The following is a 244,554-nucleotide window of genomic DNA, read 5'->3' on the forward strand; positions in this document are numbered from 1 at the left end:
GATAAACTTGACTACATGTAAGTCCATTTCCACTCAACACTAAATGAAAACACTTGTAAAAGATCCCTCCCATAGCATTAAGGTCCCTGCTAGGCAAACCATCTTTCTGGGAAGTGACTGACATTCTTTTGTAAAAAATGTGTCACCACAAGTGCTAAGGAATGTACAGTGTGGCAGCCAGTTAAGGAGCGTTTAAGGATTGAGTGTAAAAAAATTATTTCAGAAACCTCAGTCAAATCTTTACAAGTTTTCTCCCAGAGCAACTTTGGTTGTGCCGACGTGATGCAAGTTGCCTGCCTTTCAGAACTGTGGCAGTTCTTTCCAGTTAAAGCTGCTGACCCGAAGCGCCTTGAGCCCTCTGCTGAAACCAATAGTGAATTCTCATCATCAGTTTTAGCAAATATTGTGTATGGGATACAGGTCACGTGTGTGGATGTTGTAGGATTCCACAGTTCAGAATTCAGTTGATCCTCTCTCTTAAGACTGAGAAATTGAGCAGAACAGACATCTTTCTTAGGAGACAGAGCCTTTGGCTCTGCGTTCCATGACTGACCACCAACACAACTTAACCGCCTCCCCTTCCGTCGCCCACTTGTTGTTCATCTACCTACACTGGCCTAAACCTGGTAACTTTCTCCCTAAGCATGCCCCTTGTATACCGTACATTGATACATCTCTTTGTTTTACCAAATTTTCTGTTCTATCATTTAGCGGCAGCCCTGGATGCTAACTCAGAAGTCCTCACCGCCCGACCTCCTGTACATTATTGTCATAAGCCTCTCCCTGCACATATACAATATATTGGCCACAGCTTGTTCCCACATGATGCACTGCTGCAGCTGCAAGCAGGTCATATGATGCTATTCACTGACATGATGGTGCCTATAAATACCCAAGCCCAACACGTGTCAATTAGTTTCACGAGTACACTGAAACATTAGATATGTGCGATTGATTAACAGAGTGCTTGACTTCACCTGTATTACATTTTTGATTTGGATTGCAGCCTGAACTTCTTTTTATGCTTATGACTACTTTTGCTATGTTCTATACTTTGTTTTCAGCTAGCTATTCACTTTGTGAACTCTGTCATCATCAACTTCAGAAACTGTGTTTGTTCCACCAGTCTCTCCATTACTGCCAGTGTCAGTGATTATAAATTGTTCTATGAACGCAGAGTAGATAGAAAAGTTGTCACATATGTCATAAGCAAAAGCACATTCAGATCTACAGAAACCATAGATCAGCATTTAAAAGCCTAGGATTGTGAACTGCTGCTAATGGAAAAGTCATTTACAATCAATAAAGGATATAGATCCCAACAGGGATTCTTAGTATAAGTTGAGCAATTATTATGACACCTAGCAGACAAAAGAAAGCAGATGACAGTCTGTGAAGATTTTAATATCAATCTTCTGAAAGATTAAGGTAAAAAGAACGATTGGAAAATGTTATTTAACATTTGTAACATGAGTTATGTTGTAAATTTTCCCACATGAATCACACAGGAGACGAGTACACTAATAGATAACATATTGTAGGTGAAAACTTAGTAAGTTCTATAAATGTTTATCCAGTAGTCAATACCCTCTGACTATTACGCATGACTGTCTATACTAAACAACTTAAGTGATTACAATGAAGTGGTATCAAGGCAAAATTTGCGTAATTAATGAAAATACAAGAGAAAGTTTCAAGGCAACCTTACAGGAAGTGGACTGTAGAGATGCATAGAATGCGGAAAATGTAAATTCCTAATTTAATGTATTTGTAGATACATTTCTATCAGTCTTTAATAATAGCAGCTTTCTCAAGAAAACAAAGTATGGTGCTAATACAAATTCAAATAAAAATTCTAGATGATGAAATGAATCAAAATATTACATACAAGGAAAAGGAAATTGTTTGAAATGGTTAGGTCACACCCAGAACAAAGAATGATTGCATATTACAAGAAATACTGTTCTGTATCAAGGAAACTGATTTTAAAAACTCAGAAAGTCTCTGTATAATGTACGAAATCAATAAATCAGATGATTAAAGTACATTTAAATTTGGAGCAGTTAAAGGAGAATAGGAAGTTAGTTATGGAATGTGAGGACTTTGTTGTCAAAGTAAACAACCACATTATTAAAGATGGCAGTCAAGCAGCCAACATACAGGGTGTTCAAAAAGTCTCTCCGCAGTCCCGTATGATTGTTAGCTGTGCGTGCCGTATGCCGCAGTGAATATACTGAAATGAAACTCCCTGCAGTATCATTGTGCATTTATTGTTTCGTTGAAAAATATGGGACCCGCAATCCGACATCCAGAAATTGCAATCCAAACTCCTATTTTCACAGAATGAAGTGGTTCCTCATGAATACACAATGGATTTGCAGTACTCCACATACGAGAATTTTGCGAGTTCATATACCCGGATAAATGATACCACGCCTCATCAGTGAAAAACTTTTAATTAAGAATATCCCTTCCATTTTGTTGAATGAAATTTTCAAACCATTGACAATAATGCAGTTTCTGGCCATGATCCGTATTTTTCAGTTCTTGCATGACTGTCACTTTTTATGGGAAAAGTTCTAATTTTTTCCTTACAGCTGCGTGGGCCATTCCAACACTAACAAAGATTTCCTTGGCGAGTTTTCTTAATGACTTGTTCGGACTCATGCACATTTTATCGGAAATATCGATTAGTTTATCCTCAGACAAAATGCTTATTCTCGGTGCATCTGCCATTCAAGCCGTACTTCAAAATTTGTTAATCAAATCTCGCACAGTATCGCAATGTGGGAGTGTTGTCTCCGGGAAAACTGAACTAAATGTTTGACGAACTGAAGCTGTGTATTTACCGCCAGCTTTGAACACTTGTTCGACTAAAAATATACATTCTTCAATTGGTAGCATTTTAACACTGACAAAAATGAAACAGACAAACAAAGGAACTAAACTTAAACGTTCACATCAACATGTAATGACACACACCAACAATACTACTGATGCTGACTCAGGTAAACGAAACAGTGGAATGTTGGGATAGTCCACTTGAAGGGAAGTAACCCAGGCAGGCGAACAATCATACAGCACGTGTGGCTAACAATCATATGGCACTGTGGAGAGACTTTTTGAACACCCCGTATTTAATAATCACTTCCTTGAGGCAGAACAGAAGATTTACATGGCCAGTTCAAGGGATAAAGCTGTAAAATATACACTGAGGTGACAAAAGCCATAGGACAGCGATATGCACATATACAGATGATGAAGTATCACATACCCAATGTATAACGGGGCAGTTCGTTAGCGGAGCTGTCATTTTGATTCGGACAATTCATGTGAAAAGGTTTCTGACGTGATTACAGCTGCGTGATAGGAATTAACAGACTTTGAATACAGAAAGGTATTGGAGCTAGGCACATGGGATGTTCCGTTTCAGAAATCGTTAGGGAATTCAATATTCCACAGTGTCAACAGTGTCCCGAGAATACAAAATTTCAGGCATAACCTCTCACCACGAACTCAGTAACTGACGCCCTTCACTTAACAACTGAGAGCAGCAGAGTTAGTGTAGAGTTGTCAGTGCTAACGGATAAGGAACACTGTGTGAAATAACCACAAAAATCAATGTGGGACGTATGACAAATGTATCCGTTAGGACTGTGCGGTGAAATTTGATGTTAATGGGCTATGGTGATAGACAACTGACACGAGAGCACATCGTCATCTACAGCGCCTCTCCTCGGCTCGTGGTCATATCTGTTGTACCCTGGACAACTGGAAAACTGTGACCTGGTCAGATAAGTCCCAATTTCAGTAGATATGAGATGATGTTAGAGTTCGAGTGTGGCACACAGACCCCATGAAGCCGTGGACCCAAGTTTTCAACAAGGCTCTGTGCAAGCTGGTGGTGGCTCCATAATGTGGGGCTGTTTTTCCATAGAATGGACTGCGTCCTCTGGTCCAACTGACTGATATGGATATGTTTGGCTACTTGGAGCCATTCATGGTCTTCATGTTCTGAAACAATGATGGAATTTTTATGGATGACAACTGGTTTGAAGAACATTCTGGACAGTTCATACGAATGATTTGACCACTCAGATTGCCCGACATGAACGCCATCGGACAATTGCAGGACGTAACTGAAAGGTCAGTTTGTGGACAAAATCCTGCACTGGCAACACTTTCACAATTACAGACGCTTATAGAGACAGCATGGCTCAATCTGCAGGGGACTTTCAACAACTTGTTGAGGGGGTACTGAAACACGTCTGGGTGGTGTCTTGCATACGGCAGAATTCCTCTCCAACTCTCTTAGCAAGCACAGAAATTCGAAGATGATTATTCTGGCAGAAGGGTCGAAAGAGAATGAATAGGGCTGAAGGAAAAAGATTGGTGAGGTTTAGGAAATGGGGAGAATCACAGAAAAGTAGCCCAGAACCCCAAGTCAGGGGAGATTTACAAGCCAGACAGTCCAGTAAGTCTCCCCTGACCCAGGGTCATGGGTGACTTTTCGATAATTCTCCCCATTTCCCAAGCTTTGCCAGTCCTTTTCTGTCATATCTTCCTTCCTCTTCAACCCTTCTGCCAGAAGAAGGAGTCACTGGCTCTAAAAGCTTCCACATTTCCTTAACTTTTGTATGTTTTTGCATCTGTTGTCACTTAGTGAAGTATTATATTTCTTTCAGAGTATGCTAATGAAATATCTCCAAATTTAGGCATCATACACAGCTGCTCAGTAGACAAAAGATCCATATCAAAAGACTGGAAAGTTGCACAGGCCACACTAGTACTCACTGTAGTTGGGCCTCTGTGCACTGGGAGATGACAACGAGGCCCTGTGTGTGTGTGTGTGTGTGTGTGTGTGTGTGCCCGCGCGCATCAGTCTTCTGAGAGCTTTTATGTGGCCTGCCATGACTTCCTCTCCTGTGCCAATCTTTTCATCTCAGAGTAGTACTAGATCCTATGTCCTCAATTAATTGTTGGCTGTATTCCAATATCTATCTTCCTCTACAGCCTTAGTACCACTGAAGTTATTCCCTGATGCCTTAATGCATGTTCTGTCATTCTGTCCCTTCTTCTAGTGAGTGTTTTCCATATTTTCCTTTCTTTGCCGGTTCTGTTGAGAACCTCCTAATTCTTTATCTTATGAGTCCATCTAATTTTCAAATCCTTCTGTAGCACAACATTTCAAATGCTTTGATTCTCTTCCTTTCTGGTTGTCCCACAGTCCACGATTCACTACCATACAATGCTGTGCTCCGAACATACATTCTCAGAAATTTCTACTTCAGATTAAGGCTGCTTTTTGATACTATCAGACTTCTCTTGGCCAGGAATTCCCTCTCCGACTCTGCTACTCTGCTCTTTATGTCATCCTTCCCTCGTCCATCACGTGTTATTTTGCTTTCAAAGTTGCATTATTCCTGAACTTCATCTACTTGCCAGTTCCCAATTTTGATGTTACGTTTACTGTTGATGTCATTTCTGCTGCTATCCATTGCTTTGACCTTTCTTTGGTGTATTCCTCGTCAATATTCTGTCCTGATTATAATGTTCATTCCATTTAACAGGTCCTGTAATTCTTCTTCACTTTCACTGATGATAGTGATGTCATCAGCGAATCTTACCACACTGACATCCTTTCACCCTGAATTTTAGTCTCACTCTTGAACCTTCCATTCATAACCATAGTTGCTTCTTTGATATATAGATTGAACAGTACGAATGAAAGACTATATGCCTGTCTTACACCCTTTTTAATCCAAGCACTTTATCTTGGTCTCCCACTCTTATTGTTCCCTCTCAGTTCTTGTACATATTGCATATTACCCACATTTCCAATAGCTTACCCATATTTTCTCAGAATTTCAAACATCTTTAAGCATTTTACACTGTCCACATTTTCAAGGTAAACAAATCCTATGAGTTTTCCTCGATTTTTCTTAAAACTTGCCTCCATTATCAAGTGCAATATCGCACCTGCCCCTCTGGTACCTTTTAACTTACTTATAACCAAACTGGTTGTCATGTAAGAGATCCCAAATTTTCTTTTCAGTTCTGCTGTGTACTGCTCCTATCAGTAATTTGAAAGCATGTGCTGTTGTAAGCTCATTGTGTGATATATCTCATATTTATGTGGCTTTGACACCTTTGGGAAAGTCTCCCCTCTCTCACTCCCGCTACCAAGACTGTATTCTCCCACAACTGTCTTCTAGTCCTTCCCCTACAATAATATTCCTATCCACCATGATATTTAAGTTCTGACCGTTCTTTACAAATTTAATGCCCTCATACTCTCTCTCCCTCTCCAGCCTTCTCTCTCAACCCCCCCCCCCCCCCCGCCCCCCCAACACACACAGACACACACTTTTCATCTTCTGCTTGTAATGTTGGTATGTGTACCTTAACTATTGTTGTCGGTAATGGCTTGCTTCTGGTATGAAGAGGATAATCCTATCAATGCTCTTATGATGCCCTACCTTCCTATTCATAACAAATCTTTTGTAATGACAGATCTTGATAGATCTTATCTATATAAGCCTTTGCATTTCCATTTTTCAGCATTGAGACTCAGCATTACATACTCCAACTTACAGAATGTTATCGCTTCACATTTCTTTCAGTGTTTTTCTCATACTACCTGCCCCCATGGTAGACCATCATCTGAATGGGAAAATAATCATAATTTTTTTTGCCAATGGTGAGATCATAATGACAATTTTAATCACAGGCCATATTTCCTTTGGATACACATCATGTGTCTCATGATCCTCATGCTGTTGATGATCACTGATTCTTCCACCTTTAGGGTAGTTTCCAAGCCGAAAGGGAAGAGGGTCCCCGGCTATGGCTATGGCTATGGGCAGAATTAGGATGAATTCATATACTGCCATTGTTGATTATTTTTATTTAAAATATAAGTAGTGACTAGATTTGAACACACAATATTTTGCTTATTATTTAAAGATTCTATTCGTAGATCTCAGTGACCTTAGTGCATTTAGAATTTTAATTTGACTTTTTTAAAGTTAAATACTTTTAACTAAATTACAAGTACTACGGGACATGCACACACTACATTGAGTTTTTTATTAGAATAAGTCACTCCAACAAAATGTATAATTATCTCAATATCTGTAGTCCCCAACAATCAGTCTTTCCTTCTCACCCCGTCTGGTAAGTTTCCTCTGGCCCATGGTCTGGGTGACTCTTCCACACTCATCATTTCCTAAACCTCACCTATTCCTTTCCTTCACCCCTTTCCCTTCTCCTTCAACCTGTCTGCCAGAAGAATGAGACACTGGCTCCAAAAGCTTGTAGATTTAATTCCCTTTATATGGGTGTTCTCCTGCCACCACTCCCTGAGAATATTTTTTTTTTATCTGAAAATGAATAAATCTATCTGGAAATGAATAAATACAAAAAAGAGATTGTTACTACCAAAATAACATGATTTTTTCCACAAGAATAATTGCTCCTCATTGCTGATTAATCCATAAAAAAGCTGCTTATGCCCCCTCTCAACTTTCTTGTCAACTAATTAGAAATGGTAGTACAATGGCTTACTCAATTGCACATTAAACACTGCAAAATTTTATGTAAAATCAGTCTATGAAACTAAAAATTTATGAAGAATGGTTCTTACCTTGGGTTTTGGTCTGGCACACAGTTTTAATCAGCCAGGAAGTTTCAATGATTCTTATGTTTGAACTGTAGTTTGCATCTGTTGTTAATTTTTTTCTGGATTGCATATGGAGCATCAACTGCTGTCAATAAGAGCACTGTTTATTTATTCTGTTACCACATTTATTTCTTCTTTTTCTTTTTTTATTTCAGCAATACTGACTTACTTTCTCAACATAGGACATCCCATGCTTGCTTTTGTTACAAATTTACATCGTAATGTCTTATTTCCAATGATAAAGATTGGACAAAAAGAATATTTACAATGCCTAAGCCACATAAAAAAACACAGGTACTTGCAACAGTATGGGACCGCATATTCTAAGAAATTCTTGAAAAAGTAATAACTACAGTAGTAGCGCTGGGTGACACAATGCCTTTGACACCTTTAAATTACTTATTTTCGAGGAAACACTGAACAGGAAGGAACTGCAGTGCAGTGTGTTACAACTCAGTTTTTCTCACCGAGGAAAGATTCAATGGTTATTTACACTCCATTTGATTTTGCATGTATCTCCAGTCGATTTCTTAACGCATCGCCTAAAATGTGTTACTGTCATCCTTGCATCATATCTTTGAACGTGCTATGTCTTAGGGACATATTGCGTAACAAACAAATATCTCGTGCTGCTGCCTTTCGTCCTGCTGCTGTGTTGAGATCGTATAACTTGAGAAGCAGCTCAGCAGTAAACAAGTCAGGTAATGAACGCACTAAGGATGGTACCTGTAACAGAGAGACCAAATAATTCACTGTTACTGAATGATTTATAAAAGTTCTTCAATATGAGATTCAAAATATATAAAAAAGTGCAAAGGCGGTAACAAGTCAGCTTGCCAAAATGCTGTACCATTTGGATGACACTTGAGAGCTTTTTAAATATATATATGTATTTCCTCACTTCAGTGTACTTTTAGGAAGTAATCTCACTAAAGTTCAGTCAGAGAGCAGTAGAGACACTGTAAGCCAGTAATATATGGCAGGAAAGCTGCTCACAGTATGCCACATGGCACTATATGATGTGGTATTAAAATACCATAAAATTACCAGAGAGACATGAAGTATAGCATTCATCTATAAATGACTTACAATAAAACCAATGCTAAAAAGATGACAAAATGGAGCATGACAGATCTACATCCAGATTAATGTAAACATGGTATAGGATAAAGGCATTTACTGTGGGCAGTCATCCATCCATTCATTTATTGTATTCTGTACATTCTACCATCAAGGTGAACTATTAACAATGTGGAATGTGCTGAAACATACTTTAACAAAGATAAACTGATGTTAAAAATTAAATTTTACGCTGCACTCAAACATAAACTATCACTGTAATGTTACAAAAAATCTGAGTTTACACAGGCTACATACAACATACCAGAATTAGCAAGAACACTGTTTCTTTACACATGGGGCACAAGGGTGATTAAAATACATTTCTAGCTCAATATTTACCTGACCACATTGATAATAATACAAGAACAGCAGTTCTTTATACACTTTAAGGCTAAAGAAATATTGAGGAATACTGCTACTTGTCAAGCAAATAATGGAAATCTTGAATTAAGATAATTTGATGATTTCGAGAATAGATGGCAATAATTTACAAACTGGGTGGCTAAACAAGATTTGTTTTTCACTTTCTTTCATATTTCAAGGCATTTCCATTTTTTTTTTTTTTTTGCTTTGCATCTGATGGCAGCTGGAATACAGAACCCAACACTGAACCCTAAAAATAGAAGCAATGTCTACACAGATATTATTTTTCCTTTGTGTTGTGGTTATGTAAACCTCAGTTTATCTGAAATTGCACTAAATACCATCAACGAGGAAATGCACTGGAACATTAGTTTCAAATGCCCAATACACACCGATGAGCCCAAACATCATGATCACTGCCTAGTGTGAGAATGAATGCCACCTGGTGGAATTCGGAGCATATGGCACAGTAAGGTAAGTATAAAAGCTAAGCAGATGCAGATGGGAAAACCATAACCATCCTGGTGATGCTACAATCTGCAAACGGAGAAATCCACTGACATAAATGACTTTTGACAAAGGGCTGACTATTACACCCCAGCACCTGGGAATGAGCATCTTGGAATTAGCAGAGTTGGTTGGCTGTTGGTGTACTATTGTTTGTGAGCATTTATGGAAAGGTGGTTGAAGGACAATAACAAAGTGATGAATGTCCACACTTCATCGGTCTGTAAAGCAGGATAGGAGGTAATCTGTGCCAGATCTTATGACAGAGTACAATGCTGGTGCAGGCACAAGAGATTCGTAACACCACTTACCACACATTGTTAATGTACGGCTCTGTAGCAGATTATCCCTACATGTTACCTTGTGGAATCAGTGACATCATCAATTATGACTGCAGTGAATATGGGATGATCCAAATTGAACCATGGACCAATGCAAATGTGTCATCTGGTCAGATGAATCACATTTCTTATTATACCGGAATGGTGGGTCATGTCCGGATACAGGCGTATGGCTGCAGTGCAACACGGACACAGATTGGTGGAGGCAGTATTATGCTGTTGGGGACATTCAACTGGGTTTCCACATGACCTGTGGTAGCAGGCACAATGACAGCTGTGGACTACATGAATTTACTGCAGATCACCTGCATTCTTTCATGCTTGATCTCTTCCCTGATGGAATACAGAACCCAACACTGAACCCTAAACATAGAAGCAATGTCTACACAGAGCTTGCTTGCTTGCACGTCACAAACCCCAATTTGAGCACCTGTAAAGTGAGTGAAACACTTGGAGAGAAACTCTACCAACAAAAATGTGTGTCTTTCTGTACGTCTAGTAGTTTTTTAAGTAGTTGTCTTCTGAAACCCTGGAGGTACTTATGAATAACACCATATTAGCCTGAAAGATTTCAGTTATTGGTGCAAAAAGGGCAGTCAAATAAAATATTTCGTTTCCAAGCAGATGAATAGCTTTTCAAGCTATTCATTAATAAAACTAAGACAACTATCACATCAACGCAGCAGGAAAAACTCTCAATCTGTCTGAATAAGAATTTGATTTGTACTCTTCTCAAATGTGGAATGTTCATCTTAATGTTTACTTACAAGAGTAGGTGGCACAGCCTGGAGAACAATCTGTGATCTGTCCTTCCCACAGCGTACCATGAACTGCAGCAATCGGGTAGCAAAGTGTGTTTGGCGTGATATTTCCCCATCTCTAGTTGCTGCAATGGCTACATTGCGAAAAAAATGTTCCAGAGCTGAGGCAAGTGGCTCTTCGAGGGCAGGTCCAGCTGCTCCAGATGAAGATGTGGCAGATGAACTACCACTGCCAGACGTAGATGTAGTGCCGGGTCCAAAAACGAGGTCATCAGTCACACTTAGCCGTAAGAGCTTGGTTGCAGGACCACAACCATCTGGTTCCTGTGTATAAAATAATAAGTTACAAGGACTGAAATGCCACAAATAATTCTCTTCAATTATTCAAATAGCTATCAGTGACACTTTCATATAACATTGTATAATATACGTACTTATAAATTGTTGAACCACAGCTTGAAGAAGAGCACCTTTTTTTTTTAACAAAAAAAAAAAAAAAAAACAGAAAAAAGGAAAGAAAGAGACACACAGTAATAACAGATTTGGTCTTCTCTATAAAGATGATAATATAGAAGCAACGTAAAAAAGGAAAAGATGTCATATTCCTTTTCTTAGGCACAGGGGAGGATTCTGAAAGTGCAGAAACACACAAAATATTTGGATGACTTGAAAGTAGATTGCAATGATGCACTTTTGTTAATCAGCATAGTTTCAACAATTTTATTTAGCATAAAAATGAGTAGTAGTGTATGGATGCATGGGGCACAGGTTACAATGGGCACAAGTGCAGAGTTCATAACCTTGGATAGGAATAATGGTCCGGGAATGTCATACATTTTCATGAGGGGGTTAGGAGCTTAGGGGGTCAACCGAAGAAGACCATGGTGGCTGTTAGGAGGATTTTAGGGAGAGAGAATCTAATTCCAGGGCTTGATTTGAGAAAGGCATTCACCCACCCACTACCACTTTTACACACACCTCATCACTGGTAAAGCAAAGGCAGAGCAACATATGATTACTTTATCAACTAATGTGTGTTCAATGTATTGTTTTTTATGTAGGAACAATCACCATCAATCTGACAGAGTGCATGAATAGATGCAAGAACTATCTACCTTGGGGACATATAGCACTACTAGTTACTGAACATGCACTCAGCATGAGTCAAAGGATGTTGGTGCCTGCTACAGCACATGAGGCGTTTGGATCCTCCCACACAGCACTAGTTCCCCTGCACTCTGGATACGTCAATTTGCTCTTCAACATATCCTCAAATCCCACCATCCTCTAGGACTTTACTTCCATTAACATACACCCCACCCCTTGTTTTCTCCTTTTTTATTTTATATACTTTTAATTTACAAATTATCAGATAATATTCCTAGACAGTACTTACCTTCAAAAGGTAGAATGTAGTACTGTCGATACACACATATAGAAGTGCCCCACCATTTTAGTTTTAGGAATTATTAGTTTCTTCCCTAGGGAGAAGAAAGAGATATGCTGGGGAAGGTTAAAAGGGAAGGGTAGGTCACTGAAACCTCAGGATGAGAAGGATTCACCTGTAGAGAGGCAAGAGAGGCTAAGATGAAGGGGGAGGCATCGGAAAGAGTAAGTCAGAGATACAATAAATGGTATACAATAAATATCACAATAAAATTTGTTCATCAGTTGCAAATATATTTTTATTTCGCGAAATAATATGTTTGCAGCTGAGATCTGAATTTTATACCACAATTTCTGAAAAATAGCAGCTATTCATAAACTATAATAAATTTAAAGTATAATGAAAAATAAGAGTGGGGAGGGGGGGAGGGGGGAAGGGCAGCAGGTGGGGGTAATATGTCACGGAGTGTAAGTGTACAAGGGCATTGGGACTGGGGGAAGTATTGGAGGGCAAATTTCCATCCCAGTGTCTGGGACACTAGTGTTGATTGGGAGGATCCCAATACCTCATGTGGTGTGTCAGGAACTCAGGTTCACTTAAGTCATGATGTAGACCAGGTTTAGGAACTGTGTCCACTGATAAGCATAGACTGTTTAAACACGTGAAATGGACATAACTTAGTTGATAAATAAAGTGCAGTTTGAACAGTGTCTTTGGCTTTACCAGTGGTTGGGCAGGTGCTAAATACTGTCTGTATGTGGAATGTTTCACAGTGGGGACGACTGAAGGAACCTTGGGGCAGGGATAGTGGTCTGGCAATGTCTTATGGTTCGACTAGGAGGTGTGTGTGTGTGTGTGTGTGTGTGTGTGTGTGTGTGTGATATTAGGGAGAGAGGGTGCCATTAAAAGGTTTGACTTCGGGGGAATCACTGCCTTGATGGAGAAATGTATTGAGACACTCAAAAACTGAGTGGTAATGGGTGACAATATGGGATGGGGCAGCCGTATTTTAGTCTTTTTTGCAAAAAATTATGAAAAGGATAGCTGCTACTCACCATACGGCAGAGGGAGATGCTGAGTCACAGATAGCCAAAACAGAATGACTGTCAAACAAATAAGCTTTCGGCCCAAAAGGCCTTCATCGAGATGCTGAGTTGCAGGTAGGCAAACAAATAGACTGTCAAACAAGTAGGCTTTCAGCCAAAAAGGCCTTTATCGGAATTACACAACATACACACTCATGCGAACACAACTCACACACCGTGACCACAGTTTCTGGCTGCCGAGGCCATGTGATGGGAGAAGCAGTCAGGATGGTAGAGGTAAGGAGGAGGCTGGGGCAGGGAGGGGGAGGAATAGCAGGATACGGGTGGGTGACGATAAAGTGTTGCTTGTGGGAGCATACAGGGACGAGGTGGGGAGAGGGTAGGGCAGCCAGGTGCAGTCAGGAGGCTAGATGGAGGATAGGGAGGAGGGTGGGTGGACATGGAAAAGGAGAGAAGTGAAATGGCTGGGTGTGTTGATTGAATAGAGGACTGTCTACTGCTAGAGTGGGAACAGAGAAGGGGATAGGTGGGTAAAGGACAAGCAAGGTTGAGGCTAGGAGGGTTACAGGCATGTACGATAAATGGTACGGAGAGTTCCCACTTGCGTAATTCAGAAAAGCTGGAGTTGGCAGTAAGGATCCAGATGGCATAGGCTGCGAAGCAGTCATTGAAATGAAGAATGTTTCATTGGGCAGCATGCACAGCAACTGGGTGGTTCAGCTGTTTTTTGGTCAGAGTTTGTCGGTGGCCATTCGTGCGGACAAACAGCTTGTTGGTTGTCGCATCCACATAGAAAGCAGCACAGTGGTTGCAGCTTAGCTTGTAGATCAAATAATTGGTTTCACAGGTAGCCCTGCCTTTGATGGTACAGGTGATAATTGTGATCGAACTGGAATAGATGGTGGTAGGAGGATGTATGACACAGGCTTTGCAGCTACGTCTATTACATGAATATGAGCCATGAGGCAAGGGGTTGGGAGCAAGGGTTGTGAAAGGATGGATGCAGATATTGTGCAGGTTTAGTGGGTGGCGGAATACCACTATGGGAATGGTGGGAAGGATAGTAGGTAGGACATTCCTCTTTTCAGGACACAACGAGAGGCAGTCGAAACCTTGGCAGAGAATGTGATTCAGTTGGGGTTTGCGATTCTGGATGGTTAGAAAGGATTCCACTAGATGGCCCATGAATTGGTTGGCATAGGATGGTGCCATGTGGGTGCCCAAAGACGTACCTCATATTCGTTCATAGGTAATGCCTTCAAAGGAGAAGTAATTGTGGGTAACGGTGTTATTGGTCATGGCGATCAGGAAGGAGGTAGTAAGTTTAGAATCTGTCGGGCATTGTGAAAGGCAGTGTTCAATAGCAGAAAGGCCATGGGCATTAGGATTGTTCGTGCACAGGGAGGTGGCATCAATAGTGACGGACAGGACACCGTATGGTAAAAGGACAGGAACTGTGGAGAGTCGGTGGAGGATATAGTTGGTATCTTTTATATAGGAGGGTATGTTGCAGATAATAGGCTGAGGTCGTTTGTGTATGAGAGCAGAGATTCTCTCAGTGGGGGCATAGTAACCAGACACAATGGGTCGTTGGGCTTATGGGCTTCAGACGGTAGGAGTGTGGGTAGTGGTAGGGATGAGGAGAAAGATGAACTCCGAGGTCAGGTCTTGGACGTGCCTCAGCATTTCAGGAGAGACTGGAGAGGCTGTTTGTGTATTTACATGTTTTTATCATCCACCATGGATCCTTACTCCTTCCATCTGCGTGAATACAGAATAGTTCCTTATCTCTAGCTAGAACACAGTCCCACATACTGTTCCTGGTTGTTGCTTGGCTCATGGAACCCCTAATGGTCCCACCATCAAATTACCCATCTCTGGCTGCAACCTGTCCTTCTACTATGACCTCCATCTATTTAGATTTCACCAGTCCTTAATGCTCACCAACACAGTCCTGTAAAACCATGTCAATCAGGCCCAAATCTCCTTGCAATACATCCTCTCTATCTGTAAAATTATCCTGCTATGCAATCACCGTGTGTTACATTTGCATAACTTCTTAACCATCTTTCCCCAAATCCTTCAATATGGAAGCTAACTTTACATACACAGAAAGAAGCCCAATCCACCATCTAAAAACTGATCCCGGCTTTATAATGCTACCTGCTGTCAGAGTCTAAACTGCTGGTTTGAACTGCAAGGATTACATGGCAGAGGGACCCCATCAGCTGTCAGAGATCATCCACTTAAAAATACTGCTGCAGTGATCCCATTCTAGAAATCCAGCAGGATCTCCAATCTCTCCACAAATCCTTAGGCACATCCCAGAACCTCTCCCCAGAGTCCATCTCTCTCCTCAGCTCTACCACTCCCCACACTCCTACCTTCTACATGCTTCCTAAGTCCATAAATCCAACCACCCAGGGCGCCCCATTGTGTCCAGTTACTGTCCTCCTACTGATAGAATCTCTGCTCTCACCGACCAAACAACTTCAGCCTCTTACCCGCAATCTGCCCTCCTATATAGCAACAATTTCTTCCACTGACTCTCCATAGTTCCTGTTCCTTTACCGCGTGGTGTTCTGTGGCTCTCCATAGTTCCTGTTCCTTTACCGCGTGGTGCTCTGCTCGTCACTATTGATGCCACCTCCCTTTACACTAACATCCACAGTACCCATGGACTTTCTGCTATAGAACACTGCCTTTCCCAATGCCTGACAGATTCCAAACTTATTACCTCCTTCCTAGTCGCCACAACCAACTATATCGTCAACCACTATTGCTTCTCTTTGAAGACATCACCTAGAAACAAACCCGGGGTATGGCTATGGACACATGCATGGCACCATCCTATGCAAATTATTCATGGGCCATATAGCAGAATTCTTTCTAACCACACAGAATCCCAAACCCCTCACCTGGTTCAGATTCATTGATGATATCTTTGTGATCTGGATAGAAGGTATGGACATCGTAACGAAATTCTTCCAGAATTTCAATTCTTTCTTCCCCAAACGCTACACCTGGAGCTCCTCAACCCAACAAGCCATCATCCTCAATGTTGACCTCCATCTCAAAGATGTCTACATCAGTACCTCCATCCATATCGAACCTACCAAGTACAAACAATACCTTCACTTCGACAGCTGCCACCTATTCCCTACAAAGACGTCCCTTCCAAACAGCCTTGCCACATGTGGCCATCACACTTGTAGTGACAAGCAATCCCTCTTGAAATATACCAAGGGTCTCACTAATGCCTCCACAGACCGTGATTATCCTCCCAACCTTCTACAAAAACAGATCTCCCACGCCTCATCTCTGTAGCTACCCACCACCTCTCCCTCCTCATGACTCAGTACCACCCAGGACTGGAGCAACTGAATCACATTCTCCACCAGGGTTTCGACTACCATTCGCCATGCCCTGAAATAAGGAATGTCCCCACCCCCTCCTCCCTGTGGTTCTCCACCACCCACTGAAGCTACACAATATCCTCCCCCTGCACCCAACACCTTGTCCCATGGCTTGAATAGAACTAGATATAAGACCTGTCTCTTCACCACCTACTTAAATTTGATAAGAAGCATCATCTATCCCACTACCTGTGAAACCAATCACGTGTTCTACTAGCTAAGTTGTAATCACTGTGCTGCATTCTATGTGAGCACGACAACCAGCAAGCTGTCTGTTCGCATGAATGGTCACCGACAAACTGGCCAAGAAACAGCTGGATCACCCAGTTGCTGAGCATGCTGCACAACGTGATGTTCTTCATTCCAAAGACCACTTCACAGCCTGTGCCATTTACATTCTTACCACCAAAATCAACTTTTCTGAACTGTGCAGGCGGGAACTCTCCTACATCCCCATACTGCTCCTGGCATCAACCTTCATTAGTCATCGTCCTTTACCCACCTCTCCCCTTCCCTGTTGCCATTCTAACACTACACAGCCCTCTGTTCCATCAGCACACTAACGGACTTTTTATTTCTCTCCTTTTCCATGGCTGCCCAACCTTTTCCCGTCCTCCAACTAACCTCCTCCTGACTGCATCTAGCTGCCCTATCCACTCCTCACCTTGACCCTGTATGGCCTCACAAGCAGCATTTTACTGTCCCCCATCATTACCCTGCTATCCCTCCCATCCCTCCCCCAGTCTCCTCCTTAGCTCCACCACCTAGACTGCTGCCCATCAAGCACTGCAGCTTGTAGTCAGTCCTCAGCGCAGCAGTGGCTGTGGTCACGTGTGTGAGAGTTGTGCATCTGTGTGTGTGTGTGTGTGTGTTTAATTCCAATGAAGGACTTCTTGGCCAAAACTTTTTGTTGTGCCTATCCACGACACGTCATCTCCACTATACAGTGAGTAGTAATGATCGTTTTCATATTAAGTCATTATTGCATCCTGGATTTTCCTACATTTGTTAAAGCATAACAGCAGTAGTACAGCTGTTTAGTATGGCATGCACTTGCAAAAACCTCAAAAGCAACAACTTGTCTTGTCACACAGTGCCCCCCCCCCCCCCCCCACACCTTGAATACTTAATGAGTCATTCTCCACTGAGGTTATGAATTAATCAAGCCCTGAAATAAAATCTTCCTTCCCTAATATCTTCCCACCTCTGTCCACCATCACATCTGTATCTATACTTAAACGGTGTGTGGTGGAGGTTACTTCCTATACCCTTATTATGTCACTCCACTCTTATTCCATTCAAAAATGGTGTGCTGAAAGAATGACTGTTGGTGTGGTGGCGGGTGAGCACGAATCTTTCTAATTTTACTTTAACATCTTTTCATGAGATGTATGAAGGAGAAGGCAATATATTGGGTGACTTGTCTAGGAACATACACTCCCAGAATTTTGACAGTACACCTCTCCATGATGCAAACTACATGTAATATTTTATATTTTGGTGTTTCTGGGTTGATCAAAAAAAGTAACCATTGTAGATCTTCCTTAGTGAAGCAAATAAGAAAACAGAATTTAGTATTTCAGTCTTTTTCCGAGCATCCGATGTTTCAGGTTCAATATAGTCACTCAGTGACTGAATAGACTGCTTTGATCCATTTGACTTAAAGAAATACGAAAACTTCTTATGATTTTCTGTCAAACTGGTAGACAGAATTTTACTTTTAAACTCACTGAACACTTTATGTGTGACATAAATAACTGATTGTATGCCGAATTGAGGGTTATCCACTCAATATTTATAACTGTTGTAAGTAGTTTACTTCAATAGTTAAAAGGTAAGCATGACTCATGATTATCTTCAAAATAAACCTTTTTGTATTATAAAAACAATTATGGATTTTGGATGTTTTGACAATCTATTCTTTTATGATTAAATTTGAATTTTATCCAATAAATTGATTAGCCAGTTAGGAAATAAAGAATTAAAATATTTAGAAAAGATATCTTAATTCATATACCAATTATGTTAAACTGATATTGAATGTGGAAAGTCTGATGTAGAAAATAATCAGAAATGAGATTACTGTTGGCTATCAAGAAAGTAACCAGCCACAAAAAGCCTTTAACTAATCTTCCTTGAAAAAGATAATGCACAGTAAAAATTTTAAGACATAACATAGTGCACATGGTACTGCATGTGGCATTCTTTGAAACCAAATGATGTTCCAGGAAGTGCTGCATTAAGCTATCGTTGGTTAAGTTGAAGAAGACTGTGACAGGGAATTTGATTCCACAACAGTTTAGAAATGTCTCATAGCAAACTTGACAAAAATACTTTGAAGAAAATAAAAGAAGTTGGCATGACACACAAGTGAGACTTTTTTCTGCCTTCTTTCGATTTGTGTACAGCATCTTGCTCATTCCTATCAAATCTACAGTCTATTTTCCTCTAATACTATAACATGTCTGAGAAACTTACACATAACAGTATTCATGTTTTGCAGTTTGCAATACTTCAATGAACCTAATTTTAACAAACCTTTCTGGAGGACATAAACAGAAACATGGCAACTGGTTTCCTTTTTATGTAAACATGTAAATAATTATGCCTAAAGATAATATATTGATTTTCAGACTGATTGTCATACCTCTCCTTCTGCCTCGCGCCGAGTGCGACTGCGTTTCCTTGAATTGTGTCCACCAGTTCCCTGCATGGAACTGTTCTGTGCTTCCAACGCAGCATACACACAGTATGCACAGAGTTTTGCCAATGCTGAAGACTGAGGCTCAACTAGCTCATCACTCCTGCATAAGTAATAGAAAATTTTCAAAACAAAATCTATGAAGTAAGCATTCAACTTCAGTACAAGTTATGTGAGTTAACAGCCTCACATGTGGATTAGAGTAAAACAAGTAATGATTAACTGAAGCTAATGGAATAGAACCACTCATTCTCACACAATCTCAAGTTAGTTTACTGTTGATCTGTCATTATCTCACAGCACTACTTGATCACACCCTGTCAACGTTCATCTGAATTTCCTTTTATTATTTCCTGTTGACTACATGTTCTTCTTCCCACTCATTTACACAAGGTGTTAATTAATTGTAAGAAATGTGAGGTGCTTTAATGGAACTGACTTTGATTAGGCAATCATTACACACAGAATGTCTATCTATTGGCAAACAGTTATATTATACTTAGTAAAAACTCATTCTTTTAATTGTGGTTGAATCAGTGATCATTTGGAATGATGAGGTCATTGTCATGAACTAAATGCATGTGGTTTTCTCCTTGAAACTGAGAAGCATACGGCATAATGCAGTGTGTAGCCTGACCACAGATCTACAGAGTCGAGGGCCAAGGTCTATGAGACATTCTCTCTGATGTTACAGCACAGCTATTTTTTGTTGGGCTGTGTGTGTGTGGGGTGGGGGGGGGGGGGGGTGGGTGGGGGGGGGGGGGGTTGCACATGCGCACTGGGCGGGGATTTGATAAATAAATAGTATATTAGTACAATAATGTTTTTTACAATTGCAGTATGAACTGCGAGCAGTATGGTATTCCCATGTGAGTTGTACTGTATGTTAATTTTAAGAAAATATAAAGGCTTACTTATCAAATGAAATGACTGCGAGTTTATTTAAGTTCCAGAAAATGATCTGCAGTAATGGACTAACAGCAAAGTAGGAGAAGAGGATCAGCTATGAGGTAAACACCAAATACCCTGACATCAAGATTATTTACTACAAAAGCAGGATAGCAAAGACATGACAACTCGAAATTGAAGAAATTTTTGAGCAATACAAAAATGAGTGGATCAGAGTGAATTGCTTTACTATAACAGTCAAAAACACTGCTGATAAACAGCATGGAATGCAGAAAGTTCTCTCATTTCAGTATCTGAAACAAAAGATGCTTCACTGACTAACTGCAAGTACAAAATGAAGTTGGTGGCCTGCATGCAAAGAAATCTTACTTTATTTGTGACCAGACATAACTTAAACATACATATACATCAATTTTGTGAGCAGTTAATTCATACCGCATTGCCATAATGATGGATGTAATGGTTACTGTGTTTTTGGTCACTTCTTGGACCAAAATAAATTGTTTTCTACATTTTTTCAAAGGTTTTTTTTTTCATTTTTTAAAATAACTGCTAAGGATCATTCAGTTAGCAAAAGACCTTGCTAAAACACTCTACATTTTTAACTATGGCAAATCCCTATGAAAAAATGTCTGACATACTTACAGTAGCTGATTGTTTAGGTATTTGGGTAAGACCTGCAGCAGCAGAGCCTGAGTACACTGTTCAATGTCAAGATGAAACACAGCTAATGCTAAATCGGCTCCTCTGTCCAGTTCTTCGCGATGGCGATACTTCATCACTTCCTGAAATGCATGAATTATTCATAAATAGTCATACAATATAAGTTCTCAGTGAAAGAGCTAAAGATTCTTTTCAGCCAAACACATGGAAATTCATAACATAACAAGGCTATGTACAAAACATTAGCAAACGTAACAGCTGTTGTTCCGAACATCTGATCCAGTACAATTGCACTGATGTAATCCAAAAAGTGCACATGATCATTAGGTTTCAAAGTTTGCTGTAATTCTACAAATATGCCATGTTTGTTGAGAAAGTAAGAAATTTTCGAAGCTCAAGAGGAAGAAATTGCTCGATAACTCACCTCACTCATTTTCCTTGGGAGGACAATAATACTTTCTGTTATCATTATTTTAAAATTTGTAATCTTATCAAAGAACTAAAATAATATGAAAAATAAATCATGAAGCTTGGTCCTTTTTTAGTATGTATTACTGTTAAATATACACCAATTACATATGTGCCAGTAAGGCTTTAAATAACAGCATAAATGGCCAGTTTCCAAGGCCCGATATTCTTCTATGCGGCTGGTCTCCAAAGTGTTAATAAAAGTGATGAAGACTACAGTTTAATGTCTGATGTCCACGTGGATGGATATGTATGTGTGTGCGACTGTATACCTGTCCTTTTTTCCCCCAAGGTGAGTCTTTCCGCTCCCGGGATTGGAATGACTCCTTACCCTCTCCCTTAAAACCCACATCCTTTCATCTTTCCCTCTCCTTCCCTCTTTCCTGACGAAGCAACCAGGGGTTGCAAAAGCTCGAAATTTTGTGTGTGTGTTTGTGTGTTTTTTATTGTGCCTATCTACCAGCGCTTTCCCGTTTGGTAAGTCATGGAATCTTTGTTTTTAATATATTTTTCCCATGTGGAATGTTTCTTTCTATTTTATTGATCCATATTAATAGAAAACTTAGGTTGCTGGAATATAATATGTATATTAGGGTAGATTGATATGCACCAAATAGAAGACATGCTGAATAAAAGGCTTGCATGTATGAAAGAGGATAAATTGCTTAGCTTTAACTTTCAGGCAAAATCCTCTTCAGGGATAAAAAAAATCTTTCTCCTGACACTAAAGCCCGCTTGCGGTAAGTAGTGATCTTGGCTGGAGTGGATTATGGGGAAACAGAAAGAGTGCAGAGTTGAGAGGGGGCAGGGGGCTGCGACAGGACAGGAGGGAGTTAGGAATGATGAGGTTGGCGAGAGTCATGTAAGTGTGTTAGATTTGTGGGGGTTGGGGAAATTATCCACTTACTACATCAAAAAATTCATCTAATGAGTAGAAGGAGTTGCCATTAACAAATTCTTTTAATTTCCTTTTAAATGCTATATGGCTATCTGTCAGACTTTTGATGCTATTAGGTAAGTGACCAAAGACTTTTGTGGCAGCATAATTTACCCCCTTCTGAGACAAAGTTAGATTTAACCTTGAGTAGTGAAGATCATACTTTCTCCTAGTGTTGTAGCCATGTACACTGCTATTACTTCTGAATTCGTTCGGATTGTTAATAACAAATTTCATAAGTGAATATATATATTGTGAGGCTACAGTGAAGATCTCTAGCTCTTTAAATAAGTCTCTGCAGGATGATCTTGGATGAACTCCAGCAATTATTCTGATTACACACTTTTGTGCAATGAACACTCTTTTACTCAATGATGAGTTACCCCAGAATATGATGCCATACGAAGGTAGAGAATGAAAATAGGTGTGGTAAGCTAATGTACTCAGATGTTTATTGCCTAAATTTGCAATGACCCTAATAGCATAAATAGCTGAACTCGGGGAAGAACAGTTTGGATTCCGTAGAAATGTTGGAACACGTGAGGCAATACTGACCTTACGACTTATCTTAGAAGAAAGATTAAGAAAAGGCAAACCTACGTTTCTAGCATTTGTAGACTTAGAGAAAGCTTTTGACAATGTTAACTGGAATACTCTCTTTCAAATTCTAAAGGTGGCAGGGGTAAAATACAGGGAGCAAAAGGCTATTTACAGTTTGTACAGAAACCAGATGGCAGTTATAAGAGTCGAGGGGCATGAAAGGGAAGCAGTGGTTGGGAAAGGAGTAAGACAGTGTTGTAGCCTCTCCCCGATGTTATTCAATCTGTATATTGAGCAAGCAGTAAAGGAAACAAAAGAAAAATTCGGAGTAGGTATTAAAATCCATGGAGAAGAAATAAAAACTTTGAGGTTTGCCGATGACATTGTTATTTTGTCAGAGACAGCAAAGGACTTGGAAGAGCAGTTGAACGGAATGGACAGTGTCTTGAAAGGAGGATATAAGATGAACATCAACAAAAGCAAAACGAGGATAATGGAATGTAGTCAAATTAAGTCGGGTGATGCTGAGGGAATTAGATTAGGAAATGAGGCACTTAAAGTAGTAAAGGAGTTTTGCTATTTAGGGAGTAAAATAACCGATGATGGTCGAAGTAGAGAGGATATAAAATGTAGACTGGCAATGGCAAGGAAAGCGTTTCTCAAGAAGAGGAATTTGTTAACATCGAGTATAGATTTAAGTGTCAGGAAGTCGTTTCTGAAAGTATTTGTATGGAGTGTAGCCATGTATGGAAGTGAAACATGGACGATAAATAGTTTGGACAAGAAGAGAATAGAAGCTTTCGAAATGTGGTGCTACAGAAGAATGCTGAAGATAAGGTGGGTAGATCACGTAACTAATGAGGAGGTATTGAATAGGATTGGGGAGAAGAGAAGTTTGTGGCACAACTTGACTAGAAGAAGGGATCGGTTGGTAGGACATGTTTTGAGGCATCAAGGGATCACAAATTTAGCATTGGAGGGCAGTGTGGAGGGTAAAAATCGTAGAGGGAGACCAAGAGATGACTACACTAAGCAGATTCAGAAGGATGTAGGTTGCAGTAGATACTGGGAGATGAAGAAGCTTGCACAGGATAGAGTAGCATGGAGAGCTGCATCAAACCAGTCTCAGGACTGAAGACCACAACAACAACAACAACAACAGCTGAACTCAAATGTTTCAGCAGATTCTCAGTGTGTTTTTTCCAGTTCAACCCCTCATCAATGCATACACCTAGAAATTTTGAGTATTCTACCTTAGCTACCGATTTCTGATCGAAGTCTATATTTATTAAAGGTGTCATTTTATTTACTGTGTGGAACTGTATATACTGTGTTTTGTCAAAGTTTAATGAGAGCTCATTTGCAGTGAACCACTTAATGATTTTCTGAAACACATCGTTTACAATTTCACTAGTTAATTCTTGTCTGGTGGGTGCGATAGCTATACTTGTATCATCAGCAAAAAGTACCAGCTTTGCATCTTTGTGAATATAGAATGGCAAGTCATTAACATATATTAAGAACAGTGTGCAGGAGAGATAGCAGGTATTTCCACTGATGCGAAAGTAGGAGATGACTTGGAGGAATTAAACAAGGGGTTAGGTGGAAGATTCAAAGTAGAGAGTCAAAGGGGTATGTAAGGTTACAATGAGCAAGCTTGCATTGATAGAAAGTAACAGGGGGCTGATACAGCACATGATGTGAAACAGTAATTGCAGTCAACCAGTGTGCAGTTTGTCTTCTTCATGTGGGATGTGCAAGTCCTTGTCTTGTAGTACTGACTTGGCCCTCACTATTGGGCCTCTCACTGTGCTGCTGGACCAGTCTCATATAAATGTCTGCTATTAGTAACTTATATTTATTTTGAATTAGATCTGCACATGGCTCTATCATGTTGAGTATTGTGCATGGTATGTCACCATTACCCACATTTTTCTGCTTGCCAGTTAACATAAATTGCAACCACATGGCTACAGCACAGCTGTCATATATTGATTATTGTCCACTTTCTGTTAATCATTGCTATCCACTTATTGTTAACTGTACCTAATGCTGCCATTGCATCTTCATATCTTATAACTATGTTAATCTTAGCTAGGAGTCCATTTCTATTTCATCAGAGTTTTACTCACCCAGTTTGTGAGGTCTTTAGCTTATCCTGGTGCTCACTTATTACCTTACTGCCTACGACTTGACTGAGAGAACAAAAAATATTGCACTTCTAAAATAAACAACAATGAAAATTGTTCTCCCTGCTGTAAGGCTTGCCCTGTGCATCCTCCTATCACACCTATATCAGCCCAGTAACAAGCAAAATGTATACTATGAAAAGGAGAGCAAACAGTGAAACAACATGTTATTTACCAGCTGTTACGTAAACAATGTTCAGCCTTTTACATTGCCATCACTACCAAGAAGTTATAAGTTAGGATCAATGGACATAGGCAGAGGGTATGTGTATACTGGCAGCACACAATTTCTTGTTGCAGAGCATGCTCTACAACATAACAGTCATGACCTCAGTGCCCATTTCACCACATGTGCCACCTGGATTCTTGTCCCAGACGCCAGTTTCTCACAGCTCTGTACATGGGAACTGGCACTACAACACATCCTTGGTTCTCGCTACCCATTTGGACTTAATTTACATTAATTTCTTCAGCCTCAGCATTTCTTTAGCCTCAGCATTTCTTCACAATAACTCTTCTTTTCTTCTTTCCCTATTAGTTTTCCACATTGTTCATTTCCTGATGCCTCTGCAGCTGATGACCCATGCATGTGTCCGACAACTAGAACTGAAATTGGCATGTGACCATCGGCACTGGACGTTGGTGCAGTGGAGGAGAGTTTCACGGTCTCATGAATCCAGATACATTCTTCATATGCTGACGGGAGAGAGCAAATCTGTCTTCCAGGGGAACAGCCCCTTGACACTTGTGCTGTGGGATGGAGACAATCTGGCAGTGGCTCCATTACTCTCTGGGAAAATTCACATGGGTTCAGTAGAGCTCATGCAAGGCACCATACTGTCCAACAAGTATTGTACACTGGGACTACATACACCCCTTCGTGACGATCATATTTTCAGGGGGCAGTGGCATTTTTCAACAAGTTAATGTGCCACGGCACAAGGCCAGGAGCGTGATGGAGTGGTTTGAGGAACACAGTAGTGAGTTCCAATCGATGTGATTGCCCCCCCCAACCTGTCAGATCTGCACCCGATCGAACATATATGGGATGTGGTTGAATGTGACGTTACGAGCTCATTGGCCTCACCTCCCCGGAATTTATGCGACTTAGGTGACTTGTGTGTGCAGATGTGGTACCAACACCTCCAGCGACCTACCAAGGCCTCATTGCTTCCATGCCATGACACATCGCCACTGTTATCCATGCCAAAGGTGAACATAACAGCTGTTAAGTCGGTGGTCATAATGTTCCAACTGATCAGTGTAAGTCTCCTATATTGTAAATAAAAATGGAAACCTTACGTCATCACTTGCAGCGCATGCATTTACACAGTCTGATTATGGCCACTGGCAGGTAAGAAGTGACACCTCCACTCTGCAATGCTTATGTGATTGCTGTCGCAAGAAAATTTTCGGAGTTAATGATAGCCACTGAATGTTTTCACTCAGTCCAATATTTGCCTGAACTTATGCATTTGTCACACTTTCTGCTATTTTGGTTACACAGCATAGTATCTATTTATTTATTTTTTAATTGCACGCTTTACATTCATGTGTTTTTGGTCCATGTATTGCGCACAATGGTTTACGACTGGGGCAGAATGCTGAAGTGTGCTCTAGATTGCAGCAACAGTAGCATTTAGAAACTGCTAGATAAACTCTGGATCTGAGGGCTTGGAATCTTATATGCATATAACTCTTTGCGAATAGCACATTTTGCACTTAATGGGTCACTTCTCTTATATAGTGAAACAAAACATTGGTAATCAGTTTAGTTTCTGATCGTGTACTGACGTCAGATGTGGCTTAAGGCTCAATAATTTTTCCACTGAAGTTCACCACAAATATCTCTTACAGAAATTCATCTTTGATGCTGGCAGGAACCTCATATACTGCTAAGAGGTATCTTTTCTTCTTATGAGCTTCACATTTGGTACCCAGTATTTCTGAGGCTTTGTCCATAAACTTCTTGCAGATTTTCTGGTTACTTGTTTCTGTTTCGACAACACTCACAGCTGTTATACCTTATCTGATCCTAAGATGACATTTATCTGGATTTGATTCTTTTAGTGTGTGTTTCTTTCATGTGTTTAGTATATTATTTACTTGTATATTTTAAAGATGAAGTTGCAAAGTGTGTAGTCTTTCACTGTTAGATCTTGGCTGCAACTGAGAATATGTTTTTGTTCACTGAGTCTGTAGCAGCAATGACGTTACATGATAATGTTGTTTGTTGTTGATACTTTCTGAACTTTGCATTTACTGATTCTACAGTTTAAATCCTGAATTTAACTCTGAGCAATCACAAGCAGCTATTTTGTGGTGTAGTCTGGCATCCTCTACCTGCAATTTCTCTATCTGTGCCTCTAGCTTAGATTGTTAACAGGCCCTGGGGATTGGTTTCTGCTGCATTGATGACACTTCACTGAAGGAATCTTTTTGGCCTTCAGATTTCCAAGATTTTGACCATGAAGGACATATTGTTCAAGACAGTGTGGTAGGTTAGTGTGTCTTTATTTGGTACATCATTTTCGGGTGGAGTCACACATCCACAGTCCATCATACTCAGGTGTAGCTGTGGGAAATTCAATGGTAGCAGTGGCCTATTTCAACAGATGTTATCTTCGATGGCACATTTTATGGCAAACAATATCTATATGTGATGAAATGTGATTACTTCTGCACAGTTCAATGATGTGATCACTTTCCAGCTAACTAGCTTGTAGTGATGAAAGATGTATCTAATGTTTCTTCTTAACTAGCACAAGTATTTATTTCCAGGACACACAGTAAGTTATGTTGGCTCTGCATGTATTGCAGTTTGATGTTATAAAGTCACTGAGCATACACCTGCTACGTATTGTAGTTTGGTGTTGTAAGGTCACTGAGCTCACACATGCTAGTTAAGCTGTGCCCCTCATCACACTGTTAAGAACTCAAATGTACTAAGCACACTGTGTGACCTGCTTCTGTCTGCAAACACCCTCGTTCTATTTGCACACTTTCACAAGTAAGGCTCAATTTTTGAGGGAGCGCTATTGATCTTTGTGGCCTCTTATGTATCTATGCATACTTCTTCAGTTTGTTCCACCTCACTTACATCTAATACAACATGGATAAATACAAATCTACTCACCAAGCGGCAGCACAAAGTAATTTCTAACATATTCTACTCTACAATACTTCATTATAGTTATGGGAATAATTTTATTTATGTTTATGGATTTTAATACTTTAAAAGTGTATCTTAATCTCTCCTCGTGATTCTTTTATTGATAGACAATCACAATTTGTGTATAAACACTGCGAAGTAATGAAGAAGAAACTAAGGGCACAGTGGAATCAGTGAAGGTAAAAGACTGTTTACTCATTCCTCACTGAAACTGATGAAAGATAGCAGCTGTTTTAGTAATTATTTATATTTCACACACTTTGCATCGCACACAAAATATGTATCTCTGGTAAAGAAACAAAAAATATTAAGTATACATACACACTTTCTTTCATAAATCAATTCATTATATTGATGATCAGCAGAAAGAAAACTGGCGTTCTATGGATTGGAGTGTGGAATGTCAGATCCCTTAATAGGGCAGGTAGGTTAGAAAATTTAAAAAGAGAAATAGATAGGTTGAAGTTAGATATAGTGGGAATTAGTGAAGTTCGGTGGCAGGAGGAACAAGACTTTTGGTCAGGTGAATACAGGGTTATAAATACAAAATCAAATAGGGGTAATGCAGGAATAGGTTTAATAATGAATAAAAAAATAGGAGAGCGGGTAAGCTACTACCAACAGCATAGTGAACACATTATTGTGGCCAAGATAGACATGAAGCCCATGCCTACTACAGTAGTACAAGTTTATATGCCAACAAGCTCTGCAGATGATGAAGAAATTGATGAAATGTATGATGAGATAAAAGAAAATATTCAGGTAGTGAAGGGAGATGAAAATTTAATAGTCATGGGTGACTGGAATTCGAGAGTAGGAAAAGGGAGAGAAGGAAACATAGTGGGTGAATATGGATTGGGGGAGAGAAATGAAAGAGGAAGCCATCTGGTAGAATTTTGCACAGAGCATTACTTAATCATAGCTAACACTTGGTTCAAGAATCATAAAAGACGGTTATATACATGGAAGAATCCTGGAGATACTAGAAGGTATCAGATAGATTATATAATGGTAAGACAGAGATTTAGGAACCAGATTTTAAATTGTAAGACATTTCCAGGGGCAGATGTGGACTCTGACCACAATCTATTGGTTATGACCTGTAGATTAAAACTGAAGAAACTGCAAAAAGGTGGGAATTTAAGGAGATGGGACCTGGATAAACTGACTAAACCAGAGGTTGTACAGAGTTTTAGGGAGAGCATTAGGCAACAACTGACAGGAATGGGGGAAAGAAATACAGTAGAAGGGGAATGGGTAGCTCTGAGGGATGAAGTAGTGAAGGCAGCAGAGGATCAAGTAGGTAAAAAGACGAGGGCTAGCAGAAATCCTTGAGTAACAGAAGAAATACTGAATTTAACTGATGAAAAGAGAAAATATAAAAATGCAGTAAATGAAGCAGGTAAAAAGGAATACAAACGTCTCAAAATGATATCAACAGGCAGTGCAAAATGGCTAGAGGACAAATGTAAGGATGTAGAGACTTATCTCACTAGAGGTAAGATAGATACTGCCTACAGGAAAATTAAAGAGACCTTTGGAGAAAGGAGAACCACTTGCATGAATATCAAGAGCTCAGATGGAAATCCAGTTCTAAGCAAATAAGGGAAAGCAGAAAGGTGGAGGGAGTATATAGAGGGTCTATACAAGGGCGATGTACTTGAGGACAATATTATGGAAATGGAAGAGGATGTAGATGATGAAATTGGAGATATGATACTGCGTGAAGAGTTTGACAGAACACTGAAAGACCAGAGTCGAAACAAGGCCCCGGGAGTAGACAACATTCCATTGGAACTACTGACAGCCTTGGGAGAGCCAGTCCTGACAAAACTCTACCATCTGGTGAGCAAGATGTATGAGACAGGTGAAATACCCTCAGACTTCAAGAAGAATATAATAATTCCAATCCCAAAGAAAGCAGGTGTTGACAGATGGGAAAATTACCAAACTATCAGTTTAATAAGTCACAGCTGCAAAATACTAACATGAATTCTTTACAGACGAATGGAAAAACTGGTAGAAGCTGACCTCGGCGAAGATCAGTTTGGATTCCGCAGAAATATTGGAACATGTGAAGCAATACTGATCCTACGACTTATCTTAGAAAATAGATTAAGGAAAGGCAAACATACTTTTCTAGCATTTGTAGACTTAGATAAATCTTTTGACAATTTTGACTGGAATACTCTCTTTCAAATTCTAAAGGTGGCAGGGGTAAAATACAGGGAGCGAAAGGCTATTTACAATTTGTACAGAAACCAGATGGCAGTTAAAAGAGTCGAGGGTCAGGAAAGGGAAGCAGTGGTTGGGAAGGGAGAGAGACAGGGTTGTAGCCTATCCCCGATGTTATTCAATCTGTATAAGCAGTGAAGGAAACAAAAGAAAAATTAGGAGTAGGTATTAAAGTCCATGGAGAAGAAATAAAAACGTTGAGGTTCGCTGATGACATTGTAATTCTGTCAGAGACAGCAAAGGACTTGGAAGAGCAGCTGAACGGAATGGACAGTGTCTTGAAAGAAGGATATAAGATGAACATCAACAAAAGCAAAACAGGGTAATGGAATGTAGTCGAATTAAGTCGGGTGATGCTGAGGGAATTAGATTAGGAAATAAGACACTTAAAGCAGTAAAGAAGTTTTGCTATTTGGGGAGCAAAATAACTGATGATGGCCGAAGTAGAGAGGATATAAAATGTAGACTGGCAATGGCAAGGAAAGCGTTCCTGAAGAAGAGAAATTTGTTAACATCGAGTATAGATTTAAGTGTCAGGAAGTCGTTTCTGAAAGTATTTGTATGGAGTGTAGCCATGTATGGAAGTAAAACATGGACAATAAATAGTTTGGACAAGAAGAGAATAGAAGCTTTCGAAATGTGGTGCTACAGAAGAATGCTGAAGGTTAGATGGGTAGATCACATAACTAATGAGGAGGTATTGAATAGAATTGGGGAGAAGAGGAGTTTGTGGCACAACTTGACAAGAAGAAGGGACTGGTTGGTAGGACATGTTCTGAGGCATCAAGGGATCACAAATTTAGCATTGGAGGGCAGTGTGGAGGGGAGAGCTGCATCAAACCAGTCTCATGACTGAAGACTACTGGTCTTCGGTCCAGAGACTGGTTTGATGCAGCTCTCCATGCTACTCTATTCTGTGAAAGCTTCTTCATCTCCCAGTACCTATTGCAACCTACATCCTTCTGAAACTGTTTAGTGTATTCATCTCTTGATCACCCTCTGTGATTTTTACCCTCCACGCTGCCCTCCAATACTAAATTGGTGATCCCTTGATGCCTCAGAATATGCCCTACCAACTGATCCCTTCTTCTAGTCAATTCTATTGAATACCTCCTCATTAGTTATGTGATCTACCCATCTAATCTTCAGCATTCTTCTGTAGCACCACATTTCGAAAGCTTCTATTCTCTTCTTGTCTAAACTATTTATTGTCCATGTTTTACTTCCATACATGGCTACACTCCATACAAATACTTTCAGAAACGACTTCCTGACACTTAAATCTATACTCGATGTTAACAAATTTCTCTTCTTCAGAAACGCTTTCCTTGCCATTGCCAGTTTACATTTTATATCCTTTCTACTTCAACCATCATCAGTTATTTTGCTCCCCAAATAGCAAAACTCTTTTACTACTGTAAGCGTCTCATTTCCTAATCTAATTCCCGCAGCATCACCTGATTTAATTCGACTACATTCCTTTATTCTCGTTTTGCTTTTGTTGATGTTCATATTATATCCTCCTTTCAAGACCATGTCCATTCCGTTCACCTGCTCTTCCAAATCCTTTGCTGTCTCTGACAGAATTAAAATGTCATCGACGAACCTCAAAGGTTTTATTTCTTCTCCATGGATTTTAACACCTACTCCGAATTTTCCTTTTGTTTCCTTCACTGCTAGCTCAATATACAGATTGAATAACATCGAGGAGAGGCTACAGCCCTGTCTCACTCCCTTCCCAACCACTGCTTCCCTTTCATGCCCCTCGACTCTTATAACTGCCATCTGGTTTCTGTACAAATTGTAAATAGCCTTTCGCTCCCTGTATTTTACCCCTGTCACCTTCAGAATTTGAAAGAGAGTATTCCAGTCAACATTGTCAAAAGCTTTCTCTAAGTCTACAAATGCTAGAAACGTAGGTTTGCCTTTTCTTAATCTATTTTCTAAGGTAAGACGTAGGGTCAGTATTGCCTCACGTGTTCAAACATTTCTACAGAATCCAAACTGATCTTCCCCAAGGTCGGCTTCTACTAGTTTTTCCATTCGTCTGTAAAGAATTTGTGTTAGTATTTTGCAGCAGTGACTTATTAAACTGATAGTTCGGTAACTTTCACATCTGTCAACACCTGCTTTCTTTGGGATTGGAACTATTATATTCTTCTTGAAGTCTGAGGGTATTTCACCTGTCTCATACATCTTGCTCACCAGATGGTAGAGTTTTGTCAGGACTGGCTCTCCCAAGGCTGTCAGTAGTTCTAATGGAATGTTGTCTACTCCTGGGGCCTTGTTTCGACTTAGGTCTTTCAGTGCTCTGTCAAACTCTCACGCAGTATCATATCTCCCATTTTATCTTCATCTACATTTTCTTCTATTTCTATAATATTGTCCTTAAGAACATCGCCCTTGTATAGGCCCTCTATATACTCCTTCCACCCTTCTGCTTTCCCTTTTTTGTTTAGAACTGGGTTTCCATCTGAGCTCTTGATATTCATGCAAGTGGTTCTCTTTTCTCCAAAGGTCTCTTTAATTTTACTGTAGGCAGTATCTATCTTACCCCTAGTGATATATGCCTCTACATCCTTACATTTGTCCTCTAGCCATCCCTGCTTAGCCATTTTGCACTTTCTGTCGATCTCATTTTTGAAACGTTTGTATTGCTTTTTGCCTGATTCATTTACTGCATTTTTATATTTTCTCCTTTCATCAATTAAATTCAATATCTCTTCTGTTACCCAAGTATTTCTATTAGCCCTCGTCTTTTTACCTACTTGATCCTCTGCTACCTTCACTATTTCCTCTCTCAAAGCTACCCATTCTTCTTCTAGTGTATTTCTGTCCCCCATACTTGTCAATCGTTCCCTAATGCTTTCCCTGAAGCTCTCTACAACCTCTGGTTCTTTCAGTTTATCCAGGTCCCATCTCCTCAAATTCGCACCTATTTGCAGTTTCTTCAGTTTTAATCTACAGTTCATAACCAATAGATTGTGGTCAGAGTCCACATCTGCCCCTGGAAAAGTGTTACAAATTAAAACCTGGTTCCAGAATCTCTGTCTTACCATTATATAATCTATCTGAACCCTGTCAGTATCTCCAGGCTTCTTCCATGTATACAACCTTCTTTTATGATTATTGAACCACGTATTAGCTATGATTAAGTTATGTTCTCTGCAAAATTCTACCAGGAGGCTTCCTCTTTCATTTCTTCCCCCCAATCCATATTCACCTACTACATTTCCTTCTCTCCCTTTTCCTACTATCGAATTCCATCCACCCATGATTATTAAATTTTCGTCTCCTCTCACTATCTGAATAATTTCTTTTATCTCAACATACATCATATTTTCTGCATATAAACATCAAAAAGTTATCAATTTTCAGTTACTGGTACGGCGAAGCCCAGTTTGGAAAGTAAATGTGCGAATGAATGAGTTTGCAAAACAAAGAGTGCAGTTATGCACAAATGCAATGATGTACCAGTGCACTCGTGAGTCACGCTCCAGTCTCACATCAAACTATGGGCGGCTGAATGGTCTCCACTAAATAAAACTCTGTGTACGGCAGCCAAAGTTCCAGATATGGTATTTAACATCTTAGACCAAAGAAACACTTACTTTAGTCTGCTAGCTAAAGTTGGTATAGTGTAAAATTGAAGATACTATAATGTGGCAGTTTAAGGTGAGGGGTGTTTTGAGCTATGGTTGCATAAGATACCATAGAGATTGGGCCTGAATAACTTCATTTACAATGCTGACAACCTCAGCAAGCAATTGCATGGTAATTGTTACCAAATGCTTTGTGCAGTTAACTTGCTCTGGATTGTGCATATCTCAATTTTTTTTTATTTTTTATTTTGAAATGAGTGAAGAGGCTAATCCTGATCCAAAGCAGGATTTGAGTACAGCTCTCAGGACAACAGAAGGGATTGGCAACCCATTTGTCAGTTCTGCTTCCGTAAAAAATGCAGAACATAGCTGTAGGCTGGCTGGCCTGCAAGAGTTTGGTTGGTTGGCTGATTCGTGGCAAGAAACCAAACAGCGAGGTCATCAGTCCCAGCAGATTAGGGACGGAAGTCAGTTGTACCCTTTCAAAGGAACCATCCCAGCTTCTGCCTGAAGCGATTTAGGGAAATCAGGGAAAACAGGATGGCTGGACACGGGTTTGAATTGTCATCCTTTTGAATGCGAGTCCAGTGCCACTTCGCTTGGTCCTGTCAGAGGGAGATGGTGCTTTCTCCCCCCCACACTGAACCTCTTGCATCACACGTACAAAGTTCTCGTTTGTTTACACTCATGGATACCTGCTACATTGTAGTGTCCACACTACAGCAACAACACCAAGAATCTTCCTATGAAGTGTGAAAAAGAGATATTTCGGTTCTATTTTACCTTGTTGGGTCTACATGTTGCCAAGTATGGGTTGCATGGCCCGTGAAAGGATTCTACAGTATGCTAATCAGGGCTTACATGTAAAAGATTGAAAATGTGTGTTTCACAGATTTCGTAAATTTAACACTAGATGGGAAGAGAAAGATAAATTCATGAAACACCCTAAACCAGAGAAATACTTTCTTCACATGTGAGAAGATACTGTTGCTATTTAACAGAAGTGGTCATTACCTGAAAAATAAGATAATATGCATAAGAACATGTTTGCAAAATAAGAACCACATGAATGCAATGACGTATTGGTATGCTCAATGCACTGGTGCTGCACTAATTGTGGGTGGTTGAACGGTCTGTATACACACAGCATAATTTAATACAGGGCTCAGCCTGGGATCTAGGGTCACAGAACAAAGAAACACACACATTTTTGTGCTAGCTAAAGTTCAAAAATTGGCAGGTGGTGGGTGGCTGCATGGGCGGTAGTGTCAAATATTGGTGAATGATGGGCCTGAACTTCCTCATCTGTGACACTGCTAACCTGTCACTGCACACAACTGCATGATAGACTAACCAGATATTTTGTGTTGTATGTTGCTCATTGTTTTCTATTCTTATTTCAAAATGATTGAAAAGACTAATACTGGTACATCCCAGAGTTCAGTTACAACTCTCACAACAGCAGAAGGGATCAACAATCTTAGAGACCAGAAATGCAGAACACGGGTGAAGGTTGGATGCCCTGCGAGGAGGAGGTTGGGGTTGTTTTTCTGCACTGCTCTTTTCCCTTCTGCTACTGAAAATTCTAGTTTGTTTATACTCATGGCTGACTGCCAGTTTATGGTGTCCACACTATGCAGTACAGTCACTGGAAGACAAAACCCATCAACAAATTTCAACAACAAAAAAGTCTTCCTCTAATTTGGGTTCCACATCTAAGCTAAGTATCTTGTTGATTCTATCTGTAGTGGCACCAAGTATGCGTCATATGGCTATAAAAGTGCACAAAAGCTTGAAATCAACATTCTGCAGATTTTATGCATATTGAATTGGGTGAGATAAGAAAAATAGTTTTGATAAACACGTTAAATCAGATAGGCATTCTGTTCCTGTGTGGGGAAAATGCTACTAGTTCCCCAAAAAGAAACAATAATTTGTTGAAAGCTAAAATTAAAGCAAACAGAAGAAAACAAGCAAAGGCCACAAGAGAGAGAGAGAGAGAGAGAGAGAGAGAGAGAGAGAGAGAGAGAGAGAGAGAGACCTTTTGTTGATTTTGCAAAAGCAAATATTCCAGTCAAAAAGCTTCCCAATTACCATTTTATTTTTACAGACAGCAGAGATGCTGAGTTGCAGATAGGCACTACAAAAAGACTGTTACAACTAAAGCTTTCAACCATTAAGGCCTTTGTCAACAATAGGCCACACACACACACACACACACACACACACACCACACGCAAATGCAACTCACACATGCGACTGCAGTCTCAGGCAACTGAAACCACACTGCGAGAAGCAGCACCAGTGCATGATGGGAGTGGCGACTGTGTGGTGGTAAGGAGGAGGCTGGGGCAGGGAGGGGAAGGGATAGTACGGTGGAGGTGGCAGACAGAGAAGGTCTGCAGGTTAGATGGAGGGCTGAGGAGAGGTGGGGGGTAGGGGTGGGGGGTGGGGGGGAGATACCGGAAAAGAGAGAAGTAAAAAGACTGGGCGTGATGGTGGAATGACGGCTGTGTAGTGCTGGAATGAGAACAGGGAAGGAGCTGGATGACTGGATGAGTGAGGATAGTGACTACTAACAAAGGTTGAGGACAGGAGGGTTATGAGAAGGTAGGATGTATTGCAGGGAAAGTTCCCACCTGTGCAATTTAGAAAAGCTGGTGTTGGCGGGAAGGATCCACATAGCACAGGCTGTGAAGCAGTCATTGAAATAAAAGATCTCATGTTTGGCAGAGTGTTCAGCAACAGGGTGGTCCATTTGTTTCTTGGTCACAGTTTGTCAGTGGCAGACAGGTTGTTGGTTGTCATGCCCTCATAGAATGCAGCACAGTGGTTGCAGCTCAGATTGTAGACCACATGACTGGTTTCACAGGTAGCCCTGCCTGTGATGGGATAGGTGGTGTTCGTGACCGGACTAGAATAGGTGGTTGTGGGAGGATGTGTGGAACAGGTCTTGCATCTACCGTATTTACTCGAATCTAAGCCGCACTTTTTTTCCGGTTTTTGTAATCCAAAAAACCACCTGCGGCTTAGAATCGAGTGCAAAGCAAGCGGAAGTTCTGAAAAATGTTGGTAGGTGCCGCCACAACTAACTTCTGCCGTCGAATATATGTAGCGCTACACAGACATGCTTTGTAGGCACAAAGATAAATACTGGCGCCAAAACCTCTGCGTCAGTAAATAAATTAAAAAAAAGGTGGAAGACGAGCTTTTTTTTCTCCACCCCGAGTTTCGACCACTGCATTTTCATACATTATCCAACGAAGTAAATACAAATTCCGTATTGTTCATCTTCGAATGTATTAGAATTTCAATGTACTACGAAAATCCGACTGGCAAGACTGTTTGGGATGTTTTTCAATATGGCCAACTCTACGTTCTGAATTTTTTCCTACCTGTGAGAAGAGATGGTTGCTAATAGTAACCTGATGAAATGTGAATCACAAGCAGTATTCTCTTCACCATTCACAATAAGAATAATACGAATATAAACATTTTGCCATGTGTTCTTCCGTGTTTGTTGCTATCTCATTTAAATCCTGTCTGCCTAATAAACTACGAAACTAGAGTGAGACAACAGCAAACACGGAAGAATACACTTATCGTGTTATGTTTATATTCGTATTATTCTTAGCCTAGTAGTGATACAGTCAGAAATGAACCACGGGTACTGACTAGATTTTTAAATCTAAGGTGACTCTAATTTCTGAGCAGAATTTGATGTACTAAAGAAGCGGCCGCAAAGATTTTCAAACGGAGAAAAATTTTCGCCTAACTCTCGTTCAGAACATGTTCTATCATACGCAGCCAATTATTTGGTTCTTGTTGATCATTCTCAAAGAAAGCAGCAGTGTAAGTAACAACAAATAGCAGTCTCTTGACATTGCTTCGCTAATGAGACGATTCGCCTCTTTTTAGTTGTAAGCAGCGGTAGCGCGCACAAAAGCAAGCCATGCCGCGAACGGCGACAGGCCGTAAACACGCACTATCAGAATGCGACAAACAATGCATGACACAGTACAGTGATGCATTTTCAGCTTAGAGTGACGTAAACACCTATAACAGAGAAAACGGCACTTATCAGATCAAACAAAATAAGCAATCGATTCAAACCAGACGAAGCACGTGAAAAAGGAAGGGTACCCGTATAAATACGGACGGAGCGCCTGACGCATAGCAATGGCTACCTGGTAAAGCTTACGACTCGAACCAAACTACTGTAGCTGTATCGTCATTCATTCGACCTAAATTGTGTCGCATATTACAATGGACCAACTTTGTTTCGATTTGGAAGTGCGGCCTAAAACTTTTCTCTCCCCTTGAATTTCGAGTCTCAAATTTCAGGTGCGGCTTAGATTCGGGAAATCTTTTTTTCCTTTGTTTCGAGTCTCATTTTTCAGGTGCGGCTTAGATTCGAGTGCGGCTTAGATTCGGGTAAATACGGTAGGTCTATAACAGTGTTATGAGACATGAGGCAAGAGGTTGGGAGCAGGGGTTGTGTCGAGGTGGATGAGGATATTGTGTAGGTTCGGTTGGTGGCGAAATACCACTGTGAGAAGGGTGGGAAGGATAGAGGGCAGTGTAATGGATCTGGGAGACGTTATTTTTTTTTACCGTATTTGTTGATACCGAATTTAAATGTTTTCTTATATTATTGTCAGGATTTATTGTAATTTGTCTTATTATATGTTAATTTACTTCTGTTTTTGAGAGTAAAAGCATATTGATTGTATCGAAGATTAGCAGAGAGACTGATTACAACTGGAAGATTGTGTGTGGTGTAAAACATCTTTGACGTTGGAGTCATCTTTGACTGTACTTAGTCGGCAGCTAACTCTTGGTGTGTGTTGACCATGGTGTTGACGGAAGAACAATTTGAAGTATGTTACTATTATTTTTGTATGAACTAAAAAAAAAGAAGAAATTACATTTGAAGAAACTGTATTTGAAACACCAAAATGAGAGAAACACGTTGAACCACGTCAATTCTGCAACCAACAAAGATGCATTGTGGAATCATTCTCAGACAACTGAAGCCAAGACTATATCGCCGTATAAACGTTTAATGGAAAAGGTACTGTCACGAAATATGGCAAATTTAAGTAAATAAGAAAAAATAGTGATCATATTTTCAACTTGTGCCATTGCCGTATTTCAACTGGGGGCTCAGCCGCCGGGATATCGTGTTCACGAGATTTTCAACAGTGCTACGAGGAAGAAAATTTTTGTGTGTTAATACCAGTTTCTTCAGAATGTGTGTTACAGTGTTTGTGTTCATCGGGAAGTAAAAGTTTTGGAGGAGAAATGTTTCGGCAAAAAATATAATTTTCGACAGAAGAAAATATTTCAAGAATTTTGGTCAACAATCACATGGATGGAAAACGTGGTTTTGCAACAGTAGAAGAGTGTTCCAGATAAGTCACGAAACCATCGTATTTTGTTAAAAACAATATTTTTATCTTGTTTTGTATTGTTGTGTATAAATTTTTGTTCTCCACAATGACTTACGAGTTTTTCGAGAGTATTGTGCCTAAAGTAGAAAGTAGTAATTTAATAGACCTCAAAAATCAGGACATGTCAAATGAAACAGAAAGAACCGATAAATTTGATTTAAAAAGTTTTCTTGTAAATTTCACGAAAGAAATTAAACAAACACTTGACGACAATAAGACTTACTGGGATGAAAAAATTGATAACATTTTGTTACAAGTGCAAGCAGTCAATACCCAAGTGGGTGATCTTTCGAACAGAGTTGACAACGCTGAGGAAAAAATTGGATCTGTGGAAGCAAAAGTAAATGAAATTGATGCTAAATTGAGCGGTGAAATTAATACTGTAAAAAATGAGTTACTGGCAGATAGGGAAATAAATTTAATTGATTTTAATGACACTAAAGGGGAAATTAAAAATTTGGATGAGAATACAAAAGTTTTAGTAAAAAATGTAGAACAAAAAACTGACAATCGTTTGGTTACTCTAGAAGAAAAAGTAGAATGCAATGATTTAGAAAACAAAAAATCTGTCAAAGAACTTAGCGAAAAAATTGAAAGTTTTAACATTGAATTTCAAAGCAAAAATTACAATTTCAACACATGTAATCTTGTATCTAATATTCCAGTGAAGCACTTTTCGGTAGATGGACCCTTACATCCCGTTGATTTTATGCAGTATTGTAAAGATTGTTTTTTACCTCACTCACCAGATGAAATAAAAATTAAATTTGTGAAAAAATTCTTGGAAGGGGAAGCTTTGACTTGGGCAAACCAGATTGTAACTATGGGGATGACATTTTCAGAATTTGAATCAAAATTTCTGGAAAATTTTTGGGATGATCTTAAACAAACTAGAATCAAAAGTGAATTTTTGAATGGGCGAAACTATAGAGAATCAGATGGGAGCATGAAACAATTTTGCAAAAGTGAACTTCAAAAACTTATTCATTTAACAAAACCTTTGGATGACTTGATCAAAATTGATACCTTAAAGAGAAGATTGCCATCAGCAATGCAGTTGAGTTTAGTTCATTGTCCTGATAGTAATGTAGAGCAGTTTCTCAATTATATTGAAAAGTTGGATAGGGTAACAACAACAACACACAGTGGGTTTACTCAGAAAGGTAACGGTCAAAATTGGGGAAATGATAACTTTCAAAAAAGGGAACAAAACAATTATCATGGTGTCAGTCAAAATTCAGGGGGATATAACAATTTTCAAAAGAAGGACCATAATTTTTATCCAAAACAAGAACATGATTTTCGCGGTAATAATCAACAAAGTAGAGAACACTTTAGGGATCAAAATCACAGAAATTTTGATAGAGGTCAATACGATAGAAACTATCGACAATCAGGTAATGTTTGGCATAGGAATGGGAACAGAAATGTTGATCAGAGACATTGGCAGAACCACAATCAGCAGTTCAAACAGGAACAAGTTGTAATTCAGGAAACAAAAAACGAGTAGACGCCCCCTTGAAGGTCCGCAAGGTTGAGGCAGAAGGTGAGCATGATGAAAGGACCAATGGATGTGAGTATCATAAACCCAAACATGACAGTTCCAAACCTAAGCTATCACATGAGGTCATTAGTTGTTACTTATTGAAGAAATTTCAAGAGGAAAATAATATTGATAAAAATAAAATTTTCAGTACACAAGAACATACAGTAGATAAAAGTAATTGTGATCCATTTAATTTAACAGAGTTTTACACTTGGGCAGAAAAGAACAACACTTTGTCAGATGATGTAATTTGTAGTAGTTCAGAGATGTGTGTGAATGAAAGAGAGAATGCATGCTGTGAGAATGAAAATATTGGTGAAAGGGATCTGGTACCTTTAGAAAGGGGAAATAATATTTTGGGGGATAATTTGGATATGTATGACTTGAATATGTATAATGATAATGATGTTGTTGATAAAGTTGATAATGATGGTAATGGTATTGATGATGATGTTGAGGAAAGGTATTTCATTAGTTTAAATAGGGAGTTGGGTATACACATGGTTGAAAATGGATTAAATAGTGAGAATATTATAGAAATTCCCAGGGATGTTACCAGGATGAATAAAGCTCACAAGATGGATGTATGTAAAAGTGTGAATTTTGATGTTGTTGGTAAAGAATCTGACTACACAAATAACGGTGCCACATGTATAACTTGTAGCCTAAGTGAAACTTTTACAGATACTAATGACACACACACATTTCTTATGAATATATGGCTGAACAGTGAAACTATTTCTTTTGACAAGAACTTTAGAAAGATGCTTATTAATGTATGTGAAACTGTATGTCCTGAGTGGTGGAAAAAGATGAGATATTTTATTTTTGAAAAGCTGAAGGATAAGTACTTCAATAGTATACAATGTGATTTGGATGAAAATTCTTGGCTATTTGAGATAATAGAGAGTACTAATGATAATTTTGTGTCTTGTGCAAATTTTATAACTGTGACAAATAATACATGTAATGATATGCCATATGATTCTGATAAGTATAGGTTTGGGGAAATTGAAAGTGATTTGTTACATGAGGATACAGGTTCTGAGAAAAGTGATCAATTTTGCAGTCCTTATATAAAAGTTCAAATTGGGTCATGGATTGGTAAATGTTTAATTGATACAGGAAGTGAGATCTCGGGAATATCTGAAAGGTTAAGCAAGAAATTGAATGTGGGGAAAGATTTTGTTGAAATGCCAGTTGTTGGGGTAAAGATAAAAGGTGCTACTGGGAAGAGCAGTAAATTGGTAAAAAGCCAGGCTTTAGTGACATTTTTAACTGAAGGCAAGTTGTTCACACATGGATGTTTTGTAATTCAGGAATTTAATGAGGATTTTCTTTTGGGTATGAATTGGATAGTAAAAGTAAATACAGCATTTGATTGGGTTGGAAGAAAACTTTTGATAGAAACTAGTGAAAGGGAATACTTTCAGACAAATTTTGTGAACACACTTGGTGATCAGAGTAATGGAAATTTTGACAGTATCAATTTACTAAAAGAAAATAGATTGGAGAATATTGAAACTCATAGATTTGATACTGATGAAGTTGAATTTGGGAATATAGTAAATTTGAAAATTTCAGAAACACAAAATTTATCTGGGGAGCAAAAACAACAATTAGAAAATCTGCTGTGGGAATACAGTGATGTTTTCAGTGACATACCTGGTAGGGTAAAGGGTTATCAGTGTGAGCTTCAGGTAAAATCTCATGAACCATTTTTCATAAAACCATACAGTATTGCAATATCAAAAAGACCTGCTGTTGAGAAAGAGCTGAAAAAGATGGAAGGATGTAATATAATAGAAAGGAGTATCAGTGCATATAATAATCCTCTAGTAGTAGTTTCGAAAAAAGATGGTGGAGTAAGATTGGTTTTGGACTCTAGACACTTAAACAAAATTTTGTTCAGACAGACAGACCATCCCGAAAACATTGATGAGTTACTGTATAAATTTACAAATATAAAATATATGTCAAGTTTGGATCTAACTTCGGGTTTTCATCAGGTACCACTTTCGGTTAATTCTAGGAAATATACTGCTTTCTTGTACAATGGTAAGAGTTACCAATATTGTGTTGTGCCATTTGGGTTAAATTCTTCTGTTTCTGAATTTATAAGAGCTTTGGATCATGTACTGGGGCAAGAACTTGCGTCTAAACTGATAATTTATGTGGATGACATTTTGGTTACAGGGCAAAATTGGGAGGAACATTTTTTGATTTTGAAGTCAGTTTGTGAAAAACTTAGAAAAGGGGGGATGACATTGAAATTAGAGAAATGTAAATTTGCAGTTTCTGAATTAAAATTTTTGGGTCATGTTGTCACAGACAAGGGAACTTTGCCAGATCCAGAAAAAATTAAAGCAATTTCAGAAATTCCTATTCCTAAGACTAAAAAACAATTAAAGTCGTTCTTTGGGTTATGCGGTTATTACCGAAAACATATAAGTGATCAGAGTCTGAATGCACCATGTTTAAGTCAATTACTTAAGAAAAACACTGTTTGGGTTTGGGATAAAAGTTGTCAGGAAGAGTTTGATAAAATTAAGCAAGAGTTGAGGAAGCAACACTTATTACACAGACCTGATTTTAATTTACCATTTTGTTTGAACACTGATAGTAGTAATTATGGGCTTGGAGCAGAGTTATTTCAAGAAAGAGTAGAGAATGGAGTTAAGATACATTGTACCATAGCATTTGCAAGCAGAATGTTGCTCAAGCATGAGAAAAATTATACAGTCACAGAGAAGGAACTTTTGGCAATTCATTGGGCTTTTACAAAATTTAGAATTTACCTTGTTGGACATAAAACCATAGTATTTTCGGATCACAAAGCTTTGAGTTACTTACAAGAGTGCAAATTATACCACAGTAGATTGACCAGATGGGCAATTTTTCTGCAACAGTTTGACTTTGAAATCAAACATATAAAAGGTTCTGAGAATGTAGTAGCTGATTCACTTTCAAGGTTACCAATTGGGGGAGAAAAGGAGATTTTTGAACAAGAGGAGGAAAAGCAATTTAAAATTAGATACTTGAAAGGGGTGGAAAATGAAAAAACAATTAGAGTTATGTGTAACAAAATTAGAAAAAATCAAAATTTAGATCAGAGTTGGAAATTAATCAAAGAATGTTTAGGCAAGAAGGGGTATGAGAAACTTGATAAATTTTACAAATTACATAAGGGGATTTTATTTCGGAGAACAGATGTAGATTCTGATAATTGGAAACTGTGTTGGCCAGAGGCAGATGCTGATAAGCTGATCATTTACATACATGAAAGTTTTGGTCATTGTGGGATACAGAAGTGTATTCAAAAGATACAAGAAAATGTTTATTTTTACAATATTGGAAAGAAGGTAAGAAAAGAATTGGCAACCTGTGACAAATGTCAGAGAGTTAAAGTGAGCAATAAAAGATTTGGTGGAGAGATGCAAAACATTATTCCGGAAAAACCTTTAGATCTTATTGCAGTGGACTTATATGGAATGTTACCAAAGAGTAAAGGTGGTCACTGTTACATATTTGTTATGGTAGATGTATTTTCAAAATTAATTAAACTATATCCAGTGAAAAAAGCTACTAGCCATGAAATTACAATAAAAATTGAAAGAGATTATTTCGCACAGGTGGGTAAACCAAAAGCTATATTATCAGATAATGGTTCACAGTTCACCTCTAAAATTTGGAAAAAGTTTATTGAAAGATCAAAATTGAAGCATATACTTATATCTGTTTATTCTCCGTCCACCAATCCTGCAGAAAGATATATGAGGGAAATTGGGAGACTTTGTAGAACCTATTGCAGCCATAAACATCCAACCTGGTTTGAGCACATTCGAAATTTTGAAGATATTATGAATAGCCTACAACATAGTCCCACAGGATTTTCACCGTATGAGATTATGTTTAATATTAGACCTCCAAATCTTATATCAGAACTTATTGAATTTCCTAAATGTACACCTTTAACTATGCAAGAGAGAGAAGATATTGTCAGGGAAACTATGAGGAAACAAGGGGAAAAGAGGAATAAAAGACATAACAATAGGGTAAGATTAACCACTTTTAAAATTGGGGATCTTGTTCTGGTCAAATCTCATGAAAAATCAAAAATGTTAACTTCAGAAATTAAAAAATTCTTTGATATCTATATTGGGCCTTTTGAAGTCATAGAAAATCCACACCCTAATGCTTATCGTTTGGTGTATCCTAAGTCAAAGAAATTATTTGGTCTCTGGAATGTTGTCTCTTTAAAACTGTATAAACAGAAATCATAATTTCAGAATTTAAATAACCTATTATCATCTAAAACAAAAGTCCTCCACTGGAATACGCTTGTTAGAACAAAACTGCCTGTACAACCAAGTATGTATATTTGCATGTATAAAGTAATAATTTGAAGTCACATGTTAATTGAAACTGATGAAAAAACACTGTTGTAACAAAAAATGAGATAGAGATTTATTTTTACTTTTTTACAAAAAAAGTCTCCATAGTGAGCATTTCTGAATTTTTCTAATTTTTGGAAGCCAAGTCTTCCTTGTGGGTGAAGGCATGCATGTGAGGACATGCATGCAAAGGTATAAGTTTCAAAACCAATTTTAGATAAAGCCTCATGATATATGAGCAGTTTATTGTTGTTTATACTGATGTTGTGGGGAGCAAAAGTACTCTTCACAAGAATGTGATTTGTAGTAATATTGTAGTAGAGAGGCAAGTGTACATAAATGATTGCAAAAAAAAAAAAAAAAAAAAAAAAAATTAGATAGTACTGATGTATCTTTAACTGTACTAAAAGAAGAAAATCACAAAAAAAACATGAGTAAAAAAAAATTAAAAAGAAAATCATAAGCAAAAAAAAATATACAAAAAACAAAAAAAACCACGACTAATAAAAAAAATAAAAAAATAAAAAAAATCAGAAGTAAAAAAAATATATATATAAGGCAAATATAGAGAAAAACACATTACACTATATATGTCCAGTATCGTTTTTTACTGTACAATATGTAAGCATAATGAAATTAACATTGATTTTTTTTGAAACTTATTGTAGGAAATGAGTTTTGCCTTTCTATTATTTTCAATCTGTATGCTATATGTTAGAATATTTCTCATGTATGTTTTATACCATGTATATTTGTCATGTCAAATAATTTCTTTACTTGAATTTTTGTGTATGAGATTGATGGGGAAGTATCATTGCAACAACAGCCAGTAACTAGTCCACAGATTCAAAGAGTCCAAATTTGGAAGAGGTTATCAGACTGCATCATTAATGTACTAATTGTGTAATACAGATCCATTACTGAGTGTGGTCGGGATTTTGTTGTATATGTCCATAACAACAAAAGCCCTGGGGAGCAGTTGTAATGGATCTGGGAGACGTTATTTTTTTTTTTACCGTATTTGTTGATACCGAATTTAAATGTTTTCTTATATTATTGTCAGGATTTATTGTAATTTGTCTTATTATATGTTAATTTACTTCTGTTTTTGAGAGTAAAAGCATATTGATTGTATCGAAGATTAGCAGAGAGACTGATTACAACTGGAAGATTGTGTGTGGTGTAAAACATCTTTGACGTTGGAGTCATCTTTGACTGTACTTAGTCGGCAGCTAACTCTTGGTGTGTGTTGACCATGGTGTTGACGGAAGAACAATTTGAAGTATGTTACTATTATTTTTGTATGAACTAAAAAAAAGAAGAAATTACATTTGAAGAAACTGTATTTGAAACACCAAAATGAGAGAAACACGTTGAACCACGTCAATTCTGCAACCAACAAAGATGCATTGTGGAATCATTCTCAGACAACTGAAGCCAAGACTATATCGCCGTATAAACGTTTAATGGAAAAGGTACTGTCACGAAATATGGCAAATTTAAGTAAATAAGAAAAAATAGTGATCATATTTTCAATTTGTGACTTAGCCGTATTTCAGCAGGACATTCCTGATTTCAGGGCACAACGAGAGGTAGTCAAAAGCCTGGCGGAGAACGTAATTCATTCGCTCCTTTCCTAGGTGGTAGTGAGTTATGGGGGGAATGTTCCTCTGTGGCTGGATGGTGGGACTTTGGGAGGTGGTGGGGGACTGGAAAAGATACGACATGGGAGATTTGTTTTTGTACGAGGTTGGGAGGATAATTACAGTCTGTGAAGGCTTCAGTGAGGCCCTCGGTATGCGACAACCGTGGGTGGCTAGGATGTACGGAAGGGAATTCTTGGTATGGAATGGGTGGTAGCTGTTGAAGTGGAGGTATTGCTGGTGGTTAGTAGGTTTGATATGGATGGTGGTACTGATGTAGCCATCTTTGAGGTGGAGGTCAACATCTAGGAAGGTGGCTTGCCAGGTTGAGTAGGACCAGGTGAAGGTTCTGGAGGAATGTGGATAGGGTGTCCTCACCCTCAATCCAGATCACAAAGATGTCATCAATGAATCTGAACCAGGTGAGCGGTTTAGGAATCTGGGTTTTTAGGAAGGATTCCTCTAGATGGCCCATGAATAGGCTGGCATAGGATGGTGCCATGCAGGTGCCCATATCCGTACTCCAGATTTGTTTGTAGGTAATGCTTTCAAAGGAGAAGTAATTGTGAGTGTGGATATAGTTGGTCATGACGACTAGGAAGGAGGTTGTCGGTTTGTAATATGTCGGGCGTTTGGAAACATAGTGTTCAGTAGCAGTATGACGATGGGCATTAGGAATGTTAGTGTAAAGGGAGGTGGTATCAATAGTGATGAGCAGGGCAAATTGTGGTAAACGGACGGGAACTTTGGACAGTCGGTGGAGGAAATGGTTGGTATCTTTTATATAGGAAGGTAGGTTCCGAGTAATACGTTGAAGGTGTTGGTCTACAGGAGCAGAGATACTCTCAGTGGGGGTGCAGTAACTAGCCACAATGGGCATCCGGGGTGGTTAGGTTTATAGACTTTAGGAAGCATGTACAAGATAGAAGAGTGGGGAGTGGTATGGATGAGTAGAGAGATGGACTCTGGGGAGAGGTTCTGGGATGGGCCAAAGGATTTGAGTAGCAACTGGAGGTCCTGCTGCATTTCTGGAATGGGATCACTGTGGCAAGGTTTGTAGGTGGAAGTATCTGACAGCTGGTGGAGTCCTTCTGCCAGGTAATCCTTGAGGTTCAAAACAACAGTGGTGGAGCCTTTGTCTGCAGGTAGGATTATAAGGTTGGGATCAGTTTTTAGATGGTAGACTGCAGTTCTTTCTGCAGATGTAAGGTTAGTTTGCATGTTGAGGGATTTGGGGAATGATGATGAGGCAAGGTTCAAGGTTAAGAAATTCTAGAAAGTTAACGGGGGTGGTTTGGAGGCAGTGGGGGCAGATCACGGTTGGATAGAGGAGTGAACTGAGTTAGGCAAGGTTCAATATTGGTCTTTAGTTGAATCTGATTGGTCAGGTTGGTGGCGAAAAAGTGTTTCCACTGTAGGGAGGAAGATATTTAACTAGTCCTGCGTGACTGAATTTGGGAGTGGAGCAAAAGGTGAGGCCTTTGGAAAGGACTGATGTTTCTGTGGGACTAAGACTTCTGAAGGAAAGGTTCATGACTATGTTATGTGTCTGTTTAGGTTCTGGATTATGTGTGGTGGTGGGAGGGAATTTTGGAGGATGGGGAACTGGAGTAGGTCTGCTAGACGCGAGACAGTGTTTGTCAGCTATGAGGGGACATGGGGGAGGGTTGGAGGTTGTTGTAGAGGTGGTGGATAGTGGTACTCCAAGGTGCGAGTAGGAAGTGAGCAGGATGGAGAGCTTTTTGAGGTGGTGTTGTGCATGTTGCTCAAGTTCCTGCAGGGCAAGAGTTCCACGAATTTGGGATTGCACAGCAGAAGAGTTTTGCAGATGGAGATAAGGTACTGCAAGGAGGTTTGGGCTTGGTTGATATGATTTTGCAGAACTATGTTGGTGAGGGCTAAGGACTGGTGAAATCTGAACAGGTGGATGTCATTGTGGAAGGAGAGGTGGTAGCCAGAAAAAGGTAATTAGATGGTAAGGCCATTTGGGGGGATTCCATGAGCCAAGCAATAATGCAGGAACAGTATGTGGGACTGGGATCTTACTAGGGATGAGGAATCTTTCCTGTACTGACACAGGTGGAAAAAACGCAGAAAATTACATAAATAACATATAATTTAACATCCGAAAAATTTCACAACAATACACAAAATTTTTGTGTGACAATTCACGAAAAGAATGAAATGGATGCAAAATGGGAAAACAAAATGAAATCTGAGGGAGTCCACGATAGTGAAAGGTGAAAATTCATTAAAATAGGCAAGAAGTCACAAGGATCAAAGTAAAGAATAAATAATAAAAAAATTATATATTTCTGTGGGAGCAGGTCTGTGCCCCCACTGAGAGAACCTCTACTCTTGTAGACCAACACCTTCAACCTATTGCCCGGAAGATACCCCACTCTATAAAAGATACCAACCATTTCCTCCACCGACTCTCTGAAGTTCCTGTCCCTTTAGCACATGGTGCCCTGCTCGTCACTATTAATGCCACCTCCCTTTACACTAACGTTCCTAATGCACATGGCCTTACAGCTATTGAACACTATCTTTTTCAACACCCAACGGATTCCAAACCAACACCTCCTTCCTAGCCATCATGACCAACTATATCATCACCCACAATTACTTCTCCTTTGAAGGCACTACCTACAAACAAATCTGGGCACCCACATGGCACCATCGTATGCCAACCTATTCATGGAACATCTAGAGCAATCCTTCCTAAAACCTAGAATCCTAAAACCCTTACCTGGTTCAGATTCAATTATGACATCTTTGTGATCTGGATCAAGAGTGAGGAAACCCCATCCACATTCCTCCAGAACCTCAACAACTTCTCCCCCATTTGCTTCACCTGGTCCTACTCAGCCTGACAAGCCACCTTCCTAGATGTTGAACTCCACCTCAAAGTTGGCTACATCAGTACCTCCATCCATATCAAATCCACTAACCACCAGCAATACCTCCACTTCGGCAGCTGCCACACGTTCCGTACCAAGAAGTCCCTTTCATACAGTCTAGCCACCCGTGTTCATCGCATCTGCAGTGACGAGCGATCCCTCTTAAAAAAATATACTGAGGGTCTCACTGAAGCCTACACAGACTGTAATTATCCTCCCAACCTTGTATCTCCCGTGCCTTATCTTTCCATTCCCCCATCAACTCCCAAAGTCCCACAGTCTAGCCACAGAGGTGCATTCCCCATGTAACTCAGTACCATCCAGGACTGGAGGAACTGAATTACATTCTCCGCCAGGGTACTGACTACCTCTTGTCGCGCCCTGAAATGAGAAATGTCCTGCCCTCTATCCTTCCCATCCCACCTGTCCCATACATCCACCCACCACCATCTACTCTAGTCTGATCACGAACATCACCTATCCCATTTAAGGCAGGGCTACCTGTAAAACCAGTCATGTGATCTACAAGCTGAGCTGCAAGCACTGTGCTGCATTCTATGAGGGCATGACAACCAACAACCTGTCTGCCACTGACAAACTGTGACCAAGAAACAAATGGACCACCCTGTTGCTGAACACTCTGCCAAACATGAGATCTTTTATTTTAATGACTGCTTCATAGCCTGTGCTATGTGGATCCTTCCCACCAACACCAGCTTTTCTGAATTGTGCAGGTGGGAACTTTCCCTGCAATGCATCTACCTTCCCATAACCCTCCTGGCCTCAACCTTCGTTAGTCACTGTCCTCACCCATCCAGCCCCTTCCCTGTTCCCATTCCAGCACTACACAGCCAGCATTCCACCATCACACCCAGTCTTTTTACTTCTCTCCTTTTCCTGCACTTCCTCCTCCCCTCCCCACCTCTCCTCTGCCCTCCATCTAACCTGCAGCACTTCACTGTCTGCCACCCCCACCATACTATCCCTCCCCCTCCCTGCCCCAGCTTCCTCCATACTCCTACCCAGCCTCCATTCCCATCATGCACTGGTGCTGCTGCTCGCAGTGTGGTTTCAATTGCCTAAGACTGCAGTCATGTGTGTGAGTTGCGTTTGCGTGTGTGCATGTCTGTCTGTCTGTCGTCTATTGCTGACGAAGGCCTTAATGGCCGAAAGCTTTAGTTGTGACAGTCTTTTTGTTGTGCCCATTTGCAACTCAGCATCTCCGCTATATGGTGTGTAACAACTTTCCTTTTCATAATATTGTCACTTTCCATCCTGGATTTTTCACTGTTTGATTTTATTTGACAGACAATTTCAAGAAGTATGGCTTCATTTTCAGGCCCATTGCTTGGCAACCTTTTAAATTAAACACGCACGCACGCACACACACACACACACACACACACACACACACACACACACACACAAATATTACCAATAATGGATGCTACTTTTTAACACCCTTGGCAATAACATTATTAATGAGTAAACTCACTCAAAAGTGAGAGTAAGTATTCAAAAATCTTTGAAATGTTGTTTCTTTCTTTTTTTCCCAAGATGTATAAAATGTTTATTTCACATAATATTTTTGGTATTTACTTTTCAAAATAAATCCTTCACTTGATGTTATGATTGCCATAAAACAGGACAACAGACATAGAAAATAGGAATAATCACAGAGATGGCACAATTTCACTGTTTTGCAGACTATACCTGGCACAGGTAAAACTGTGTACTGGAGCAGAAAATGAAAAATCATAACTGCTATTTAGTGGCAGTGGGATTAAGAGGTCCACAGAAACAATACAGTGAATCATTAGATGTCAACACAGCCTCAGGGACATTATTAGGATCATGGTTTTACTCTCTTGCAGTGTATACACTTTGAACACTTCTGAATCTTTAAACTTGTGTCCCTGTAAAATTTACAAACCCATTTCGAACACACCACAATAGGTCATCACTGCGTGCTACCAACATCAATCCCTTCATGGCCAAGGAATAGATTTTGTGCCATCAAACCACTAATAAAAACTGACAAACTTGAAAATTAATCAGTTTTAGTACTTTATGTGTGTTCTATTACTTATTTTCATTTTCTCTGCTATGGATCCTGTGTTTTGTCTTTGCCTACTGTAAATAAAATCTACTCTGTTGACCACTGTGAAGTGCATGACAGAGGATATTTCCCATTGTACCAGTTATTGGGGCTTCTTGCCGTACCACTTATTTACAGAGTGTGGGAAGAATAACTGGGTAGAGACCTCTGTGCATACAGCTATTAATCCATTCTTCTCCTCCAAATCCCTATGGCAATGATACATAGGAGGTTGTTGTATATTGCTAGAGCCATCGTTTGAAGCTAGTTCTTGGAACTTTCTCAGGATAATTTTCATCTCAATTCTAGTGTCCACTTGTAACAGTTCTTCAGTACCCCCATGAAACTCTCCCACAGGTCAAACAAACCTGTGATCATTCATGTTGCCTGTTCAATATCTCCTGAAAGCCCCATATGATTGTACTTTTGACGATAAGCATAGAAGTGGTACTGGTTCAAATGGTTTTCAGATGTTGAGAAATACTGCATCTACTTGATTGCATCGATCCATGGCTTTCAGGATGTCACATGAGAAAACTGAGAGCTGGGTTTCACGTGATCTATGTTTTTGAAATCTTTGCTGGTTGGCACGGTGGAAGTCCTTATGTTTGGTATACCTCATTATATTTGAGGTCAGAATTTGTTCTAAGTTTCTACATCAACAAATGGGTATCAATAAGACATCGAAGTTATGAACAAACTGTAGTATTCACAGAAAATAAAGTAGCATCATTTATATTCTGATTTTTCGGGCCTGACAAAATAAATGCTGCTGATGTAATGGAGTTGCAAAAATCTGATGAAATATTTTAAGATTGTCAGTTGAATAACTGTGTTAGCCTTGAAGAAACGTTTTGATCAGGTTGAAAAAATATGAAGTATTCATGTTGTAATTTACAGCAAAAGGTATAAAACATAACTCATAACAATTCAGACTACAGCAAACTTGTTTTTGAAATCATATCATCGATAACATGCTTTCCTTTCACCAAAAACTGGATTATAATACTTTAAAAATTGTTGTAATTATGTTTGTAGTGAAACCAAACTGAGAAATTTGCTGTAATGAATGTTGTATTTGTATGGTGTCTTCAAAAATGGATATTCAGTGTTTTTTACAACCCTACTTAATGGGGCTGTAAAACTTACCTTTGACACACATTCAATAACCCAGTAACAAATAGGACAAAGGAAACAAAAGTAGTAATATTAGTCAGGTAGCAATGAAGGACACCATTCATTCTACGACACTTTCAGAGCAAGTGTTAAGTGAGAATTATAGTGGTGTAAGCCAGAGTTCATGACAAAATGAAAACTGTGAAATAATTGTAATGTATTTTATATTAGCAAATTAGTATTTCATGTTAGCATAAAGCATGATAAGTGCTGATCTGAGCTGCTAGACAATAACCCATACCAGCTACGGGATTTACAAAGATTTGCTTTATGCATGAAATGTTTCTCTGCTTACATTTATTTTTCTGTATTTACAGAATTTCTCTCTATTACTTGTGTCATGATAAATCAGCATATTTCTACGCATAAAACCAGATTTAACCCTGGTAATACCAATGCATTTTCAAAAATGTGTGTTACCAAGGAGGAGGAGGAGCGCACTTTATGATCACCCTAAAACAATTTAAAAAATAAATAAAAACAAAATTTGCTAGTTTTTGTTGACTTGCATTAACAACAGACTTTTTAAAGATGTACTGATGTGTAAGTAGGAGCCAGAACTAGAAAATATTTTTAGCACACTCTTAGAAATACCAACACACTTTCAGTAATGCACATGCGTACAACCAAAGGGTGGAGCAGTGGGGGAGGGGTGGATGGGGTTTACTTTGTGACCACCACAAAAAAGTTATTAAATACAAAATTTGTTAATTATTGTTAACTTTTTCTCACAACATGCTTTTTAAAGAAATACTTACAAGTAAGCAGGGTCCTGAACCTGAAAATATTGAATTCGATATTCATCGTAAAAAGCCACGTCGACATCTGAGACTTACATTTAAGGGTTAAGTTTAACTTAAAAATGTAAAACATTTGTGGAATCTGATCAAAGTCTTCATTAGAAACAATAAATATTTTTTTTCTAAAATGTTAAGTGTCTGACAAGAGTATAATATTTTCAAAAGAGGTCACAAAGTACTACCCCTCCCCCTCTTTGTATTGTGAGGGTTAGAATAGTTGGTGGGCCCTTTCACAAAACAAATAAGGAGTAGCTGTTATGCTAAATATATGATGAAAAAATTAATAATTTTGCCCTCTGATGAGCCTTAAAAAATTGTCCTGTTTTGCAATTTATATCAACAATTCAATACAATACACAAATGTTAGTTAATTAGTTAGTGTCACAGTCGATGGAACATTTTGCATGATAGATCATAATGATGTGGAATGAGTCATTTTGCATTCACATCGCAAATTAATTTGTACATATGGTTCCACTCTGAACATTTCTACGTCTTTCTTTTCTTTTTTTCCAAAAAGAAAAAAAGATATACAGATGTTGTTGAGTTAGTAAATCCTACCCACCATCTTTTACTCATTACTGTAATAGAAATTCTACAGAACAGAAGCAGCTGTCAAGGAGAAACTTTCTCAGTTTGTTTTCAAATTTTACTTTTCTGTGTATCAGACATTTTATATCACTGTGTAAGTGATCAGAAATTTATGTGGCAGCACTGTGCATCCCTTTTTGTGCTATAGACAACTTTCAGTAGAGTAATGAATCTCATTTTTCCCTCTGATATTGTAGTTATGTACATCATTATTCCTTTTGAACTGTAGTAGATTATTCACAATAAACTTCATCGGGGAATAAATATGCAATGAAGCAGTAGTCAGAACGCTCAATTCTTTGAACAGATGTCTACAAGGTGATTGTGGGTTTCCATTATGAACTATTAATGAAGGATGTACTGCTTGCATACCTTAACAAGGTTGTCAACAAACCAGTATGAGCCACCAGTCGCTAACAAGCTTTCAAGAGAACGTGTCTGCTCAATGTTGATCCAACCCCTTTGGTGTATTCCAGACCACACACTTGAAAGCTGTTCACTGATAGGTTCGCGGCATATTATGCTGAAACAAAGTTTTATTTTCTTATTTTTTTAAAATCTATGATTACAATTCATTGGCTCATTCATGTCACAAACCCGTAACCAGCTATTATTCTAATGCTGCAATATGAAACCTCTTTATGTAAACAGTCTATATAAATCAAGTCTTAATACCACTGTAATTAAATGACACATAATGTAAGTAAAAACAAAAGCCATCAACATTAACATTGAAGACAAGAGCTTTAAATCTCTATTGGTCCATCATGGACAGGGGACATAAGCTGGTTAAGTAATTATCAATGTCAATGAAATTCACGACACCCCTGTAACTTAAGATGTTATTTTATTTTATTTTGAAGGCTACCAGTTTCAGCATTTCACTAGATCATCTTCAGGCTTCATATACATCTCTCCAAATAAACGAAAATGTCACATAGAGCCATAAATCTCCGGATGTCGTGAATTCAGTCATTACACTAGTGCTTCATTTGAAGACTTTCTATCAAGTTTTTGAATGAAGCACTACCGCAACAATTGAATTCATGACATTCAGAGATTTATGGCTCTATATGACATTTTCGTTTATTTGGAGAGTTGCATATGGGGCCTGAAGATAGCACAGTGAAATGCTGAAACGGAGAGCCTTCAAAATAAAATAAAATATCATCTTCAGTTACATGGCTGTTGGTGAATTTCATGATATTAACAAAGAGCTTTAAACTGTGTCACTCCACTCAGGAGAAACTGAAGTAGTGACACCCCTTTTCAACTTGATGACCCAGTCTCCATAAGAAATGCTATATGTTGGGAAACCAAGCAGAAGCATGAATTCTCAACCACTACCCACAACATATGAAGATTGGTTGGGGGTGGGTCCCAGGCATGCATATTTACTTCAGGTCCACTACAGATATGCTCAAACAGAATTGAACTCGGGTGACCTGTGAGACCACAAAAGGGCTTTCATGTATATGGAATAGTCTTGAAATAATTCTGACACAATCTTTAAAGGACAGAATGATATATTATCGTAATGAGAGCACAGATTGGTGTAGGGACGAAATGGATGCAGGCTGATCCTTGCTTTGAGCATCCAATGCTATTGTTACCGTGCTCACACTGATCACAATGGTCTGCGATGGTGTTGCTTTACCTTCTGTACCACTTAGTGAGGTGGTGGTTTTAGATGATGTGGCTGCTCACTAGTTGTTGCCAAGCAATAAGTGGCAAGTGATTTAATGAAACATGACCTGCCTATCTTCAGTTACAGACTGCGGTAAATCAATGGACACTCCTGCATTCAATACAATGCCACCGATGGGGACTGACACTTGTGGCGGCAGTTTTCCCTCAATTAAGTTCTTCTGGTGTACCCTTAGTACACTGGCACATGGAAATCTCTGTGAATGGACAACATAGAAGGTGGGAGTGTCATGAGAGTCAGGTAATCATGATATGACCATGATCAAATATGATATGTATTTTGTGTACTTGGTGCTCGACTGTCACGCAGATGGCCAGTGTAAGTCCTGACAACATCCTAATCATGTGATACACCAAACTATTTCATTTTACAATACAGTACCTAACTGTTATTCAAATGCTCTTGAGTGTAAATGTCACACAGAGCACAGGTTGCTGTAGGGAAGAAATGCAAGCTATGCATACATTTAACAAAATGAAACCTGGGTTTATGATTATATTAAAAATTATCTCTGACTGCTAAAAAATATATCCAGGATAAACTGAAAGAATATCATAATTGTATCTTTCTCAGCAAAGAATGTGGATTTAGTGACTACATGTTTTTAAAAATGTATTTCTTTATTATTCAATGTCAATTCATAGTAAGCATTTACCTATACAGTATTCTACGCCTACATCTACATGTACGTACATACTCTGCAAGCCACCATACAGTGTGTTGTGGAGGGTACCATTACTACCTGCTTCCTTTCCTGTTCCACTCACTGACAGAATGAGAGAAAAACAACTGTCTATGTAACTCCATATGAGCCCTAATTTCTCAGAACTTACTTTATGAGTCTTACATGAAGTGCATGTTAGTGGCATTAGGATCATTGTGCATTCAGCTTCAAATGCCAGTTCTTTAAATTGTCTCAATCTGTTCCTCAAAAAGAATGCCGTCTTCCCTCCAGGAACTCCTATTGGAGTTCCCGAGGCATCTCTGAAACACCTGCATGTTTGAGCTTACTAGTAACAAAACCCTGAATGACTTCAATGTCTTTCTTTAATCTGACCTGGTGCATATCCCAAACACTCGAGCAATACTCAAGAATAGGTCGGACTAGTGTCTTATATGCTGTTCCATTCACAGATAAACCACACTTTCCTAAAATTTTTCCCAATAAATCAAAGTCAACCATTTGGCTTTCTTACCACAACCCTCAAATGTTCATTCCATTTCATATCGCTTTGTAATATTACGCCCAGATATTTAAACAATGTGACTGCATCAAGCAGGACACTATTAATGCTGTAACTGAACATTATGGATTTGTTTTCCCCTCTCATCTTGTAATGGAACTGACAAATAGACGTCATTTTATTTCATTATATAGTAAAGTCGTGTTAAAAAAAAAAAAAGGTTTCACTTAAGATAATACTAAGTTAGGTGTTGCGATCGATATTGGAATTGTATGTTCTTTGTACCTTATGACTGTGATCTTTGGTCGACAACGGTTTTTCGGCCACTTGAGGGTTGGCCGCGGTTGAGTGTGATTGTGTATGTAGTTGTGACAATAAAAGTGTGTTTTTGATACAAAGAAACCGTGGAATACTGTGTCATGATTTCGATAGTCCAGTGATAATTAAAAAACCTGCACCTTTTTCTTGGACCCAGAGCAGCAAAGGAATCATCGCCTTGACAACGAGAAGCCACATGGACAACGCAGACTCAGCAGCATCAACAAAGGAGACATAATGGCCAGCTCTACTAAAGTACTATACAGCCATTAGCCACACCGTAACGGTGTCCTTATGGAGTTAACTTTTCCTGCACAGTAGAGCGGGTTTGTGACAATCTGCATTAACTTACATTTTTCTACATTTACAGCCAACTGCCATTCATCACACCAACTAGAAATTTTGTCTAAGTCATATTATATCATGCTATAGTCACTCATCTTCAACATTTTCCTGTACACTCCAGCATCATCAGCAAACAACTCAGACTGCTGCCCACCCTGTCCCCCAGGTCATTTATGTATTTAGAAAATAATAGCAATCCTATCACACTTCCCTGGGGCACTCTTGATGATACCCTTGTCTCTGATGAACACTGACCATCAAGGGCAACATACTGGGTCCTATTACTTAAGAAGTCTTCGAGCCACTAACATATCTGTGAACTTATTCCATATGCCTGTGCCTTCATGAACAGTCTGCAGCGGCATACTACGTCAAAGGCTTTTCAGAAATATAAAAATACGGAAGCTGCCTGTTGCCCTTCATATACATTTCACAGTATATCATGTGAGAAAAGGATAAAGTAAGTTTCACACAAGCAATGCTTTCTAAAACCACGCTGATTCATGAACCTAAGCTCTTCAGTCTGTAGGAAATCTATTATATTCAAACTCAGAATATGTTCTAAAATTCTGCAGCAAACCAATATTAAGGATACTGTTCTATGATTTTGTGTGTGTGATTTTTACCCTCCTTATACACGGGAGTCAACTGTGTTTCCAGTTGTTTGGGACTCTGTGCAGGGAGAGATATTCATGGTAAATGCGAGCTAAATAATGGGCCAACACTGTACAGTACTCTTTGCAAAACTGAACTGAGATTCCACCTGGACCTGGCGACTTATTTGTTTTCATCTCTTTCAGTTGTTTCTCTACACCAGGGATGCTTATTATTATGTTATGCATTTGGGATTCTGTGCAACAGTCAAACAATGGTATGTTTGCATGATTCTCCTGCGTTTATTTACAACTAAAACAAATAAGCTAATGTACCATTCCACAGGTCCCAAGTGGAATGATCGTCATTTTTTAATGAACACTAAGAGTCATTTTACAAATACTAATGCACTGAATTTAAAATAAAAAAAGTTTTTTACTTATTTATAAGGTAATAAACATGTAATACAACTACTGTAATACTTATTTACAATGAACACATTACTGCACTGAAATGGTACAGAAGTTAGATTATACTTACGCGCGCGCACACACACACACACACACACACACACACACACACACACACACACACACACCACACACACACACAAATTTTCAATGAACACATTACTGCACTGAAATTGTGCAGAAGTTACGTTGTACTTATATACAAATCAGTTGGTTTTACTAAGAAATTCATCAGTGGAGTAGGAGGAGTTGGCCACCAATAAATCCTTTAGGCTTCTCTTAAACTGAATTTCATTGGTTGTTAAGCTTTTTATGGCTGCTGGCAAGTTATTGAAAATGTGTGTTCCTGAATAATGCACACCTTTTTGTACAAGATTAAGTGACTTTAAATCCTTGTGAAGATTATTCTTATTTCTAGTACTGATTCCATGAATTGAGCTGTTGGTTTGAAAAAGTGATATATTTTTAATGACAAATTTCATTAAGGAATAAATATATTGGGAAGCTGTAGTTAGTATCCCTAGTTCCCTGAACAGGCTTCTGCAGGATGTTCTTGAGTTCACACCACATATAAGTCGTATTGCACATTTTTGTGCCTGGAAAACTTTAGCTTGGTTTCATGAATTACACCAAAAAATAATCCCATATGATGTCATGGAATGAAAGTAAGCACAGTATGCCAGCTTTTTCATTTTTATATCCCCTATGTCTGACAAAATTCGCATTGCGAACAGAGATTTGTTAAGACGCTTCAGCAGTTCTGTGGTGTGCTCCTCCCAGTTGAATTTATTATCAAGCTGTAATCCCAAGAATTTAACACTGTCCACTTCTTCTATCTTCTTGTCATCGTATGTTAGACATATACTCTTGGGACACCCCTTACAGGTTCTGAACTGCATGTAGTGTGTTTTTTCAAAGTTTGGTGACAAAGTATTGGCTAGGAACCAGTGATTAATGTCCACAAATACTTTATTGGCTGATCTTTCTAAGACTACACTTGATTTGCTATTTATTGCAATGTTTGTATCATCGGCAAACAAAACAAACTTGGCATCTGGTAAGCCTTAGACCCGCTTAATGATTTCACTTGGTATCAGAATTTTCTTGGATTCTAGGTCAGATCTTTTGCTAAGGTATGATAATTGTGTTGGCTGTACACTTTGCACACAGATCTTTTCACAAACACACAAATCTCTAATACTCTTGCACATCATCATTTGTGTGACTGCTTTTGAACTGAGAGTGCAACAGCCTTTGCTGGCTCAACATTTTCCAAATATCGCTGCTAAACCACGATGGGTCTTTTCCATCCTTAATCCACTTACAAGGCATACACATGTCTGAAGCACAATTTACAATCTGTTTAAACTTTGCTCACAATTCTTGTATGTCTAGCACACTGAAACTAAATGGTTCCAACTCGTTGTCTACATGACATGCTAACAACTGCTTATCTGCTCTTTCTAGCAGAAACACTCTCTTTGCCTTTTTTAGTGATTTTTAACTTTTGTAAGAATAGTTGCTATGAAGATATAATGATCACTAATCCAACGCCATTGATGAAGTCCGGCCTGTTTGTAGCTACAAGGACTAAGATATTTCCATTGAGTATAGGCTGCCAAACTAGATAGTTTTTGGAAAACATGTTCTAAAGTACTTCGCAAGACTGTCTGCACACCCTGCAATGAATCTATACGTATCACAGTCTGTACTCGGTAGGTGAAAGTTGCCTCCAACTAGTATTCCTTCCATTATCTGCATCTTTACGCAGTACTGATCATAACCTTTCTTTGAATAACTCTAGAACTGTCACAGTGGAATCAGGTGGCCAGTTAAAACATTCAACAATGAACATGGTTCCATGTAGACCAGTTGTATGTGACCAGATAACTTCACTGTCACACTCAATGTCAACCTCAATACAGATATTATTTTTCTCACCTGCAATGAACACTCTCCCTCCTATGGCATCTAATCTGTCTTTCCGATATATGTTCCATGACTCACTAAATATCTCAGGGCATTCTACTTCACATTTTAACCAGCTCTTGGTCCCAAGAATAATCTGAGTGTGAGAACTCTCCCGGAGGGCAGTAACTTTGGGAACTTTGTTATGAATACTTAGACAATTTACTTACAACATTTTGACAGTTAAAGTGTGTCTATTCTAAAAGGGGTCCGATGTCCTTATAAGCATACTGACTGATGAGTGTCCACTACAGTATCTCAAATTACCACCTATTCTTAAAACCCTCATGTGTATACCACAAGTACTCTGTGAACAGAGTACCTGTTTTCTTCGTGTAGTATACCCCTGACCCATCAAGAGGAGTGCAACAATTCCCCACGTGATAATGCAGGTCTACAAACCTGCAGCCAACACTCTCACAGATTCGACAAACCCTTTGGTTGAGGCCCTCCACTCAGCTAAAAAAAAAAAGACCACAATCATTCTGGGAACAATATTGCAAACTGCACCCTTGGCACAAGGGCAGGGCCTTCACCATGTTCGCGGCTGCCTGTATGAACTGAGGATAGCTTTAGAACCCAAGTGACAGGCATCACTGATGCCAATGTGAACCACAGCTTCCAGACAACTGCACCCTGCACACTACATAGCTGCAGGCAAGGCCGCCTCCACATCTCAGATGAGGGCTCTCCAGCAGACATACCGAGGATACATTGGCTTTCTTTCCAGCCCTGAACACTGTCTCCCTAAGGAGCTCCATAACATGTCTAATGTTGTAGCTCCCAGTAACTATCAAGCCCCTGCCCATATTTGCTTCCTCTGACCATAAGAAACAGGGTGAATAGGTGAGGCCAGATGCCCAGCCTCTACATTGGCCCTTTGCTTGCAGTGAGGCAAATGCATCTTGTTCCACCACTCACCTTGCTGTGAGGGTGCATCCACTATGTCGGGTATACTAGAAGATGCCTCAATAGCAGAGCCTGTGGGTGAAACAAGCAACATCTGAGGTGTTCCATGTGATGAGCCAGATTCTCTGCCACACTACACTCCGAGGCAGCAGCCTAAAGGTGGCCGACCGTAGCCAAACCCACATTCAAGTGTTTGCAAACTGCAGCCAGCTCCTTCTGCGCCCATACACAGCACACACACATCCTACCCATCCTAGGAAGATTAACTGAAGAAATAAACTATAAAAGCTGACAGACACATAGAAACACAACTTGTTACCCTCCTGAGGTGTCACCAATAGTCTGTGATACCTTAATGAACTGTGTAGCTGGCTGTTCAGAAGAAATAAGATACAGACTGCCTGAATTTACACTTGTGCAAGATTAAATCTCTTAAATACAAAAATGCGCACAAAATTTAAGCACTACACACTACTAAGAAAACACAAGAAAAGTTAAACATGTAACAAAAACATGCACAAAATTTGAGCAAGATATACTACTGAGAAAACACAAGAGAAGCTAAATGCGCAATTTGCTGCCACTGAGATGTGTCACATGAGACAGATGGAGCTGAATTACTATGAAGTAAATTTATGGCACTGCTTTGCTAAAAAATGGAGCGACTGATGGGAAACATCCTGGGGCATCAAGGGACTGTGAATTTGATAATGGGAGATGGGGCTGCACTACTAGCAGGGTGTCTACTGGTCATGAAGGTAATGAAATTGACTGTATGATCATGAATCTTGTTTTGTGTATTTTCTTTTTCTTTGTTACCTGTATGGCATTTGTATGTCCGCTTGGCAAACCATGTAAGCAAAGCCGACCTTGGATCAGGGGGGATGTGAGGGGTGGGGGCTCATTTTGAAGCATGGCACTGTTAACACAGAACCATATGAGGTATATACACCTACTGGAAAAGACTTGAAAAACTGGACCAATAGAAAGAAATAAGTTTAGACTAAGGTGTGTTATGAGCAAATGTGGCTTTGACACTAGTGCCTGTGGTATTTCATGGGTAAAAACACCTACAAGAGGAAAGATAACAATATTATGAAAAGAATAGATTACTTCTCACCTTAAGGGGAGATAATAAGTTGCAGACAAACATAACGAAAAGACTGTTATACATTTGAGCTTTCGGCCAAAAGGCCTTCTACTGAAGTAGAGAACGGACTCACATTCACAGGCAAAACACACATGCGTGACCACTGCCACTGTGAACTGTGACCAGACCTGAGTTGTAAATGCACCTGATGGGAAGAGCAATCTCATACCGGTAAGGAGCAGAAATAAGGTACGGAATGGGCGGTAGCAGGGAAGTTAGGGGAAGGTGCTGTACTACTTGTGGAAGTGTGCATGGATGCTGTGAGCACATGGTATGGTTGCTGCGAGCAGTCGGAAGAACTGGGGAAGGGAGTAGTGGAAGAAAAGAGAAGTAGAAAAGGGGGAAAGGACTAGTGGATGTGTTGTACTGGAGTGGGATCAGGGAAAGGGATAGGTAAGTGGAGGACAGACTAGCAAAGATTGAGGCTGGGAGGTTACAGGAACAGAGGATATTTTGTGAGAGAGTTCCCATCTGCACAATTCAGAAACACACATTGGCATGGGTAGGAAGGGTCCATACTGTGCATGCTATGAAGCAGTCATTAATATGAAGCACACTGTGTCATGTAGCATGTTCAGCAACTGTGTGATTTAGTTGCCTCTTGTCCACAGCTTTTTGGTGGCTGTTCATGCAAACAGACAGCTTGTTAGTCATCATGACCACACATAAAGCAGCATAGTGGTTGCAGCACAGTTTGTAGATCACATGACAGCTTTCACAAAAGTAGCTCTACCTTTGATGGGATAGGAGATACCTGTGAGCAGACTGGATTAGGTGGTGGTGGGAGGATGTGTGGAACAAAACTTGCATGTAGGTGTATTACAGAGGTATGAGCCAGGAGGCTAGGCATTGGGAGCAGAGATGGAGTACTGGTGGACAAGGACATTGATCAGGTTTGGTTGTCGGGGGGAATACCACTGTGGGAGGGGTGGGAAGGATTGCGGGTAGGATATTCCTCGTTTCAGGGCACAATGAGAGGTAGTCGAAACCCTGGTGGAAAAAGTGATTTAGTTGCTCCAGTCCTGGATGATACCAAGTCATGAGGGGAATGCTCCTTTGTGGATGGATGGTGGGTATGTGGGTGGTGGTAGGTAACTCAAGAGACAAGGTGTGTGAGATTTGTTGCTGTACAAGGTTGGGACAGTAATTTCAGACTGTGAAGGCCTCAGTAAGACCCTTGGTATATTTGGAGATGCACTGCTCATCCCTGCAGATCCAACAGGAACTTGTGGCTAGACTGTAGAGAAGGAACTTCCTAGTATGGAATGAGTGGCAGCTATCAAAGTGAAGGTACTGTTTGTGTTTATTAGGTTTGGAGGTACTGATGTAGCCATCCTTGAGGTAGAGGTAACACCACGGAAGGTCGCGTGTTGGGTTCAGGAGGACCATGTGAAGCAAATGAGGGAGAAGGTCTTGAGGTTCTGAAGGAATGTGGATAGGGTGTCCTCACCCTTGGTCCAGATCACAAAGAAGTCATCAATGAATGTGAACCAGGTGAGAGGTTTGGGATTCTGCATGGTTAGGAAGGATTCCTCTAGATGGCACCCAGAAAGGTTAACATAGGATGGTGCCATGCAAGTGCGCCATGATGTACCATGGATTTCTTTTGCAAGTGAGTTCTTTGTAGGAGAAGTAATTGTGGGTGAGCAAATAGTTGGTCATGGTGACTAGGAAGGATGTTGTAGATTTGGAGTCAGTCAGGTGTTGGGAAAGGTTGTGTTCGATGCCATGGGCATTTTCAATGTTAGTGTAGAGGGAGGTGGCATCATGCTGGATTTGTGTAAGGCCTTCTTCCGGTCCCTACAGTGGAAATACCTTTTCCAGTACCAACCATAGCAATCAGACCCAACCGAAAACAAATACTGAAACCGGCATGACTCAGTTCACTCCTCCATCCAACAGTGTCCTACCACAAATCAGCCCCTGTTAACATTCCAGAATTTCTTAACCTCAAAACCTAGCCTCACCATCATTCAACAAATCCCTCCACATGGAAATCAACTTTATATATGCACAAAGAAATGCAATCCACCACCTAAAAACTGATTCCGACCTTATAGACCATCCTGCTGACAAAGGCTCCACCACTATAATTTCGAACCACAGGGATTACCAGGACGAGGGACTCAGTCTGTTGTCAGATTTGTCCACCTACAAACTCTACAGCATTGACACCATTCCAGAAATACAATAGGATCTCCAATCCTTTCTTAGATCCTTGGGCCCAGCCTAGAACCTCTCTCTCTCTCTCTCTCTCTCTCTCTCTCTCTCTCTCTCTCTCTCTCTCTCTCTCTCTCTCTCTCTCTCTCCTTTCTCTTCCCCCCCCCCCCCCCAAATCTCCCCTAGTGCTCAATGCACTCCTCCCTTCTACATGCATACTTATGTACATAAACCCAACCATCCAGGGCACTCCACTGTGGCCTGTTATTGTGCCCCCACTGAGAGAATCTTTCCTCTTGTCAACCAACATCTTCAGCCTATTACCCATAGCCTTCCCACCTATATAAAAGACATAAACCATTTCCTCCACTGACTCTCAACAGTTTCTGTTCCTTAATCACATGGCACCCTGCTCGTCGCTTCTGATGCCACAATATCCCCAAATGACAATGGCCTTGCTGCTATTGAAAACTATCTTCCCAAATGACCAACTGACTCCAAATCTACAACCTCCTTCCTGGTCACTACATCCTCATGCACAAGTACTTCTCCTTAGAAGAAATCACCTACAAACAAATCTATGGTACAATAATGCGCACTCCGCAGGGCACCATCCTATACCAACCTATTCATGGGCCATCTAGAGGAATCCTTCCCAGAAACTCAGAGTCTGAAACCCTTCACCTGGTTTATATTTATTGATGGCATCTTCGTGATCTGGACTGAAGACAAGGACACTCTATGTACATTCCTCCAAGACTTCCTCCTTCCTGATTCACTTTACCTGGTCCTCTACAACCCAACAAGCCACCTTCCTTGATGTTGACCTCCACCTCAAGGATGGATACATCATTACCTGCATTTGTAACAAACCTAACAGGGAAAAGGCAATACCTCTACTTCGACAGCTGCCACCCATTCTATACCAAGAATCCCTTCCATGCACCCTTGCCATCCATGGCTGTTGGACCTGCAGTGATGAACACCCCATCTCCAAATATGCCAAGGGTAAATCACCCTCCCAACCTCATACAGACATAGATCACCCATGCCTTGTCTCTCCAGTCACCTACCACATCCCACGTACCCAAGGTTCGGCCACAAAGGAGCATTCCCCTTGTGGTTCAGTACCACACAGGACTCTAGCAACTGAATCACGTTCTCCACCAGGGTTTCGACTACCTCTTGTAGTGCCCTGTAAACAGGAATATGCTACTCAATATCCTTCCCACTCATCCCACAGTGGTAGCTTATGCAATATCTTGTGCATCACTACATCCCTGCTCCCAACCTCTTGCCTTATGGCTCATACCCCTGCAAAACATCTAGATGCAAGACTTGTTCCACTCATCCTCCCACCATCAACTACTCCAGTCCTGTTACAGGTTTCTCCTATCCCATCAAAGGCAAGTGTACCAGTGAAAGCTGTTATATGATCTATGAACTATGCTACAACCACTGTGGTGCTTTCTATGTGGGCATGATGACTAACATGCTGTCTGTTCACATGAATGGCCACTGTCAAACATTAACCAAGAGACAGCTGAACCCCAATTGCTGAACATGCTGACCAAACAACGTGCTTCACTTCACTGACCGCTTCACAACCTGCGCCATCTGGATCCTTCCTACCACCAGCTTTTCTGAATTGTGCAGATGGGGACTCTTCCTGCTATATATCCTATGTTCCTGTAACCCCTGGGCCTCTATATTAACCAGTCCCTGCGTTCCATTTACCCATCCCTTTCCCTGTTTCCAGTCCAGCACAATATAGTCTTCTATTTCTTCAACACACTCACTAGTCTTTTTCTAATAAACCTTCCAACTGCACTAGCAACCCTACCTATCCCCACTGCACAAAAATGGCTCTGAGCACTATGGGACTTAACATCTGAGGTCATCAGTCCCCTAGAACTTAGAACTACTTAAACCTAACTAACCTAAGGACATCACACACATCCATGCCCGAGGCAGGATTCGAACCTGTGACTGTAGCAGTCGCGCGGTTCCAGACTGGAGTGCCTAGAACCACTCAGCCACAGCGGCCGGCCCCCCCTGCACCTTCCCACAAGTAGAACTATAACACCCCCCCCCCCCCCCCCCGACTCTGCTATCTTTCCCTCTACCCACCCCCTGCCGCCTCCTCATCCTCACCACTGCATTGCTGCTCACATTAGGTGCAGTTAGCATGGAACTTGCTCTGTCCATCCATCCTGATTTAGGTTTTCTATGGTTTTCCATGTTTTTTCCTAAGTCATTTAAGCAAATGGATTTGCATGTTATCAAAAATCCAGACATGAAATTTAAAACTTTCTCAGCATACAGACTGTTGCGTAAAATTTCAGATGAACTGCCTGATGTCAGTAATTTTATGTTGCAAAAATTTAGTGCTATAACTTTTTGGGTTCACGATTAATCCTGGAGGGCACTCTTACTGACAACTGCTGATGGCAAAACAATAATACGGGTTTCCAATGATTTAGAACTATCTAATTAGTGACAATAAAGAAATCTCATTAACACATGCAACACAATGAAAAAATTAGGTGTAGAACTAGAACACTGTGTTACACAAATATTAATGTCATGAATACACAGCAATGTTCTTTTTTCAGTTTATAGGTATGTAGACAAGATATGAATCTTTCTTTCCCCAATATTTCTGTTGAAAACCTAACCACTGTCAGGGAAAGTAACTTCTGAGTATAAACACATACATCCTTATATTTTGTGAAACAATGACCCCATGACTCAAAGGTGTACTATGAAGTTAAAGGTACATCTGTCACAGATGACATATTGATTATGTAACTTGAATTTCGCAGTATATCTGTGAGCCATATGTTCTCGATATCACAAGTAATAAACAGCATGAACTTGCAGTCGGAAGTCAACCAATGGCTAGACACCTTTCAGCTGAAATATCAAAAGGAAGAAATAATCATGGCTCAGCTACAGCCTTTACACTGATGGAACATTCTATCTGCTACGATACCTTAAAGAAACAAACACAACTCTTCTTTGACATCAAATCTTTCTTACCTGTGTGACAGGGTTATTCCCTTAACTTTTGACTGTGTGGGAGGATAAACATCATACTGCATTTTTCTGATGATTTGGAACATCAGGCCAGCTCTGAAACACAAGTCATGAAAGCTAAGAAATAAAGGAACTAAGCACTATTAGACCATCAACTGCTGTAAAAATTGCAATAGAATCTCATTAAACTTGAGACGATTAGAAAATAACAACCAAGCAGTTGCAAAAATAAAGATTTATTAACCCTTTACCATGGTTACAACAAGTATAAGTCCATCTTCTTCATGAATGGATATGAACATATTGTCTTTAATTGTGCAACTGGTTGGCTGTTATTTTCCAATTCTATCGAGTTTGTATGTGCATCATTTTTTAGCACATGCACGTTGCAAATTCTAGAATCCTATTATGTAAAAATTTCTTCTTGTATACTTCTAACTCTGAATAAAGGTAGGTTACTGCTTATCATTGGCATCACGGTCAAGTTGGAAAGGATTGAGGAAAGAAATAGGCCACTTTGGTAAATCATAAAGCCTAAACAACAAGTTCTAAATGTGGATCTGAAACCTACTTCTCCTTAATATGCCCAGTGACTTACTAACTGCCACCTTACTTGGCCTCATCAAACTGAGACAGTTCTCTCTCCTTATTTCCACTGGATGTCAAAGTGTTGGCAATTGATCCACAGGGACAAGACTATAGTAATTACAGTGTGCAGAGGGGCTTTTACACATATGTGAATGAAATGGGAAGAAACCTAATATGGGGTGCAACGGGAAATGTCCTATGTGCACAGTTAATGTAAACTGTCAATCTGTATTTACAATAATCACATACACTATGTACAGTTTTGGACACATCATGGCATTATGCTTCTATGAAGAAGATACTGATGTCTGCTAAACCAATACTAAGTAAATTTCTATAATATACTTCTTATACTTTACATAAATGTAATTTTGTAGGCTTCTGAAGATGATAAGATTAATTCACAGAAACTGGTAAAGTGAAATAAAAATATATTTCAACTGATGACTGAATTTTACTCTGAAAATTGTTTTGACACATGATGATGCCTCCTAAAGCTACCAATGGACTGTTACCATGACCTTGCCACACTGCCCTGAAATAACTCTGTACAGAAGTGGTCATTCATCCTCGAACCACTTCAGTACATTCTGCAATGAATAAGATTGTTGCTATTACATTGACACATGCTGATAAAGAATGAGTGTGCAATAAACTGCAGCTACATGGAAGGAACAAAACAATGGAATTTTGCTTTAACCCTTTGAGCCCCATTGGTTTCTGCTTAAAACCACCATTTTCTTTTTTCTTTTTAAATACCAGTGCCTTTTGCATGAAACCACTGATGCTACTGCATGACGGACTTCTAGTAGTACACTGAGGTACCTCTACAAATGTTATGCATTGTGACAGTCACTTATAGCATTCAGAGCAACAGTTGGCGCAGAGATTGTGCTACGTGATTGTAGGCGATTTTGACATGAGATTATTTTTATAGAGGCCAAGTTGAAGAGATCACTGACAGTGAAAGTAACCATATCTAAGTTATTGTAACATCAGTTTGAGTTTCTACTACTGCTTTTATGAGTATAATGAAAATGAAACCACTGGAACAGTATGTAGCTGTGACATAAAATTTATTAATTTTTAGACGCATTTTTGCTTGTTATTGAGGACTATAATTTGTTTTAGGTGTTATGGGTTCATGAAGTTTTGAAATGTGGGCTTTCGTCTAGGAAAAATGCAAATTTGCTTTCAAATACACCAGTCCCAGTTGTTCTAAAGTGAAACAACCTCCTTAAAACAACTGATTGTTTACCTTTTGCCAATTTCATCTTATATTCTTTGCTTACTAATGATAGAAAGATTAATTTTGTGAAAAAATTACATTTATATTCCAAAGAGTCACCACCTCCCTAAAACAATTAATTGATTGCTTACTTGTTGTCAATTTCTTCTTGTCTTCATTGCTCACTATAATAATAAAGGTTAGGTATGTGAAAAATTTTAAATTTATATTATTTTTCATAATGTTGGAAATAAAAGGGTTAAGTAATGGAGTAACACTTTCTAAGCAGTTAAACAAGAGGTGGCACATGTAAATCACCATGGAAAGGAACAAAAATGAAATTAAAAGAATAATCTACAAATTAGGGGTATTATTTATACAAGAGATAATCGATTTTCCATGGAAAACTTCATTTTCTTACATTATAAATGAACAATTAGTAAAAACTGAAATAGATAACAGCTACAAAAGTAGTCAAATTGATAGGTTAAGTTCTTCAATAATTTTGTAATAAGCACAAACAATGGCACATATCTTTAAGTGATGCAGGAAAATGTGTTTCTTTCACTAAGTATTCTTCTGTAAACTATGCTACTTCACTCTCTGGTACATAGAAGTTGTCCCCCCTCTTGCAGACTAACGTAATTTAATCAATACAATTATTATTGTACTTACCTCTCCTTAAAATTATCTGGCTGATTTATTTCTTCAGTTGTTAATGGTGTCAAAAACTGCTGCACCATGTTCATTGGTTTTAGTAGCACCTCTTGTGGCAGGATCTGAATAGATAAATGGATTAAGTGGCACCTTAAACCAACTGATTAAATGGGGTTCACAATGCAAAATTTAATCAAATGTACCATAAATACTAATACAGTACGGTAGAGACATGTCACACGTTAAGTACAGTTTACTGACTTTATTGTTTCAGCCTAACATGTTACTCTCTTATTTGCAAATAAGTTACCACTGGGTAAACAATGATGGCAGCACACAGTAACAGCATGCTCATTAGTAATGTTTTCACACGATGAAGTCACAAAGTATATCAAGGCCACCATGTGAGTAATATGTTTACACACTCATATGGCCCACCTCAACATCCCATCACTATAGTGCATGGATTGAACGAGAAAACAGGAATACTGTGAAACATCTGCTTGAACATAAATGCAGATGCTAGCCAAGCTGGATAGTTCTGCTGTTGTATTTGACCACAAATAGCAATTGTGCAATATCCTTAACACTTTGCAAGAATTGTGACGAAAACTAAGAGGAGGACAGCTGTAAAAATCACTGCAGAACTCAATGTTGCTCTCATGAGCCCTGTTAGCACCAAATCAACATGAAGGGAGCTCTATGAACAGGGTACTGCAGGGCAAGCTTGAATTTCAAAACTACTCATCAGTAACAGGAGAACGTGATGCCAGAGCCACAACATCTGCACTCCGGAGCAATGGAAGAAAGTAATTTGACTGGATGAGCCTTGTTTCCAGCTTTGGGTCATGTTTGTGTCAAGAGTGAAACATGGTGGGGTTCAGTGATGATTTGAGCACCCATATCATGGTGTTCCATGGGTCCCATGATTACTCTGCAACAGCGCATTACTGCCAAGGATTATGTAGCTGTTTTGGCTGATCAGGTCCATCCCATGGCACAATGTTTGCTCCCAAAAGGTCATGCTGTACTCCAAGATGATGAGCCCATGCTTAGATAGCACACCATTGTCCAGAACCGGTTCTGTTAGCACAAGGATGAACTGTCACATCTACCTTGGCCACTGCAGTCACCAGATCTCATTATCATTGAGCCTTTGTAGTCCATTTTGCAGATAATGGTGTCTGATCACTTTCTATATCCATCATTATCCTGCCGCTGTTTTGCAGGAAGAAAGGTCTAAGATTTCCTTGAAAACCATGCAGGACCTGTATTTATCCATTCTGAGACAAGTGGAAACTGTTTTGAATGACGACATGGTAATGTGTTGTGTTTTTGGTGTTTCCATATTTTTGTGCCCACTGCACTTTAACTATTTTGTAATATAAAAGTTATTTAAGATCAACAGTAAAATCAGAATAACATTATGCGCCAGTTTCAGATGACATGCTGTATTTTGAAGTGCAACACAGTTATGCATGTAAAGGAAATAAATGTGAAAAGGTACCTTACTGAAACATTTTAACATGCAATTATTTAAACTTAAAATGAACTTATCCACTGTATCTGTTTTCCATGTGGTCCTTAGAATAAAACACCACTGACACCAGAAAAATTACTGATTTGGGTATAATGCAAAGTTTACATTAATGTGGACCTACAAATCTGACAGTGCCTGACCAATCAGGGGAACAGCTAAACTATGCCTGATTATTACTCAGAAAACTCACCTGTAAAACAGAGAGATGACACACTATAAGAGTACCTCACAAGGGACGAAATGCTAGTAATTTTTAATGAACATTTGCAGTCAATGCCTTTAGAATAGTACATGTACACTGAGTTGAGAAAAGTCATGGGATACCTCCTAATATCGTGTTGGATATCGTTTTGCCCGGTGTAGTTCAGCAGCTCAACAAGTCGTCGGAAGTTCCCTGCAGAAATACTGAGCGATGCTAACTCTACAGCCATCAACGATTGCGAAAGTGTTGCTGGTGCAGTATTTTGTACACAAACTGACCTCTTGATTATGTCCCTTGTGGGGTGATCTGGGTGGCCAAATCATTCAGTCGAATCGTCCAGAATGTTCTTCAAACCAAACGCAAACTGTGGCCTGGTGACATGGTATTTTGTATCCATACAAATTCCATTGTTGTTTGGGATCATCAACTGCATGAATGCCTGCAAAAGGTCTCCAAATAGCCAAACATAACCACTTCCGGTCAATGATCAGTTCAGTTGGACCAGAGGACACAGCCCACTCTATGTAAACACAGACCACAACATTATAGAGCCACCACCAAGTTGCACAATGCCTTGTTGGCAACTTGGGTCCATGGCTTCATGAGGTTTGCACCACACTCGAACCCTACCATCACCTGTTACCAACTGAAATTGGGGCTCATCTGACCAGACCAGGCTCATCTGACCAGACCACAGGTCTCCAGTCATCTTGGGTCCTAACGGTATTATCATGAGCCCAGGAGAGGCACTGCAGGTGATGTTGTGCTGTTAGCAAAGGCACCATGTCAGGCATCTGTTGTCAAACCCCGATAACACCAACTTTTGCCACACTGTCCTAACAGATATGTTTGTTGTATGTCCCGCATTAAGCTCTGTGGTTATTTCATGCAGTGTTGCTTGTCTGTCAGCAGTAACAACTCTACGGAAACACTGCTGCTCTAGGTCATCAAGTGAAGGCCATCAGCCACTGCATTGTCCGTGGTGAGAGGTAACATCTGAAATTTCGTCATCCTGACACACTCTTCACACTGTGGATCTCAGGATATAGAATTCCATAATTATTTCTGAAACGGAATGTTCCAAGTGCCTAATTCCAACTACCATTTCGCATTCAAAACCTGTTAATGTCCATTGTGCATCCATAATCATGTTAGAAGCCTTCTCACATGAAACATCTCAGTAAAAACGACAGCTCTACCAATGAACTGCCCTTTTATACCTTGTGTATGCAATACTACCACCATCTATATATATGCATATTGCTACTGCATGACTTTTGTCATCTCAGTGTAGAGGGAACAGGAATGGCAGAGGAAACTAATTAGACAGAGTGTTTGAAAGAATCTTAAGGACACAAAAGTTATTGGTTTCACTGAATGTTATTCACTAAAACTGGTACTGACAGTTGTAGATGCCCTAAGTCCAAGAAGCCGGCCGCTGTGGCCAAGCGGTTCTAGGCGCTTCAGTCCGGAAACGCACTGCTGCTACGGTCGCAGGTTCGAATCTTGCCTTGGGCATGGACATGTGTGAAGTCCTTAGGTTAGTTAGGTCTAAGTAGCTCTAAGTCTAGGGGACCGATGACCTCAGATGTTAAGTCCCATAGTGCTTAGAGCCATTTGAACCATTTTTTAAGTCCAAGAATAAATGTTGGACAAAATAACAAATACAGTATAATCCCACTTTTATGTTCCCGTGATTAACTTTTCCTGACATTTATGACTTTTTTTATCAGTCCCATCAAATTTCCTATGCCCACAATGTTAATTCCACCTGACTTTGTACCAACATATTTATAATTTTCCACGATTTACGCATTATGAAAAAATGTTTGTGGAGAAAATATGGTGCTTGCTTAATGTTGGCCGTCCAGTAGTGTTTACAACTATTAAGTGGTTAAGTTTCTTAACACCAGGGCACTCTACTCAGTGGATTTGAAGGGGTAAACAAGTAAAAGTTGTAACAATTTGTGTCGTACCTCCCGCCGCTGCTAGCTCTACTTGGCATGGTGGCTGATAGGAGTAACTAGGTTCATTCAAATGAAGATATCATGACCAATCACAGCCATTTGCAAACTGTCTCTACTGTGCAAATGCAGTTTCATGATTGTTTTGATCCACATGACACCTTTGTCGAACCATATTTAGCGTGTTTTGACATATGGCCACGTGGAGCACTAGCTGACACTGTCATTCACTTTGCGTTGCTGAAATGCTTTTAGTGTGAACACAGTGCGGGTTATGTATTGTACTCATGCTGAGTAAAATGTGTTTCGAGAATTTATTCTTGTTGTCAAGTGCAGTATTTATGTATGTATTTTTTGTGATGTTACATAAACAATCAATGAGAGTGATAGTGTGTGTGTGTGTGGGGGGGGGGGGGGGTTCTACATAACTGATGAGGCACAGTACCTGATAACCTCAAAAAAGACGAGTACAGTGCAAGAGACGCAGAATAACACATATTCAAACACCATACAAAATACTTATTTACATATTTGCACTTGACAAGGAGAAAAAATCCTCGAAATGCGTCATGCTAAGCATAAAAAAATATGTAACTAGAGCAGTATTTCATTATTTAAATAACAAATGACAGCTGCAGGATTTCCAAAAACATCAATTATGACATTTGAAATTAAGTCAAATGTTTCCACTTCCCAGACAGTTACCAATTCGAGTTACATTAGCAGTTTTTATTACATAATAAATCTTTATTAGATAATACAAAATTCCCTGACAAGTCTTTTGTTGCCTGTTATGTACATATATCATACATAAAATGCAAGGGGATATCCTACACGTAACTTTCACAGCTTAAAACATTATTTCCCACATTTTACATTTTCCCATGTTTTACATCATTTTTTGGAGTCCCTTGACAAGTGTAAAAGTGGGGTTTCACTGTAGTACTGACAAAAGGATGTTATATTTCAATGACTTTCTATTTTCAAATTTGTAAGGGAAAAAAAAGAAAGTATAAAATGTAGCACCAAAATGCTAAATGAAGGTATGTAAAAATAGATATCAATGATTTTATGAATTCCAATCAGTGTTCCACACTCAAACTTCTTTTATCTAATAGTTTTTATTTTTGTCAGTTATTTCTCCTTTTGTCAGAATGCATAAAATTTCTCCTCATGTTGTTCTGCCACTGCTAATTATTGTCAGCAGAACTGTAATAGCCAATCATGCCATTCTGGAACCAATAATGTGAAAGTTTCTGTGATGTGATAGTATGTTGTAAGGATCATGTTATTATTCACAACAGTGAAAAGTAGTGTTCATTATGAAATATACCAGGAAAGAAAAGAGAGGAGCCGCATGACACGAAAAAGAGACATTAGTTGAGAACGGGGTAGACAATGTTGTAGCCTACCCTCATGTCACTCAACCTGTACATGGAGCAGGTAGTACAGGAAACCAAGGGAAAATTTGGAAAGGAAATTAAAGAAATAAAAGCTCTGAGGTTTGTCGATGGCATTGTAATGTGTCAGAAATGGCAAAGGACCTGGAAGACCTGTTGAATGGGATGGGTAGCAGTAATGGAATGTACTTTAATTAAATCAGGTGATTTGGGGGAAATTAGAAACCAAAAGTAGTAGATGACCTTTGCTACTTGGACAGCAAAATAGAGGATATAAAATTCATACTGACAACAAGAAGAAAATTATTTCTAAAAAGAGGAATCTGTTAACATCGAATTTAAATTTAAGTATTAAAAATTCTTCTGAAGGTATTTGTCTGGAGTGTAACTTTGCATGAAGTGAAATGCAGACAATACGCATATCAGACAAGATGAGAATAGAAGCTTTTGGAATGTGGTGGTGCAGAAGAATTCCAAAGATTAGATGGGTAAATCAAATAACTAGTGAAGAGGTAGTGACATGAATTGAGGAAAAAAGAAATTTATGTCACAACCTGACTAAAAGAAGGTTTGCATGATGGGACAAATCTTGAGGCGAAACATCAAAGAATAGTTAGTTTGGTAATAGAAGGAAGAGTGTGTGTGTGTGTGTGTGTGTGTGTGTGTGTGTGTGTGTGTGTGTGTGATTGGGGGGGGGGGGGGGGGACAAAAATTGTAAAGCAAAATCAAGGCTACAGTACAGTAAGGAGGTTGAAATAGGTGCAAGTTGGTGTATTTATGAAGAAATGAAACTTGTACAAGACAGACAAGAGTGAAGAGCTGCATCAAACTGGTCTTCAGAGAAGGGTACACCAACAACAGGCAGTAAGGATATTTTGATTTACAGGAATGAAGCTGATGACACTGTGGAGGAAATAGGGGATGAGGACAAGTGTGTGAGATATTAGCATATGAAAATTCAGGAGGTTCCCTTTGCATCCTCGTAATGTACTACTGTAAAAGAAGAAAATTACTATTGCAAAATGTCAAAACCTACACTAATTTTACAGCTATGGGCAGACTTTAATGACACATTGATTGGGAATGTGTACTTTAGAAAAAAAATGCAATAGAATACTAGAAAATCCTTGGTGGAACAAGAGCAATAGAATGAGTAAAGATATCCATCTGTCATTCAGTGAAAGTAGTGAGCAGCAGAAAGAACACAATACCTTGGCTTACTAATTTTTGCCCTTCTCCAAAACACACAGTTAAAATACCCCAGCACTATGACCCAACTTATAATACGTATATGGTGGGTAAAGCAGAAGAGATGAACAAGGGATTAGAAGGAAAACTACCTTTAAAGGAAGCCAGGAAAGGGGATAGGAATATAACACAACAGAAAGTACATCTTGTTGTAGTCAGGGACAGCAGTGTGTTTTACATGCTAATATATGAGTTGGGTATTAGAAGGCTGAGGGGATGAACTGAGAGAGAGGGAGGCCACTAAGAGAACAGTGTGGAAGAGATTTTGCCTGTTCGGACAACAACACATCTGCTCCATTGCCCCAAAGTCTAGCTTCTCAGGTCAAAGACCGCTTCCTTCACCACCTTCCCAGACATTATCTGTTGGTTTGCTGCTTGTTACGTCATGCCCATATACACAACCATCCCATGGACTCGCTGCCTTTGAACACTGTCTGTTCTAACAGTCTACCAACTCCAAACACACCAACTCATACTTTATGAAAATGAAAAACCACATCCTCATCCCCAACTAATTCTGCTTGGTGGAAATATATGCAATCAATGTCTGTCTTACAAAAGGCAGACTGTTGCCTGATGGTCGTGAAGTACGGTAACTGCAGTTTCTGATGTATAACTCTTGTAAAAATGACATTTTATTATCATAAGATGGTTGAATAATCAGTGAAGCCAAAATTATAATTTTTTTGGACTGAAGACAGATGAAAAAAGCTTTCTTGGAACAATTACATTCAGAATCTTGCAGAAAAAGTCAGTGCTGGAGTTTTCACTATAAAAATGATGCTGAAATATGATAATTTAAATATTTGATTACATTTTGCAGCCTCTGGTAACAAATAATATTACTACGATTTCAGCTTCTTAGGAAATCATCACCAGATGACTTGAGTATATAACACAGCAACTCGTTACAATGCGGTCACAGTGTTCCCCTTAGGCAATATGCCCAGCCTCTGTAAACATGAATACTAGTTTCCACTTCCCTGTGCATTCACAGAGGCTACTCTGATTATGTTACAAATGAGTTAATGTGTTAAATATTTGACATTATGCCTGTAAGTGAGAAAAAGTTTAAAAAAGGTTTGCAATTTTGTTTGAAGTTTTTTGGAAGTTCCCAAGTGCAATCATTATCAAACACTGGATGAGTATAGTCTAAGTAATTTGTGCTCCATTTTATGAAAAAGCTGGTATTTTGTGCAACTCAGTGTTAATGATGTATCTCTTGTACTTGCGTCGTACCAAGCAAAATTTTTGCAAGTACATTCAGCGGTATATGTGGGTATTGTCTGCCAAATGTTTTGCAAATAGGATTAGTAGTAAAGAAAAAAGAAATTAAAGTGTCATGACAGAAGCTGAGGTCTTACTGCATGAACAACGAAAATGGAGTAATTGATAAACTTTTTCCTTTCACTATTTTGTGGGCATGTCAGTGAGTAAAATCTTCGTAAAGGTTCAAAATTACGTGGAAGTTTATTGCAAGTCACTAAATGCTCTCAATCTCTAATACTGGATGATTGTACCGTATTTACCCATGTTAAAGTCGACCATGAATGTAAGATGACACCCCCCCCCCCTTTCCCCTTCTTTTAAGAGGCTCCTTGAGAAAACTATAAACATATTCTGACTAATCAAAATTACAAACTATATTACTCACAAAGTGTCTGCCTAAAACATTAGCATTATACCTATTTTAAACTCAGGCCATTTACTGATTGCCTACATTTTGATAATACAAGGAGAAATAAAATAAACAAAAAGAAATGGTTTACATTAATTTTTATCTTCACTACCTTTTTCATTTGCTATGCGTGTCATCTGGAGTATCACTCTTTTCATCATCACCATCATCCTAGTAGCACAGCCATGAAATTTATATCTTTGTTGTCACAAATATTTAGCCATTCCTTCCAAATATGTTGCAATTTCTGAGGTGGTTGTTACGGTTAGACCAGAGAACACAGATTTTTCTTATGCTTAATACGCATCTGATTTCACTTTTATACTGATGAGAGAATGTTACAATGTTTCTTGCTTACAAACATATTGTCTGCACACTGCTCTCTCATTGGCTGCATAGAACCAGCAGCTGTCATGTCCCCTTTCACTCCCATCATACCTCACAGTGAGCATTCACAACACTGCTACAGGAAACATGCCCTGCAAAAATTTATACTATTGTTATGTATTTGTATGATTTTAAAGTCAATTCAAATGGATTCAGACGAGCTGCAGTTTAAATGTGGTAGGTGTTCATAAAATATATATATGATCACAACTGACTCGTGGAGCAAATGACATGCATTACTTGGTCAAATTAAACACATCTCCAGTGACATTATGTGACGGTTATATTGGAAAACATTGTCCCACAAGAGAAGGTACATTTGACATATTCATCTTGAGATGTGGTCATATGGTTCTCTGTAACACACAATGTTTTTCATGTATCATGTTCTGCTGGAGTTGTCTGAGTATTTCTATGGTATGATCACATTGCTGAAGTATTAAATGCCTTTGGGACGTTATCCTAGCCAGTGGTTTTTAGTTTAATTCTATGTGGAGGCTCATTAATGGTGCAAGCACATCCAGAATGCTCACACGAAAGAGTGGCACTGACACGGAACAGAAAGGACAGACAGCATAAGGATTTGACTCGTGCACCATCCACCATCACATATACACCTTCCAGGGACACACAGCTGGCTCTCCCCAGTACTCCCTTGTCAGAAGAGGTTGCATTTCCGTAGCAATAAAAGATTGCATTCCACATTAACCTATCAGTTTTCCTGAAAATATCAGGTAATAAACTCACTGAAACATTGCTCAGAGACAAGTCAAGATATCATCAGTGAAAAGGACTCTGGAAACTAAGTTAGTTTAGTATCAACCTCTAAAAACAATCAACCTCAAAAGAAATTTTATTCAGTGCATTTGACCAAAATACTCTCCATTGCATAGAAAAAAGAAAAAAAAAGGAAACCACACATACCTGCATATAACTACAAAGCCATGTAGCAGCACAAACAGGCAAACATGCCATTCGGCTTCGCATAGCATCCAAGATGCGTTTGACATCTGTTGCAGAGACTATTCCATGTTCCCATGCTTGCAGTACCTCATTGATTGCACTGGGCACATTCAAGCAAACTTCATGCCACTTTACTTGGCTGAAAAAAGGATAAACAACAATTTTAGTACTTTTAAGTCACTGGCTGTTCATGTTTTTCTCCTCTTTCCTTTCTTTTTCTACTCCCCCAATGGCCACCCTTCCCATAATCTCTACCACATGACCTTTTCAGAATGAGATTTCCACTCTGCAGCGGAATGTGTGCTGATGGTAGAGCACTTGCCCATGAAAGGCAAAGGTCCCGAGTTCGAGTCTCGGTCCAGCACACAGTTTTAATCTGCCAGGAAGTTACATGACCTTTTATTCACAAAACATACAAAGAAATGTAAATAACACCCTTTAAATATATATTACGTAACCAATTTAACATCTTAAGCTTATTCTCTCTCTCTCTCTCGGCACAGTTTTTATCCATTATTAGAAGCTCACTAAATGCTGTAAAGAACCAGAAAGCATAATTAGTATGGAGATATCACAATACATTTTGATGCAACCAAGTGTTGGGGGGAAAAAAGTGAGATAAGTTCTGATCAGAAGGAAGGAAGGTACACTGAAAATCTGGATATGAATTCTTGCATGATAGGTACAAGACCTGACTTTCTCATTACTTGCCAATATAAAAGAAACTTCAGTTGCGGAGACAGTCTATTCACATTATATGGCTGAGAATATTTACGAGAAGTCAGGACACCTGGTAAATATTTTCTATAACATCACAAAGCAGTGAAAATAGCAACCAAAACCATTGTGTCTCATAATGGTCCCCAATTCACAATAGTCATATTTTCAGATTGTTCCCACAGGAACAGCACAGAGCACACCATCACCTCACTTTCCACCCAACCTTTAACAGTGAAGTCAAAGCAGTGGAGACCTTTCACAGTCCACACAAGAAAATCCCTAAAGAGCATGTCTGCCAAAGACATTATCAACAATTTCTAAGTGTGAACAGGTCCATTTCCTTCAACGGCCTCAGCCCAGATACACTGCTAGGGTGGCTAGCAGCACGTGATTTTGCTGCAAAACTACAAACCAGCACTACCAGTGCGGAAGTCACAGCAGTTTTCTCACTTCAGGATGCACTCTTCCTACTGGGTCCACATTTACAATTGCACACCTCTCTGTAACCTGGGCACCTCGAGGGACAAAAGGACCAGCACAAACTTATCATCGTGGTTGAAGGTGGGCACACCATCTACCAACTGTGACGATGAAAGTCACAGCTACAGACCCAACGATATATTGGGAGACAGCAATCTCGAGTGCCTGCCATCACCTGTGGTGCTAGTAGCTGCACAGACCTATAACGTGCCACCCTACTCCACAGGTGTCACTTGTCAGTTTGATCCAGAACATCACAGCTGATGTGCTTCCCCCAGACCCTGTTGGCCTCAAATCACTGGTAAGAATATCAATATTGAGTTCTCTCTCCACCAAAAAGCAATACAAGTCAGGTGGTACCGTTTACATGGACTGGTTAAACACATTATAATGGATGAGGCCTCAGTAGACAATATCCAACTGAAGCCCACTACATTTTTATTTTACTTATTTATTACAAAAGCATATTTTACAAAGCATACTGTTAAGGTTCATAACTTAGGATAATCTGCACTCTAGGTCCTATCACAGACCATATTTTTTGAATTAGATAATTAAATTTTTGATAAAATTTGACTTTTAGTGTGTTGTCTGCTAACAGTATCTGTTACCAAGAAAGTCTACCTTTTGATTCCCCGAAGGCAATCCTTCTGGTTCATAAAATTTCAGTTTAGCTTCAATTTATTTTATTTATTTTTATTTACACACCTAGTTCTGTAGGGCCACATTGAGGAGCAAATCTCCAAGCTCATGGAACATGTCAGTACATGAAATTACAACATAAAAGCAATAACATATAAAATAAAATGTTTATGAACCCGAAAAAAGTCAAGCCATAAGTTTAAGTAAACGCAATCAACAATATAACGTAGGAATCAGCTTAATTTTTCAAGGAACTCCTTGACAGAATAGAAGAAGTGACCCATGAGGAAACTCTTCAATTTCAATTTGAATCCACATGGAGTTCTTGTGGTAGCTTACTGAAAATGGATGCAGCAGTATACTGCACACCTTTCTGCACAAGAGTTAAGGAAGTGCAATCTAAATGCAGATTGGATTACTGCCTAGTATTAACTAAGTGAAAGCTGCTAATTCTTGGGAATAAGCTGATATTATTAACAAGAAACTACAGTAAAGAATATATATATATATTGAGAGGTCAATGTCAGGATATCCAGACTACTGAACAGGGACCAACAAGAGGTTTGCGAACTTAGACCACTTATTGCCCGAACCGTCTGTTTCTGAGTAAAAAATATCCTTTGAGAATGCGAAGAGTTACCCCAAAATATAATACCATACAACATAAGCAACTGAAAATAAGCAAAGTAAACTAAGTTTCATGTCGAACAATCACTTACTTCAGGTACCATTCAAATAGTAAAAATAGCAGCTATAAGTCTGAACAAGATCCTGAACGTGGGGTTTCCACGGCAGTTTACTATCTATCTGAAAACACAGAAATTTGAACTGTTCAGTTTATTAATCATATGCCCATTCTGTGAAATTAAAACATCGGATTTTGTTGAATTGTGTGTCAGAAACTGTAAAAACTGAGTCTTACTGTGATTTAGAGTTAGTTTATTTTCTACAAGCATGTTATGAACTGCACTATTTGAAACAGAGCCAATGTCGCACATAACATTCTTTACAACCAAGCTAGTGCCATCAGCAAACAGAAATATTAATATTTTAGAACTACCTGTAATACTAGAGGGCATATCATTTATATAGATAATAAACAGGAGTGGCCCCAATACTGATCCATGGGGCACCCCCCCCCCCCCCCACATGACAGCCATTCTCAACACTGTTGAAAATGACATTTTGCTGTCTGTTGTTAAAGAAAGAGGTAAACCTATTGTGAGCTACTCCCCGTATTCCATAATGGTCCAACTTCCGGAGCAATATTTAGTGATCAACACATTCAAACGCCTTAGTTAAATCAAAAAATATGCCTAGCATTCGAAACCTTTTGTTTAATCCATCCAGCACCTCACAGAGAAAAGAGAATATAGCATTTTCAGTTGTTAAAGACTTCTAAAGCCGAACTGTACATTTGATAGCAAATTATGTGATATAAAACGATCAATTATCTTTACATACACAGCCTTTTTAACAACTTTAGCAAACACTGGTGGCATAGAAATAGGTCTGAAGTTGTCTACATTATCCCTTTCTCCCTTTTTATAAAGCAACTTTACAACTGAGTACTTTAGTCGTCAGGAAACTGATTATTCTCAAAGGAAAAATTACAAAGGGGGCTAAGTACAGGGCTAACATACGCAGCATAGAACTTTAATATTCTGCTAGGCACTCCATCATATCCATGAGAACCCTTAGTCTTCAGTTATTTAATTATTGACTCCATCTAACCCTTGTCAATATCACAGAGGAGTATTTCAGACATCAATCTCAGAAAGGCATTTTCCAAGAGAGTTATATGATTCCTTGTATTAATTTACCAGCAATGCTCAGAAAATGATTGTTAAATACTGTACATATATCTGACTAATTAGTAACAGAAATTTTTTTACTATGAACTGACTTTATATCGTCAACCTTGTGCTGCTGACCACACATGTCCTTCACAACTAACCATATGGTTTTAATTTTATCCTGTGGATTAGCTATTCTATTTGTGTACCACGTACTCTTTGCCTTCCTAATAACATTTTTAAGTACCTTACAATACTATTTGAAATGAGCTACTGTAGCTTGATTGTGACTACTTCAAACTGTAGCTTGATTGTGACTACTTCAAACATTTTGATATAATCCCTGCTTTGTTCTATATGATATCCTTATCCACTAGTCAGCCACCCAGGCTGGCTTTTACTGCTAATACCCTGTTTAGAACGTTCTAATGGAAAACAACTCTCAATGAGCATGAGAAATGTGTTAAGGAAAGCATTGTATTTGTCATCATGTTATCAGCACTGTGAGAGGTATTTCTAATAGATAACATGAGTTTATAAGTCAAAGGAAAACACAGCAAACTCTTGTTTATCTGAATCAAGTTCACCTGAAATCCGCTTTATCCGAAAAAAAAATTGCCGATTTTCGCAGCTCAAATTGACGCTGTCTGATGCATCGCACGGCTATACTTTTGGCTAGCTAGACTGACAGATGATAAGTTTCAACTTGTCTCCACCTGGAGCCATGCATTTGCTGGTGTTTTTTGGCAGTCTACTGCTAATCAGTGGACTGGCGCATGTCAAACGCCCGAGTGTTGTCAATTTGTGCATGTGTTGGTTGAAGTCTTAGTGTCTGTCTTGTTCGTATTGCATGGTGTCATACCACTGCCACCTACTGGAACTCCTTGGAAGTACAGTACACACAGTATTGCTCTATGTAGCATGACGTAGGCCTGTCGAAATCGACAATGAGAGTGCGGCGCCAAACACTTTCCGCCTGTTGTAGGTACATCAGACGAAGCCGAGCATTTAACACTTTAAAAGTGAATGTACAAGGGCTTGGGTAGGGCAGGGGAGAGGGGACAGATGTGTTGAATTTTCTCATTCGATGGCTGCCACAACCTGGTTTCAAAAGTCAAACACTTTGTCTAGTGCGTCTCGAGTGTTGTCAAGTCATGCGCCTGTGTGTTTTTGATTTAACATTTCATGCTCGCGCTACATGATTTAAAATGTCCAGAGATAAAAGTGGCCAAAAACCTAAAAAGAATCAGTCGAGTGTCGGTAAAAAAACACTGAACGTGACTGCGGGTGCAAAATGAAAAAAATAATGTGATCTTGTTGGAACAAAAGCTTCGCGCTTTACAAAGAACTGATTCTGATGAGCCGCCCGCAAAAGTTGATGCGGATTTGAAAGTTGGTAGGAGTATGATTACTGATTGGAAGACAAATCAATCAGGAATTGAAAAATTTTGTTCCGGTCAAATGTCAGACAGCGCAGTGAAATCTAGAAAAACAATGGGAAAAGGCGAACATCCTCAGTCAGAAGAGACCCTGTTTTTATGGCAGGAACAAATAAGGGCCAAAGGTGTGCCAGTTTTAGGTCCTCTACTTCATCAAAAAGCGATGACTTTTTATGAGCTGACTGAAGGAAAGGAGCAAGAATTCCTCGGAAGTGATGGCTGGCTGGATCGGTTCAAGAAGCAGCATGGCAATTGTAAAATTGCCATCAGCGGCGAATCATTATCCAGGGATGAAGCCGCTATCACTGATTTTAAGAAGAAACTGCACACTATCATTGACAAAGGAGGTTACACTGGTGATCAACTTTACAACTGGGATAAAACCAGGTTGAATTACAAAATATTCCCAACAAAAACCATTGCCTCTAAACAAGAAAAAACGGCATCCAGGTATTAAAAAAATCAAAGAAAGAGTTACTGTCCTTGTCACTGGCAATCATACACTGTGCCTTTTTTAAATTGGTAAATCCAAAAAACTAAGAGCATTTAGATGGCAACCAGCTGATAAACCTTTGCCATTGTGGTACACGGATCAGTGTAAGACATGGATGAATGGTGCCATCTTCAAAAAATGGTTCCATACAGAGTTTGTTCCAGCTGTAGAAAAATACATGGAGGAAAACTGACTTCCTCAAAAATTGCTACTTATTGTGGCCAACGCTCCTTCTCACCCAGATGATCAACACGATGGGGATATCAAAGTTGTGTTTCTCCCACCAAACACCATGTCTCTATGTCAATCGACCAAGGTGTTCTTGAGACAATGAAAAAACATTACAGACACAAGCTGCTGGAATACTTAATCAGTGCGATTGATGCTGAAGATTTGGTGCAAGCTCTTAAAAAAATCGAAGTTTCAAGAGTCATTCATTGGATTACTGAAGCTTGGAATCTCATTCCTCCAAATTCTCTCATTATGTCTTGGAAAAAACTCTTAGATCATAAGGCAACTCATCAGTGATGGGAAGAAGGGGGCAACACTGAAACTCAAGCTGATGTGCCAGAAACAGATGAAAATGACGTAATTTTGGTGAATTTACTGGAGAAGCTACCTGGCTGCGAAGACGCGAACTTTGAAGACATTGAAGAGTGGATGGAAAACTACTATTTTGATTTGACTGAGAAAGAATTCATCCAAATTGCGACCAATCAGAAAGTGTCAGAAGAATATGTCTCTGATGATGAAGAAGAGAGAAAGAGTCCTCACACAGTTGGTTATGAAGTAATCCAAACTGCCCTGGAGTACATCAGCCAACAGGAGAAGGCGACTTATCCCGAAATCATTTTTTTTCCAACATTGGAGATATATTGCCGCAACAAAAGTTTCTCAAACCAAAAAACAAAAAACCATTACAGATTTTTTTACCAAAAAATAAATTCTAATGAAATGCCCTAGAACTTCAATGTCCATAAGTTAAAAGTTTTTTTTTTTTTCTCTAGATTTGTTTCATAGTTTTGTACAGTAGTTTATTTTTTATTCAAAAGAGAAGGTAATAAAATGAAAACTCCCGTTTTTTCCTGTTGCAAAATAAGAAGTATTTTTCCTGTAAGAAGAAATAAACGAGCTTTGTTATTCAGCATTTAAAAACTTTGAGTTTTCAAACATACTCTGGCACCTTCTTTAAATGTCAGCACAACTTTTTCAATCAAAAACGTGCAGGCTTATTCACAACCATATCAATATCATTCTACGTACCCTATGCATGTTTTACAATCACATTTTCTAGTACTGATGCAATTCGGGGTGTTTCACGCGTGAAAATGGGGACTTCGGTTTACCCGAAATTGTTGGTATCCGAGCCAACCATCCCGATCATTCTGGATAAAGAGGAGTTTACTGTATTCTTAAAAATGAAATCACTGAGTAAATTTAAAAAAAAATGGAAAAATATACTAATAGCTCTGCTACCACTAACATGAATGCCGCCCTCTCTATGTTTCATTACAAAAGGAAAACAGGAACCTTCTCTCAAGGAAACTATAAAACTGTGAGACAGAATTGCTAGCCAGTACTTACTTCCAAGATGAATGTCAATACTGACAACAGACACATCATCTTTTTCTGTTTTCTCTCCTTTCTTTTGTTTCTTTTTCAGCCCATCATGAATTCTTCTCCTGCACCAACCTTTTCACCTCAGAATACCAATTGGTATCTATGTCCTCAATTATTTGCTGCAATGGATTCCATTCTCTGTTTTTCTCTACTGTTTTTACCCATCACAGCTACTGTGGAAGTTATTCGCTGATGTCTTCACAGATGTCCTACTACACTATCCCTTCTTACCAGAGTTTTCCATACCCTTTCCTTGCCAATTCTGTGGTGAACCTCTTCATTCCTTACCTCACAAGTCCACCTAATTTTCAACATTTGTCTACAGCACACCATCTCAAATGCTTCGATTCTCTTCTGTTCCAGTTTTCCCACAGTCCATGTTTCGCTACCATAGAATGCAGTGCTACAAATGTACATTCTCACAAATTTCTTCCTGAAATTAAGGTTTATGTTTGATACTAGTAGAGTTCTCTTGGCAAACAATGCTCTTTTGCTAGTGCTAGTCTGCTTTTCATGTCCTCTTTGCTCCGTCCATCGCGGATTATTTTGCTGCTTAGGTAGCAGAATTCTGTAATTTCATCACTTTGTGATCCCCAATTTTGATGTTAAGTTTTGTTACAGCACAGAATAATACGGGTTCCAAGTTATAAAATTTTTAATGTAGGTCAACCACCTCGATGTAACACAGGCTGGTTATTCCATGATTAGTGGCGGACCAGGAAGAATGGTGATGCAAGATGGACAGACAGCACAGTCTGCAACTCTGCAGTTGCTGAGTGATAGGGAGCACACACAGCAGGAAAACAGAAAAGGACAGGGACTAAGCAAAATAACACACACGCTCATTTGTGCGGTGGGATGGCACAAGAAGCAACAGACAAGGCTAGGGAAAACACTCATAGACCATATCAGCGCACACTCTGCTGCAGAGTGAAAGTCTCATTCTGGACTCATGGACCAATTTAACTAACTGCTATGAGAGAATTAAAGGAAGGGTCGCAGAATACCGAGGCCACATGCGCGGTCATCGATAGTACACCGCACATCACAGGGCTACGGAGAGCTTTTGAAATACTCAAGCCCCAGTTCGAAGTAAGGGAGTATGGTCCAGGTCAATGGGAATCATGCAGCCCATGTCAATGATATTCTGTTCCATGACCATGCTGTTTTAGTAAGTCTTGTCTCAGATCAACCAGCGCAGTACCAGCCAGCCATTGATTGTGTGGATTGTCACAGAGCTGAACTCCACTGATGAACTTCATGTTGTGTCACACCAACCACTACTTAAGGGAGAGCTGATGAACTACCAGCAGCAGTGCAGTACCAGGTGCTGTACTCTCTGCGTGTGGGATGGAAGATGACGACTATGGTTCCTGGTGGACCACTATCCGGTACAGTGTATAGGTACATAAAGGAAAAGCCCCGACATGCTATGATAATAAAAGTCAATAATCACTAGTGCGGCCACTGTGAACACCGGCAAAGAGATATTTTGCTACGCCAGAAGGTCTTCAGTTCTTGTGGCGAGAAGACATATTTCTTGTGATACAATGTATGGAAGTATGAAGTGTGAGAGTTCATTTAGTGCAAAACCATGAAAGCTTTCTTTTCTTCCACGCATTATCCCAATATCATGTCACTGTAGCCGCCTGCACCAGAAGAGGAAGTCTGATGAAAAATCCTTATTGTATCCATGGTCAAGAATGAGAAATAATTATGGCGGAAGAAGACGAATATAATCAAATGGCATAAATCTCATCAGCATAGAGAATACAGGAATCGATGTAAGTTAAAAGTGAAAGACATTGTATTTGTTTAAAAATCTATAAGGAATCAAAATGATAAAAGTATGAAAAAATTGATTTGTTTAATTAATTATATTTTTTAATATAAATTTGCACAATGCCTAAGCACCTTCAAGCGCGGGGCCTACCAGGCAGGCAGTACTGGGTTCAATGCCTGCCTACTACACCACACCGCGGATGGGGTGGTCCAGGGAAGCAGCAGCACGGAGTGGGATCAAGTACACTCCCTCAGCCAGTAGCGGCCATCCATGCTGTACCAGGCTGGGGTAAGCATCTGTATCGACACAGGAGGAATGACATCTTGCTACGGCACAGGTGCAAGGACTGGTGCAGCATCCGACACCAAGAGTCTGTGACCAGGGCAGGAGGCAACTACAGCCAACAGTGCACCACACTTTGTAAAAGTTGTCAAAATAAATGATTCACTGAATAATAATGTTTTCTTAGTGCCACGAGCACTTCCTGATGATTACTGACATCATGTAGAGGCACCATCCACTCAGCCCCTCTGTAAATTAGAGTCAGAAGTGTTGACTCCACTATTTTCATCTGTAGGTAACTGTTACATTAAGATGTCAAGGAGTTTGATCTATGGTGGTTAAAGGGTCGGGCGGCCATAATTCATTGTCATTTACATATTACGGTATTGTTTTGTTGTCTGTTCTGGTGTAGTGCCACACATATCTATTATATATTGTGGTTTAGAAGACAGTAGTAAATTGCACAAGAATGCCAGACACAAGGTTGGTTTCTACCAGTTAGGCAATAGCCAAACTAACAGATCAAGTGTCACATTTGCTAGCAGAGAGTGCATCATGAGGAATGAATGGCACAATTAGAGGTTTTGTGAGCTGCACAAAATTCACAGCCCGGTTTGGGTGAAACAAAATCTTTAGTAGGCCAGTGTCACTTTGCAATAGATTCTTCTGTAGCTCACTTGTTTACACCTTTCTCTGGGAAGACAACCGAGGATGTCACGGTATTTATTAGTGGTGTCTTGGCTACAGCCAGAAAGTGGAATTGGTCAGATGCAGTTATGTTAAGGAAGGCTAATTTATGCCTTGTGGGTGAAGTGAAGACATATGTCATGTAACATGAAACACTTGGTAAAGCAACCTCATTTAAGCATTTAGCTGAAGGTTTGTGGCAGAGGTAGCGTAAACAGAATAGTGCTAGGTTTTTTAGAGAACAACTGAGTGAGTTAAATCTGAAAGGAAATGAAACAGTAGAAAATGTTTCAGACCAAATATGTAAGGTGGACACTCACACATATGAATTAATGGGAAATCCAGATGCTGATCATGTTATCCTGTGGGGGTCTGAGAACAGGGCTTTTGATGTGTTTTTGAGGGGTATACCTGCGGAATTTTAATGACGATTTAGGACGGGAGATCTGGATGATTTGGACGCAGCATTGCATATTGCCACACATTTGCAGGAAGTAGATAGTGCGATGCGAGGACGCACAGAGAAATGGTTGTCTGTTACAGAAAAAACTTGCTATTGTTGTGGAAAAAAGGGACATGTCAGAGCACAATGCAACCAGCTACAATGTTACGGGTGTGGGCATAGGTTTTTTAGAGAACAACTGAGTGAGTTAAATCTGAAAGGAAATGAAACAGTAGAAAATGTTTCAGACCAAATATGTAAGGTGGACACTCACACATATGAATTAATGGGAAATCCAGATGCTGATCATGTTATCCTGTGGGGGTCTGAGAACAGGGCTTTTGATGTGTTTTTGAGGGGTATACCTGCGGAATTTTAATGACGATTTAGGACGGGAGATCTGGATGATTTGGACGCAGCATTGCATATTGCCACACATTTGCAGGAAGTAGATAGTGCGATGCGAGGACGCACAGAGAAATGGTTGTCTGTTACAGAAAAAACTTGCTATTGTTGTGGAAAAAAGGGACATGTCAGAGCACAATGCAACCAGCTACAATGTTACGGGTGTGGGCATAGGTTTTTTAGAGAACAACTGAGTGAGTTAAATCTGAAAGGAAATGAAACAGTAGAAAATGTTTCAGACCAAATATGTAAGGTGGACACTCACACATATGAATTAATGGGAAATCCAGATGCTGATCATGTTATCCTGTGGGGGTCTGAGAACAGGGCTTTTGATGTGTTTTTGAGGGGTATACCTGCGGAATTTTAATGACGATTTAGGACGGGAGATCTGGATGATTTGGACGCAGCATTGCATATTGCCACACATTTGCAGGAAGTAGATAGTGCGATGCGAGGACGCACAGAGAAATGGTTGTCTGTTACAGAAAAAACTTGCTATTGTTGTGGAAAAAAGGGACATGTCAGAGCACAATGCAACCAGCTACAATGTTACGGGTGTGGGCATTTTGGTCATAAAGCGAATGAATGTAGGGGTAAAAAGCAGAATGGCAGAAACAAACGGCAGGATGCACTAAGCCACACCGGGAATGTTTTGTCTGTTGGAAAGCATTCCCAGTAAATCAAAATACTGCAGAATTTAAGACAGAGACGGATTGTTGTTTGATGGGCATTATAAATAGTAAGAGGTATAAGTTTTTGGTCGATACAGGTGCAAATACTTCTGTGGTTAATCTAGACCTCATGGGTAGGAGAAGACTGGCTACTTCAAGGTATAATTTACATGGAGTAGGAGACAATGATGTGGTGTCATTAGGGACAACACAACTTGTTTTTCATATTGGAAATATGGAATTCTATGAGCAAATGAAAGTACTGCTGTCTGTGGGACAAGGATATTCTGTGATTCTTGAACTTCACTTCCTGGATAGGCATCATGCTAAAATTAATCTTCCGCAGCCCACAGTTGAACTTTATGGAAGCTTGTTTCTAATGGGTATGACAGCTGTAAATTGTACAATGTTGCAAGGTGCACTGTTAGCTAAGATGTTACCAAATGAACTGCGTACACATGTGTTAAGGATAGTTATGCATGACAAAGTACCTGCTGGTACAGGGAAGTTAGTTTATGTATTGGTAGATGGTGATGTTCCACAGGAAAGATTATGTGTGCTTGAGCCACTGCAGAACAATGAGACATTGGATGAAATGCATTGTTGTATAAGGAGGAGTCTTGCACACATATCAGATGTTAATGGGGAACTGATGATTCCAGTTAGCGTGGATAATTTCAGGGTAGATGAAGTGTATCTCCCAAAAGTTTTACTTGTAGCGAGCTTAGAGGTAGTCAATGAAGAGGATATCGATGAATCACAGGGTGATCATGGCATCAAACAATCCGTTAATGCAGATGTACTACAGAACGAGGTTAGTCACTTGAAGGATGGAGAACAGGAAGGCACGGAAGCTTTACTGTTGCAGATTTATTTGATTTGAATGGTCCACTACCAGCAACACTGATCACACAGTATCGCATACGAACAGGGGATAATTCACCAGTGTATAAGAAGCCATATAGGATTGCAAAGCATCTACAACCACTTGTAGATGAGTTCACTGACCAGCAGCTGCGTGAAGGATCATAGAACATACTGATAGTGCCTGGTCCAGCAAAATGGTTGTGGTCCCCAAAAAAACAGTTGATGATAATAGATTTTGTTGCTACTATTGGTTTTTAAATGCATGAACTACAATGGATGCATATCTAATTCTTAACATTATGGATACATTAGACAACCTAGGAAATTGTAAGCATTTTGCAACGATAGACCTTCAAAGCAGCTACCACCAAGTAGAAGTGTTTCTAGATGATAGACATAAGACCACATTCACAGCCAATTTTGGACATTACCAATATCAGATAATGCCGTTTGGTCTGAAGAATGCTCCTGCTATTTTTCAAAGGCTACTGGATGGTGTCCTTCATGGTTTAAAACCCAAAATATGTTTGGTCTACCTGGATGATGTAATAGTACATTCAAAAACAATGGAAGAACACATTAAAAGTTTAACTGAAGTGTTTAGTAGGTTACTAGAAGCATCTTACTTTAAATGTAGAGAAACGTCATTTTGCGCAAGCACAAGTAACGTGTCTAGGTCATATTACTACTAGAGATGGAGTCATAACAGATCCTAGACTTACATCAGCCATATGTGATTTTCCAGTGCCAACTACTACTAAGCAATTGCAATCTTATCTTCATTTATGTAAATACTACTGTAAATTTCTAAAGAGTTTTGCTGAAATCGCACGACCATTAGCCATGTTGCTTAAGAAAGGAGTTGGTTGCCAATGATCACCACAGTGTCAAGAGGCTTTTGAGAAACTTAAGAAAATTTTAGTGTCAGATCCTGTGTTTGTGTTTCCTGATTTTGAACGTGAATTCATATTGGCATGTGACACATCTAATATCACGGTGGGTTGTGTATTAAGTCAAAATGAAGATGGAAATGAACATCCAGGGGTGTATGCCTCCAGGCAGTCAAATAAAGCAGAAACAAATTATTCCACAACAAAGAAGGAAGCGCTAGCTGTCACATACGGAATTTCATACTTTCGTTGTTATTTGTACGGTCGGCAATTCAAAGTCGTTACGGACCATGCTTCTCTCAGATGGTTATAGGGTTAAAGGATCCACCAAGCCGATTGGCCAGATGGACACTGAATTTGATTATGAAATGATTCATAAATTGGCAGCTTCAAATAAAAATGCTGATCCGTTAGGCAGGAAGGTTGTAGCTTTACTGGATATGAACTGGATAAAGGCACAACTAGCTGACAGAGAGTGCTGCACATTGTTTCCAACACACTCACAGTTTGAAATGCAAGAAGGCTTGTTATGCAGAACTACAAAGTGTGGACCACACGTTGTCATTCTTGCAGCACTGAGACAAGAAATGTTACGTTTGAGTTGCAACAACTACCTGAAGCAGATAGACCATTTTATTTTTTAGGATTAGACATTCTGGGAGCTTTTAACTAAACACCTGCTGGGAACAAATATGTTTTAACAATTTAGGACCATTTTACACATTATTTGGTTATGGTAACTATTCCTGATCAGAAGGCTAGTACAGTAGAACAATCAATGATGAACACTTGGTTATTGAAGTACAGTATACCTGAAACTATTATTACGGACCAGGGAAAAATTTTTGTACCTGAACTACTGAAACAACTATGTCAGTTATTACAAATTAAGAAGTTACGTACCAGCCCGTTTCATACTCAACCAAACGGGCGAACTGAAAGAGTTCACTGTACATTGTCTATGATGTTGAGCCACTACGTTGACTCACAGCATTTAAATTGGGATGTCTACTTGAACCTAATTGTCTGTGCCTACAATGAAAATTTCGTTCTGGAATGGGTCTCTCGCCATACGAAGTTGTATATGGTAGGAAAATGCTATCACCTTTCGATGTGCTTCAACATAAACTGGGTGCACAAGGTGAACCAGTGAAAGAATTTGCAAAGAAATTAAAAGCAATTTGGAAAATGGTGAAACGTGCCAATACAAAAGCATTAGAAAAACAAGAGCGTATTGGGCAAAGAGCAAGAAACCACCACAGTATAGAATAGGACAATGGGTATTGTTAACTAAACCTTATACTCTGATAGGCAAAACTAAGAAATTTTTGGATAAGTACCAAGTTATTGAAATGACTTCACTGGTCAACATAAAACTGCAATTACCAACAAGAACTTCAATAGTGCACGTCAGTCGAATCAAACCACTCACGGGCGTAGTTGACACATTGCCACAAATCTCTTCACCCAATCATGAAAGATCAGAAGGATGAAAGAAGCAACTACCTAAAAAGGACATACCTTATTCACTTAGATCCAGGAGTAAGTAAAGTAGGATTCTGCAGTGTAAGCCAAATATCATGATTGTCGTTACTACATTGGTATCATTCTTTTATTCTGTTTTGTCTTTAGTTAGTTCTTTAAAGGAGGGAGGGGAGTGACGATGTTTACCTTTCTCTCAGGTTATGCGCCGAGAGTGCTGGCCAGAAAAATTCTTCTGAGCGTAGCACTACTATATTGTTGCCAAGGAGATATAATGCAGAATCAACCACTGCACAATGGCTTCCTGTTCTTAGAAAAGTAGATGTCCTACTAACAATCCATAATTGGATAACAGAGTTTGCATTTGATGTTTGGGAAGTGAGAAATGAAGTAAGAACACTACAAGACAGTTTGTAGCATTACAGAAATATGTAAACAGAGGAGGACTGTTGGAGGATAAGAAAAGCGAGTACCAGGATTTAAACTCTCATATGAAAAACTGAGGACTCAGTTGGAACAGATAACCAAAATTGTACCACAAACATTAGTATGAAGGAAGCAAGGTTGGTTAGATGCAGGAGGAAAGCTATTAAAAATGGTACTTGGGACACCAGATAATGAGGATACTGAGAACATCTGCATTAAGATTCAGTGTGTACAAGAATTAGAGGAGAATACGCGAACAAAAGTGGAATGGCACAAGACACAAATAGGGAATATGGAGTAAGAAATATCCAATGTGACTAAAACAGTAAGAAATTTAACAGCTGAATCAGAGCAGTATGCACGTGGAACCAGAAATGTTTTGAATAGTGATTTAGAGACGATTCAAACTCATTTGAGTCTTTTAGATGATAAAAGTGCTAGTAGCCACATCACTACGCACTCTAGTGAACACATTGGATGACGCAAGAGTAGAGATAGAGACATAACGTAAGGCAATACACAATGCTACTCACGGGCAGTTGAGTTCAACTTTAGTAATCCACAGCAAATTCTCGTAGCACTACAACAAGCACAAAGAGACTTTCCCAAGAGGTTGCAGCATATTTTACCAACAACAAATACGAATATAGCTTTATTTTATTGTATATTTACTGTAGAAGTAACAACTGATAAAGCTGGGATACGTTAGAATTAAATTTCTAGTAGTAGGAATGGATACACAATACCAATGTTACACAGTACATCCATATCCTATAAAGTGGAGTACAATTCAGAAATGGGTACAGTTGCAAACATCAGAAATTTTATTAGTTTCAAAGAAAAGAGATGCTCATGTTTTACTGTCCATAGCAGATTTCAACAACTGTGTTCAGAAAAGAACTATTATTTGTCCAGCAAGGGCGATACAAACCGACCAAAAGTCATGTGAAATGCAATTGTTTTTAGGGAAGCTAGAAGTGGTAGATTTCGAGAAAAAAGTTTTCGCACCACAAACAGAATTCCAGAGAATTGGAGACCACTGGCTTTATTACATCAGAAAACAGTAATCATTACTTGTTATGAAAATTTAAAACCTACAGGAATTATGTAATTAGAATTAAAAGTTAATGGAATGCTAATAAATGGGACTAGATGCGAGATAGCAGGACAACAGTTTCACCTTCCAGCTAACATTATGGGTACAACACTAATTACCATGGCCAGACCAATGTTGTATTGGCCAGAGAAACCCCCACACATACTATCCTACCAAAACCTAACTTTTATCAACAACTTGTTCAATTCAACTTTATTAAAGTCGATACACAACTTGATAAATTCTGAAAACCAACAAGTCTCAGTAAACCAAATATTGCAGCACGTGAAACGGTATTATGAAAACCAGAGGCAGAAGACAATTATTTACAGTTTGTCAACCATGAGCGTAATATAGGTTCTGATATTTATTTGTGGAGTCTACTTCTGCCTGAAACGTAAGATGGTACACCCAAGTGAAATAGCAAACCACCAAATGCCGGTGACATGGATACAACATAGTCATAAGATGGAAGCAGAACACACAACAGTGTAATTAGATAAGCAAAGCAGAATCAATATTCCATTGTAACTTAGCACAAGGAGAGATATAAATTAATGTTTAAGAATGTGTAGGCTAACTAAGAACAAGTGAAGTTGAAAATTCGAGCCAAATTTTGACAATGGGGAGGGACGTGTTACAGTACAGAGTAATACAAATTCCAAGTTATAAAATTTTTAACGGAGTTCAACCACCTTGACATAAGATAGGCTGGCCACGCCATGATTAGAGGCAGGCCAGGAAGCATGGTGATGCAAGACAGATGGGTGGCACAGTCTGCAACTCTGCAGCAGCTGAGTGAGAGGGAGAACACACAGCAGGAAAACAGAAAAGGACAGTGATTAAGCAAAATAACACACATGCTCGTTGCATGGCGGGATGCTGCAAGACGCAATAGACACAGCTAGGGAAAACACTCAGAGACCAATTTAACTAGCTGCTAAGAGAGAATTAAGGTAGGGGTAGCAGAATAACGAGGCCACACGCGGTCATTGCTAGTAAACCGCACGTCACAGAACTACGGAGAGCTTTTTAAATACTGGAGCCCCAGCTCCAAGTAGGGGAGAATGGTTCCGGTCAATGGGAATGATGCAGTCCGTGTCGATGACATTCTGTTCCATGACCATGTCGTCAGTAAGTCTTGTCTGAGATCAACCAGCGCAGTACCAGTCAGCCATGGATTGTGTGGATTGTCGCAGAGCTGAACTCCACTGATGAACTTCATTCTGAGTGTGGGATAGAAGATGATGACCAGGGTTCCTGGTGGGCTGCCGTCCGGTATGCCTCAGCACCTCTGGGTGCTGGACCTACCAGGCCAGCAGTACTGGGTTCAAAGTCTGCCACCGACACCACATCGCAGATGGGGTGGTCCAGGAAAGAAGAGGCACAGAGTGGGATCGAGTACACTCCTTCAGCTGGCAGCAGTCATCCATGCTGCACCAGGCTGCACTAAGCATCCGTATTGATGCAAGAGGAACAATGTCTCACTAGGCTACAGGCACAAGGAATGGCGCAGCGTCGGACACTGAGAGTCTGTCTGTGAGCAGGGCAGGAGGCAACTATGGCCAACAGTGCACCACCCTTTGCAAAAGTTGTCAAAATAAACAATTAACAGAGTAATCATATTTTCTTAGTGCTACGAGCACTTCCACACGATTCCTGACATTGTGCAGAGGTGTCATCCACTCAGCCCCTCTGTAGTTTCACACTGTTCTTACTTTTAGTTACTTCCCATTATTTTATCTTCCTTTAGTTTACTCTCAATCCATTTTTTGTACTCATTAGACTTTCATTCCATTCAACACATCCTGTAATTGTTCTTCACTTTCATTGTGGACAACAATCATCAGCAAATATCATCAGTATCCTTCCACCTTGAATTTTAATTCCACTCTTGACCTTTCCTTTTATAAGTGCCATTGCTTCTTCAATTATTTATTTAGCGTATGGCAAGTACAAATCACGTATGAAAAATCTAAAAGTACATAACACACAAAACAGTTACAATATCACAAACAAACATCTAGGTTAGAAATATAATCGATTGCACTGTTAGTCCCTTGTTGGCCCAGGGTAGGCCCTCAGAGGGCATTCTACCACGAGATGGTGAATTGTCTGCCTGTCGGCGCCGCAGTTGCACTGTGGTGATGGCACTATGCTCCATTTGTACAAGGAGTCCGCACAGCGGCCGTGGCTCGTCCTGATCCTGTTAAGGGTAGACCAGATTTTGCGGGGCAAGTCAAAGCCCCGAGGCCTGTTAGATGTTCCCAATAAGGTGTTAACCTGAGGCGGTGTCTTTTCCTCCCATTCTTCTCTCCAGCGGTCCTCAAGAATAAAAGCGTTCTTTACCAGATCTTTGGCACTTGCGAGAGGGGGGTGTCTGGATTTCAATCTATTTTGCTCAATTCCATTACTCAGGGTGTGGATAGGAAGATCTGGGCTATTTTGGATTTTTCGACACTCCCTGACAAGTGCGTGTTCTCTGCGCAAATGTGGCGGCAGGATATGGCTCAATACAGGCAGCCATTGGACAGGAGTTGACCTGATCGTTCCAGAGATAATCCTCATCGTTTGGTTCAAGACTGCATCTACCTTCTTGATGTGAGCACTATTTAACCATATTGGGGAACAGTACTCTGCTGCAGAATAGACAAGTCCTAGCGCAGAGCTACGCAGAACGGAGGCAGTGGACCCCCAACTAGTGCCACAAAGCTTTTGGACAATGTTGTTTCTAGTTCTGACTTTTTCAGCAGTGTTTACAAGGTGTTGTTTATAGCTCAATGTTCTATCGAGTGTCATGCCCAGATACTTTGGTGTTCTATTATATGGAAGAATGCCGCCATCAAAGCGGATCTTGAGCTCTTTGTTTGCTAATTTGTTATTCAGGTGGAAACAAGTGGCCTCTGTTTTGGATGGGCTGGGTTGGAGCCTCCAGTCATGGAAGTATTTTCCTAGAGTGGTCAAATCGCTGGATAGTGTGATCTCAGTTTCCTCCATCACTCGATGTTGTGTGGCCAAGGCCCATTCGTCCGCATATCCGAACATTTTGGATCTCGTCCTAGGCATATCGGCTATATACATGCTGAAAAGCAGTGGAGCCAGTACTGAACCTTGGGGCAGGCCATTATTAAGTTTCATGAATTTACTTCTGTTGTTACCGATGACAACCTGGAATGGTCTATTGCAGAGCATTTCGTTGATAAGGTTAGCCGTTTTTAGACATGGCACGATGCGGAGGAGCTTATAAAACAGGCCCTGTCTCCAGACAGTGTCGAACGCCGCCGTCAGGTCAACAAATACCACTGATGTTTTTTGCTGTCTTTGGAAGCCCGCCTCGATGTAGGTTGTTGGAGCGAGGACCTGATCCGTGCAGCTTCTTTTCGGCCGGAAGGCCGCCTGTTCTACCGGTACAGCCTCCAGGATGACTTCGCTCATTCTGTTGTACATAAGTCTCTCCAGTAATTTATAGATCATGCTGAGTAAGGCGATTGGGCGGTAGCTCTGAGGTTGGTCACTCGGTTTGCCCGGTTTTAATATGGCAACAATTTTAGCCTATTTGAGAGTGTGCGGAATTTTTCCAGTTTGCAACACGTTAGAGAAGAATCGCGCAAGCCATAATCTTGCAAATTTACCACAGTGGAGCAGAAATTCTGGGTGAATCCCATCAAACCCTGGGGCCTTTCCTGGTTTTATATCGTTCAGGGCCATATTTAACTCTTCGACTGAAAAGGGTTGGGAATATGATGCATTGTTCTCTGCTGTCGATTTTAGCTCTTTAAGCTCCTTTTTAATTTTTATAGTATGGGCTCGTTCCTTTGGGGCCCTGGATGTCTTGCTGATGTGAACCGCAACTGTATTTGGGGACATAGCACTGGTCATTCGCAGATTTTTACCTCCACCTCCAAGTCTCCGAAGCAAAGACCACGCCCTTCTGCTTGATCTTGTAAAATCCATTTGTTCCACGGTCTCCATCCACTTAGCACGCCTGGCCGCGTCTAGGCTATGTAATAGATCGCCTGCAATTTCTTTATCCCCATTGTCCAGAAACTGTCTATAAAGCCGTTCACTTTCCTCGCTCCATCCTGGCACATATTCTTTTCTGAATCCTCTGGGCATACTAACTTTAGCTGAGCTGATGACGGCTCCAACAAATCTTTCGTAGTTCTTATACGTTGGGGGTATCCATCTTCAATGTATTGACTGAGCAGAATGGGTGAAAGACTATATCCCTGTTTTACACTCTTGTTAATCTGAGCACTTTATGCTTGGTCTTCCAGCCTTATTGCTCCTTCTTCGTTCTTGTACAAATTGTATATACCCTTCTTTCCCTACAGCTTACCCCTATTTTTCTCACAATTTTGAATATCTTGCACCATTTGACATTGGCGAATGTATTTTCCAGGTTGACAAATCCTATGAATGTGTCTTGATTTTTCTTCACTCTTGCCTCCATTATGAACTGCAATGTCAGAATTTGCCTCTCTGATGCCTCTATCTTCCCTGAAGCCAAACTGATCGTCATCTAACACAGTCTCAGTTTTCTTTTCTATTGTTCTGTATTTTACTCTTGTCAGCAACTTGGATGAATGAGCTGTTAAGCTGACTGTGCAATAATTCTTGCAGTATACAGCTCTTGCAGTCTTCAGAACTGTGTGCATGATATTATTTCGAAAGTCAGATGATGTGCCGCCAGACTCGTACATTCTACACACCAAAATGAATAGTCATTTTGTTGCCACTTCCCCCCAACAATTTTAGAAATTCTGATAGAATGTTATCTATCCCTTCTGCCTTATTCGATCTTAAGTCTTCCAGAGCTCTTTTAAATTCTGATTCTATATCGGCTCCTGTTTCTTCTTCTATCGCATCATCAGACAAGTCCTCTCCTTTCAATGTGCTCTTTCCACTTATCTGCTCTCTCCTCTGATTTAACAGTGGAATTTCCATTGCATTATTAATGTTACCACCCTTGCTTTTAATTTCACCAAAGGTTGTTTTGACCTTACCATAAGCTGAGTCAGTCTTTCTAACAGTCATTTTTTTTTCGATTTCTTCACATTTTCATACTGCCATTTTATCTTAGCTTCCCTGCACTTCCTATTTATTTCATTCCTCAGTGACTAGTATTTCTGTGTTGCTTAATTTCCCTAAACATTTTTGTACTTCTTTCTTTCATCAATCAACTGAAGTACTTCTTCTGCTACCCAAGATTCTTCGCAGTTACTTTCTTTGTACCTATGTTTTTATTCCCATCTTCTGTGTTTGCCCTTTTTATAGATGTCCATTCCTCTTCAACTGAAGTGCCTGCTGGGTTATTCCCTATTGCAGTATCTGTAGCCACAGAGAACTTCAAGCATATCTATTCATTCCATAGTACTTCAGTATCCCAGTTCTTTGTGCATTGATTCTTCCTCTTAAACTTCAGCCTACTCTTCCATCATTACTAAATTGTGATCTGAATCTATATCTGCTTCCAGGTACGCCTTCTAATTCAATATCTGATTTTGGAATCTCTGCCTGACCATGACGTAATCTAACTGGAATCTTCCATGTCTCCTGGTCTTTTCCAAGTACATCACCCCCTTCTTTTGTGATTCTTGAACAGAGTATTCAATATTACCAGCTGAAATTTATTGCATAATAGATCAGCTTAATTAATTTCACCACACAAAACTTGCTGTGTATCATGCGATAACTTGTTTGCCTTGTAATCATAATTCTGCCAGAATTAAAAACTACATTGCCACACCTGGGAATGGTTATGCTTGTATCTCCATCTACATCATTTATTGTGTACTTTTTGATTGGTGGTAGATTTTGTGCCGAGACAATTGCTAGTGTGAAGGAATTTAATTCTTATATTAACAACACTGGATGTACCGGTTACTAAGCTACTTTGTGTGTGTCGTCATAATGGTACAGTACTTCTATGTAAATACATACCGTATTTACTCGAATCTAAGCAGCACTTTTTTCCAGTTTTTGTAATCCAAAAAACCGCCTGCGGCTTAGAATCGAGTGCAAAGTAAGCGGAAGATCTGAAATATGTTGGTAGGTGCCGCCACAACTAACTTCTGCCGTCGAATACATGTAGCACTACACAGGCATGCTTTGCAGGCACAAAGATAAATACTGGCGCCAAAACCTCTGCGTCAGTAAATAAATTTTAAAAAAGGCGGAAGACGAGCTTTTTTTCTCTGCCCCGAATTTCGACCACTGCCTTTTCATACATTATCCAACGAAGTAAATACAAATTCCGTATTGTTCATCTTCGAATGTAGCAGCTTTTCAATGTACTACGAAAGTCCGACTGGCAACACTGTTTGCGATGTTTGTCAGTATGGCCAATTCTACGTTCTGAATTTTTTCCTACCTGTGAGAAGAGATGGTTGCTAATGGGAACTTTTATGAATCACATGCAGTATTGTCTTCACCATAAGAATAATACGAATATAAACATTTTGCCATGTATTCTTTCGTGTTTGCTGCTATCTCATTTAAATCCTGTCTGGCTAATAAACTACGAAACTAGACTGGGACAACAGCAAACGCGGAAGTATACACATATCATATCATGTTTATATTCGTATTATTCTTATGCCTAATAGGGATACAGTCAGAAATGAAGCACGGCAACTGACTAGATTTTTGAATCTAAGAAGACTAATTTTTGTGCAGAAAGTAATGTACTAAAGAGGCGTCTGCAAAGATTTTCAAACGGAGAAAAATTTTTGCTAAACTCTCGTTCAGAACATATTCTATCATATGCAGTTTATTACTTGGTTCTTGTTGATCATTAACAAAGAAAGCAGCAATGTAAATAACAACAAATAGCAGTCTCTTGCCATTGTTTCGCTACTGAGACAATTCCTCTCTCTGTTTTTTTTTTTTTTTTTTTTTTTTATTGTAAGCGGCGGTAGCACGCACAAAAGCAAAACATGCCGCGAGCGGCGACAGGTCGTAAACATTCATTATCAGAATGCGACAAACAATGCATGACACAGTACAGTAATGCATTTTCAGCTCAGAGTGACGTAAACACCTATAACAAAGAGAACAGCACTTATTAGATCAAAGAAAAATAAGCAATCAATTCAAACCAGACGAAGCACGTTAAAAACGAAGGGTACCCATATAAATACGGACGGAGCACCTGACGCATAGCAATGGTTACCTGGTAAAGCTTAACTGCTAAGCTTACGGCTCGAACCAAACTACTGTAGCTGTATCATCTTTCATTCGACCTAAATTGTGTCTCATATTACAATGGACCAACTTTGTTCCGCTTTGGAGGTGCGGCCTAAAACTTCTCTCCCCTTGAATCTCGAGTCTCAAATTTCAGGTGCGGCTTAGATTCGGGAATTTTTTTTTTCCTTAATTTCGAGTCTCATTTTCCAGGTGCGGCTTAGATTCGAGTGCGGCTTAAATTCGAGTAAATACGGTATAATGGGCAATGCTAAATGATGGTCTCTCAGGAAAAAGAGGAGCACGATCCTAAATCTATGAAAGAAGCCTGCAGAGTGAAAATCTCATTCTGTATACAGAGAGTTGTTACCTTTACTCATTCCATTAATTTTATTTCACACAGAACTATCCAATACATTTAAATAAATATATATACTGGTAGTTCTTTGTTATTTATAGAAAGAAAACCAATTGATGGTGTTTTCATGCACTCAATCTCTGAATGCAGAAAGACTTTTTTTTATATACCTGGTTTTGAAGTCACTATCTGCTGAATTAAATTGTGTAAGAAGGCTTTCAACTTTCAAAGGATCACTGAGTTGCAACATTTTGTCTGGGCATTTAGGATGACCTCTTTCTACCATGCACACTTGGACCCATTGCTCAAAAAAGGAGTCCCCTCTCTCTTCAGATAGCACCACCTGCACATACAAAGTTTGTTTTGTCACTAAAATCAATGGTTCAATTAAATCTGAAAATATAATTGGTTTTATTGTAAAATAAATTACACAGTCTTTTAACTGGTACAATTACATACATGAGAACAAACAACGAGACATGAGATATTAGACACACAGAGCAACTGACAATTATGATAAACTGTTAAGTTTCCAAACAATGTCATTTAGAGTCAGAATGGTGTGTAGTTGAGATGGTGACAATTTTAGGTGTTTTGCCCTGAGAGAGAGACAATGAATACTTTGGGGTATAGCCAGTTTGCTTTCTGTTTCTGTTCCACACCATATATTCTACCTGACATCATTCTTGCCAACTGGAGGCAATACTAGGGGCATCCTTAATTTGGGAATCAGCTTCTACCAGTGACATTCCCTCATAAATTGATAAACATGTCAAGTTGTTTCTCTTGAACATTCACTTGATATATGTTTTGTTCCCTTTACAACACTTGCAATAAACAGAAAAAGGCAAAACAGTCACTATAATATTGGTATGACCAGACAGACAGAATCAGCAGAAAGACTGTTACTTAGTGCATCATGTGATACACTCCCATTTTCTACTGTGTATCTCCCCTCCTCCCCTTCTCACTGGTTTGTAACATGCTCACCACTCAACCGAACGAAGAACACACGCACACACACACACACACACACACACACACACACACACACACACACACACACACACAGAGAGAGAGAGAGAGAGAGAGAGAGAGAGAGAGAGAGAGAGAGGGGGGGGGGGGTGCTACTACTATTCAGCAGAACAGCATCCAGAATGGTAAAATCAGCATGCAGTGCTGGCAGGAAACAAGGATTCTCTCCTTCCTCCCCCACATCCCCCCCTCTCCATGTGGGTGGGTGCGTGTGTGGGTGTGGGTGTGAGTGTGGGAGGGTGGGCATGCATGTTAGCACCGAGGGAGAACACTGTTTGGAATCTTAGCATTTTTTTTTACATCTAGTTCTATGTGTCTGTCTGTTTCTTAGCAGATCTTCTATTTGGCTATTCCTAGTAAAGCTTTCCTCGACACAATAACTTGTTTGAACATCACAATGTTCAACAAGGTAATGTCCTATTGGAGATGGTATACTCTTGCCTTCCTCTGACCATTGAACTGACTCAACCTGACGATTGCAGGGGAACTACACATTGTGGATTCTGAACCATGGTACAATTTGGCATTTTTCATATACACAAATTTCAACCAGAGGTGAAAGAAGTGATGAAGAGCAGAAAAAAAAAACAAGGAGCGATTGGAGGATCATACACAGATCTTCAAATTTGCAGTCTGACACTTACTGAACTACTGACCCACACTAAATAATTATACTCCATCCTCGATTCTTAATTAATTTATATTTGTTAAATCTGCTGTTCACAGGAACCACATAACAGCAGAACACTTAATGTAAACTATGAACTGAAAACGTACAGGTAGCAAATACCTATCACTGTTTTATTTGAGTTTCTATCTTATTAAAGGTGGCTTTCCCAGTGTTCAGCTGACTTGTTGTTTCCCTTTTATGCATAATGCTTCAAGGACTGGACCTGTAGCCTCCTCTTGCCACTGTAGTGTGCTGTCACATGTATTCCCTGCCTGGAACCCAACTACACCGTGAACTACTTTCAACAATGCACCGCTATTAATAACCAAGTTCAACTCGTGAAGCCCATTTTGCCCATTGATGCTCTTTTTTCTGAAAGCTTGCACTGATTATTTCATGAAATGCATATTCTCTCAGCATTTTCCCACTCTGGTAGATGTGATGGCTGGTGAGATTTTAATGAGTGTAGGACCACAAGCCTTGTTTAAATTGAAACCTACACCTCAATTTATTAGTTTTTCTAAAAATTTTCTTTTGGTAGACTTCTTCACTACACTGTTCTGGGAATTAGGCATTTGCACCAAGGTACTGGACTCATCGTATTTCATTTCATGATTATATTCTAGCCAGTACTTAGTGACAGCTGATTTACAGGGTTGCTCTAGTCGGGTGTGTTGCTGATGTTCCTTGCATCTCTCCTCACCTGTTTTTAAAGTCTGCCCCATGTACGTCAAGACACATTTGCACGGAATGTGGTATACACCTGGCTTTCGGAGACCTCGATCGTCTGTAATTTGGTAAAGAAGATTTTTCATCTTTCTTGATGGAAGCAAACTACACTGGATGCTGTGCTGCCATGGCAGTCTAGCAATCTTTCCAGATATTGGGCGAGCACAATGTAGATAGCGATTTTTTGTTTCTCTGTATCAGTCCTAATCTCTCTCTCAGGTGTTCTTGATTTGGCTTCCAAGGCCTGCTCAATTTGATGATCTGGTTACCCATTCCTTCAGAACACTACTCATAGGTTTTGTAATTACTTGGTGAGGTTCTCCTTGTCTGAAAATGTTAGATTTACACTGAAGTGCGAAAGAAACTGGTATACGTTTGCGTATTCAAATACACAGATATGTAAACACGCAGAATATGGTGTTGCGGTCGCCAATGCCTATATAAAACAACAAATGTCTGATGCAGTTGTGAGATTGATTACTGCTGGTACAATGGCATGTTATCAAGATTTAAGTGAGTTTGAACGTGGTGTTATAGTTGGTGCACAAGTGATGAGACACACCATCTCCGAGGTAGCTATGATGTGTGGAATTTCCTGTACAACCATGTCATGAGTGTACTGTGAATATCAGGTATATGCTAAAACATCAAATTTCCTACATCGTTGCAGCCAGAAAAAGATCCTGCAAGAATGGGACCAATGACGACTGAAGAGAATTGCTCAATGTGACAGAAGTGCAACCATTCTGCAAACTGCTGTAGAGTTCAATGCTGGGCCATCAACAAGTGTCACCATACAAACCTTTCAACAAAACATCATCAACATGGGCTGTCGGAGCCGAAGGCCCACTCATGTACCCTTGATGACTGCATGACACGAAGCTTTATGCCTCACCTGGGCCTGCCAAGACTGACATTGGACTATTGATCACTGCAAACATGTTGCCTGGTTGGATGAGTCTCGTTTCAAATTGCATCAAACGGATGGAAGTGTACGGGTATGGTGACAACCTCATGAATTCAAGGACCCTGCATGTCAGCACGGGACTGTTCAAGCTGGTGGAGGCTCTGTAATGGTGTAGGGCATATGCAGTTGGAGTGATACATGAGCCCTGATATGCCAAAATATGACTGACAAGTGACACTTACATAAGCATCCTGTCTAATCACCTGCATCCATTCATGTCCATTGTGCATTCCGACAGGCTTGTGCAATTCCAGCAGGACAATGAAACACCCCACGCATTCAAAATTGCTACAGAGTGGCTCCAGGAACACTCTTCTGAGTTTACACACTTCTGCTGGGTACCACATTCCCTAGACGTGAACACTATTGACCGTATCTGGGATGCCTTGCAATGTGCTTTTCAGAAGAGATCTTCAGTCCCTCGTACTCTTAGGATTTATGGGCAGCCCTGTGGGATTCATGGTGTCAATTCCCTCCAGCACTACTTCAGACATTAGTCGAGTCCATGCCACATCGTGTTGAGGCACTTCTACATGCTCGCGGGGACCCAACACGATATTACGCAGGTTTACCAGTTTCTTTGGCTCTTCAGTGTATATAGACCAGAGTCTCATGCACAAAATTTCTTTTTCTTTGTGACGGATAGCTTAGAGGTAGAGGTCAGAGTACATGGATTTCTATACACTGGCATCCAGGGATCTGTCTGGTCTTTCCACAGTTAACACACTGGAGAATGGTAGCTGGTCCTCTTTTTCAGGTTTCATCACAAATTTTATATTAGGATAGATGGAGCTTAAATGTTCAAGAAACTCTTAAAAATGTTTATTGTGGTTTTGTTCCACATGGCCACATCACAAACCTGTCATTCATGTATCGATAAAAACATGTTGGTTTGAACTTGGCAGAATCTACTGTCCTTGCTTCAAAGTGTTCCATACACAGGTTTGCCACAATAAGCGATGACAGACAACCATCATATCATTTATTTGTTCATAATTTTCCTGTCAAACAAGAAGCAAGCTGAGGTGACAACATGCTTAAAAAGTTCCATGAAACAATAGTCAAACTTGTTCACAGTTACTGATGGTTCCAAGGATTAAGAAAGTGGGTCTCTCATAAAGAGGGAGACAACACTCAAACTATCCATAATATCTGTACACAGTTGACTGAGGTGGTGTACAAACTGAGCACAGTTACACATGTTGTGTTTGCACTTTCCCACATATTCGCTAAAAAATCCATTTCAGATATTTTGCCAGACAGTAGTGTGTAGTTGTGCCAATACAACTAATGACAGCTCTTAGAGGAATGCCTGCCTTGTGTGCCTTAGGAAGGTCATACAATTATGGTGGCACAGCTGCTCATGTTCTCTGACTCTTAACATCATTATGTGGAAATCCTGACTTACTGAGAAGAGTCATTATCTTGCTCTTGATTTTACTCAGAGCACTGTCATCTTTCTGGTAGTAGGCAATGTCATTCTAAACATAAAAAATATCATTACTCTAGTCCACGTGCGTTACTAGGACTGAGTGTTGCCCTTGTTGACTGGTAGAATTACAATTGCGCTCTCCTCCCACAGATTTCATGGAGATGTTCAATCTGAGCATTGGCTTCTTGGTAACTATTCCACAGGTGTCACAACAGGCCTCTTTTGCTACTTCTGGTGGAAGTGAAGCTGCAGCATGCTTAGTGGAGGTACAACAGATTACATTTCTGGCCATCACACCATCAGGGCTAGAAAGTGCTGCATTTGACAGAATGTACTTTGATGACGAACTCAGCCATCTTTTTCAGGTACTGCAAGATTCACTGTTATGTATACTCACTGCCTAGACTGGTTGGAGTCCAGGCAGAGTGTACTCATGACAGCAAAACTTGCTGCACCTGAAGAAGGCAGGTTGGTCAGTCACCGAAGTATTGTGCATAAAATGGAAACAACAAATTTGTATAACATCCGGAAGTACATAGTTAATCAACCACACACAGAAAATCTGAGAGATCATGTAAATCATTGTTTACTGAACAAAGGAAGCAAATGTATCAGAGTGTGGTCATGACTTTATCATCAACTCTCTTGCTAAAGATGGTGAGACATAAGTCTACTTTAAAAAATAATCAAAACATATCAAACAAATATCAGATAAAATAACAACAAAAACAATCAATTGTTGATGAAATTATTTAACTGGTTAAGTAAAAAGTCTACTCACCAAGTGGTGGCAGAACACACGCACATAAAAGACTGTTGTGATTGGCAAGCTCTTGGAGCCACTTGCTCCAGGAAAGAAGTCTTTCGTTCTCATCCCGTACGGTAAGTCTGTCCTGACCAGCGGTTCTGGGTGATTTTCCCAAAATCTACCACTTTTCCTAGACCTCTCCTGTCCTTTTCCTTCACCCTCCTACCTTCCCCTTCAAGCCTTCTTTCTGAAGACGGAGCCACTGTCTCTGAAACCTTGCCAATCACAACAGTCTTGTGTGTGTGTGTGTGTGTGTGTGTGTGTGTGTGTGTGTGTGTTCTGGCACCACTTGGTGAGTACAGTTTTTACCTATCCAATTAAATAAAAAACATCAGCTAAAGATACACAAATAATATAAATGCAGGTGTGTGTTGCTGTTTAACAAATAACACAAGAGAAGCATGAGAAGAAGGAAGTGCGAAGTGCTGCATCAGTAATTCCTTGTATGTTAAAAAACAGTTTTTGGAAAACAGTTTAGACGAGACTGTTGTGTGTGTTTATAAGTTGTGCCAGTTATAAGATATTGCATTAACAATTTATTCTCTTATAAATATGTTGTAAATTAAAGCTCTATTTTGTATCTGTTCACAATCAAGATGTAGAGAGGGAGAAGACTTAAAGAAATAAAGCACATCAGAGGTAAGAAGCCGAAATGCAGGAATTTACTCTGTTGTATGTGCTTGATGATTTTACAGGGAATGGCAATTAAGAAATGAAAGCAATTATATTAATACTCTGATTTTATCTTTCCTTTCTAGCGCAATACACAGATTAAAACAATAAACAATAATCCCAGATGGAATACAAAAAACAGTCTGAGATGTTACAACCACTTGTAACACCATAATTAATACTGTAAATATTCTGTATTGATTAATTCTGTTCAATGTAGAGTATGTGTTTTTCACTATGTAATATCTTTGACCTATTGTAATGAAGTGGAAAGTTGTGTATAATGTTTTCTCTTTACTATTTAAATTCTTTGTATTAACTGGAGGAAAATGTTATATAAATATGTGGCTTTTGTGTTGACATGTTAATATATTTAAATATTAAGATGTGAATATAATAGAGGGAAACATTCCACGTGGGAAAAATATATCTAAAAACATAGATGATGTGACTTACCAAACGAAAGCACTGGCAGGTTGATAGACACACAAACAAACACAAACATACACACAAAATTCCAGCTTTTGAAGCCAACGGTTGCTTCATCAGGAAAGAGGGAAGGAGAGGGAAAGACGAAAGGATGTGGGTTTTAAGGGAGAGGGTAAGGAGTCATTGCAATCCCGGGAGCGGAAAGGGCAAAAAAGGACAGGTATACACTCGCGCACACACACACATATCCATCCGCACATACACAGACACAAGGAGACATTTGTAAAGACAAAGAGTTTGGGCAGAGATCTCTCGAAGGTTAGGTGGACGGCGGAAAGACACTCTTGGTGGAGTGGGGAGGATTTCATGAAGGATAGATCTCATTTCAGGGCAGGATTTGAGGAAGTCGTATCCCTGCTGGAGAGCCACATTCAGAGTCTGATCCAGTCCCGGAAAGTATCCTGTCACAAGTGGGGCACTTTTGGGGTTCTTCTGTGGGAGGTTCTGGGTTTGAGGAGATGAGGAAGTGGCTCTGGTTATTTGCTTCTGTACCAGGTCGGGAGGGTAGTTGCGGGATGCCAAACCTGTTTTCAGGTTGTTGGTGACCATCCCGCAACTACCCTCCCGACCTGGTACAAAAGCAAATAACCAGAGCCACTTCCTCATCCCCTCAAACCCAGAACCTCCCACAGAAGAACCCCAAAAGTGCCCCACTTGTGACAGGATACTTTCCGGGACTGGATCAGACTGAATGTGGCTCTCCAGCAAGGATACGACTTCCTCAAATCCTGCCCTGAAATGAGATCCATCCTTCATGAAATCCTCCCCACTCCAGCAAGAGTGTCTTTCCGCCATCCACCTAACCTTCGTAACCTCTTCATCCCTATGAAATCCCCAAACCACCTTCCCTACCCTCTGGCTCCTACCCTTGTAACTGCCCCCGGTGTAAAACCTGTCCAATGCACCCTCCCACCACCACCTACTCCAGTCCTGTACCCCGGAAGGTGTACACGATCAAAGGCAGAGCCACGTGTGAAAGCACCCACGTGATTTACCAACTGACCTGCCTACACTGTGAAGCTTTCTATGTGGGAATGGCCAGCAACAAACTGTCCATTCGCATGAATGGACACAGGCAGACAGTGTTTGTTGGTAATGAGGATCACCCTGTGGCTAAACATGCCTTGGTGCACGGCCAGCACATCTTGGCACAGTGTTACACCGTCCGGGTTATCTGGATACTTCCCACTAACACCAACCTGTCAGAACTCCGGAGACGGGAACTCGCCATTCAGTATATCCTCTCCTCTCGTTACCCGCCAGGCCTCAACCTCCGCTAATTTCAAGTTGCCGCCACTCATACCTCACCTGTCATTCAACAAAATCTTTGCCTCTGTATGTCCGCCTCGACTGACATCTTTGCCCAAACTCTTTGCCTTTACAAATGTGTCTGCGTATGTGCGGATGGATATGTGTGTGTGTGCTAGTGCATACCTGTCCTTTTTTCCCCCTAAGGTAAGTCTTTCCGCTCCCGGGATTGGAATGACTCCTTACCCTCTCCCTTAAAACCCACATCCTTTCGTCTCTCCCTCTCCTTCCCTCTTTCCTGATGAAGCAACCATCGGTTGCGAAAGCTCGAATTTTGTGTGTATGTTTGTGTTTGTTTGTGCGTCTATCAACCTACCAGCGCTTTCGTTTGGTAAGTCAAACATCATCTATGTTTTTAGATATATTTTTTCCCAGGTGGAATGTTTCCCTCTGTTATATTTAAATATTAAGATTTTTTAAAAGATGTTTGTTTACAACTATGTACAAGCTGGTTCATATCGAGGGACTTGCATTGTATAAAATTAAAAGCAACAGTATTTCCAATTAGCAACGGAAGTGAGTTGGTGCGCGCCAAAAAGTGGCTGGCACAGGCTAAAAGTGGATGTGGCGCTCAGTCTGGGCGCCCAGTGAGATAGCCCAGTCAGTCGGCAGCTAGCTACTGGATAGTCAGGTCTGAGCAAAACTGCCGAGTGAGGCATCCAGTACCTGGATTAATATGGAAAGGTCTCGGATGTGAGTACGGCTCTAAAATGGTGCTATATTATTGGAAAAGGCTCTAAAGTTGGTAATTTTGTCACTAAGAAGAAAGTAATAGAGCAAGTTACATCCAGAGGAAAGACCAGGTGGCCATGTACTCGCCACCAATATTGCGCCATCACTTCAGCAAAATTTAAGAGGTCAGATTCATGTCAAAGTATGAACTAGTACATTTAAGTGTTGTTTAATTTGCAATAATAAGGCAAATATCCCCCCCCCCCCCCATGAACCATGGACCTTGCCGTTGGTGGGGAGGCTTGCGTGCCTCAGCGATACAGATAGCCGTACTGTAGGTACAACCACAACGGAGGGGTACCTGTTGAGAGGCGAGACAAACGTGTGGTTCCTGAAGAGGGGCAGCAGCCTTTTCAGTAGTTGCAGGGGCAACAGTCTGGATGATTGACTGATCTGGCCTTGTACAATAACCGAAACGGCCTTGCTGTGCTGGTACTGCGAACGACTGAAAGCAAGGGGAAACTATGGCCGTAATTTTTCCCGAGGGCAAGCAGCTTTACTGTATGATTAAATGATGATGGCGTCTTCTTGGGTAAAATATTCCGGAGGTAAAATAGTCCCCCATTCGGATCTCCGGGCGGGGACTACTCAAGAGGATGTCGTTATCAGGAGAAAGAAAACTGGCGTTCTACGGATCGGAGTGTGGAATGTCAGATCCCTTAATCGGGCAGGTAGGTTAGAAAATTTAAAAAGGGAAATCGATAGGTTAAAGTTAGATATAGTGGGAATTAGTGAAGTTCGGTGGCAGGAGGAACAAGACTTCTGGTCAGGTGACTACAGGGTTACAAACACAAAGTCAAATAGGGGTAATGCAGGAGTAGGTTTAATAATGAATAGGAAAATAGGAATGCGGGTAAGCTACTACAAACAACATAGTGAACGCATCATTGTGGCCAAGATAGATACGAAGTCCACACCTACTACAGTAGTACAAGTTTATATGCCAACTAGCTCTGCAGACGACGAAGAAATTGAAGAAATGTATGATGAAATAAAAGAAATTATTCAGATAGTGAAGGGAGACGAAAATTTAATAGTCATGGGTGACAGGAATTCGAGTGTAGGAAAAGGGAGAGAAGGAAACGTAGTAGGTGAATATGGATTGGGGCTAAGAAATGAAAGAGGAAGCTGCCTGGTAGAATTTTGCACAGAGCACAACTTAATCATAGCTAACACTTGGTTTAAGAATCATGATAGAAGGTTGTATACATGGAAGAACCCTGGAGATACTAAAAGGTATCAGATAGATTATATAATGGTAAGACAGAGATTTAGGAACCAGGTTTTAAATTGTAAGACATTTCCAGGGGCAGATGTGGACTCTGACCACAATCTATTGGTTATGACCTGTAGATTAAAACTGAAGAAACTGCAAAAAGGTGGGAATTTAAGGAGATGGGACCTGGATAAACTGAAAGAACCAGAGGTTGTACAGAGTCTCAGGGAGAGCATAAGGGAACAATTGACAGGAATGGGGGAAAGAAATACAGTAGAAGAAGAATGGATAGCTTTGAGGGATGAAGTAGTGAAGGCAGCAGAGGATCAAGTAGGTAAAAAGACGAGGGCTAGTAGAAATCCTTGGGTAACAGAAGAAATATTGAATTTAATTGATGAAAGGAGAAAATATAAAAATGCAGTAAATGAAGCAGGTAAAAAGGAATACAAACGTCTCAAAAATGAGATCGACAGGAAGTGCAGAATGGATAAGCAGGGATGGCTAGAGGACAAATGTAAGGATGTAGAGGCTTATCTCACTAGGGGTAAGATAGATACTGCCTACAGGAAAATTAAAGAGACCTTTGGAGATAAGAGAACCATTTGTATGAACATCAAGAGCTCAGATGGAAACCCAGTTCTAAGCAAAGAAGGGAAAGCAGAAAGGTGGAAGGAGTATATAGAGGGTCTGTACAAGGGCGATGTACTTGAGGACAATATTACGGAAATGGAAGAGGATGTAGATGAAGATGAAATGGGAGATACGATACTGCGTGAAGTGTTTCACAGAGCACTGAAAGACCTGAGTCGAAGCAAGGCCCCAGGAGTAGACAACATACCGTTAGACCTACCGACGGCCTTGGGAGAGCCAGTCCTGACAAAACTCTACCATCTGGTGAGCAAGATGTATGAAACAGGCGAAATACCCTCAGACTTCAAGAAGAATGTAATAATTCCAATCCCAAAGAAAGCAGGTGTTGACAGATGTGAAAATTACCGAACAATCAGTTTAATAAGCCACAGCTGCAAAATACTAACACGAATTCTTTACAGACGAATGGAAAAACTAGTAGAAGCCGACTTCGGGGAAGATCAGTTTGGATTCCGTAGAAATACTGGAACACGTGAGGCAATACTGACCTTACGACTTATCTTAGAAGAAAGATTAAGGAAAGGCAAACCTACGTTTCTAGCATTTGTAGACTTAGAGAAAGCTTTTGACAATGTTGACTGGAATACTCTCTTTCAAATTCTAAAGGTGGCAGGGGTAAAATACAGGGAGCGAAAGGCTATTTACAATTTGTACAGAAACCAGATGGCAGTTATAAGAGTCGAGGGGCATGAGAGGGAAGCAGCGGTTGGGAAGGGAGTGAGACAGGGTTGTAGCCTCTCCCCAATGTTATTCAATCTGTATATTGAGCAAGCAGTAAAGGAAACAAAAGAAAAATTTGGAGTAGGTATTAAAATCCATGGAGAAGAAATAAAAACTTTGAGGTTCGCCGATGACATTGTAATTCTGCCAGAGACAGGAAAGGACTTGGAAGAGCAGTTGAACGGAATGGATGGTGTCTAGAAGGGAGGATATAAGATGAACATCAACAAAAGCAAAACGAGGATAATGGAATGTAGTCGAATTAAGTCGGGTGATGCTGAGGGAATTAGATTAGGAAATGAGTCACTTAAAGTAGTAAAGAAGTTTTGCTATTTGGGGAGCAAAATAACTGATGATGGCCGAAGTAGAGAGGATATAAAATGTAGACTGGCAATGGCAAGGAAAGCGTTTCTGAAGAAGAGAAATTTGTTAACATCAAGTATAGATTTAAGTGTCAGGAAGTCATTTCTGAAAGTATTTGTATGGAGTGTAGCCATGTATGGAAGTGAAACATGGACGGTAAATAATTTGGACAAGAAGAGAATAGAAGCTTTTGAAATGTGGTGCTACAGAAGAATGCTGAAGATTAGATGGGTAGATCACATAACTAATGAGGAAGTATTGAATAGGATTGGGGAGAAGAGAAGTTTGTGGCACAACTTGACCAGAAGAAGGGATCGGTTGGTAGGACATGTTCTGAGGCATCAAGGGATCACCAATTTAGTATTGGAAGGCAGCGTGGAGGGTAAAAATCGTAGGGGGAGACCAAGAGATGAATACACTAAGCAGATTCAGAAGGATGTAGGTTGCAGTAGGTACTGGAAGATGAAGAAGCTTGCACAGGATAGAGTAGCATGGAGAGCTGCATCAAACCAGTCTCAGGACTGAAGACAACAACAACAAGGCAAATATGTTACACTGTGTGTCCGACCCTTGAATTGGTTCCTCTCATCATACCCCTTAGGATCCATTTCACATAATTACTAAGATCCGAGTATCCTGTATGTGAAAAACGTTTGAAAATAAGTGATTGTTGGTGTTGCTTAATTCTGAATGCAACAAGATATATAGAAATACAGTGGGTTTCATTGAAATCAAGGGAGGTAGTTAGTATGGCATTTATGAAAACCTCCATAATGTTTGATTTATTTGAAATAAAAGTATTTGTGCTTCAAAGATTAACTGCATTTAATTCGGTCAGTAAAAATTACTAGTTGTGCTAATGACAAAAGGAAGCACGTTATTTTGACGTTCGATAGAGTATAATGCATTTAAAGTGATTATTAAGAACCTGTATAAAAGATCACCAGTATTAAATGTTTTAGAAGTCCAGCAAAGTGAGTGAAATCTGTGAAAGAGTAGTGCCTAAAGTTGCATCTTACAAATCGTCTCAGGAAAGTGTGTTTAGTTTGCTTTAGTGCAGTGGTCAGTTGAGAATCCCCACTTTAGTGTTGCTTAATATGAAGAAACATTCTTGAACAATGAATTTATTAATTGCATTATGAAGTAATTCTAGAGTTTTGTGTACTAAAAATTGGAAGGACTGTTTGAGGGCCCCTACCTAAGTCTTTGCCCATGAAAGATAAAGTTACTGTAATTGCTTTTATTCATAAAAATAGAAACAAGATTTCTTCATAGAGAGTGTAAAAATCCTATTGCAATTGACTTACAATTATCTTTGTACTATTGAAACAGGACTATGTCCATGTCCAATTTTGGTTTAGTAGTGTCTTTCACAACATTTGATGATGAGATAACTTGTATATGACAAAGTATTACTGTTGAGAAGAGATACAGGATCAATCATTCCTGTGAGATCTTTCACATACTATTTATAACTGCTGGTATTCACTCTATTACTTATCTGATTATATCAGAGTTTCACTGCACTTTTCTGGGAAAGAAGTAATGGTAGCTTTCCTTTATCAAAATTCAATACAGATTCTTTAAAAGTAATGTTCACATTACTATGCCTAATTAGGCTGGTGACCGTGTTTTACTCCATTTAAGTAAACTTGGTTACTTATTATAGGTGAATTCACCATATAGGTGAAGAGCTGGGCATTAACCAAGCACATAAACGAGAAGGTTAACACTAGAATATACAAGAGGGTACCCAATAAAAAGCTGGAATAACATTGCTGTGGGCAGAGCTTGTGTAGTAGGTATTTCTGCTGCTGGGTGTGTATAGCGCATCTCATTGTCAGTTCAGTGCTGTCTGTGTTGTTGACCTGGCTTGTTCTGTTCATCTGCAGTAGTTGTTTTTGCTAGCAATGTTTGTTCTTGTTCTGTTTTTTATTATGGTAAGTTTAACTGGACAACAAGTAGCTGTGAAATTTTGTTTACTACACTGAAAATGTTTTAATGTTGAAAAGAGATTTCCAAGATGATGCTACGGGGAAAAACTCAAGTGTTTACGCGGGTTACTCGATCTAAAAGAGGCAACATATTGACTGATGACAAATCTCGCTCTGGACATTCATCAACTGCTCCAATCGACAAAAATATTGAAAAAATTTGAGAGTTTGTTCTCACACACCATTGGCAGACAATTGATCAGCTGTCAGAGATTAATGGGTTATCCTGTATCTCAGTTCAGTGAAATTTAATGGAAGATTCTGGAATGAAAAGGGTTGCTGCCAAGTTCGTTTCTTGCGTTCTGACTAACAATCAAAAGGAACTTCAAGTTGACGTATGCCGAGGCATGGTTCCACTGCCCCACACACCTTACTCGTCTGATGTGGCTCCATGCAACTTTTTCTTATTTCCACGCATGAAAAGGGCCATGAAAGGACACTGATTTGATAAAATTGAAGTAGTCAAGAAAAACATGAGGGAGGAGCTGTCAGCCACTTCTAAAAATGAACTGAACAGTAGGAGCACAGCTGGGACAAATGTATTAGTTGTAATGGAGATTATTCTGAAGGGAATATGCCTGTTTTGTAAACAATTTGGGAGGAGGTGGGGGGTACCTCAATCTAGATGCATGTGACAGTGTTATTAGGAGAAAAATGCAAGTTCGAAAGCTGAGTTACAACATCCAACTTCTTATTTATGCAGGCATGTAAAAAAGTAGTTGAACATCATAACTTAGAAAGTGTACAACATATCTTCTTTCCTATGACTGAGTTTATTTAACAACATATCTTCTTTCCTATGACTGGGTTTATTTACTCATCCTACTGGCAGTACACTGATTTTTCGTGTTAGATATTTGTTCTAGAAATCTCCAACAGTTAACTGCAATCTACCCCCAGCCCTTATCCCGACACACTTACACAGCTTCTAATATTAGAGGTAACTCTTAGTCATACAGGAATAGTGTAAGACTCAGAAGGAGAACAAAATATCTGTCATTGCTGTTTCCATCAGCTACTACTGTAAATAAAATGGAATAAACATGACACAGATTAAATGTGTTACTGGATGAACAATACCTTGTGAAGACAGATTTTATCATAAAAATTGACACTCAGGCACTGTGTTTGACAAGATGGGGTTGTCCTTGTAGAATACTTACAGTACTACATGTATGTTACTTAAACATGCTTAAAGAATTATTCTTTTTTTTTAGTTTCTGTCCACAATTTTGCATAATCATATCAATTTTTCATTGATATGCATTTTGCATGACTGATTTTTTCAAGAGAGCTAAGCTCTTACCAGATTCTGATAAATGTGGTTTTCTCTGTGTGATTGATCAATCATGTTTTTCCAGGTGTTGCACAATATTTCGACGACCAACCCACTCGTCTTCTTCAGATTCTGGGAATTTTGCTGTTATTATATCCTCACTACCTGGACTAGATAAGAGTCCAGGCAGTGAGTGCAGCTAACAGCAAAACTTGCAGCTCCTAAAGAAGATGCCTGTGCCGATTTTTGAAATATGTGCATACAATGGAAACAACAACTTGGAAGAACACCCAGGTGCACATCATTATTGACTTACAATTAATATGTTACAAAAAATAAATCTCATACATATAAAAAGCAACTGTACTTACCTCTGAACCATATGTATGCACTATGAAACATAGCATAAGGAATGTGACATCAAATAAAACTGCACGAGTCTGTGAAGCCTTCCCTCCTTCACCGCCTATCTGTTTGCTGCATTCATTAAACTTAATCAATTTGGACACAAAAGTACGCAGCTTCCCCTGTACTGTTGCCACAGAGAGTATCAGTTCAAAACTTTTTCCAGTTAGCACCTGACACAGTATGCTCACAACAGCTTCCTGAAAGAGGTTTTTCAAAGTAAGGTTTCACTGCAGTTTGAAAACCAAATAATGATGGTTTATAAATAAACTATCATGCCTCTACTATTTACAGTTACTATAGGAGTCAATATGAAAAGTCAGAACATTTTTCCGTTATGAAAAATAAATGCACATTCCATGAACAAATGTGGAGATATCATTTGGGTCACAATATATGACAAAGAGAAAATTAACTAATTAGCATTTTTAGAGCAAGTGTTCAAAGTATTAACTGTTGTGACCTCAATAGTCACTAAAGAATTAAATCAACATCCTGTATTGCTTTGTAGTGGCACTGTTCTATTTAACTGTCCACTTTTTGAAATCATTAAGATGAAGTTTTGGCCAACTAGTGTAATGAGACATTACTTATTAAACTGATAAATTTATCTTTGTAATGTGTTGCAATGCACATGCCATGTGCTAAGGAATTTCATAAATATTACTGCTTGACTATCAAGTCATTTGATAATAAAATACCAGAAACAAAATGTTCCTCACACCAAAACACTCAATAACAGATGGAAAATTAGGATTTCATGTCTCATTGATGGTGAAATCCTGAAAGACAAAGCACAAGCTTAGACTGAACAAGGCAGACAACATTATTAAATGAATAATCTGACACTAGAACACAAATGGTTCAGCACTGATTTATTCAACTATTAAACCACATGAGAGAAAAAAGGTGAGAATCAAATGTGCGATTCCTATAAAATGCTGAAAAACATTATATTAGCTTTGTCCAAGTAAATAGTTGTGAGACACTCTTTGTCTGGTTCTTCTGCAGAGGCCTGGCTGGCTTAGGAGAGTCTGCCAGCAGCTATGCTGCCACTGGTATAGCCCTCCACTTAACTGAAACATGCAAACCCTCTCACCTGCACAGAAAGTGCTACAATAAGATAACATCTCCTGAGAGCTTAGTCTTCTTAATTACAACCACATTCAGTGATGCTGCAAAGCTTTATGATCACCAATTCCCTTTTCTATGCTAACTGAGCCAAAACATGTGAGTCTGTCTGTCACCAAAAAGTAAAGGATTCACCTTCACGAGTTGGTCCTCTGATTAACTGCTTGAGGTCCTCTATGTTCATTATCATCACTTTCATCAGTTCTATTGAAGTCTTACTTATAGTCTTGAATTATAAGCACCACCAGTACTCAAATTTCAAAAGATACTTATATGTCTTATACACAACAAGCCAACTTTAAATACTACCTGTATTTTAACATAATCAGTATCCAAGGTCTTGAGAATTCCAGAGAGAGTTGACTCTGCTCTCGTTATAATTTTTGGTATACAGGGTGTCTGTTGTGCTGCTTGGTCAGGTTTCAGTACTGCAACGATCATGCCTTCCCTTAAGAAACAGGGAAAAAATCAAATTTAAGAACATGAATGTCAATCAGTTTTGTGCAAATGGAAAAAGCATTATTGGCAAAACTAATTTCATTACAATTCCATAGAACACAACTACTTGTACAGCTAAACAAAGAAGAAAAGTACACTGCACAAAAAACACTGGAAGTAAAGAAATTTTCACACTATAAAAATTGCTGCTGACACTGACAATAAGGGGACAGGAGGAGATCAAACTTTCAGACTTGATGTTTCAACAAGAACAGCAAACAAAAACCAATTTGGAGTAGTGAAACACATGACTGTGTAACTTGTTTACATATCAAACTATTACCTTTTTCTTATAAGCAACTCTCAGGAAATGTTACATTCTTTTAAGAGTTTCATGATTTTCAATTCCTTTTCTTTCTTTAACCTGCTCTTATCATTAGCACTCAGTAATTATTAGCCTGGAAGCTTGCAATTTCTTTCTTCTTTCTTGATGACACAGCTGGTTTTACACGCAAGTTTATCCTCATTGATTTAAATTTCATTTTTGAGTATCAATGCCAATTTAATTACTGTATACACATGAATAATCCACACACAATTTTTCCCAAATTTAAGGACAAAAAACTGGGGTGTGCAGACTAATTACAATAAGGTTGGTATTGCTCCACTGTCAAAAGTAAATCCCATTATACTATAGTGTTGTTGCAGCCTCAGGCTGTGACATGTCAGTAGCATGTTAGAAGTATTAAACACCTGTTAACTTGTTAATTATGGCTACAAGGTCTCATTGTCACTCATATACAGCTAAAGAAAACATCATTGAAGAAGCAGGGAACATTGGAAACCATGCAGAAAGTATGATGTGAGCAAGGATTGTATTCACCACTGGCAAAAAAACAAAATGCTGCTTTACGAAATGGACACTTATTGCCAGGGATTTCACGGCCAGATAGCAAAGCATCTGACCTCAAAAAATGGCTCTATGATTATGTAAATGAGAGGCAAAAATATGGATGTGTGCTGACTAGTGAAACATGCCAACTCAAAGCATTGGCTTTAGCCAAAGAACTAGGGTGTCACTGGTTTCAAAGCTATCTGAGGCTGGCTATCAAGAGTTTTCACTTTAAACAGATTCAGCTTCTGGAGGAAAACTATCATTGTTCAATGGCTTCCAGGTGATTATGAGGTAAAAGCAGTGAAATTTTATCACTATGTGATACATTTGCACCACAAAGGTTCCTATATATTAATGTAAATTTGTAACGTAGATCAAAAGGGGAACCCAGCATCATATGAACTAGTGGCAATGAGAAGCAAAAGTGTACAGTGATGTATGTAACTGGTGATAAAAGCCACCACCCTGCATGATATTTAAAATATAAACCATTCCAAAAACATCAGGGAAATGCGTATTGGTAAGACTGAGTGGACAATGATCTTGTGGTTGACTGGGAGACACGTTTGGTAATGTTGCCCTGGTGCATTAATAAATTTACATAACATGCTGGTCCTGGACAGCTTCTGCAGATGTTCGACTGAGAAAGTGCAGAACAAATTACAAAAAGGGAAAACTGTCTTGGTCTTTATCCCTGGAGGCCTAACATCCTATACAGTATAATGATACACAAAGGTTTGTGTGAGATTAATAATTTGTCTTCAGTTATTTATTATTCTTAATTCATCAACTCTACCATCTGGTGAGCACGATGTATGAGACAGGCGAAATACCCTCAGACTTTAAGAAGAATATAATGATTCCAATCCCAAAGAAAGCAGGTGTTGACAGATGTGAAAGTTACCGAACTATCAGTTTAATAAGTCACAGCTGCAAAATACTAACGCGAATTCTTTACAGACGAATGGAAAAACTGGTAGAAGCCGACCTCGGGGAAGATCAGTTTGGATTCCGTAGAAATGTTGGAACACGTGAGGCAATACTGACCTTACGACTTATCTTGGAAGAAAGATTAAGAAAAGGCAAACCTACGTTTCTAGCATTTGTAGACTTAGAGAAAGCTTTTGACAATGTTGACTGGAATACTCTCTTTCAAATTCTGAAGGTGGCAGGGGTAAAATACAGGGAGCGAAAGGCTATTTACAATTTGTACAGAAACCAGATGGCAGTTATAAGAGTCGAGGGGCATGAAAGGGAAGCAGTGGTTGGGAAAGGAGTGAGACAGGGTTGTAGCCTCTCCCCGATGTTATTCAATCTGTATATTGAGCAAGCAGTAAAGGAAACAAAAGAAAAATTCGGAGTAGGTATTAAAATTCATGGAGAAGAAGTAAAAACTTTGAGGTTCGCCGATGACATTGTAATTCTGTCAGAGACAGCAAAGCACTTGGAAGAGCAGTTGAACGGAATGGACAGGGTCTTGAAAGGAGGATATAAGATGAACATCAACAAAAGCAAAACGAGGATAATGGAATGTAGTCAAATTAAGTCGGGTGATGCTGAGGGAATTAGATTAGGAAATGAGACACTTAAAGTAGTAAAGGAGTTTTGCTATTTAGGGAGTAAAATAACTGATGATGGTCGAAGTAGAGAGGATATAAAATGTAGACTGGCAATGGCAAGGAAAGCGTTTCTCAAGAAGAGAAATTTGTTAACATCGAATATAGATTTAGGTGTCAGGAAGTCGTTTCTGAAAGTATTTGTATGGAGTGTAGCCATGTATGGAAGTGAGACATGGACGATAACTAGTTTGGACAAGAAGAGAATAGAAGCTTTCGAAATGTGGTGCTACAGAAGAATGCTGAAGATAAGGTGGGTAGATCACGTAATTAATGAGGAGGTATTGAATAGGATTGGGGAGAAGAGAAGTTTGTGGCACAACTTGACTAGAAGAAGGGATCGGTTGGTAGGACATGTTCTGAGGCATCGAGGGATCACAAATTTAGCATTGGAGGGCAGCGTGGAGGGTAAAAATCGTAGAGGGAGACCAAGAGATCAATACACTAAGCAGATTCAGAAGGATGTAGGTTGCAGTAGGTACTGGGAGATGAAGAAGCTTGCACAGGATAGAGTAGCATGGAGAGCTGCATCAAACCAGTCTCAGGACTGAAGACCACAACAACGACAACAACAACAACAATTCATTTCCTTCATCTAGTGTCCTTAAGAACAGGGAAGTGTTTATTCCTTTCAGTTTTGCTCTTTATGTGGACACTGCTGATCATCTCCTGCATCTGATTAGTTGTAGTTACACAAATTTGTGAATGATGCCCTTTCTTACATATTAATTACCTATTTATAGAGTGGTGTTTCTCAATGATATTATTAATGAATGAATTACTCATTTTAACAAAGATATAACATAAACAACATTATATTGTAAACCAATAACACACTGCAGACAAGTAACTACACACATTATAAATTGTGAGTTGTGTGGCTGTCATTACCTTACTAATTACCAAACTACATCTTTTAATTGCTCTTAAACCATGACAAGTAAATCAATGAAACATGAAAATCTGTTAAATATTGCAACTACCATTTTTTGTTTACCACTATTATACGTCATTGAATTCTGAAAGCATACCGTTTGGTTTTATAATGTTGCACATGTGCATCTGTAACAAGCCCAACACTTTGCAGTTCTTTCAACAAAAATTCCAGGCAGTTGCAAGAACACTTTGAATCCATAATATCCAGAAGTGGTGTGTACTGCAGAAGCAGCTCTATTGAGTCTACAATGTCTTTGGAATAATCACCAATTTCTCGTGTATCTGGCAGTTCTCCTAAAAGAAACAGAAATAATTGTTCTTAATTAAAGGGAAAAAAACCATATACACATCATCAACTGTCATAAGTATATTGTGATAGTTGCACTTTTTATATTTATTTGCAGAAAATCAAGCTATTTAAAACGTTCTGTGATAAAATAGTTAACGTGGATACAATTATAGAATTATACAATGGATAGAAATTATGACATTATAAAAGCTACGTATCTTCCACAACTTGTTAGTCATAGCATATAATGTATGCAGCACAATATTCTGAGATATATCACACAAGCAAATATGCTCGTTAATTATGACCACTAGTTTATTGTAGATGCCAGCTTAGATACCGTTTATATCTGTGTTCCATGTTCATTACACTAAATTGTCAAGCGATTTTCCCTCTTGCGTGTCAGATACATAATATTAAAACAGCTAAAATATGAGGACATACACAATAGATAGTTTTATGATGTGGATTTGTTTCTCACTGTTTCAATGTAAATAGTTTTCTATCCATGTGTGAACATATTAGTAAATAGCAATATGTTGCAATTTAATTGTTGTAGTTTTTATTTTATTCAAACGTGTTTCACCTGGCCATTCCATGACTATTTAGCATGTATTAAAATGGACAGAAAACATTAATTTGAAAGTCTATACAGATATTTGTATATGTTTTTACCAATATTGTAATGAGGAGCAAATGCAAAAACATTTGCCTTAATAAGAGGTTTACCATGCAAATTATGTGCATTTGCTGGGTATTTATTTATTCAATAGCTGTTTCTATTCCAGTGGAAGAGACCTGTTTTATCCTACTGGATTTTTTACACTAGTGTGTTTCACTGTTGCATGCTGTGATGGCCACATGAGTAGCGTTAAGGTATCAGTAGATTGTTACATAAGACTAATTTACATGTGATTCTGCTTTGTTGGTTACAATAAACATTTCTGAACATTTTTGTGGCTTCTGCCCATGGTTTTGTGTGTAAACATTGAGTGCGTTAAAATCTGGGTACAGAAATTTAGTTTGGATACTGAAAATGAAAGCATTTAAAATGGCAGAACTGCCAACGTATTTCAGCACAATAAGCCAACAGGAGACATGACATCCGCCAATTCTCTCTCTCTCTCTCTCTCTCTCTCTCTCTCTCTCTCTCTCTCTCTCGTGCAAAAAAAGAAAAAAAGAAAACGTACTAGACAAATAAGTACAGCATGGAGCAGCAGTTAATTAGCTAGTCATAGGGACCAAAGGAAATTACATAGCAGATGTTTCATAGCAAATTGTATCCAGGTTAACTATTTTATCAGAGAAAGTTTTAAATAGCTTGATTTTCTGCAAATACATATAAAAAAATGCAACTAATTTTCCGTTACTGGTATTATTCAGCATCTGGCAAAGCCCAGTTTGTTAAGATAATGTGTGTAGGAACGTGTTTGCAACATAAAAAGTGCACAAAAGCAACAATGTAGCAGCACGCTCAATTATCTGGTGCCACCACCAACTGAAGATGGCAGAATGGTCTGTGTAAGATACATGCTGCATAGTGCAACATAATACTCAGCAATGTGACCTAGAATCTTTGAACACAGGAACGTTTACATCTGTCTGCTAGCTAAAGTTCAAAAGTTGATATAATGCGGAAACTTAACATGGCAGTTTTAGGTGGCACATGCTTTGAATTTTGACTCCATCTAAAGGTCAGAACTGAAAAACTTCATTTACAACACTCTGCCAACCTCAACAAGCAAAGGAACAGTGGCTATTCCCTAGCTCGATATTTTCTGTTCTTATTTCAAAATAAGTGAAAAAACTAATACTGTCCACCATAGACTTTAATTAAGACCTTCATAAAACCAGAAGGGACTGGTGACCAAGTAGTCATTTCTGCTTTCACAGAGATGCAAGACATCTGTTGCCCTGCCAGAGGCTAGATGGAGCTTCCTTCCCCACACCATTCCTCACACCTCCAGCAGCCAAAATTCTAGTTTGCTTATGGTGGCACCCACCTGTCAATATATAGTGTCCACATTCTACACAATAGCAACTGGGGAAAAAACTGGTCAGCTTATTTTGAAAACACCAAAACTCTTCGCGTAGAATGGTTCTAGTTCCGCACTAAGTGCACTGTTGGTTCTATCTACAGTATCGTCAATCACGGATAGCATGGCTATGAATGACCACGAAATGTAAAAATTAATATTCTGCAGACTTATTAATTACAAATTCTGCAGGAAAAGAAAAATAATTTCGAGCAACACCTTAAAGGGAGTTGTAACACCCTATATTGAAAATGTTAAATTTTGTTACTCGACTTCCCTACATTTCAGAAACCACTCTAGCAATGGACTTGAAACCTATACAGCATATTACACATTATTTTCTTAGAGCATTGAAATAAAGTCATTGCACTTCAGCCAGTGGTTTGGGAAATAAAATATTTTAACTATGTGGTTAATTTTTTGTACCTATTCCCATGTAATTTTAATTATACTTAACATTACATTTTTATTTTAGCTCAGAGGACTCAGTATATCTACATTGCAACTCCCTGAAAATTTGAATACTCTATTGCCAGTGATACCCGAGATTTTGGGAATAATGCAGTTGAAAATGTAAATTTTCAGAAACAGCTTGTAAATTCTGAAATAACTAGACCTTACTTAATATATAACAACAAAAACAATCAATTATTGATGAAATTATTTAATTGTATCTAAAAACAAAGATGATGTGACTTACCAAACGAAAGAGCTGGCACGTCGATAGACACACAAACAAACACAAACATACACATAAAATTCTAGCTTTCGCAACCAACGGTTGCCTCGTCAGGAAAGATGGAAGGAAAGGGAAAGACGAAAGGATTTTGGTTTTAAGGGAGAGGGTAAGGAGTCATTCCAATCATTGCCCAAACTCTTTGCCTCTGTATATGTCTGCTTGTATCTGTATATGTGTGGATGGATATGTGTGTGTGTGCGAGTGTATACCCGTCCTTTTTTCCCCCTAAGGTAAGTCTTTCCGCTCCCGGGATTGGAATGACTCCTTACCCTCTCCCTTAAAACCCAAATCCTTTCGTCTTTCCCTCTCCTTCCCTCTTTCCTGACGAGGCAACCGTTGGTTACGAAAGCTAGAATTTTGTGTGTATGTTTGTGTTTGTTTGTGTGTCTATCGACGTGCCAGCGCTTTCGTTTGGTAAGTCACATCATCTTTGTTTTTAGATATATTTTTTCCCACGAGGAATGTTTCCCTCTATTATATTCAAATTATTTAATTGGGTAGATAAAAAAATCTACTCTCAAAGAGGTGTCAGAACACACAAATAAAAGACTGTTGTGATTGGTAAGCTTTGGGAGCCAGTGCCTCCTTCTTCAGGCAGAAATGTTGAAGGGGAAGGAAGAAGGGGTGACGGGGAAGGACTGGAGAGGTCTAGGAAAAGGGGTAGATTTTGGGAAAGTCACCCAGAACCGCTGGTCAGGGGAGACTTACCATACAGGATGAGAAGGAAAGACTTATTGTTGGGGACTGCATTGGACGAGATTTGAAAACCTGAGAGCTTAAAGGTGGAAGACAAGGTAATATGCAAGACAGAGATTATTACTAAAACATTGTGTATGAGTTAATAAGAGTAAGCAAGTTAAGCGCATTGTACGTAACGGAAGTAGGTGCGGGCGGTGAGAAATAGATGAGAAAAGACAATGAAAGATGTTGAAAATTAAAATGGAATGAAGCAAAGAGTAGCAGGTCTTCTAATCTTTCATAAAAAATTCTTAGAAGTACAAGTTATTAACATCAACCTTGCTTTCTAATGTTTACACCTAGTTTCTGTTGCACACACCATCTTTTCTGAATGAATGGTCTGACTGAGTACATCATACACCTGTCATTTTAGAACTTGACCATGGCCTCCTTGCTATCACATTCTTAAACCAGAACGTCACTTCTGAAAACTTATCATTCAAAGACTTTTTCAAATACTTTTGCTAACTGACTTTAAATTGCCAAAGTTGGTTACACAGTGTTAACTGAATTTTAAAACATTCTTTGTTATAAGATTTTATATTTGTTATGATGTTAAAAGAAGACACAATGTACAAAGGTATACACACTTCTATTACAGTCTCACTATTACACATCTGTAAGCATAAGGTTTAATTACAAAGTACAACACACAATGACTGAACCAAATATTTATTTTTAAACAATGATACGTACCAGATCTTGAAGCTAAATTATGCCGGTGAAGTTGCAGTAGGATTTGAGGAACCTTGAGAAATGTGAAGGCTCCCCATTGAGATTCACTGCTTGTCTCGAGGACATCATTTAAGCTGATTAAGCAGGCTCGCATAATCTCTGAATACAACCGTGCACAACTGTAGGCCTTGAAAGAGAAATTACTGATGTGTTTATGTATATAGCAATAAAATGCTTCCAGAGTACAGAGGAAAAAAAGGGGGGCAATAACTGTAGAAGAACAGCCTAAGTTATCACTTAATTGTTTACTTTCATCAAAAGTTTTGGGCTTACAGGCCATGGCTGACACATACGCTATTCACTCATTTCATCCCAGTCAGTAGAGGATATCTTCAGAGATGAAACACTAGCAACTGCATAGTTCATTTCTTTTATCATGTCAGAAACATACACTGTAACTCAGAGGGCATTGTAAACATTAATAACAATATTCCATACAGATTGGTACTGTATGTGTTATTATTTCTACTAACAGTTCATGGCACTGGCTAAGTATATGCTGCACAAATACATATTACATATTTGGCATCACCCCCAAAGGCCTCACACTTAAAGTTCCCATCTCTGGCTGCAACCCTTCTTTCCATCAGTCCCTATACCAGTTCCAAACTGAACAATCCATTGCCCTCACCCACCTAATCCTTCACCTCCACATCAACTCAGCCAATGAACACACCAGTCAACTCCTATCCTTAATAAAAGTCCTCAATCTTTCCTCTCCCACATCCACACCGGCTGTTCAGAGCATCCTCCTACAGGCCAACCGCAAATTAGAACAGCATGCCACCCTCCACCTTAAAAAACTATCCAATCTCCTGGTTTCCCACCTCCGGAAAGGCAACTCACTCACCCTTCACAACCTTTCCAGCAAACCTCAACCTCCTCTCATTGCACACAAACCCAGTCTCTCCCATCTACTCAATCTCCCACTTCCAGCTCCACTCCCTCCAAAACCTCAAAATTCCAAACAACACAATCTGGAACCACAACACCCTAATTCAGTAGTTAACCTTTCCTCCAAACCTCTCTCCCAATCCGAAACCTCTGTCCTATCCAAAGGCCTCACCTTCAGCCCCACTCCCAGATTCAACCAAACAGCCCTCGTCAAAGATTTACTGTCCTACACCTGTACTCTCTGCTGGAAATATCACTTTGCCACGAAGAAAAATGATCCTAATCCTACTCTAATGATCTGACTCCCCAAGACACTATCCAAATTAAACCCTACCTGGAACAGTTCCGTCCTCCGTCACAGCGGGACCCACCTCCTCTTCCTCAAAATCACCCTCTCCAAACCTTCCAGGAATTTCTGACTTCCAGCCTTGCCTCTCAATCCTTCTTAAAAAACCTTAAACCTACTCCCAACATCACCACTGCTGAAGCCCAGGCTATCCGTGATCTGAAGGCTGACCGATCCATTGTCATTCTTCCGGCGGACAAGGGTTCCACGACCGTGGTACTTGATCGTCGGGAGTATGTGGCTGAGGGACTGCGTCAGCTTTCAGACAACACTACTTACAAAGTTTGCCAAGGTAATCCCATTCCTGATGTCCAGGCGGAGCTTCAAGGAATCCTCAGAACCTTAGGCCCCCTACAAAACCTTTCACCTGACTCCATCAACCTCCTGACCCCACCAACACCCCGCACCCCTACCTTCTACCTTCTTCCTAAAATTCACAAACCCAATCATCCCGGCCGTCCCATTGTAGCTGGTTACCAAGCCCCCACAGAACGCATCTCTGCCTACGTAGATCAACAACTTCAACCCATTACATGCAGTCTCCCATCCTTCATCAAAGACACCAACCACTTTCTCGAACACCTGGAATCCCTACCCAGTCTTTTACCCCTGGAAACCATCCTTGTAACCATTGATGCCACCTCCTTATACACAAATATTCTGCATGTCCAGGGCCTCGCTGTGATGGAGCACTTCCTTTCACGCCGATCACCTGCCACCCTACCTAAAACCTCTTTCCTCATTACCTTAGCCAGCTTCATCCTGACCCACAACTTCTTCACTTTCGAAGGCCAGACATACCAACAATTAAAGGGAACAGCCATGGGTACCAGGATGGCCCCCTCGTATGCCAACCTTTTCATGGGTCGCTTAGAGGAAGCCTTCTTGGTTACCCAGGCCTGCCAACCCAAAGTTTGGTACAGATTTATTGATGACATTTTCATGATCTGGACTCACAGTGAAGAAGAACTCCAGAATTTCCTCTCCAACCTCAACTCCTTTGGTTCCATCAGATTCACCTGGTCCTACTCTAAATCTCATGCCACTTTCCTTGATGTTGACCTCCACCTGTCCAATGGCCAGCTTCACACGTCTGTCCACATCAAACCCACCAACAAGCAACAGTACCTCCATTATGACAGCTGCCACCCATTCCACATCAAATGGTCCCTTCCCTACAGCCTAGGTCTTCGTGGCAAACGAATCTGCTCCAGTCCGGAATCCTTGAACCATTACACCAACAACCTGAAAACAGCTTTCGCATCCCGCAACTATCCTCCCGACCTGGTACAGAAGCAAATAACCAGAGCCACTTCCTCATCTCCTCAAACCCGGAACCTCCCACAGAAGAACCCCAAAAGTGCCCCACTTGTGACAGGGTACTTTCCGGGACTGGATCAGACTCTGAATGTGGCTCTCCAGCAGGGATATGACTTCCTCAAATCCTGTCCTGAAATGAGATCCATCCTTCACGAAATCCTCCCCACTCCACCAAGAGTGTCTTTCTGCCATCCACCTAACCTTCGTAACCTCTTAGTTCATCCCTATGAAATCCCCAAACCACCTTCCCTACCCTCTGGCTGCTACCCTTGTAACTGCCCCCAGTGTAAAACCTGTCCTATGCACCCTCCCACCACCACCTACTCCAGTCCTGTAACCCGGAAGGTGTACACGATCAAAGGCAGAGCCACGTGTGAAAGCACCCACGTGATTTACCAACTGACCTGCCTACACTGTGAAGCCTTCTATGTGGGAATGACCAGCAACAAACTGTCCATTCACATGAATGGACACAGGCAGACAGTGTGTGTTGGTAATGAGGATCACCTTGTGGCTAAACATGCCTTGGTGCACGGCCAGCACATCTTGGCACAGTGTTACACCGTCCGGGTTATCTGGACTTCCCACTAACACCAACCTGTCAGAGCTCCGGAGATGGGAACTTGCCCTTCAGCATATCCTCTCTTCTTGCTATCCGCCAGGCCTCAATCTCCGCTAATTTCTAATTTCAATTTGCCGCTGCTCATACCTCACCTGTCTTTCAACAACATCTTTGCCTCTGTACTTCCGCCTCGACTGACATCTCTGCCCAAACTCTTTGCCTTTACAAATGTCTGCTTGTGTCTGTGTATGTGCGGATGGATATGTGTGTGTGTGCGAGTGTATACCTGTCCTTTCCTTTCCCCCTAAGGTAAGTCTTTCCGTTCCCGGGATTGGAATGACTCCTTACCCTCTCCCGTAAAACCCACATCCTTTCGTCTTTCCCTCTCCTTCCCTCTTTCCTGACGAAGCAACTGTTTGTTGCGAAAGCTTTAATTTTGTGTGTATGTTTGTGTTTGTTTGTGTGTCTATCGACCTGCCAGCACTTTTGTTTGGTAAGTCTCATCATCTTTGTTTTTAGTTACATACATTTAGATTAGATTAGATTCAGTTTTCATTGCATAAACCCAAAAATGAGATGATTCTTGTGGGAGTGGAACATGTCAGTAAGTATAACATAAAAAATATACCACATTTGAATATAATACTCATTGCATGATAATTTGTCAGGAGATTGTCAAGATATGTGAATACATTACAGTAAACTGGAACTGCTAATATTTACAAAACTAATACACTATAATAATGAAACATAGTTACGCACTTTTAATAAATTTATCATATCCAAAATACCCAATCTTGACTATTGTGACCAAGTGCTGTCAAAACTAGAATCTAATACACATTTTTACTTAAGCTTATTCAACAGTCCTTTTTAAAATATTCGCCTATAAGTAGGAGGAGTTGTCTACCAAAAAGTCTTTCAAACCCTATTTAAGTTGTGGTTTATCTGAAGCCAAGTTTTTAATGGTTGCTGGTAATTTATTGAAAATGTGTGTTCCCTAATATTGGACGATGTTATTACCTGTTCATTTCACAATTGCCAATGGCAGAACATGGAACTAAGCTTTGTTTACATACTGATGAGGCCTAAGGTGTCTGACAACACATGACACTACACGAATGACGCACATGGCTCAGCAGTGTACAGTCACATTATTGTCACGGTGTGTTACTACTACCGTGTATACTTAGCGTCTGCTGAAATGGATAGTGATTGCACAAATATACGTTATCGAAGAGTATTCTCATACAGAAAAGTCTTGATCACTAATGTAGTTTAGTTCTGTTGAGAAGAGAAACAGAAAGGTTTGGTAATACCATCACTATCAGAACAACCTCTGGAGAGAGCAGTAGCTGCAGTAGGAATGAGTGTAAGGAGAGTGTGTAATGTTGTGAATGATGTTACAAAAGCCAGACAGAGTGATCAAAAAATTTTGACACCAAGGAAGAAGACATTGAGGAAGAAAATGAAGTGTCTCAATGACTTTGATAAGTGTTTACTGAAAAGAAAATTTTTGGAATTTTACAATGTTAAAAGAGAAATACCTTTACAATTGGGTGAAGTAGGATACATACATTAGTTTCTCAGGGAAATAAAACATTTTCTGGAATATCTGAAGGATATGGGGTTTTGTTTCAAAAAACGTAAAAGTAGATGAACATTTCTGGTTGAGAGGGAGGACATTGTAGCATGGTGTGCATGCTTTCTTAAAACTTTGAAAGAAAACGAGAAAGTTTCGAAGAAACCTGCTGTGTGTATCATTAAAATGTGGGTGCATACACACTATACTGTCGGTAAAAGTTGGCAGCATAGTGACATACCAGGTGTGTGGAAAAATGAAACTTCTGGACAAAGAGCAATAGTGGATCATGCAGGAGGAGAAATGGGGATCATTGATGGTGCAGAGCTCATCTATGATTGGAGATCAACACTGGAAGATTATCACAACAAAATCAACAGTGAAAATTATATGAAATGGTTGAAAGAGTGCCTAATACCAAATACTCCGGGTGGAAGTATTGTGGTATTAGACAATGCACCCTACCATTGTGTTCATGAAAATAAAGCACCTAACACATCTCCTGTAAAGCAGATATACAATTATGGCTGGCTAAGTATAAAATTCCGTTCGGTGCACATTTAACATGCAATGAGGTCTCAGAAGTTGTGAAACATTACAAACCCAAGTCAGAACATTAGACAGAGCACTGAAAGAATACGGGAAAGGACCTACAGTGTCATGGCTTCCACCCTACAACCATAGTCTTAGCCCCCTCAAACTTGTTTGGAATTTAATGAAACAGAAAGTTTCATCAAACAACCTCAGCAACATTACCCTTTCCCAAATTAAACAAATGACTGTGGCTGCAATACAAAGCATTACAAAAGATGACTGGAAGAAGGCATGTGATAAAGTGAAAACTATTATGGATGAATACTGGCACAGACTCACACTACTTATGGAAGAAGCTACTGAAAGCGTAATTATTCAATTTCTACCAGACAATGACAGTAACATTTTGTTGCGTGGATCTCAGGATATATCAGACAAGGCAGAGTCACACACAATGGAGACAACTGCTTTTGGCATCAGCAACAGCTCTACCAAGTCAGCAGACGGGGCAGAATTGTGTGCGAAAGAGCTAGATGTTCAGCCCTTACACATGGATTAAAGGTTGTTGAAAACATTGTATTAATTTTTTTCACTACATCACATTTTTGTTATTGTCTTTCTTTTTTAATTTGGAATCCTTGTGTATCTGATTTTAATTATCTTTAGGCATACATATTTAAACATTCAAAAATGGATGTTTTGATTAAAAACAAAAGTTTCTATTGGTTGTGCAATGGATTCCAAAATGTATTTTTTGCTTCAAGATTTAATAATATAGCTATCAAAGCCATTTCAATAAAGGTTTGAAGATAAAAAAAAAAAGAAGTTATAGCACCTGACAAGATCTGAACCCACAACCTCTCACACAATAAGGAGACATGATGTCCACTGCACAATTTCAGCTGACAGTACGTGTTCCCTATTTTAATGGTATAGTTTCTCACACAAAACTCAGAAATTTTTTTTTCTTCTTTTGCCCATTACTTGCGAACGAGGGCCCGCTACGGTGAAACGCTCCAGAATGTGATACCTGGAACTGTAACCTACACTAACGTATATATGGTTTCCGAAGTCGATACCCTCCCAGTGGGGACCTCTCTTTGTTAGCAATTAGCTCGCACACAAAAATTTCTATTTCTTTTCATTTTTTAAATGAACACACGGCCATCTGGCTTTTTTTTAAATTTCATTACGACCTAGGTTCCGCCCTTTTATGCCATTTTCAAGTGACTGAGATTACGTCATTAACATATATTGCAGGGCATCAAGCTCAAAATTGGCCACAAATTAAGAAAAATTTGGGCTCCCCACGAAATGCCAGATGTAAAATCATCATCTTGTAAAAAGATCAGTAAATAACAGTGGGAGCACTATTATATAGTGATCTTGTTACAAGATGATGATTTTACATCTGGAATTTTGTGGGGAGCCAATATTTTTCTTAATTTATTGCCAATTTTGATCTTGATGTCCTGCAATATATGTTAATGACATGAACTCAATCACTTAAAATGGCATAAAAGGCTGAAACCTAGGTCGTAATTAAATAAACAACAATACAATCAAATGGCAAGGTGTTCATTTATACATTATTGTATGACCGTTGTTCAGCAACATCAAAACCTGTTCTTTTTCATTTCTTATGCTTTCCCGTACAGTAATGTATTAACAATGAATGTATTTTTCTTCGCTGCATGTCAAATTCAAGTTATTACATCCAAAAACAACAGTTTTGTTTTAATTTTGTACGATTCTCTGTAGAGAACTGTGTTAATAGCAAACGTACTACGCATTTGCTTGAATCAAAGCCCTGACGAATGATGCGACCCAGTTGTTCCATTCCAGGGTGGTGAAGGGGACACTCATGTGTGGCTGGTTCTCGGGGGTGGTGAGAGGATTGGGAGTGTGAGGAGAAATGGCAAGGGAGATCTGTGTGTGGATTAGGTCTGAGGGACAGAACCTGTCTGTGAACACCTTCATGAAACCTTCAGCATAATGAGCAAGAGAGTTCTTGTCATTGCATACATGCTGTTCCTGTGTGGCCAGGCTGTATGGGAGGAATTTTTTGATGTGAAAGGGATGTTAGCTGCTGAGATTTAGGTACTGTTGGTGGTTGGTGGATTTAATGTGGGCAGAGGTGTGGTTGGAGCCATCAGAGAGGAGGAGATCAATGTCTAGAAAGGTAGCACACTTGGTTCAAGGAGACCAGGAGAAGTGGATAGAAGAGAAGATGTTGAGGTTGTGAAGGATTGAAGATTGGATGTCTTAGTCCCAAGTCCAGATCATGAAGATATCATCAAAGAACCTGAACAAGACTAGGGGTTTGGTGTTTTGGGAGGCTAGGAAGGTCTCCTATTGATGGCCCTTAAACAGATTAGCTTAGGAGGGTGCCCATAGCTGGGCCATTGATTTGTTTGTATGCCTTTCCTTCAGAGGAATAGATAACTGTCACTTGATGTCCATATGATTCTCTCGGACTGGTGACATTCTCGATTACAAGCAACCAGTTATTAAAATATGTCAAAAAATGACGAAATTCCTCCAGCTGTATTAAGGTGTTGGCAACTAGTTTCGATGTTGTTACATCATCATCTTCAGGTCCATACTTGTTGACAGTAACCGTATGTGGTGGTGGTGGTTAGTGTTTAACGTCCCGTCGACAACGAGGTCATTAGAGACGGAGCGCAAGCTCGGGTTAGGGAAGGATTGGGAAGGAAATCGGCCGTGCCCTTTCAAAGGAACCATCCCGGCATTTGCCTGAAACGATTTAGGGAAATCACGGAAAACCTAAATCAGGATGGCCGGAGACGGGATTGAACCGTCGTCCTCCCGAATGCGAGTCCAGTGTGCTAACCACTGCGCCACCTCGCTCGGTAGTAACCGTATGTGTCTAACACTAGTAGTGAATGGTGAGATAGGCGTGTTCCATCCGGAAGGCAGGTAGTAACTCTCCTGTCAATTGTAGTTGGTGTAACACAGCATGATTCATCAGTGGAGTTACTACCTGCCTTCTGCATGGAACACGCCTATCTCACCATTGACTACTAGTGTTAGACACACATGGTTGCTGTCAACAAGTATGGGCCTGAAGATGATGTTGTAACAACATCAAAACTAGTTGCCAATAAAACCAACACCTTAATACAGCTGGAGGAATTTCGTCATTTTTAACATATATTATACTAGCTGACCTCCCAAGTCATCCATTTCAATTATGGATATATGAAAAAAAAGTTATTAAAATACCTCTCTTTGTGCATGGTTGGCTATCTCTTCCCTTCTGTTAATGTTATTATGATATTTATAAATTTCTATTGCCTCTGTACACAAACAAATGTGCTAATGTGCTGTTTTGACTAAAACGTTGTTTTGACTAAAGTGTTGGTCTCACAATGTTATGTAAAATAAAGGAAAGGCAACCACTCATTTATAGTGTACTGATGTGTGGCGCATAGAAACATTCAGCTGAAAACTATTTATCCCAGCTTTTGAGCTTGTGCTCTTTCCCTTGTAGACTTTCACATACACAACCACATACAAATACCACAATGCACGAGGCTATGGTCTTGCTGTGGCCACGGACACGTGCTTGTGTGTATGAATGTGTGTATTTCTACTACAGAAAGAGAAAAAGCTTTACCTATCTAAAGAATTATTCTTTTTTCCATGGGAGTTCAACTGCTTAATTTACCAAACCTTTTACAACGCTATCTAGTATTCTTGTTTATGAAAGGGAGGACAGCATTCATTGCTAATGTCTGTCGTTCTTCAATAGTCTTGGGAATATTTTTCTTGGGTGTACTGCTCATTCCACCTCCTTATTAGAAAAACATTTTTTTGAAAAGTCAACTGTAAATAATTGAGCCCTTCTTGTATGTAATATTATTGGTTGCATTAGACAAGCTTTGGCAAAACATGGGGTTAAAATCAATTTTAGGCTCACCAACAATATAGATGAACCTGAACCTTCTACACAGTTGCCAGTGTGTTTAATCTCTAAAAGTGATTGCTACAGATGAGTATGAAATGTTAGTGAATAGTTTTATACATAGACCATGGCGATTCGGCCTGAAAGTTTTAACAGAAATGTTTGAAATAATATTCATTAGTGTCCAGACCCAGGACCTTAAGTTTTTATTTGTGTGCATAGCAGCTACTCTTCTTTATTAGTCCTGCAATATAGCAAAAGATAACGACAATGTAAGAAGAGATGGGTTGCTACTTACTGTAAAGAAGACACACCAAGTTGCACACAGGCATGACTAAAAGACACTCATATGTAGCTTTCGGTCATAGCCTTCATCAGTAAAGAGAGAGACCCACACAACATTCACACAGACAAAGGCAAGCATACCTCAAGCACACACGACCGCCAACTCCAGCAGCTTTGCCCAAGATGCTGGAGTTGTCAGTTGTGTGTGTGTGTGTGTGTGTGTGTGTGTGTGTGTGTGTGTGTGTGTGTGTACGCGCGCGCGTGCTTGTGTGTCTTTACTGACAAAGGCTATAGCCGAAAGCTATATCTGCGTGCCTTTTAATTGTGCCTGTCTTCTTTAGGGTAAGTAGCAACCTATCTTTTCCTACATTGTTGATATTCCTAACTGGACTTTGCATTGCTGATAACAATAGATATTATTTTTGAAGTTTTGTCAACTCAGTTTCTGTGATTTCCATGTGGTTTGTCAGTAAATATGACAAATTCAAATATTTCATATTTATGTATACATATAAAAAACCCTTTACATTTAAGATGCTTCTTGTAGTATGATGTCCTCTTATATTTTAGAATTTTTGCCACTTATAACAATATTCCGCAAAGCAGTATAAAATTAATATCTGTCAACATTAAAGATGAACTAGAAATTATGTTAATTTGGAATCACAGCCAAATGTTGTCACACACCTTTATCCTCTGTATCATAAGCATTTCATTAACAAACATCTGTGTATCAGAATTTGGATTCAGGAGCACTTCAACTGCAAGTAAGGCTTGAAGGCAATATGTAACAGGCTCACTGTATCCATCATCAGTACTGCGATCTTCAGCTTCAAGCTGGGACAATTTCCTTTAACACAATGAAAAGTTTTAGAGTCACAGAAATATTAATTAACAAGTGTGAAAACATATACAGTTGATATTCCTAAGACATATTGAGTCTCACTTTTATCTACGATAATAATGTAGGCTGAAGCAATGAATTAAAATTTATACCAGTGCTGGGATTCGAAGATGGGTCTCCTGCTTGCTAGGCAGATCTCTATTCAATGTGGCACACTGGCATTATCGCTCTCACAGCTACACATAATACCCTAGTACATCTCCCTCACTGATACAAATTCCATTTCACACCTCAGTCCATTGCTATAACCCTTCTAAACCGCAACTGTATATCACCTACGCCTGAAAAACAGGCAGAATTAACCCCCTTTAGGTCATTTCTAAGGTGCTGTTCCAATACTGAAGAGCCTCTGCAATACTGACGTGAGTTTAGAAGGGGAATACCAGTGGGCTGAGACATCAATTGGAATTTGTATCTGAGAGGAGAATGTACTAGAGTATACGGGTATAGCATGCAGGTGTGGTAGCTGTAGTTCCAGTGTGGCACAGCAGATAGTGCTCCTGCCTTGTAAGCAGGAGACCTGGAGACCTGGGTTCCAATCCTGGGACTAGTACTAATTCTAATTCATTGCTTCAGTCTACATCATAATCAAAAGTGGAAACAATTCGCTGTACATCATTATCAAAACTCACAGGGCTAATACAGTCAATTTCTTGGTGGTCAGCATATACAACAATTATGCATTTTGGCATCTCTTCTGAGTCTTTTACAATTCCATTAAAAAAAACACTTTGACTGTTGTTACGCAATAACTAAAACAACATTCCTTAAAAAATGGTTCAAATGGCTCTGAGCACTATGGGACTCAACTGCTGAGGTCATTAGTCCCCTAGAACTTAGAACTAGTTAAACCTAACTAACCTAAGGACGTCACAAACATCCATGCCCGAGGCAGGATTCGAACCTGCGACCGTAGCGGTTTTGCGGTTCCAGACTGCAGCGCCTTTAACCGCACGGAAACATTCCTTAAAGTCGACGTATACAGACTTCAATACAGTTCCATGTGACCCTGAAGCACCTATCATAGCAGTGGAAGACCTTCTATAATCATATCCTTACAGGATTCTGCCACCAGTCACATTAACCAGGATCTACTTGTTGTTTGTAAAATACTTTGATTTTTTGATGTTGTGAAAGATGTGGTAATCAATGTAAGGTATAGCAGTATACTTGTACATCACCAGTAAGGAATCTGACAGAAGCTTTCTTGCCATATGCAATGAGTCATGGCCCTAGAGAATTCTTCCACGGACTGAGAATAAAATATGTTTCACATGAATCAGACAGCTGTTCAAGTCAAGCAATGTGTGTGCACTAAACAGAAAACAAAGAATTTATGACTATCCATGATAAATAACTTCCTGGAATGTTAATATGTTTTGTGTAAAAGTCAGTGGATAGTTTTAATTAAATACTTGATTGTCAAATAACCAACTAAAAACAAAGGATTTTGATGACAAGTCCAAAATTTACATAACAGTTTCAATTTCAGACTGCTACTATTAATTTATCGTTTTTTTTATTTTTATTTATTTTTTTCATTTGTTGTGTTCTCTGTGTGAACAAGGATATGAATGCAGTATGTATGTGAAGTATGAATCACTGAAATTGTGATCAACCAAGTGTGAGTAAGTGTGGGAAACAGATGGTACAAACTTGATGTGAATCACATAGACTGGAGAAAATGATAATTGTAAAATGGTCACCACTTTCCAGCCCTTTAGAAGTCTAATACTTATGTCTGTCTGTTAGACAGTTAAAGATGGGGTTCATTTGATTTTGTCTACTGGTTGGGAATGTATTATTTTTGTAATTTTTTTTGTAAATTGATTTTGGGACTGGGATTTGTTCAAAGTGGGAGCATAACAGGTAATATGAATTGAAATATGAAGCTGATTTGTTACTGTGTTATTGAAGAAATCAGAGAAGAGATCTTTCATGTACTTTGGTAACTGGGGCACGTGTGTCTAGAAGAGAATGTGGTCGGCTCTAGGCAGTTTGGTTAGGACTGAGTAATAGCAGTGTTTTCTTTTTAATCAGTAAAAATTTAAGATCGTTGGTGGAGGAAGTCTACAAAAATTTAGTATTTTTTTAGCGAGGATTGAGACTCGCTTTCAGAGAGTGTAAGTTCCACGTGGCATACTCTGCAGACATAATTGCAAACTTTCAGTCCTAAAAGTTATAATCTGTATAGCATTTGAATGATCATTCAAAACTATTAAACATATTTTTACAAACTGCATATTAACTGATATTTGTTTAGTAGCAATTCTGAGCTAAAATTTTAAACTGACTACCAGTGGGAGAGAGTGTGCTTTATGTATGAAAGTGCTAGCACAAAATGTGCTTATTTTAATTCATTTATGTCTGGAACTGTGGGCTAGGACACAGTTGGTAGTAGACGTGTGTACTCAAAGTGACAACACAGAACAAATATTTTATGCAAGGATATTTATTTAATCAGCAGTGGTGTCTACATCTACACTGCACCAGCCAACTTACAGCATATGGCGGAGGGTACTTTGTATACCACTGTCAGTTCCCCCCTTTCCCTGTCCCAGTCAGGGAATGGTTTGCTGGAAGAATGATTACAGGTAAGCCTCCAAGTGGGCTGAAAACTCTCTAATTTTACTGTCGAGATATATACAAAGGAGGAATCAAACAATAGAAAGTTCAGGATGAAGTAACAACCACCTTCCCTACAACATACTCCTGTTCCCCTAACACTGCTGGACTAAACATACCTATCCCTTTCTCGTTACCACTCCAGCAAAACACATACCTTCTATTCCACCAATACTCCTTAAGTATTTTTCTCTTCACTCCCTCTCCTGCCCCCCCCCCCCCCCCCCCCTAGCACATCCACCCAACTTTGTACCTTGCAGACCTACCCAGTCCTCACCATGTCCCATCACACTCTCTCATATTTCCTCTTATGTCAGATGTAGTTGCAGTTCGCATTCGGGCCACAGTGGCCAGAGACATTGGCCATGTGTGTATGAGTTGTGTGTGAAGGTGCGTGTAGGTTTTCTATTTTGGAAGGAGTTTGTATGACAGCTTTTCAATGTGGCTGTCTGTGACTCAATGTCTCTTCTAAGTGGGCAATAGCAATCTATCCTTTCCATAATGCATAGTAGGAAGGACTCTTCTAGGAACATGTGCTGTCAGAACTTTAACAGTTAACCATACTATTTTTCAGAACATCTCTCTTGCAGCACCTACCGTTGGAGTTGGCTAACCATCTCCCTGATGCTTTCACGCTTGCTAAATGAATGTATAATGAAATGCACTGCTCTTCTTTGAATCTTCTGTATTTCATCCATCAAGACAGATCAGTAATATTCACGTATTAGCTGAATGAGATTTCATAAGCTACCTCCTTCATGGCTGGACTACATTTCTTGAGGGCTTGTACAATGAATCTGACTGGCATCTGCCTTATATGCAATTAGTTTTATTTGGTCGTTCCAATTTAGATCACTTCGTATGCACATTCCTAGATATGTGACTGCTCCTAGTGATTGTTCTGCAATCGTTTAGCCATAAGATGTGGATATTTCTGCCTATTTATGTGCATTATGTTACATGAATTTATCTTGAGACTCAGTTGCTGCCTATTAGCAGCACCAAATGTCAATTCTCTGCAGCTCTTGCTGCATTCCACTAGTTTTCTAGCTTTCTGACTATTATGTAAACAACAGCAACGCTTGGAACTTCCAACATTATCCGCTACTTCATTTACTTACATTGCAAAAAGGAATGGTCCAATAACAATCCTTTGAGGTCTGCTTGAAACTAAACATATCTTTCCATCCAGTGGAATGATGTGTTTTTATTGCTGCAAACTAACCAATTCAGCCACACAGCTGGTCTGATATTTTGTTCATTAGGCAGCAGTGCAAAGCTGTATCGAACGCCTTCCGGAAGTCAAAGAACAGGACATTAAGCTGGGCACCAGTATCCATTGGTTTCTGGGTCTTGTGGATGAATAGAGCAAACTGGGTATCATATAACTGTTGTTTCCAAAATACAAGTGTATTAATACAGAGAGGATTTTCGGTCTCCAGAAATGTAATAGTATGCGAGCATAAAACATGTTCCAAAATTCTATGATAGACAGATGTCAGAGACATACGACTAGAGTTTTGTGGATCTGTTTGACAACCATTCTTGAAAAGAGGGCTGACCTGTGCTGTTTTCCAATCTTTAGGAATGCTCGCTCCTCCAATGACCTACAGCATACTGCTACTAAAAGAGGAGCTAGTTCTTTCACATACTTTATGTAGAGTCATACTGCTATCCCTTGCAGTCCAATGGCCTTTCTATGTTGAGTGATTTGAGTTGCTTTTCTGTCCCAATATCACTTATTTCAGTAACTCTCATTTTCACATTTGTGTGATGATTTAAGGCAGTCAGCTTTTCCTGTTGGAAAAGCAACAGGAGACTAGCAAGTCACATAGTTGGCTTTTTCTGGTTGTTTTCATAGTTTAATTCATAAATTCTATGTATGTTTTGTGTGCTTGCTTAGTTTAATACTTAAGTTGATTGCATATTCCTCCTTTTTATGAGAGGTGTAGTACTGTATTTTTTGTAATAGTAATGTGTACATCCACACTGTCTGTAGTGCAGTAATATTTTTTTTTTAATTTTTTTTTTTTTTTTGTCAAATTGTTGATCATAGCTCAGTCAGCCACCAATCTTCGTTAAGTCAAATAGTTAATTTTTTCCACATGTTTTCATAGTTTAGTTCCTAATTTAGGATGGTGTGTGTGTGTGTGTGTGTGTGTGTGTGTGTGTGTCTCTCTCTCTCTCTCTCTCTCTCTCTCTCTCCCTCCCTCTACACGCAGGAGGAGCTGGCTGCACTTCGCAAACAGCAAGATACTTATGGCTGACGTCAGCCGTCTACAGGTTGCTGCCTCAGTGTGTGGCTGCAATGGAGAAACTGGCACATTACATGGGATGCCTGTTCCACCCATGGGCTCTGCTATCAGGACACGCTCCAGTGTACCCGACATAGGGGATCCATGTTTTTTTGCAGGGTGAGTAGCAGGTTGTTGCACTGTCACCTTGCTTAAGTCAGAGTATCATTGTGGAGGCTCGCCATCTGGTCTCACCCATTCACTCTGTGAGCAGACAGGTGGCAGCTATTTCATTAGGGTTAGAGCAGGCACATGGGATGAGGAGTTTACTACCTATCTACAGCTCCAATGGTAGGTGTATTATGGAGCCCCTTAGGGAAATAATGTCCGGGGCCAGACAGAATTCCAATATGCACTTGGTGTGTCTGCTGGAGGGCCTCATCCAAGATGTGGAGGAGGCCCTGCCTGCAGCTGTCAAGGATGCAGGGTGCAGTGATCTGCAAATTGTTGCCCACATCAGCACCAATCATGCCCGTCGGCTTGGTTCTGAGGACCCTCAGTTCTTATGGGTGACTGGCAGAAGTAACACACACTGCTGGCGTTGCACAAGAGGTGCAAGCACAGCTCACAGTTTGCAGCATTGTACCCACAGTCAATGGCCATCTTTTGGTTCGGAGCCAAGTGGAGGGTCTCAAATAGAGGCTCCACTGATTCTGTGGTGTCGGAGCCAAGTGGAGGGTCTCAAATAGAGACTCCACTGATTCTGTGGTGGTCTTGGCTGCAGATTTCTGGACTCACATTGTATGGTGTGGAGTTGCAGGACTTCCCTTGATAGGTCAGGGGTGCACCACACGAAGGGAGCAGCTAATTAGATAGTGGAGTACTTTTGGAGTCCACATGGGCATTTTTTGGCTAGGAGGTAGTTTGAAGTTCTCTCATGAATGGTCATCAGTCAACACAAAAAGAGCAAAATCAGGTCACATACTAAGTAGAGACAATTTGACTGTCAAAATTTTAACAGTAAATTGTTCAAGTATTCATAGCAAAGTTCCATATTTACTGCTCTCCAGGAAAGTTCTATCACACCAATTATTCTTGGGGCCAAGAGTTGATTGAAACCTGAAGTAAAAAGCTCCAAGATATTTAACAATTAATGGAATGTATATAGGAAAGCTACATTAGTGCCACAGCAGAGGGAGCGTTCATTTCAGGTGACAAAAATATTATCTCTATTGAGGTCAAATTTGAGTGTAAAAGTGAAGTTATCTGCATATGAAAGGATAGTACCAATATCTTCCCTAATATCTTTCACTGGTTCAAAAGCACATGGCCACTCTTTTTGTCATTAAAGCTAAGCACTGAAGAAGGTGATTTGTATGGCTTCAAATGTAGAAAGTTCTCTCAGAATGAGCCATAGAGTACACTGAGAGATTAAAATCTCACAGCTATCTTCAAACATGGACTTCCAGGGATCCTGCATGTAACGTAGCAAGTTATTATGAGACAACATTCGTTGCTGTAAGGCACACAGCCTTTTGGTACAGTGCCTGCAGGATGGCTTTCTTTTTCTCCCCCCCCCCCCCCCCCCCCTTTCGCTCACAACACAGCTGCTGATGCTGCCTGCCGTGAGAACTGCATAGCATAACATTCAGTCAGTACGAAGATTCATACCCTCTATGAATCTAAATAATCCATATTAGTTGTTATCCGATTTTGTTCAAATCTGGTACATAGCCTTTTGTTATTAATGGAATGATGCTGTCAAAATTTCAGATTTTTATTTATTATAGTGCTGGAGATAAGAAAATTACCTAAAAGTCCTAAAACCAATGCTTGTTTTTTTTAAAAAAAAACTTGTTAGGAACAAATACAGATTGACTTGCATTATCATTTGAAGCCATTACAAAGTTACCAGTGCATAAAAATCAATTAATTAGAATTTTCTTTTTTAACACTTTAGTCACTGTGCATTATGTAATACAAAAATCGGTCAAAATTATTATTTGATTATATTTTGTTGTGTGAGTGCGTGAGAATGATTGAGAAAGTGTATGTGGGACATAAGTTAAAACTTAATATGTCATTTTTCATAAAACATTACACAAACAGACCGTGGGAAAGTTACGGTGCAACCATGATTCAGATGACGTATGTCGGTGTGAGCTTGCTTTTGTATAAAAGCACCCAGAATGAAAGTTAGAGGCAGAATAAGTTTATTTATCAATTTGAAGAATAATTCATACTTCACTTATTTTGATTAAACAGTATACTAGAAACTGAAGTTTTAATGGTGTTAATTACTATCAGATTATTGGTTGGATAAGGCAAGTTTCGCCACGAGAATGATCTGGAAGGAACATTCTGACTGGTCATTTAGATCAACAGCCACTCAGAATTAAGCTGTTTCTGCACGAATATAGTGGAGTGAGCAGTGAGTAGAACAGTTCACGATAGTCACTCACTAACCAGCCTATGGATAACACCATGTTAGATAGCTCCGTAAAAATTGAATAGTTTGAAAGTTATGAGCGTGTGAATTTTCTGGTCGTAATAACAATTTCGCCTGCCATGTTTCATGCTCTGTACAGAATACTTTGGCCAGCACTTCTTACTACGAAAACCACTGAAACAAACAAATGTTTAACTTGCAAATAGTTGTGGGTCTGAGACTGTTAGAACGTAAAAATTAGTCGGGTTGGACTTACAAATACTCTGGCTGCTTTTCAAGTGAAACTATGTTGTACAGACAGTGAATTTTGAATGATTAGAGTATTACCACAGTAAATACAGACTTGATAGCCATTTCACGTGTTTCCATAAGAATAAAAAGTAGATTCAATCTAATTTTAAATGCTTTCTGCAAGTAGACTGCATCCTCCAAATACCCAATTTTTTAAATATGAACTTTCAGGAACTGACTTTCAACTCCAGTTACGCAGCCTCTGTGTGGTAGGTATTAGGTAGCTGCTTTACACTGCCTAGCAGGTATCTGCTGCTACAGAGTGAAGGGGCGCCAGAAAGAAGCATATCAAGGCTGGCGGACTTTCGATAAGTGAGAGAGAGAATGCAGATGCCTGACCCCGCCCCACCACAAGCTGACATGCCTCCTTCATTACCCTCATGTCATCCCCAGGGGGGGAGGGGGGGGGGGGGGAAACAATTGTCCGTGACATCTTCTACACAAACAATGAAAAGTCCACATTAGAATATAAACAATGGAAAGCCTAGGTTGCCATTCTGGCCGTAGCAGCAGAAGATAGCAGTCATGTGTCCTTGCTTGTGTTAATGTGTGTGTGTTTTATTTTCTGAAGAAGGCACTGGTCAAAAGCTCAATGTGTAATAGTCTTTTCATTGTGCCTGTCTGCAACTTAATATCTCATCTTTGCAGCGGGTAGAAATCTATCCTTTTCATAATTGCAAATATAAGAATCAAGCTGAAAGTACCAATACATATGGTTGCCAAAAAGATAAGAAAGTCATATTTATTTGGAGAATTGTCAATAATCAGTAACTAACAATATACACTTTGATGACTTACCTTAAGGGCTCAGTCAAAGGAACAGATGGCTGAAATGAAGCATTCTGCAAAAGTAAAACTTCAAGCTCTTGACATTTTTTGACAATTTCTTTATATGTATCTGCAACAAAATGGTTTTTTGATTACATTTATTGTGGTGTTGATAAACAAATTACTTAAACAATTTACTTTTAATATGAACCATAGGTAAAACAAATAAGATTTAAAAAATGGATATAATGTCCCATCAATAATGAGGTCGCTAGAGATAGAGCACGAGCATAGAACACAGAAGGATGGGGAAGGAAGCTGAGCAAAGTCCTTTTAAAGGGACTATCCTGGCATTCAAGATATGCAGTTTAGTAAAATCATTGAAAATCTAAATCTGGGTGACTGGATGAGGATATGAGCTGCCATCCTTATTAATACAAATCCAGTGTTTTATCACTGTGCGACCATGCACTGATGACTCAGAAAACAAATGAACTCAACCTCATGTACTTAGTGAATACATTTACAGCTGCTAACAGTTTAAAATTAATAGTTTGTACAATGTTCTCACTGCTAAGGAAGCATTACATAAATACGAGAAGTTACATCTTCAGCAATTTACTCCCATAGTTGATATAACAAAGCACGATGTGATGAGGTGAAAAATTATATAGCACACAAATGAAATTACTGTTATTCTGTAGCAAAAATTCAGTAAAAGATTGTCGATAAAGCGCAGAGGTAGGTTTGCAAATTAACAGATAAGGGCATTGCAGAATTCAATGAGATGAAGAAGATAACAGTTTATCCTCAGGCATGACCTTCAGTAAATGAGTCATATGTAAGGAATACATGGTTTTTATCACTTTCATTCTTCTAGTCTGCTTGTGCATGCTTTTATGTAGACCGGACATGATAAAGAAAGGACTGGTAATTAATAGATGTGAAGGGAGAGCTGAAGAAGGAGAAGAAGAAGAAGAAGAAGAAGAAAACAAAGCTACAGCAGAAATGCAAGCATTTGGGTAAAGGACACAAAGACTCAAAAAATTAACGTAGATGTGGTAAATAGTAGACTGAGGATACAAGATGGAATGGTAAAAATGGGATATTAGCTTGCATGGACCATGCAAAGCAGTACAGACAATGTGATCTACAGGAAAACATGATTTTACTTGATGAACTTTTTGAAAGTAGATTTTTCATTATACTGGACATCAGAAAGATAAATTTACGAGCAGTTAAATTTAAGCTGGTAAATAACAAAAAAAAAGCATTCTTCATCATCATACAGATTAATCACGTAAGACAGCAAAGATTGTAATTATTAGTAAATATTTGTGAGCACTGCAAATCACCAATGAAAAATAATTTCACAAAATCAGAAATATTCATTTATGTAGTTTTCACTTACCAGGACACTCGTGTTTACCAAGGAAAAGAACAGCCCTCATGAATCGACAATGAAGGATATCATTAATCAAAGCTGATGGACGCTCCAATAAGGCCTGCAACAATTCTGTGTTTGTACCAACTTCCGACTGTTGTTTCTCCAAGGCATACTGTATACATGTCAGCAACCATCCCACTAATGAAACTGCAGCACCAGCTAAGAGCCCTTCTTCAGGCTTGCCTCGGCAAGTAATACCTCCCTGAAGAGCATAAATAATTGATATATTCTTTAAAATAGTATGACTTCTAATTGTTACTATAATAAGTGGTTTACAGGAGATTTCTTCCCTAAAGAATTTGCTATTCATATTCAAAACATTAGGACTACCGGCTTAATCATGCTTAACCTTTGGAATGCGGTACAACAGTCATCGATAAGTTTCTGGTGGTATGTAGCATCAGATTTCTATGCATAGGCTATGCAATTCCCATAAATTACAACTGATAGTTTGTCGGCACACAGCTGGAGCCTGATAACATTCCAGATATCCTACATAGAGTTCAGATCAGGTGAATTTGGTGACGAAGACCACAATATGAGTTCACTATAATGTTCCTGATATCAATGTAGCATGATTATGACCCTGTGAACACACACAGTTACCTAGCTGGAAGATGCCATTGCCGTCAGGGAAGACGTCAAGCATGAAGTGATGCAGGCAGTGGGCAGTAATACATACTTAGTCCACAGCTGTCAAAGCATCTTCACTTATTAACATAGGTCCCATGGTAGTCCAGGTGATAGAATAATACTATCCCCATTGGCCTGCATCTGTGGTGTGGTGCAAATTTTGAGCAGCCATTCTCCTGGATAATGGCATATCTGGAGAAGACCAACTTGGTGTAACAAGAAATTTGATTCATCCAATCTTACTGATTCCCATTCCTCGACAAGAGAACACACATCTACTGCAGAGCCTTACATCCAATACTGTGCACTGAATGATGCACTTTGAAACACTTCCACCTGTGTCAGCACTAGACTCTGTCATCAGCTCTGCCACCTACCCAGCTTCACAGATTGAACAAATCTCCAGTCTACACATTCTGTGATAGAGCAGGAATGTCTAACAACTTGTTGCCTATTTGTGGTTTCACTATTCTCCAATCACTCTGAACACACTTTCATGACAGCAGCATGCAAACAGTGAACCAGCTTGGCTGTTTCTCAGATCTCATTCCCAGATACCGGATCATAACAGTCTGCCCTTTGTCAAAGTCACTTCTGTCAGTGGACTTCCTAATTTTCAGCTCATATCATCACTAGAGACACCTACATCCACTTATAAGCATTATTTACCATGTAAAATGCTCACTAGGCCACCAGGTGCTATTCAGTGTTGGGATAGGCAGCAATCATAATGTTTTGGCTCATTAACATTTTACTACAAATGAATAGGGAACAAGTCTACTCATTTCAATGAAATGTAGAGTTTACATTAATAAAGAATCACTGCTGCCTACAGTTCGTAAAATAGTTCCCTCCATAAGTAAAACAAATAATTATTCATCGGTCTATAATTGACCACTTCCTTCTTCTAGCTGCACCTGGCATTGTAGTCTTTCTTCTTCACTGAAATAATTTATTTTGAAAGTCTGATGATACTATGTTTGTCTGTTATTTACTCATGTTCCATAGATCATTTGAGCAATTCTTTTATCAAGGTGATGAGTAACAAGTCAGTTTACAGGATATATATACATGATTAGTTAACATTTAATTAACATATTATTATTTTTAGTCATACTCATGCTACTACATTAAAAAACACTCTCACAATTTTAACAATGGGTGAGAGCCCGTTCTGTTATCATGCCAGTGGTACAACAATCCAGCTGCTGAAAGAGGAAGAAGAAGGAGGTCAAATGATTTTAAAAAATGCTGCTTTGGGCTCTGAATAATGACAATCCTACACCAAGTGTTTCTATAATCATGTTCTTGCAATTATCATGTGCATTATATACCTTGATTGTGTCCAGGAAATCCAGCAGACTAATTGTGCAGTATGGTTTATTGAAGCTGTCATATTTACTGATCCTCTGTAGCACAGCAGCGTATGATACAAGCTGCAAAGTGAAACATAAAAAAACATTAGAAAAAGATTTCAGAGTACACATTTACATGCCTCCAATGACTAAATATGCTTACCATGGTGTCAAATATGTTGAAGTACCTCAATACATTTCCAGTACCAACATAAACTTCAACAAAAAACTTAATTTGCTTTCATCAGCACCCTTCAGCAGGATTAGGAATGATTCCCTTCCTGGTTGAGGACAGTAATTAGGCCCACAGCAAGTGCTACCAGACCCATGTTTGCATGAATCTTAACAGATTCACCACTTATGAATATGATTCACAAAAACTGTCTCCAATCCCAGACCACAAACACTGTGAATTCCTGATGATTTAAGGAGAGACAGTGTTTCAAAATACGTGTATAATGGCAGCTCACAAGCCTCAGCACAGGCGCTGCATACAGGAACAGTTTCTAAAGCACTGGTTATTAGCCTAATGGCCAGTTCTCACCTTCAGGACTATGGCCAGTGATTATCTTCCCGAGGCGAACTAATAGGTCCAAAAGCAATGATAGTTTCCAGCACTTTTATCTTTTATACATGTCTATCAGCAGCACTAAAAAAATTGCCTTCTGAAGGTAAATCATGGCCTGTCTCATAATTTTATAATTTTCTTGAGCAAACTTACTTTCTGAAACAAAATATTCTAATGGAACACGGATACAAGATCATGAACTGTACATGCATATTGAATCATACACCACGAATCCACAACCAAGCTTGGGTGTCACAAAACTAGTAAAATTTGAGCTTCTCATGATCTGTATCTTCCCTAGCATCCACGATTAAGGAAGACACTTTACAATATTCATTTGCTTTTGACCTTTGCCTCTTTAGATGTGAAAATTATATCAGTTTTAAATGAAAAGTGAAGTCTAGATAGCACAATGTTCCACATTTTGAGCACAGATAGGATAAAAGGATGTCAGTCACAATTAAAATTCACATATCCTAACTAAGTTAGTTGTTGCTGTTGTGGTCTTCAGTTCGAAGACTTGTTTGATGCGGTTCTCCATGCTACTCTACCCTAATAAATACTGCAAACTACATCTTTCTGAATCTGCTTACCGTATTCATCTCTTGGTGTCCCTCTACAATTTTTACCCCCCACCCCGCTTCCCTCCAATACTAAACTGGCAATCCCTTGATGTCTCAGAACATGTCCTATCAATTGATCTCTTCATTTGGTCAAGTTGTGCCAAAAATTTCTTGTCTCTATTCTATTTCTCATTTGTTACATGATTGCTTCATTTAATCCTCAGCATTCTTCTGTAGCACCACATTTTGAAAGCTTCTATTCTCTTTTTATCTAATCTGTTTATCGTCCATGTTTCACTTCAGCACTAGGCTACACACCACACAAATACCTTCAGAAAAGACTTCCTAAGACCTAAATTTGTATTAGATATTAATGAATTTCTCTTCTTCAGAAATGATTTTTTTGCTACTGGCAGTCTACATTTTATATCCTGCCTACTTCGGCCATCTTCAGCTATTTTGCATCCAAAAAAGCAAAACTTATCTACTAGTTTAAGTGTCTTGTTTGCTAATCTGATTCCCTTGGCAATGCCTGATTTAATTTGACCACATTCCATTATCTTTGTTTTGCTTTTGTTAATGCTCATCTTATACCTTCTTTTCAAGACACTGTCCATTCCATTCACCTGCTCTTCCGAGTCCTTTGCTATCTCTGACAGAATTACAATGTCACTGGCAAAACTCAAAGAGTTTATTTCTACTCCCTGAATTTTAATTCCTATTCCAACTTTTTTCTTTGGTTTCCTTTACTGCTTGTTCAATGTACATGTATCTGTCTTTGTGGTGTGAAATGCTGAGAAGTTCTCTGCAGATACTCATCACTCCACCATCGAACACACTGTCTTTTCTGGACTCTGAGACAAATGTTTTACGATCATGTTGACTGTACTGCTAATGTGATCAACAGGTCCTGGATGCTGCCTTCTACATCAGAAGTAGCTGGTTGGCTTAACAGTGACCAGTTTTCATTCACTGCTTGAACTGAGAGGTATATACAGATGAATATGTGGAACGGTAAGTGTAAGTCAACAACCACTTACTGCTGAGTAGTGTCTGCAAGCAGAGGAGGTGAGAATGAAAGGATAGTCATATAAAAAGACTAGGTTTGGCATACTGAAATGTGTACTACAAGGAATATCAGAGTATAACGCCTGCTAGTATTTTTTTATTTTTATTTTACAAGAAAAGTAAATGCCACATATGTAGGAGCTACAACATTCATGATTATTATGTCAGTTTTTAACATAATCATAATCACCATCTTTGTACACTTTTCTACTTCTTTTTTTTCCATCTTGAAATAAGAATATATACAGGGTGTTACAAAAAGGTACGGCCAAACTTTCAGGAGACATTCCTCACACACAAATAAAGAAAAGATGTTATGTGGACATGTGTCCGGAAACGCTTAATTTCCATGTTAGAGCTCATTTTAGTTCCGTCAGTATGTACTGTACTTCCTCGATTCACCGCCAGTTGGCCCAATTGAAGGAAGGGAATGTTGACTTCGGTGCTTGTGTTGACATGCGACTCATTGCTCTACAGTACTAGCATCAAGCACATCAGTACATAGCATCAACAGGTTAGTGTTCATCACGAATGTGGTTTTGCAGTCAGTGCAATGTTTACAAATGCGGAGTTGGCAGATGCCCATTTGATGTATGGATTAGCACGGGGCAATAGCCGTGGCATGATACGTTTGTATCGAGACGGATTTCCAGAATGAAGGTGTCCTGACAGGAAGACGTTCGAAGCAATTGATCGGCATCTTAGGGAGCACGGAACATTCCAGCCTATGACTCGCGACTGGGGAAGACCTAGAATGACGAGGACACCTGCAATGGATGAGGCAATCCTTCATGCAGTTGACGATAACCCTAATGTCAGCGTCAGAGAAGTTGCTGCTGTACAAGGTTCACCACGTCACTGTATGGAGAGTGCTACAGGAGAACCAGTTGTTTCCGTACCATATACAGCATGTGCAGGCACTATCAGCAGCTGATTAGCCTCCATGGGTATACTTCTGTGAATGGTTCATCCAACAATGTGTCAATCCTCATTTCAGTGCAAATGTTCTCCTTACGGATGAGGCTTCATTCCAACGTGATCAAGTAATAAAATTAGCTCTAACATGGAAAGTAAGCGTTTCCGGACACATGTCCACATAACATATTTTCTTTCTTTGTGTGTGAGGAATGTTTCCTGAAAGTTTGGCCGTACTTTTTTGTAACACCCTGTATATGAGGTGGTAAAAAGCATTGTCCTACTTCCTCGGCCAATGGCACACAGAATTTTTCAGTCTTCGCATCTTCAAAGTGATAACTCCAGTGGGCTTCTTTGAGTGGGTCGAAGAGGTGGAAGTCTGATGGTGCACAGTTAGGGCTTTAAAGTGTTAAAGTGGTCACGAGTGGTGAAGTGACTACTGTGTGGTCTTGCAATGCCATACAAAAGAAGAACAGCAACCATAACACTTGATGCACAAAGACACTGAAGATATGCCTTGAATTTTTTTTTCATGCATTGGATAGAGTTTATGTACTGTCTCCAAAAATTTAACAAGAATTACACACTCTGCATCTCAAAAGACTGTCACCATAACTTTCCCAGCAGAATGCACTGTTCCAAATGTTTCCCTTGTCTGTGATGTTGTGTCATGCCATTCCATTGACATCCTTCTGGACTCAGGTTACATGTAGAGAAAAAGGAGGCAAGGGTACACCAGCAATGATGAAAAAAGCCCACAGTCTTCCTGGCACATTTAATATAAACCATTACTGTCCACCCCACTGCTCGCTAAGATCCTTAACAGGGAAGAATATGAAAATGGTTTGCGGTTGGCGCCAACATCACAGTCAGTCCTGAAACTTGAGCTGTAACTGGCTGCTTCAAGGTCACTCTTAGAAGTGTTATCATTGAGAGGACTGAACTTTATTTACACGGTTTCACACACAGTATACATATACACCTCCACCTACATCTATATTTTGCAAAGTGGGTGGCAGAGGGTAATTCCAGCTGTACCAGAACATTAAGGTTTCTTGCCATTTCATTTGCATATGAAATGCAGGAAAAAATGACTTATTAACTGCCTCAGAGTACGCTGTAATTAAAACTTTTATCTATTCTGAATTTGGAACACTGTGACTGTCTTGTTAAAGGTTTCAGGAATTACTGCAACAAATTGCTGTTTTTTCTTCAATTTTTATTTATTCATGACCGGTTTCAAATTGCCTGGCGATTCATCATCATATGGTACAATTTAGTTTGGAGTATTGTGGGGATCGTGCATTGATTTTATTCTTGTGGCAGGCACTGCTCTGGAAAAAATAATGTATTCTTTCCAGTATCGTTAAATGTCAAATGAAACGGGCACTTTTCCACCGATGGCGACTCCCTCATACTTTACAAAATATAATCAAACCACACTCTTTGGTTTGTTTATATTTTGTAAAGCATGTGGGAGTTGCCATCAGTGGAAAAGGTACAGATGTTTCATCAAGCGAGCAGTTCTATATGACTGTTAAGTACAGAGCTATTATATCGGCATACTCTGAAAGGAATCTAGTTTGTGTACAATCTGGACCAGAGGACTTGCCTTTGTTAAATGAGTTAAGATGCTTTGCAAAACCAAGGATATCTATTTCTAAGTTACTCATGTTGACAACAGTTCCATGATTCAAATTGTGGAATATTTACATCGCCTTTGTTGGCAAAAGAATTTTGAAAATCTATATTTGTAACTTCACTTTAGTGGAACTACCATCAGTAACATTACCACTGCTAATGCGCAGTGAAGGTGTCAACTGTGCCTTGCCGCTATTGTACTTCGCATACGACCAAAATCTATTTGGATATTCTGACATATTTTACGACAGAATTTTGTTGTGGAAATTATAAAAAGCATCTTGCATTGAAGATTATGCTAACTTTTGAGCTCCTGTAAAATTTTGCCAAGCTTGGGGATTTTGCATTCTTTTAAATTTGGTATGTTTCTTTTTTCATTGCTTATACAACAGTGTTCTGACCTGTTTTGTGTACCTTAGAGGGTCAGTATTATTTCTTTTTAATTAATTTGGTCTAAATCTCTCCAATGCTGTTGATACTATTTCTCTGAATTTAAGCCAAATCTGGTCTATACTTTAATAGTTAGTTTGGAAGAAATGGACGCTGTCTCTTAGGAAGGCACCAAGCAAATTTTTATCTGCTTTTTTTTTTTTTTAAATATACATATTTTGTGTTTATTTTTGGTGGGATTGGATGTTACAGTATTCACTTTCACAACAGTGATCTTGTGGTCGCCAAACCCTGTCTCTGTCATAATGTTCTCTGTTTGCTTGTGATTATTTGTTGCTAAGAGACTGAATATGTTTTTGAAATCATTTACACTTCAAGTGGGTTCCTGAACTAATTGTCCAAAATAATTTTTGGAGAAAGCATTTAGTATGATTTTGGATGGTATAATATACCTACCACCAACTTTAAATGTATTTTCAACAAGATACCAAGGGTAGATTGAATTCACCACCAAAGATGATTGTATGAGTTGGGTACCTATTTGAAATGTGACTCAGGTTTTCTTTGAATGGTTCAGCAAGTGTATCATCTTGAATCAGGAGGTAAGTAAAAGGAACCAATTATTAATTTATTTCAGTTGTCAAATATAATTCCTACCAATCCATAGTAACTCATACGAACTATCTACTTCTAACAGCAACAAACTTGCCACCATCAACTGTAACATTACCTATCCTTTCTGAACATGGCTACATCCTTTGTAAAAAATTTTGGATTACATTATCTCCAGGTTTTAGTACCTATAAAGATTGTACTTCAGTGCTTTCTATTAGCACCTGGAGCTCTGGTTCTTTCTAAACACAGCTACGACAATATCTATGGTTTCTAGGTCACCCCTTGTTCAGTGTCTGACCTTCTCTCTTTAAAACAGGTACCCTTTTTTTTCTTTCCTGGGACCCTCTAATCTAGAAAACTGTCCAGTTCATTCAACACAGCCCCCATTACCTGTGCAGTCACATCCTGTGTATAGTGGACTCCTGACCTATTACATGGGACCCAATATCCCACCATCCAACCACAAGCTGAAGAATCTGCAGCCTACACAGTCACACAAGCGTCTGAACCTCTGATTTAGGCCCTCCACCCTGCTCTGTACCAAAGATCAACAATTGGTCCTGTTTGCCTTTACCTTACAAGCAAGGTTAGCGGTCTTCACCACTTCAGCTAGCCACCCAAAACCAGAGAGAATTTCTTCCAATCTAAAGTAGCAAACATCATTATGAGGCACCACCTGCAGCAGGCTGCATCTAATGCTCTTCAAGGCATTTAGAAGGACACATTCTACATCCTGGATGACGCTTCCATTATGCACAGAGTGCACATTGGATTCCTTGAACTCCTTGGCAGCCATTGTCCCTATGGGGGTCCATTATGTGCCTAGCACTGGAGCTCGTATCTACCAATAATCCCACCCTCTGTGACTGCCCGAGTCTTGTAGGCTGAGAGGCTTCCTCTATACTATTCTGCTTCAATAGTATTTAAAATAAACTGGAAAAGATGTTGTGACATTCACAATTTTCTGAAAAAGCACTCTGGATTATTTTTGACAACTTATTATAACTGATGGAAGTATGTGCAGAGTGGACAGTCTGGATTCAAAGGGTGCACCCATACCTCTTTTGCTTTCTCCTTTTCAATAACCACATTTTTAGCATGAATGAACTACTACTATTGTCTTCAGATGATGCCGAGAATATCATTTTTGCCTCATACACTGCAAGTAATCCATTTAACTCACAATGAGAACAGCTGCAACCAGACGAGAAGTGAGATGCCTGCTCAACCAATGAGCAGTATTATGTCAAGTGGCGAGGCTGCAGTGTTAAGGTAACAAAGTTCCCAATGAACAATGAGATGCAATGTACCAGCACTGAGCAGCGAGGTGCCAGAAGTGTGGCTGCAGTATAAAAGTATCCCAAGTCTTGTCTCTAGTCAAAGTTTTCACCTAAAACTCATACCCCTCCATAGTGAAGTACCACAGCTGATTGTATTCAATTGTTTTCCTTTGTTCTTTATTCTGGTTGGTAAATTTTGCCAGCCAGCATACAGATATGTTAGAGTAGCCCAGTTCTTCAATAATAGTCATCACACTGCCTTTACTGAAGGATAATTGGTGACGCAACTCAGCTCTCGTTATCCAGTGGCTGTCACACGTGATTTGATTAACATGCTGGATGTCATGTGATGGTACAAGTTGCTGGCTGCCCGCTCAGCATTACGTCAGCCAACTGTGTGTGCCATTCAGCTTCTCTACAGCGACAAACCCATTGGCTAACAGTGCTGATGTCCACCATACCAACTCCATACAACTTCTTCAGCATTTCACAAACGTGTTTGGATGTTTCACATTCTGCAGAAAGGAATTCAATCACAGATCATCATCTTATCCATATACCAAAGTGACCAGTTTCTAAATTGGTACAGTATTGCAATCTGTTGATGTAAAATTTGGAGTGAACTGTACAAAGTTAGCAGAACTGTACCAAATTCATGGTTACTACCTTCCCAACTTAATGAAAGAGGGAAAAAAATAAAAGGCGTTACTTCCTGACTGGCTCTTGAACTACTCATGTTATGAGACATCAGCCATGTCACAAAATTAGGCTTTCAACAACTGAATGCCTGGGCAGCTGCATATAGCATTCTACGATGCAATGTACACACCTACTGTTCACCACAGAAATGATAATGTATGTGAAATGAGATTAGACTGAGCCTCTAGGTTAAAGGTTCCTTGCAGCTGGTACACAGAGAGAACATGTTTATTTCTAATCTATGTAAAGCAAATACAGGATACAGGAGTTCCATTATAGTTAACTGTTAAAAAAACCAATAGAATTAATTTCTGAAACTTTTTCTGAAACCTATATTCTACTAATATCATTCCTTTTATCCCACACATCTTACTATTCAATTTGATTAATAAACAAATAATGTACATATAGCAACTGGAGCAGTCTCCTTTCATGAATGTTCACTAGCACTGTTTTAGACACAATGCATTAAGATTTCTACAAATCCTATTCAGCTAAGAATATTAGGTAATTGTATTAATTTGTTGTGCAGATTATGTACATACATATAGTCTGTGTTACCTGAGAGCTTAGGGAGTGTTTAAGGTATGAAAGCACCAGCTGGTTTGGTCCTGGCCCCACAAGAGCCTGCTGTAGAATACAGTCTGCAAGGTTATAAACATCACCACTTACACCACGAGGGAGAATCTGAAAGAAAAATGAAATATTTTTATTTTAAATTGTAATATACTGAGCAAAGCAATTTAGTGCAAATTAATTTACTTCCAGATATCAACTGGAAGCCCACATTCTTTTTTGGCCTTCATAATGATATAAAAATCTGAACCACCATTACAACCATACTTTCAACAAATCCATACTCTATTAGACTAATTCAACAGACTGCAAACAGAGGCCACGAAAAGCAAGTAAATTTGAAGAAGAAGGGAAAAAATCTGACATGGAAAGAATGAGGCCCAGACAATAGTTGACATGATAGATTGCTCTCTACATCAGATAGTTGTTCACAGTTTGGCTCAGTAAAGGCCAAATTTTGGATTGATACAATATAGATACATCATAAGTAAGCAAATAATAAATGTCATCATAATTTTAACACTATTCGCAGCTCTCTATGATTGCCTACATTATTTAATTTATGGGTATATCATTTCAGAAGGACATTCTTAATGTTATGTCATTAGTTAGTGTATTGTTTGTAGATTTGGGATCACTATCAAGTTGGATTAAACAAGGAGACAGAAAAGATGCAAAGAAAAGTTGCAAGATTTGACACAGGTTAGGGTAGTCTGTGTGAGTGTGTTACTGAAACGCCCAACAAACTGCAGCATAAAACATTGCAAGATTAGAAAGATTTTGTGTGTCACAGACAGCCTTACTCAAAAAATTTCAAGAGCCCACATTAAAACCAAATCAAGAAAGAAGCTATTTTCTCTTACATACATCTCCTGTAATGATCATGACATTAAAAGTAGAGCACTTTGGGCTAATACTGATAGATATTGATGCTTTCTTCCCAGGGACAATCAGTGAATTGAATTGCAACGGAAGAAAATGATACTGTTACATTATGTAGTCTGCATCTCAGACTGTACGTTGTCTTGCAAAGTACAGATGTACATGTAAAATGTTCATAACTCTGTTCTTATTACAAATTCAACTCATGTGAGTTGCTGACATGGATAAAAAAAATGAATCTGACAGACATTAAATTTACAGGGATTCACAGCCACAAGAGCAAAAAGTTCCACCATATATTGAATTTAAAAGAATGAAAATCATGGTTAGTCTCACAGCTTCTACCAAAGGCACTACACTCAAGAATTCTTATTTCCTTCAGCACCTTGTAACAAAAAATCCATTCAGTTGTTCTCCTTATCTCCTCTAGCAACATAGACCAGGTCATTGCTGTGGTGACGGTGCTCACACACACCACAATCGATAATCCATGCAAAACATTCATAGCACAGCAGCAGTACGGGTTGATAGCACAAACTATGGCAAAGCCTGCCAGGGGCTGCAGCTATCAATCCGTGGGCATCGCATGTGTGGATGGTGATTAGTTGATGGCTCGTTAAATAGCAGAGCACTGAGTTGTGGAGGATCATTCTCTTCAGAGTGACAAATCATGTACAGTCTCCAGTTACCGCTGAGCCTACAAGATGCAGTGTTCATTAGTTGTCCCCAAGATTTAGGGCACTGTAGGCATCACAGGCCAGCTCTGGACTCTTCATAGGCAACATTCACAGGCCCAGTGATAAGACTTTAATATTTTACAGGACTTGTAATAATTTCAAATATCTAATTGTGCTGGACATTTCACTTGAAGAAGCATCATTTAAGTTGAGTATTTATTCACATTTAATAAATATCATTTTATTACTAATTACTGGGAATCTTTCTGATTGAAGATAGCCTAAGCCGTCGTCCTGCATTCCCAACAATCACCCCCATAAGACTCTCATCCAAGGGTTTACCATCCATCCATAGGAAGAACTAGTGCCCATCTTGGGTCAAAGAACTTTCAAGGAGATACATTTAACAGACAGTAATGAACAAGACATCAGCATAATGAAGACCAATTGCCACATCAACATCCAATTTAAGCCAGAAGTAAGTCGGCAGTTCACATCATGGCTACCTCTGCAGAACTTTTGGGACTATGTCCCCACAAATTTTGCCAGTCATTTTCCACATCACAATTGTCTCACTGTTGAAGATGTTCTACCATGTTTCTCCCTAAATATTTTCTGCATGACACCCATCAATAAGAAACTCCCAGCTGAGATACTAAACTGGACAAACCAAGAACAGTACATCATCTCCTCTTCACAAACAAGCAACAGCTACTTCACTATTGTGACATCTTTTGCAACGGCATGACGCAATACATATCTGCAGAAGAAGCAACAGACCATGTGCACACTCAAAAGTGTCCGCAAGCCCCAGAGCATAATAACTGGGGAAAAGAGGAAGGAAGATTAGGGTTTAACGCCCCATCAACATCGAGGTCATTAGAGACAGAGTAAAAGTTCAGATAGTTTCATTGAAGAGGAAGTAAATCGGCCATGCCATTTCACAGGATGATGATGAAAATATTTTGTGGGTGCAAGACAGCAAGGTCTTTAGAGCCCACTTGAAAATGTAATGAGATGGTGGAGAGGAAGATCATAAAAGTACTTAAATCATAACTGCAAATAAAAACGTAAAAGAAAGCCTGAAAACTTGGTCACATACAAAACAATGAAAATTATGTTGGCTGACCTAATACACAATAACAAGGAGAAAAATCTGTGGAAAGCATTATAAGAATACAGGATATACATGCAGCTGGCTGATCATTGGAATAAAAGTGGAAGAGCCAGCCACTCTGCAACACGCTAAAACCTTAGACCAGAGTCCACATACATAAAAAAAAAGTAAATGCTTGACCACACTAATCTTGTCGTCAGATAAAATAGAGGACAGATCTCCATCTAAATCTGCTTCTGTCCACTTGTCACAAAACAAAATCCACTCAGTTAGAATGTGGAGTACACTGAAAAGCACATCACAGGCATTACAAACAGTTGGGGGGGGGGGGGGGCTTCTCGCTGAAATAAAAAGCCATGTAGCCATGTGTTAGGGGGAAGTGCCCAATTCAGAGGCTGGTCAGGGCCACCTCATTTCACGGGAGCAAATGGCATGAGGATATCCATGGCTGGACAGCTGGCTTCACTAACTGCAGCTTATTGTCAATCACTGCCAGCCACTCCTCCTCCCACAACTATATGGATCTGTGATGCATCAGTGAAATGAGAGCCTGCAGGGGAATGGTGCTCCTGTAACATTATGTTCCATGTGGGCCTCTTTGAAATACCCACATGCCCTGGTATCCGACAGAATGACACCTGCTTCCCCTGCCACTGTGGGAAGTACAGTTAGTTGTGTACAATTTGGGCCAATTTCCATGCTGGGTACATGCAGGGTACTAAGGGTTTCAGAGCAGATGAGAAAGTGTTCAAGGGAAAAAAGAAAAGATTGGAATGTAGAACTGAGAGTGCAGTCTTTCTTAAAATTTGTCATATCTACAATAAATCAGGGTTTCTGTTGGAGCGAAGTTGGAGATCTGCTCCAAACTTGGTGCAAAATGTTAAAACCAGCCACACTCATCTCTGAAAGGCAATCCTTGATGTGAATTCCACAAATCCTAGTTTCTCAATGCCTTCCCATTGGTGGCCAAGCAATGATATGGTATGCAGAGTGTATAGCATGGATGGTGTTTTGTAGCCATGTCACATCAGGAGGAGATGTCCACTGACGTGAAATGTGGCTCACCAGCCTCAACACAAAGGCTCAGTATGGTGCTGGTTCAAAAAGCCCTGGGGGCCACCCTAAGTCCTTCATGGTCCACCACATCCAACATCTTTAAATAAGACAGTATTGCAGATCTGTACACTGTGCACGCATAAACAAGCTGAGACAGCTCAAAGGCACCATAAAACCAGAGCAGACATGTCAGATCTGCTTCCCTTGAATTGTGGCTAAGACATTTTAAAATATTAAGTGCTTTCAGGGAGCATCTTTCCAGATCCCTGAGGTGTGGCAAACATATAAGTTTCGAGCGAAGTGCAAGGCCCAGAAACCTCACTGAGTCTTTAAAATTAAGAACAAGTGTCCACCATCTGCAACTCAGGAATGCTTAAAACTGAACAGGAATGATTAAACAAGAATGCACTCAGACTTTTTATTTGAGAATTTAAAAACCTCTTCTCTGTCCATTCATCCAACCAACGAAGAATCAGTTGTATCTGATGAGTTGTCGTTGCAAGGCTCCAAGAGAAGCAAAAGACAGAGAAATGTCAACAAACAAATAACAGTCGAAGGGACATGCAACAATGGATGTGATACTACTAATAGCTATGGCAAAGACACTCACACTTAAAACACTACCTTGAGGACACCATTCTCCTGCTCACAGTGGTCAGAGAGGAAGTCACCAATTCAATACCTAAAATAGCAATGTGAGAGGAAGGACCATATATAGATGGGAAGATTTCTTTGAAAACCCCATTCAAGGAGCTGCCTGAGGATAATATGCTGCTGACTAATACAGTAGGCCTTCTTGATGTTAAAAAAACATACCCAGGAAGTGATGCTGGCACAGGAAACCTGTTGTATAGCTGCTTCAATGAGGGCCAGGTTATCAAAAGTGGAGCAGTCAGGATTCTAAGATCCAGACAAGGCAGTGGTTGGCCATCAGCTCCAAGGTCTTTCCCATACAATTAGTACGAGCAACACTATGATAACTGCTCAGATATGTTTGGTCCTTTCGAGGTTTTAAAAGTGTAATTAAAATGGCCTCTCGCCATGAGTCGGGAAAGTGACCTGACACCTAAATGAGGTAAACAAGGGCAAGGAGGATTTCTTCGCTACATCCTGCGAGGTGCTGTAGCATACTATAATAGACGCTATTGAAGCCAGGTGATGTGTCATGAGTGGCAGCAAATGCAGAATCCCACTCCCATATGGAGAAGATGTATTCTTCATCACTGGTGGAACTAAAGTGCCAACTGCCCCTCTCAGCGGCCCCTCTGTAGTGTCGGGAAGCTGGCCTATGAATGGCAGTCATGGTAACTGTGGCAAAATAGGCCACCATAATCTGAACAATGTTTTGTGGAGTGGTCTAGAGACTACCATTCCCCTTTACAGCACTGGACATCTCTCAGAAATCATCCTGATGGCCTCTCATACAACTATGCTTTTGGTGGAATGGTTAACTGCAGCTAGGAACTGTTTCCACAATCTCTTCCTGCTCTCCCTAATAAATTGGTGACATTTTGCTGCCACTATCCAAAAGCTGTGAGCGTCTCTCCAGTTGGCCAGCACTTGAACCTATGCAGATTTAGTTTTACTAACATCCACTGAGTTAATTGCAGGTCTTCACATACAACCATATTGATTTCTAACTGCACTGAGCTCACTGCAGCTCATCAATATTAAAAGGGTGTATTGTGAAATTTTTAAATAAATACTTCAAGCCTAAACCTCATGGGTTTATTCCTTCTACTGCATGCCTTGTATTCATTATCTTGTAATTCTAGATTCTCTGGACTTTGCCAAGAACTGGATAATGTCATCCATTCCAAAACTGGGTCATGACATTTTCGGAGGATAAAAGAAAACAAAAAACTGATGACATAGATAAAGACAAAGTTTCAACTGCAGTGTTAAAGCCGAGTTCTAACAGTGGGGATACAGATAGAGGAGAAATCTAACCTCACCCAGAAGGAAAAGGTAATGTGGGAAGAACGAGGCCCAACTCTCTCAACCAGTGCCACCAATATATCTATGCAATATAATTCATATTCTCCATCTACCATCACTGAGGGTAGTCAGCTTTCTTTTCCAAGAAATAGTAGTGCCAGTGGATGATAAAATAAGAATATTCATTGAAATAAAACTTGGGATTCAACAGTGTAGTTAACACTTTATTTAGTAGCTGACAAGACCAAAAGTGGATGGGTACTGTAAACTCTGAACTTAAAAGAAATTAAGCATTTACAGTTGTCTGGCCCTGGTAGCTGAGTGGTCAGCATGACAGAATGTCAATCCTAAGGGCTCGGGTTCAATTCCCGGCTGGGTCGGAGATTTTCTCCACTTAGGGACTGGGTGCTGTGTTGTTCTAATCATCATCATTTCATTTCCACTGACACGTAAGTCGCCGAAGTGCCATCAAATCAAAAGCCTTACATCCAGCGAACAGTCTACCCAACAGGAAGCCCTAGTCACACGACACTTACATTTTTAACATTTACAGTTTATCATTATCACCGTCAAACTTTAACTACAATATAGCTTCAGCTATAATTTACATCTCTACTCTGCAGCAAAACCACTGTGAAGTGGGAATTACTTAAGTGTCCGATTCCACCCGCCTGCTTTGACCAATGACATCACCAATATGATGGAAACAACCATTCACAACAACCCCATTGTGGCGCCTATGATATCATTACAAAAACATGACAACAACAATGAAAATAAATTAAAAACCCAACACACACATCTTCCTCCAAAAATATAATCACATTAACAAGAGCAGCGTGGGACATGGAATTTTTGGGTGGGGGCAAACTAAATATAAACACACACCACCATCCCAATACATACAAAACGACAACACGGCTCGACAAAACAAAATTCCCAAATTCTACTACACTCACAATATCCTCCGGAATCAGTCACTTCCCTTCACCTACATAGCTCAACCGCAATTGTTGATACCGCAATATAAAACCCCAGAAACTCCAAAAATAACACCACCATCACAACTATCAATACCACAAAACCAACACCTAAACAAACAAACTTGGAATCAAACCTTCACCCTCCCCAAAAATCAAAGATCCATCAACAAATAAATACAAAAAAAATAAACAAATGTCAATCATAAACTACACCTCAAAAACAACTGCAACAAAACAGATCCTCCACAACATAATCATAAAACAACCACCACCCCCCACCCACCTACATCCACGAACATAACCAACAACTCCCCCCCCCCCCCCATCCCCCCCACCCGCCCGAGCCGCAGTCCCCCTACACATCCTTAACCAACCACCTTTGGCCTATACATTTTACTAATAGCCCTTAAAAAAAATGCGAACAGTGCAATAGGCCCCAGGGACACTCTTCCACCAACAATACTCATCCAAATGACACTGAGGGTTAGAAGAGCGCCTCTTCCCCCTCCCAATAACTGACTCAACTGTCCCCCAAAACCCCTCTATCATATTTGTGCATGCCCCAGTCTCATAATTCTTGAATTCTAAACTATGGTTAGCAACTAAATGATCATACCCCCTCTGGCCCAACCCCCTATAAGATGAAAAAGCATCAGAAACTATTGTACTACCCTCCTCTATATACTCCTCAATTAATCCCACCAATTCCCTCTTTGTACATCTCTCCAAAACCCTAAAAACACACTTTGAATAACCACCCCCCACCCATAAACCAACCAGAGACTTACCCCTCCCATACTTCTTTCCAAACTGCGACTCGTCAACCTACACCATGACCCCAGGCCCACCCAACTTACCCCTGTACTTAATATATTCAGAACAAACTTCCCTACAATACGAAAACCAGTCAAAAACAGTCCTCTCACTCACACCAGTGTCATGTGCACAAAAATTATGAGAGGATCTATAACAAAAATAATACGACATCAAAACTCTCTCTCTCTCTTGCCTAAACTAGACCTTTCAAACCAGGCACCACGCCTTATGTAGCCCCAAAGGTTGTCCCTTCGGCAGCGCCACATGTAGCAGTCCCTGGTACGAGACGCCGGAACTTTAGCCAACCGCATCTTCTGCCGAAACATGCTGCATTTCATGATCTCAGCCAGCAGCCGAATAACTGCAAGAATTTAATGAGGAAGAGCATATCATCCCCCATTTCAGCCAGCAACCAAGCACTATTGTATTTATCAGTCATATCCATACCTAACAAAAGCAGCCACAAATTAAATTAAACAACTTACCACGCGACATACAGCAAACAACACTACAATAACTTAAACACAATGGAAACATAATTCTTAACTCAATGAAACCAATTTCTGTAGAAGAATTTGTATTAAAGAACAGTCGTAACCGACAACTGAACAGTTCAAGCAGCGATACAAAAATGAACCCAATACACCACACAACACGCAAACCATAAACATACCACCAGAGGACACCACCGACCACAAAAAAACGACATCTACAAACACAACACACTCATAAACCAAACTCCGCGCCGTCTTGTCGTCACACACCACAACACCCTTACGTCACGGGTCAAAGCCGACGGTTGGGACTGGACACCTCCATTGATCCGTGAAGTGCACAGCAGGAGGTAATTCCGATTTACCAACTTGTTAGGATTCCTTCTGGCATTCACGTATGGAGTGCAGGAAGAATGACTACTTGGACTTCTCTCTCCTCTGTGGGCACTGTAATTAGGCTAATATTCTCTTCACAATCTCTATGGCAGCGGTATATAGGGAGATCACCACATTCCCAAATTTCTTGATTAATTACGGTTCTTGAAACTTTGCTAGTAGGCTTTCATGGAAAGTTTGTATTAATCGTTAAGAGTCTGCCAGTCCAGGTTTTTCAGCATCTCTACGGGCCAAACAAGCCTGTGACCTTTTGTGCTGTCCTGCAAGTACACACACACACACACACACACACACACACACACCCATGAGCAACATTCCAGGAAAAGTCACGAGTGTTTTGTAAGCAGTCTCCTTTGTAGACCCACTGAATTTCCCCAGTAGTCTATGAATGAACAGAAGTTTTCCACTTGCTTTACCTACGACAACTTATATGATCGTTCCAGTTCATATCCTCACAAATTGTTACAACCAGGTATTTGTATGGTATCATAGTAGCCTATGTTTTTTGTACTTTGCGAAGAGCACACTTTTACATATCTGAACATTAAAAGTAAGTTGCCAGTCTTTATACTACTTTGAAATCTTATCAAGAACTGACTGAGTACTTCTGCAGTTTTAATCAGGCAGTACTAGACTGAAAAGTTGGTGGTTATCATTAACATTTTATGCCAGGTCATGACACACATGAATACCTAGAACCCCAACATACTTCCCTGAGGCACACCAGAAGTTATTTCTACATAGTTTGATGATTGGGCAAGATAAGATGCTGCATCCTCCCTACAAATATATCCACAATCTAGTCACAAATTTCATTTTACAACCAATATGACCATCCTTTCATTAATAAGTGTTGGCATAGTATGTGTCAAATAGTTTTTGGGAATCAATATTTCTGGCACTTTACTCTTGATATAGATGAATGTGGCCTGTGCTTTCTTGCAATTCTAGGCACAGTTTTTTGGTTGATGGATCTATGGACATTATGATTAAAAAAGAGGATTACTCAAATTCCATGCAGAATCTGGCAGGGATTCCATCTAACCTAGAGCTTTACTCAGTTTTAGGAACTTCAGCTGTTTATCAATGACACTCACACTGAGGTGATGTGAAAACTAAATTATCACAATACTCCTAAATTTCCCTGTGTTAAAGGAACATTTAAACATGGAGTTCAGAATTTCTGATTTTACTCAATTTCAGAATGCTCCTGTGTCAGCCCCCCCCCCCCCCCCCCAATGAACCATGGACCCTGCCGTTGGTGTGGAGGCTTGTGAGCCTCAGCGATACAGATAGCCGTACAGTAGGTGCAACCACAACGGAGGGGTATCTGTTGAGAGGCCAGACAAACATGTGGTTCCTGAAGAGGGGCAGCAGCCTTTTCAGTAGTTGCAGGGGCAACAGTCTGGATGATTGACTGATCTGGCCTTGTAACACTAACCAAAACGGCCTTGCTGTGCTGGTACTGCAAACGGCTGAAAGCAAGGGGAAACTACAGCCGTAATTTTTCCCGAGGGCATGCAGCTTTACTATATGGTTAAATGATGATGGCGTCCTCTTGGGTAAAATATTCTGGAGGTAAAACAGTCCCCCATTCGGATCTCTGGGTGGGGACTACTCTGAAGGATGTCGTTATCAGGAGAAAGAAAACTGGCATTCTACGGATCAGCGTGGAATGTCAGATCCCTTAATCGGGCAGGTAGGTTAGAAAATTTAAAAAGGGAAATGGATAGGTTAAAGTTAGATATAGTGGGAATTAGTGAAGTTCGGTGGCAGGAGGAACAAGACTTTTGGTCAGGCGAATACAGGGTTATAAATACAAAATCAAATAGGGGTAATGCAGGAGTAGGTTTAATAATGAATAAAAAAAATAGGAGTGCGGGTAAGCTACTACAAACAGCATAGTGAACGCATTATTGTGGCCAAGATAGACACGAAGCCCACACCTACCACAGTAGTACAAGTTTATATGCCAACTAGCTCTGCAGATGACGAAGAAATTGAAGAAATGTATGATGAAATAAAAGAAATTATTCAGATAGTGAAGGGAGACAAAAATTTAATAGTCATGGGTGACTGGAATTCGGTAGTAGGAAAAGGGAGAGAAGGAAACGTAGTGGGTGAATATGGATTGGGGGGAAGAAATGAAAGAGGAAGCCGCCTGGTAGAATTTTGCACAGAGCACAACTTGATCATAGCTAACACTTGGTTCAAGAATCATAAAAGAAGGTTGTATACATGGAAGAAGTCTGGAGATACTGACAGGTTTCACATAGATTATATAATGGTAAGACAGAGATTTAGGAACCAGGTTTTAAATTGTAAGGCATTTCCAGGGGCAGATGTGGACTCTGACCACAATCTATTGGTTATTAACTGTAGATTAAAACTGAAGAAACTGCAAAAAGGTGGGAATTTAAGGAGATGGGACATGGATAGACTGACTAAACCAGAGGTTGTGCGGTGTTTCAGGGAGAGCATAAGGGAACGATTGACAGGAATGGAGGAAAGAAATACAGTAGAAGAAGGATGGGTAGCTTTGAGGGATGAAGTAGTGAAGGCAGCAGAGGATCAAGTAGGTAAAAAGATGAGGGCTGCTAGAAATCCTTGGGTAACAGAAGAAATATTGAATTTAATTGGTGAAAGGAGAAAATATAAAAATGCAGTAAATGAAGCAGGCAAAAGGGAATACAAATGTCTCAAAAATGAGATTGACAGAAAGTGCAAAATGGCTAAGCAGGGATGGCTAGAGGACAAATGTAAGGATGTAGAGGCTGATCTCACTAAGGGTAAGATAGATACTGCCTACAGGAAAATTAAAGAGACCTTTGGAGATAAGAGAACTACTTGTATGAACATCAAGAGCTCAGATGGAAACCCAGTTCTAAGCAAAGAAAGGAAAGCAGAAAGGTGGAAGGAGTATATAGAGGGTCTACACAAGGACAATGTAATTGAGGACAATATTATGGAAATGGAAGAGGATGTAGATGAAGATGAAATGGGAGATATGATACTGCGTGAATAGTTTGACAGAGCACTGAAAGACCTGAGCCGAAACAAGGCCCCGGGAGTAGACAACATACCATTAGAACTACTGACAGCCTTGGGAGAGCCAGTCCTGACAAAACTCTACCATCTGGTGAGCAAGATGTATGAGACAGGCGAAATACCCTCAGACTTCAAGAAGAATATAATAATTCCAATCCCAAAGAAAGCAGGCGTTGACAGATGTGAAAATTACCTAACTATCAGTTTAATAAGTCACGCCTGCAAAACACTAACACGAATTCTTTACAGACGAATGGAAAACCTGGTAGAAGGCGACCTCGGAGAAGATCAGTTTGGATTCCGTAGAAATATTGGAACACGTGAGGCAATACTGACCCTACGACTTATCTTAGAAGCTAGATTAAGGAAAGACAAATCTACGTTTCTAGCATTTGTAGACATCGAGAAAGCTTTTGACAATGTTGACTGGAATACTTTCTTTCAAATTCTGAAGGTGGCAGGGGTAAAATACAGGGAGCGAAAGGCTATTTACAATTTGTACAGAAACCAGATGGCAATTATAAGAGTCGAGGGGCATGAAAGGGCAGCAATGGTTGGGAAGGGAGTGAGACAGGGTTGTAGCCTCTCCCCGATGTTGTTCAATCTGTATATTGAGCAAGCAGTGAAGGAAACAAAAGAAAAATTCGGAGTGGGGGTTAAAATTCATGGAGAAGAAATAAAAACTTTGAGGTTTGCCGATGACATTGTAATTCTGTCAGAAACAGCAAAGGACTTGGAAGAGCAATTGAACGGAATGGATAGTGTCTTGAAATGAGGGTATAAGATGAACATCAACAAAAGCAAAACAAGGATAATGGAATGTAGTTGAATTAAGTCAGGTGATGCTGAGGGAATTAGATTAGGAAATGAGACACTTAAAGTAGTAAAGGAGGTTTGCTATTTGGGGAGCAAAATAACTGGTGATTGTCGAAGTAGAGAGGATATAAAATGTAGACTGGCAATGGCAAGGAAAGCGTTTCTGAAGAAGAGAAATTTGTTAACATCGAGTATAGATTTAAGTGTCAGGAAGTCGTTTCTGAAAGTATTTGTATGAAGTGTAGCCATGTATGGAAGTGAAACGTGGACGATAAATAGTTTAGACAAGAAGAGAATAGAAGTTTTTGAAATGTGGTGCTACAGAAGAATGCTGAAGATTAGATGGGTAGATCACATAACTAATGAGGAGGAATTGACTAGAATTGGGGAGAAGAGAAATTTGTGGCACAACTTAACTAGAAGAAAGGATCAGTTGGTAGGACATGTTCTGAGGCATCAAGGAATCACCAATTTAGTATTGGAGGGCAGCATGGAGGGTAAAAATCGTAGAGGGAGACCAAGAGATGAATACACTAAGCAGACTCACAAGGATGTAGGTTGCAGTAGGAACTGGGAGATGAAGAAGCTCGCACAGGATAGAGTAGCATGGAGAGCTGAATCAAATCAGTCTCTGGACTGAAGACTACAACAACAACAGCTTAGTTGTAGTACAAAAGGTCAAACTATGTAAATTCATCATAGTGTGCTATCAAAGTGGCTCATAAATCTTGTCATACCAAATGATGGCTATACTTTATTGCTTTGTATCCACTGAAAGAGTAATTTTCTGAAACTAATACTTTAGTTATCTGCAGCCTGCCAGCATGTCATAAAACTCTGCAAGTGGCACCCAGACTGTTCAAATAATAACTGAGTTACTGAAGTTCAAAGTGTGCTAAAACATTTAATCAGTCAAATTTGACTCACTTTCAAAAGGTAATATCCCAAAAGGGATCACTCAAATTTGATTGTTCTCGGCACCACTGAAAAGAGCTCACCTTGTTTGATCAGAAAAAGTTGTTTATATTTTGGAGACTTTGCATTTAAGAACAAATAAACTTATGTTTTCATTATATTACATTTCTCAACATTGTGGCTTAAATGAATAGCCTAAATGATCAACTTTGATTTACCATTACTCAGGATCTAAGAGACCTGTCATGCTGAAACTTTGTGATCCTGTTCAACTTTTTGGCTACAATATCTTAGCTCTAAAACAAAAGGTCAAACTATGGTAAATTCATCATAGTGTGCTATCAAACTGGTCTATTCTGAGCTAAGTAACATATTAAGCTATCTGTGTAACCAGTCGTTTATCAGTGGAATATTTCCTGAATGGCTGAAACATGCTGAAGTTAAGCCACTGTTTAAGAAGGGAGATAAAGAAATAGCATCAAATTTCCGTCCAATTTCACTGTTGCCAGCATTCTCAAAAATTTTCGAAAAAGTAATGTACAGTCGTCTTTATAACCATCTTATCTCAAATACTGTCAAAGTCACAGTTTGGATTTCTAAAAGGTTCTGATATTGAGAAGGCTATCTTCACTTACAGTGAAAATGTGCTTAATTCATTAGACAAAAAATTGCAGGCAACTGGTATATTTTGTGATCTGTCAAAGGCATTTGACTGTGTAAATCACAATATCCTTTTAAGTAAACTAGAATATTATAGTGTAACAGGAAATGCTGCAAAATGGTTCAAATCTTATATCTCTGGCAGGAAACAAAGGGTGTTATTAGGAAAGAGACATGTATCAAGCTATCAGGCATCATCCAACTGGGAACTAATTACATGTGGGGTCCCACAAGGTTCCATTTTGGGGCCCTTACTTTTCCTTGTGTATATCAATGACCTTTCATCAGTAACATTACCAGATGCCAAGTTTGTTTTGTTTGCCGATGATACAAACATTGCAATAAATAGCAAATCAAGTGTAGTCTTAGAAAGATCAGCCAATAAAATATTTGTGGACATTAATCACTGGTTCCTAGACCATTCTTTGTCACTAAACTTTGAAAAAAAAAAAAAAACACACTACATGCAGTTCAGAACTTGTAAGGGGTGTCCCACGAGTATATGTCTAACATACGATGACAAGAAGATAGAAGAAGTGGACAGTGTTAAATTCTTGGGATTACAGCTTGATAATAAATTCAACTGGGAGGAGCACACCACAGAACTGCTGAAACGTCTTAACAAATCTCTGTTTGCAATGCGAATTTTGTCAGACATAGGGGATATAAAAATGAAAAACCTGGCATACTATGCTTACTTTCATTCCATAATGTCATATGGGATTATTTTTTGGGGTAATTCATCAAGCCAAGCTAAAGTTTTCCGGGCACAAAAACGTGCAGTAAGAATTATATGTGGTGTGAACTCAAGAACATCCTGCAGAAGCCTGTTTAGGGAACTAGGGATACTAACTACAGCTTCCCAATATATTTATTCCTTAATGAAATTTGTCATTAAAAATATATCACTTTTTCAAACCAACAGCTCAATTCATGGAATCAATACTAGAAATAAGAATAATCTTCACAAGGATTTAAAGTCACTTAGTCTTGTACAAAAAGGTGTGCATTATTCAGGAACACACATTTTCAATAACTTGCCAGCAGCCATAAAAAGCTTAACAACCAATGACATTCAGTTTAAGAGAAGCCTAAAGGTGGCCAACTCCTTCTACTCCATTGATGAATTTCTTAGTAAAACCAACTGATTTGTATATAAGTACAACACAGCTTCGGCACAATTTCAGTGCAGTAATGTGTTCACTGAAAATTTGTGTGTGTGTGTGTGTGTGTGTGTGTGTGTGTGTGTGTGTGTAAGTATAATCTAACTTCTGCACCATTTCAGTGCAGTAATGTGTTCATTGTAAATAAATATTACAGTAGTTGTATTACATGTTTATTATTACCTTATAAATAAACAAAAAACTTTTTTATTTTAAATGCAGTGCATTAGTATTTGTAAAATGACTCTTAGTGTTCATTAAAAGATGACGATCATTCCACTTGGGACCTGTGGAAAGGTACATTAGCTTATTTGTTTTAGTTGTAAATATTTGTCATGTATTGTTGTTTTTCTGACATGTTCCACATCCTGGAGGACCTCCTCACTACGGATCAATTGGAATGAAAGTAAATCTAATCTAATCTAATCTATAAATCTTGTCGTACCAAATAAACCTACATTTATATTACATTAAATGATATATGTGCCAGTCATACTCTTTATGGTTCCCAAGCCAAATACATCAGTTATTATTAATTCATTTGCTGAAATTTGTTACTAATAGCAATTACTGTTGATTCTATCAAGCTATAATGTCAGCCCATTCTTGTTGCTGATGGAGCTGGAATGACATAAACAATGTGTTGGTTTGGAATCCGACAAGCATCCTCCCTAGCTGGCCAATAGAATGAATGCGCAGGTCCATGGGGGTGCATGAAACTGACCAAAACTCCAGAAACTTCAGGCACATTACTAATCGACCATTTTCCATCATATATACAGGCAAAGTATTGGGCCGGTTGTAAGGCTGTAATATTTCTGAATGGAACTATTGCTTGACTTTGGTCAACATTTGCCACAAAAGAATTTGTATCATTGGATACTCTTCTAATACAAACTTGCTTTTCATTTAATGGCACAAAATGGTGATTCTCTCTTGTTCCTGATACTGTGGAGCCATTTTTGAACCTTGTTCCCTGCTCAGTTTTTAATGTTTCAATTTCTTCTTTTGAAACAAAGTGAATTGGATTCCTCTGACAGTCTTTCTACAGTATTTAAACAAATCAGTTGGTGTCAAAATCTGGTCCTCAGTTGGTCTTTGAAAGCTTGCTCTTGCTGCCAGGCACTTCACAGTTCCTCCAATTCCATCACATGGAGATTTTCCATGGCTTGCAGTAAAAAGTTCCATTCAGCTGAGATTCCAAAGTCATTTTGATGGTGGCAGAGATTCAGAAAATTTTTCAAGTTTTTGAACTGCACTGCTGACCCACCACTGAAGTATTAAATGTGTGTGATTTTTCCAAGGAGACACTTCAGATCTTCTATTAATTTCACTATAAAAGCATGTACAGCGATCGCATCATGTTTCAGGCTGCCACTTATTATACAGTAGCTGATGCTGCTGATGTCCAAGTTATTTCTGAAGTACAAGTGGGTGTAAAGTTGCTTGGCTGTTATTCCAGTGAAAACTTTGAGCTACATCCTGGACAATGAAGGAATAATTTTCAGCAAAGTCCATTAATATGATAAGTTCAGTTGGCTTATAGCTTTCTTTTATGCATTTTAAGTGCTTGCTCTGGTGTTTTGCAACATAATGAGGAGTGGAAAGTTTGTAAATTTTTGAAATCATATCTTCAATAAAATCCTCGGTGGTCATCTGCTTGGTTTCTAACGTATCTCTATCAGTGCGCACCCACTGTTTGAACTCAATGGTAACATTTGGACCACTGTCTTCAAAACTACTTTCTAAAAACTGTTTCAGTAGTTCTTTTCCCAGACAGATTTCACAGCGATGAAGCATGCAATCTTTGGATTCCAAATCACACACTGTTTTAGCTATCAGACTCTTATAATCTTCTTTAATTGAAGTGCTTGCAAGCATCATTTTCACATTTAGGTGTAAAGTGCAAACACAGACTGAGTGGATTCCTGCAGCACCCACAGTGATGCAGCATTTTGGCCTCAATTCGCAAAATTTGGAAAATCCAATTTCAGGCCCATGCTAAAATGGATATGCAGCAAACATTTCTTTCAAATTATTCAGAAGAAGGTATTTTTGCATCAAAACTTTCTTTCCTTCTATTCTAATTGATACACAGTCTTTTTTACTTGGGCAAATTCAGTTAAATTCTTCATTCTAAAAAAAAATGTTACCACTCTTTCTTTTACAGCATCTGAAGTCTCCTTGCCACATTTGTTCTTTGGCAGAGCTAATACACCATTTTCTGCTTGGAATTTCCTACCTGCTTTTACCATCGTCTCTGAAACACCAGTCTCTTGCATTGTCTCTTTTATAGTCCAGCTTTGTGGTACTAATGTCAGTATTTGCAATTTTTCATGCTGCCTTGACAATTGCAACTTCTCTTTCAATTCTTTAATCAGCTGCTTATAATCTTCACACTCAGGACATGTCTTGCTTGTACTAAGTGTTGGAAGATCTTTTGGTGCGAATCCTCCAGCAGCAACAATGTTATTCACAATTGCCTCTTGAGCTTCACTTATTTTTTGTTTTGCGTAACCTTTCACATCCCTTTTTGATACTCTCTGAAATTTTAGAGGGGAGACCCCAAAAGCAGTTAGACTTGAACTGATAGATACTTCTGGATATACTTCATGTTCGACTGGTTTGAAGTTGACTGTGATTTTTCTGCATCCTTTGCTAAAAATTGTTTTCTGCAAGCTGGACAGATCTTCTGACCAGGTTTCACATTGCTCTTAGTCACGACTTGCAATTGTTTTGGTGTTTCCACGTTGACAATCCATAAACCCTTTTTTAACAGAATAGTTCTTTGCACCAAATGGATTACAACAAGATCTCTGTAGAAAGTCATATTTGTCCACAAGTACTGCTTTGTGATGAAAGCATATTTGTGCATTTTCAGTAAGACATATCTCAGTTCTTTCGTTTATTAATTCCTGTTGCTCTACAGAAAATTCTTTTATTGGAATGAAGTCTTGTTGATGTGTGTATGTTTTTAGATGACATGCAGAATTATCTGCAACGACACATGGTACTGAAAACTTGTTGATATCCATTACACTACAATTAAATTTATGCTTCCAATTGCCGTTTATTTTAATATTAGATAAAGCAGAAGTGGTGTATATTTCCAACTGTAAAATATTAAACAATCATAGATAATGGGAACTTCCTTGAGAGTACAACAGAAAAAAATTAAATAACCCGATAAACATTTCTAAAAGGTCACCCCGCCATACTACTTATGAGGCTGTAATTTGGCAGTGCTTCATGAAAGGTCTATATGTACATCCTGTAAAAATTTCATCAACATTGGAGACGGTCGAGTGGGGAGATTGTCCAAATTTAGGCCACTTAACATGGAATGATCCACGTGGATTTTACATGAGAGGTTAACAATTGCCAATACCTGGTGCAAATGAATACTGTACCCATTCTACTAGAAGCCAAGGTTATGAAATTGTATTGCATTTTTATTGGTTGTGTTGTCTACAAAACCAGTTTATGCCTCAAACAATATGCAAGTCATGTAGGCCTGAGTTAACGACCTAGAATTTCTGAAATTTGGGATTCACGGAGACGTGATCCTTTCAGTACTATTGTAGTTATAAGGCAATCAGCCATTTTTAAGCGCTATACACAAAAAGTGATTTCTTGATGCTATCCTAGTTACCATGATTTACTATGACTGGTTGTCTGCAAATAATGTCGATTAGAAGTTGTTCCGTAATCATACGAAACCGGTGGTAATTGTGGAAATACAAGCGACAGAATACTCCAAAAAATACATTTAACAAACCACATCGTTTTCTAAGTGTAAACCACTTTTGTCTTTTTCTTTTTACAAAGTTGTTTGCTTAGTTTACTTGTAAACATACGTAGAAGCGCAAAGGATATCCTCCAAGTACTCGGAGAACGTGAATATTTGGATAAAGTAAAGCTTCCTCTAGTAACATGATGTGGAAGTTTAAGTAGGGACGCTACAAAGTTATAGGCATAGTATTTTCTTCAAATTGTTTAGTAGTGTAGGGGTGTATTACTGTAAGACATGTACTCACCGTTTTAATATGTATGCCCCACTGAAGGTCCGACCAACGTTCCCTCCAAGCACGTAACAGTAATGCCTTCAAACTACTTGTTTTGCTAGTCATTGGCAGGCAGTTTGTATCAGTTTGAGACAGAATTTAAAAGCTACGTTTCAGCATCATACACAACTATTCATGGTTTCTTTCATCACTGAATAATATCTCCCTAGCAGGAAATAAACAAAAAAAAAACTTTTCACTAATCACTACCCATGCACTTATACCACCGCCGCGACCGCCACTACACGTTATGTTCACAACTTCACAAACATCAACAAACAGCAAACACACGCCGTATGTTGTTGTTACAGTCATGCCAACAGTACACATGAAATTAAATATACTAATTTAATGCAAATATTCATATAAATGACGAATCGTTGTTAAATTTCCTTTTAAAGCATAATATATGTTCTTCAGCTCTATAATAACATAAAACATCTTTCTTTCTGCAGCCAAAACCCAGAACTGTAGATCATCTTGTTTTCTATGGGTGCGTCAGTTGTTAGTAATTGAATCGATATTGTAAATAGCGTCCAACATGTGCGGTTGTAACTGAGGACTGATATGTTTGGTTTGTAACCGGCGTGAAGTACAACTTCGGTGTTAGTAAAATGTATTGAACTTCTCAGCTATTCGTGGCTGGCTATAAATATGGTTTGTCGTAATTCATTAACAGAGCCTGTAGAAGTACATTAATTTCAGTAACCTATAGAGATTCACTTAATACTTTCTTTTCAGTTATTCTATTCATTCTTTAAATCCCTTGTGGGGAAAGACGTCGTTGTGGAACTAAAAAACGATCTCAGGTAAAGTATTACTTGCCTTCATACAGTTCATAGTTGATTTACGAATTTTACTACCAAGTATCATGACCGTCGTTGTCATTGCAGAAATTTCCGCCGTACCTTGTTTGTATCAAAGTATGAACTTTCTCAGTAGCTCGTGATATGCTAGAGTTGCAGCACACAAATACACTGACAACTTATGACCAATGTTCAGTCATTAGATTTCATTGTTTCACATGTATGCCTATTTGTATGCAATAACCTTAGCTTATATGATGTAGATATTGATAGGAAGTAAAAGATTTTAACTTTTCGAAAAAAAAAATTCTCCCCTACTTAAGACTTAATTGTTTCGATAGAAAGGCTGTATCATTAAAAAGTTTTATAGATCTACAAAAGACTTCCACTTCTAATACAAAGTGGGATTCACTACACAGCAATAATTAAAATTTTTCATTCCAGTTAGTATTTGTGTATGTCCCTTATTTCTAAGCTTAAGGTTGTTATGTTGTTGAGAGTCGTTATTAGTAAAAGTTTTCATTTATTTATCTATTTTTATCCAAGGATCATCTCACAGTGGTATAGGGTTTGTCAAGGTAATACAATGTGATATCCAAAATTTTCAGGACTGGTGCTGCCATCTGGTGCAAACCTTACCTTTGGACTAATGGTCACCATCACCCTCAAAGTAGTTCCCATCCGCACATACACACCGGTCCCAGTGCTTCTGCCGCTGGTCAAACGTTTTTTGGAAGTCCTGTTCATTGAGAGTGTTTATCACAGCCAGCGATGCTTCTTGGATCCTCTCTAGAGTGTCGAACAAGATGGCCTCTCAACTTGAGTTTCAGTGTTGGGAATAGTGTGAAGTCGCAAGGTGCCAAATCTGGCAAGTACGGTGGGTGGGGTACAACCGCCGTGCTGTTTTTTGCCAAAAAGGTCCTGGTAAGCAAGGGCGTTTGACAGTGTGCGTTGCGATGCAGCAGCCAGTTGCCTTGACACCAAAGTTTGGGCCCCCACCGCCGCACATTTTCACGGATCTGTCGCAAAACATCACAGTAGTACTTGTAATTCACTGTTTGGTTGGGTGGGATGAATTCTTTGTACACAATTTCCTTGGTATCAAAGAAAACAATGATCATGCTCTTCACCTGTCTCGCTTTTTTGGGTCTTGGAGAGCCCAGGCTCTTCCACTGGGACAATTGTTGCTTTGTCTCTGGGTCATAACCCTAAATCCAGCTCTCTTCGCCTGTGATAGCCCGTGACAAGAAGGTCGGATGATCAGATGCAATCTGAGAAAGGTCCGTGCACACTTCAACATGCTGTGCCTTCTGATCGGCAGTCAAGATCCTTGGCACAAATGTTGTGGTGACACGATGATGCTCAATTCATCAGTCAACATTCCTTGACATGTCCCATAACCAGTACCCAATTCATCCTCAAGGTCTTGAATGGTTCAACATTGATCCGCACAAACCAATTGTTGAAGTTTGACAACAGGCCTTCCAGTGTGAGCATCATCTCTGACGTCTGTATGGCCGGCCCTGAACCAAGCATGCCACTCAAACACATGCGTACGGCTCATGCTCTGTCCCCCAAACACTTGTTAAATCATTGCAAGGGTCTCCATAGCACCTTTCCTGAGATTCGCACATAATTTGATGCACACATGCTGTTCTGTTCGCAGATCCATCGTAAAATGCCACACACCAAACACAGAATATTATGGAAATCACTGTAGACACATAACATGTCCTCCCAGCTGAATGCCACTCTGCACACTGACTTAACAGATATGCAGCTCCCCCCACCTAGCGGTGCAAAGATCTACTCCTCCTACTTTCCAGATGGCAGCACCAGTTCCAAAAATTTTGGATTCCACCTCGTACAGTACTTACTGGTAGGCCAAAATATAAAACACGCAGCATACATACCATGTTTTATGAGGATAGGGCAGGCTTTGTTTAAGGAACATCCAGCATATGCCTGAGTGATGAAGGAAAACCCAAATCTGGATGACCAGACAGAGCAGCTTCATCCTCATGAACAAGAGGGCAGTGTCTTAACAACTCCACTGCCTCATTCAGTAAGTCAGTACTGTATAATGTTCCTTGATTTATGCACAATCTGTTTCAGGTTACTTGCAATATAAAACCGTTTTGTTCCTCATTGTCACACACAGTGAGGACACCCACTGATCATTCCTGGACCATTTCTGATTACTTGTCCCTTGCATCAACTCTAACTCCATTCTTACCATATTGACTATGTGCCACTGTCCACCTGTGTGACTTTTATATCTTGACACATGATGTCCTTGTGAAAGCAGTAAACCATAAGGACGTACTGAAATGTAACAAGGTGCTGTAGTTATCCCCTTTCATTACTATCCACTACTGTGGGTCCTCTAAGTAATCTTTAATTTTATAATATGCATTACATATGAAGAATATTTTAGCTGCATTTTAAAACAGATATATTTTAGTAATCTTTTTCATTTCCTTTGGCAGTTCAATATACAGTTTAATTTCCTGATATAAAATGCTGATGTTAATTTTTTGTTTGTTTTTCCTGGGTAAATGTAACTACATACTGGCTCTTGTTCCATGATTATGTATAGAACTATTAATGAAGCATTTAGTAATACTTTCCCTAATATGCACCACAGATTGGTAGATGTACTCTCTTGGTGCAATAAGGATGAACATTTTAAAAAAAAAGCTCTTTCCAGCGACTATGGTTTCCAATTGTTATCCTAATGGCCCTTTTCTGCAATTTAAAAACCATGTCCATGTTTTATGTCTTTGATCCCCAGAAAAGAATCTTGTAGCTAAGAACTAATTATATGTAGGCATCATGTCACCACAACACATTGGCTATTACAAACAGATGCTAACACCCTAAGAGCATAACATTCTGATGATATCTTTTTAATAATGTTCATGCCGGACAAAGCACACCAAACAGCTATTTTCTTTGAGTGGAGAGGTTCTTTGTGCCGAATACGTGGATTGTCCTATGACCAAGGCCAGAGCAGCAATTCTGGGATTTTACAGAACCTGACAAATGAAACCAGGCCTCATCTGACATGAAGTAAAGCAAGGGATCCAAGTAACATTTAGCAGTTGATGTTAAAATCCAGTTACAATAATGAACTCTCTTTTCCTTATCCTCAAATATCTACTTTTGCACGACATTTACATCTTCATATCTTCTAGTACATGATGACACAACGTACGAGATCCACTGACCTCCTGTGGCAACCTCCTTATCGGCTTGCGGGGACTTCCCTTAATGACCACGCGAACTCTTATCTATAGTCTCAGGGATCCTTATTATCAGTCACCTATTCCTCTGCAAATTGTACAAATCTTGAACAGCATTGGTTGACTAATGCAAATGCCCCATTTCTGTAAGAACTCAACAATATAAGTGCCTCACAACAGCTGATGCATGAACACACAGCAGCAATCAGCTTCTCAGTAAAATGCAGTGTAGCCAACTTTCAAGACAGATTGCCACTTCACAAGCAATTCGATTTGAGACGAGTAACCAGTATGTGAGGCGTACTGGTGGTGTGTGGGGTACCCTGTATGTATAGACCGATGAGCCAAACAATTATGACTGCCTGCTTAATAGCATATTGGTGCACCTTTGGAATGATATACAACAGTGATTCTGAATAGCATGAATTTGCAAGTCCTTGGTAAGTTTCCAGAGGTATGTGGCACCAGATGTCTGTGCACATAGCACACAATTCCTTTGAATGATGGTTGGGTGGTTTGAGTTTGCAGAGCTGGTGGCCAATATCATCCCCACATGTATTCTGTTGGATTCAAATCAATCAGATTTTTTGGTGAAGACGGCAATGTGAGTTAACTATCACACTTCTGAAACCACTGTAGCACCATTCTGGCCGTGTGACACAAACTGGGCTGCTGGAAGAAACTATGACAGTAGGGAAAACAGCAAGCATAAAGGGTTGTAGGAGGTCTACAGTAATGTTCTCACAGTCCACAGCAGCCGTGGTTTCTTCTGTTACTGTCACAGACCTCATGGAAGCTTAAATGAATCTCCCCCATAGCATAATATTGCCATCACTGGCCTGTATAGAAGCTGCAGTGTATGTTTCAAGCAGCTATATGCCTGTATGATGGCATATCTGGACACAAACATCGACGTAGAGTAACAAAAAGTGTGATTCATCTGACCAGTTGACACATTTCCATTGATACGTGGTCCAATCTCAATAATTCCGTGCCCACTGCATTCTTAATTGATGATGTCATTGGATCAAAATGGGAACACATAGAGGGTATTTGCTGTGGAACTCCATGTCACACTGAACAGTGTGTTCTGGAACACTTACGCCTGCACCAGTGTAGTACTCTGCCATTCAGTTTGCCACACAATTGCCACCTGTCGAGCTTTACATAGTGGGAAAGCCTCTGATCACATTTTGTGATAATGTGTGGACACCTACTAGCTTGTCGCCAACTCGTGGTTTCACAGTCTTTCGATCACATTCTGTAGATGCCGACAACAGTAGCATGCAGGTAGCTGATAAGCTTTGCCGTTTCCAAGCTGCTTGTTCCCAGACACCAGGCCATAACAGTGTGCCCTTTGTTACAGTTACTTATGTAAGTGGATTTCCCCATTTACAGCCCAAATTACTAGACTGATTCCCCATTTATCTTTGTTCCACTTATATACTTTCCTTATTCTGTCATGTGCCTGCCAAGCCACCAGCTGGCATGTAGTCTTTTGATGGCATGCAGTGGCTCATCAGTATATAACGACGTGCAGTGTGCTTTTTGGTGGAACATTTTTGATATGAAGAATAAGGCAGAAACTAGCTACATCCAGTACAATAAATTATTGTGTAGTCCAGTGGTACACCTGGTACTGAGGGTGTAAGCCCTTTTATCGCTTTTTGGAAGGAATCAAAGGTGGGTAACACTGATAATGAAACAGTGGAAAATCTGGGATGGAATAACAGCAGGATGAATTAGGATATATTCCTACCCATCACATGAAGGAGAGGTTGAAAGCCGACAGGTATGTGTAAAAGTAGACTGTGTAGTGTGTGCTTGAATGTTTTTGTGTGTTTCTTCATCTGAGAAAGGACTTAGTCAGACAGCTGAGTAATGTCAAAAAGCCTACTTTTAAATGTAACTGTCAGCTGCTCAATGCATCCTCTATGTGGTGAGTAGCAATCTATCCTGGTTTATATTATTGGCACTGATAATGATTAGAGCTGTGCCACACTAAATATTCCAATAAGTGTCTGTAAAATTATTCTAAATTTTCAGTGATGGTTTTTGCAATGCATAAAACAAGACCTGATCAATGATGAATTTTCAGAGAAACTTCTGTTTCAACTTTTATATAATTCAAACCACCTTACAGTATTGGTGATATTGTTCTCCGCCTCTGATATTTACTATTCCCACTCATTTACGGCGCCAAAGAGAACAACTGTTTGTAAGCCTTGGTAAGAGCTCAGATTTATGTGACTTTCCTGTTGTGTTGATTTTATGAGATATACATGGAATGAAATTGTATGTTGCTTTACTCTTTGAACTGGTGCTCTCATTGTTTTAGTAAGCCTGTTCATGGTGCACAACATATTCTTTGTAGCAGGTGCTACTAGCACTAAATGAGCCTTATTGTGGGGCTATTGCACTTACTAAATGGACAGCTCAGTAACTGCAGCCTGCTGCAAATGGGAGTGTAATGTAGAGCTTGAATATTGTGATGGCTGACATGATATTGTGTAAATAGGATAAAAATAGAAGGAGGTGCATGATTGAAACAGGTAATGCTCTTCCATGCACAGCAGGCTAAACAAAGATAATGCTCTAGAATCGCAGACTTAATGTTATGATATCATCCATTTGAAATATGTTTTATATGTACACCTAACATGATTGCTGCTCGAGACTTTAGTTGCTAATTAAAAATTGTTTCTGGAGTTTCAGAATGCAGACATTTTTGTTATCATTAAACATTTGCTGGCAATATTTTTTTATGACTGCTTGTTTCAGCATTTGTGGTACACTTCATTCTGTGGACCAGTATCTGAACATAAAGTTAACTGACATCACTGTTACTGATCCTGACAAATATCCACACATGGTAAGTTCATATTCTTCTTGCATCTTTTATATGAATCTTATTCTACATTTTTTTGATTAATTACATTGGGAAGAAAAGAAGGTGAGTACAAAAACAAAGAAATACCCTTTGTCTGTCATAGAACTGTAAATCATATCATTCATCATCATTTAATGCTAGGTCTCATGAATCCTGGGGGAAGAGGGGCAGAGAATTAGTGCCAGCCATAATTTGTATTATAAGGTGTAAGATGCATTGAAACACCGTTTTAACCTTTAATTACTCATATCCTGTAGATTCAGTGCACAGGCAGACATTTATCATCTTTCTTGTCTAGTAATGTCCAGTTGAATCCAAGTGCAGCAGCCCATGTGTGTGCAGTATCATACTGACATGGAGGCTATGAATAGTGTCCTTCACTGAGGTAACAATTTTATATGATTGTTCACTAAAATACTCTCATGTGCATGCCCATAGAGCACATTTTAATCTCTCTTCCAGACTCCATATGTACTCATTCACTGTTACGGACACTCCTTAACCATCCCCCCAGGGGGTCCACAACTCTTTTGTGGATACGTGCGTAGCGAGCACGGGACCCCGAGCTAATGTGGCCTTACTTCCTTTCCGGGCTGCATACCTTCCCTTTCCGCATCCTTCCCCATCCCTATATTCGCCCCTCCTCCCCTCACCTCTGGCTCTTTCCTTCCCTTTCTCCCCATCTGGAAGTATGGTTTGTGCCTACGTCCGGAGACGGACGCTCGTAAATGTACTGCATTCTTCGCCTTCCTTGCTTTTATGTCTTCTTCCTTCCTTTGCCCTTCTCTTTTCCTTACCTCTTCTATTTCCCTTTTCTCCGCTGCAGCGTTTGAGACCTCTCTTCTTTCCTTTCCCCTTCTCTTTCTTCCTCCCTGTGCGTGTCTGAAGGCCGACCCACGCCTTTTGTGCGTAGCCGGTGACGGGGTAACGCGTAATTCCCCGCCCCGGGTAGACAGGTAGGACACGTACGTACCCCCTGGTAACGGCCAGGCCCAGGGAGGGGTGATTACCCGAGCTGATACCTTCCGAAAATGCCGATTGGTCCCTCCGTCCGTTTGTCGGGAGGTGTGACCTGAGGTGTGAACAATCACCTAAGGCGGGAGTGCCCTCAGTGAGGGCCCCCACAAAGGAGGAGCGCGACATCGGAGACGCCGGTAATCATGGGGGATTCTTCCGCAATGGTTTCCTCACCTTCCACTATGTCTGCTCACAAACGTAAGTATACTGAGTCTCAGCCACAGACGATTCTTCCATCGTTGTCACAGTTCCTTGTTGTTTCTCGGACTGATGACGGTCACGACTTCTCCACGGTCAACCCTTTCATTATTCAGAAAGGTGTCGACGCAATTGCAGGTCCTGTAAAGTCTTGTTCCAGATTACGGAATGGCACCCTGTTGTTAGAAACACACAGTGCCCTCCAGGCACAAAAATTGCTGCGTACTTCTCTGCTCCACACCTTCCCTGTCCGGGTGGAACCGCACCGTACCTTAAATTCCTCGCGTGGAGTCGTTTATACACGCTCCCTCGATGGATTGTCTGACGAAGAAATTCAGCACTATCTGTCTGACCAGGGCGTAACGGCAGTTCATAGAGTAATGATACGGGTTGACACGAACATCATTCCAACCCGCACTGTCTTCTTGACATTTGACACAGTTCAACTTCCATCGAAAATCAAAGCAGGCTATGAGATAATTTCCGTTCGCCCTTACGTCCCAAACCCTACGCGTTGCTATCGATGTCAGCGGTTCAATCACACCAGCCAGTCCTGTTCCAATCCGGCCAAATGTGTTACGTGTGGCAAGGATGCCCATGAGGGTGCTTGTCCACCTCCTTCCCCTCGCTGCATCAACTGTATGGGTGACCACGCTGCTTCCTCTCGAGATTGCCCCGTTTTTAAGGACGAAAAGCTCATCCAGGAAATCAGAGTGAAGGAAAAGGTGTCGACCTTTGCTGCTCGAAAATTATTCGCCAGTCGCAAGCCCACCGTGCCTCAGACAGGAAAGTACAGCACTGTCCTTGCTTCTCCTCGGCCAACAAAGGAGGCGGCCACGCAGACTTGCGACCTCACCTTTAGTGCCACGGTCGTCAGATTGGCCAGCGCAAAGATCGCTCGTTCAACCTCACCACTTTCGCCTGCCCACTCTACGGCTCACCCTTCATCGGGTTCTGCTAAATCTCGAGCCCAAAAGTCGGACGCCAAGCCTTCGAAAAAAGAGCATACTCGTGAAGAGTTTGTACGTACCGCAACTTCACAACCATCGGTTCCTCCTTCATCTAAACATCATTCTTCCAAGAAGGCTACAAAGAAACCCAGTTCCTCTCCTTCTCCGCCAAGGCGTGTCCCATCTACAGCACCACCTGGCGGAAATCGCCCTCGGCCGTCTTCTGTGTCGCCGAGGCGCACTGCTGGTGGCCAGTCAACCGGCCGATCGTTGGTGGCAGGAGCTGCTCCTGACCAACCTATGGATCAGGATCTTCTGCCTTCGGCTGAATGCCATTCCCTGCTGTCGGTTGCTAGTTCCGAGCAGTCTTTGTGTTCACAGCATCTTTGATCACATTCCTCCATTTTCTGTTCATCCCATGTCCATTATCCACTGGAATATCCGCGGCATTCGAGCCAATCGGGATGAATTGTCGGTCCTCTTACGATCCTACTCACCGGTCATCTTCTGTCTTCAGGAAACAAAGCTGCGTCCGCATGACCGCTTTGTTCTCCCTCACTTTCAGTCCGTCCGATATGACCTCCCCTCTGTTGAAGGCACTCCAGCCCATGGAGGACTCATGATTCTTCTCCATGATACTCTCCATTATCACCCAATCCCCTTAAACAGTTCCTTCCAAGCTGTCGCTGTCCGTCTTTCCCTTTCTGGATACACGTTCTCTCTTTGTACTGTCTACATTCCATCATCCACACCAATGGCACGAGCTGATCTCCTTCATCTTCTTGGTCAGCTTCCACCCCCCTATTTGCTGGTTGGGGACTTCAATGCCCACCACCCGCTTTGGGGATCTCCACATCCTTGTCCACGTGGCTCTCTATTGCTAGACGTCTTCCACCAAGCGGATCTAGTTTGCCTCAACAGTGGGGTCCCCACATTTTTGTCTGCCTCCACTATCTCATTTGGACCTTGCGGTCGGTACTGTTCCGCTAGCTCGGCGCTTTGAATGGTTCGCCCTTGATGATACACACTCGAGTGACCACTTTCCATGTGTCCTTAGACTGCAGCCTCCACTGCCATATATGCGCTCGCGACGCTGGGAATTTGCCCAAGCCGATTGGACAATTTTTTCGTCTCTAGCGACATTCGATGACAGTCGCTTTCCCAGCGTCGACGATGAGGTCACACATATTACCGACGTTATTCTTACAGCTGCGGAACGTTCAATACCACGCACCTCCGACTTGCCCCGGCGCCCCCCAGTTCCTTGGTGGAACGAGGCATGCCGTGACGCACTACGTGAGCGGCGACGTGCTCTTCGCAATTTCCGTCACCATCCTACTTTGGCCAACTGTATCCGCTATAAGCAGCTCCGTGCACGATGCCGTCGCGTTCTCCGCGATAGCAAGAAGGCAAGCTGGAAATTCTTTATTAGCTCCTTTAACACCTTCACTCCCCCCTCGGAAGTTTGGAATCGGCTTCGACGGTTCTCAGGTGTGCCTAGTTTCTCCCCTGTCTCTGGGCTCACTGTCGCGCATGATACCTTAGTGGACCCCGTCGCAATTTCTAACTCGTTGGGTCAGCAATTTGCTGAGATTTCGAGCTCTTCAAATTACCCGCCAGCGTTTCTCCCGAAGAAACGTGCAGCAGAAGTGCGACATCTTGCTTTCTCCTCTCCAAATCACGAAAGCTACAATACTGTTTTCTCCATGCGGGAACTCCAACATGCCCTCTCTTCTTCTCGCTCCTCCGCCCCAGGACCGGATGGTATCCATGTCCAAATGTTGCTGCATTTATCAACCCATAGTCTGCGTTACCTCCTTCGCCTTTATAATCGAATTTGGACCGACAGTACCTTTCCCAGACGGTGGCGGGAAGCTATTGTCATTCCCGTTCCGAAACCTGGAAAGGACAAACATCTCCCCTCTAGCTATCGCCCCATTTCCCTCACGAGTAGTGTCTGTAAGGTTTTGGAGCGTATGGTGAATTACCATTTAGCTTGGTGGCTGGAGTCCCGCAGTCTTTTAACACCTGCCCAATGCGGATTCCGAAAGCATCGTTCTGCAGTTGACCATCTTGTTGCTCTCTCCACTTATATCATGAACAATTTTCTCCGGAAACGCCAAACGGTAGCAATATTTTTTGATCTGGAGAGAGCATACGATACCTGTTGGAGGACAGGCATCCTCCGCACACTGTTCTCTTGGGGCTTTCGAGGCCGGCTGCCCCTTTTTCTTCGCGAATTTATGGCAGAGCGCACTTTTAGGGTGCGGGTGAACACTACTCTCTCCCGTACTTTCTCCCAAGAAAACGGGGTACCCCAGGGATCTGTGCTGAGTGTTGTACTGTTTGCCATCGCCATAAATCCCATTATGGATTGTCTCCCTCCTGATGTCTCGGGCTCCCTCTTTGTGGACGATTTTGCGATCTACTACAGCGCTCAACGGACCAGCCTTCTAGAACGTCGTCTTCAAGGATGTCTCGATCGCCTCCACTCGTGGAGCATCGAAACTGGCTTCCGTTTCTCACCCAGTAAGACCGTTTGTGTCAATTTTTGGCGACGTAAGGAGTTTCTTCCGCCCTCCTTACATCTAGGTCCTGTCAACCTTCCGTTTTCAGACGTCGCTAAATTCTTGGGTCTTATGTTTGACAGAAAACTCTGCTGGTCCTCCCACGTTTCCTATCTTTCGGCTCGCTGTCTGCGATCGCTTAACACCCTCCGTGTCCTGAATGGTACCTCCTGGGGAGCGGACCAAGTGGTCCTTCTCCGTCTCTCGAGCGCCTTAGTGCGCTCGAAATTGGATTATGGAAGCATAGTCTACTCCTCTGCTCGGCCGTCTATTCTTCGGCGTCTCGACTCTATCCACCACCGTGGATTACGTTTAGTGTCTGGAGCTTTTTACACTAGCCCTGTGGAAAGCCTTTATGCTGAGACTGCTGAACCTCCGCTGTCCAATCGGCGAGCAGTCCTCCTGAGTCGTTATGCTAGCCATCTGTCTTCCATGCCTGCTAATCCAGCCCATGACCTTTTTTTCGACGCCTCCTTTGATGTCGGGTATGCAGGCCGCTCCTCCTCCCTACTACCCCCGGGAGTCCGCTTCCGTCAACTGCTCCATTCTCTTTCCTTCCGCTTTCCTAAAACCTTCTTGACAACTTGGGGTACAGCACCGCCTTGGCTCCGTCCCCGGATCTGCCTGCTCCGTGACCTTTGTCAATTTCCCAAGGATGGTACCCCTACACTTGTTTATCGTCGGGCATTTGCTGCTCTATGTGCAGAAATGACGGACGCCACATTTATTTACACCGACGGCTCGAAAACATCGTTAGGTGTAGGGAGTGCCTATATTGTTGGCGACACCCCAAATCGCTTTCGGCTTCCCGACCAGTGTTCGGTTTATACTGCGGAGCTTTACGCTGTTCTCCAGGCTGTCCACTTCATCCGCCGCCATCAGCGGAAACAGTACGTTATCTGCTCAGATTCTCTCAGCTCTCTCCTCAGTCTCCAAGCTCTTTACCCTGTGCACCCTCTGGTCCACCGGATGCAGGACTGTTTGCGCTTGCTCCACCTGGGGGGCGTCTCGGTGGCGTTCCTCTGGCTCCCGGGACACGCTGGTATCTGTGGGAATGAGGCGGCCGATATGGCGGCCAAATCTGCAGTCTCTCTTCCTCGGCCAGCTATTCAGTCACTTCCCTTCACAGATCTACGGAGCGGTTTATGTCGCCAAGTTGCTCAATTATGGCATGCGCATTGGTCGGCACTTCGCCATAATAAATTGCGGGAAGTGAAAGCCCTCCCTTGCGCTTGGACCTCTTCCTCCCGAACGCGTCGTCGGGAGGAGGTAATTTTAGCTAGACTCCGGATAGGGCACTGTCGTTTTAGCCATCGACATCTTTTAAGCGGCGATCCTCCCCCACTCTGTCCCCACTGCTTTCAGCTGTGGATGGTAAGACACCTTTTAATTGAATGCCCCTATTTTAATCCGTTACGCTCCCGTCTACAGCTATCGCCTGATCTATCGTCGATTTTAGCAGATGACACGCGCTCAGCCGACCGCGTTCTCCAGTTTATTAGTGACAGTGAAATGACGTCAGTCATTTGAAGCCTTTTTTTTGGGGACAACCACCCCCTTTCTGTAGTAGATTTTTACGCATTCTTCTATTTTTAGTTTCTCCAATTTTCTGACTTTGTTCCCATTGCTGCTGGTTTTTAATTTCGGTTTCTTACTGTCCTCAGTCACGGGCTGGGCGCTAATGACCATAGAAGTTTTGCGCCCAAAAAAACCACAAAAAAAAAAAAAAGAAAAAACTCCTTAACCATTCCTTGCTGTTGTTCCCATCATTACTGTCTTCTCAAATGAGACCTTGTCCCACGCAGCCAGTTACTTCAATGCAATAACTTTTGTACATGCAGTGTTAAAGCAGAATGACCACCATCTCCATCTGTTAGCTTCCGTGTTTATTCCTCCTAGCTGCACGGTTGAAAATGTCCCATCAACAAATGGTCAAAGACTGAAACTTCAGTTGTGAACCATAACTGAGCATTCCTTTCATTACTGTTACAGGGAAGTAGATGCTTGCTGTACTCTTCTATTATTGAATACTGTGCCCTTATAGCTTTCATATACATTTTAGAGAACAGTGTGTTTGCAGTATACATTGGAATCACAATACATGTTGGATATGAACCTTTGAAAACTCACTTCTCTCCTTTGAATATTACCCTTTGTGCCAGTTGTATTCTCACTCTTTATTTCTTTAACTATACCGTGCAGACTACATTGTTCTTGTCATTAATTTACTTTTCATCATGACAAGTGTTTGGGTAATACACTTCCATTCTTTCCTCAAATCTCACGAGTTTTTTGTAATCCTCTTCATTGTGTCAGTGGTGTCTACAGCCAGCATTTCGTCTCTGCTTTCAAACCATGGATTTTAAAAGATGTCATCTTCCTTTCTTCATTGTTCCTTGCAGTTTTCTTCTCTCTCTTACCTCCTTCCCTTCCCCCAACTGCCCCACAGATCTCTCAATTGATTGCTATTTAACTTTCATATATGTATGTAGCCTCCTCTCTCTTCACTCTATTCCATCTTTCACAATCTTTGTGATGGCTCTTAAACTGGATTTTATGTTGTAATCTTGTATGATATAGTATGAGTAAATTCATCAGGATTTTGTTGCAATAAGATCACATTTTAAAAGCAATTTTGTTTGCTTCCAGTTGTCTGTCAAGAATTGCTTCATTCGTGGTTCTGTTGTTCGGTACGTGCAACTCCCAGCAGATGAAGTTGATACACAGTTGCTGCAGGATGCAGCAAGGAAAGAAGCTGCTGCACAAGCTCGTTAAAAATAACCTAATTTGATAATCTAAGACAATAAATGATTGTGAAACATGTCATTTAATAAAAGGACTTATTTTTTTAATCTTTGGAAATTGCGATGTGCTTATTGAACTGTACATGAGTAAAGTCAGGAATTACCGTATTTGTTACCCTGAGTAATTGTTTCATTGAGCACATTGTTACCGTTGTGATTTTATTTTGTAAGTAGTTCACTAGAAAGAAACTAATAAGCTCTCTTTTCTTAACTATTCTTTTATCCTAACAATATGATCTCTCTAGCCACCAGATTTTATAAGTTTGGAAGTTCAATAATTGATGTTTGGTTTTTCATATCGCACAATGAAATTATAGTTTAGAGCTTTTTCTAACGTAAGATCAGAGTTTTGTCATGCTGCAAATGAAGTGTCGCTCAAAGAGGCATATTTGTCACTTTGTAAGGAGAACAGCACTAAAATACAGAAAAGAGAAAACCACCTGGAATATGTTGTAGATACCTCTTATGTGAGAGGACTCATTTATTACAATCAGTTAGTAATAAGAAGTCTCATTTCAAGACTGTGTAATCATGTGCTGTTATTTGGAGAGTTCTTGTACTTGTTGTTCCTGTGACTCAATAACCTCTCTTTGTAATGAGGAGACACTTATTTATACTGTTTGTTTTGGCATTCGTAGTCTCTATTCAGTAAACATCAGATGTTCAGGCCCTGGAGCATTGTAGTGTCCTCCTAAAGCATGGGAAGGTTTAATTTGTTATTGTAGTGTTACTCTTGCCAGCTTTAAGGGGAGAAAAATCATGAACCAGTGGGTCAACAAGGACCTTGCCTGGATTTTAGAATGCTGACGGCTTTCTAACCCCTTTCAGCATGGATTCAGAAGAGATCCTTCAACCATGGATATCCAACTCTGTTGAGTTGACAATACAACAAACTGTCCTGCAGAAGAATCGCCTAACAGTAAACTTTTTTGACTTGGGGAAGGGTTATGATACTACTTGGGAACATGACATACTCAGACAGTTCAAGATGTTGGGTTTTGTAGGATATATGCATTTATTTGTTTATATATTTTTTCCCTTTACTCTAATTACTTTTGATATATAATAGGTGACATCCAGTCAGTCAGTTTTTATACAATAGGCAACAAATCTCAAGCATTTCATAACTTACATGTGCCTCCTGGATGGTACTCAGGAAGAGCAATCTGATTGCCCAAGTTCTGGCTTGGTACATGCTTCAGCAACCACTGTTTGGTATTATGGTGGAACCTTGTGTAGTATAGAGTGCAAAGATCTTGACCTAACTGCTGGGATTGCATGGATGATTCAGATGTTGTGGCAAAAAAAAAAAACGCCATGCCAATGGGGTGGACGGTTGGTGAAGTGAAAGAGTTATTAATGGGCAATGTCTGGTTCACCTGCCACATCTCAGCTGCATTAGGCTTCCCTAGATACCAGGATTAGTGTCTGGATTGACCTTCACTAGCAGCTTGCTGGACTTAAGGGCATCTTGCTAATCATCACAGCATTACTCATGACTGTTTTGATGGGTTGCCAGGTAGTAACCAAACACAATCCAACAAGAGTGATGTGAGTTCAATCCTGAACACAGCAACGTCCTTTGGTGTGATCCTGAATACCCAGTCTGTTGAGGGTCAGCAGTTTGGCCATGCCACACAGGTGTGTAAGGGCTAGCAGTGTGAGGCAAAACAGCCCATGAATCAGTACATCATGTTCATTCCTTTCATGCTGTATTAAGTATGAAAAAAAGTCAACTTGTCTGGCATACCAAAGTGTTGATCATATGGAAAAGCAAAAAGCTAGTAAAATACGTCAGTCACATATTTTTGCGACATAATTAGCTGCAGTAGGGAAGACACCATGAATAAAAGTTACTACAGTGACAGAAATAAAAGATATGTCACAGGAAGAGAACTCACACTTACAGTCAGAATGCATTTGGGAACCCTCCCTGCAACATATCCTTCATTCACATAACCCCTTATGGCACTAATCTTCACTAGTTGCTGTCCTCCTGCCCTTCCCTGATCCCACTCCAGCCTCCATGTGCCTTCTTTTCTCCCTATGCATCAGCATAGTCGTCTCCTTTCCTCTCCTCTTGTCTTCTCTCCCCTCCCTTCCCCAAGCACGGACTCCCAGTGCTGGACTTAACAGCCCACCACACTCACTGTCATGCACTTGCACACTCCCATTGGCAGGACTACAAAAATTTTCCTCCACCCTGACTTTGCGATACCTCCCCCTCCCTGCCCCACACCTCTCCTGTACACCACTATCCACCTGAGATGAGATCACTACTCACTGCAGTTGGGCCTCAGTGCCTCGAGATGACAGTGACCTTGACTGTGGGAGCTGAGAATGTATGAATTATTTGTGTGTCTTTTTCTAAATCTGGTGAAGTAGTTTGTCTGATGCTTTTAAATGTGCCTGTCTGCCACCCAACTCCTACTCTGTGTGACGAGTAGCAGTCTATCCTAATTCATATTGTTGTTAAGTGAGAAACGCATATGTGTACCAGTATGGGGCATAGTAGGGGGTTCTCTTGATTGGTATGGTTTTCCTTGGCTGTATGCTCTAGATCCATACACCAAGCCAATTTTCATGCACTTTGCAAGCACTGAAAGAAATGAGACATATTTGGGCTGTAATACTCCGTAGTCAGTGCTCGTTACTTAGTGATGATTTTTCAGATTTTTGCTCTTCATCCAGCAACCACACAACAGCTCCACCTAACACTGAGAGTGTGGACAGTCAAACAGAAAATGCTGTTTTAAATTTTCTGCTGAGAAAGCTACATTCCTTCTTGACAATTCAAATCATATTTTTAATGTTTCAGAATTTTGAATCAGGGACCAATTTTAAAGCTCTGGAAAGCTTTATTTTTGGTTACAAGCTTACCTGATTGTTGCATCCAAGTGGACTGAAAGCAGTTTTAAAACACATTGTGAAGTACTCGCCCACTTACCAACCTCTTGTAATTCTTTGTATCTGTAAGACTGAAGCTATCAGTGAGTTGCTGGAAAAAATACGATATTAACTTTATCATCATCATCATATCATCTTCTTCTTCTTTTTCTTCTTCTCCTCCTCCTCCTCCTCTTCCTCCTCCCTCTTCTAGTCATCAGTCTTCCTGCTGGTTTTATGTGGCTCACCAAAAATTCCTCTCCTGCATCAAGGTCTTAATTTCAGAGTAGCACTTGTACCCTACGATCTCAATTATTTGTGTGCCATATTCCAATTACTGCCTTTCCCTGCAGTTTTTACATTCTGTGGGGAACCACCTCATTCCTTATCTTATGAGCCCACCCATCAACGGTCTTCTATAGCACCATAACTCCAACACTGGTCTGTTTTGTTCTGGTTTTCCCACACTTTATGATTCAAACCATACAATGCTATCTTTACCTGTGCTAGTCTACCTTTTATGTCCTTGCTTAGTCCATCATAGTTTATTCTTATACCAGATAGTAAAATTCCCTAACTTTCTCTACTTCACGAGCACCAGTTTTGATAAGTTATTTGCTATTCTCATTTCTGCTACTTCGTATTACTTTTGTCTTTTGTGGTTTACTCTATCCATGTTCTGTACTCGTTAGACTTCAGTCCATTCTACAGATCCTGTAATTCTTTGTCACTTTCAATGAGGGTGGCAATGTCTTCAGCAAATCTGATCATTGCTTTCCTTTCACCTTGAATTTTAATCCCACTCTTAAACCTTTCTTTTATTTCTGTTGTAGCCACTACGTAGCTCCATTCTATTAATGATAGACTCGTTCCTATTCTTAATGTTCAAGTTTATTCTGAAGCAATGAGCCAGACATTAACATGGAACATCTAAGACAAAGCAAACAAAAAGCAAAGAGTAAACGATTATGTGCACACTAGAGTCTTTGCCGCTGCCCCTGTACTGTGCACACGCAACTATTCGTCTGCGTGCTACCACACAGCCCCCTCCCTGAAGTGCGGAGCTCCAGGAATGTGCGGAAACTTGTACTGGACCTTTCGCCCGGCTCTTGTACGAATTTCCGGCTGTACTTCCTCCATCATCGTATCCTCTCTCGGCTTCATCTGGCTCGCTGTCCTACCATCCGTTGCACCCTGCAGGGGCCCCTCGTCTTGCTGCAGGCCCGCCTCCTCTTCTTGTCTTACATCTTCTAGCAGTAAGTGAGCCGGCTTCACCCGGTCTATTGACACAGTAACACTTATTGCAAACTAGGATAGTCATGCATGGCCTCGTCCATACGGTGTAGTACTTTATAAGGTCCCGTATATGGTGGCTGCAGTGGAGTTCCGACTGCATCGGTTTGCAACATTACATGCGAGCAATTGCTCAATTTTCGATGTACGAGCGACGGCCTAACGCCATGCCGTGTCACTGGTTGTGGCCTAAGCTCAGCCAGTTGAACCCTTACTCTCATTAACAAGTATGGTAGGTCCGTCTCGCTTGTACTCTTCTGAAAAAACTCTCCGGGTAGGCGTAAGGTTTCCCCGTATACAAATTCCTCTGTAGATACTCCGAGGTCGGGTTTGGAAACAGTGCGTAAGCCTAGTAACACTAGTGGCAAAGCTGCTGACCAATTGTCGCCATGGCACATTAACGCGGCGTTAAGTGTTCGCTGCCACTGCTTTACCGTGCTATTGCTTTCCAGATGATAACTTGTGGTACAGTGACGGCAGAACCCGCACATGTTTGCCAGCTCCAGGAACAAAGAGGATTCGAACTGATGTCCTTGGTCCGTTGTGACATGTACCGGACATCCGAACCGTGCTATCCACGTCATCAAGAACGCCCGACTGACTGTCTCTGCTGATATGTCTGAAATGGGGATTGCTTCTGCCCACCTCGTAAATCTGTCAATTGCTGTCAATAGATACCGATAGCTTTCGGACATTGGCAATGGTCCAACAATATCCAGATGCACATGTTCGAAATGATCAGTTGGCCCGTCAACTTTACCCACTGGCTTCTTCACATGGCGTCCCACTTTACATCGCTGACAATCCAGACACGTCTGCGCCCATCTCCGACAGTCTCCCTTAATTCCTGGCCACACAAAACGCTGTCATTAATTTTACACTCACTCGGGGTTCCGGATGAGCCAAACCATGTAACCCTTCGAATACTTCCCAGCGCAAACTCTCCGGCAGAAAAGGTCTAGGCCGTTCCTGTGAGGTATCGCACCATAACTGTATTGTCTCACCTTCCGGACACAGTTTATTTAACTTCAACCTGGTTGGCGGGCTCTGCCGAAAAACTTGCAGTTGTGCATCATCCTTCTGCTCTCTCGCCATTGTAGCATAGTTTACTGAATACTTTATTGCCGCAACTCGTGAGAAGTAATCTGCCACCATATTCTCTGTCCCGTTAATATGTCGTAAATCAGTAGTGAACTGGGCTTATATATTCCAGTTGCCTGAATTGTTTAGGTGACAAACTATCTGTACGTTTGCAGAATGCGAAAGTGAGCGGTTTGTGATCTGTAAACAATGTAAATGGTCTAACTTCCACGTAAGACTGGAAATACCGTATGGCTTCGTAAGCAGCCAGCAGCTCTCTATCATACACACTCCAATTCCACTGTGGGTCTGTGAGTTTCTTGGAGAAGAATCCTAGAGGCTGCCAGTGACCAGCAGTCCACGAATGCAATGCTGCCCCAATCGCCACCTGACTTGCGTCAACAACAATAGATAGCTTCGCATCTTTCTCTGGGTGAGCTAGTAAAACCGCTTGCTTTAGGCTTTCCTGGATCCGCTCCAATGCGCGCTGCATGCTTGCTGTCCATTGTAGCTTCTGATTTTTCCCAGTGTTCGTGCCCGCCAAAGCCTCCGTGAGTGGTGCTTGTAAAGCCACAGCTCCTGGCAGATGTCTGCGGTAAAAATTTAAAACACCTAGGAACCTCCGCAACTGTTGCAAATCTAACGGGCGAGGCATCTGCTGTATAACCTTGACCTTCTCTTCCAAAGGACAGATGCCAGCTGCTGAGACTGTGTGACCCAGGTAAGCCACCCGATCTTTACGCAAACTGCATTTGGTGTCATTTACCACTACACCATAAGTACGTAACCTCTCGAAAACTAAGGTGCTCTTCGTGGAGGGCTGCTGTCGCTGAGAACACCAGTATATCATCTAAGTAAGCGAAAGTGAAATCTAGCCCTCGCAGCACCTCATCGATGAAATGTTGCCATGTGTATGCAGTGTTTTTTAAACCAAATGGCATGCGTAAAAACTCGAAAAAACCGAAAGGTGTAGTGACTGCTATCTTCGGTATGTCACTGTCAGCCACCGGTATTTGGTGGTATGCTTTTTTACAGTCGCCTACACTGATACATTCAGCTCCAGCCAATTTATTTGTAAAATCACGAATGTGGGGAACTGGATACCGATCAGGTATTGTATGGGCACTCAACAACCTATAATCACCACAAGGTCTCCAACTTCGGTCTTTCTTCCGCACTAAATGTAAAGGCGAGGCCCATGCACTATCAGACCTTCGTAACACTCCAATTTCCAACATCTCTTCGAACTCAGCTTTTGTGTCTGCAAATCTGTCTGGGGCCAACCTTCTCGGTCTGAGGGAGACTGGAGGCCCGGGCACGGTGTTTATGTGGTGAACTGTATGATGGGCCACCCTGGCTATCAGCTGCGCTGACGGTTCTCTAAGTTGGCATACTTCTGTCACTCCAACCGAACCGTGTACCTTCTCTGTGATTATTCCTACATGACCATACACCACTTCTTTGCCCCTTCTAAGCTGCGATAACCGAATGTCCACCACAATACCGAATGCATATAGAAAATCTGCTCCTAATATGCACTCTGCCACATCTGCAATGAAAAAAGTCCAATGACAAATAATACTAGGTCCTAAATTCACTTCTTTGACACAACTGCCATACGTCATTATGGACTCTTTATTTGCAGCCTTGAGTCAAAACGATGTGCTGTCACTGAGGGAAGTACATTTCCCCTTTGGCCACGTGCTGACATCAGATCCTGTGTCTATCAAATAATAACACGAAGCCGTCACATCCCGAACATAAAGTCACCGAAATACCATTAATAAAGAAACATCTGTACTTACAGTCTCCATGTTATTTATGCAGCAAGCGTGACTGCACGGTAGAATGCACTTTGAGGCTCGCACCCCGAATCGTTGATGATACCAACACAACTGCTCCTTCCCAGCATCTCCACTGCCCTTATGTGTTGGCAGGACCTCTGAACCGGTAGCTCTCAACGCCTTCATATGCCTCTGCAGCCCGTCTAGCTGCTCCTTGAGTTTTTGAAGCTGTGTACCAGTAGCAGCTTATTAATCGCCGCCGCTTCGTATTCTTCCGTCGTCACCTCCACCTTTGCTATGCTGAGAGAATTTGTTGGTTCAACCGTCGCATGAACCCTGTCGGCGAGATGTAGTGCTTGTATATCGTATCCGTCATTCACTGCCACAGGTACTCTTACTGCAGACGGAAGCTGTGCTGCCCAAACAGGAATGAAGTGAGTGTCCGAAAATTCATTTTCTGTCACGGTTCCACGCAAATGCCTCCAATATTCGGAGGGAGTTCTGTCACCTCTACATTCGCCTCACAATAGCTGGCAGATTCTTTGATCTAGCAGTTTAGCAAGCAGGCTTATTACAAAGCCCTTCAATGTTGTATACTGCTGCCGTCTAATTATCTCTTCAACCACTATCGCTGCCCTGGCATCCATACTGTTTGCCACTATCATGAACTTTTCCCGGTCGTCAGTTACCCGATTATGCATGAATGCCAGTTCTAACATGGAGAACCAAAGTACCAGTTTATCGGCCAGGAATGGCGGCAGGCGTTCTTTCATGCGTTGTCCCAGCGAATCCTCCTCTCGTATGTGTGTTCCGGCCATGGATTTTGTCCTGGTAATATCACTGTCCCACTCCACTGAATCCATTCTGTGGTGTCGAATGTCGTTCCATAACTCCCGAACCTGACCGCACTGCGTACCCTGCTGGTGTACTGATCGTGCTGTAGAGCTTCTGCCGTCTGGTGTATGTTGTAGTGTACCTTCATTGTCCTTCTCAACCTCTTGCCGTATGTGTTCTTTTGACTTTGGGGTCACCACTTTGTACCCACTACGTAGCTCCATTCTATTAATGATAGACTCATTCCTATTCTTAATGTTCAACTTTATTCTGAAGCAATGAGCCAGACATTAACATGGAACATCTAAGACAAAACAAATAAAAAGCAAAGAGTAAATGATTATGTGTACACTAGAGTCTTTGCCACTGCCCCTGCACTATGCACACGCAACTATTCGTCTGCGTGCTCCCACACTGTCATTGCTTCTCCATATGTAGATTAAACAGTAGACATGAAATACTGTATCACTGTTTTACACCTCTTTTTAATCCGAGCACTTCATTCTTGGTCTTTCGGTCATATTTTTCCTAGTTGATTTTTGTACGTATTGTGTACCACCTGTCCTCTGTAGCTTATTCCTATTTTCCTCAGTATCTTGAACATCTTGCACACTTTCACATTGTTAAGTACTTTCATTAGATAAACAAGTCTTTTGGTGCATCTAGATTTATCTTCAGTCTTGCTTCCATCAAGTCAGACCTGCCTATATGATTTCTTTACCTTTCCTGAAGTCAATCTACACTGAAGCAAAAAAAGAAAGAAAGAAAACTGGTAGAGGCATGCATATTCAAATACAGGCAGAATGTGGTGCTGCGGTCGGCAATGCCTCTTTAAGATAACAAGTGTCTGGCGCAGTTGTTAGACATGGTGGTATAGTCGGTGCATGAGCAATGGGAGCATCTCTGAGGTAGTGATGAAGTGCAGATTTTCCTGTACACCCATTTCATGAGTGTTAGAGTGATATGGAACCCCTGATATGTCTAGATAAGAATCTGACAGGTGACACATACGTAAGCATCCTGTATGATCATCTCCATCCATTTAGTCCATTGTGCGTTCCAACGGACTTGGGCAGTTCCAGCAGGACAATGTGACACCCCAAATGTCCAGAATTGCTAAAAAGTGGCTCCAGGGACTGTCTTCTGAGTTTAAACACTTCCGCTGGCCACCAAACTCCCCAGACATGAACATTATTGAGTATTTCTGGGATGCCTTGCAACGTGTTGTTCAGATAAGATCTGTAACACCTCGTACACTTACAGATACATGGTGTAAGTTCCCTCCAGCACTACTTCAGACATTAGTGTTGTGGCACTTCTGCGTGCTTGAGGGGGCCCTACACAATATTAGGCAGGTATACTAGTTTATTTGACTCCTCAGTTTTTTTTTCCCACTCTTTTGTATATTATTCTTATCAGCAGTTTTTATGCATGAGCTGTCATATATTCTACACACCAACTTGAATAGTCGCTTGATTGCCATTTTCCACAAAGATCTGGGTAATTCTGATGAAATATTATCTATCCCTTCTGCTTTATTTGATCTCAGGTCTTTAAGCCTCTTTTTAAAATCTGAGTCATACTGTATCCCCTGCATCTTCACTAGACACGGCCTGCACCTCAACAGGTATGGGAAGGGGAGGTTGGCAAAGCTTATAGGTGACAGCATAGGTGGGGTTGGTGGGATCACTCATGGGAAAATTCCTGCAGTAGTGGGTGTTAGAGCTGCACCTTTTTTAGATTGAAGTCAGCTGATAGGTATTCCTGCTTAAGGGAAGTCTCTCTAACAAGGGAATCACTTTTGACAAAGCTTAGGTATCCGAGTAATGAGGGAATTAGTATATTTCATCAAAATATACAAGGTATTAGAGATAAAGTTAGTGAACTGCTTATAGATGTTGACTCTGAAATTATTGGTATATCTGAACTCTTCTTAAATAAGGAGATAATTCAGAGGCTTCCTTTACCAGGATACAGGTTGGCTGGCTGCTTTTCGAGGAGTTCTTTGCGGTGTGGCGGAGTAGCCATGTATGCGAAAAACGGCATCGCATTTGAGTCAATTGATGTTTCAAAGTTCATGGTGTGGGTTCCTGTAGTCATGTCCTAGTTCATGAACCACGGGCAACGAATGAGTGGCCAAGTAAGTGGTCCCGACAGTCGGGATACCAGTTACTTTGGAATAAGGCTGGGCATCTCTGACATATTCTGAGTCGTGGTCATCTTTGTCCTCATACGGCAAAGACTACCAAATCCAATGGTTAGTCCCTCAGCCGTTAGGGGTAAAACCCAATGGGACTCGGGGCAAGTAAGGCTAGCAATCTGCTTCCCTGGTACTTTAAATATGATGCTGGCAACAATCAGAGCAAAATGCCTCGGACCTTTGGAGGTGACGGAGTCCCACCTCTAACTGACAAACCAGGGACTCCTAAGATACGACTTGGCAAACAAATGGTAATGAGATGGGGAGCTATTAATATCAATGGGGGCTACTCTGGGAAGAAGGTAGAGCTGGCAGAGGCTGCAAGTAAGATGGGGCTGGACATTTTAGCTGTTCGTGACATTCGGGTAAGGGGTGAGAAAGAAGAGGAAGTGGGAGAATACAAGGTCTACCTGTCAGGAGTCAAAGCAGGAATAGCACAATGGGGTATAGGGCTTTACATCAGAAAAGAAATGGAACCCAGCGTAGTTGCAATAAGGTATGTAAACGAACGACTGATGTGGATAGATTTGACAGTGTCTAGCAAGAAAATTAGGATTGTGTCAGTATATTCGCATTGTGAAGGGACAGATCAAGATAAGATGGATAGTTTTTATGAGGCACTCAGTGATGTAGTTGTTAGAGTAAAGGACAAGGACAGTGTTCTGCTCATGGGTGATTTTAACGCCAGGATTGGAAATTGAACAGAAGGGTATGAAAAGGTTATGGGTAAATTTGGAGAGGATATGGAGGCCAACAGGAACGGGAAACAACTCTTGGATTTCTGTGCCTGTATGGGCTTAGTAATCACAAACTCCTTTTTTAAACATAAGAACATTCACCGGTATACTTGGGAAGGCAGGGGAACCAGATCTGTCATTGACTATATAATAACAGATCAGGAATTCAGGAAGGCTGTGAGGGACACACGTGTATTCAGGGGATTCTTTGATGACACTGATCATTATTTAATCTGCAGTGAAATTGGAATTGTGAGGCCGAAAGTGCAGGAGGTCAGGTCCATATGTAGGAGATAAGAGTGGAGAAACTTCAGGATAAGGAAATCAGGCACAAGTACATAACAGCGATCTCAGAAAGGTACCAGTTAGTTGAATGTAGTCAATTACAGTCATTGGAAAATGAATGGACAAGGTACAGGGACACAGTACTAGAAGTGGCTAAAGAATGTCTTGGAACAGTAGTGTGTAAAAGTAGGATGAAGCAAACAGCTTGGTGGAATGATACAGTCAAGGCAGCCTGTAAAAGGAAAAAGAAGGCGTATCAAAAATGGCTACATACCAGAACCCAGGTAGACAGAGAAAGTTATGTTGAAGAAAGAAACAAAGCCAAACAGATAATTGCAGCATCCAAGAAGAAATCGTGGGAAGACTTTGGAAACAGGTTGGAGACTATGGGTCAAGCTGCTGGAAAACCATTCAGGAGTGTAATTAGCAGTCTTCGAAAGGGAGGTAAGAAGGAAATGACAAGTATTTTGGACAGGTCAGGAAAACTGCTGGTGAATCCTGTGGATGCCTTGGGCAGATGGAGGGAGTATTTTGAAGAGTTGCTCAATGTAGGTGAAAATGCGATCAGTAATGTTCCAGATTTCGAGGTAGAATGGGATAGGAATGATGATGGAAATAGGATCACATTTGAGGAAGTGGAAAAAATGGTCAATAGATTGCAGTGCAATAAAGCGGCTGGGGTGGATGAAATTAAGTCGGAACTCATCAAATACAGTGGAATGTCAGGTCTTAAATGGCTACACAGGATAATTGAAATGGCCTGGGAGTCGGGACAGGTTCCATCAGACTGGACAAAAGCAGTAATCACACCAATCTTTAAACATGGAAACAGAAAAGATTGTAACAACTACAGAGGTATCTCTTTAATCAGCATTGTGGGTAAAATCTTCTCAGGTATTGTTGAAAGGAAAGTGCGAGTATTAGTTGAGGACCAATTGGATGAAAATCAGTGTGGGTTTAGGCCTCTTAGAGGTTGTCAGGACCAGATCTTTAGCTTACGGCAAATAATGGAGAAGTGTTATGAGTGGAACAGGGAATTGTATCTATGCTTTATAGATCTAGAAAAGGCATATGACCGGGTTCCTAGGAGGAAGTTATTGTCTGTTCTACAAGATTATGGAATAGGAGGCAAACTTTTGCAAGCAATTAAAGGTCTTTACATGGATAGTCAGGCAGCAGAGTTGACGGTAAATTGAGTTCATGGTTCAGAGTAGTTTCAGGGATAAGACAAGGCTGCAACCTGTCTCCACTGTTGTTCATATTATTTATGGATCATATGTTGAAAACAATAGACTGGCTGGGTGAGATTAAGATATGTGAACACAAAATAAGCAGTCTTGCATATGCGGATGACTTAGTTGTGATTGCAGATTCGATTGAAAGTTTGCAAAGTAATATTTCAGAGCTAGATCAGAAATGTAAGGACTATGGTATGAAGATTAGCATCTCCAAAACGAAAGTAATGTCAGTGGGAAAGAAATATAAACGAATTGAGTGCCAAATAGGAGGAAAAAAGTTAGAACAGGTGGACGGTTTCCAGTACTTAGGATGCATATTCTCACAGGACGGCAACATAGTGAAAGAACTGGAAGCGAGGTGTAGCAAAGCTAATGCAGTGAGCGCTCAGCTACGATCTACTCTTTTCTGCATGAAGGAAGTCAGTACCAAGACTAAGTTATCTGTGCACCATTCAATCTTTCGACCAACTTTGTTGTATGGGAGCGAAAGTTGGGTGGATTCAGGTTACCTTATCAACAAGGTTGAGGTTACGGATATGAAAGTAGCTAGGATGATTGCAGGTACTAGTAGATGGGAACAATGGCAGGAGGGTGTCCACAATGAGGAAATCAAAGAAAAACTGGGAATGAACTCTATAGATGTAGCAGTCAGGGCGAACAGGCTTAGATGGTGGGGTTATGTTACACGCATGGGAGAAGCAAGGTTACCCATGAGACTCATGGATTCAGCAGTAGAGGGTAGGAGGAGTCGGGGAAGACCGAGGAGAAGGTATCTGGATTCGGTTAAGAATGATTTTGAAGTAATAGGTTTAACATCAGAAGAGGCACCAATGTTAGCACTGAATAGGGGATCATGGAGGAACTGTATAAGGGGGGCTATGCTCCAGACTGAACGCTGAAAGGCATAATCAGTCTTAAATGATGATGATGATGATGTTTCAAAGTACTGCACTGAAAAGGTGTTTGAATGTTGTGCAGGTGTGGTTAAATTTAACGGAGCTAAACTTGTAACTGTTGTTATTTATAGATCCCCAGACTCCGATTTCACAACATTTTTGCTAAAGCCAGAGGAGGTTCTTGGTTCATTTTATAGGAAATACAAAAAGTTAGTTATATGTGGTGACTTCAATATTAATTGTATAAGTGATTGTGCAAGGAAGAGGATGCTGGTAGACCTCTTTAATTCATATAATCTTATGCAAACCGTATTCTTTCCAACGAGAGTGCAAGGGAACAGTAGAACAACCATAGACAACATTTTTGTTCATTCCTCATTACTAGAAGGGCATTCTGTTAGCAAAAAGGTGAATGGCCTTTCAGATCATGATGCGCAAATTATAACTTTAAAAGATTTTTATGCTGCAACACGTGTTAAATATAGTCATCAGCTGTTCAGGAAAGCTGATCCAGTTGCTGTAGAGACCTTTGTAAACCTTATAAAGGAACAAGAGTGGCAAGATGTTTATAGCGCTGATACAGTAGACAATAAATATAATGCTTTTCTCAAGACTTTTCTCATGCTCTTTGAAAGTTGCTTTCCATTAGAACGTTTAAAACAGGGTACTAGCACAAACAGGCAGCCTGGGTGGCTGACTAGAGGGATAAGAATATCTTGTAGAACAAAGTGGCAATTATATCAAAACGTTAGAAACAGTCGAAATCTAAATGCAGCAGCCCATTACAAACAGTATTGTAAGGTGCTTAAAAATGTTATTAGGAAGGCAAAAAGTATGTGGTATGCAGATAGAATAGCTAAGTCTCAGGATAAAATTAAAGCCATATGGTCAGTCGTAAAGGAAGTTGCTGGTCTGCAGAGACAGGTCGAGGATATAGAATCAGTGTGTAGTGGGAATGTCCGTGTTACTGATAAGTCGCATATATGTACGGTATTTAATAATCACTTTCTGAATATAGCAGGTGAACTAAATAGAAACCTAGTCCCAACAGGGAATCATATAGCGCTCTTAGAAAAAAGTGTTCCGAGACTGTTACCTGAAATGCTCCTCCATGAAACTGACAAGAGGGAGATTAATAATTAAATCACTAAAGACCAAGAACTCTCATGGATATGACGGGGTATCTAGCAGAATCCTGAAGTATTGTTCTATGTATGTTAGCCCAGTTCTCAGCCATATCTGTAACTTTTCCTTTAGGAGTGGTCGGTTTCCTGACCAATTAAAGTACTCGGTAGTGAAGCCACTTTATAAAAAGGGAGACATTGATAATGTTGACAATTTTAGACCTATTTCTATGCCATCGGTGTTTGCTAAAGTTATTGAGAAGGTTGTATATACAAGGTTACTGGAGCATTTAAATTCACATAATTTGCTGTCAAATGTTCAGTTTGGTTTTAGAAATGGCTTAACAACTGAAAATGCTATATTCTCTTTTCACTGTGAGGTTTTGGACGGATTAAATAAAAGGTTGCGAACACTAGGTGTTTTCTTTGATTTAACGAAGGCTTTTGACTGTGTTGACCACAAAATATTACTGCAGAAGTTGGACCATTATGGAGTAAGGGTAGTAGCTTACAATTGGTTCGCCTCTTACTTTAAGAACAGAAAGCAAAGGGTAATTCTCCACAATATTGAGAGTGGTAGTGATGTTCAGTCCCAATGGGGCACTGTTAAGTGGGGCGTTCCCCAAGGGTCGGTGCTGGGGCCACTGCTGTTTCTTATTTATATAAATGATATGCCTTCTAGTATTACAGGTGATTCAAAAATATTTCTGTTTGCTGATGACACCAGCTTGATAGTGAAGGATCTTGTGTGTAATATTGAAACAGTAACAAATAATGTAGTTCATGAAATAAGCTCGTGGCTTGTGGAAAATAATTTGATGCTAAATCACAGTAAGACTCAGTTTTTACAGTTTCTAACTCACAATTCAACAAGAACCGATATTTTGATCAGACAGAATGGGCATATTATAAGTGAGACGGAACAGTTCAAATTCCTAGGCGTTCGGATAGATAGTTAGCTGCTGTGGAAAGCCCATGTCCAGGATCTTGTTCAGAAGCTAAATGCTGCTTTATTTACCATTAGAACAGTATCTGAAATAAGTGACATTTCAACACGAAAAGTAGTCTACTTCGCATATTTTCATACGCTTATGTCATATGCTATTATTTTTTGGGGTAATTCTTCTGATTCAAAAAGGGTATTTTTGGCTCAAAAACGGGCTGTTCGAGCTATATGTGGTGTAAGTTCGAGAACCTCTTGTCGACCCCTATTCAAAAATCTGGGAATTCTGACATTGCCCTCACAGTATATATTTTCTTTAATGTCGTTTGTTGTTAGCAATATTAGCCTATTCCCAGGAGTTAGCAGCTTTCACTCAGTTAATACTAGGCAGAAATCAAATCTGCATGTAGAATACACTTCCTTGACTCTTGTGCAGAAAGGAGTGCAGTATTCTGCTGCATCCATTTTCAATAAGCTACCACAAGAACTCAAAAATCTTAGCAGTAGCCCAAACTCTTTTAAGTCTAAACTGAAGAGTTTCCTCATGGCTCACTCCTTCTATTCTGTCGAGGGGCTCCTGGAAGAGCTAAAAAATTAAGCAAATTCCAGTGTTACATTGTTGATTTTCTTCATTTAAACTTATGACTTGTCACCTGAATATGTTTTTTTTTTTTATATTTCATTTTATCTGTTTCTAATATCGTGTTATAATTTCATGTATTGACTCGTTCTTTGACCATGGAGACTTCTCCTTAATTTGGTCCCACGGAACAATAAATAAATAAATAAAATCCAGTTTCTTTTTCTGTCAAGTCATCAGCTAAGTCCTTCTCCTCATAGAGGCCTTCACTGTACTCTTTCCACCTATCCACTTTTTCCTTTGCATTTAACAATGGAATGCCCATTAATGTTACCACCCTTGCTTTTAATTTCACTGAATTTTTTTTTATTATTATTATTTTTCTATATGGTGAGTCAGACTTTCCAATGATTATTTCTTTTTCAATTTCTTCACATTTTTCCTGCAACCATTCCATCTTGGCTCCCTGTTCTTCCTATTTATTTCATTCCTAAGTGATTTATATAGCTGTATTCCCACTTTGTCCAGAATATTGTGGTATTTCTCCTTTAATTGATCAGTAGAACTATTTCTTCTGTTACCGAAATGGCTTCTTTGGAGTTACCTTCCTTGTACCTATGTCTGACTGTTCAATATCTGAGATGACTGCACTTTTTAGAGATGTCCACTCCTCTTCAGCTGAACTGCCTACTGTGGTATTCCTTATAGCAGTGTTCACATTCTTAACAAACTTCTAATGCATCTCATCATTCCTCATTACTTCAGTATCCCACTTCCATCCACACTGGTTCTTCCTTATGATTCTTTTGAAGAACAGTCTGTACGTAACCAATACTAAATTATTATCTAAATTTATGTCTGTTCCAGGGTACGTCTTATAATCCAGTATCTGACTTATTCAGTGTTAACCAATTTCTCCTCTTTAGAAACGCTTTTCTTACTATTAGCCAATCAGCATTTCACACCCTATTTACTCCGGCCGCTGCCATTATTTTCCTGCACAAATAACAAAACTTATCTGCTGATTTCATTACTCTACACTCCAGTACTCTTGTTTTACCTTTGTTGGTGTTTGTCTTATAAGCTCTTTCCAAGTCCGTTGCCATCTCTGACAATTACAGTGTTGTAGACAAACCTTCTTTCCAAATATTTCCTTGGTTTCCTTTACTGCTTGTGGATTGTACCAATTGACACAAATGTCAGGTTGTCATTCTCCCCAATTTTCAGCTGCTGCTCCCTCTCATGCTCTTCTACTCTTATAACTGCAGTCTGATTTCAGCTGTAGATAAGCTTGCATGCCCTTTGTTTTATCCCTCCTGCCTTTAGAATTTCAGACTGTATTCCACTCAATATTGTCAAAAGATTTCTCTAAATCTATAAATACTACAAATGTAGGATTGTCTTTTATCAATCTATCAAATCTAGTAAATCATTGGGTCCTACATTTTTCCAGAATTTATATTGATCTACACCCAAGACAGCTTCTAACAGTTTTCCCATTCTTCCCAACTGTGCACAACAGTATTTCTGAACCATGGCTTACCAAACTGATGGTGCAGGAATCTCCTCACGTGTCAGCATTTACGTTCTTTGGAACTGTAATTATTACCTGCACCTTGAAATCTGATGGTATTTCACCTGCTGTGGTGTTTCTCTTTAAATTGGTGGTGCTTATAACAGCTTTTATCAGTTCATCGGCTCTGACTTCTTGGAAACTCTGTGAAACACCATCCATCTGGAACTATCTTGCAGGTAATTTATTATGTTTTCTTCATAAAAATGTTAGCCCTCTTATGCCTCGGAACAGATGGGAAAACCCCGGCAATTTTTCATTATTCTAGTATACAGCTCAGTTTTTGTAATTTTGAGTGGTAAGAAGCAACATCTCGGGAGCAGAAAGAGCAGCACTACGAGCCCTCAGAGATGATAAGGAGATCGTCGTTCTTCCTGCCGACAAAGGAAATGCCACAGTCATCCTTGAGAGACGCGACTACGAACAGAAGATGCTGCACTTGCTAGACGATCCAGTATATCGGAAAATCAACACAGACCTGACCAGGAAGATACAACAAAGCACCGCCACCTTTCTGAAAAATGGTGATCTTGAGGACAAGGACATCAAAAGACTTCGGCAACATTCGGCGGTAGCCCCGAGGATATATGGTCTCCCAAAAACGCACGAAGAAGGGATGCGACCCATAGTCAGCAACATAGGGGCACCAACGTATCTTTTGTCGCAGCACTTAGCGGGCATGTTAAGACCTTATGTGGGGAAATGTGTGCACCATATCCGGAACTCGACGGACTTCATTGGCCGCCTGAAGGAGATGACATTACAAGAATCCGACATCATGGTCAGCTTCGATGTCGTCTCATTATTCACACGTGTCCCGCTGGAAGATTCTCTCCACTTAATCAGTGAGAAATTCGGGCCTGAACTGACACAACTGTTCAGGCACGTGTTAACATCGACGTACTTTGTCTTCAACGGTCAATACTACGAGCAGACTGACGGAGTAGTCATGGGGAGCCCGCTCTCCCCAGTGGTGGCCAACCTGTTCATGGAGAGTTTCGAAGAGGAAGCACTGGAAGCCGCCGAACTGAAACCTGTATGCTTCTTTTGCTACATGGACGACATGTTCGTCATCTGGCCACATGGACTGGAACAGCTACAGATATTTCTGCAACATCTAAATTCAGTCCATAGTAACATTCAGTTCACGATGGAGACTGAGAAATATGGAAAACTACCCTTTCTTGATGTCCTAGTGGAACGTAGGTCTGATGGCTCACTGGGTCACAGTGTGTACCAAAAGCCCACACACACTGACCTGTATCTACATGCGTCCAGCTGCCACCATCCGGCGCAGCTTAATCAAATACTGAACACCTTGGTACATAGAGCACACTCGATATCTGATGAACAGAACTTGACAATGGAGCTCAAACACCTGGAGAACGTGTTCCGCAAGAATGGGTATGGCAACCGTCAAATCCTAAGGGCCTTCCGCCAACAGAAGTGCAGCAAGAACCGAGATGAAGAACAACCCGAAGAAGAAAAGCAAGCTCTGGCCTTCCTGCCATTTGCTGGCAATGTGCCGTCAAAAATAGGGAGACTGTTTAGGCGACACAAGATTGACACAGTCTTCCGGCCACCAGCAAAGATTTGTGACCTACTAGGAACTGCAAAAGATGACGTAGGGCTGAAGAAAGCGGGCGTATACAAAATCCCGTGCGGCTGTGGCAAATCCTATATCGGCCAAACACTTCGCACAGTCGAGGACCGATGCAAAGAACACGAACGTCACACCCGCTTACGCCAACCCAGCCATTCGGCCCTAGCAGAACACTACATTGAAACCGGACACACAGCGAAATTCCCCCCCTGCGGGTCTGGGGGTTAGAATAGGCCCGAGGTATTCCTGCCTGTCGTAAGAGGCGACTAAAAGGACTCCCTCCCCCTTAAGGGGGTAGTTAGCGCCTGCGTCCGGAGACGGACGGTTCCACGACCTATATTTGTGGTCATTTTGGTTTTTCACTTCTTCTCGTTTCTTCCTTCCTTTGCTTGGTTCCTTTCTTTGTTCTTCTCCATCTCACTGTCTTCCTTACTCTTTCCCTTGCCTTCTTCTCCTTGCCTCCTTCTCCTTCTCCTTGTCTCCTTCTCCTTGCCTTCTTCTCCTTGTCTTCTTCTCCTTGCCTTCTCTGGTCTCCGCCTCGGCATTTGAGACAGTCTGTCCTCTCTCTCTTCTTTTTCCTCTTCTTCCTTCCTCCCTGTGCACGCCTGAAGGCTGACCCACGCGTTCGCACGCATAGCCGGTGACGGGGTAACGCGTAATTCCCCACCCTGGGTAGACAAGTAAGGCACGCGCGTACCCCCTGGTAAAGGCCAGGCCCAGGGAGGGGTGATTGCCTGAGCTGATACCTTCTGACCATGCTGATTGGTCCCTCCGTCTGTTTCTCGGGAGGTGTGACCTGAGGTGTAAACATTCACCTAAGGCGGGAGTGCCCTCTGAGAGGGACCCCACAAGGAAGGAGCGCGCCATCAGAGACGCTGGCAATTGTGGGGGATTCCTCCGCAATGGATTTCTCTTCTTCTTCTCTCTCAACTTCTGCCCACAAACGGAAACTTGACCAGCCACCAGTGACAAAATTACTACCGCCTGCCCCACAGTTCCTCGTCGTTTCTCGATCTGTCAACCCTTTCGTTATCCAGAAGGGCGTAGATGCCATAGCCGGAACTGTTAAGTCTTGTACCAGGTTGCGTAATGGTACCTTGTTACTAGAAACTGAGAGCGCCTTTCAGGCACAAAAACTGCTTCGAGCCACACTCCTGTACACGTTCCCTGTCCGGGTGGAGGCTCACCGAACTTTGAATTCGTCTCGTGGTGTGGTATATACTAAATCACTCGACGGATTGACTGACGAGGAGATTCAGTCTTTCCTCGCTGAGCAGGGCATGATGGCTGTCCATAGGGTCATGAAAAAGGTCAACAATGACCTTGTACCGACCCGGACACTTTTCTTGACCTTTGATAGTGTTCAGCTGTCATCGCGCATCAAAGCGGGCTACGAGGTATTTCTGTTCGCCCCTATGTCCCGACACCTACGCGCTGCTACCAGTGTCAGCATTTTAATCACACTCGCCAGTCTTGTTCCAATGCGGCTAAATGTGTCACTTGTGGCAGGGATGCCCATGAGGGTGACTGTCCACCTCCGACTCCATGTTGCGTGAACTGTCAGGGTGACCATGCAGCGTCCTCCAGCGACTGTCCCATCTATAAGGAAGAACGCTGTATCCAAGAAATTCGGGTCAAAGAGAAAGTGTCCACCTTGGTTGCTCGCAAGCTATTTGCTAGTAGGAAGCCCACGCTGCTCCCAGCGGGGAAACACAGTACTGTCCTCGCCTCTCCTCAGACTACCAGGGAGGTGGCAACCCAGACATGCGATCTGACCTTCAGCACCACGGTCGTCCGTACGGCCAGTGCTAAGATCACGCGGTTGACGTCTCCTCTTCCTCCCGTCACCCCACAGACACAAGCCCCTTCATCAGCTTCTGCCAAGACGAAGACCCAGAAGTCAGATGCACGGGCCTTCAAGAAGGAACCGTCCCGTGCAGACTTCCTACGTACCTCGAACTCCCAGCCATCGACCAGTACTTCCACCAAACGACCTTCCAAGAAGGCTCATAGGTAGCACAGTTCTCCTTCTCCGGCATGGCGCATTTCTTCTCCTGCGCCACCCAGCGGTTGCCGCCCCAGGCCGTCATCCATTTCGCCTGGCCGCACCGCTGGTAGCCGAACATCTGGCCATTCACCGGTGGAGGAAGCTCCCCCTCCCGGCCATCTTACCAATATGGCCGATTAACCTATAGAACCAATGGACGATGCCTACTGATAGCGGTGGCAGTGCTCGCTCGAAACTGGGCCCTCAGCGGCCTTCGAGGTGACCCCTTCTTTCTTCCTTTTCTTCTTACGATGGTACTTATTCACTGGAATGTTCGCAGCATTCACTCCAACTGAGAGGACTTGAAGTTGCTGCTCCTCTTGCACCGTCCGCTCGTCGTAGCCCTCCAGGAAATGAAGCTACGCCCATGCGATCAAATTGCCTTGGCACACTACACCTCTGTGCGTTTTGACCTACCCCTGTGGTAGGTATTCCGGCTCATGGAGGGGTTATGTTGCTGGTCTGGGATGATATTTACTATGATCCCATCACATTGCACACCGGCCTGCAGGCAGTTGCCATCCGAATTACTCTCCCCACTTTCACATTTTCCATTTGTACTGTTTACACTCCATCGTCGTCTGCCGTTACCAGGGCAGACATGATGCAAATTATTGCTCAGCTACCTGCACCATTTTTGTTAACTGGAGACTTCAATGCCCACCATCCCCTTTGGGGCTCTCCAGCATCCTGCCCGAGGGGCTCCCTGTTAGCAGACCTTTTCAACCAGCTCAATCTTGTCTGCCTCAATACTGGCACCCCTACTTTTCTTTCGGACACATCTCACACCTATTCTCATTTAGACCTCTCTATATGTACTACCCAACTTGCACGCCGGTTTGAGTGGTATGCACTTTCTGATACATATTCGAGCGACCACTTCCCGTGTGTTATCCATCTCCTGCAGCATACCCCCTCTCCGTGCTCATCTAGTTGGAACATCTCCAAAGCAGACTGGGGGCTCTTCTCTTCCAGGGCGACCTCTCAGGATCAAACCTTCACAAGCTGCGATAGTCAGGTCGCACACCTCACGGAAGTCATTCTCACTGCTGCTGAATATTCCATCCCTCACCCTACTTCTTCTCCACGTCACGTACCGGTTCCCTGGTGGACCGCAGCATGTAGAGACGCTTTACGTGCTCGTCGACGTGCTTTACGCACCTTTAAATGCCACCCTACAGTGGCGAATTGTATCAATTATAAACGATTACGTGCACAGTGTCGTCGTATTATTAAAGAAAGCAAGAAAGCCAGCTGGGCTGCTTTCACAAGCACCTTCAACAGTTTTACTCCTTCTTCTGTTGTCTGGGGTAGCCTGCACCTGCTATCTGGCACTAAGGTCCACTCACAAGTTTCTGGCTTGACGGTCGCGAATGATGTCTGTCTCCAATGCCATCGGCCGCTATTTCACGGAGGTTTCAAGCTCCGCTCATTACCACTCTGCCTTCCTCCCCCGAAAACAGGCAGAGGAGGCTAGGCCACCTAACTTCCGCTCCTCGAGTCGTGAAAGTTATAATGCCCCATTCACCATGCGGGAACTCGAAAACGCACTTGCCCGGTTACGGTCCTCCGCTCCAGGGCCTGATTCTATTCATATCCAGATGCTGAAGAACCTTTCTCCTGCGGGTAAAGGTTTCCTTCTTCGTACTTATAATCGCATCTGGATTGAGGGACATGTTCCCGCATGCTGGCGCGAGTCTATTGTTGTACCGATTCCTAAGCCGGGGAAGGACAAGCACTTGCCTTCCAGTTATCGACCCATCTCGCTTACCAGCTGTGTCTGTAAGGTGATGGAGCGAATGGTTAACTCTCGTTTGGTTTGGCTGCTCGAATCTCGACGCCTACTTACCAATGTACAATGTGGATTTCGTAGGCGCCGCTCTGCTGTTGACCATCTCGTTACCTTGTCGACCTTCATTATGAATAACTTCTTGCGGAAGCGCCCGACCGCGGCTGTGTTCTTTGATTTGGAGAAGGCTTACGACACCTGTTGGAGGGTGGGAATTCTCTGCACCAAGCATACATGGGGCCTTCGCGGTCACCTCCATCTTTTTATTCGTTCCTTTTTAATGGATCGACAGTTCAGGGTACGTGTGGGTTCTGTCCTGTCAGACACCTTTCGCCAGGAGAACGGGGTGCCACAGGGCTCAGTTTTGAATGTCGCTCTCTTCACCATAGCGATCAATCCAATAATGGATTGCCTCCCAGCTGATGTATCAGGCTCCCTTTTCGTGGACAATTTTACCATCTATTGCAGTGCGCAGCGTACATGTTTCCTGGAGCGCTGTCTTCAGCATTCTCTTGACCGTCTTTACTCCTGGAGTGTCGCCAATGGCTTCCGTTTTTCTGCCGAGAAGACGGTCTGTATTAACTTCTGGCGCTACAAAGAATTTCTCCCACCGTCCTTACGACTCGGTCCCGTTGCTCTCCCATTCGTGGAGACAGCAAAATTTTTAGGTGTTACATTCGACAGGAAACTTAGCTGGTCTCCACATGTGTCATATTTGGCTGCCCGTTGTACCCATTCTCTAAATGTCCTCCGTGTTCTCAGTGGTATGTCATGGGGAGCGGATCGAACCGTCTTACTTCGCCTATATCGGTCGATCTTCCGCTCCAAGCTGGATTATGGGAGCTTCATATACTCCTCTGCACGGCCATCCATCTTACGCCGCCTCAACTCCATACAACATTGGGGTTTACGTCTTGCGATCATTTTATACTAGTCCCGTCGAGAGTCTTCATGCTGAAGCTGGTGAATTTCCACTCACCTACCGGCGCGATATACTGCTTTGTCGGTATGCCTGTCGGCTACTGTCAATGCCCGACCATCTTATCGTTCCTTTTTTGACGACTCTCTCGACTGTCAATACGGGTTGTATGTCTCTGCCCTGCTACCCCCTGGATTTCACTTTCGTCGCCTTCTTCAACACCTTGATTTTTCACTCCCTGCAACCTTTCGAGTGGTCGAGAGCCACACGCCACCTTGGCTCCAGGCTCAGGTTCGCGTTCACCTTGACCTCAGCTCGCTCCCAAAGGAGGTTACCCCCGGTTCGTTATACCACTCCCGTTTTGTCGAACTTCGTTCGAAGTTCATTAATATGACCTTCATTTATACAGATGGCTCTAAGACCAATGACGGGGTCGGGTGTTCTTTTATTGTCGGGGCACAAAGTTTCAAATACCAGCTCCATGGCCATTGTTCTGTCTTCACAGCTGAGATCTTTGCCCTCTACCAGGCTGTTCTTTACATCTGCCGCCACCGACATTCTGCTTATGTCATCTGCTCCGATTCCCTGAGCGCACTCCAGAGCCTCAGTGATCCGTATCCGGTTCAGCCTTTCATGCACTGGATCCAACGCTCTCTTCAGCAGCTGGTGGATGACGGTTCTCCGGTTAGCTTTATGTGGGTTCCTGGCCATGTCGGTATCCCTGGGAACGAAGCTGCAGATGCCGCGGCCAAGGCTGCGGTCCTCCAGCCTCAGACAGCTTCTTGTTGTGTCCCTTCATCAGATTGTAGCAGGGTCATTTGTCAGTGCATTTTATCGCTGTGGCATGCCGATTGGGCTGCACTTACGGACAACAAGCTTCGGGCCTTGAAACCTCTTCCCGCGGCTTGGACGTCCTCCTCACGCCCTTCTCGGTGGGAGGAGGTCGTTTTGGCCCGGTTACGAATTGGACACTGCCGATTCAGCCATCGCCATATGCTGACGGCTGTGCCGGTGCCATTCTGCCCATGTGGGCAATTGCTGACGGTCCACCACATTTTAGAGTCCTGTCCGGATTTTAACACACTGCGTCTTGATCTTGGCCTGCCATGTACTCTAGATGCCATTTTAGCGGATGACCCACGAGCAGCTGCTCGCGTTCTTCGTTTTATCAACTTGACAAACCTCTCTAAGGACATTTGATTATGCTGTTTTTTTTTTTAATCCTATGCCTGTCAGTCTGTCTTTTATCGTGTTTTCCCTTTTAGTTGCTGTTTTAAACTTGTGCCTCACGGTGCATTCCTAATGTAGTCTGGGCACTAATGACCATTGAAGTTGTGCGCCCTAAAACCACAAAAAAAAAAATAAAATAAAATAAAAAACCAGCGAAATTTGAAGAGACAAAAATCCTGACTGCAACAAGTGCCTACTGGGACAGTATCTACAAGGAGGCCATAGAAATTCGAGTAACAGATAACCTCATCAAGAGGGACACCGGGTTTCAACTTAGCAAGGCCTGGAAACCGTCATTAAACACAATCAAAGAGCAACGGCATGAGCGCACGCGAGATCCTTCCGCCACGGCGGACGGAGATGGACTGCGCCTACCACCGGGCGTGGCTGCAGCTTCCCCCACCACGCGGCGCCCCGCCGGCCGCCCGCACCAGGCTACGACTCGGGACCCCGCGGACATAAATACCACGGACACAGCACAGACGGATCATTCCATCAGCACCACCTGATGATGGCGGAACGGTTATCCGCCGAAATATCGTGGAACTTCGACGAACGGATCCGGCTGGACACCCGAGAACCTTGGATACATGTATGTGATATTTTAGTTAGAAAGGTGGCCCTCATTGTCGTTCGGAAGTATCTACACTCTTGACGATAATAAAACTAACTAGATCAACATTAAAGCAACGAACTACCAATTTCGTTTTACGCTCATAAACACAAAAGTCTACTGTAATATCGTAAATATAAAGTACCTAAAAGCGAAACAATATTTTTCCCAAGCGTAAGGAATAGTTTTATTCAGAATGAAGTTTTTCGCGGCGGCACTTATGTATACGAGGGCAGTTCAATAAGTAATGCAACACATTTTTTTTCTCGGCCAATTTTGGTTGAAAAAACCAGAAATTTCTTGTGGAATATTTTCAAACATTCCCGCTTCATCTCGTGTAGTTTCATTGACTTCCGACAGGTGGCAGCGCTGTACGGAGCTGTTAAAATGGCATCTGTAACGGATGTGCGTTGCAAACAACGGGCAGTGATCGAGTTTCTTTTGGCGGAAAACCACGGCATCTCAGATATTCATAGGCTCTTGCAGAATGTCTACGGTGATCTGGCAGTGGACAAAAGCACGGTGAGTCATTGGGCAAAGCGTGTGTCATCATCGCTGCAAGGTCAAGCAAGACTGTCTGATCTCCCGCGTGCGGTTCGGCCGTGCACAGCTGTGACTCCTGCAATGGCGGAGCGTGCGAACACACTCGTTCGAGATGATCGACGGATCACCATCAAACAACTCAGTGCTCAACTTGACATCTCTGTTGGTAGTGCTGTCACAATTGTTCACAAAAATGTGAACGAACTTCTCCTTCTTCATGACAACACAAGACCTCACACAAGTCTTCACACCCGAGAGGAGCTCACAAAACTTCAGTGGACTCTTCTTCCTCATGCACCCTACAGCCCCGATCTCGCACCGTCGGATTTCCATATGTTTGGCCCAATGAAGGACGCAATCCGTGGGAGGCACTACGCGGATGATGAAGAAGTTATTGATGCAGTGACAACGTTGGCTCCGACATCGACCAGTGGAGTGGTACCGTGCAGGCATACAGGCCCTAATTTCAAGGTGGCGTAAGGCCATAGCATTGAATGGAGATTACGTTGAAAAATAGTGTTGTATAGCTGAAAGATTGGGGAATAACCTGGTGTATTTCAATGCTGAATAAAACAACCCCTGTTTCAGAAAAAAAATGTGTTGCATTACTTATTGAACTGCCCTCGTAAAATATTCTCGGTATTCTTGCCGCGTCAGTTCTAGATAAAATCTCGAGCTTTTGACGATTACCTCCATCGTCATTGTCAGGAGCTGACTGTCTCCACTGCTGCTATGGTAGCCTCTATATAGCCCGAAGACGGCTTCTGATTGGTCGGCTTCTGATTGGTCGACGATTACGTGCTGCTGTCTCAGACGGTGTCACTGTGTGCGCCGGTGGCGCCACCGCTTCCGTTTAAACGTAAACCTTGGAAGGAACGTCTCTGCTGCTTCTCTGCATCAAGCTGCACAGCTCAGATGGTATCCGCTATCGCGGTTGAAGTTCTTTTGGCTCATTCTTATTTCAACAGCCTCCTTAATAACAGAATCCCAGTACGTGGAGGCAAGGGACAGAATTTTAGTTTCATCGAACAATATTTTGTGTTTGTTCGTGAGGCTGTGCTCCGCAATTGCCGATTTCTCAAGCTCTCTATTTTTAATATGGCGTTGGTGTTCTGCACAGCGGTCGGAAATGGTACGAATAGTCTGACCTACATAATTGCTTCCACACTCACAGGGTATATTATAAACACCGGGGACCCTAAGGTCGAGATTGTCCTTAACAGGGCGCATCATCTCCTTAATTTTCTTAGGAGGATGAAAAATCGGTCTAATACCACGTCTACGCAGGACTCTTCCTATTTTGCTGGAAATTGCGCCACAAAAAGGAAGAACCGCAATCGGTGTTTCATCCTGTGAGGTTGCAGCATTATCACGTTTCCTTCTTTTGGAGAACGCTGCCTTTATATCGCGTGCACCATAGCCGTTCTTTCAGAACACGTTCTTTAGGTGATTAATCTCGAACCTTAAGTGGTCCTCATCAGAAACAGTTTTGGCTCTATACTACCGAATATCATAGAAAAATGACTTCACTGTTGGAGGACAGTACGTATAAGTGTCTTAAACGGGACCCAACTTTGACGTACAGCAGAAAAACCATGAAGTTACTGAAGAATTCCGGGCTTCCAGACGATATTACAAAAAATCTCAGAGTCCAAGCTCCTCGACCGCCCAGGTTGTACGGACTACCGAAGCTCCATAAGGATAATGTTCCAATGAGACCTATTGTCAGTGCAATTGGTTCTCCTACACTTATAAGCTGGCCAAATACTTAACAAAGTTGATGACTCCTATAGTTGGCCGGTGTGAACATCACATCAAAATCTCCCAGATGTTCATTGAGAAAATCAAAGATATTAGAGTTGGTCCAAATGACATTTTAGTCAGCCTGGATGTGGTGTCGCTGTTCACAAAAGTTCCTGTGGAGGACACTTTGAAAATGCTGGCGGATCTTTTTCCTCCTGAAACTATAAAGTTGTTCCGGCACGTGATGACGACCACCTACTTCTTGTATGGCAATAAATTTTATGAAATGACAGACGGTATGGCAATGGGCTCTCCGTTGTCTCCATCACTGGCTAACTTTTTTATGGAGAATTTTGAAGAACGTGCACTAAATTCGGCTCCCCTCCGTCCATCCTTATTTTATCGTTACGTTGACGATACATTTATGATCTGGCCACACGGCGAAGAAGCTCTTAAAGAATTCATTGAACACATGAACAGCATCCATTCGAACATCCAGTTCACTGTCGAGATGGAGAAGGAAGTGAGACTGCCTTTCTTAGATGTTTTAGTACAACGACAGACGGACGGGCGTCTTGGCCACTCTGTATACCGTAAGCCGACGCATACCGATTCATACCTGAACGCACAGTTTCCATCACCCTGCTCAGAAGAGAGCCGTTCTGAACACATTGGTGTATAGAGCCAAAACTGTTTCTGACGAGGACCACTTAAGGTTCGAGATTAATCACCTAAAGAACGTGTTCCGAAAGAACAGCTATGGTGCACGCGATATAAAGGCAGCGTTCTCCAAAAGAAGGAAACGTGATAATGCTGCAACCTCACAGGATGAAACACCGATTGTGGTTCTTCCTTTTTGTGGCACAATTTCCAGCAAAATAGGAAGAGTCCTGCGTAGACGTGGTATTAGACTGATTTTTCGTCCTCCTAAGAAAATTAAGGAGATGATGCGCCCTGTTAAGGACAGTCTCGACCTCAGGGTCCCCTGTGTTTATAAAATACCCTGTGAGTGTGGAAGCAATTATATAGGTCAGACTATTCGTACCGTTTCCGACCGCTGTGCAGAACACCAACGCCATATTAAAAATAGAGAGCTTGAGAAATCGGCAATTGCGGAGCACAGCCTCACGAACAAACACAAAATATTGTTTGATGAAACTAAAATTCTGTCCCTTGCCTCCACGTACTGGGATTCTGTTATTAAGGAGGCTGTTGAAATAAGAATGAGCCAAAAGAACTTCAACCGCGATAGCGGATACCATCTGAGCTGTGCGTGGAAACGAGCGCTTGATGCAGAGAAGCAGCAGAGACGTTCCTTCCAAGGTTTACGTTTAAACGGAAGCGGTGGCGCCACCGGCGCACACAGTGACACCGTCTGAGACAGCAGCACGTAATCGCCGACCAATCAGAAGCCGACCAATCAGAAGCCGTCTTCGGGCTATATAGAGGCTACCATAGCAGCAGTGGAGACAGTCAGCTCCTGACGATGACGATGGAGGTAATCGTCGAAAGCTCGAGATTTTATCTAGAACTGACGCGGCAAGAATACCGAGAATATTTTATACATAGTTTTATTCACATATGTAGTGGAATTATCAGTGGCGACATCAGCTTTGGTGTTGGCAAAAAACGTAATGGGGTTTATTTAAACGTGAATTTGGATATCTACAACAATATACTAATTATTGTCAGGCACCATATGAAACAACCAAAATTACGTGTGACACTGGCACGAAAATTGTTCTCTTCTTTTACTGAACTAATTGACATGTACCAACGTGAAACTTGCGATGAAATCAGTTAGTTTAAAGTGCATATTTAACTGAGAGCTAACGTATATAAACAGTTCAGTCAATCTGGGTAACTTTGCACCACTTTTTTCCGCCTTTTTGAAAGTACTGCACACACAATCTACATCACAACAGACACCAAAATTTCACCTGTATTGCTAAGGTGTGCTTGGCAATGAGGAAATACACTCCTGGAAATGGAAAAAAGAACACATTGACACCGGTGTGTCAGACCCACCATACTTGCTCCGGACACTGTGAGAGGGCTGTACAAGCAATGATCACACGCACGGCACAGCGGACACACCAGGAACCGCGGTGTTGGCCGTCGAATGGCGCTAGCTGCGCAGCATTTGTGCACCGCCGCCGTCAGTGTCAGCCAGTTGGCCGCGGCATACGGAGCTCCATCGCAGTCTTTAACACTGGTAGCATGCCGCGACAGCGTGGACGTGAACCGTATGTGCAGTTGACGGACTTTGAGCGAGGGCGTATAGTGGGCATGCGGGAGGCCGGGTGGACGTACTGCCGAATTGTCAACACGTGGGGCGTGAGGTCTCCACAGTACATCGATGTTGTCGCCAGTGGTCGGCGGAAGGTGCACGTGCCCGTCGACCTGGGACCGGACCGCAGCGACGCACGGATGCACGCCAAGACCGTAGGATCATACGCAGTGCCGTAGGGGACCGCACCGCCACTTCCCAGCAAATTAGGGACACTGTTGCTCCTGGGGTATCGGCGAGGACCATTCGCAACCGTCTCCATGAAGCTGGGCTACGGTTCCGCACACCGTTAGGCCGTCTTCCGCTCACGCCCCAACATCGTGCAGCCCGCCTCCAGTGGTGTCGCGACAGGCGTGAATGGAGGGACGAATGGAGACGTGTCGTCTTCAGCGATGAGAGTCGCTTCTGCCTTGGTGCCAATGATGGTCGTATGCGTGTTTGGCACCGTGCAGGTGAGCGCCACAATCAGGACTGCATACGACCGAGGCACACAGGGCCAACACCCGGCATCATGGTGTGGGGAGCGATCTCCTACACTGGCCGTACACCACTGGTGATCGTCGAGGGGACACTGAATAGTGCACGGTACATCCAAACCGTCATCGAACCCATCGTTCTACCATTCCTAGACCGGCAAGGGAACTTGCTGTTCCAACAGGACAATGCACGTCCGCATGTATCCCGTGCCACCCAACGTGCTCTAGAAGGTGTAAGTCAACTACCCTGGCCAGCAAGATCTTCGGATCTGTCCCCCATTGAGCATGTTTGGGACTGGATGAAGCGTCGTCTCACGCGTTCTGCACGTCCAGCACGAACGCTGGTCCAACTGAGGCGCCAGGTGGAAATGGCATGGCAAGCCGTTCCACAGGACTACATCCAGCATCTCTACGATCGTCTCCATGGGAGAATAGCAGCCTGCATTGCTGCGAAAGGTGGATATACACTGTACTAGTGCCGACATTGTGCATGCTCTGTTGCCTGTGTCTATGTGTCTGTGGTTCTGTCAGTGTGATCATGTGATGTATCTGACCCCAGGAATGTGTCAATAAAGTTTCCCCTTCCTGGGACAATGAATTCACGGTGTTCTTATTTCAATTTCCAGGAGTGTATGTACTAGAGACGCTGTCTTGGATTAAATTTCAATTTTAATACTGGCACAAAATTACTCAGTCATTCTGGGTAACTTTAGTCTTAAAAAACATAGTATTTTCCCATATCTAATGTTCAGAATAAATTTGCATCCCAACAAAAGGAAATCACATGTTAATAAGAAGTAAAAACAGTGTTTATTCAGTTTCCAGATTTACTTTGAAATATCAAGATATTTGTATCAGCCTGACTTTGTTCAACTTAAATCACTGTCAGAAGCTCACTTCACAGTCAAAGCAATTAAGGAAAAATCACAAGCCTAAGAGCTTTTAGGGAGGTGGAAAGACATTTGAATGAATCACAGAGGTAATAAAAACGTTACATTTGGTACAAAATAATACAAACAGGTGGAACACCAGCCATTTGAAACAAGAATAGCAATTGGTACAAAGATACTATGATTAGTTAAAAGTTACCCTGATTGTAATGTTCATATGTCTATGTACTTTTTTATAATTTGTAAAATGATGAATACTGTAAACATTAAGCGTGGGCAAGGGTATTGAAATGAGAACACAAAAACACATTGAAAAACGAAATTTATTAATATACGTTTTTAACCACTGCTGCAATGTTACAGGCAAAACACTAAACATTACTGAATAAAATAATCTTACTAAGTTTTTGTCTTGCACTAATTGTATTGTGACCTATTTTCTCAAGTGAAAACCGAGCGAGGTGGCGCAGTGGTTAGCACACTGGACTCGCATTCGGGAGGACGACGGTTCAATCCCGTCTCCGGCCATCCTGATTTAGGTTTTCCGTGATTTCCCTAAATCGCTTCAGGCAAATGCCAGGATGGTTCCTTTGAAAGAGCACAGCCGATTTCCTTCCCCATCCTTCCCTCACCCGAGCTTGCGCTCTGTCTCTAATGACCTCGTCGTCGATGGGACGTTAAACACTAATCTCCTCCTCCTCTCAAGTGAAAACCTTTTCCCATATGTTTTCAGCCGCACCTGAATTTACCTGGATGCAATCTTACATACAAGCTGTCTCTCATGCAAATCTTCAATTCCGCATTCATTATGGAAGTCATGGTGAAGTTTAGATAATGAATAGTTCACAATTTTTTTAAGAACACACATGACAATCTTACTAATTAAATGCTTTTGCCTCATGTCACCATTGACAACAAACATTTGAAACAATTTTTCTGAGTGCTCCACCACAGAGTATACAGCATTAGGGCCTACTTGTTTCGATAGGCTTGCCTCGGCTTACAAATTTTGTGAATGAGCTCTTTTCTGCAGTACTAATAAGTGCATATGTTGCGTCATTACATACAACGGGTGGCCTAAGAATGTAGAGGCAGTTTTTACATGTAACTTGTTTTGAAATTGTGAGGGCAACATACCCTGCAATGTAGTACAAAATGTTCTGTTTGTATGTGGAAAACAGAGTACCCTTTTCAATAAGTGAGCACCATTTTTCTACTTCGTCTACAAACATACAAGAATCATCTACAAGAGGACACTTTTGTGATCGGAAATCATACAGTCCTACAGGTACCATTGAACACGTGTTAAAATTTGTACAGTTTCCCCCATAAGTGCTAACATTAGTGCCTAAAAGCAACTTGCGTATAGCACACTTCAACTGATAGAAATTTGCCTTGTTATTCCATCCCCTCTAGATCTCACACATGAGAAGAAGAGTTCAATATGATCTTGGAAAAATATGTCAATAAATATTACAGAGGAGAATTTTCCCTAGTCATTGTTTCCAGTGCAATGGCTTTAATTGAATGCCAAAGACAAAAGTATTTCTTGGGTGCTGCAGGAAAGAAACACCATTTACTTTTAAACTTCTTATATAAGATTCTGTCTGATGAAAAATATCAAGCCAATATGCCTGATTACTGAGTTTCAGGCTGGCTTTATATCCTGAAACTAGAGGATTTCTGGAGTTAAAGACATCAAAAATTCTGTCTATAAATCTCAAAAACTGCACTGTTGCCTCACTACCATGGAATCTGGGATTGCCAGCTCTTCTCAAAAAATCTATAGTATCTGCAACACTAGAACTGAGTGTTTGAACTGCTAAGCTGACATTCATCTTTTTTTTAACATAATTAATATGTTGTCCTGACAACTTGTTAGCAAATGTCATGCCTTCCTCAATTTGCAACTCATTTAGTTCTTTTAAGTACTGCCACTTAATATGGCCATTTGTAGACTCTATAACACCTACTTCTGCTAATGCATTTCTAGCAAGTTTCACTAAATGACACATATCCAAAACACAGTAAACATTGTGGTTTGAAACTGGGTGAAGGAACTGAGAAGAAAAAACATTTTGATGAAAATTAATACTGCATCCCAATGAACGACGAGTACTTGTATTTGTCCTTGTGCCATCACAAGTGACTGCCCAAATTCTGATGTCTGAATTGCTTAGCATCTCCAGAGAGAGTTTATTAACTTCGCCTGCACACTACCATCAAAGCCATTCACTAAAAAATACGCTACAGGACACTTAAATTTACCTTTTATGGACACAAACATAAAAACTAATGCCTCTGAAGCTTCTTTCACTTCTTTGGATTGTTCAACTTCTCCTCCAAAATCTACAAAACCTGTATACCTCTTAGTTTCCTGGTCCCACACTAACTGTTTTCTAATTGCCATACTGTCTATTATGAGGCTAGAATCTTTAAATTCAGCCCTCACTTGATGGTTAAAGTCAAAGTACCTGAACACATCAGTTAAAAAGCCAGGATCACAATTCACAGTCCCTGCCCAACGAGAAATCAGTGATTTGTGAGGCAGAGGAATTAATGTCTGTAAATATTCATACGCCTTAGGAGAGTAAAAATATACTGTCATTGCAAACATTTTAATGTCTGTTTTGTACCTGTTTCCCTTGGATGACACACTATTTTTCAACCAATTGCAGACTAATTCCACCTGAGTCCCTTCTTTTTCAGAGCACTTATGATGTCTTTCATTGAATAGTTTTTCTTCTCTCTTCTAATTTTTTCCTGCAGGCTCTTGATTTTTCTTCTCAGTGTCTCCACATCTGGTAAAAAATGGCATGTCAGTGGTCTTGTCAATCATTTCTATTTGTGTTTGAGATCCACATTCCTTAGATGTTTCACAACTCTGAGAAAACTGAAACAAGAATAGAATACAAGTAGTACAGGCATGAAACAAAGTTTGGCAAGTACTTATGAGAAAACATGTTTGTTTGAAAACAGAAACAATGTTTATGTGAAGTGACAACCTGTTCAATATAATCATGAGTTTCTACAGTAGGCTGTTCATATTGTTATTCTAATCTGTCGCCTTGGTTGCTTTTCCTTGGGCATTAAATGCGTCGGAAACTCAATCTGTGATGGCACTGCATCAGGCTTGAGATGCCTTCTCGAAGTACCAGGCCTTACTAAATAATCTTCTTCAAAGAAGTTATCTCCACACAAGAAACTAGCCCTTGTAGGCGTGAAACCTTTGCGTTTGGTGGCTATGACCCACTGTTTCAGCAAATCGCCTTTTTGCAGAGGAAACCTGTCCAAAACAGAAGACACATTGTATCATGCAAGGCAACGGCCAAGATATTTACGAGATTGTTGTCATTTATTGACATTCAATTATTACCTGTGGAAAGTTAAATTACTTTCCTTGTTCCACCAATTCGTACAGTTGTGTGCAGAGCACGAAATAACCATTTTACACTCACAACATACACTTCATTAACAGCAAGAGAAACTTTTTGCCTAACAAAAAGATGGCAGATGATATAAACAAACACTCCTGAGACGATTCAGAGGTTCAGTGATATCTGTGAATAATATTTGCAATTATTATATTTAGTATTTTCAGATTAAGTAATTCCAAATAGTTTCAGGTTCTGGCAAGTGAATTATTTGACATTCCTAAAATAAAAACATGAAATTCCCTTATATTTCTTTATTAATAAATCTTGCCCTAAATCTATGTATTAAATGCAGGTTATTGACAAATTCCACGCTGGCTGTTTACCAGTGTTATTAGTGTGGATGGACCTCATCTGCCTTCAATCAGCTGATAAATGAAACTGAATATTTTCGTGACATTAATTACAGGCTCAGTTGCATAGCTTCTGATCTCAGTTACTTCTAATTATTGTAATAAAACACAAAGTGGCTCTTGATATTGTGGATCCCATCATTGGCTGTCGGAAAACACATCTTAGTGACCAGCTCTGCACAAAGAGCTATGTACGATGGCATATTGTCTCGTTCCATACTCACCAATGAGTTCAACATTGCTGAGAGATGGAAACAATACTTAAGGGAGCTCCTCAACTGTGATGAACCTAAAGATCTGCTTGAATTTCGACCTTCTGATATTGTAGATTGAGATTATCACCACCTACACTGGAGGAAATAAAGATTCAGATATGAAGCTGAAGAAGAACAGAAATCCAAGAGAAGATGGAATCCAGACAGAATTCATTAAATTGGAGGAGAGAGACTCCACAAGAAAATTTACATCTACATCTACGTGATTACTCTGCTATTCACAGTAAAGTGTCTGGCAGAGGGTTCAGTGAACCACCTTCATGCCATCTCTCTACCGTTCCACTCTCGAACAGCACACGGGAAAAACGAGCACTTAAATTTTTCCGTGTGAGCCCTGATTTCTCTTATTTTATCTTGATGATGATTTATCCCTATGTAGGTGGGTGCCAACAGAATGTTTTCGCAATCGGAGGAGAAAACTGGTGATTGAAATTTCATGAGAAGATTCCGTCGCAACAAAAAATGCCTTTGTTTTAATGATTGCCACTCCAATTCACGTATCATGTCTGTGACACTATCTCCCCTATTTCACGATAATACAAAACGAGCTGCCCTTCTTTGTACTTTTTCGATGTCATCCGTCAGCCCCACCTGATGCTGATCCCACACCCACACCGCACAGCAGTACTCCAGAATAGGGCGGACAAGTGTAGTGTAAGCAGTTTATTTGGTAGGCCTGTTGCACCTTCTAAGTTGATGATATATATATATATATATATATATATTCACTAATGAAATTTGTTATTAACAATCCGAACGAGTTCAAAAGTAATAGCAGTGTACATGGCTACAACACTAGGACAAAGGATGATCTTCACTACTCAAGGTTAAATCTAACTTTGGTTCAGAAGGGGGTAAATTATGCTGCCACAAAAGTCTTTGGTTACTTACCTAATAGCATAAAAAGTCTGACAGATAGACATATAGCATTTAAAAGGAAATTAAAAGAATTTCTTAATGGCAACTCTTTCTACTCATTAGATGAATTTTTGATGTAGTAAGTGGGTAATTTCCCAACCCCCACAAAAAAGTGTGTGTCATGTAATATTTTGTGTAATGTAATATCTTGTATAGACACCTTTTATTAACCTGACATGTTCCACATCATTACGAAGTATCGTATTCATGATCTATGGAACAAGTACTAATCTAATCTAAGTGCTGTGCCAATGAATCGCAGTCTTTCGTTTGGTCTACCCACAATATTATCTATGTTATCATTCCAATTTAGGTTATTTGTAATTGTAATCCCTCAGTATTCAGTTGAATTTACAGGCTTAAGATTTGTGTGACTTATCGCATAATCGAAATTTAGCTGATTTCTTTTAGTACTCGTGTGAATAACTTCGCACTTTTCTTTATTCAGGGTCAATTGCCACCTTTCGCATGATACAGATATCTTATCTAAATCATTTTCCAAGTCATTTTGATCATCTGATGACTTTACACGGTGGTAAATGACAGCATTATCAGCAAACAATCTAAGATGGCTACTCAGATTGTCTCCTATGTCGTTAATATAGATCAGGAACAATAGAGGGCGTATAACACTTCCTCGGGGAACGCCGGATATTAATTCTGTTTTACTCGATGACTTTCCATCTATTACTACGAACTGTGACCTTTCTGACAGGAAATCATGAATCCAGTTGCACAACTGAGGCGATACTCCATAGGCACGCAGTTTGATTAGAAGACACTTGTGAGGAACGGTGTCGAAAGCCTTCTGGAAATCTAAAAATATGGAATCAATTTGACATCCCTTGTCGATAGCACTTATTACTTCATGAGTATAAAGAGCTAGTTGTGTTTCAAAAGAACTAATCAAGGGAATCTGGAATTTGGCGGAGACCCTGAAAGATTGCAATACAGTGGTCATCTGCTCTTATATACAAGAAAGCTGACAAAATGGACTGCACCAACTACAGAGGAATCATCCTCCTGAATGTCTGCTGTAAGATCTTGTCCAGCTGTATACTGGATAAAATCCAGCTGTTTGCAGAAGATGTGGTTGATGGTTATCAAAAGTGTTACATAAAGGACCATTTAACTGTTGACAACATCTATGTGCTGTGACAGTTCACCGAAGAGATGCGGGAATGTGGCGAAGCCCTGCATGTGCTCTTCATAGATTTTTAAGAATGCATACAGTCATCCACCAGGAGAGCCATTTGAATTGCCTAACCAATTTTCAGAGAGCTTTTACATGTACACATGGTTGAGACAAGGAAATGGTGTGTCACCAATATTATTGAATCGGACACTTGAAAGATAATGGGAGAAGCTTTCTACAAGAACTTTGAAGGGGGATCAAAGTGGAGGGTGACAAAGTCACACACCTCGCATTTTCTGATGATGTGGCCCTGTTGTCCAGGTCTACGGAAGAACTGATGTGGATGAGCAATTGCATGGAGGCAGCAGTGAGCAGAATCAGTCCCATTATGAATCGAGGACCAAGTATCTGCTGATGAGCAAAACCCATGCCTATTCAAGAGACCCACTCCAGCTTCTGGTAATCAGAACCCGATCATACATTTGGGTTCATAATTTTACAGACCTGCAGGCAATATTTACAGAGGATGCATCATGTGAGGCAGAAATTAAAGCAAGGATCCAAGCCACAAACCAATCATAATTCAGTCTAAGTCAGCATTTTAAATCACACAGTCTGTAAAAGAAATTTCAGACACCAGTTGCACAAAACACTGTCCAACCATAGGGCTGTATGGTTGCAAAACTTGGAGCATTTATAAAAAAAAAAATTTTTTTTGAGTGGGAAGTCTTAAGGAACATCTATGGTCCTGTACAAGACAAGATCACTAGACAATGGAGGATCTGGCATAATTGTGAGTTGGATGAAATATATAATAGACCAAACATTGTTGGCCTGATGATAAGCAAGTGGCTATTATGGGCAGGACATGTCACTTGGATGGATGAACACTGATGGCCTTTGAAATCCCTGCAGAAGAAGACCACTAGAAAGACTAAAGAAAAGGTGGAGAGATGGTATCTGTGCTGCAGATCAGCACAGAGGGTGACTGGCAACAGAAACAACAAAACGGAATCCAGTGGAAGAGGAGCCTTGTACGGCCTGATTATCCCGGGAGCGGAGAGACTTACCTTAGGGGGAAAAAAGGACGGGTATACACTCGCACACACACACGTATCCATCCACACATATACAGACACAAGCAGACATATTCTGGAATATGGAATATATTCTGGAATATGTCTGCTTGTGTCTGTATATGTGTGGATGGATATGTGTGTGTGTGCGAGTGTATACCCGTCCCTTTTTCCCCCTAAGGTAAGTCTTTCCGCTCCCGGGATTGGAATGACTCCTTACCCTCTCCCTTAAAACCCACATCCTTTCGTCTTTCCCTCTCCTTCCCTCTTTCCTGACGAGGCAACCGTTGGTTGCAAAAGCATTGTGTGTATGTTTGTGGAGGTACTGTTGCTTGTTGGTGGGTTTGATGTGGACAGACGTGTGAAGCTGGCCCATCAAACCCACCAACAAGCAACAGTACCTCCATTATGACAGCTGCCACCCATTCCACATCAAACGGTCCCTTCCCTACAGCCTAGGTCTTTGTGGCAAACGAATCTGCTCCAGTCAGGAATCCCTGAACCATTACACCAACAACCTGATAACAGCTTTCGCATCCCGCAACTACCCTCCCGACCTGGTACAGAAGCAAATAACCAGAGCCACTTCCTCATCCCCTCAAATCCAGAACCTCCCACAGAAGAACCACAAAAGTGCCCCACTTGTGACAGGATACTTTCCGGGACTGGATCAGACTCTGAATGCGGCTCTCCAGCAGGGTTATGACTTCCTCAAATCCTGCCCTGAAATGAGATCCATCCTTCATGAAATCCTCTCCACTCCACCAAGAACCTCTTAGTTCATCCCTATGAAATCCCCAAACCACCTTCCCTACCCTCTGGCTCCTACCCTTGTAACTGCCCCCGGTGTAAAACCTGTCCCATGCACTCTCCCACCACTATCTACTCCAGTCCTGTAACCCGAAAGGTGTACACGATCAAAGGCAGAGCCACATGTGAAAGCACCCACGTGATTTGCCAACTGACCTGCCTACACTGTGATGCATTCTATGTGGGAATGACCAGCAACAAACTGTCCATTCGCATGAATGGACACAGGCAGACAGTGTTTGTTGGTAATGAGGATCACCCTGTGGCTAAACATGCCTTGGTGCACGGCCAGCACATCTTGGCACAGTGTTACGCCGTCCGGGTTATCTGGATACTTCCCACTAACACCAGCCTATCCGAACTCCGGAGATGGGAACTTGCCCTTCAATATATCCTCTCTTCCCGTTATCCACCAGGCCTCAATCTCCGCTAATTTCAAGTTGCCGCCACTCATACCTCACCTGCCATTCAACAACATCTTTGGCTCTGCACTTCTGCCTCGACTGACATCTCTGCCCAAACTCTTTGCCTTTGAATATGTCTGCTTGTGTCTGTATATGTGTGGATGGATATCTGTGTGTGTGTGTGTGTGTGTGTGTGTGTGTGTGTGTGTGTGTGTGTGTGTGTGTGTGTGTGCGTGTATACCCGTCCTTTTTTCCCCCTAAGGTAAGTCTTTCCGCTCCCGGGATTGGAATGACTCCTTACCCTCTCCCTTAAAACCCACATCCTTTCGTCTTTCCCTCTCCTTCCCTCTTTCCTGACGAAGCAGCCGTTGGTTGCGAAAGCTAGAATTTTGTGTGTATGTTTGTGTTTGTTTGTGTGTCTATCGACCTGCCAGCGCTTTCTTTTGGTAAGTCACATCATCTTTGTTTTGATATTTTTTTTTCTGCATTTTCTCTGAAAACCACTGGACTGATTTCAATGAAATTTGGTACGCATATCACTTACTGTCAAGACTGGCAATGCCAAATGCTCAGTTAGTTTTTGGTCTAAGTATAAAATCCATTTTCCAGTAACTTTGTTCAAAGCCAACTTTATCATCCTAAATATTAACTAATATCAACCAAATTTTTGTAGGAAGTAGCCTTGAGCTATTTGCATACTTCTATCCATCAATATTATCAAAAACATAGTTTGTCTGTTTCATTGCCACATTGATGTATCGATAATTAAAATAAAAATTTAAGTTTGAAACTCGAAAAACTTACTGAAAGTAAACTGATAACATTTATCATAAAATGAATGCCTAGAACTGTTGGACAATGTCCTGTGAATGTACTTAAAATGTATGGAATGAAAAAATTGAGGTCCATGTAGCGAAATTTGGTTTTCAAAAATACCATTAACATCATATTAAAAAGTCACAACTCTTAAAGCAATTAAGTTTTGGACCTCGAAGCTTAGGTACTGTACATCTGTATGTGATAGACATGATTTTAAAGTTCAGCTGAAATTGGCAAAGTAGAAGGAAAGCAAATTTTTTGATGGAGTCTCCCCTTACAGAGACAAAAATTTAATAGTGCAAGGGGAATGTCAACAGTAGGAAACCAAAGAAAGTATAAATAGTAAGAGAAAATGGATGGTGTGGAGGAGGAGATCAGTGTTAATCTTCTGGTATACCTTTTGCACCTCTTTCCCCAGGAAACCTTGTTGGGCCACCTCTATCATTCCTTCGATGTACACCGAGCGAGGTGGCACAGTGGTTAGTACACTGGACTCGCATTCGGGAGGATGACAGTTCAAATCATGCCTGGCCATCCTGCTTAAGTTTTGTGTGATTTCCCTAAATTTCTTCAGGCAAATGCTGGGATGGAAAGGGCGCGGCCAACTTCCTTCCAAAGCCTTCCCTAACCTGATGGGACTGATGACCTCACTGTCTGATACCCTCCCCCAAATTAACCAAACAACCACTCCTTTCATGTACATTCTCTTTGCTCTCCTCAGGGTTGCTTGTGTAGTTCTTGATGCTTTCTTGATTATCAGAGTAGCTCATCAGAAGATTATCTTGGGAATTTGTCACCGTATAGGGTAGGGTAAACATAGTCATGTGTAGGGACTGTGGTTGTTGTGAGCGGACGCAAGGAGAATTGGCCACTCTTCGGGGGCAGGTGGAGGCTTTGTCTGTTAGGCTCATCGAGCTCGAGGCGCAGGCGTCGGCTCGTAGTGGCGTTGGGGCAACTGTGGTGAGACCTATGCCTACTCCGGTGGCCTTGGAATCACATGGAACCCCTGATGTCGCTGCGTCTTCCGGCAGTGAGCATCTTACCGGTCAGCCATCACTCCAGGGTGAATGGCGGACAGTGGTGGGCTCTCGCGTGCCTGGCCGAAAGGCGAAGGTGGGATCTGGCCGCGTGGCAGCTGCCTTACCCCTTTCCAACAGGTACGGGGTGCTTCCTAGTGGTGATGACATCGTTTCCGAGCCACCACAGGATGCCTCGCCTGTTGGGCCAGTGGCCGATTCTCCGGCAAGGTCCCGACAGTCACAGAGGGCGGGCCTATTAGTTATAGGGAGCTCCAACGTTAGGCGGGTTATGGAGCCCCTCAGGAAAATAGCGGGTAGGTCGGGGAAGAATGCCAGTGTGCACTCGGTGTGCTTGCCGGGGGGTCTCGTCCGTAATGTGGAGGAGGCCCTTCCGGCAGCTATTGAACGCACTGGGTGTGACCGGCTGCAGATAGTAGCACATGTCGGAACGAATGACGCCTGCCGCTTGGGTTCTGAGGCCATCCTTGGTTCCTTCCGGCGGCTGGCTGATTTGGTGAAGACAACCAGCATCGCACGCGGAGTGCAAGCTGAGCTTAATATCTGCAGCATAGTGCCCAGAGTCGATCGCGGTCCTCTGGTTTGGAGCCGTGTGGAGGGTCTAAACCAGAGGCTCAGACGACTCTGCGACTATAATGGTTGCAAATTCATCGACCTCCGTTATTGGGTGGAGAACTGTAGGGCCCCCCTAGACAGGTCAGGCGTGCACTACACACCGGAAGCAGCTACTAGGGTAGCAGAGTACGTGTGGCGTGCACACGGGGGTTTTTTAGGTTAGAGGGACCCCCCCTTGGGCGAAACGATAAAATACTTGACGGCTTACCAGAGAGGACATTATCATCGTTGATAAAGAACGTCCGTCCTCAGAGACCAAAAACAGGAAAAGTTAACGTAATATTGGTAAACTGCAGGAGTATCCAGGGCAAGGTTCCTGAATTAGTATCTCTTATTGAAGGAAATAGTGCGCATATAGTATTAGGAACGGAAAGTTGGTTAAAACCGGAAGTGAACAGTAACGAAATCCTAGACACAGAATGGAATATATACCGCAAGGATAGGATAAACGCCAATGGTGGAGGAGTATTTATAGCAGTAAAGAATTCAATAATATCCAGTGAAGTTATTAGCGAATGCGAATGTGAAATAATCTGGGTTAAGCTAAGTATCAAAGGTGGGTCAGATATGATAGTCGGATGCTTCTATAGACCACCTGCATCAGCAACCGTAGTAGTTGAGCGCCTCAGAGAGAACCTGCAGAACGTCGTGAAGAAGTTTCGTGATCATACTATTGTAATAGGGGGAGACTTCAATCTACCAGGTATAGAATGGGATAGTCACACAATCAGAACTGGAGCCAGGGACAGAGACTCTTGTGACATTATCCTGACTGCCTTGTCCGAGAATTATTTCGAGCAGATAGTTAGAGAACCAACTCGTGAAGCTAACGTTTTAGACCTCATAGCAACAAATAGACCGGAACTTTTCGACTCCGTGAATGTAGAAGAGGGTATCAGTGATCATAAGTCAGTGGTTGCATCAATGACTACAAGTGTAATAAGAAATGCCAAGAAAGGAAGGAAAATATATTTGCTTAACAAGAGTGATAGGGCACAAATCGCAGAATATCTGAGTGACCACCATCAAACGTTCATTTCTGAGGAAGAGGATGTGGAACAAAAATGGAAAAAATTCAGAAACATCGTCCAGTACGCCTTAGATAAGTTCGTACCGACTAAGGTCCAAAGCGAGGGGAAAGATCCACCGTGGTATAACAATCATGTACGAAAGGTACTACGGAAACAAAGAAAGCTTCATCATAGGTTTAAGAGTAGTCGAAACATAGCTGATAAGGAAAAGCTGAACGAAGCGAAAAAGAGCGTAAAGAGAGCAATGAGAGAAGCATTCAACGAATTCGAACATAAAACATTGGCAAACAATCTAAACAAGAACCCTAAAAAGTTTTGGTCATATGTAAAATCGGTAAGCGGATCTAAATCCCCTATTCAGTCACTCGTTGACCACGATGGCACCGAAACAGAGGACGACCGAAGAAAGGCAGAAATACTGAATTCAGTGTTCCGAAACTGTTTCACTGCGGAAAATCGTAACACGGTCCCTGACTTCAGCCGTCGCACGGACGCCAAAATGGAAAATATTGAAATAAACGATATCGGAATTGAAAAACAACTGCTATCACTTAGTAGCGGAAAAGCATCCGGACCAGACGAGATACCCTTAAGATTCTACAGTGATTATGCTAAAGAACTTGCCCCCTTTCTATCAGCAATTTATCGTAGATCGCTGGAAGAACGTAAAGTACCTAGCGACTGGAAGAAAGCGCAGGTCGTTCCCATTTTCAAGAAGGGTCATAAATCAGATGCGAATAATTATAGGCCTATTTCGCTTACGTCAATCTGTTGTAGAATAATGGAACATGTTTTGTGTTCTCGTATTATGACGTTCTTAGATAATACAAATCTCCTTCATCATAACCAACATGGATTCCGCAAACAGAGATCATGTGAAACTCAGCTCGCCCTATTTGCCCAAGAAATTCACAGTGCCGTAGACACTGGCGAGCAGATTGATGCCGTATTCCTGGACTTCAGGAAGGCATTTGATACGGTTCCGCACTTACGTTTAATGAAAAAAATACGAGCTTACGGAATATCGGACCAGGTTTGTGATTGGATTCAGGATTTCCTAGAAGAAAGAACTCAACATGTCATTCTTAACGGTTCAAAATCTGCAGATGTAGAGGTAATTTCGGGAGTACCGCAAGGAAGCGTGATAGGACCTTTATTGTTTACAATATACATAAATGACTTAGTTGACAACATCGGTAGCTCCGTGAGGCTATTTGCAGATGACACGGTTGTCTACAAGAAAGTAGCAACATCAGAAGACTCGTACGTACTCCAGGAAGACCTGCAGAGGATTAATGCATGGTGCGACAGCTGGCAGCTTTCCCTAAACGTAGATAAATGTAATATAATGCGCATACATAGGGGCAGAAATCCATTCCAGTACGATTATGCCATAGGTGGTAAATCATTGGAAGCGGTAACGACCGTAAAATACTTAGGAGTTACTATCCGGAGCGATCTGAAGTGGAATGATCACATAAAACAAATAGTGGGAAAAGCAGGCGCCAGGTTGAGATTCATAGGAAGAATTCTAAGAAAATGTGACTCATCGACGAAAGAAGTAGCTTACAAAACGCTTGTTCGTCCGATTCTTGAGTATTGCTCATCAGTATGGGACCCTTACCAGGTTGGATTAATAGAAGAGATAGACATGATCCAGCGAAAAGCAGCGCGATTCGTCATGGGGACATTTAGTCAGCGCGAGAGCGTTACGGAGATGCTGAACAAGCTCCAGTGGCGGACACTTCAAGAAAGGCGTTACGCAATACGGAGAGGTTTATTATCGAAATTACGAGAGAGCACATTCCGGGAAGAGATGGGCAACATATTACTACCGCCCACATATATCTCGCGTAATGATCACAACGAAAAGATCCGAGAAATTAGAGCAAATACGGAGACTTACAAGCAGTCGTTCTTCCCACGCACAATTCGTGAATGGAACAGGGAAGGGGGGATCAGATAGTGGTACAATAAGTACCCTCCGCCACACACCGTAAGGTGGCTCGTGGAGTATAGATGTAGATGTAGATGTAGATGCTTCTTCAAACTGTACTTTGCCTTGAGCAAAATCTGCCCCTTATAGCCAGCCCTCCTTGGCTTCTCTTCTCTTTGCTAATGCCTTAATGCCAACTCGATTACTACATACAAGGTTGTGTCTTGTGAAGAGAGGAGCTGTTTTTTGAAAGCCACAAGTGATGATGGAGATTTAAGCCAAAACACAAGAATGGATAGCACAATCTGCAGTGGTTATCTAAGCAATATTGGGAACGTTGTTTGTCCAAGAGCAGTGAATTATAAAGTAATGTATTGTGGCTGCATTCTGCATTTTTGTGTGTGCTGGGTAGAACTGCACTTGAAATGGGGAATATTGGCTAGAGTTATGTTTTGAATATGGCTGGCTGTGTTGCTTTGACTTTCCACCTGTCATTTGAGCTTACTTCATTGCTCTCTTTGAAATATACTGCAGGCCACTACAGCAGTTTAGACATTGTGCTTACACTGTGTTTTATCTTCAAAGTGAACAGATAGCATATCATTTCAGTTTATTTATTGCATGCCAGCCTTGAGTTACTATAACATAAATGTGTTATTGGCTGGTATTAAGTGGCTGTGGGGAAATGGGTTATTTGGCAAAGAAAGAAAGCCCCTAGGTGGTTTTAGCTGAACTACTATATGTTTCATTTACTGAATGATCAATTTAATTGAATTTACTTGAGAAGTTATTAACATGTTACATCAGTTGTGCTATCAAAAGTTGCTTATTGTGGTCATTAATGTTATAACTATGTGATATTAACACAAGTTCTGTTGCAGATTCCATCTAAGATTAATTTCTGGGTTAAGGAATGCACTAAATGGGCTACACCTGGGCAAAGTTGAAATCTCTTTAAATGGGTTAGTTTCAAGGCCATGGCTGGGATGCCGAAACATCTGTGAATCCAATCTTGTTTTGAAGGACTTGAAAATATTTAGAATTTGGTAAACTTTCTCCTAGTACTACAAAGCAATTTTTAAATTTTTGAAAAATAAATCTTTGGTAAAATTGTTTTTAGAGCAAAGTAATTTGTTTCTATGAATACTGTATTCTATGAATACTGCATTCAAAGGAAATTTTGACTTTATAAAGAGTTTTTATGCATAGAATATGAATAACATAAAAATAAATAAATAATTATACAAATAAAATAGAAAGAAACATTCCACATGGGAAAAATATATTAAAAACAAAGATTCCATGACTTACCAAATGGGGAAGTGCTGGTAGATAGACATAATAAAAAACACACAAACACACACACAAAATTTCAAGTTTTCACAACCGACGGTTGCTTTGTCAGGAAAGAGGGAAGGAGAGGGAAAGACGAAAGGATGTGGGTTTTAAGGGAGAGGGTAAGGAGTCATTCCATCCCGGGAGCAGAAAGACTTACCTTAGGGGAAAAAAAGGACAGGTATACACTCGCACACACACACATATCCATCCACACATATACAGACACAAGCAGACATATTTAAAGGCCAGTATATATGTCGGCTTGTGTCTGTATATGTGTGGACAGATATGTGTGTGTGTGGTCTTTCTGCTGCCAGGATTGGAATGACTCCTTACCCTCTCCCTTAAAACCCACATCCTTTCGTCTTTCCCTCTCCTTCCCTCTTTCCTGACGAAGCAACCGTTGGTTGTGAAAGCTTGAAACTTTGTGCGTGTGTTTGTGTGTTTTTTCATTATATCTATCTACCAGCACTTTCCCGTTTGGTAAGTCATGGAATCTTTATTTTTAAATAAATAATTAATAATATAAGTGCAACCTATATGTGAATTGGCCCAGCCCAGCTGCCTTGTATTCTTTTGAGGTCAGGTTGATTTATGCTAAACTATTGTTGTTGTTGTGGTCTTCAGTCCTGAGACTGGTTTGATGCAGCTCTCCATGCTACTCTATCCTGTGCAAGCTTCTTCATCTCCCAGTACCTACTGCAACCTACATCCTTCTGAATCTGTTTAGTGTATTTATCTCTTGGTCTCCCTCTATGATTTTTACCCTCAATGCTGCCCTCCAATGCTAAATTTGTGATCCCTTGATGCCTCAGAACATGTCCTACCAACCGGTCCCTTCTTCTTGTCAAGTTGTGCCACAAACTCCTCTTCTCCCCAATTCTATTCAATACCTCCTCATTAGTTACGTGATCTACCCATCTAATCTTCAGCATTCTTCTGTAGCACCACATTTCGAAAGCTTCTATTCTCTTTTTGTCTAAACTATTTATCATCCATGTTTCACTTCCACACATGGCTACACTCCATACAAATACTTTCAGAAACGACTTCCTGACACTTAAATCTATACTCAATGTTAACAAATTTCTCTTCTTCAGAAACGCTTTCCTTGCCATTGCCAGTCTACATTTTATATCCTCTCTACTTCGACCATCATCAGTTATTTTGCTCCCCAAATAGCAAAACTCCTTTACTACTTTAAGTATCTCATTTCCTAATCTAATTCCCTCAGCATCACCTGACTTAATTCGACTACATTCCATTATCCTTGTTTTGCTTTTGTTGATGTTCATCTTATATCCTCCTTTCAAGACACTGTCCAGTCTGTTCAACTGCTCTTCCAAGTCCTTTGCTGTCTCTGACAGAAGTACAACGTCATCAGCGAACCTCAACGTTTTTATTTCTTCTCCATGGATTTTAATACCTACTCCGAACTTTTCTTTTGTTTCCTTTACTGCTTGCTCAATATACAGATTGAATAACATCGGGGACAGGCTAGAACCCTGTCTCACTCCCTTCCCAACCACTGCCTCCCTTTTATGTCCCTCGACTCTTATAACTGCCATCTGGTTTCTGTACAAATTGTAAATAGCCTTTCGCTCCCTGTATTTTACCCCTGCCACCTTTAGAATTTGAAAGAGAGTATTCCAGCCAACATTGTCAAAAGCTTTCTCTAAGTCTACAAATGCTAGAAAAGTATGTTTGCCTTTCCTTAATTTATTTTCTAAGATAAGTCGTAGGGTCAGTATTGCTTCACATGTTCCAATATTTCTGCGGAATCCAAACAGATCTTCGCCGAGGTCGGCTTCTACCAGTTTTTCCATTCGTCTGTAAATAATTCATGTTAGTATTTTGCAGCTGTGACTTATTAAACTGATAGTTTGGTAATTTTCACATCTGTTAACACCTACTTTCTTTGGTAATGGAATTATTATATTCTTCTTGAAGTCTGAGGGTATTTCGCCTGTCTCATACATCTTGCCCCCCTTGAACCATGGACCTTGCCATTGGTGTGGAGGCTTGCGTGCCTCAGCGATACAGATAGCCGTTCCGGAGGTATAACCACAACGGAGGGGTATCTGTTGAGAGGCCAGACAAACGTGTGGTTCCTGAAGAGGGGCAGCAGCCTTTTTAGTAGTTGCATGGGCAACAGTCTGGATGATTGACTGATCTGGCCTTGTAACAATAACCAAAACGGCCTTGCTGTGCTGGTACTGCGAACGGCTGAAAGCAAGGGGAAACTACGGCGGTAATTTTTCCCGAGGGCATGCAGCTTTACTGTATGATTAAATGATGATGGTGTCCTCTTGGGTAAAATATTCCAGAGGTAAAATAGTCCCCATTCGGATCTCCAGGCGGGGACTACTCAAGAGGATGTCGTTACCAGGAGAAAGATAACTGGCGTTCTACGGATCGGAGTGTGGAATGTCAGATCCCTTAATCGGGCAGGTAGGTTAGAAAATTTAAAAAGGGAAATGGATAGGTTTAAGTTAGATATAGTGGGAATTAGTGAAGTTCGGTGGCAGGAGGAACAAGACTTCTGGTCAGGTGACTACAGGGTTATAAACACAAAGTCAAATAGGGGTAATGCAGGAGTAGGTTTAATAATGAATAGGAAAATTGGAATGAGGGTAAGCTACTAGAAACAGTATAGTGAACGCATTATTGTGGCCAAGATAGATACAAAGCCCACACCTACTACAGTAGTACAAGTTTATATGCCAATTAGCTCTGAAGATGGCGAAGAAATTGAAGAAATGTATGATGAAATAAAAGAAATTATTCAGATAGTGAAGGGAGAGGAAAATTTAATAGTCATGGGTGACTGGAATTCGAGTGTAGGAAAAGGGAGAGAAGGAAACAGAGTAGGTGAATATGGATTGGGGCTAAGAAATGAAAGAGGAAGCCGCCTGGTAGAATTTTGCACAGAGCACAACTTAATCATAGCTAACACTTGGTTTAAGAATCATGATAGAAGGTTGTATACATGGAAGAACCCTTGAGATACTAAAAGGTATCAGATATATTATATAATGGTAAGACAGAGATTTAGGAACCAGGTTTTAAATTGTAAGACATTTCCAGGGGCAGATGTGGACTATGACCACAATCTATTGGTTATAATCTGTAGATTAAAACTGAAGAAACTGCAAAAAGGTGGGAATTTAAGGAGATGGGACCTGGATAAGCTGAAAGAACCAGAGGTTGTACAGAGTTTCAGGGAGAGCATAAGGGAACAATTGACAGGAATGGGGGAAAGAAATACAGTAGGAGAAGAATGGGTAGCTTTAGGGATGAAGTAGTGAAGGCAGCAGAGGTTCAAGTAGGTAAAAAGACGAGGGCTAGTAGAAATCCTTGGGTAACAGAAGAAATATTGAATTTAATTGATGAAAGGAGAAAATATAAAAATGCAGTAAATGAAGCAGGCAAAAAGGAATACAAACGTCTCAAAAATGAGATTGACAGGAAGTGCAAAATGGCTAAGCAGGGATGGCTAGAGGACAAATGTAAGGATGTAGAGGCTTATCTCACTTGGGGTAAGATAGATACTGCCTACAGGAAAATTAAAGAGACCTTTGGAGATAAGAGAACTACTTGTATGAACATCAAGAGCTCAGATGGAAACCCAGTTCTAAGCAAAGAAGGGAAAGCAGAAAGGTGGAAGGAGTGTATAGAGGGTCTATACAAGGGCGATGTACTTGAGGACAATATCATGGAAATGGAAGAGGATGTAGATGAAGATGAAATGGGAGATACGATACTGCGTGAAGAGTTTGACAGAGCACTGAAAGACCTGAGTCGAAACAAGGCCCCCGGAGTAGACAACATTCCATTGGAACTACTGACGGCCTTGGGAGAGCCAGTCCTGACAAAACTCTACCATCTGGTGAGCAGGTCAGCAACTGGAAGCAGTTAATACCATAAATTATCTTGGAGTACGCATTAGGAGTGATTTATAATGGAATGATCATATAATGTTGATCGTCAGTAAAGCAGATGCCAGACTGAGATTCATTGGAAGAATCCTAAGGAAATGCAATCCGAAAACAAAGGAAGTAGGTTACAGTATGCTTGTTCGCCCACTGCTTGAATACTGCTCAGCAGTGTGGGATCCGTACCAGATAGGGTTGATAGAAGATATAGAGATGATCCAACGGAGAGCAGTGCGCTTCGTTACAGGATCATTTAGTAATCGCGAAAGCGTTACGGAGATGATAGATAAACTCCAGTGGAAGACTCTACGGGACAGACGCTCAGTAGCTCGGTACGGGCTTTTGTCAAAGTTTCGAGAACATACCTTCACCGAAGAGTCAAGCAGTATATTGCTCCCTCCTACGTATATCTCGCGAAGAGACCATGAGGATAAAATCAGAGAGATTAGAGCCCACACAGAGGCATACCGACAATCCTTCTTTCCATGAACAATATGAGACTGGAATAGAAGGGAGAACGGATAGAGGTACTCAAGGTACCCTCCGCCACACACCGTCAGGTGGCTTGCGGAGTATGGATGTAGATGTAGATGTAGAAACAGGTGAAATACCCTCAGACTTCAAGAAGAATGTAATAATTCCAATCCCAAAGGAAGCAGGTGTTGACAGTTGTGAAAATCACTGAACAATCAGTTTAATAAGCCACAGCTGCAAAATACTAACACGAATTCTTTACA

At 40.6% G+C, this 244,554-nt stretch overlaps 2 protein-coding genes across 2 annotated transcripts; one reads left to right on the forward strand and one right to left on the reverse strand.

Moving 5' to 3' along the window:
• Positions 1–7,753: 7,753 nt before the first annotated feature.
• Positions 7,754–178,907, reverse strand: LOC126187348 (mediator of RNA polymerase II transcription subunit 24). The gene is made up of 19 exons (XM_049928372.1): positions 178,602–178,907; positions 159,589–159,714; positions 151,268–151,369; positions 149,265–149,502; positions 147,884–147,983; positions 139,270–139,432; positions 129,093–129,258; positions 124,690–124,888; positions 121,019–121,157; positions 119,545–119,778; positions 104,282–104,454; positions 80,306–80,483; positions 70,981–71,084; positions 68,493–68,585; positions 55,017–55,167; positions 20,880–21,019; positions 19,272–19,428; positions 10,782–11,099; positions 7,754–8,407 (listed from the first exon to the last, which is right to left on the reverse strand). Exons 1-19 carry the CDS (start codon positions 178,692–178,694, stop codon positions 8,240–8,242), a joined length of 3,042 nt encoding a protein of 1,013 aa, XP_049784329.1. The 5' UTR covers positions 178,695–178,907; the 3' UTR covers positions 7,754–8,239.
• Positions 178,908–179,127: 220 nt separating this feature from the next.
• On the forward strand, positions 179,128–193,163 carry LOC126187349 (U6 snRNA-associated Sm-like protein LSm2). Its single transcript, XM_049928373.1, has 4 exons — positions 179,128–179,285; positions 179,370–179,437; positions 185,461–185,551; positions 192,951–193,163. The coding sequence occupies exons 1-4, from the start codon at positions 179,283–179,285 to the stop codon at positions 193,074–193,076; spliced, it is 288 nt and encodes a 95-aa protein (XP_049784330.1). The 5' UTR covers positions 179,128–179,282; the 3' UTR covers positions 193,077–193,163.
• The last annotated feature ends 51,391 nt before the right edge of the window (positions 193,164–244,554 follow it).

This window comes from Schistocerca cancellata, chromosome 5, assembly GCF_023864275.1.
Source record: "Schistocerca cancellata isolate TAMUIC-IGC-003103 chromosome 5, iqSchCanc2.1, whole genome shotgun sequence".
In the NCBI taxonomy this organism is placed as follows: domain Eukaryota; kingdom Metazoa; phylum Arthropoda; class Insecta; order Orthoptera; family Acrididae; genus Schistocerca; species Schistocerca cancellata.

Excerpts from the sequence above, each read along its gene's own strand:
- LOC126187348 (XM_049928372.1), bottom strand. The coding sequence starts at position 178,694 with ATGACTAGCAAAACAAGTAGTTTGAAGGCATTACTGTTACGTGCTTGG. Across the intron at positions 71,085-80,305 it reads GGCTTTGTAGTTATATGCAG|ATCCTGCCACAAGAGGTGCT; the intron begins GTATGTGTGGTT and ends TTATCTATTCAG. Across the intron at positions 11,100-19,271 it reads GGCGCGAGGCAGAAGGAGAG|GAACCAGATGGTTGTGGTCC; the intron begins GTATGACAATCA and ends TTTTATACACAG.
- LOC126187349 (XM_049928373.1), top strand. Across the intron at positions 179,438-185,460 it reads GAACTAAAAAACGATCTCAG|CATTTGTGGTACACTTCATT; the intron begins GTAAAGTATTAC and ends TGCTTGTTTCAG. Across the intron at positions 185,552-192,950 it reads CTGACAAATATCCACACATG|TTGTCTGTCAAGAATTGCTT; the intron begins GTAAGTTCATAT and ends GTTTGCTTCCAG.